Source organism: Patagioenas fasciata, chromosome 2 (assembly GCF_037038585.1).
Source record: "Patagioenas fasciata isolate bPatFas1 chromosome 2, bPatFas1.hap1, whole genome shotgun sequence".
NCBI lineage: Eukaryota > Metazoa > Chordata > Aves > Columbiformes > Columbidae > Patagioenas > Patagioenas fasciata.
The window spans coordinates 46617116-46883031 of record NC_092521.1 but is presented as its reverse complement, the minus strand read 5'-3'; the positions used below and the strand labels follow the sequence as shown (position 1 = coordinate 46883031).

General features: G+C 40.9%; 4 protein-coding genes and 2 long non-coding RNA genes across 11 annotated transcripts; 3 read left to right on the top strand and 3 right to left on the bottom strand.

The window, feature by feature from the left end:
* Nucleotides 1–5796: 5796 nt before the first annotated feature.
* On the top strand, nt 5797–14492 carry LOC139827165 (uncharacterized). The gene is made up of 3 exons (XR_011737445.1): nt 5797–5949; nt 10233–10386; nt 14270–14492. It is a non-coding gene; the product is annotated as an uncharacterized lncRNA (long non-coding RNA).
* Nucleotides 14360–22673, bottom strand: LOC139827164 (uncharacterized). The gene is made up of 3 exons (XR_011737444.1): nt 22585–22673; nt 18421–18505; nt 14360–15825 (listed from the first exon to the last, which is right to left on the bottom strand). It is a non-coding gene; the product is annotated as an uncharacterized lncRNA (long non-coding RNA).
* Nucleotides 22674–22737: 64 nt separating this feature from the next.
* RNF138 (ring finger protein 138) lies at nt 22738–34235 on the top strand. Of its 5 annotated transcripts, none has more exons than XM_071804161.1 (7): nt 22738–22889; nt 23871–24036; nt 25542–25657; nt 28448–28513; nt 29036–29138; nt 29947–30054; nt 31419–34235. In XM_071804161.1, the coding sequence occupies exons 1-7, from the start codon at nt 22774–22776 to the stop codon at nt 31485–31487; spliced, it is 744 nt and encodes a 247-aa protein (XP_071660262.1). In that variant the 5' UTR covers nt 22738–22773; the 3' UTR covers nt 31488–34235. The 5 variants fall into 5 exon arrangements, with proteins under 5 accessions (XP_071660262.1, XP_065688849.1, XP_071660261.1 ...); XM_065832777.2 differs by having other exon boundaries at nt 29033–29138; XM_071804160.1 differs by having other exon boundaries at nt 28445–28513.
* An 8594-nt stretch (nt 34236–42829) lies between these two features.
* On the top strand, nt 42830–70301 carry MEP1B (meprin A subunit beta). Its single transcript, XM_065832143.2, has 15 exons — nt 42830–42892; nt 47465–47483; nt 47669–47719; nt 47823–47866; nt 48866–48944; nt 50006–50123; nt 54351–54529; nt 56555–56773; nt 59913–60065; nt 60824–61039; nt 63479–63946; nt 65642–65824; nt 66282–66546; nt 68958–69156; nt 70154–70301. The coding sequence occupies exons 1-15, from the start codon at nt 42830–42832 to the stop codon at nt 70169–70171; spliced, it is 2274 nt and encodes a 757-aa protein (XP_065688215.1). The 3' UTR covers nt 70172–70301.
* A 20246-nt stretch (nt 70302–90547) lies between these two features.
* GAREM1 (GRB2 associated regulator of MAPK1 subtype 1) lies at nt 90548–195410 on the bottom strand. The gene is made up of 6 exons (XM_065830371.2): nt 194991–195410; nt 171970–172110; nt 119117–119247; nt 105147–106325; nt 100043–100209; nt 90548–96844 (listed from the first exon to the last, which is right to left on the bottom strand). Exons 1-6 carry the CDS (start codon nt 195109–195111, stop codon nt 95932–95934), a joined length of 2652 nt encoding a protein of 883 aa, XP_065686443.1. The 5' UTR covers nt 195112–195410; the 3' UTR covers nt 90548–95931.
* A 7398-nt stretch (nt 195411–202808) lies between these two features.
* LOC136097694 (ras-related protein Rab-10-like) lies at nt 202809–236510 on the bottom strand. 2 transcript variants are annotated; one of them, XM_065830375.2, is made up of 6 exons: nt 236297–236510; nt 229119–229179; nt 227894–228032; nt 218967–219056; nt 213536–213637; nt 202809–203200 (listed from the first exon to the last, which is right to left on the bottom strand). In XM_065830375.2, the coding sequence occupies exons 1-6, from the start codon at nt 236454–236456 to the stop codon at nt 203126–203128; spliced, it is 627 nt and encodes a 208-aa protein (XP_065686447.1). In that variant the 5' UTR covers nt 236457–236510; the 3' UTR covers nt 202809–203125. The 2 variants fall into 2 exon arrangements, with proteins under 2 accessions (XP_065686447.1, XP_065686446.1); XM_065830374.2 differs by lacking the exon at nt 202809–203200 and adding an exon at nt 203257–205222.
* Between the last annotated feature and the right edge of the window lie 29406 nt (nt 236511–265916).

The window sequence follows — 265916 nt, the reverse complement described above, 5'->3', positions numbered from 1 at the left end:
CACACACACAAAACCCAAATATTTACTTGTTACAAATAATGTCTATTTCAAATTGATCAGGAAAGCAGTGAGTGATACTGGTCAGGCAATACTACATGAAGAAGCATAACAAAAATCTAGGAAGCTAAAGCAGCAAACTTGAATTACCAGTTTACAAAGAAACACTGGAGAAAAATTACTACAGCGGTGTACAACGCTGTACCTGGAAGGGCAGTACTGCAAGGAAAAGTTATTGGACCCAAATCTCAGTTCGCTTAGAGGTCAGAGCAATGGTTTGAGGGTACATGAAGGACGGGCAGGATGGGAGGCCTTTGTGGCTGCAGTGGGAAGGTCTGTGAACCTGTGTGGAAACCACAGTTACAGATAGGACTGGAGCTGGAGGCAAATACCAGGAACAGATAAATTAAAATATCAAATAAAGTTTTAAAAGTTATTTGGCTTCAAGCAGATTATTTTCCTATATGTTGATAATGAACAATACATTTCAGTGAATAAATTCATTGTTTTTTCTCATTGCTGCTTTCTCATGAAGGAAGCATGGAAGCTAAGTAATTTCATAAATTAACAAAAATATTTTAATCCTTCTCTTAAAACGCTAACCACTAAAAATATCCGTGCTTATATGGCTTATCTTTTTGACTAAATTCACAAGGGTTTCTCCTGGGAGAATGCTGTGTTCCTCAAGGTATAAGTGCAAGTTATAGATTACACCATGATTTTATAAAACCAGCTTTATGGCAACACATGCTGCCACCAGCATGCAGCATGTGTCTACTTCAATTGATGTTACCTAGTTACTTAATTTTATGTCTCAGTCTAACAAAGGTTAAGACATTAATGTTTTAGGAAGCTATACTGAATAATATCATTGTCAGAGATTATTTGCTCAGAATAGTTTCATTATGATCAGGTAAATAGATGAAGGGTCATCATGGAAGGAAGCTCACTGAAATTAAAATTCACATTTCAAGGCAACAGCCCTGCTGCCTGACGTATGTGCATGCTCTAGTGCCTCCCTTTCAGGACTGGGAAATACTTGTCTCTTTTTGGCTTGCGTAAATGATAGGAAACTCGTAAGAGGAAATCTTCTACAATCTTAGTATTTTTCATTAGGACAAAGAAACAAGGAGGAAAGGCAGCTTAGTGTGCTCTTTTTAGGCCAGTCAGCAAACACCTGTCATGCTTCAACATGTATTTTCAATTGTAAAATAATGGCTTAGGTGTGGGTAGGAAAATGCTCTCTGGTTCAGCAGCAGTGTTCGTTCAATGCACGCTCAGGTTACACCAGGGGAAATGTATCCCAGAGCCTCTGTTCAGGAACCATTTCCCAGTGTTTCATCCCCTTCTATTATCCCCATTTTCTTAATACAATTTTGTGCAGATTATCTGTGGGTGCAGGTTACCTGAGTTATGCTATGCCTTGCTTGAAGGGACAGTGCAGCCACATCAAGGGCCCAGGAGGGAAAACTATTTAATGTTTTATCATGTTACAATGTTCCCAGCTCTTCCCTCTCAAGGTTATGCTTGTATCCCTTCAACAGAGACTGTGTTCACTAAATACCATGGATTTGGTAGCTGTTGCTGTTGTCAGCAGAGCTAATAAAACCAGCTTGCAGCTCTAGGTCAGCCTCCTTGAGCTATTGCCTGCTAGAGCCTTCTCATGCCATATTTCTCTCTCTTTCCTTGGACCTTTCCCACACCCTCCATGCTGGGAGCACTGGGTGAGGGTGTCTGGTCCCCTTGGGGTTGGCTCTGCCCTGGCATTTGGAGCAGATACAGCCTCCCAGCGCTCACAGATGTATCTGGCAGGGTGTCTGGGTGAGGTACAGGAGAAGGCTCAAATCTTGACACAGCAGCTCTGTCATCAGGTGGAGGCTCCACAAGGTCAGGTACTGCCAGGCAGATTTACACATACACAGAGAAGGTGAGGATATTGTTTCACCTCTTTGGGGAATCAATCTTAAAACTCATGATTGAGCGTCACTGTCAATCCAGAGCCAACAAGCCCCTTAAAGCTTTGTGACTCTCCAGAACACTTAGCTTAATGGTGCTCAAAGCCCTCAAAAATAGAAAATAAGGAACTCACAAATACTGAAAATTTATGTATGAGTAGCAAAACCTCTCTGAAATGAATCAATAAATACCCAACTCTGGCCTATTTGAACAGTGGTGTACAGCAGCTATTTCTTTCAAATTTGTGTAAAAAGTGCACAGCACTCAGATAAACAACTAAGCTGAAGGGTTTAATTCTATCTCTTGATAAAAAAAAAAAAAAAGGTGAAATTTTGTAGGTGAGTTGCAATAAACAGAGGTTCCTTTACTTGTTCTGTGCTTAGAGCCCTGAATATAATGCAATGAATACTTCATTTTCAACTTCTACTGTCATTATCCTCATTAGAAGTCATTGGTCTTCATTGATAACAGTGCTATGAGGGAAGCGCATGCTGCTTCTCCACCCCAGTGCCTGGTTGTTTTCAGCCACTAGTTACTCTTCTAGAATTACTGAACAATTTTTTTCCCCTAGGTATATGAGCTTGCACTTGACTTTTGAGGATTCACTTTCTTTGAATGGGTCCAATTTATCCTGGAATCCAGATCACACTGCACAATGTCCATTACCATAATGATTTATCCTTTCATCTGTGCTTTTCACATCTGCAAATACAATTATTTGATGGGTTTATATTTGTTTCCAGATTATTCATAGGAATATTATCTTAGATCAGGTGTGTGTGGTTTTGATGCTACTTTGTAAGAACTGTCGTATAGCATTTCTTATTTCCTGTGTACCTTATTCATATTATATGATGTTAATTTATTTTCATTTGCAGGACATGAAAGGTGAGATTAAATATTCTACAGGAGTGTACTACATCAGCACAGTTGAAAGAAACAATTATATTTGTAACTTCATCATGGAAAAACCTGCTGAGACCTAATTCTAAAACCATGTTAGTGAGCATAAATATATTTTTATTGACTGAACTTCATCCTTCACATTTTATAACTGATGAGGTCAACCATGTCATTTGAGTCCAGCATTGGAGGACTTCCATTGCATGCTCAGAATTATTAACAGTAATTAACAGCAAGACAGAAAACTCCTCAGCCAACTCTTCTAGGATTACTGGGTGAAAGTTCTCTCTGTCTTCCTTTTAGAATATTTATGCTTAATTAATGTGGTTTAATACTTACACGGTCATTATGGGATGGCAAATTATCCAGTAGCCTGATCAGATACAAATAGAACCTTTTGTCTTTACCAAATACTGTAGCTGACAGCTGAACACTTCTTTGCACCATTAGCACTCTCCTATCAGTCCAGTACAGAGCCTTAGCTGCTGGTTTACCTTCTTTTATTTATATTTCTATTGCCCCTGGTTTTACTAGGCTTGAATTTTCTTTGGCTTCATTTGGTAATTTTTATTGACATATTTTTGGTTGCTATCTACTTCTAACTATTGTCTTTCCTTCCAAATCCAGAAAGGGATTTTAATATTTAAAATATTGTGGAACACCTTCTATCCAATAAAGTCTTCTGATATACACCCTCATTTTCATTAATATTGTTAAGTTTCTTCCCTGATGCGTTCTCAGATTTTCTTATTTTTTTTACTATTTATTTTTTTCTAGGAAACTTAGGCAAATGTAGACAATTTATGTGTATGCTGGTATCTAAGTAAATACATACACATCTGTAAATGCCTACTTGACCAGAAATGTGCACGTGTACCAGATCTTGGCTGAGCCTGCACTCTGTCTGCCCTTATTTGATGTAATTGGTCGTGAGCACTGATCTTGACGCCACCACAAGCTTCCAGCATGGTGATCATTCCAGCCCTTCCCACCACCATCAGGTCTGTGTGTGCTACCTCTTCAGTTCTGGAAAATTACCATCAGTAATTCCTAAAATCTCCGATGTAGTTTCACTGCTGTCTTCTTGAGTCTTCTATTCTCCATAAGTCAATGACGACAATGTGTGTTTATTTTCTCATATTATTGACAGGCATTAAGGGCTGATTTGGAGTTTATATTTTTTTAAAGAGCATTTACTTTAATCCTTCATGATTTAATGTTTTCCATACATTATTCATACTTACATTAAGACATGTTTTAAATGAGTGTGTGATTTACCAGAAAAAAATGTAGTTTTAGTCCCTGATTGATTTTCTTTTATAACCTTTGCACTTAATTATCTTACAGTGGCTAATGACATTTGATCACATTACATTATTAATGTAATGATATGCAAAGAAATTAAATTTGGATATAACTGAGATCTAAGTCTTAACCAAGTGACACCAAACGTAACGCAGCAATAGACAAAATTAGAGTTCAGCCAGTGGCATGATATTACCATTTGACTCATGATTTATTTGATACAAAAGAAAACCAATAACTGACAGAGGAAATTTGTTGACTTCATTCTGACTGTCAAGATTTCACATATGCTGGAACATATTTTGTTGCAGTTTCTATAACAATGCATACTGCTGACTTTTTTTTTTTACTTAAAATGAGACATAATTCTTCTTACATCTGCTTTTATTATTCATCAGTGGAGTAGCATATGAGTAAATAGTAAGCACAGGAACTGCTATCCTTCTGTTGTCACTATGTCTTTGATTTGGCAAGTTAACAACATGACTGTATAAGATGTTAATATGTATATGAGATAATCATCACCGCAGAGTTTGGGCTCAGAAAATAGTGGTATCTTCCTCTGAACCCAAATCTGTGATGGAAATTTCCACAAAAAATCACATTGACTGGAGATTACTGATTTTACTGCAGTCTGGGTACAAACTGAAAGATATCGAACTTGCTGATGCTTTCATCTTGGAGTTGCCCAATGTACTGCATTTCCCTTTTTATTTCCTACTCAAAAGTGGGTTGTACTCGAATTTGCTTCTGTAAAAAATATTAACCTACAGAAAATACATTGGATACTGGAAAACATATATGTATATTGAGACATGCACAGATATCAGTTTTTCTGCTTCTGTATTCAAAATTCCTCAACATTAAAGAAAATGAATCCATCATAATAAAAAATACACTGTCCAAAATATATTGAAACTTATTCCAACTGTACCTAACAGAGGAGACAGACAACTTTTAGCCAAGTGAGAAAAACACAGATCCCAATTCACTGTTGTGCATTACTAATTGCATTATAAAGTTTTCAGTACCTGTACAAATAAGGGGGAATACTACTTTTGTTCTTCAACTGTTCACATGTTTGCGGGCACCTAGAAGGAATCTGCTTTTATTTTTATTAATCACAGGCAAAATAACCCAACAGTTGCTTTGGTAGGTTGCTTTACCAGCTGCATTAAAGACACTGTGCAACGTTTGCACATGTCCAACTCCTTCCAGGATTCTCCCTTGGCTCTTTTCACGTTCCTCTGGCTGTCATTTCCACTGTGGGCAGACAAGCTCCATGCACAGGGATGCATGAGATGAGAGAACATGCCAGGGAAAGTCACAGCTTCGTTTCCACTGCTCAGTAGCCCCTTGGCACCTTAACTTCCACTAAAAGTAACCTACGTTTGTGCCCATTGACAGCACAAGGACATGCCTCATGTCTTTCATTGCCGAGTATCATTGTTTGCCACAGACATCCCCACCACAGCTATCATGAGGGTACTGGGTGAAGAAGAGGCTGAAAACAGGTAAAACAGAGAATCAAGGTCCTTACAAATAAAAAGAGTGAAAGAAATTTCTCCCAAATATCTATTGTTATTATTTATAATTTGTAGCCATCACTTCTTTCCACCTTTTCTTTGACAGTGGTAGCTGATGATCCATCGCGCTGGCACAATGAATGTGGGCTGTTGCTGTCTACACCTGAGTGTGATCTCCAGTGCTAAATGGAAATTTATTTTAAAAACTCATCAGTGACTGAATTATCAGCCTCAAGGCAACAATAGCAGTAGGCAGCAGTAGGTAAGTGCATTGTCAGTTGCATCAATGTTGGGTTTTTAACTAAACTATGTTTTAACTAAACTATGTTTTAACTAAATATTTTTAAACAATTTTTCAATTTTTTTAAACATTGTTTAGATTTCAAACAATGTTTTAACTAAACAGCATCCCTGCCAGCGTTCTAAGCCCTCTTAAAAATATTAGTATTTTCTAAGTATACATTACAGGGAATCACAACAAATACACTGTATTTATTTGATTTTGACACTTTTTAGGCTTTCAAAATTTTGAGGTCATACCTAGCCCATGGATACTTCAAGACCTCAATCCCCTCCCCATCCACAGCACCCCTGCACCCAGGGATGTACAATTCTCTTGAGAAAAGGAGGTTCCCTCCACCGCTTCCCCAGCACAGGGAGAGATTTGCCACCACCTGAAGTGCCACAGGGCCAGAGCATCATGCCAGGGCTGCGGTGACGGTGTGGCCACCAGCCTGGACAAAAGGATTTCCCACTGCCTGGTCCTGGGATGTTTCCTGCTGGGATGGAGGCCAGTGGGGGGCTGGGATGTGGGGTTTGGGCGTGGGAGTGGTTTCGGGGTGCAGACACCTGGGGTCTGTCTGGCTGGAGAGGCATCTGGGAAGACAGCTGAGAGAGAAGGGAAAGCCCACTTTGAAGTGACTGAAAATAGAGTAATCTAGTTTCATCAGTAATTTACACATAGGTAAGTCACACAGTGTAGCACTGTCTACCGTAGGTGGTGGGTACAGGTAAAGCATCCCCGGAGTCAGCCTGTTTAAGACTGATTTACTAATTTATGCCCATTTCTCTGCTGAATGCAGAGAAAGGTTGTGACACCTGTGCTCATTTCTTTCTCCTGTTAAATACCTAGAAATACATATAAATTCACCCCCGTCAAATCTGTTTAATGGTAGGATATGCCAGAAACTCAGTTTTGGGATAGCTGCTTTAGGATAAGGCCAGTTGTTCCGGACCACTTACACAATTGATGTGTAATACCAGCCATTCTAGAGTGAATGTGTCGTTCTGGTTAAAATTCCAAGTGAGTATTTCTAATGGTTGTCTTCACCACAAATTTTATGTAAGCCACAATTGAAGTATCATCCCCTAATCTCAGTCTTGTCCAGATGCAAGCATAGCATAAAGATCACATCTAGAATCAGCACAGAGCAATGTATGCAGGTGTAAAATGCAAGTACAAACATGAACTATCTGCTACTGACTCGCTTTACAAACGTGGCACCTGAAACATGCATCTTTCTAGGGATAACAGCAGTGAGAAGTATGTCTTAGGCTGGCGTTTAGGAAAAATTTTGGAAAAATGTTAAATAAGAAAAATTATAAAAGGCTTCCTAGCATGTTTCTGCGCCCTTTTTTAGTTTCCAGGTTGGCCTCAGAATCTATAGGCAACTTTGCAGCGTTCCTATGCAGCAGATGACTAGTGAAGCAGCTATGCCTTTTCTGTTGTTCACCTGGGAAGGCTTGTTTTTATGTTTTATTCCAGGTCACAGACCATGGAAAATTTTGTGGTCCTGAGTTGAGACATACATATGTATGTACATCACAAAATGCAACTGTTTTACAGCATCCTCAAGAACTCATGTGTTTGCTTTTGTTGGATGTGTCCTGCAGCCTCTGACTAGAGACTTGAGGCAATTTGAGGGTGGACAGAAGGAGGGAAAAAGCACTGTTAGCAATGGTCAGTGTCAATGTTCTGAGATGCTTTTGTTTCATTTCATCTACCTGAACTGTTTTAAGGGGTTTTTTTTATTTATTTGTTTTACCTGTTCAGGTATAGACTGAGCAAATAAAGCAGAGTCATAAATTGGGTTAAGGGTGGAGGGATTTTTGTTGTTGAACCTGAAATTCTTTTAAATTGTTTTTATAGCCAACAGAACAAATCACTGACTAACAACAAAAGACTATTTGTGCATAATGCATGAATATAAGTATTCCTTGCCAATTCTTGTATCCTTTATATTCCTTTTTTTCTTTTTTCCTTTATTTATTTTATTTTATTTTATTTTATTTTATTTTATTTTATTTTATTTTATTTTATTTTATTTTATTTTATTTTATTTTTTTGTTTTACTCTGCTACTGACAGTTTTAGGGGAGGATGAACAAACTGGCAAAGGGCAATCAGACTTTATATCCTGTGATATTAAAAGGGGAAAGCTCTCAGACAGCACGCGTTAAACTTGTACGGGGTTATTTATGGAAGACTCTTCCGTTTGTCAGGGAAACAAAGAAACCTTTTCAACCCTGTCTAAAGTACAGGAATAATCTAAGTTAAAACCTGCCCGAGGGCAAACTGTGTGTAACAATTCAGAGTTTATCCTTGGACTGGGAGTGTGCTGGGTCTTGGCTGTACTCTCTTCGCACTTTCTGTAATGATTTATACTTCTGTGAAGTGACTGCAAAATACCACCTTTTGCCTGACTTAGGCTTTGATTGTTTTTACATGGCTCCATAGAGCTATATGAAGAAGTCTTCTAACCAAGAGATTATATCTGAAATCCCCCTATAGATCGATCACAGCCTGTTAAGTATGTTAGAAATGCTGTTGCAGGACACACTGGCAAGCCTGGCAAGTTGTTTTACAATGTCTTGAGAAGGTTTTGCCTCAGTTTCCAATTCTGCTTCTCTGCTGGAGTTGCGATCTGCACAGCAGAGCTGGTGGGGGCAACGTGGAACTGGGACTTGGCACCTCTGGTGCAAAGGTTTGCATTTCAGCAAATGGGAAAGCAGGTGGATTTGCACTAAAATGCGGTATTATCCAGGAGACAAGCATGTGATAGCTTCTGTTGGGCTGGAGGGTTGGGAGAGGAGGCAGAAGAAAAGGTTGATAATCTTCAGGAGAGGGGCAGCACAAGAGAGTGTGAATGGCAGCATCCTAAACTGGCATAGCATGACCATGAGTACTTGCTGGTTTGAGTGATCTACCAGCCACGACTGCAGCGATTTATGGTTTTAGGTGCCTCTCTCTCCTGAAAGCTACTGCATGTAACTGGCAAAACAGAAGATGTTGCTGCTCCTTGCCTGTTTCAGTGCAAAGTCAGCAGTTTATTTCAGTGAAGTTTTGCATTTATGTGGGTGGGGTTGAGGACACAAGTTTGCCCCTGCCACTCCTGCAGTCTCATAGACATAGCAGAGGGACACAAGTGCAAACTTACCGTAGAGATGCAAGAACTTTTGTCACCTCCCTGCCCTTACATGTCTGCTGTCTGTGCACTCACCCAGGCTGAGCAGTGTGCTCACTGCAGGTTACAGTCTAGCATAACAGCCCCTTAGAGCCCCTCCAAAGCCAGAGGGGCTGCCAGTCAGTCAGTCAGTGTGCATCCTTTCTTTTGTCCTTGCATGCAGCCCCAGGCTGTCACTCTACCTGAGACCCTTCAGATCCCTATCTCGACGTGATGGGGAGCCATAATCTAATGCAAAAAAAGGCCATCTCCTGTCCCATTAGCACCGGGGCTTTGCGATGGTGCTCAGATAAAGAAGAGCACTAATGTCTTAAATCTGTACAGACAGATCCACCAAAGCTTATCTGTCATATCCCTATCCGTAACTGATAAAAAGCTTACAAAAACAGTTGCAGTGACCACTAATCCAATCTGGTTTTATTAAGAAAACCAGAGAAGTGAAGCAGTTTGGACACTCCCAGAGGTAGGTATGCCTTTATACAGTCCAAACCCTGAGGTGACTAGGACAGGGAACCCACTTGTCGCACAACCACCTAACACTTCCCCTGCGACTGCTGCCTAAAACCTGATTCTCCAGCTCCTGACTTCATCACGTATTGGAGAAATTCCCTCATCTTAACCTGAATTCTTGCCCAACATAGGAGCAGCATGGAGTATTCTTCTATTTATGAGCTCAGAAAGACTTACAGTGAGCTACCAGTATGCATGTTTGTGACATTGTCCAGCAGCAACGCTACAAAAAAAGAGAGAAAAAAACTTTGCTGAGATGGCAAGTTTTGAAATCATGGACTGCAGGCTTTGCCTGGTCACAGGGGACCAGTCCCTCACTTCTGCTCTGAAATGAGGCCCCACAGCCACATACATTTCAGTGCTACCAGGAGACTCAGTTAATGCTCCGTTAATGCAAGAAGAGCTGCAGAAACAATACCCACAATCTTCTTATCAATATATCTAAGAAGAAAAAACATCCTGCAACATTACACTGGGGATCTAATGTGCAAAACTTTAATTATTTTTTTATATACCCTACCTTATTTGAAGCATGTTTTGTTTTTTTTGTTTTTGTTTTTTTCTATGTATAGATTCTGTCATTCCTGTATTTCTGCAAGTTTAAAGAATAATGCGTGGACATGCCCTTACTGCCATGCTTATCTTCCTTCCGAAGGAATTCCAGCTACTGATATTGCCAAGAAAATGGAGAGCACAAACCGAAATTGCACAGAATGCGAAATAGAGGTTTGCAACCTTGAACACTAATTACTAAATAATTCCAGAAATGTATCCATGGACATGAACTAACACTTTTAAGATCCCTTTTTTCAGGCCATGTCTAAACAGAGAAACTCGACTAGCATGATGATGGAAGAATTAATTTTTGTGATTTATCAAGTTCCATATCTAAAAGAGTTCTAAAACATGCTGCCAGTGCCATTGCAAATATTAAGCTCAAGCCTAAATCTGTGAGAACTGAATCTTTTTGGCTCTCGTTGTCTGGAGAAAAGACAAATCACTTTTTTAAAAAACCCTGTCCACAACTGCATCCGTTAAGATACAGGACAAAGATATAAAATGTTGTGATTTTTTTTTTTCTTTTTTAAGCACCCTGCTCCCTCTTTGGTAAAGCTACCTAAACTGAGCCTTCTTCCTTAAATCTAAGTAAAACCTTTGAAACTCAATTATATGCAAGTAAAGTTTTAAATGATACTGTTTGAACTGGAACATGTTAATCATGTTTCATCAAAACAAGGTGCAGAGAGAAAGGTCAACAGGACTTTGGGGTGGAGGACAGAGCATATATCAGTAGGAAAAAGTTAACCAAGATTTAATTCATACGTTTTCTTGAAAATTTATGTAAACCCAAATATTTTCTCCCACATTTGTGAATATTTACTTCTGTGCCTCTCTCTGTATAAAGAACACTCTTCAGTCCTGTTCCCCTGTCATATCTTGATACCTGTGTCAGTTTGTGGGAGGAGATTATACAGGTCAGATCTGACTCCCGCTTATTTTTTCTCTGACCAGATTCACATCTGGTTTTTATAATTTCCCCTGTCTTGCTAACTACAAAACAATGCCCTTAAATCTTTATTGTCTATCAGCAGCACTATGAAAATATCATAAAATATAAACCAGCAAGTAAATATGTGAACTTCTGAAAGACTGCTATTTGCAGGGTTGTGAGGAATTAAGAAAGCAGCATAAGAAAGCAGCAAAAATGTTTATTTGTTGTTAACACTATTGGTTCTTTACCTTTTTGTCATGGGTTTTCTATCTGGTTAAAACTAATAACAAAATGTGTGAACTGCAACACATTGATATTAACAGTAGCTAAACACTGAATATAATTTCAATATTTTTAAGAATTATTTTTTGCAGAAGGAACCCAAATGTAACAGGTAATGTTAAGAAGTGCTGAGCTAGGTATGGTTTAGCTAGGATTCGGTACTCAGCAGAGTTTGAGCACCGCTTTTTGTTCTCCAGTGGCAGATCACAAGAAGGGATTTAAGTATGGTTAACTGCAGGGGCTTATAATCTTTCTTATGGCTGCAGAAAGTGTTGGTGGTATTTCTTGCAGAAAGCCATCAGTGAGGCCACTAAGATATGTTGAAGAGGAGGGTGCATTTAATGCACTATAGCATCAAGAGACCTTTGCATGTTATTTCTGATATTTGGCAGCCTACCCTTGGCAAGTGTTCCTGTGGTGTATCAGTCAAGGCAATGCGTGGATTGCTGTGTTAGTATAAACCTAATTTCATTTGCAGTTTCCACTCAGGGAATGCAAATGGCAATTAAGTGACTGCGGCCTGTGCATTTTCATTCTGTTACATCTGCAGTCAGGATAATCACTTGTAACGGAGCCATGGCACAGGTGTCTGGAACACGGTTATATTAAATTTCTTCACCTTGATTCACCAGAACTGGTCATCAATGTTTAAAGGCTAGAAATATTGAATAACCTATGAGTAATATTAATGTCTCTGCACCATTTCTGTGCAAATAATATTTTAGTATCTCAGCATGGTTACTTCATATCCTTTCATGTTCTTTCTCATCACAGAAAATACCTCCCGGTTGTGCTTCACCAGCTTTGTTATATAGAGGTTCTAACTTACAAAGGAAATGACACCCAGTAGCAGCAGCAACATAAACCTCAACTCCTGTCCTTAATGAACCTATAAAAAGTTTTGCTGATGACTTCACTGGGGTCAGAACCAGGCCATCAAGTTGGAAAACTATTGGTTTTAACAGCATTGATATTTTCATCATTAAAAACAAAGCAAGACGGGAAATGGGAGGTCCCCCTCCTTAAACTAGAAGTATTTCCCCATTGCCTCCCAAATTTAATGCCAAAATATTAAGGGCCAATGAAGGGAACAAATAAAACCACCACAAACCAACAATTATTTGAGTCTAACTCACTTTACTCTCATAAGCTGAATGTTATTATTATAAAATGTGTTGGAGCAATACTGAACCAGTAACACAGTGCTTGAGGAACTGAGCCAGCAGGAGATGCATATTTTTCCCTACGTGCAGCCACAATGTTGTAATAAGGCTTTGACCTAGAAAATATTCAGTGATGTATCAGTGTGAATGTGTTGTGGTACAAAACATAACAAGGTGCTTCTTCTCATTGCTTAGGTATGTCTGAGTGAAATGAGAGCTCATTTAAGAACTTGTGAAAAATATATCAAAAAATATGGACCTCTACAGTAGCTTGGAGATGCTGTAACAAAGTAGACCTTAGTGATGATGACATTGCAAAAGCACTTTTGAGTTTGTTAACCCAACATAGTAAAGTTAAACTGGTAGAAGTCTCATTTCTTTTTTAAAATTGGAACTTGTTCCTGTGCTTTAGAATTGAACATGAAACTTTTACTAATATTTTAAAATCATAATATTCAAATAGTACTTAGAATGGACACTATTTTGTGTGTGTGTATGACTACAAAATAATACATTTTACTTGCAGTTAGTATGATTTTGGTAGGATTTAGCCCCATGTGACCTGTTTTGTAGAAATAGCAGTATTTTGACAAGTCAGCAGGTTTTGCTATTTTTCTTGGAGAGAATTATGTTTACTTTCAAATAAAATTCCTTGAAAATGTTGGTTATTTCCAGAATAAATAAGACTAATAATGATCTAAATTAAATCAGCTCATTTCTAATAAATTGTTCTTCAGAAATAGTTTTGAATTAAGAAGACTGTCAGCTTTTCTTATTTATATACTTTTAGCATATGAAGAGAATACATAAATCTACAGACTATAAGTCTGCCATATGTAGAAAGTTCAAATTCTTTGTCCCTTTCATTATCTTTCGTGGCAGGACCTGTTAAAGCAATCAGTTTGGTGTGTAGCAAGTCTGGAATGACTGAGGTCTTGGAGTTCAATGGCCTTTAGTTTTGTCCACCAATGATTAGGAGCAATTTTGGTATCATTATTAAAATGCTTTTTTATATATGCAATTTAAAGTCTCTGTACTCTTTGCTACTTGAATTCCTAAATGGCACATTATTCAGGTTGTTTGCCAAAAAGACCTATCTCCTTTTCAGTTACTGTTCTTTGCTTGCTCAGAGAAACTTGCACATTTATCCACACACATTTGCAAACTGCACTAACTTGAAAACAGTGTCTCCATCATGCAACAGGTCCATACTCTGTACTGAGAACTAAGTAGGAATCCTCTGTGAGAAAGTATCAATACTTGAGGGCTCCTGAGAATTGGCAGTTTGGTCACACATGCTCCAAGTGTATCACAGCAATTAAATGATGCTCTTATCAAATGGCTGTAGCTCTAGTGTTCGGTATTTTCATCCATTCTTTTCTAAGGTCATGGTGATGTTAAGAGCGCTTTTTCTGGATCAATATCCTGATGTGCTGGCACAGTTCTGTGCAGTGCTTGCAGCAACCATTAGCAAGGCTGAGCTTTTGCCATCAAAACATACATCACACCCAGGTATACGTCATACACCCCCACTGCACTTTAGCTATAGCAAAAGAACCTTCTAATGATACTTGGCTGAAGAAATCCAAATAGTGCTTTTATTGCTTATAGTACTAAAAAATGTATCTGTTCTATCTACCACCATTTACGATATACTACCTCTTAATCCCAGATATTCCTGTTCTGATCGCCAGCATGAAATTGATGAGGATGAGCTAATGGACCACTGTGTCACCACAGATCAGAAAGGAGAGCAGTGATAATGTACGTAAGTATATATTTTAGTGAATTCACATGTTAAACTGGTTAATTCTAGCAAGCATTACTTACAGGAGACACCAGACAAAGAGAAAATATATTCATTGTTTAATTGGTTTTGACAGTGGAGGAAAAACATATATTAATTCCCTCTCCACCTCTCACAGACAGCATGCACGCACTAGTATTTAAAATGTAAGCACTCCTATCATTGTGAGCGGTGGTAGGAGCACTGAAAATTGTGTAGGAAGTCTTACAACAGATCCAACACACAGTTACATACAGTCAAGACAAGGAGTATCATTAGGTTCAGTGACTTCCCTGCTTTTAAATCCCATATGTGCTATTACTGCTGACGTAACTCAGATTCCTGTGCAGCATTTGCTGTGTATTCTCATCTGGGCTTTGGGGTTAGAATGCTTATGTGCCTTATCTAGGAGTCCACTGTAGTGACTTTTAAAACATTTTTTTAAAGGTAAGATAACTTGATATAAATAGCTTAAATTTGAAGGTCCACAAGGCTGCGAGGTCTTACTGTGACCCCGTTGGTGGGAATGAGGTCCATAGGGTGTAGACTCAGATCTTGACAAGCTTAATTTACTTCCCTGATCGCTATTTGCTGGGCCATTTTAGACTCTGATTTTCATGTCTCGCTGAAGAAGTATTTTAGAGAGGTTACAGACTGAAGAACGTGTAGACAAATCAACCAATGTTCCTGTTGCCCACAGCAGGTGGGATGGGAGAAACCTGCTCCATTCCCTTTATACTGCAGGTTAGTTTTCATCACTTTAACCATGATCATATCAAGTCAGTTAGCCTGGAGCCACAGTTCTGAGTAAATTAAAGGAAGCATTCACTCACAGGTATATACGGTGTTCACCTCTATCAGAGTTATGCTCTAATGTATAGCATTTTGCCAAATTTACGTTTTTCTAATTAGACTGTATTTTGGTCAACTGAAATAATTGTCAATAATTTTTATCACATCTATTAGTCTATATGCTCTCATTTTTTCACTCAGGGCAAATTCATAAATAGCTGTATTGTGTAGCTGTAGGGCAGAAATAAGCCTTAAAACATAGAAAAATATTGAATTCCTTATTAAATCCAGAGTTACATATACAATATGATCCTGAGAGCCTCGTGAGTAACATGCATTATACAGCGTTACACTCTTTCTGCTGTGTACCTCTTCGAAATCTTATGTAAAGACTAATATTCAGAACCATGTTTGCCTCCAAATAAAGTTAAAAATTAGAAGCAGGGAAATGAAAATGTGATCTGTTGAGGCATGTAGGTTTCATAACAACTTTAGCTATACCAGCATTAAGTTGGTTTATGAAGTGTAGACACATCATTAATACAAAGCGAAGAGAGGGAACATGCTGAGAGGTGCACTTCTTTGCTATTGACCCTTCCTGTTATTTCTGAAATCCCTTTGGAGACCCTGTGTCAGGATTTCAGGAGTACCTGAAAAAGTGATTCAGCACAGTTATTATTTCAACATTTTCATTTCAAACTTCGAATAAATACATCAGAGTTTTAGGTCTAAGAAAGGCATAGGAATTTTTGGTGTGTTGTATCATAATGTTCATTACCATAACATGTCATAAAGCTGTGTTTACTATACGAATAGCATATGCACACAATATGCATTCACGTATGGGATACTCCATTATAATAATCATTTTAGCATACACACAGAGTTTTCATGATATTGCTTGAAGAAACACATGTTGCAACAACTACAGTTTCTATATTACAGAGAACCCACAGGAAGTAATTCAGCTTTTCTTTTGATGGGGCATTTTAGGCACTTCTGTTGTAACCACACAGATGAATTAACTTGTTATTGATGACCAGAGAAAACCTCTATGTTTCTTGTAGCACTTTATCATGCAAACAGTGGCTTAGATGATAAACAAATGGATTATTTGTTCTTACTTTATTATTTGGATGATAAACAAATGGATACATAAATAATTTGGATGACAAACAAATTTTATTTTGGATAAACCAAATGCTTTTGCATTACTATTGTTAGTAGGAGGGAATATATTCACCATCAGATCTATAGAGGTTGACAATCCTTGGGATGTCTGCAGACACAAATTATGCAGCAGAGTTTAGCATAATTGATAGCTGATCTGACAGTGCACTCTGCCTAGCAGTGTTCATCTTGCTCAGAGAATGCTATTTGGCCATAACACATTCAGTTATTTCATATTTCTCTTTCTTTTAAATACTGATAATATTTATTTTGTATGAAGTCCAAGAAGAAAACTGAATAATTACCTCTTTCAATTTTTGTAGTGTTGTCCTAGTTATTGTTTAACACCTGGGAGAGATCCAGGCTATGTTAGCAGAAATGTTAAAAGGCATCTCCAACTCAGACACATACTCCATTACAAAGACTACATAATGAGTAAAGGTATTTGCAAACTACTGGACTTGATTTATGTGTATCTTCTTCAACATGCTTTACAATCAAGAAGCCATGAAAAGAACTGAGCAGATTTGAGGGTAGTAGAACACTGGCAGAGGCTGCCCAGAGAGATGGGAGATGACCCATCCCTGGAGACATTCAAGGCCAGGCTGGACAGGGCTCTGAGCAACCTTATCTAGTTGAAGATGTCCCTGCCTGTTGCAGGGGGTTGGACTAGGTGACCTTTGAAGGTGCCTTCCAACCCAAACCATTCTATGATTCTATGGTTCTAACTGCACCATGAAGTCATGAAGTGTGGCAGATGTGTACAGGAACAGCATAGTCTGGTACTCAGAGGTGCCAAATTATGGATTCTGTCCTCAGTTCTGTTGCTGTCTAGGAGTGGGACAAGGGAAAGGTACTCAGTTATCTCATTTCTTAACAGGTATTATGAGTCTGGTTTACATTTCTAAAATACCTGGAGATCCTCAAATGGAAACCTACACACTTTATATGAAAGTTATTTCAACATCCCATTTTATTCTGTATGAACCTAAGCTAACACAGCCGTACTTCAGTGCTGCACCTGTTTGCTGTCTGAGTGGGCTGTAAAACAGGAAAGGCAGCACAAGTATTATCATGCTGTTAGAATTTCTCAAGAGCATTATTAATAGTTAGTGCTTTCCTAAATTTCGTTTGACACTCATCCAGACAAAATCCCAAAGAAAGACATAAGACTTTATTTTTTTTTCAAATGGAACGAGAATGTTACAGATGTCCAAATGGAGGGCGGGAGTGAAGAACCATCTTCATAATTTGAACCTCTAATTCATGCGCATGGTGAAACCAGTTGTATGTATGACAGCTAAGACTTGAGTGCTTTTTCTATACACAGTAATGTAACATGCATCCCCTAATTGGACTTTTAATAAATAGCATTAACATTGTTGGGTTTTGCATAATCACTGAATTAATTTGTTTCTGCATTTGACCACCTCAATTATGTCAAGTTTAATAATTATTTCTCTTGCTTTACGTTTTAGTGTTTACCACTAAGGAGCAGAAAGTTAGGCTATAAACTTCAAACATGGATGCAAACCCATTGAAACCAGTATTTTGTTAACTGGCAACTCAAGCAGTCAAAATTACATCTATTAACATGTTAATTACTATCTTGATATTCAACAAAATATCTTTTTTTTTTTTTTCTTTTTTTCTTTTTTTTTTTTTTCCCCAGGACATAAACACTGTTGGAGAAGTTCTTGTTGAAAGAGTTCTGGATAGGTCATTCACAGAATATGTGCATGTGAGTCATCCAAACAGCAAGTAAGGGCTACTGCAAAAGAGTGGGAGAACATGTTCTATAGATAAATATTGACGGTAGAATTTAGCCTTTTGCAGTTAATGGAGTGTTAGTAACTTGTGTAGACATAAAAATGTTGTGTGTTTCTTTTCTCTTAAGTATTGTTCTGCTTTTAAATTCAATTTTTAAAATTAATTTTTAGTTTCATTTTTTGAATGTGTGGTGTTTGGTTGGTTGGTTTGTTTGTTTTTTAAGGATAAAAGAAAATACTATCAGTTTATCTGCCCAAAATACAGTGGTCCTGAACTCACTGCTGGTCCAGTACACAGATACCTACCTTTGACAGCTGCCTCTCCCATTTGTTTGCAGCTCTATTCCCGGAGCAGGCCAGTCTTCGGTACATTAATGATGACGGTGCCATGCTGGGGGCAGATGACAAACAACAGCTTTTCAGACAGTACAGGACCAAACAAACTGGAACAAACTTCCCTCAAAACAGTATCAGGCATCCTACCTACTATAAAGGACAGTGTTACTGGCCCATAAGACTGCACATAAGTTTCCATTTACAATGCAAGATGAGACTCGAAATCAGCAAAGTTGGTAAGTGAAGTCTTGAAAGGTTAGCAAGAAGTGAATAGTATGTTTATAATAAAAATACAGAAAACTGATAAAGAGATTGACAACATCTTATAAATATTATGTATTCTTACTAACATAAGTTAAAAATATATGTACAGTATAACATGCTAACTTTCAAAGATGCATACGATCTATAAGAAATGAAAATTCACGTTCATGCATAGAAGCATGTACAGTGATTAAAGTAGCTTTAATCACATGGTAACACGTTGGCAAGGAAACTCCTGATAGATTTTTAGGTTTTTACTATTTTTTTCTTGGAATCAGAAAGTGTCTTCTTTTGGGGAAGAGAAACATTCAATGCCTTGCATGCCTGGGAATGTTGCTTTCCTTTCTCTTTGAGAACTGTCCTTGAGAATGAAAACTACTCCATCAGAAAGATGGACAGTGCTGCTCCAAAGGGTGGAATTGGTGAGAACACCTGAACAACCAAAAAAACCCCACCTGGTTTGCCAGAGCAAAGTAGCCAAAAATATAGGAAAGAAGTTATTTCATTTATGGCTTCTTGCCCATCTAAAAAATGTATAGAGGAATTTTAATATGTATAAAATACGCTACCACTGTAGGAATGTTGTCCCTAGTTTTGTCTGTGGCTGCAAGTGCTGTCAGTAGTGACACAGATACACCTGAGAAGAGCAAAGGATGTCTGATCCCCCTGCAGTTACTCAGCTTTCTCTCCTTCCTCTTCTGTTTGCATCCGTCTTTTCTGCTCCCACAGAACAACTCCCTGGCCTTTTTATATTGGCCAGAGGTGCTGTTCTCTCAGCAGCAGCAGCATTATCAAGAAAACAACCAAAATAACAGTTGTACAGTTGTACAATAGTTGTGCAAAGGTGATCTAAAATGTACCTGTATGGTGTCCGTTGCCCCTGCAAAAGGCAAAATTTTATGAGCAGTTCTACAAGTTTTCAGTGTTGAGATTTCATTTCACAAACATGTTTTATCAAGAGGAATAAAATGTTGGCAGGGCTATTGGTTTCATTTAATCTCAAAAGTCAGATTTAAAAAGCTTTTCTTCAAATAAATGTGTTTTATAAACCTCAGCTGCCTGATTTCTCTTTACATGTTGTCTATGTCAACGGCAAAAACTGCATAAGATTTACAAGGCTGGTGCCATGCTATATATTGCTCCATGGCATACTTGTTGTCAGCTCCAAGGTCACAGCTTTATTAAAGAATCAAGATTTACAATAACATTAGCAAGACCATGAATGCCTTCACACACACCTTCCTGTAGTTTACTTCCCTGAGGTCACCTGTGCAATTTCTCCCCCTGCCAAAAACTACTAATCAATAAATACTGCGGTCTCCTGAACAAAGTTCCAATGGACTGATCATGTTCCTTTAGTAATAAATTTTAGGTTTTGTTTAACACCTGCCTTCAGAGGACATAACCCTCTTTACCTGCAGCAATTAATTCAACTTCACAGCAGCCTTATTTGGCGATTAAAAACTGCTCCACTTTTACGGATTGAGAAATTGAGGCACGAGGACATGCTTTGCTAAGTCATACAGGAAAACTGAAGAGGCCTGGAATCCCACCCCTGCCAGCCTCTCACGTGCTGAGGTTGAAGGCCACGCTGCCTCTCTCCCAATGAGTAACACAAAGCGGTTGTGTATCACCTGAACTGAGGCTTCTGTAACTCTTCCTTTCAATGTACTGCCACGGAATGGATAGGACACACCTGCGCTGGCTATACAGCTGTGGTATAGCCTTAACTGACACAAAACCACACAAGTGTTCCGCAGCCTATTATCACGTAAGGTGTAGTTCTGTGTCTTTTTCTGGCTCTGCTTGTACTGTTGAAGAGGTTATTGCCACCAGCTGCCACTCAATACCTGTCTTGCCTACTCCAATCTACCGGTCTGGCTTCCTACTTCATTTCAGGGAAGAAGATAATCAATTAAACACTTTAAACAGTCAGGGGGATTTTGCCAGCCCATAAACAACTCAGCTCACCCATAAGAGCAGTGATGAGCACAGGGGAAAAGCAACCACCTGAGCTAGCATAGCCCCAGCTACCAGAGGATGTCTTACCACAATGCCTCAGATCCCAGGCCTGTCCTCTCCTGAGAAATCCCTGCCAGGGACTTCTGCCTTTTCCACTGGATTTTCTCCTGACCTGAAGCATGAGCAGTAACTACAGTAGCCCAGGCAATTTAACTCTTACATTGTGTCCATCAAGTAGGACAAGCTTCCCTTCAGTGTTTCAGATCTCCTGTGATTAAAAAAAAAAAAAAAAAATATATATATATATATATATATATATTTAGGGCAACCATTGACTTTTGCTCTGCTGTCTCTGCTTTTGCTTAGAAAGACACTAGTGTTTTTAGCGAATAGATGACAATAGACGACAAATAAGAAAGCCAGCATCCTTCACAGGATGGTTTGCCCCTCAGCCTCACCTGAAGGGAGACCTGAGCTTCAGCTTTGTTTCTGGCAGCTCCCCCTCTCCCCTCCAAACCATGGGCTTGGATGGCAGCATGGGCATTGCCTCTTGCAGCTGATCACTGCCAGATACAAGCAGCAGCTCTGATGGACATCTGAAGCCTAAATAGTTCTGAAATGCTAGAGGTTGAAGACATATATGAACCACAGCTCTTAGTGTTTTACACTCTCTCTTCCCCAAAAATCGAACCTCAGGCTAGAGACAGGGAAATCTCCCCACCTCATGATCTCCTCTGAATGTCTTGCATTATGGTATAGACAGCTGTGGTCTCAAGGACATATGGGAAAAGAAGGTGACAGAGCCATTTCTCCTCAGCCTTTTCCCCACATCTTTGGTATGTGGTGAGAGACCAGGCTGAACCTGAACCTTAGTTTTATCATGAACTCACCGATTAAGATGTTCTAAAAAAAAAAAAAAAAAATCATAACACTCTAATAATTCATTTATTTTTAAAGTATTAACCAACATCCTGTTTTGTTGTTTGTCTGCAAAGAGTTTCGCTCAAAGGAGGTCAGTGCTAGAAGTGCTTAATAGGTCCAAAGTCTTCTCTACCTGGAGAAATTTGTTGGCATTATTATTTTGCTATATTCTTGTACTTCTTTATTCTGGGTGAAAAGTGCAGTTACACTGCTGATTTTTTTTTAACTCAGAGTCAGAAAACCAGACCCAAATATTACTACTGAAATGACTGCAGAAAATTACCACTACTGTCAGCCAGTGTATAAATAAACAGGACAGAGGGCAGAAATAGTTTCACTGTTCACTTATTTGTGCAGAAGTTGGTCCTAAGCGCTTTCCTCCGGTGTCGGGCCGGAGACCGGAGCCTGGGGCCGCTGCCCAACGACCCGCTGGGCTCCGCGGCCACACCAGCGAGCGCCCCGCCGCGGGGTGGCACCACCCGCCGCCACAGCGGGACTCCGCCAACGCCCGGCCCACGGCTCTACCCGGCGGCGTCGCGGCCTCAGGCGCCTGCGGAAGGGGAGGTGCGGGACGCCGGCAGCCGCAGGCCCCAGGGGGGCGGTGGGCCCGGCGCAGAGCAGCAGGCGGAGCGGGGAAGCCTCCCGGGCGGGGCGGGGCGGGGCGGGGCGGGGCGGAGGGAGGGGAGGCCGCCCCGCCGTGTCATAGCAGCTCCGCCGGGCCGGCAGGCGATCGCCATGGAAACCCAAGCCCTGGTCCCGCCCCTGCCCACCCCTGGGAGAGCGGCGGCGGGCTGTGGGTGCCGCTGGGCGCCCGGCCGGAGCTGCGGCTGGGAGGCGGCGCTCGCCGCGGCGGCTCCGTCCCCGGGCACCAGCAGGTAGAGCGCGGGGGGGGGGAGGCTTCCCGGAGAGGGGAGGCGAGGGCGAGGCGTGCGGCGTGCAGGCCGGGCCCGCTCCCCCGCCCGTCTCCATCGCGGCCCGGCCTCTCACCTGGCGCCCGGTGCCCACCCGCCATCTTCTACCGGACCCCTGGCGCCCTCCGCCCCCGCGCCGTGTCCCGGGGCTGCCTGGCGGCGCCCCACGGGAGGGGAGGGGAGCTCAGCTCGTCTCGCCTCGCCTCGCCAGGGCGGGGCTTGTTCCTCGTTCCCCATCTGCACGGAGAGGCCCTGACGTGTTGCCATGGCCGAGGGAGCCGCCGAGGCGGCGGCAGCGTGCTTCAGCGAGGATGATTTTTACTGTCCCGTCTGCCAGGAGGTGTTCAAAACGCCCGTGAGGACCGCGAACTGCCAGCACGTGTGGGTATTCCTCCCTGCCCCCAAGCCCCCTGCCCTCTTCACACGCCTTCCCCTCACCCCCTCCGGTTCCCTGCCCTTTACCCCTCTGTCCCCCGCTCCCGCAGCGCACAGACCCTCGGGAGCCGCGTCAGGGGTCGGGCCGCGCAGCGGGACCCGCGGGACTCGTTCCCTCCCCCCTGGCCGCCCCGGGGACCGAGGCGCCACCACCAGAGCTGGCGCCAAGGCTCGTGTGCCGTCCCGGCCTCCCCTCGCCTCTCTCTCTTGTGGCGAACGAGGAGCGGTCAGCTCGGAAAGGCGCCTCTCGAAGCGAGCCCCCGCTTCTCTGGTCGGTGGTGCCCGAGTTTTACTGCTGGTGAGAACACCGTCCACATGTAACCTAACTTGCGGGTTTTTTTAACTTCATAGTTTCCTGTTCGTTCTCAAGCAAGGACCACAGCTTAGTTTTTCTGTCTTTTTAGTTCACCTAATCTGAGTTTTTCAGGGGAACACTTAATTGCAAAGTACTATTTTCTATAAAAGCAAAATAGCTTTGGCAGTGGCAACACGAGGAAAAGAAAGTGAGAGGAGAACTGTGAAAGCTGATGAACTGAAATCTGTGGAAACATGTGAAATAAAGCTTTCCAGGATTTTTGGCTCTGCTTGAGGACAATAAACAGGAGTTATTCTGATAAGATTTTCCAATGTCATGTGCCTACTGCACCATTTAATATTTCATTAATGATCAATCTGGTGTACAGCTCAGGAAGACTAGACAGTAAATAGTCAGAGCTTTACGTAATTTGCATTGCTAAGTTCCCCTAATTTCCGCATACGTGTTTGTAAGCACCATTATTTCATTTTGCTTATATTTATAAAGATTTGTATTCAGTAGACTATTACTCTAGTATATGTATTTTTTCCTAATAATCACCTAGCTTTCTTCAAGGACCAAGTACCCAGCTCTCTTTGCTAACCTGTGTTTGTTGTAACTTTTCAATTTAGGTTTTGCAGGAAGTGCTTCTTGACAGCTATCAGAGAAAGTGGAACACATTGTCCTCTCTGCCGGGGGAGCGTGACTAAAAAAGAAAGAACATATCCCAAAAGGGCTCTAGATGTTGAAAACAGTATGAAGAAGGCTTCTGGGGGCTGTAGATGCTGTGAGAAGCAGGTAGAGTAAAACTGTATAAAAAGTTGGATGAATTGTTCTTGGTTTTGATCAGACACACTTTTAGTGTGAGTCATTCTTGTCTTGGAGCTAAAGAGCCTATAGGAGTTTGAACTTAGCTTTGTATGGCCTGTGTATATCCTAAGCATGCAGTGCCTGCCAGGTGTGCCCAACAGACATAAACCGAAAGAGTGTCTTGCATTGTCTACAAGGACGTTTTAAGTGGAGTCCCGGTTTTTCCCCAAAACAACGCAAAAAACAGATATAGCTATAAAACTAGCAAAAGGAGAGTAAGACAACTGAAAATGAAAGTTGCAGAAATATGGAAAACCTCAGAAACTTTCACTATGGAAATGAAGTGCATAAAGGCATGGTAGAAATTAAAATTAAAAAATATGGGTTGATTACCCATACAGTCAGATGTAATTTCCCGCTACCCCGTCAGTCTATTTACATTTTCTTCATTTTACTTCTAAAGGGGTCATTCTTTTCAGAACATAGGGTGAAATCTGGACCTCCACTGAAATAAAGAATAATCTCCTGATAAAAACAGATGCCAGATTTCAGCCGCACATTTTGTTTACATCAAATTGCATCACATCCAGGTAGTTGTGTTCATGTTTGTTTGTTCCACTTGGGGCTTGGTTCTGCCAATGTGCAGATTAGTGCTAGTGGAAAGCTGAGCTGCTTGCTTTGTTCCACATGATTCATTAGGATGAAAAGCTGGGAGAAAGAAACAATAACAAGTTGATAAATTGAAAGGAAGAACCAAACAGATCCCCAGAAGAAGTTTAATGGAATTGTGTGCACAGGCATGTGAGATGTGATCTTGTTCAGCCTCTAAACCTGTAAGCACTTTCTGATAGTGCTGTCAGACCTGAAATTCTGATTTAGGGCATGTCCAGCACAACGGTCTTCTGGCAAATCTAAGCAACTCATTTTCTTATCTTGCATTTAAGCTGGATAAGCAACCTTAAGTTGCTGTTCATTCACCTTTTTTTTTTTTCCCTTCTTTTTTTTTCTTAGAAAAGTTATGTATTCTCAGAACACAGCTAATGCAAAAAAGTTTTGCTTTGCACAAGGTAACAGCAGGCCAGAGAAGACTGAAGGAGCAATGGTACTTATCCCGTCCTCATGGCCCCTCTTTGTCATAGCTCATCAGTTACTGATCCTGGATGTGGGAGATGTAGTTCCTGTGACTTTGTTTCAGTTAAATGGAGTTTACTCTCATCTTTCACCCCTCAGAGAGCTCTCTCAGTTGCCTGGCTGTTGGAGGTTTGGGGAGTGGGAATGTTCTCCAGTTTCACAGAGTGACAGAGGCTCTATGGAAAAAGGAATTGAAGATCTCCTGTTGGGGAAGAAAGTGTTCATGCTGAGAGTTCTAGTTTCTGCTGCATATGATGTCTAAATAATTCTTGCATGCATTGCTTTCTGTTGGCAGAATTACTTCTTCCTTCTGTCCCTGGATTGTTTAGTATAATTTCAACAATTTGGCATTTCATTCACAGGTTAGATTTTCGTGGATGAGACAGCATTATAAAACGTGTAAGAAGTATCAGGATGAATATGGTGTTTCTTCTATTATTCCAAACTTACAGATTTCCCAGGATTCAACAGGGAACAGGTAATGAGGGTGTTTTATCTACAACAATGTGTCTTCTGCTCCCCCAACTCCCCAAGGAAAGTGTTTTTTTTTCCAGGGCATGCCTTCTTTTTGCAATAATTATTGTCCACATTTTTGTGCTTCAGAAAATGGCAGTTTTCCCAGGTCCTTTTCTTTACTCTTAGCATTCAGAAGAAAACCTTTCTACGTGACAGTTTGGAATGTCTTCTAGGGACTCTCCTGAAAGGTCTATAGTATTTGTAGCTTGCTTTCATTTCCTTGACAGCATTTGAGCAGCTTGCTTTGTAACAGATTTAATAATATTTAGCCACAGGGAAGTTTACTTTTTATTCCATGCCCCTCCCCTTCCCTAAGTTTGTTTTAGTAGGTATCCTGTTTCAAAATATTGCTGTGCAAGCTTTTGCTTTCTGATTGAGTTTGTTTTGAACTGATCTCTTATTCAATGTATAAGGAACTCCAGTATGTTACACACCATAAAATACAAGTGCTACTTACCATTTGTTTTTCAGGCAGTAGAGCTAAAGAATTTTCTTTTGCCTACATTCTCACTGATGTATTTGGTTTGACTGAGGATTTTTACTTATTTTTGTAGACTTTTACATGTTAGTTTTGTAGAGCTTAATTTTGTATAGCCGGTCCTTTATTCACTTTGACATGTATTTTCTATTTTTAGCAGTCTAAACTTCTGTTTGGTTTTCAGCCCATCAGTATATTGAAAGCAGAACTTGAAGGTGTTACCAGAACTAGTTGCAGCAATGTTCCTGGAAAAATTACAGAGAAGGTTATACTGAGTACTGCTGAAGGGCATTTAAAGAATAATACAATCATCAGGCACAGCCAGCATGGGTTTACAAAGGGAAAGTCTTGTTTAACTAATTTGATATCCTTATATGATAAGGTCAGCTGCCTGGTGGATGAAGGCAAGGCAATGGCTGTAGGTTTTCAGGATTTTAGTAAGGCTTATGATACCGTCCCTCACAGCATCCTTGTTGTCCAGCTGTGGAATGAGCACGTTCATGGTGCGCTGGGTGAAGAACTAGTGAAGGGCAGAGATCGAAGGATTCTAGTGAATGGGGCTACATCTGGCTTGTGACTGGTCACCAGTGGTGTTCCTCAGGGCTCAGCTCTATGGCTAGTTCTGTTCAATGTTTATCAACAATCTGGATTCAGGAGTTAAATGCACCATTAGCAAGTTTGTCAGTGATACCAAACTGGGAAATGCTGTTGACTTTCTTGAGGGACAAGAGGCCTTGCAGAGGGATCCATTTAGATTGGAGCATTGAGCTGCGATTAATGGGATGAAATTTAACAAGTCAAAATGCCACATTCTGCATGTAGGATGGAGTAAAGCCAGGCACAAATATAAACTGGGAGAGGATTGTCTGGGGAACAGCCCTGTAGAAAGGGATCTGGGGGTGCTGGGTGACAGCAGCTCTGGCAGCCAAGAGGGAAAATACCATCCCGGGGTGCATCAAACACAGCATGACCAGCTGGTCAAAGAGATGATTGTCCTCCTGTATTCAGCATTGGTGCAGCCTCACCTTGAGTGCTGTGTGCAGTTCTGTGCCTGCAATTTAAGAAGAATATGAAGGTCCTTGAATGTGTCCAGAGGAGGGCAAGAAAGCTGGTGACAGGGCTGGAAGACATGTCCTCTGGGGAGTGGCTAAGGACTTTGTGTTTCTTTAGTTTGGAGAAAAGGAGGCTGAGGGGTGACCTCCTTGCTCTCTGCAGCTTCCTGAGGAGGGAAGTGGGGTGGGAGGTGCTGAGCTCTTCTTCCTCAGATCCAGTGACAGGACATGTGGGAATGGCTCAAACTGCACCGGGGAGGTTCAGACCAGACATTAGGAAACATTTCTTTACTGAGAGGGTGGTCAAACACTGGAACAGGCTTCCTGGAGAGGTGGTCAATGCCCCAAGCCTGTCAGTGTTTAAGAGGCATTTGGACGAAGCCCTTAACAACAGGCTTTAATTTTTAGTCAGCCCTGAACTTGTCAGATGGTTGGATGAGGTGATCATTGTTTGTCCCTTCCAACTGAAATAGTTTATTCTCTCTTCACTTTTCTCCTCTGTGTTTCACCAAAGTGTCTGGATATTGTTACATCACTATTTATTGACTATGCCACAGTATAATACCTGTGCTTATAGTATTACAGAAGTATAAAAAAAAAGGTACTGTGACCAGATTTGTGATTGTAAATGCTCATGTTCTTAGGATGATCGGTGTATCTGAGCAGTTTCTTCTGGCTTAGCTAGAGGTGCATGGATGGTCAAATTTACTTTCCAAAATGTTTGTCTGACACTCTTATTTTAGGAAATAGTTTATTTTGTACACAGCAAAAGAAAATTTATCTTGCTGTAGTTAAAAGTTGTAAATTATTTGTGTAAACGCATGCCAGTTAAATGTCTATTTACATAGTCCTAAGTCAAACAAATTTAGAAAGTGCTGCTTGTCTTACATTCACATAGTTCATAATGCCTTTTGAGCTACTTGACTGTTGTCTCCATTACCATTCTTGTTGACTAAATGTTGTCTTATATGGCGATTTCCTATAAAGTTGTGTAGTATCCCACCAATGGTCACCTTAATACTGAGATATAAGTTGGTCTAAGGAAAGTTGTGAAAGTTAAAATATGTGCCTTCGTGTGTTTTGCCTTTAAATTCATGGGACTTAATGTGTATATATATATGTTTTTTTTCCTGTTACTGTTAAAATTCTAAAAATTTTCAGACTTGACTAAAATAATCTCAATTTTCATTGTCTTTTCTTTCATTTTCTTCTTTTAAAGTAGCAGGAGTGATGCAATATCTGATAATGGTGAGATGGCTAATAGTCAAATACTTCAAGGAGAAACAAGGTAGGCTGCTTATTTGTCTATAGTTACTATTAAAATAGATCCAGACAATCATAGTGCAAGTTTTTACTAACTTGAAAAAACAAACAACAACAACAAAACAGAAACAAAAAACAAACACAAAGATCTACCACAAGTTGTATTAAAAAGTTCTTTAGTTTCTTCTACATTTGCATGTATACGTTAGAATTTGTGTTTTTTTCAGTACTTTCCTGAAGGATTTGAACTAAAAGGTATTACCAGCAAGGAAGAACAGGGTGCAGTTGCAATTGGAAAAAAAGAATTTTCTGAAGTCCCAGTCTCAGAGAATGCATTTAGGTGTACAAATCATAAATGTGCTTTAGAAGTTGCAATTTGGAAGCAGCAGCGGAACTCTGTTAGATCTGCTGCTGTGTCAGTGAGGTGGGCTTTTTTTTTGTTTTTGAGATAAAGGAAAATAACGACAAGATAACAGATGAATTAAGCTTTCTGTAACACTACTTCTGAAACGCTCTGTTTAATACTCTGTATTTCTGTTTACAGTAGACATCCAACCTTCAAATGTCCCCTGTGTCAGGAAGCCAATTTTACCAGACAACGTTTGCTGGATCACTGCAATAATAGACATCTTTATCAGATAGTTCCTGTAGTAAGTAGAGTTGCTTATGTATGCTTCTTAAGCTACTTTCATTCTAATTATGTGACCGATTTTAAATGTGCAGTAGCTACTCTATATCTGTAAAGATTACTGTGGTCTGAGAAAAACAATATACTTAATGCAGTGCATTATTTAACTTGAGAAGTGACTTTCATTTGAAAATGTTTCTTGTCCAGCTTCTTGTCAGTTCTGACTTAGTGATCACATTTATCTTGAAGTGAAACAAGCTCAGGTTTTGAGCCTGACACTTACTCTTCTTCATTTAGTTCAGAACTGTTTCTGTTGAATCCCATTTGTAATGTAATTATTGTTTCATGTGAAACCTACAGTAACTTGAAGAGTAATCTAAGCTAATCAAAGGGAATGAAAGAGAAAAATCTGTTTGGTTTCCTTTTCGTCTGTATAGTGTGTTTGGTTTTTTTTTTTTTAATTTGGCTTGCTTGATCATCTCAATTGTATGAAAATCATCCCAAACAGTAAGTAGGATGCAGTAATCACCATCTTTTCTAAATTGTAAGCAACAGAAATTGACAAAAAGAGTGACAGACAGCTGTGATAAATCCCCCACCCCTAAGAAAAGAACTTAAGAAATATGACAAGTTGAAAAGTCATTTTTGAATGTTAAACTATGGAGGAAAAGAACAATTAACACTATGATTCTGTGTGAACATGTTTACTGTATTTTGGTAGTGAATGAGTAATAGACTAGTTATTCCTGTAGAACATGTTTTAAATGCATTTTGTGTTACCAATACCTTTTTTTTAATTCTCTCTCTTCCCCCTTCCCCTCCCAATTCAGATCTGTCCTATTTGTGTATCTCTTCCTTGGGCAGATACTAACCAAGTTACTAGAAATCTTGTTAGCCATCTAAATCTAAGACACCAGTTTGACTACGGAGAATTTGTGGTAAGCTTTTTCTTCTTTGATGGGCAGGGGAATAAATAGTAACTATTTTCCATAAATAAAAATGCCAAATAAAAAATTTGTACCCAACTTGTTTGTGCGCTAGACACGCTGTGTTCCTGCTCTGTGCAGAACTCAGAAGCAGGCCAGTCTGTGCTAAACTTTCTGTTATCAACACCAACTGCTGGTATTGTCAACAGTTAAGCTCTGCTCCAAACTGATGGCTTAAGACTTTAGCTTAGTCTTCTCAATCTGAACTATTTGTTCTTCCAGAACACTTTATTACTGCTGCCTCTGAGGGAAATAGGAGATGCTACTCTGTTTTATTGACGTTTTTGACCTTTTATGGCAAAAATGATTTAATTAAGCTCAAAGTGCAGCTTGACTAGCTGGTATTGGTACTACAACCTCTCTTCCAGTATGTTGGGAGAAGGGCTGCAATGTGAAGAAGTGATACGTCACTTAGTCATTGTTCTGGTTGCCTTCTTTCAGGCTCGCTTTGAGTAAATGACCTTGAAGTACATGTAGTCACCGGGTGGAACATAAGCCAACCAATTGAGTTCTGCATATGGAATCAGAGAGCTGGAGAGTTTGTGTTGTAGTTTCTACAGAGTTTGACAGGCTTTGGGGTACAGAGCTTGAGCTTTGTGTGGGGCAAGCACAGTATTTGAAGCATAGGCAGCCTCACCAGTTAAAGATGACAAAGATGATGCATGTTGTTCTTTGAGTGATCTCTGACAAAGGCATGAAGAGGCTATTTTTACAGAGGATTGGGATCTTCGGCATGAGTGCAACTTGCATGTTTGAGTATGTAGAAGGGGTGATTGGAATTCTGATTTGGGGAAGCTGCCAGAATGCACTAAGGAGGTATGTTCTCTGGCATATTAACAACTTGGAAGATAGCTCTTCAAAAGTAGCAGGGTTAACCACGCATCTTTTGCGACACCTTTGCTTTCCCATTTTAAGCAGTATATTCTCAACAAACTATGATTACTGTTGACTGGGGATCACATTTTGGTTTTGCTACTGGAGGATGTTATGGCTGCTTGGAAGCCCTGTTGTAAGAATTGTGTGATTCGGTCAGCTTTCCCAAGCTGGCTATTCTGTAATGTAATTGAGCCAGGGAGAGAAGGTGGGCCCTTCTGCTTAATGGTCCTTTATTCTTCTCCTGTCTCATGTATGTCTTGGTACTTTGTTAAATAAAAGATGCTGTGCAACATAAACAAGCATCTAGTACACATAAAGATGGAGAGTCTTCATCGAGGTGCCAATTCCTGTGTAAAAATGTGGAAAATGAATGAATAAACTAAGGACTATGTAACGTCTTGAGTATTTGTCTGTTTTGATGATGTTTTCATTTTGTTTAGAATCTTCAACTTGATGAAGAAGCCCAATACCAAAATGCAGTTCAAGAATCCTGCCATGTGAACTTTTAAAAGTGTAGTCCCCTTTCATCCTACTGATCATCTGAGAGCAAAATGACATCAATTCTGTTGGTGATCTGAAGTGTATATTAATAAAAAATGGTATTCAGTAATGACTTTTCAGGCTTAACTTTTTTTCCATGCTCATAAGGACTTTTCACAAATGATTTTGCTGAAACTCTAACTTGACATCTTTACTGGAATGTCCCTGTGGAATTAGGGACCTTTTTGAAAATTGTCACTATTGTCATGATTTTCTCTTTCTCTTACTACTCTGTTAATTACACGCTTTTTAATTAATGTCAGATATTTTAATTCACCAGAAACAAATTTGAAAGTAGTATCTTTAGAAAGACATACAAAGATGCTCTTTTGCACTGTTGAGTTTCTTTAAGTTCAGCTGTCATCTGCTAAGATGTTTATGAGTTTGGTGGGGTTTTTTGTTTGTTTTTGGTTGGTTTTTTTTTTTTTACACCATTACTGTGTAAATGAAAACAATGCCAACTTAAGAAATGCAAATATTTGTTTTCTGTAGATCAACAATACAGAGCAGTTTTTTCCCACCTTTCACTGAGAAAGAATGATACCATTGCCTAGGAATAATTACATCTATTTTTTTCTCCTTTTGGAGTGTAACAGAAATAGGATGCTTACTTACTAAATGGTTGGGTGAGTTTTCCCTGTATTGGGGAAGATGATCCTCCTGACATACTTTCTGAGCAATTCAAGATGACATGCAAAATATGGACTTTTTTGGTATATGCCTGTGACCAGCTAGTTTTTCATTTTGTTGGAGCTTTTCAAGGACATCTGTTGTTGCATTAGAAATTAAAGTTTTGGTCTGTTCTGTCTTTCATGGGAAGCTCTGTAACTAGAGAACTAATTGGCTTCACTCTGAAATGGACTTTTTTATTTGGGTAAGACTGTTTAAAACTTGGACATCTGCATCCAAAGGCTTGAAAAAAACAGTTGAGAAGAAAAATTTGCTCTAAAATAGTTACCAACATATTTTAAGAATTCCTATTCTAGATTTCCACATTCCCAGCAATACCATCATTTAAAACCAGAGCAATAATGCAATTTTGAATTTAAATGGAAAATCCATTTTAAAAATAACTTAAAGGTCTTTAATACTAATGGGGAGCAGGGGAAAGAAAGTTGCACAACTTACATTTTGGAGGTTTAAATAGAGACAATTCTGAATGTGTATCTTTTAAGGACTGACTCTTCATCCTGTGTCATCATCGCCTGTTGTCAAACTACTGTTCTTAACAGGTGTTGTATACATGGTAGAGAACGTCCCCAGTGACCTTTCTAGTCTAGTTGGTGATTTATGTCTAATAATATCAGTTGTGCAGCTGAAGTACAATCTGCTTCCTGTGCCCTGGCTCCCGTTTGCTCTCCAAGTAAAGGTTTTGGTTATTCTTTAGATACTGGAAGATTTTGTTTTCCAAAACCGGTGAGGTTGAAATGCCTCATTCTGCAATGTCATGGGTTCTGGAACTGAGTCCTAGTTCTAGTACATTGAGTGTTGGAAATAAAACACTATACACTATAACTTGACATTTCTATCTTTTTTTTTTAAGAGTGTAAAATATTACTGAAGGCATAGCTGGCTTAAATACAGAGAAAGCTGGCTCTTTCAGAAATGTTAAAGGTTATTTCCTTTTTATAACAACACATCTTGCATTTTGTTGCTGGCTTAATAGGATATTTTGGCAGCAGGCCACACTTTCATCTTGTACTCCAGCTTCCCTATTTGCCCCCCATACTCGTCTGCATATTCTCACTCGTGTCAGCTCTAGTGCTTTCATGACCACACACCAATTTGGAATGGTTCACTGATCCAGCTGAAAAGGTCGTTTGGATTTTTCGCTTTCTCTTTCCCTCTATAAAGCCAACTACGAAATAGTCCTTAGACAGAAAGGAATTTCAAGGTAGCTCGATGCTACAGTTTTAGCTTTTTAAAATAAAAATACATTCTGTGGTGATTTTATTACTGCATACGTTTCCTAAGGAATTTAATAGTTACATGTAAGTTTAGTTAACTTTTTTAGATTCAATAAAATATTTATATGATGTGGCAATAAATGCCTGCAGCCAATACAGATTCAGAATGCCTCATGGACACTGGAGCTAGTTGTTTGTATTACTTGAACGTATAGTGAGAATTGCAAATGAAATTACATCTGTTTTAAAACTCTGGGAAACAAAGTTCTCTATAGCAATAATTAATTGTCACTTAACGTGCAGTTGCTGAGCATTTTAGTCATGTTTAAATGTTGGGAGACTTGAATGCACAGTTTAAAGCAACGAATGTTTATAAATGCAATATAAAAAACCCTTGCGAAATGTTTATCCTCTTTATTTGTGTATGCTAAAATCTGTATTGGCAGGTGCTGCTTTGCTAAAGATTTTATACTTTTAATATGAAGAGATTGCATCCAATACATTAACTAGGTAAGCGTTTAATGAAGATGAAACAATCTATTTAAATGTGCTGCTGGTCATGAATCTTTCTCACTGAAACTCAGACGTACACAAAAAGCTGTGTATTTGTGATGGGTGATGTTTGTATTTGAAACATGCAATCTTTACTAGAAGATTGCTGTTTAACAATGTTTTCATGTTCACGTTGTATTGTGTATGGGTTCAATATGGTATATTATGTTTGGATTGTACTTTCTATTTTTTCTTCTATTAAAGTATTCTATTTTCTGTTTGGCTCTTTGTTGCATAATAAAGATAATCAGTCCCCTTGATGCTACCTCTTCCTTTATAGGTGCTTTCTAAACTGAAGTACATGGTCACTTGTGTGCCTTCACACTTCGATTAGAGTGGCACTCATGCTGCTAGGATTGATGAGTTTGGCTCATGATCCATTCATGAGCTTACGAGTTACCTTATATTACGTCTTAATATCTTTCCATGAGCAGAAAAGACAATAGGTTGGACAAAACTCATTCATACTTCTTTTCTACCTCTCACCTTGATATATTGCTGTCCTATGCAATATTAATAAAGAATCTCCTAAAAGGAGAGATAAATATGTATGTAATACTTAAAGGCAACAGCAGAACCTTGTTATTTAAAGGTGGGTTTACTAGGAAGAGGTAGTGTTTTTCTGAGGAAAGAATTGTCAATAAGTTTGGGCTGTTATTGGACCATCCATGTGGCATCTGGATGATTTATCCTTCTGCCCTGTATTTCTGAGCTGAAAAGCCCTTTGGTTATTTTTTGTGGTTTTATATTCTAAGGAGATACAGTTAATAATATGGTTATGAAATTGAGTTAATGTTTTATTTTGAATGGTAGAAATGTAACAAAAACATGTAAGTTTACTTTTAATTAGTTTATTGTTCTTTCCCCTTGAAATGTAATTTTCTGAGCACTAAATGGATTATCCTATCTTCTAAATCTGGTTATAAACCACTTGTTAGAGATTCCATTTAGTTTTCTTTTACTTTAGCGATGTGTATTTCATTATTTAGAGACAATGCACTTAATATGTGTAATTCTTATTGACAGTATGTTGGTTATTGGATACATGAGCTCTGCAGAACTTCTCTTTGCTCCAGTCCTAAGCCAGGGCTCCATTACCAGGGAGAGAAGGTGACTTTTATGCACTCAGGTCATCTTCTGACAGATAGTCAGGGGGCTAGAAGGTTTTCTCTATTAGGGAAGCATTCTGGGGTCCTTCTTCTTAGATGTGACTTTGTGAGATTTGAACACAAGTGTCTGTGAGGACTCTGCTATAAAACAGTATGACTGGTGTATTTTTTTTTTTTTTTACATCATTTGTTTTATGCTGAAACAAAGACACTAATTCACAGATGGTCTTAAGAGATGTGCATGTCGCGATGTCTCGTCAACTTTGTGCCATTTGTGAAATGGCTGCAGAACCTGGCAGCCAAGGTGGTTTTATTGCACGTGAGCAAAGCTACAAGAATATCTGACAAAAACATCTTTGGAGTTCTTTTAGATTTGGAGAAACCAGCAATGAAAAGGCACAAACACTACATGGTCTGTTCTCAGAACAGTGTGCACCTAAACTTGCTCTAGGTATCAAGTTTCTTTTGTGTCCTGTTGCAGGTATGTTTGAAAAACACGTAGGAGACAGAATTCAGGGCCTCTACTGTGAAAAGGCTCTTCAATAATGTTCGAATTGTCACTTCCCAGGGTCAGAGCATCGTTGTTTTTCCTCTGTTTTGTTTTGTGGTGTGTTTAATTTGTTTGGGGAGGGGGGTTGTGGGTTTTGTGGGGTTTTCTTTGTTGTTGGTGGTGGTTTTTTGTTTGTAGGTTTCCTCATGAATAAAGTAAGTCTGTACTGTTTCTTATTCTCAAGTTGTAGGTCTGCTTTGGGAAGGAGCAGTTTTCACTGCTTCATTTTCTGGCTCTAACCAGCCTTATTCTATCCATAGCACTTTTTTTTTTCTTCCCCCCCCCAATCACATATCTATTTTTGTGGACATGATCCATGATGAGGAAAGAGCTAGAAAATTATGTTTGTTGCCCCAAGCTGTTGGAAAACTGAGGGGGGAAGTCATGACTGGCAATTGCATTTTGTGGAAAGCATCTAATTGCATTTTAAGTCTTTGCCTTAAAATTCTTTTCATGCATTTGAGGGTGCGTTCCTCAGCTCTGTGAAGCTGCAGGTAATTTCCCAGGGTTTAGTGACAAAATACTGTCTTTAAGAATTTGCCTAAGCTTGTGAGGATGCTTAGTCACTGAGAAAAGTGCTCCTCACTCTGACTTTTCAGTCTTTATCTACTCACGTTTCTGTCTCTGTTTTTTCCTCTGTATTTCCCTACAGCAATTTTCATAAATTTAACCTGTTTCCCTCCTACTCCCTTTTCTGTCTTTTAAAGTAATCAGCAATTAGATAGCTAAGATTATATTACTCAGCTACGAAGTATTGACTCATTCAGTATGTTTTATAAGCTCCTTTGCCTATGCCCTCAACATCTTGGGGCTGATGTGGGCCTCAGGTAAATAGAGTAAGAAACATAGCATCAGTAACTTCCAGAGTTCACTTGCCATGTTTACTTCTATGGCTGAAGGAGTTTACATTTCTTGGAATGTGTTTGGACTTCAAAAGAATCTGAACATTTACAAGTCAGTTGTTTTTTTTTCTTAAATGCTAGAAACATTTACTTTGTTTTCTTTGAGGCAAAGGTATTTTTTTGGATTGGAGAGACCAGGATGGTGGTTAAAATTGAAAACATCTCATGCAGACCTTGCATTAGGTTCTCTGTTTTTGCAGGTATGGACATAAGACAGCATGAAGATGGTGGCTTTTGTTCTCCAGGGTAATGGCTGTGGCAGTAGTGTCACAGAAGGTGTGATTTGTGCGCCACCTCAGTTGTGAGACTGTTCAAACCTCAGTAGTTTCTCATATGATTTTTTTCTTCTTTTTCATAATTCAGACCACAAGAGGGCACTGAATATTTTTGGGTTGTCTCTAAATACAGTATGTAAGGATCCTAATTCACTACGTAGTTGCACTCCAAGATATTTTTGGATATGGGATTTCTATTCAGATGTTTCATAAAATTCAACAAATCTTCTATATGTTTTAGTGGTTAAAAGACCGACTGGGGTCATTCCAATCTACAGCAAAGATTTCTAATTTACTTTAAAACCTCAAATTTACAGATTTACTTCTGTGCTTTATCATGTGACAAGTAAGCTGTGTTCCCGCGGGGCTCCCCTCTGGGAAGAACTGAGTCACCCCAATCCACAAATGAACATAAAACGAAACGTGGTCATGCAGACTCGGTTTACCTGCAAGTCCCTTCCTTCCCCAAACGCGTTCCTTAGAGGTCATCTTTAAAACTAGAGCCTTGTAGTGCACGTAGGAATCACACGGGGGCATCTGAGGACTGTTGCATTCTGTGATAATCAGCAATGGGGTCACTGCTGATTTTTGACTTCTTGCTTTCTGAGGCTACACACATGTCGGCGACCTCACTAATGACATTTCCCAGCTGCTGCGGTGGGGAGCTCTGCCTGATGCCAACTACCGGTGTGCTTCAAAATCCTTTCATTTTGCTGAAGTCTTTTAAGTTGCTCTGTGGCAGCGCACGCAGTGGTTTGGGGTTGCTACAGGCCTCTGCAATGAAGAGAGAAATTCTCCCAGCTGAGCCTCATGCTCCATCATCTGAGAGAGAAATAAGTGACCCTGGAGTATGGCTCTGTAGTGGTACTTGGTGGCCAGCTACAACCGCTTCAGTAGCTGCACAGCAGTCACCATTTCATACTGTGGTCTGGTTCATATTAATCATGTAATATATTTGTGTAAAAATGTTGGACCAGGTTCAGATTCCAATGAAAGGGGGAGAAGGTGTGACCCTGTCATTATTTAATTTGTGAAAGATAGTTTTCTCACACAAAAGTATGTCTGAAGTGGCAATGTGCAGTAAGGGATGCGATGTTATCCACGCAACTTCTGCTGTTTCCTTTTTGATTTACCTGTAGCCAAGCAGTGGGAGAGAACTGAAGGTCTGTTTCATTTTCTTGATATCTCTTAATCAAAGCAAATGTGCCTTGTTTGCTCCTCTGCAAGAAAACTGAACACTTGTATCTGAAATATGTTGTAATTTTCACTTTCTTCCGTTATATTCCATATGACATCTGCTAGGTTTGTAAACATTGGAGTTTCCTTACTTGAAACACTTAGGTGTTCAACTCAAAACATTTTTAATTTGAGTCTCTTATCTTGCAGGTTTATCTGACAGCCCTTATCTTCATTGATGCTTTTGCCTAATCAGCCAAGGAGATACTATTTCAGTGTTATCCTCATTTGAGAGATTAACTCAAAAAGTGAAACTAATTTGTGCAAGATAATCCATTAAGTTTGAGGCAGGGCAAGGAACAATCTGCTGAGAATAATACACCACTTGAATATTCTCCTACTCATTAACAGTTGGTCTATAAGCACTGCTAAGTGAGATGCATAATGCTCTACAAGCCAGCACTTTTCAAAATTACTTAATGAATTTGTACCGCTTGCAGTTGACATTGAAACTCTTGATCAATCATGTTCCACTCAAATGTCAACAAGCAACCATGAATCACAGTTGTTCACTGAGCAGTAAACCAATCACAATGTTATCAAAGTATCTGTGCTGAAATACAGAGGATCAACAAAACTATTTGAACATGAAACTCCCAAAAATTCTGGAAAATGTCTGTCCAGGTAGAGCTATTTTTAATTGTTTTTATGGTTCTCTGTAGTTAGCTGACATTGTACTTTGAAATTAAGTTCCTTTGGATTTAAAAAAAAGCGATGTTGCTCTTCCGTACTTCGCTCATTTTTTCCAATCTCTCTGCCCCCATTATTGTCTCTTCTCAGATTATTATCTGCAGATTTGGCTTTACAAAGAAGATTAAAGCAGGTGCTTCCCATCTATATTGGACAATGCCTGATGAATGTTCTTTGTGCAACAAGGCAGCAGGACGATAAGCACTGCAGTATCGTTATTATTTCCTGTGCTGCAGTTGTGCCCACCAGCAATGGTACTTGTCCGAGGGAAGATGCTGTTTGCTCATGGTGCTTCCCCATGTCTCTGGTGAACTTGGCAGGAGATCTAAGTGGTCACTGCAATAAATCTGCAGCAAACTCCACGTCAGGTTCTGATGTCTTTCCTTTTCATTGCTTCTACTGACATCATGAGAGCGTGTGCGTCTATGGGGAAAGAAATGTAATTGACTGGCAAAAGCTCAGATTTTGCAGGTGTCTCTTATAGTTACTCAGGACTCGTTAGATAGCTTAGCACCCATAAAAGTTGTGAGACACGTTCAAGGCAAAGAATTGCAAGAAAGAAAAAAGCAATCAACCAGCTAACAGACGTGCTTCTCCTCCTTTGTGTTTAACATTTTCACTTTTCCTCAAATACAGAGCTTGTAGTCAGGACACTGATGGACTCTACCTGTAGATCAAAATGGTAATGGAAATAACATCCTTGATTTCCACCAGTCTCTGACTTTATCAAGAAAGGATGCATATTACTTTTGACTGTCATATGCCAAGTAACTGTAGAATGAAGACGATCTAAGACTGCCGTTCTTTTTGTACATCTGAAAATGCACACCCTCAATTCAAGTAAATTGCACTATGCTTAATTAATTAATCTCTAGTAGTGCTCAGTTATTTCTTACTTGGGGCCTTGGTCTTAAAAGTATGGTATGGCTGTAGTGCTTTTCATCTTCAAAGAAAAATGCAAGGGGTCATGTAGCAAAACCCCTAAGGAAAACAAGGGGTAGGTATGTTGCCTGAACCTAGAGAGTCAGTCAGTGATAAAGCCAGATATTTGTCATTGCAGAGAGTGTGGTCACATAAGCTCTGTAGAAAAGATCTTCCATGATTAAATAGGAAAATAAAATCCTTAAGACTGCTTATCTATTTATTATTTTCTCCTCAACATGTAATAAAAACCATTTAGCTACTTCATGGGTGACACTGAAATTTATGCCAAGAAACAACTTTGAAGTCCTGACATTCTATTGTTCATATAGTGTTTAACTTTTTGCTCTGTCTTATGATGCTGATTGAGGTCTCGAAACTCTTGAGTTTAATTAATTAAAAAGCAGTGTGAATTAGAGGAAAATGCGTATAGGGACCGTATTTTACAATGCAGGGTTAGCATGTAACTTCGATGCCTTCTCTCTTTGATGTGACTATATGCCAGTTCCAACACCTTCTGGAGTTTTCTTTGGGTACCTCACTTTTTAGCCAGTTCTGAGACCCGTGATGGTTGTGACACAGAGATTCATACAGCCTTTCTTTGTGACAGGAAAGTCATCCTCCTGTCAGCTATTGTGATGAGGTTGGTGTGAGGTCTCAGTGCTGGTTGATGCATCTTAGAAGTGGGGATGTGGGAACAGAAAGCAGATTGTCTTGATTATTTGCATGTAAAAAGGACCAACGAAGTAGAAAAACAGGCTTTTAGGCTTTCTCCCAAAACCAAGTAGTAAGGCCAGAAAAATGTGATCTTTCTTTTGAGTTCACTATATTCTGCCATCTCAAGAAAACACTTGTAAGGTACCATAATCAAGGAATAATGGGTGCAGCTACACTAATCTTTTAGTTTTCATCAGAAGCATATTTTTTTAAGCAAGTATCATTATTATTCTCACTTACCATGCTTCAGTTCACATCACAGAGCAGTTTTGGAGTGTCCAAACTGAATTCCTTTGGTTTGAAACTAAACCAGAATATGTTCTTCAGATCCCTGCCAAATGCAGTCCAATTGCTGCCACTGACATCCAATCCTTAGGATCAAATCAGAACCAGTCTGAAGTAAACCCCTTTGAGATGTGTACGGTTTAGATGCCAGTACCTGACACGGTTCCATGAATTTGATAGAATTTAATGAAGTTAACAGTGGTTTGAAAATGTTCAACAGGTTCAATTGCAAGGTTCACCTTATTACTTACTGCATGGTGGAAATATACAGAGGAAAATTGAGGTAGCCTCGAGTTAGAATGATTTATGTAGGGATCGGAGATGCAAAGGGTAAGGAAAACCCTTTGGTTGAGTAATGTTTCATTAGTATCAATTCAGCATGCAATCAGAGTTACCAAGGCAAAATCAAAGTTACTGTATTACAAAGTTATATGTGATATCTGTCACGTATCAAAGATCTGCTGCTGGTAAAAGGTCTCTGCCTCAAGGAGCAACCTTGAGAGACGTCCAAGCTCAAAGGGAGATCATCACCATGCTGTCTAGCAGGGAGAGCTGAAAGAAGGCTCACCCAGGCTGTCATATTTACGGAGTAAAGTGGATGGCTTGTGGTCAAATCACTTGTGACAGAAAAGGTGTGCACGAGACTGCTTGTACCCACAACTTTCTTTGTTCCTTGGTAAATGAGTCTTGAAAAACCACTTGCTTTTCATATGTCTCTCATGTGACTTGTGTTCCAAGCTCGTGTGCATCGATGTTCACTGTGTCACTCTGCTCCAGTGTGGGTAAGCTGGAGGAGTTCTGGGCCCAGCTGTGGCAAAGGCCTTCACTCCCTCCAGACCCTGCACCAAACCATCACCAGTCTGGTCAAGGGTGTAGGGCGTATGCCTCACACTTCCAAAAGGAGAACTAACATCATTTCCCAGCAGCTGAAAATGACAGCATGCAGAATTCAAGGACTGCCAAACTTGCAGAAGAAAACTTGACAAAAGAGCTTTTCAACCTTCCAATCACTGATTTGAGAACATTTGACATCATTGTCATTGGTGTGTTGAGGATTACAATACTTACTGTTAGTTTTCTTATCAGCTCTGATATTTGAAATAGTATGAGAAATGTTATTAACTTCGATATAATAATTTGGGAGTCTGTATTTACAATACAGAATCTAAATGCCATTTTTAGTTTTTATGATGTTGGTCTGGGAAAGTCTAATGTTCGCCAAGTCTGATCATACAATTACCGCAAGTACCTTCAGTTTAAGTTTAAGAAGAAACTGCGGTAAGTTGAGCACTCTCTGGCAGCTAGTAGCTAGAAGGGATGACTGAAGTTGGGAGAAACTAAAAGTCCAAAGAGTAACAGGCAGTGATGATAGTAAAAAGTACTGACATTTAAAAAATTATTTTGTATGGAATTTTTAAACAGTCCAGAAGAATATGATTTACTGACAAATGCAGTGTTTCATTTTCATTAACAACAGAAATGACATTGCCTTTTCTAAAAGCAGGATACTGAAATTTTGTTACCAACAGGTCTTTCTTAGATGCACACATTTTCTATTTTCGTTTTCCATCAAAAATATATATTAATATCTTACTTGCTGAGAGTCTTGGTAGCTTTCTGTTGTTCAAAGCTTTTAGTGCCAGTTTTATTCACTGAACCGCAGGATGGTTGAGGTGGGAAGACACCTCTGGAGATCACCTAGTCCACCCCCCCTGCTTGCAGCAGTGTCACCTGCAGCAGGTTGTTCAGGGCTGTGTCTGGTTGGGTTTTGATTGTCTCCAAGGATGGAGACTTCACAACTTCTCTGAGTAACTTGTTCCAATGCTTAAAAACTTAGAATTAAAAAAAAAAAGGGTTTTTTATGTTTAAATGGAATTTCCTGTATTTCAAGGTGTCCATTTCCTCTATATTTTGATTTTCTTGTCTCCATTTCATTCTGTATGTCAATTTGTGTCCAATACTTTTTTCTCACAGCAATGCTTAAAATACTTAAAGTATATGTTAGTTATCATAAAATAGTAATGATGGACTTTGCTTATTGGACAAGTAAAAGGTATGTAAGTTTATCACTGATGAAAGGACAAAGGTTTTGATTTATGACATTTACTCTCTTAAATGCCAAGTTGGTCTGAAATGCTGTCCATGCAGCTGCTGGCAGAATAACAACATGGGCTGGTTTTCTGTGCCCGTGCTCCTCACTTGGCTGTTTCTTCAGGTGGTCTGGAGTCAGGTAAGAAAACAGAGAATGCATATTCTTTATATGATCTAGTAAGCAACGCAGCTTAAGATGAGTTTGAGAGGAAAAGACTTAAGTATGTGGCTTTTGCAAAATAAGAATTCTGTTGTCATCTGCCTGGAAGAGAGAGAAGGATTTTTGTTTCCTTGGGGTCTTAGTGCTCCTGTTCTTAACAGGCCTGGCTACACATGGGAAGAGCTTGTCTTGCATTTCCCATCTAAGCAAAATGTCGTCCAGTATTCGAAGTAGCATTACCAGAATAGCGAGTCAGGGTAGAACCAAAATAAATATTAAAATTTGTTTTTTGTTCATATTTGAATAGAAATATTTTTTTTTCTTTAACACCATATATTTGATATTGAAATAGATGCCTTTTTAGCCAGTGGATGTGCTTGTAAATGACAGTTCTCTGTTCCTTTAGTTCAGCTGAGCTATTTAATGCCAAAAAAGTGACAGCTGAGATTTTTTATTTCCTGTCTTTTGTAGTGAAATGTAGCATTTTGCTCATCTTGTGATAATTTATTCAGAGGCCAGGAATTTTGGTGATATACAATATAATTGGAGAACAAAAAACAGTAGGTTGTCAAAAGTTAATTTCAGCTGTTCATAGCTTCAGGGCAATCTACAGAGCTAGGTATTACTTATTGTGACATTGCTTAAGTGAAATAACATCATCTGGTTTACATTATGCAACTCAACTATTGGATTCCGTGAATCCAGCTCCAGTGTCTCACTATGGCAGTTGTATCCTCGTCCTCTCCACTAACACATGCTCATACATCTCCCTAAGTCAAGAGCTCAACCTCTTCTTCCCAACTTTTCCATAGTCCTCCTGTATCCCCCTCTACCCCAGCCTCACACTTCCCTCATATTTATGCTGCCCATCATGAGTACCTGTTCTTCTATTCCCAGCCTTTTGGAAACTCAAGACTCAGCCTTCTTTAGATTTCTCTTTGGTAAAGCACGTAGTAGGTGACACATACTGCTACTAACATCTACAAATTATCACACGTCAAACTGACTTGTAATAACCAGCTCCTGTGTGAGAGAGGAGCTTCTGATCACCAGGGTTAATTGTTTCTTTTCCATCTGCCTTGCTATCAGGAAGAGCTTCTTTCATATTTCTGGATGCCAATATGGAAAGTTATATGGTCTAGAGAAAACAATGATAAGTTATCAAGTCTCATCTAAACTGGTTGGCCATGCTCCATCTGAAATCCATGGTGAGGCAGGGAAATTTTCATCGGGTGACTTATCACATCCTTGAAGAGCTGTCCAATCTAGGTGAGGTGGATCATCTTCTGGAGACGCCAAGGTATCATGGTGGTGCCATTCCTATTTTAGGGACAGATGAATTATGTATGCAAATGCTCATTTGTTCCTCCACTGATTACTGAGTGAGTCTACTTACCTAGTTTTTACTTGACTGAAAGAGGTGAGATGTTTCCCACCTGTTCAAGATGCACTTGAATTATTTGCCAGTTAAATGTGCTCACAAGCCCTGCTTTGACCAGTTTTTAATGTAACTTAATTCACATAAACGACGGTGTTTACCAAAGTTAGGGACTAATATTATAAATGTTGATATTTTTTCAATATGTGTACATTTAGAAATATCATTGGTTAGATTAAATTAGCTTTGTCTGTGGTACACCTCAGGTAATATAGCCTTCCTCTATATGTGACTGTGAACTGCAGATCTGTTGTTTTGTTTATTTGCAAAACTTTCAGAGACTAGAAATGCATCATATAGGTCTCAGTTGTCAGGCTGGTATGGAGATTGAAGCTAATGCTGCTCAAAGGAGTAAGAGTTGTACACAAAGATATTCCTTTTGAAACCACATTCAATGACAGTTTTCATACACTAAGGACCAGCCTGGATTTCAGTCAATTGCTGAATTTGCTCTTCTTCGGTTGTGGACTCACATTTTGGTTTCTGCACGGAAAGTGATGCTAGACTTAGCTACATCGGTTTCAGTTTGTGAGCTTTTGCTGCTGTTAGAGGAGCTTTTCCATGATCTAGCTAGCTTTTGCCTTTAGCACAGTTATGCTTTCTCATTAGCAGATATGGGTGCATTATATTTTACAGTTATTGAAACTGTAGAAACATTTTTCTCTCTATTAATGTTTATAAGGAGATTCAAGATATATGGGTATAGTTCCTTTCCTCCATCAACAATCTTTAACAGAAAAGACAATAACGTGATTTTAATTTTTGAATACTGTAAGCATTACTTGTCGTTTTGTTCTTCCACATTAGCTAGAAATCTGTGTGAGAGTGAGAGTTTAAAAGCAAATGAAGCCTCCAAACTGTGTGTAACACACGTTGAATGTGGATTCTCAGCTTGTTTTACAAGTTGCACTTTCTTTTCAAAACTTGAATACGTGGATACTGTCTTATTTCAAATGTATGGATGATTTGTCTGGAAAAGATATTTGGGGTTTTTAAACTGTATCTGTTTACAGCTATATGCTTTTTTTTTTTTTTTTCTGAAGCCCCCATCCTTATTTCTTATGTATCAATGTAAACCTGAATAATACCAGTTAACTCAGTGAAATGTGAGATCAAAGTCAATCCTTCAGCATTTGCATCTGCCCAACTCTGGAAACAGTTTTTCAATGGACTTGGTTGCTTTTCTACAGTGACACCGGGTTTTTAAGAGTTGGGTACCTGAAAATCTACCAAATTCTGAAAAACCCAAGAACTGTGAAGTGCTGAAACAGGGTTGTTGGAGGAGAAATTGGGCCAAGAAACAGATTCTACTCCGTGGTTTCTGTAATTGACACTTCAACGTCGAAGTCCTTCCTTTCGACTGGGCAAGGACATATGTGGATGGTAGTTTTTATTAAGAAAATGAAGAAGCAGTTGATTAAAACTTTGCCTCTTTATATAAGATTTAGATATCAAGCATTTGATTATGCCAGCTCATACCAATTAGGCATTATCTTTCTTAAACCTGTAAGTACTTGGTTAAGGAAAAAATGTTTTTCTTCTCTTGGACAATCAAAATAAATTATCAAAGTCTGGCAAAAACTGTGAAGCAACAGTTTGAATTCACTTCAGTTCAGGCCAATCAAAATGAGAAAATGAGCTTCTGTGTTTTCGTATTTGCAATATATTTTTCTGCCATTTGCTGAAGTTTTCACGAGACAGTCATTTCAAATGGAAAAGGAATCTTTCATTTAAAAGCTAAAACAGAACATTCTGACAATTTCAAAGCTTTCTTTCTGAACCTTTTCCAAATGAAGACTTTTTTCTTTCTTCTTTATTTGGTTGAAGTTTTTATATGAATGCCGTCAGTTTTAGAGCCCACAGTTATGTTTGCCCGCAAAGTTGTTCCTGTCATTATGTGCCAAAAGTCAGGCCTAGAAGAACATGTGAACCTCCCTTGAATATTCTGGCCATACTATTTTCTTATTTGTCATACAGATGGCAGAAGTTACCAAAATCCATATTCTTGTGGACTGCATGGACTAGATTTTTGCCATTTTTCAACATTCTGATCTTGCACTATTCGTTGCTTCTAATGGAGGTTCCAGAAGCTTATCACAGTAGAAAAATGAGTCCTACATGCAAAATTGCATGTATGAAAGATAAGTAATTATTTGTGTGGAAAAGGGAAAACAGTTGTGGGGCAGAGGAACTATAGTAAAAATAAAAATCCCACCCTGCTTTGCAGCATTGATGTTATATCTTATCATTTGCTATATCGATATTGTCAGAGCTCAGAATTTAAGGGTGTTCTTACCTTCAGTTTGTGAATTTCTTTTGAAATGTATGAATGTAAGAGTTCTGGTGAGAAACAGTAAAACCCACCCAGCAACAATTGCTTAGAAAGGCTGTTTATGATTTTACTCACTGCATGAGAAACAGTTGCATAGTATTATGTCAAGTATGCCCAAGCCAGTCCAACATGAAGCATCTAGTCCAATAAAAGAATATAGATCATATTCTATAGGCATGTTAGGACAAGGAAAAGTCCATTATGTGTATCTCATTATGGCCTGTGGATTTTACATGTTGCAGAAACATCATTTGAGTTGGTATGGCTGAGGTGCCTGGAGCTGGGGCTAAGGCGACCTGGACTCTGCACCCAGTCCTTCAAAGACTTGCTGTGTGACACCAAACCACTCATTCTATTCCCTCATCTTCAGCTTTACGATGGAAAGTTAAGCATAACTTCCATAGGTTCTGTACAGCTCCTGACTGGTAGCAATACTCAATTTAATAGAAATTATAGATTGTTTTTTCCCTGTTTGTGAAGGACCATTCAGCAGTGCTTGAGTTGTGAGAGAAGAACACTTGTGAAAGCTTCGCAGAGGCAGGACTGGGCCACTTACATGTTGAGCAGCCCAAAGTGGGAAGGACACAGAGCTGACACATAAACAAATAAACATTTCCAGTCAAATGAGGAGGCAGTGGGTCCAGTCAATCCAATACAAAGTCATGCGCTAAGTGCTGTCAGTTGAGTTTAAATCTTGTCTCTAATACTCTTGAGAGAGTAACGCGAGCTGCATTTCATTATGTCCCTTTCTAATAATATCTTTTTTCTTCCCCCTCCCCAGCCTGCTACAGAGACAACTGGTGAGTTCTGTTTAGAGATCTATTTGTATGCGCGGGAGGCAGTCAACAAAACCAGCTGCTCATAAACATCGCCAGGACAGACACAGATTTATAATTACTATTATTGTTATTGCATTAATTTTCACACTTCATAAAGATAACAGCAAGGGCTGATGTCCTACCTCACTTGTCTTTTTATTTTTCAGAAATAGATGTAGATGGAGGAATTGATCAAGACATCTTTGACATCAATGCAGGTTTTTAAAATTCATTTTATCTTTTATATTTTTTTTTAAGATTTTCATTATGGTAGCCACAGATCAATACAATAACTGAATATTTATCTCCTCTTCCCTTCAGCTTTAGGAATAGACCTTTTTGAGGGAGACATCAAACTTGATGGGGTGAGTTCAAATGTAAAATATAAAACCAGAAATGTATAATTGACTTATGCAATGTAAAGTATTGCTGGCGTGGAAATCATTGATGCTCTTACTAACAATAAATGTTGTTTATATAACAATAAACTGAAAATGTTTGGGGATGGATTTCTACAAAATGTCATAGACAACGGAGTCGGGTGCATTTGCAGAAACATTATCCAGAATAAGGCCAGATTAGCCATCAGATCAATATTATTAGCTTCTAGTTTCTTCTACTGTGGCTTTTATAATTGTACTTTTAAGAGATTCAGAAGCACTGATCACATCCAGACAGGCTTATATATAAGATTCCTAATTTATCTGCCTGATTTTTATTACGAGCCAATTAAATTTACAGAACAGTTCTGCAAAACCTTCACCATGTAAGTAGATTCACTAAAACCAATGGAAAATTAAATCTCTAATACCACATTTTAAAGCATCTGTGCAGTATCTCTGTCTAATCAACTAAAAAAATATTCATAGCAAGTTGCATCTCAAAGAGACCTAGTAGAAACTCCAAAAGTGTCTTCTACCCCTGAAAGTCAATAGTTTTTTACACTCCCTTTTGGTGAAGCGCTTTGGCCTGAGTACGTCAGTGGAAGCAAGGAAAGCACTTGCGAAAGGCACAGGAACAAACACTTGGATTATCAAAAAAATGTCAGAACTGTTAATGTCTGTGCACTTTTCAGGACTTTAGATCTTAATGCTTCGCGTGGGAGCTGAAGCTCTCCTCACACATGGATCAAAAATCTCAGGTAATTTGTATGGAGAAAATGCTACAGAAGTTTGAGACACCCGGCGAAGGGATTTTAAACCCATGCCTTAGACCTCTCAGTGATATGTCAACATTTTTGAGCTCTTTGATTTTTTCTATGTCTTATATGGGCTTGTAGGATACAAACTTTGCTTTAGCACTATTGTAGTCCCTGATCCTAAATAACTTTTTACTGAAGACCGCATATTCATTTTCTTTCCCAGATACGTGAACGAAACTCCATCATTGGTGACAACTATCGGTGGCCCCACGTTATCCCCTATGTCCTTGATGATAGCCTGGGTACAGTATTCACAATGTCTGTCTGTCTTGTTCATTGAAGTGTTAAATACAGACTGATAAATACACTGTGGCATCCTTTCATATTGTAAGTCTAGAGCAAGCCATTTCCCATTGAAGTTTGGCCTGGGTATGCACAAGCAGAGCATCTTGGTGCTGGTGCTGGGTCTCATCTCCTTTCTTGGATGGTTCTCCTCCTGCCATTGCTATGGCCCAGGAGATTGATTCAATTTTAAAAACATATGCTTGAGCCATGAAGCTCTATTAAGCAGAAGAAAAAAACAGGGCACTGAAGATCTTTTTAAAGCAAGAAAACTTATGTGGCTATTTACATAATCTACAGCAGTGATGGCAAATTGGCATTCTGGCAGTTTGCAGTGGCCCCCCCTGTTGTGGGGCCAAGGACACATCAGAACTTGTCTGCATCCTTTCAAATCCACCCACCTGTGGCTCTGCATGGCATTGGCACGTGGTGAGGGGGAATTTGAATTCTTACTGTGTACCACATAGTGAGATTGTGCCCTCACTATACAACACGGGGTCAACTTTCTGGAACGTGGCAAGAAAAAAAAAATCACCCAACCCCAGTTTAGATATGGATCTGAACTGGTTGAAACCATACAAGTTTCTTAGAGGAGATAATCCAGGTATAATGTTAGCAGTTCAAATCCTGGAGAGATTCTGTGAGAGATCTGTAACCTGCACTCTGCACTAGGTGAAATACAATTTACTTAATACTTTTTCACATAAACATCAGCAAAGTAAATAAATAAATTTACAAAATTAAGAGCCATGCACTAGCATGTACTGTATACTCATCATGCCATATTTTGTACCTAACTACAAAAGAAAAATTACATGGAAACAAAACAAGAGGATGATAAAATATCACAACTGCCTGATTTATGTTTTTTACGTCCCTACCCCAGTCTTAATCCAACAAAAAACCTACTTACTTTAATGAAAGATTGCTGGAGCAAGATCCACCCTTAGGACTTACTCCATGTGGATAATAGTACAAACCTATTGGCTCAGTATTGACAAGAAAACTGTTTGCGTTGCAGAAATGAATGCTAAGGGACTCATCCTCAAGGCATTTGAACAGTATCGACTGAAAACCTGTATCGATTTCAAACCTTGGGAAGGGGAGGAGAACTACATATCTGTCTTCAAAGGAAGTGGGTAAGAGGAGTAATGTAAAATAACTCTCATACTGTTTGTCTACAGACTCTTTTAATGGCCAGTATTCATTCTAAAATTCATATATCTGATTATAATATTGTGGTTTTGTTGTGACTGTTTCTCCAGTCTTCTTTTAACTGGGAATTGTAGTATTTTCCAAAACAGGTATTACCTTGGTAGTAATGAACAATTTCTTGCTGATACTTATTTTTAAATATGAGAGGTAATCAAGTTCTTTAAGAAGTAATTATCTGGGCATGGTAAAAGATATCAGAAACAAAGCAATAATTTTCTTGGCTGATCTTTGGATACATGGAGTATCACTTTCAAATGGTCATCCTTAGTATACCTTAGTTTTGAGGGGAAAAAAAAGAATCCTAGCAGAAACATGATAGTTTTAACTGTGTAGCAATTAATTTGTTTGCCTATAACAAATGAAATTGCTTTAAGCAATGTCACACCAGCATTCATATAAAACATTGATATTTTTAAATGCTGCACAGCACTGAGATATTTTACAGAGGTTTCAGTTTGTTTACCTCTTTTGATAAATAATTATGCTAGTCCACATTCAATTTTACAAAATAAGACTCCAGTAAAGAAGTCAAAATTGCCCCAGCTGCTTCCCTTTCAAAGACAGTCTCTGTCAAAACTGCAATAAGAACAAATAAATTCTCCACTCTATGCTGAATCATTTCTCTGTTAGAAAAGGAGATCAGGAAAAGCTTGATAGCCTGGTGAGGAAATTTACTTTCAGAAAATCATTTCCTGGTATGAGAATGTATTCGTAAATGGGAAAAGATTTTCTGATAATAGAAATGTTTCCCTTTGGTTTATTCTGAGATATTTGTAGCAGATAATTGTTCCAAAATTTCTTCGGTCTCTGGCTCTTTATATTTTCCACTCTTCATGTTGTGCACCTGACATTGAAACTCAACCCTAAAAGGTGTATAAGTGGAGACTTAGGGAGCCATGCATTTTCCTGTGCTAATGACTATTCGTCTTTTTGAGCCAAATGGAAAACTCATGTAGCTAAATTTTTTAGTCCTTCATCACATAAAGTATGCATTGAATTTGCTTATAATTATACCCTAGAAAGAACCACAATGTTTAGCCTATGGCAAATAAGAGGCCTGTGCACAATATTTCATTTATAAGTCTATTAAAAATGGATGAGACATGGTATTGCAGAAGACAAGTCTCTCTAGTTGGATAACATATCTTACCGTCGCTGCCTGGCATGTTGCTTGCCCTGAAATGTTTCTATCATCTCAGCTGACACATCTGTAAAAGAATTAATGCTCAGCAGCACTTTTTCACTTTTTAAAAGATTGGAGCTAAACAATGCAGTCTCCTGAAAACAGCTGTCCAGAACTTGGCCCTGCATTAACTACATTAAGTACCTTTCATTTCATTCTATTCCCTTCTTCTGGTATTACGGGACAAGGTAAAAGGTGGGTAAACCAACCCAGTTCTCCTCTGCCATTCTTTTTTTTTCTTTTTTTTTTTTTTTTTTTAAATCAACTAGGAGTAGAACTTCAAACTAAAGACCTCAATCCAGAGGGTGCAGTACAGACAGGAGCTAAAAGTTCCTGGCAACACCAGCCAGATTCATAAAGTTTTCTTGCACCAAGAAAAAGTTAATAGATCATCTTTGCCTTTCTGACCTTGGCTTGCATCTATAAAACAGGCAGAGGAAGGTGGGGGAACTTTGTGCCAAAAGGATTTGTAGTAAGCTATAAAGTCCTCGCCTGGATTATCCTTTTGAATTCAGATGAAGTCAGCCGCAAAAGAAGCCAGCTGCCATTTTGTTGTGTTGATTGCCCTGTATACAAATACATTTGTAGTCTCTAACATACGACACAGTGTCATCAACCCCCATACAAAGAGCTCTCGCCCTGTCTACATTCTTTATCTACCAGTTGCCAAGCCTTGGCTACTGCCTGTATTGTTTTAACAGGTATATATTTATAAAGCTAAGTGAGTAGAGGTACATGTAAAGTTTTCTAGAACACACTTTCTCACCTCACCTTCTCTTCAAGCCTATGCATCTGCAGCAGAGGTTGGACTTTGGCTCTATTTAAAGACCTTTTCTTGACTCCAGCCTGTGCTAAGTAAAATGCATAAGGGATGCTCGTGAATTACAGAAATGAGAGAACATCAGGTCTGGCAGGTGCCTGCAGAGCTCACAGAACAGTCTGGGAACCTGCAATGGATGTGCCATTTCTCCTTACTCTTCTCATGAAGAGCAGGACTCATTCAGCAGGAAGGCTAGCGTGGTGTGGTACAGTCAAATGGTTTGCAGACCGTGGAGGATCAACCCTGTCTCTAGTATTTCCACATGCGCAATTAGGTTTTCATGGAGATCTCCCAGGAGTTCACCTCAGCTCTTTGCATCTGTGGTCCATGGCAAAGGCAACGCGTGCAGAAGTGGATTGATACAGATGCCTGGCTAACCAGCTTGGTGCTGGTAAGTCAAAGTGTCTGTGTGCCAATCATGGTGATCTGTGATTCTATAGGAAGTTATTTGCTAGCAGGAAATTAGTATAAAAATGTGCCTGAAATCAGTGATGGCTGTTAGAGAATAGTATTTTGAGATGGTATCATCACTAGTGGCATGTACCTACTTACAGCCCTTCTTGCAAAAAGAAGACTGATGGGATTAGTCAGAGCAAGTACTTCCCTGTTCCTCTAGCTTCTGATAGAGAAACTAGCAATGCCAAAAACACTGAATCAGAGGAGATACAGCTCTCACATGCTTGGGGAAGCTGGGGCTTTCCCTCCGTTTGCTCTCCTCCCAAAGACAGTGCTAACTATCTTCCAGGTGGCCATTTCTCTAGAGTGCCCCATCCCACTCATGTGGTTTTATTCTCAGTGCTGGGCAAAACAGAGCAAATATTTGCTCCCTCTGTTGGCTGCAGAATGATGGTCTTGTAGGCGTTTGGCAGACTGAAGGCAAGGGGAAGCTGCATCCCCTGGTGCTTGGATGGTCATTTTGCGGAGTGTTCTGGATGTTCCTGTAGCCTGTTGTGCTCTGCACAGCAGATGTGAAGCCAGAGGCAGCTACTCTGGTATAAGGTGGACCCAGAACTGTGATGGACTTCTTAGACTTCTGCACAACCAGAAAAAGCTGCATAATCCATAGGAGGCCTTGTTCAAGGGAAGACCATGAAATTATGGATGCCACATGTGCTCCTTCCCAGGTCTCATGCTGTGATTTTAATGAGTAATCAATAGCCAAGGCCTGTGCTGCTTTGTGGAAAGAGAATTATTGGGGAGTGTTGCACTAATAAGTTACAGGGTTCGAAAGCCTGTGGTATGTTTGTGTTTTTAAATTTCTGGGGCGATAGGACTGCAAATCCTGTGGCATGTTTTGTGCCCGATTAATTTTATGGACTTCATTGGGTAAGCGTTGATTTATTTGCTGCATAAAGTATCAATTTAAATGTAACTTTCTGTGCTTGCTAGTTTGTGGACATGGGGTGCCACTTCATTGGCTTGTGCAGATAACTCATTGAATTTTTTTATTCTTTAATAAAAATTTCCAGCACAGCTGTGGTTTTGCTGTTCCTTGTGAGCCTGTGTCAGCAGCAAGTGCTGTAGCACAGCATCTCACAAATAGCTGTAATAGAAAGAAAACAGTTTATGAAAACCACCGTCAAATCCACCAACCTTTCAAAAGGTAAACACAGCCACGCAGAATAGTATCTGGCCTGGCAGCCACAGTCACTCACAAAGCAAAAGGGCAAAACAAGAAAGAGAGAAGCAGCCGCAATCACAGAGAAGAGAATGTGCGTGAACCTGGTGTTCCTTATGGTTGGGACAGGCTCAAAGTGCACTCACAGTCACTGTGGTCCAGTTAGAAACTGTTAATTTGCAGTAAATTAATTGCTCTAAATCACATGTCCATAGTCTTTGATGTTTACCAGAGTAAATTCTCATCAGTTTTCTTCTGTCACAAATAGCTCAACATTTTTCTGCTAAAGCAAATGCATTAAAAACAATAGAGCCAGAGTGAGGGAACTGCCAGTTCATCGAAAGAGAGCTAAATGTGAAAGGAAAGGATATGGTAAGCAACAGACCAATGAAAAAGTACTCTCTGTAGCAGAATGTAACTTCAATGATCAAGCTAAGAATGTACCTGTTGAACAGACTGATTCTGGAGTTCGTGTGGCAGGGGCTGGTGTGTAGCTCACAGAGCCCTCTCTCCTTTCATGTCAATGCCAGCTGCTGGTCCTATGTGGGAAACCGCCAAGTGGGGTTGCAGGAGCTCTCCATTGGAGCCAACTGTGACAGGATTGCAACCATTGAGCACGAGTTCCTGCATGCCCTGGGATTCTGGCATGAGCAGTCACGCTCCGACCGCGACGACTACGTGTCCATCATCTGGGAGAGGATTCAGTCTGGTCAGTCACTCCCCGGCTTTTTTTCCTCCGACTTCAGGGTTAGGGGTTTTAGCGGTGGAACACACCTCACAGCCATCCTTTGGTGGCTGCCCTGTTCTCTTACCTGAACTTAGTTTTCAAAGCCAGTTTATCAATAAATTAAACATCAAGTGACATGTATTAGGGACAGAAAGCCTCGTTCTTTGTTGCTGTGGTTATTTCTTGTGCCACAGCAGTTCCCAGAGATCTCACTAGAGATCTGAGTCCTGTTATAGAATCATAGAATCATTTTGGTTGGAAAAGACCTTTAAGATCATTGAGATCAACAATCAAAACTGTGAAGTCCACCACTGAACCGTGTCCCTGAGAAACACATCTACATGTCCTTTAAACACTTCCAGGGATGGCAACTCAGTCGCTTCCCTGGGCACCCTGTTCCAATGCCTGAAAACCCTTTCCATGAATAATTTTTTCCTGATATCCAATTTAAACCTCCCCTGGTGCAGTTTGATGCCATTTCTTCTTGTCCTATCACTTGCTACCTGGGAGAAGAGCCCAACACCCTCCATGCTACAACCTCTTCTCAGGTAGTTGCAGACAGCAATAAGGTCTCCCCTCAGCCTCCTTTTCTCCAGGCTGAACAGCCCCAGCTCCCTCAGCTGCTCCTCATCAGACTTGTGCTCCAGACCCTTCACCAGCTTCATTGCCCTTCTCTGAACTCTCTCCAGCACCTCAATGTCTTTCCTGTAGTGAGGGACCCAAAACTGAGCACAGTATTTGAGGTCATGCTACTTGTTGTACAGCAGAGCAACAGAAGAGAATAATTAATTTTGTTTGAATTAATATTCTAAGAGCAGTATTATTCTGGGAGCCTTTAACAAAATGAAAGTAACTGAAAAAAAAATGTCATCCTGAAAATCCCAGTGTGATCAAAGCCAGCAGAAAATCTCTAATGACAACATTGTTCATCATCTTTCTCCCCGGCTGCAACACCCAGTGCGGGCAGCAGAGCTGAGATGGCAGAGGATGCAGAGAGGGTGTGCAGAGAGGAGAAACCCCTTTCAGGGTCCTTGTCTCACGAGGAGCTACCTGGGCAATGCAGCTCGCAAGTTTTAAGTGTTGATGTCTTTGGCAGAAGCCTGAGAGCTGCCACACGGTTCCCTGGGACTCTGCTGGGTCTCTGCCTCTTCAGCTTGCTGTTGTCCCCTGTGACTTTCAGACAGTTCAAAAACAAAGCTGTATACAGAGGCTTGATGCTTTCCTAACACAGGTGCACACAGAAGACTGTAAAAAAAAAAAAAAGGCAAATAATGATTAAATCTAATGCATTCTTATTTAGTAATGATCAATAGCCAGGTGCATATGCAAGTATATATTACAGAAAATGACTTAGACTCTGTTATTTGATTTACATTATATTTTTCTGACTCTATAATGACAAGTTGCTCTACTGTTAGCCATTTGAAACTGCTGCAGCTTTTTTTACACTGACCAGAATATAATTACTGTATTTTGACTAATTCAAAACATTTAAAACTTTACCTTCCATTGGATAGTTGGTAATGTTTGGGGTTTTTTTCTCATACTGCAGAAAATATCTGTACATTTAAATTCTGGTAGCTTTTCTCCTGACAACTCTAACTTGTTTATTGTGAGCCAAAATGACCAGCAATTTAACATCAGAGAATACAGATTAGAAACAGGGAGGCATTATGGTTGCAAATTGCATTAATTTGTGTACTGAAACATTATCTCCACTTTTGGGTATCACAAGCCCATCCAAGTTTATGAGTAGCTTTGTAGGAAAAATATTCCTGTTAGCAAAAAGGTTTCGTTAATCCAGTAGAAGTCATCATATTATGTTCCAGTGGCTGAAAGAGGAAATCAAATAACTCTAGACTACAAATAAATAGTTTTACAGAGTAAGCACAAGTAACTTACTACAAAGAATACTTGGGGATCTGATGGATTATCTGTCACTTTAAGTCTGCACGTCTAAATTTGATTCTCTTGGGCAACAATCTTTCCTTTTATTTTTCCCATTAGGTACAAGTCATAATTTCGACAAATACGATGATAAAACATCAGACTCGTTGAATGTTCCCTATGACTACAATTCTGTGATGCACTACAGCAAAAACGCATTCAGAAATGGAACTGAACCCACCATCATCACTAACATACCAGACTTCATGGATGTTATAGGACAACGAATGGATTTCAGTGATTATGATCTCCAGAAACTGAACCGGCTATACAATTGCAGTAAGTGTCTCGATTTATTTTAAATTTTTTGCATCTGGTATTGGAAAGAAATGAAGGCGATACACACATGCTGGACTCATCCAGGCCCAAGTGAAAGAGATGCTAACGTATTTGGAGAAGTGCATTGTGTTAAAAACACCAGAAATAATGGTACAGCTAGAAATAACATAGTCATCCTGCAGAAACACTGCTGTGTAACAGTGTTTTCTATGCAATTTTATCTGACCTTTAGTTAAAAACCAGCTTCATTCAGCAGCTGATTTTTGTTCATCCCTTGGGTGGCTGTTTAAAATGTGTGCTTCTGCACAAATCTGTTTTTTTCCCCCCCATTATTCCACAGCCGTTACTCAAACACTGCACAGAAATGAGTATCTTTGCTGTGGATATCACACCTACTCCACTCTCGTGCAATTTGTGAGACAGAGTGTGTGTCCATGCAAATAGGGTACAGACACTCCTGTTAAGAAAATGTGAGCTTTTAAAATCTTTATTTCCAGTTTCAAACCGAGTCTCTTACAAAAGTGGTCAAAACACTTATTTTGCTCATGTGGGATTTATTTTAGATAAGTTGAGTTAAAGTAAGAAACAGAGAAATATGGATAATTCTGTTACCAAAATGTAACAGAACTCTGTAATTGTGACTGCATCAAATGTGCCCTGTCACTCAGATGAAAACTCTTCTTCCCTGCCTCAGTATATTAAGGAGTGAATACTGGTTTGCAGTTAATTATATTTTAAGCCTCATTCTACAGATGACTTAAATAATTACCAAACTGTTTTATTACAACAGTGCATTTTTTTTGAGCATACAATTCTGATGAAAATAATTCTGTTCCTTAGCTTCCAGCACTTGGCTAACATTCAGTCGGATCTTATAGAAGCGCTTACAGCTAAGGACGTCTTTAACAGTGGATGGGGTCGTTCTTCCTCTCCGTTAATCTTATATACTTTCCATCATTCTTGTGCATTATATAAATACTTCATGACATTTTAAGTTTATTCTTAACTCACAGGCTCATTCCCCAAGGGAAATAAGCCCCAGTCATGTTGAAATTAGTGACAAAACTGAGACCACCCTCAGTGCAATCAGGATCTGTCTGGCTCCCCAGTCTGTCCCTTGGCTTTGTATAGTGCATACGATATTTGAAGAGCTGTTAGTGGTCTTCAGATCACCCATCATTTGCCTAAGTGCCCCCTGTGCCAGGGAGGATGGGTTCTTGTCAGGTCGCAGCCCTTGCCCACCCAGCTGCCAGAATGATCCTTTCAGGTTAGAGGGTAGATTTAGAACGCCAAGAATGGTTTGGGTGGCAGATCTCCTCCCAGAGGAACTGGAAGATTATTTCTGTTAACATGATTTAAGGAATTGTTTAAGCTGAATTTCTGCTCAGAGCCTTTGTGGTTAGCAAATTGCATTAAAAATGGGAAACTTCATTCTTAAATTGAAAAAAAAAAAACCAACCACCCACAGCATAAGAAATCCTGACAGATACTTTAGTGCTATTTTGATCTCTTCCTCAGGACTGCCTTTCAGGCCATATGAAAACAGTAGATTTTAGTCTGTTTTCCCCTTCTAGCATATTACTTAACAGAACTGACCATGAGGTTTCCCTGAGCCACTGGAAGTCAGGACTCAGCACTCATCACCCATGTATTTTCTTCCAAGCTCATCCTTTCACTACATACCAAGAAAGTATCTGGCTTTTGGAGCAGATGGAGATCAATACCTGCCTCAAGCAGCATTCCCTTCCCCTGTTTCATAAATTAATCTAAGAAATACATTGTAAGCTATTAGGTCTTGCTTTACTCTCCTACTGTTGTTCAGGTCACCGCTCCATGCCAGCTGGCGCTTTCTAATCAAGGTAGTTGGGCTACTGCTTTCCTGTTTGGGCAAATTGAGTTCAAATTTTGGTTTGTATTTTGATTTCAAAGAGTTCTTTCGTCTAATAATTCTACATTTTTGTTACCTTCTTGCTGACATCTTAACTGAGTGTTTTGGTTTGTTGTTTTTTTTTTTCCTTTCTTCAACAGTCAAAATATAACATTTGCTGTGAAAATATTTTCTGGGTTTTTACAATGTCATACCAATAGTGTATCTTAAAAGGTATCAGTCATCACTTCTGATAGCCTTGAAACCTCTAGAGGTTTGTTAGTGCTCTATGAGGACAGTAGAAAATATCTCAGCAATACAACTGACTGGGCAGCAGTTCATACTTAAGTGTTTCCCTGCGCTGCAGCCATTGAAGGTGATTTTTGCCATGCTCCTTGCCCTTTTTGTGGTGCAATGAAACCTTTAAACCTGCCACAATATTTTATACATTGTTTGAAAAGCAGTAATCACAAAGCATTTTATTAACTTAGTTGTTTTCAAACCATGGCTGGTGTTACACAGAGCTCAGACATGATACAGTGAGAAACAAATCTAAGAATAGGGATAAACCTGGACTGTGTCTTCCCTCACCCATCCAGGGTTTGCTTTGGACAGAGAAAACATTTCATACAGTGTTTTCCCTTTCCTACTCAACTGCAAATTTTCCCTTCACTTAATTTTTCACTTGTTATATGCAAGACATCTTAAAAATTTGTATGAGTTGAGATATCGTCTGTCCCAAGTGTATCTTTGCCAAATGTTTTTTTTCAAGTCAGTATTTTGGAAATCAAGGTTTGTCCGTTGCAGTGAAATAACTTCTACTCTACTATATTTCAAAATAAGCAGTCCACCTGATAAATTAGTGAAACTTTATCAAAATCTGTGGCTATGTGTCAACTGGCCGAGGGAAAGCAGAGGAATGAATGTGAAGTCCTCAGTCCTTTTGACTGTGTCGGGGCTGACATTAGTGTTCCTTGTATAAATAAAAGATGTGATCTGATAATTAGTTGGCACCCTCCTGTACTTGCTAAGTGCCCAGAGTGGTCCTGACGATGTCTTTTTAATATCATTGTTAATCACCAAATGCTCCAAGTTCCCAAAGATTGTACCTGGTATTTGAAGCCACTGATTGTTTTGTGTTTGCATTTCTTAGTTTTTCTCTGGTCTTGTCTTTGGACATTGAGAATTAAAATGTATGTTGGTATGTTGTATACCAGATGTCCACAACTTTTCTTTTTCTTTTCTTTTTTTTTTTTTTTTTTTATGTTATAGCTTCCTCCCTAAGTTTCATGGACACATGCAGTTTTGAACTTGAAAATATATGTGGCATGATTCAAAGTTCAGATGATAACAGTGATTGGCAGCGTTTGTCTCAGGTTCCTGCTGGGCCAAATACTGATCACACTAATATGGGAGAATGTGAAGGTATGAGAAGAGACTCTTCTTATCTCTTTGCAAAGTATTTTTTGCAGACGCATGTGAGTTGACTTTGATCTTTGCCTTGTTCTCTGAATATTTGTTGACAAATTACAGTTTATTTTTTAACTAAGTGACATAAATGTGCATACTTCAGGGCATCATGTGATACATTTGATTTTCTGCTTATTTGAGAAGATTGAATGTTCTTATCTCTTCTGATCTGTTTTCTAGTCTTAGTGTCACATCCTGACACGAGAACCATATAAAATGTTCTAACCTATGGTACAGGCACACCAGAAAGGCTGCTGCTTTTCTGAATAATTGTTCAGTAAGTCTTTGGAAGAAAATTGGGATTTAGAAATTGCATATATTATCAGGGCTCACATGAACAATTAATTGAGAATATAGCCACTTGTTTCTGAACCCGTCAAAGAAAACTTCGTGAGTTCAGGGGCTTAAACCAATCCTCCAGAGAGAGAGTCAACTGTGAATTACCGGCACTGGGTAAAGAGTAAAAACCCGTGTTTTTGAGGACAAATTGCTCAAGACAGCCACATGAGGAAGAATGTTGCAAAAAGCACAGTTCCGCCTCTGGAGAATGAGAACAGGGAACAGTTCTCAGTCTGAAGATTTGCACAGGTTCTGCCTTACCCTGACCTGACCATGTCTTCTAGCATTATTACAATACAGTGTTAAGAATACCCATGCACCAGGAAAAAATTTTCTCTCTCCTCTACTGTTCATTTCTCATTGACTTTTGACAGATTCTGGCTACTTCATGCATTTCAACACCAGTGCTGGAGCAGAGGGAAGCACAGCTATCCTGGAGAGCCGAATTCTGTCTCCCAAAAGGGGCTTTCAGTGCTTACAATTCTATTTCTATAACAGCGGTCATGAAAGCGACCATCTGTATGTCTGGGTCAGGGAATATACTTCAGCCCATCCGAATGGCACTTTGAGACTCATGGGAGAGATAAAAGGTATGGAATAAAATTGCACTAGGGTTTAATCTATACTCAATATCCTTTTCAAACTGCTAGGGGAAAAATATTGTAGGAAAGTGACTCATCTCCTAGCATTATTCTTTGGCTTCTTCTCTAACTATGTAATTGATTCTCTGCCGTTGAAATTATACTTGATGGATCCTCAGTCAGCCATTTCCCTATAATATAATAAATCACCACAAATTACAAACTCTTGAGTTATCAAGACAGTTTTCTCACCAAAATAACGAAAATTCCATGATTTAAACTGTTCTAGAATTGCTGCTATCAATAGCAACAGATGAAGCTGATCGTTAGAGTAAATTACAATGAATAAGAAAGAAACGGAAAGTGTAAGTGCCCTGGAATACCTAACATACTAAGTTAAAAAAGATAAATAAAATTTACCTTACTTTTTACACAAGGTTTGAAATAACTTAACCAAAGAACATGGGCAACAAATAATGGTTTGAGTTGTAGTTTGAAGAAAATTAAGTTCTTGTGATTTCAGGAGCCTGTGGCCTACAGAATAAGCAACTGAGTCCAGCTAGTGGACAAAAGCTCTTTAAGCTAGAATTGCCAAAGTCACTTTATGATTAAATTACTTTCTCAAATATTTAACTAATACTTGATCTCCATTACAGCTACAGAAAGATCAGTCTTCTTCTTAGACAAAGTTCTGAGGAAGTTGTTTTACTAAATAGGTGTCAAATCTACTTCTTCTGCGTCTTTTTGTCCCTCAGCTACTGCTTATGGCTGATTGTTCTTTTTTTTTTCTCACTCTTTTCTTCACCCTGGTGCTTTTATCATCCCTGTGTGCCATCAGGAAACATATAAGTGAATGTAAGTGTCAGGGCTGCTAAGGCAGGTGTAAATTTCAGATTATTCTGAGCCTTCCAAGCTCTTTCAAACTCTACTTTGAAGCCAAGATTAGTTTCTCCTCACTTCAGCCTTCTTCACAAGTACTCTTTCATGTATATGGGGCCCCATCTCCCATTCCCATTTTCTCAAGTCTACAATTTGCTTTTAAGCCTCAGATCTCATATGTGTGTCCAAATGGGCACCCTACTTTGACAATCACCAGTAAAACTTTCAGGAATGGGTTAAGATCATTTTCCCCCTCAAGCTGTTTCACTTCTCTCATGTGAGAAGTTATCTTAACTAACGCAGCCAACAAACTTGAAGAAAGAGGGACACTCAAGCCCTTTCCAGCCGTGATCTGACATCCTGGCTGAGCTGCTGGTGGGTTTGCACTGACCCACCACACTCAAGAGGCTGAAGGACGAGCCTTGAACCCTTTCTGCTGATCTGTGGCAGCTGTGGCTGCATTCAGCAAAGAGCAGGGGGGGCTGTGGGACATTCCACAGCACAGTAGCTGATCTGCTCTTTGAACGTGATTCAGAAACCCCAGTCTTGCAATCAATCTGTGTAGTTCAAAAAAACTTTTGTTTACACAAAAGGCAATTTAATGGAAAACAGTGGGGAGCTTTTGTTCTTGTTTTTGGGTTTATTACTTTTCCCATCCTAATTATAACGGTAATGAAAAATGGCAAGAAATTAAGACTCATATCTGAGATCTATTGTGTTGTGTTTAAATTGGTTAGGAGAGCGAAGCATGCATTCTGTACCTGGGACTGGCACTGCTTATTTCATAAATGCAGCTGAAAGTCTGGTCTTCCGTGCATAAACCAGACAGTAAAATAAACTGTTTTGCTGCACATACTATTATTTTAATGAAGGATGTCCTACCTTTCCCTGCCTTACACAGCCCCTGTGCAGAGGTCTTTGCTTTTGTATACACTGCTCTTGAAGTCAAGTGGAATTTGTTAGTTCAGGCACTTCTAGATACAGCATCAAGCTCACAGTGAGGTTTTACCACATGAAGTAGGTTATGCAAATGACTGGCTTTAATTTGAACTTAATACCATTAATCATTTGATGGGTGAACAGTCCTTATGCTTAGCCAGACTTCTGGCAAGCCATTTACATATTAAAAAACAATTGCATGAACCAAGCTTGTAGTTCTAGGCTCCCAGAATCCACTGAGACATATTCAGTTATTTGAATATACTTTGCTCTGAATTTTTTTCTTATTAATAATACAGGTGGCAACCATCTTTGTGCATGTAATTATTGCAACATTTGGTCTAATTTAATAGAATGTTCTTTAAAAATTTACAAGAAAACAGAGTCTTAAAAACCATTAACACTGCTTTCACTCAAATTAAAGAGCTGCTATGCATGTTAATTCTGTTAAAAAACTGAACTGAGAAAATATGAACTTGCATGACAAGAGTAACTTCTGCAAGAGAAATATTCCATCACATCGATACCGGTGGAACTGAGGAATTCCTGCACAGCATTGGTACAGGTCTGTAGATCAGTGCAGTGTTTAACTGCACTGTTTACTCAGAAATCACCACCCTTGTTTTTCAGGTTCACCTGTGAGTTACTGGCAGCTCCATCATGTTTCTTTGAATGTCACAAGTAAATTCCGGGTTGTGTTTCAAGGTGTGAGAGGAACTGGCTTATCAAACGGAGGCCTCTCTATTGATGACATCAACTTGTCAGAAACTCAGTGTCCCCACCATGTTTGGCATATCAGAAATTTCACAGATCTCCTCAACACAAGTCCAGCAGGGACAGCAGGAAGAATATACAGTCCACCTTTTTATTCCAGTGAAGGATATGCTTTTCAGGTCAGCTTGTATTTAAATGGTAGCACTGATAACCCATTTACTATAGAAATGTACTTTCACTTAATTTCTGGAGCAAATGATGATCATTTACAATGGCCCTGTCCGTGGCAACAAGCTACCGTGATTCTGCTTGACCAGCATCCTGATATACGTCAACGGATGTCAAACCAAAGAAGTGTAACAACCGACCCCCTGGAATTATCAGGTTAGTTAAAATCAGACATGCTGTCTAGTATGTTTAAAATACATCCAAAAGACAAGGAGTCAGTTTTTCTCTTTGTGTAAATTAGTTCATTTTTTTCAGTTTCCGAAATGTTTTATTTGCTCATAACAATAATATAATTGATCCACAGACAAGAAAAAATGATCATACAAGTAGGTTAAGCTGGGTCATTGGATTTCAAGGTTGATTTGCACAAAAAACAGGTGAATGATCCACTTCTAAAAATTCTTTCATATGCTTTTTGAAGATGCATTTATACCTGCTTTAATGAGAATGGACGTTTTCCAGAAGGCTTGAAAAGAAAAAAACTGAATTAACAATACACACAGTTCATGCTAGGTAAAAGTGCAGCTATTAAACAAATCCCCTCCCTCCTTGTAAAAGGTACAGTGGTGTCAGAGCAGATCTCCAGATGGACAAAGTACTGATTCATATTACATAATCTGTACTTGTTCAAGGTATGAGAAGATAAGGAGCAGTGATCCACAATAACCTGGAAAGGAGGCAGTTGAGGTAAAGATGTAACTCTGATAAATGTTTGGAATCTCTATAAAGAGAGATATTAAATAAAAACCCCATATTCATGATGGAGAAAGATTGGATTTAAGCCAAAATTACTTTCTGCATCTATATAAGAATTTTGCCAAAAGAAACCATCTCCCCCACTGAATTAGTTTCCTGGGCTTTCAGACCATAACATTAGTGAAGGAAGTAAGGCAGGCACACTATTATTTAAAAAAAAAATATGATTTACATTTATGTTTCTATGACACTGTTCCTACATCGAAACAATTAATGTAATCCAGAAAGACTAAATGTTCTCCCCTGTAAATGAAAGGTGCATCACACCAGGTCTGCCATAGATGATTGACATTTTATGCTGTTACGGCCACAGAGCTCAGCCCTTTTCCTTCCCTGACCCCATGGACATGTGGTCTGTTTGCACTCTGCTGCTTCTCCCTTGTTTATTCATATGTTGCTAATAGCCCCAGGTTCCCAAGAGAAGCCTTGTAACTCCAGTCCTTTCTCTATCCAGCAGAGGTGTTAGAGCAGGCAGTTTTCTTCTCCCTCTGTCAGATGCTCTCATAGGCAATCATGCTCAGTCTTGAGATTTAGAACAGGGGCAGCAGCTGCCTGTGACTATTCAAGTTGTTCAAGTACCCCCTGCCCTACGTCCGCATCAAGTGATGCGCTTTTTTGAAAAACAATGAATCAATTAATTTTACAGGTGATTCATGTGCTGCTCATCTTCATGCCCAGAGCACTTTAAAAGAATTAAAAAGCAAATACAACAGGTTTTCAACTAGGTCTCCAACAGCCTTGTCTCCAGCAGACTCTTTTCTCAATACCACAGGCTAAACCAAGCCTTGAAGATCTCCATTGTCTTGTGCATCACATCAGTGTGGAATCTCAGGCAAAAAAATCTGCAAATACTGTAGGCAGGTTCAGCATTGCTTCTACTCTGTGAGTTTCAGGCAATTTATTGTGCTCTCTGTATTCATGATGTCTCTGAGCAGCTAAGCAGAAGCAGGCAAAGTGGGATGCAGTCTGTCTTTGTTGTTGAGAGGAGCCTCAGTACTACTTTTCAGCAGAGATTATCTGAGAAGGAAGGGAGCTTATTGAGAAAGAAATCCAGAGTGGTCCCACACTCACATTCAGTTAATTATTTTTTTCCAGATTCCTCATCATCTTATTTTTGGGATAGGCCAGATAAAGTGGGATCTGTGGCATCTTTTTCCAATGGAACTACATTCATGAGAGGTCCAGGAATGGGAACAAGTGCATTTTTAACTCATCAGAGACTTAGAAGCCGCAACTTTATTAAAGAAGATGGTGTTTATATTCTTTTAACAATGGAAGGTATGTAAGCATAACTGGTATTCTTTATGATACAGTAAACATGGAACATCACATACTTACCAAGTCACTATTACTGTAGATATAAATACACATGATGCACTTTGCAAATGAGCAGTTTTGGAACAATGCATGTGTCTGTGGTCAAATCATATGTCTGAATACATTTGTGGATAGGTACGTGCACTGTATAACTCCTTTATCTCATGTGAAGGCTTATAAAATGATGCTAATCCTGTACAAATTATTTTGAATGGAGAACTTTGAATAAAATTGTCTGTTTCTGAAAAAACATAGAGAACATTTCCAAAATACATCATGCTCCTGAAAGGTAAAAATTGCTATTTATCCATTATACCTGTGGACAGGCTCTTTGCTCTTTACTCTTAGAACTTATCATTAAAATAGGGAGAACAATAACATGAAGTAAAACCTTATTTCTTGTGGTTTTATCATGCAGATATATCACATCTACTATCAACTCAACCAAGTGTTTCACCCACCTTTGCTGTGAATACATCCAGTGCCAACACCATCAAACCTACCTCTACCACCACTTCCACCACCAGGCCTACCACTGGGTCTACTACCACCACCACCACAACGCCCACCACAACAACCTCTGTCACCCTGACCGAAGAGCCAGAGGTTCCAAATTCTTGTCCAGACAACCATTGTGAAAATGATGGTGTCTGCGTTATTGTAGATACAGCTCCAGTGTGCAGGTAGCTGCTTTTATTCACTCTAAATTGCAATTTTAGGATGAGTAATGAAAGCTTCTGGTAGAATAAATCTTTGTTCTTAATGAAAGGACAGACACAATAGCTGATTAAGGCAAATATTTCTGACTTCTACTGTGAGACTAAACTTACGACCACTTTGGGAAAAAGCTCCTAACCTCAGCATTTGACCATTTTGAAGCACTCTGCTTCACTTCCCTGTAAATTATATTTTAAATGTGTTTGTCCTTTTTAATAATGTATTAGTCCAACATTATAAAACAGGCTGTGGATCTCCTTAGAAGCCCCTATAGCAAAAAAAAGAGTTAAATATAAGTGGAGTTGAAACAAAAATGCATTCATATCGGTAGAAATATGTTTAATACTTCTCAGGCAGGGCACATCAGAGACAGTATTTTAGAATTTGATTCAGAAATATCATGCAGCGCAAGTTATGACCACGAATTACCAAAGCGTAGTTGCTTGCCTTTGAAACCAGCACTGAAGGCTGAGGGCTAAAAAGATTGTTTACCCTGCAAGAAAATTAATATCAACCTTTATTTAATTCTCTGTGGATAAATTTATGGAACAAACCTGGCTGATCTGCTTTGTTGTAGCTCTCAAACAAGCTCTAAGGCTGAAGATAACAACCTTATGTGATGCTGTGCCAGGGCAGGTAGGCTGGAGAGTGCTGTGAGGCAAACCTCTAAAGGCCAAGGGCACCAAGAGTCAGGATGACTCATTAAGTGCTCTGTCTCCCCATTTAGAAACCTTTTAAAAAACAATTCTTGTGCAACTCATCAGAAGCAGGTCACAAATATGAGTAAATGTCAAGGAGCTGTTCCAAGAAGACCAAAAAAAAAAAAAAGTTATGCTGAATGTTAAGCCTGATTTCGAAATTATGGAAAGAAATCATTTATTCTCTGACATCTGCGCACTGTTTGAAGCTCTAGTGCCTATGTGACCTACTTTCCATCCTAAAGAAGTGTGTGACCAGCAGTCTGTTTCGGCTCCTGTTTTCTATTAGGAAATGAGGGGGAATGTGGCACATAACTGTTTAAGGCGGATCACATATGTCCCCTAACAGTCAGTATCCTTGCAGTGCTCTGTGAAGGGACTGATTTTCGGGGTTGAGCATACAGTTCTGAATAAATGGCTTAGACAGGAACTAGAAAAACAATAACAAAAGGAACAACCACAGTTAGAAAGGTAGGAGCAGGTGTGCACTCAGCAGTACTGCACACATATATATATATATGCGCTCACTATAAAATATTTCAAAGCTGATACTAGTGCTGGATAAGGTGAAGGAATCAAGGCTTGGAGGTGGTTTTTAGTCATAAAACCAGACAACTGCTAGGATGTTAATTCTATTCTTACTTTGTTCTTGAGGGAGGGCAGAGGCGGCTCCTACAAGTTCTTTAAATTTGAAAATAAGCTCCTTCTGGTAATGAGGTGGACTGATTGGGAATGTACCGCATCTGCAAGTGGAGAAGCACTGAACAGGGAAAAGGGAATATGGTGGGAACATTTTTGGCTCACTCAGTCCTAGAATTGGGGAATTCCTGCACCCAAGGTTTGGTTCAGCTGCTCTCTGGTCAGTGATGCCTTGAGAGTCTGGCCTGTGGTCTCCACCCCATTTATCTCATGGGTTCAAATTGCTGCATAAGGTGAGCTGAGAAATAAAAGAAATAAAGAACTTGTGAGGAAATAGGAGGCTTAAGTTTTATAGAGGATGGTAAATGTGGCTTGATAGGATAAAACCAGCAGTGTAAGGTTTCTGGACCGCTTGCCCTAGGAGCTTATTCAGCTCCTTCCTATAAAGGCTTTTTTGAAATTGACCGAGTGAAGAAGGTAGAAGGGCTTTGTGTAAAAGCTGAGCATTGGAAAAGGCAGAACTGTGTCAGGGTAAGAGGCCAATTAGTAACAGTGGATGCAAATATTACATGACATTGGTCCTAATGACAAGTATCAGTTTCATGGAGCAGAAAGTGAGTTTTCTGTCAACAGAAGTGCTATAAATTTGAGGGAAAAAAGAAGCAGATAAGTGAACTGAGTGATCCAGAGGGTCTCTCTCTTGGTAGCAAAAGTCAACCATTCTGTAGCAGCATCTCTACAGATCAGCTGCGGCCAAGCCTTAGGCAGTCAAAAGAATTAGAATAGTGCTTGGGTTTTCTGGCAAAGGCTCCCTCTGAAGATATGACCTGTAAAACAGCGGGAAATTGAAAGAAGCACATCCAGATGTGTAAGGATAGTAGGCCACTCAAGACAACTTTAAAATAGAAGTCCATTTTAAGATAACTTCATTATGCTTTGGGATATAGAAACAGTGCGTCAGAGAAACGACTTTTTTAAAGCAGCCCTTTTCATGCCTTTATTCTTTAGGTGAAACCACACCTCTTTTCTTCTACTTCTAGGTGTCCGGCAGGTGACAACTGGTGGTACATGGGAGAAAAGTGTGAAAGGAAAGGCTCGACTCAAGAAAATACTGTAATAGCTGTTTCTTCAGCTGTAGCTGTATTTGTTGTAATGCTTATTGTCACTGTCACAACCGCGGTGTGCCTTAAAAAGAAATACAGTCAAGGAAAGGAAAAGGGGGAGAACGTGAGGCTAGAAGTAAGTATTTTGCCTATTTCAACAAATATATATATATATATATACACACACACACACACATATATCTCTATATTTATTGAAAAGTAAACAATCAAATTCAGTAAGAAGTAACTTGGAAGATGTCACATTTTCAAAGTTGAAGACTCCAGCTTAGGAACTAAAGAGCTCCAGTAAGTGCTACTAATTTATCAAACACCAAAACCCACTTCATTCAAAACCTGTGCTCCTCCTCCAGCCTTACTGCCTTGATAGCAGTGTACATGGAGTGGGAGAATGTGAACAATGGGGCTCCTTTTCAATTCCTAACTAAACTGTGTCTTCTGTGTAGTGGACTTGTACTTCATCTATTACTGCATTTTCTACTAAAGATCTCCCCTTAAAAGACCTGGGTATGGTGCTAAAAAAAACCCATCCCAAACTGTCAAAACAAAAAGCAAACCTAAAAATCAGTTTCCCTATTCAATGACTGTTTTTTATGCAAGGAACAAAGTAGCCCTGGAAATTCTGACTTAGGGAGAATTAGAGGAAGACAACAGGTTAAAAACTACCTGAGTGAGTGGATCGGAAAGGCCATGTAATCAATAGCAGAGATCTTTGGGCAGGTTTTGATAGGAAGTTTCCTAAAGTCTCAGGCATCTGGACTCATAGTTCAAACAGAGACTTAGACTTGGAAATAACAAGAATGACACAGGTTAGAGAGACTCACAAGGCACAGGAGAAATTTTGCAAACAAAATGAAGATGAATGGCCTTCCAGACACCAGACTTCCATTTTGAATTTTGTCCTAATATTCTTTATGTGATGTCCTGTTGAGGTGCAGTACCTCTGTGCCGTGCTAGATACTTGACACTGTTACTCTATGACCTTCCAATAAATTATTTTGGTTTCTTTGAAAGTAACGCTCTTACATTATACACATATTTCCCTTCCCTACATGCTTTTGATACATGGTGTTTGTTTATTTGTTTGTTTTGTTTTGTTTTTTTCCTCCATCTAGTGTAAAACATCCTTCTGAAGATAATGCAAATCAGCATCAAAGACACAAGATGAACATCACTGGAAAACCACAACTACATCATAATTCTTTCTATCACTTTTATCTCAACCATCACAATAAAGGTTTGTAAAGTCTGGAAAATAATTTGTGTGGATAAAACATTGTGTTTAAGTCAGTAAAGTGTCTGACAGTGTTGTGTATCACCATGCAATGCAGAAAGATGGAATGACATATCTGCTCTGTCCTTTAAGTCTACCTGAACATGAAGAAAACATGTAAAATGGCATCCTGACTTTCAATCAATGCAGTGATGTCCAGGATTGCTATCTTATCACAATACAGGTGTCTGTAATAAAAGGGAGCTGGACCCTCTAACTATGGGGTACCCAACTGTTCTGAGTCTCGCATCATCTGTCAGTTAGTACTGTGAGGTGTGGGAGTGTCTGGTTCATTAGGTTATTTGTTTGCGATGTATTCACTATGAAAGAAATAACAAGTAATGAGGAAAGTGATAAATTAACCATGCAGACACAGAAACATTAATGAGGAAGTCACAACAGAGACAAGAACGAGGACCCAGAATGCTTCCACCACTGATGGATGGTCCATTAAAGGAACTACTCAGGCAGAGACTTCAAGATGTCAACCTGAGAAACAATTTTTAACTGATAGGAAGGGAGAAACATGATGAAAATGAATATTATGGGATACTTGAGGCTGCTTGGGATAGAGGCTTGTGGACTTACGTAAAAATGACTATGGAATGTTTAGGGGAAGGGCCAAAGGATCTAAAGGAAAGGGAAAAGATCACAGTGGATCAGAGAGGAACTACTGTGTGAAAATGATGCCAGCAACTGGAGAGACCAGCGTGAAAAAGACATTTGTGTGACAATGACCAGAGGAGACCACAGGTCTTGGGGCTTGTGGGTCTAGGTATGAGAACATGTAAGGGACTGGCATGTAAGAGTCTGTGTGCCAGTAACTGGAGGGACTGGGGGCTGCAGGGCTTGTAGGTTGAAACACCAGTGACTGGTGGAACTGGGGGTGTGTTGTATGTGTGTTGAAAGGTCCAAGTGCCAGTGACTGGAGAAGAGGTTGTGAGCACCAGGGCTGTAGGTCTGGGTGACAGCAACTGGAGAGACCTGGGTGTGTTTCTATTTCTTCAGTGAATTTAATCCTCTGTGTGTGTATGTATAATGCACTAACAAACTTCAAGCTGGACCAGCTGGTAAGCTGGAGGAAACATTTCCACATCTGGAGGACTCAGTCTGAGCCAATGGTTGGGGTAAGGGAGCCCAGAGTCCAGGCATGGATATTGGGGAAACTGCTACCCATGCTGCTCTTTGTATGTGCAGCAGCCTGTGCAGCAGGACCTCTGTGTGTGTGTGTCTCTTGTTCTACACACTCAACCTTGCTACAGGCCAGACCTGCAAGCAGGAAGAGCAGCAGCTGCATCCCTGGGACTGGGATGGAGAAATCACCTGGGACTGTTCCTGGCTGGGCACATCACCTGTGGAGGAGGGTTCCTGGGTCTGCTGGTTTTAGTGGCTCCCTGAACACCCTTGATAAGTAGGGCTACAAATCAGTGGGATTTGGAGAACAGAGCAGGCATGGAAATATGAGAAGAGGCAGAGAAAGCAAAGTGTACTTCCCTCAGGATGGTTTGCAGAGGAAGATCACAGTCACTGTGGGCACACATCATCACATTTGCAGTGTTTTGGAAAGGGGCTGCAAGAGACAAGACTGCCAGTAATAGAAATGTCAGGTCATACCAGATGGTTGGTAGACTGGTATGTGAATATGTTCACATTTAAAGGTCAGCAGCTACTTTGATTCCCTGGAAAGGATGTTGATGATCATAGCATTTGTCATGCAATTCACCCAAACGCTGGGCAAGAGCAGTTCAAATGTATGGAAACTTGATGAGGGAACTAGTCTTCGTCTTAATGCTACCGTGTGGCACAAAGCAACAAATGTGTATGCTTCTGTGCTGACATTACATATGTAGTCCTCTCTTGATTAATATTCTCTGAAATGCAGTTATATTTAAAGCATTCATAGCTGGTTTTATTAGCTTTTGTTGGAACCCAAAGATTCATGAAAACAGACAGACAAAATTAACAGAGATTTGTCAGAGCTAACAAACATCCTGGATAGGAAGATACCCCACTATAGCTGTCTTAAAATAACTTTCCTATTTTGAAATGTCTTCATCAGCAATTTTCATGCAAATAATCCTCCAAATGCGCCTTCAATTAAGATATGCACATAGATTTACATGGAGTTAAGATACAAATGAGACTGTTCATAAATTCAACCCTGGCTAAAATACTCAACATTTTAAACAGTGAGTATTTCATAATTTCAAATGTGAACTACTGGATTTGTGACTGCAGAGATCGTTTATATTTTTGAAATCCAGATTGCATGAAATGGTGTATTACCTGAATTGTAAACCCTCTTGCCCTTTCACTAGAAGAAAGCTTAATATGTAGAGCAATATATTACAATGCATTGTGCACGATACAAATTCCATAGGGTATGTACTGAAATGGTAAACTTCCATGGGAAAAACCCCTTAAGCTTCTGCTTATCCATTTCAAACAGTTATCAGTGAGGAGCACAATTTCAACTGCATCTCCTAGTCAGTAAGTAAGAATTACTCACTTTTCAGTGGCGTGCAGCTTGAACAGAGACAAAAGAGACTGAGGTTTATTAATGTCATTAACAGGCCTAAAAATACTCAAGAAGAAAATACTGGTTTTCAGTTTTCAATGCAGAAAAATTTCTCAGGAAATCCAACATCAGATTCAATATTGCACTTTATTGTATATCACAAAATTTGTACTACTAGCCAAGTTCCTGAACAAATACATTTTTCTTAAAACTGGCTTACAGTGATGGCATTTTTCTGTGAAGAAAGGTGAGAGATTAAAAATAAATATGTGGCCTAGGAAATGAAGCATTTCAGCTGGAGTTTTCTTCCTTATGAACAGATGCTTTATTTGGGTTTGTAATTTAATCGATTGAAGTTGCAATGTCTTGGTAATAGTGGACCTCTTCTAAAAACAGCAATGAAGATCCACCAGCCCAGGTCCTATGGCTTTCACCTGGAGCTGACTTCCTTGCTTTACAAAGATTTTTCTGTGTGATTACTAGCACTGCGTGTATTGTTTTCAATGAAACAGCTTAATTTTGAAGACATACATTTAACACATTTACAGATAATATGGATATTCATCATAGATCAGATGCGGCGTTGTTCAGTTGGAGACCTGTACGTGGGATAAAGAAAGACTGGGTGTTTACTTTCCTAATGCGGATTTATTCCCAGAAAGTTTTACTAAAAATCTTTAATGTAAGCTTCTCCATATAATATCACTGATATAGTAATATGATAGTAAAACCTATCAGTGTGAAACCCACACAAAGTTCCACTTCTCTTTCCGATCCTTCTCACATTGTGTTGATTCAGGTTAAATTTGCAACAAGGATTTGCTCTGCTTGCATCCCTGAAGCCCCGCAGGTGAGGCACACTCCACTCTCTACAGATCAGGACTAGTGTAAAAAGCCTATTATTGGTTTCACACAACATGCAGAGCAAGGGCTTGAGCTGTGGACGTTGATTCCTCAGGTCAATTGCCCTGTTCCTGTCTTTCATTTAAATGTGGGTCTCTGCTGGTACCTGGTGGCTGCCCAGCCCCAGCAAAGACCCAGGTGTGAGTGTTATCTTCTCTGTTCCTCCTTTTCTGGGCTCTGGACTAGCTGTACCCAGCGGAGTACAAGCACATCATGTTTCGAGCAGTGTGTGAGACTCATTCCCCACCGCTGAGTCTATTGCGAGTCGCAGCACGGGCTTAAAAATAAAATAAAATAAAATAAAATAAAATAAAATAAAATAAAATAAAATAACCCCAACATTCAAGTCAGTGTCTCATCTTTGGAGCTAAAAAAAAAAAAAAAAAGGTAGGTTTTTATTCTAGCTAGATATCTGTCTTCAAGAATCTCAGCATTGCAGAAAATCTTTTAGGCATGCCACCTAATATCTATGCTAAAGAGTATACACAGCCTCATATTCCTGACATAGGCAAACTAGACCAATTTCATTGCTATTTGCATCACACGGATCAGCTCGCTCAGTCTAGCTTTTGCACAAGTAGCAAATAACTGGATCATAATGTCTAATAGTCTGGCTGGCACTGCGTTGTCTAAATGCAAAAGAGGGGTGGATTCTAGATTTGGACTAGCTCTCTTATTTCAGCTAAGCATGTCAGGTGTCCTGTACCACGCAGACACAGTTCCAGGGTTCAGGGCAGGAATCATGAATTGTCACCTTCTAGGTGCAGTACAGAGAAGTGGTATTTCTCTTTTTTTTATTTTTTTATATTTTTTTTTTCTCCCCACAGCTCTCCTTTTCCACTGTTATTAGAGCTGAGGGGCTTTTGCTAAGACATAGCTGCCACGTGTCAGTTAAAGTACCTTTGATTCTCATAAATCGGATCTTAATTCTCCCATCTACTTGGACTGCATTTTCAAGCTATCTTTAAGTGCTGATAGTACAGAGATTCATGTCTTGAAAGGAGAAGATAACCACCAAATAAACTCAATTTTCTGAACAGTCTTGCAGTCAGTATCTGGAGTTGTTGCTTAGAGCCTTTTGTATTATTTGATTCAGTAATGGGAAAATATCTGCATTTTGGTCAGATTATAGCATGAAATTATGAATAAATTAAATATACAGTTATCGTATTTTTCTACTTCTTTCATATATTCTAGTTCATTACAAAAGATAGTTCTAAAGTCAAGGTTTAATAATGCATTTTGTGCAAGAAGATAATGAATTTTTTGTAGCACACAGATTCCACGTGGCTGCTCTCCTTGTCTACTCCCCTTTCTAAGCATCAACAGAATGAGCTGAGGAAAAAAACAAGACCAAAGCAATTCAGACTGATCACCCCTCCTACTCCCAAATTAATAATTTTCTTGAGTGCATGTGGATTGGTCTCCTTTATATTAAACTTATTCAAAATCATCCCCATTTCCACCTTGTTCTACTTTTTTATTTTTAATACCTTTTCTCTTCTCCCTTCCTCCATTCAGAGCTCATTATTACAACATGTACACTCTAACTAATATCAAGAAGCTTGCAGGCAGGTCTCCATTCCTATTTTCACCTTCGTTTGCTCACAAATTCCTAAACTCCTTCCAGTTAAGATGAAATGGTCCATACTTGGTCTCTGCATTTTACTTCACCTACTGTGAAAAAAAAAAAAAGCGTCAAAGAAATTTAGCTTTAATTTCTGGAACTTAAAAGAACAAAACCAAACTTCATTGTTTCCCAAGGTTGCAATGTGTAATTATGCTATACATAAACATGATGGCTCTTCCAGTGCAATATTCACGGGAAAAAAAAGACAGTGCACTCCTTGTCAGATTTGAATCTTATCTCTAAACAATTTGATTGAACACTTCATTTAACTTCTTAATGATAGCATTTCTGCCCAGCGTTTACTAATATGTAACTAGAACCAGCCATTTTGTTCTGCTAGAGCGCCATGTTTGTGCATTTGCCCTTGATTTTTTTTTTCTTTAACACCATCTGGATCCATGTGGTCTATGCTACAAAAAACCACATCAAATCTTGTCAGCCGCACATCTCCCTCTTCATCTGTGATTGCCTTTTTAAAATTTTTTTCATACTTCTCATCATGTTGTGAACACTTGGGTTTGGAGGCAGCTTTCACTCATGTAAATGATATTTGCTTATTCAGAACAACAGAGTGTTATGAATTACATAAAATAAAATTGCAACTTCAGTTTAGTTTGTTAAGGCAGCTATTAGTTTATTAAGTTTGTTAGTTATTAAGTTGTTTAATAAGCTTTAGTTTAGTAACTGTGGTAGGAGTTTCTCTTGCTACTTAGAAGAGTCCAATTTCATTCTGGCTGCTGCTGTCATGCCTTTGTCACCAGAAAGCATTTGTCCAGGTAAACTGAAGATAAGGAGAGAAATGAAAAATGGAAGTATCCATCATCTCAGCTGGTTAAGGAACAAGCTCTGCAGGCACTCGGTACAACTGCAGGTTTGCCTTGGCCAGAAGAAGAATGATTGTGCTTAAGCCTTAGTGTGTGTGATTGAGAGGAATGGAAAAAGAAATGCTGCTGGGATAAGAAAAGATGAATTTCCTTAAGGGAAAAAAAACTCTAAGGAAAAAAAGAAAGAAAATTAAATTGAGATAGCGAATACCCAAATAACTGCTATAGGCTCCTGCATGATATTCTACAGGCCATGTCTCCCAAGCAGGTAGATGCTTCTTTGCAACATGAAGCTTGACCAATTCCTCCTGCTCAGCAGCCCACTCATTTGCTCTGCTTTGCATAGGTTCCCACCTCACAGCGAGATTGATCCCCACTACTTGTGTCCTTTGGGTACCTCTCACACTTACAAGTGCCATGAGACCTCCTGCTGCCCCCGACCACAACGCTGCTGAGTCTCTTTGGGCAGCTCTTTCCCTCGGGGAGGTCTGGCAGCCAGGGTGACACAAAGGCTGTGCCAGAACAAGGGTCACACAAAAGATGATACTTTGTCACTGGAAGACGTGAGAAGAATGTGGAAGTGTAGTCTCTTCCATGGCCCCTGCCAGGGGTGGTACCCTGTGGTGCCAGCTCAGTTGTCCCCATGGAGAGCTCATCTCTGCCCAGGCTGCTGCTGGGAGCAACCATAACAATGGTTCTTGCCTTGGAGGATTTGCTGGAGGAACTGGTGGAGAGCAACGCTCTGTATCACAGAGTCACTGAAAACCAGATGTAAATGTTTGCCCTCCTCCCCTGGGAGGGAAGTCCCCATCCTGCAACCAATCCCCCTTGCCAGAAAAAAGCTGGGGCTGTCCGGTCCCCATGCTCTACCCCCACTGGCATTCCTGGCCAGGTCCCTGTGTGGTCACACGGTGGGAGTGACTGCATAACAATTTGGTTGACATCAAACCTCCCCACCTGGCTGCACCCCTGTCTGTGAAAGACCTGCAGAGCACTGGCTGGCAACCGCCTTACCCCCAGGAGTGAATCTTGGAACAAATTTGAATTTCTGAGAAATACAAATAGCAACAGACGCATCCATTTGGAATGAGGTCCCAGCAACCTCAAAGGTGTTGCTGAAATGAAATGTGGGGAAAGGAAGAACAGAGGTTTATTTATCTTTTTTCCCCTGGGGTTCGAATGAGCCAGCCACTCTGCCCTTTGTGCTAGCAAAGTCATGGAAATGCTTTCATTTATGTCATAATCACACCTGAGCACCTAGATTAGGTGGTACCACCTGTTTTCATAGGAGCAAGTTATCTTGGCTTCCACTTGCCTTGATTTATACCCATATTGCACAAACCACTTCTCAGGCGTGTCAGATGACTCTTAGATGGCTGTGGCTGGGGTTTTACTTCCATATCAGCTCTCTGTCGTTTTTCCCGCAGCTGGTGGAAGAGGACTGGGTGGGCTAAAAATTGTGACAATGAGAATCACGCATAAAGATGCAGAGACGCACAGGCACAGAGGTTGTTGGCTTTTTTCCCTTCCACAAATATTCGTCAGGTATAAAGCACTTTTTCATTTCTTATTAGGTGGTATCAAGATCACTTAAAGGCTTTTTTTACCAAAAAAACCCCAAGCCTTGGGTGCAGGAGCTTGCTGATGTGCAAACAGGTGCACAGCTGGGCGTGTGGTGCCTGTTGCATGACAGAAGGGTATTAGAGCTCAGAAGACGGAAATTTAGGTATCTTTGGAAACGCAAGGCTGAGCATAAGTTTCTTAATCAGCAGGTACAGTTGCTGTCAGCTGCCTCCGCGGCGACCCCCTGCTGATGGTGGAAGCGGTTTAGGGAATATTTTGCAATACAAAGACCGCCTCTTAAAGGGGAAAGCAGAGCACTTTGCCATCTTTGAGCTGTGGGGCCAAAGCCTTTTGCACGCTGGTTTTAGAGCACTGGAGAAAAAATTAAATAGCCTAATAAGCAGTAGAGAAATCCTGACCTTTCTTTTCTATCATTTTATTCAGCATCTATGCGAATTATTAATTTGTGCTGAAAAACATGTACAGTATCTGTGGGTGCGTTACTTCCCTTAGTTTATTAGAGAGGAATGCAGTAAATATCCTCTGCTTCCATATCACTTTTGGCTTTTGTCACAAGGGGTGCTGAAATTATTTGAACTTTAAGTAGCTACTGGTGAAGTCAGAATATTTTTGCACATCCCTCTCAAAGGTCACTAAGACATAGCCATGTGCTCCTGAGGGTCTGGATCATCTCAGATGGAGCCACGCATTAGCAGGATTACCCTTGCCAAAGGTCTTTTCCCAGCTGCAGCAGAGCTTATTTATCATTAAACCTCAAACTTCACTTATGTTTAGTAATACAACAACCCCATGCAAATACACAAATGTGTAGTACAAAACTTCTATGGAAGGGGAAACACTGTGGGTGCCAGCAGCCAGAGCCCTGACTCTTCTCCATGGATGTGCAGGAGAAACAATGGCAGGAGGAGCATCACGATCACCCCTTTCAGATCCAGCGACTGTAGGATGTAGGACCAGACCTTGGAGCTGGGCATTAGGGATAGTCATTAAATATTTGCTGATGATGTCAGGAGCTAATTGCTCCAGTAAACTTGAATCTTAGTACTTTCAGGCTCTGGCAGGAAATAACTTGAATGAGATAAATGTTCTTGAACTTACAAAGTATTTTTACAACTAATTGCCCAAATACCCCTAGGAAATAGTAAACCAGTTTCCTCAATTTATTGGGAAGACAGTTAAATCAGGACTATTGGCAGGGTTAAGAGCACAGAGTAAATAGTTGTCACACCAGATTGAGAAAAGGTGACCTACCAGTACCTGTTTGTTGGTCTGAGGTTTTGCTGCCATTTAGTCCAGCAGTCACGAGCGGGGACACGGCACTCGGCGGAAGCAAACACAGGACCTCCAGCAGCACTACTCCTCAATGGCCACAATGGTCACCAAGACACTTCTTCCCCATTAGATCCCAAAATCCAACAGCCATCAGCTTTGTTGCTGTGGGCAGACAGACCTCAGCAGCTGGATGAAGGTGGCAGAAGCAGGAGAGCCAGGAGTCCCGGCTGATGGGTCAGAAGATGCTAAACCTAATTTTGACAACTCCAGGGCAACCTGGGGCCATGGCCTCAAGAAATGCAGTTTGCCAGGCAGCTGAAGGGTGGTTACAGCCAGCTTTTATAAGTGTTTATTCAGTGCTTCTAAGCTCCTTTCCTGTAAAAAGAAGAAGATGCCTCTGACAGTGTTGCAAGTATGTTGTGAGTATGTTGAAATGGATACTGAGAAGAAGAAAAGTTTTTCCTCTTTTCAAATAAAATATCAAAACTTTCAAAGTATGAAACATTCACTTAAACCTTGTGAATACCCTGAAACATCATCAGTACATTTTTTTCTAAGATAGCAACCTTTTATATGTTACTAAAAAGCACAGCTTCCATATAAATGTTGTGAGGTGTAATATTCAGCTTCAGTTTAGCAGGAGAAAATTTTGAGCAAATCAAATAAAAACCTTGTTGTTTGTTTGTTTGTTTGTTTTCTTTTTCCCAGCATTTCCCCTCCAGAATGCTCTTGTCTTAGCAAACTTGAAAATCATGCACCACTGATTAGCTTCTAAATTGCTCTAGACAGTTGTAAAGTTACGCCAATAGTACTGGTATATAAGAAGAATTATAGTTTCTCATTTCAGCCTCAAACTGAAAAGAAAGAGAAGCTGGCATTTCTAAGGTCAGGAGTGCAAACTTTCATAAATATCAATTTGTATTTATGTATTAAAAAATATGTAAAGCAACCACATACCTAACACCCCTTCAGACATTACTGCAACATAGGTAGGTACTACAGACATCCTCAGAAATCCTGATGTTTCAATAAATAATATATAATTGCTCAAACCATACTTTCCTTATTAGAGTTCTTGCTTCAGAACCCTCCCAGAATAAATATATATATATTTTTAATTTAAGATCTCATTCCAAATTTCAAAGAAGTATGGCTTTGTCCGACCTAGCTTTGCATGTTATTAAGGGACCAGCTTTTGGGTTTATTAAAGCTTGACTAGACAGTTCTTGGGATTGCAAGGCTTAGCAGATCCATTAGCATGTCATTGAGTGCCATTATACAACTGCTTTGAATTTTCATGGCTCCATGTATGCTATATTTGGATATACAGCAAGGTAATTCAGATGCTGGGCAGGTGCTTTTGATAAAGGGTTGTTGGATAACTCATCCCACCTGTACTGACATGGTTAAAATCCCAGTAGTGAGATGTGGATGAAGAGTTGTTTCAGTACTGCCAATAAGTCAGCATGCAAGTTTCCCTCTTCAGGAGAGAAAGGACATACTCAAATAGAAAGATTTGGAAAGGATTATTGTTTTAGGTTAATCTGTTTTTAAAGAAAGTAATCAAATATTGGATTGACACTCTGTAGACAAATAAAGAGCTTGATTCATGCAAAGAACCTGACACCTCTGCCAGGAGCTGTTATGTAGCAGGTTAGTGTTGTCAGGCTAATGTAACTTAATTATGGGTACTGAAAATGAAGCATTTGGAAATGAAGTCACAACTGAACAGCCACCATGCCTACAAGTGACAGAAGTAGAATAGTTCCATCAGCTTGAGCGATAATCTGGAGCCCATTCGTGAAATCAGTGGGTGTCTCGCCCGAATGAGCAGTGCAGGATTAGACTCGATTGCACATTGTGCCGGCACTACTCAGAAACATAGAACAGATGTCAAGTAAATAGGGAAGTGTGGGACAAAACAGAAATAATTGTAAAAATGTGCCCAAGGATAAAATAAATTGATCCTAAGACACTAACAAACATTCTTATATAAGACGAAATGAGTCTTTGTACTGGGTTGGCTTTTATTTTCTTGCTAATATTGCATAACAGAACTACACGGGCATGATAGGAGGGGGGATAATAAAATAACTTATCAATGCACTATTAACTCTACATGCTCTTACCTAATAATAAGATATTGATGTCTCCTTTAATGCATGTCCCATTGTTGAGAACCTTCTCATTACCCCGCAGTACCATACACAAAATGGCTTTTTTAATATAGTCATGGCCATGAACGTTCGGTGCTAAAGACTTGCTTAAATGGTCAAAGATTTCCTATTCAAGAAACAGCAAACACTTACATTGCACATTACCAACATTAGAATGGAATCTCATTATCCATTAGTCAGTATTAGTGCAATTTATATCTTACTTTAGTTTGAGCTTTGCAGAATTTCTTGATCTTTGCCACATCATGAGCTGAGAATGTAGGTGCTGTTTCTTTGCTCATCAGTTTAACATTATTAGCCAGCATTATTGTTCTGGGTATTTTCTACCAGATGCAGAGAAATGTCATGAGATTAACTATTAAATAGATGAACTATTAATTATTCATGACACAAAAAGCTGCTTAGGAAAGAGAAAGTGCAAGTGGAATCAAATTCAGAGAAATTATTAGATTTATCCATTTTACTATGGCTTAGTGAGGGAAATCCACAATAAAAGAGATTTAACGAAGTTCCACTGTGAGGATTCAAAAGAACTACAACCACGTTGTGGAGCTTTATAGTGCTGGGGATTTCATTTCTCCCTTGCCCTGCAATACAAGCAGGTAGGATATCTGCATGGAGTGGGGCAGGAGATGTCTTATCAAATAACATACTCTGTCGTTAGGGCTACCTTTGAAGAAAAGAGAGGACAACTCAGTTTTTGCTTTGTTTTCAAAAGGCTTGTCAGGGACTTGGGCTTCTTCTACACACTGATCAGACATGTCTTCAAACCCCACAGGGTGAGAAAAAGCTATCTTCTCAGAAGCCTAACTTCTAAAGCAGAAAGCAGGGAAACATCACCTTAACTTCTGCTTTGTGAAACTATCAAATGTTTGTTAGTTCACAGGCTTTGTAGGGAAGTGCTGGTGAGACAGTTGATGCTTCAGAAGGGCCACAAGAAAATGCTTTAAGGAGGGGAGAGTGCAATTGATATCAACTATCTCCAAGATCTGCGTAGGAACATCATCCCTCCAGGGCACCGTTTTGTCTCCCAATACAGAGGACAAGAACAGAAAATAAATAAAAAACTAATCCAATTCCTTTTCAACTGCCTTGGCATTGCTCCAGAGGCTCCTAACAGACCTCCGTGTTTGCTGGGCCTGTCTCAGCCTTTGCGGTCAGGCAGAGCTCCCCTGGCTGCCATGTTGTCCCTGCCCAGGTGAGCACCGAGCTGTGGTTCCACCAGAGCCGCCTATGAGGACGGCACATGGAAGACTACGGAGACATCTCAGAGGGTGTTCAGCTGTCACTGGGGAGGGTCTGGGGCCTGGTAACAGGAGGAAATTTGTTAAAGAGGAGAGCAAGATAGGTGGAAATGGTTGTTCTAGCTCCATCAGCGGCATGGCAGAGGTCCCCATGTGGCACAGGGAGCGGCAGGTGGCAGCAGCCACAGGCAAGACCTATTTCTAGCTCTAAAAAAAATCAGATTTTTCTGAGTAGGTCCTTATGAAAGAGCTGCCAAGCAGTTTTTTCTTTTTTTTTTTTCTTTTTTGTAATCAGTGCAGAAGAAAATTACAATAGAATTAATAGCACTAGATTTTTAACCATTCAATAAACACCAATCCCTCTATTTGATACCAAGTTCATCTCAAGCCCGTTCTGACAGGCAGTCTCCTTTGCTGCTATGCCCAAGTGCAAGGCCAGCTGGCAGCCGCCTGCAGAGGGGGTGTCAGTCAGAGGTACCTTGATGCAAGGATGTTTTTGTGACCGCTTATTCCTCCTGGGCACTATCCGAAAGAAATATATTTTTCTGTCAATACGTTTCATGTTATCTTTGTAATATTGTAAACAGAACCGTATGCTCTTGGGATACACGATAGTTGGATATTTCCCCACTGAGGAGGAGGACGGATGGCAACTCCAGCCCAACGGTGCAGTGAGGAAGGGAGCACAAGACGGCAGGTAAGTTGCCTGCATGCTGTTTTGGTGCCTGTGTCACCCTGAGCTGCAGCTGATGCCCCGAGGTAGATTAAGATACCTGGATTTTGAGGAGATGCCCACCTGGGTCCCCACCACAGCCATGTGCCTGGGACCAGCCCAGACCAGGTGGCATGCAGCCAGTGGGACCGGTGCCACCAGCAGAGCAGGGGGAAAATGCTCTGTTAATACTTGCCATTAATACTAACCGATTAAGAAAACCCAACAAGCAGTGCATATTGCCTTTTATACAGCTGAGAGACAAAACACACACCAAGTTACCACAAAGCTTAAATCCAAAATAATTACATTTTGTTACAATTCCTTCCACACAACCCAGGCTACCAAGGTAGCGAGCCGCCAGTGCCTGGGGAGAGACATGATTTGCTCCACAGCTTCCTTCAATCCCAGTGTGAGAATTTCCAAATGTTCGAAACACGGAGCGACTAAATCTTTTAATGCTCTCTGAAAAGCAATCAGCTCACCAAACGCATCATTCAGCAGCCTCCAATATAAAATAATTAAACCATGAAAAGCTGCTGCAGTAATCTTACTTTAAAATCCTGAATTCCTTTACATTTTGAGGATCTGATGGCATTGACTCCAGTCAGACACACACAGGCAGGGCAGAGACCGCGGGAGCTTCTCACAGCTCAGCTGAACACACCTCTTCCACTCCTTGAGCAGAGGGAGCTTAACTTTATGAAGATTTGTTGCTGCAGCAAAACTATCCAGGAGATACAGCTAAATCCAAATTCATTTCATTTCCAGCCAAATTATATTTTGATGCAGGTCACTAGAACCTAATCTTTCATCTCTGTTTTTCATACATGGAAAAAAAAAAAAATTCAGATTAAGCAGCATTTATCATACTAAATATAATTAAATCAAATGGAAAATTGCATAAAGAAACTCAGTTAAAACAATCACATTAAAAAGCCCTTTACCTGTGTGAATGTAATCTTTGATTTTCTCAGAAGAGAAGGAAACCTTATTGTTAAGCAAACTTAAAAGGGAGCCTGGATTACCCTTTTCCCATTTCCCTGCACTTGAACTGTCAGTCTGTCTTCACGAACAAGATTTTGCTTCCTGTCTGTCAGGCAAGTTGACTCGCATGTTCTCACATGCTAGAAAAACTCATGGTTTTGGTATTGCAGAAGCAATTAAGCTGTACAGTAAGCAGCAGACAAGTAGGAGATGATTTTTTATTCATGCATTTTTTGTTAGTTACATGCATATATACACAGACACACAGGTGCATAAACACACCTGCATTCAGTATCATAATACAGCTTCAGCAAAAACCTGAGCTAACTAAAGACGAGCCTTCTTTTAACAACCTTTTATTGATGTTCTGACTTTTAAAAAGCTCCCATCTGAAATAGCTTATGGTAAGTATTAAAAATGAAGAAATAGAAGCCTTCTAGAAGACACCTATTTAAAATTGTCTCACAAGTATTTCAGCATAATTGAAGGAATTATAGTTCTTTTTTTCCCTGAAAATTCCAAGTCTACCATTACATCAATTAAAAATGCATTTATGAGCTTGGCTTACAGCAAAATGCAGAGCAATAAGCAGCGGCTATTATGGAGAATGGCTCTCTGGGAAGAATTTTTCTGATATATAACACAGGCCTAGGAGGCTCAGTAATGCCTTGGGTCAAATTTGCTGATGAACATTATCTTAGTTTTTTGGCTGAAATCCCCTCTGGCTTCAGAAACATCCTATTTCATTTCAGGGCCAATTTTATGTGAGAAATAAATGCAGAAACCCATGCAGTTAGGTTAGTTTCACACAGAAGTTGACAGATGCTGAGATTTGAGGTCCAAGACTTTATTCACTTTATTCCTTGGTGTTTGGCCACATTTCCTTTAGATCCACGTGAATGAGTGCATGCAAACTGCATCCCTTGAGAACTGCTAGGGTTTTAATTTTACCCCATCAGAAACAAGTATCCCCCTAATTCAAGGTGCCCCACAGGTTATTGTGGATACCAAGCTCTGTGGGTACCAAGAGAAAGATCTAACACCTTGGAAAAGCATGCAAGAACAAAAATATTAGAAACAGAGTCATGTGTAGTTTACAAACAAAATATGCTGATACTGTTTTAGTGGTGGCACTAGGGTCTTTAAATGCATCTGTTCCTAAAAATCTTGATTTTTGCTTAGCAAAACATAAGTTGTAGGTAGAAATTTGCATTTTAGCATGAAATGTTGAAACTTTGAAATCCATTATTGAGGACGGGGACTTTTAAATACAAAATACCACTTCTGTCTTTGAAAGCCCCTGAGATATAAATCACTGGAGATGGGGAAAGCAGTCCCAAGAAATATCCTTGTGTATCCTTGGCATGTTCTTCAGTTGGGGCTGCTGCAAGGGAGGCAATACCAGGCTGCAACCTTGGGTCGAGCCGTTGTGTCTCAGCCTATGCTGGCTCTTCTTCTGTACGTTGGTCCTTAGTGTTTAAAGATGAAAGGCACAGTGTGACAGAGAGGCCTCTCCTCTCTCCTTTAGAAACTGTCTTCTCATCTCCGGCCTTCTGCAGTTCAAACATAAGAGTTTGAAAAAGATTTCAAAGCTTCGTCTTGTATATGGAAATTCATGGCTCCAGGCAGGTTCATGATCAGCCCTGAGATTTCAAGCTTAAGAGTAAGAACGTGCAGCCTAAATATAACTCATTTTACTTGTGTTCTGCCCTTCTCTGTTTTTGCTGTTTAAAATCATCAGTAGGAATAAGATTATACTAATTTTCATGGATCATCTATATAGTTTTACTTTAGGTAGGTATTTCAATTTTCTTATAAAAACACTGGGTTAAGGAATTATGAACACAAGCCATTTGGATAAACTACAAAAATCAAATTCTAGCTGCTGGCAATCAAATATAAGTGATGTTGTACATGCTTAGGAAACTGAACTCTGTACAACTAGACAGTAGCTGAAGTTGTCTCAGTAATCCCCAGAGTGGGGAAATAACCAAACCACTTTCAGGGTGATAGGAGTAGAAATATCGCGACATATGCTGGGCTTGGGAGTGGCTTCATTTCACATACGAAGAACCAGAGAAGAAGAATGAAAGAAACTCCATCAACTCAAAGCTCTGTGGTCCTCAAAACAGTTCTCATTGCTCAACAGCAGTGGGATATTTTATAAACATTAGTTATGTGCTTTTATATGTGGATATCACCCTACCTGAGTCCTTCAGGGTTTGTAGGCATGGTGGAAGCCAAGACCAAGTTTATCTGCAAAGAAAGCTCAGAGGTTAAAGTTCTCAGAGCAAGAGGGGTACAGACGGCAGGATCAGGGCAAGAAAAGGATGGGCTGGTCCACCTGGACATACCTGTAGGGATCTGTGTGGGACCAGAGGCAGCCACGCAGCCCCTGCAACCACCCCATCACTCCACAGCAGGAGGAACCCAGTTGGTCTGTGGAGGCCAAAGAGTAGCAGAAGAGGGCGACAAAATGAAAAGCTGTGCTGGGTTGGGTTTGTAGCTCAAGCTGGGAAACCTGGATTAATTACTGAGCTTTTTATCCTTGGCCCACTGCACTCCCACTGGAGGCTCAGTTTCCAAGTCCTAGTGTTTAGCATTGCACAAGAAACCCAGATTGAATTCTATAAGGCAAAAAAAAAAAGCACTGGAAACACTGTTTAATTACACTTTCTTTTTTTTTTTTTTTCAGTAAACAAGCTGTAGCAGAGAAGAATCAAAAGAAGAAACCATATGTGTCCTTTTTTTTTAAAAGTCAGGAAGGAAGGGTTATTGGAAAGCTTTCTAGATAGGTAAGAGAAAACTGTTTAACTATCACTGCCTTTCATTATGGGAAGCGGAAGACAAAAATAAATCAATAGTAAGGCAAGAGGAACTGCAGACCAGTGTGGGACAGATACAGACCCATCTTTACTGCATTTTCACTGATTTATTAGCAAAGGGAGAAATTTCAAGACCATGAAAAAGGCCAGAGGGCCATGACACCTCTCCCGTGAAGAAAGGCTGAGAGAGTTGGGGTTGTTCAGCTTGGAGAAGGCTCCAGAGAGACCTTCTTGCATCCTTTCAATACTTGTAAGAAAGATGAAGAGAGGCTTTTTACCAAGGTGTATAGTGCCAGGACAAAGGGCAATGGCTTTAAACTGAAAGCAGATTCATATTGAATATAAAAAAGAAATTTTGTACTGTAATGGTGGTGAGGCACTGGAACAGGCTGCCCAGAGAAGCTGTGGATGCCCCACCACTGGAAATGTTCCAGGCCAGGCTGGATGGGGCTTTGAGCAACCTGGTCTAGTGGAAGGTGTCCCTGCCCATGGTGGGGGCGTGGAACTAGATGATCTTTAAAGGTTTGTTCTGACCCAAACCGTTGTATGGTTCAATGAAATACTATTCCAATATGATTTTCCAGTCTTTTTGAAGGATAAAAGTACTCATTGTCTTCAGGATGAAACTGAAGGACACCTTGCCAGGACAGCCTATGCTCTATTCTTCAGGAGCAAAGGCTAACTAGGACAAGCATTTAGGATAGTTTCTAGCTGTCATACATTTCTCCCACTTGCAGAGCTGCCATTAAATAAATAAGATTAGCCAAAATATATGCAGTTCCAGCGCTCTGCCAGACATTCTGCCAATTCTTACACTGTCAACCCATTAGAGTTTCCTCTTGCTTTCTGTTTGCACTAATCCACTGGAAGCCCAGCCCTGGAGACCTGCCTCACTGACCCCCATATTCATTAAGAATAATTGTCGATACTGTATAATGGAATAGTGACAGCACAATTAAAACAGCTCCTCTCATGGCAGAGCTTTTATGGGATTGGCAGAAGGTCCTAATGAGATCCCCGAGCCCATCTATCACCCTCTGCAACCCCGACAGCAGTTTTGTCTCCTGCGGCTGTGTGCCAGTCTGACACTGTGTGGCACATACAAGCACTACAGCAGCCACTGCCACACGGAGCAAGAGGACATGTCTCTCTGCTTCACTGCCAGCTCCTTAGACTTGGCACCTTAAATATGTTTTCTCCTTCCTCCCTATTTAGTTTCCTTTCATTCTTCCTCCTCCTACCCCAGACTCCCTGTGAGGTATGGTTTTCATTCAATCTAAGTGTGTTTGGCACCAGATTCCTGTTGTCCCACCCAGGAGTCAAGGGCATTTTGAGGTCTCATTGAGCAATAAATGAAGATTTGGGTTGTATTTCTATGCTGACATTGTGGTGGCTTGGTTACCCATCTTGAGCTTTCCACCTCTGGAATCTGATGGTGAGAACAGGGAGAAGACGCCTCCGTCTCAAAGCCGCTCTCAATGTCAGCTCTTCATTGTGCTGAGTGAAAATTAATAGCTATGCTTTATCCTGGGAGAGATGCTGGATCTGGGCAACTGAATAAAAATATAAACCCTGTCACCTTTCAACAAAAATGATTTTCACAAAGTGTGACAACCATGGGCAAGAGAAGAAAAAAAAATCTATATACAGAATACAATTAATCTCGAGGTTTTGTGCAACCATCAGAGCTGCCATTCCAACAGCCACCCATAGAAGCAGAGCCAGCAGTTAGTAAGGGGTGCCAAGGAAACCACCAAAAATCATGCTGCCATGGGAGCAAGGCTGCTAGGGAGATGGTCCAGCAGCACCAAGGGCCTGGGCAAAACAACCCAGAGCAACTGCCTGAGCAGCCCAGATTTTCTGTTCATTCTGCAATGGCAAATCCCATCATCTGCCCATAGCATGGAACAGAGGGAGACCAGGAGAACTTTGCCCAGGTTTGCAGCTTTTGATCACCCTGTGCATGGGAGAAAGTGGTTGCAAATGATTTGTGCATCTGGTGACATAAAGCATGTTTATACCTGGGCAACAGAGCGTGGTGTAGAGTGCCCCAAGCTAGTGTCGACCTGAGCACAGTCTATGGCAACTAAGGACTACAGCAGCGATTAGTCACCGGTGTCACGAGACAGGCCATCAGGCGCTCTCAATGTCCTGAATCCCATAGCAACTCAAGGACAGGAGCCCCAGTGGAGGGAGAACGGGGTAAATACCCACCTAACACATCTAGGGGAGCTCCAGTTGGTGTATGTATCACACCAAGAGGAGCAGCACATCCATAAAGGTTAAGCTTGCACTTCCTGAAGAGATGAGAGCTGCATTTTCAGGTACCTCTCCTGCCTGTATTCCTTATTCATATTTATAGGTAGCCACGGTGACTAGAGTTAGACAGGAGATTTGTGTCAGGCTCGATGACTGCTGTAACACACATGAACAGCAAACATCTGCCTTACAACAGCGCTTTCCTGACAGGGAGATGGCCACATTTTGAGTTGTGCTATAGCCCTTCCCTTCACTTCCCTTTCATGTATCGAATACTTTCCTGCAGACCCTTTCACCCAGCCTGGATCCAGCTGATGGGAGCATTCAGAAAATTAAATATTTTCCTTTCCCCTCTTTGGAGAGGGGAGCAGAGATGTGGCCTGGACAGCCCTGCTCATGGTAAATGAGATTTTTCTTAACTTGTGAAAGCAATTCTGCTCCTCTCTGTTCCCCCTTCCCCCATGGTGCACATCCTGCCTCCAGACACACTCCTCCCCTCTCCCATCTGAAGTTTGGAGGCAAGTAAATCCCCTCTGCCTCAAATCCAATGGCAATCCCTGTGGTAGATCCTGTCCTGCTTTCTTTCTTATAAACATATGAGTCCCTCCATAAAACCCTCCACAACTACTGTTGTGCTGGAGTACACTATCTTTTGGCCCAGTATCAGCAAATGATGCATCAGCCCAAGGAGAATTTGGCACAACAGCAACTTATCTGCATGACATTTGGGTGGTTGTAGAGCTGACATTTCCCCCTATTGCCAATATTGGAGGAAACGTGAAGGGGCAACCTAGAGCACAACATTGTTTTGTCTCTAATTTTCTCCTCACTCAATAAATGCTTCAGAGACTGTTTGCAAATCAGAAATACCTGTGCATGGCCTTGCGCTTGAAAGCATATCCAAATTATAATTGAACACATTTTGCTAAAACAAAGATAATAGGCCGAGGGCTTGGGAAAATAATGTTTTAGGCGAATGTCTGCTAGAGACAGGAAAGCTGTCTGGTAACAAATTCTTTGGGGAACACACAGCTCGATACTCTTGCTGAAGGGGATCAAGTGAAATTGCAAGACAGAGGAAAGTAATGTGTCTTGAGAGGTTAAATGCAAAAGCCTGATTGCTCCTCTCAATTATCCCAATCTTACTTGGTGAATTCACTATTTGAGAGGTGCTTATTTCTGAATTATACTGAGATGAGCAAGAGGATAAGTCATTGAAATTACTAAATGAAAATCAACCATTTTATACAATATGTGCAACCCAACCCATTTAGTACAACAAATTCTGTACACATTTGAAATATCATGAAAATAGTGTCTTTAATATACAGTTTATACACTTACAATACGTGGTTTAAATTTGTTCATATACATTACAGGGATATTTATTTGCACCTGGTTTAAATAATAAAACTGCTTTCAGCCTTTTACACAAAAGCCCAAAACAGCACAGAATTCCACAAAAACCATGCTTCGTTTTATAACGGAAATGTACTAAGCCAAAGATTTGGGGCTTTCTCTCTTTATCCCAAGTGTTACTTTTTTGACCTACCCAAAGTGAATCTAAAGAGCTAAGAACTAACAAATATTTTTAATATAATCCAGAAGATTGTCCAAGTCAAGAGAATCACTCTGAAGATTTTCACGCTGAAAATTTTGGTTATTACACACAGAAACAGTCATGTCTGATCAACTCCCGGACTATTAGGAGTTTGAGACACGACAAATGAAGAGTCATTTATTGCTAGGTCTCAACAAGGGGCCTGCATTTCCCTACTGCCCTGCCGTCCCTAATGCCATGAATAAAATGGACGATCCCTCACTTTGATTATGATTTCATTCGTACCTTCTAGCTTGTGCACTGGAATGCTGCATCAAAAAGAGGAGCCAGGAGAGTTTGGTTAAGTCTTGGTCCTTTTACATATGGCTGGTGTTCGCCTTTTAAGTGGTATGATGTACGCCCTGCCCGGCCCGCAGGCAGGACTTTACTGACCAAGTAACTGGTGCCAGGATGCTTTATTTAGCTGGGAGATAACGGAGGAGTTGACTCGAGAAGAAAACATAGGAGAAAACAGTTCAAATATTTATAGGCAGATTTGAAACATGGTGGGTTTTTTTGAGACAGCATTGCTATTTATTCTGTTTCTCTTGAAGCTGCTGTTGTGGAATAAAGTCAATTAAAGTGGCAAGTAAAACTGTTGTATTGGAAAATACCCTGTGTAATATACAGTTATTTCAAACCCTTGTTTCTAGCTACAAAGAATGCTTTGAAATGCATTTTCCTTCTAATTTTGGATGGACCAAATGTTTTCTGTCTTTAAGTTTCTGGCCATAGGCAATTTTTACAAAACTGCAAGAACAAGAATGCAAATATGCACTTTGAGTTGATTTCAATAAAGCTTTGGTTAGACAGCCAGGCAGCGATACAAAGAATCTTAATCCTAGGCACAATGAGAGTTTAAAGGAAACCAGTATTTCCATTTCAAGTTTCTTCCCCATCCCTCCCTTGGCCAGTTCTGTGTCCACTTCCAGTAAAGCTCCGAGGCCAGAATTCAGCTTTCGCTGCTGAAGGTCGCATCAGTCCTTGTGCCGCCACGTGACTGTTGCATAGAAAGAACATGTTTCCTGGTGCAGGACAAAGAGACAGCTCCATACAGAATGACATGCCAGCGGTTTTGCTACCAAAACCCCCAGACAAACAAAAAACACAAGGATAACGCATGACTTCAGACACTGATATCTAAATAAGCACCAGAGGCTTTGCTTTTACTTAATCTGAGGAAAGAAGTCTGAGGTTAGGGTTGGCCTATTTTAGCAGGCAGCCTCCAAAAAGCAATAAAGATTTTAGGTCCGCTGTGGCATGACACATGTTGCCTGAACTCAATGGCTACACCTCTGCTAGGGTCAAAAACGGGCCAGAGCCTGCTCTCAGACCCCAAGGACAACCAACACGGCTCATATCAACATGGCTGAACTCCATTGCCCTCCACACCCAGGCTGGTTTCCCGCATCGCTCACCTCCAAGTGATGCCTAGGAGCGTCTGGGATCACTCACAGCACAGGCTGGTTGGGTTGCACCAAACCATGCATGAAGCCACCCCAAGAGTTCAGAAGAACTGACTCCTTTGAGACACTGCCCGTCCCCTGGTGCTGCTCGGTGTGCCAGGACAGTTTGCAAGTCCTATTGAAGGCTGAGTGCTGTCTCCTCCTATTCACACCAGCTCATAAAGAGCTCATATCACAGGGATATTCCCCAGAGCTTTCAGATACTTCCAAACCACAGCAGGAACACTGAAGTAACCCTCCATCTTGAAGTACAATAAGCAGTGCAGCATTTTGTAACTTTTTACAGATTTAAGTCTCCAGGTTTTACATCCCATCCTTCTCAAGAGATTGCATGGTTCTCTGCTAAGGCCTCAAAGATTCCTCCTGCCTCATTTCAAAGGTGCCACCATCCCTTTACTGCCAGGGTCTTCCCATGAGATCAGTGTGAACGTGTCTGCCCTGTTCACACTGCCTTCTGCTGCGCCAAAGATGTTCCTGAACCCCTAACACCATGGCAACGAAGAGGAAAGCAAATAAATTAGATCCTATGGCATCAGCGCTGCTACAGCCTGACTACCTAGGCAGAGGTGGAGAGGACGAACCACTGTGCTCCAGCTGGCCCGTTTGCTCATCCCTCTCTCAGTTTCAACAGAGCAGACACTTCAGTCCAGCTTGGGCATCCCAGTAGGTGGCTCACCACCACAGTCATGTAAGTCACACAACACAAGGGTTAGAATACCTAAGTCACTAAAAAAGGCTTGGAAAACTAAGATGATGAGCTGCTAAGGGCAAAAGAAAAGGCCAAATGCTAACATACACATGAAAATAAGTACACAGTACCAAGCCAGAACAAGACAAGTGAAAGGACATGAATAGCAAGTTTGCAATTAGAGGTTTTAGCTGGTAGTTTTGCACACAGGATTTGCTTTTGAAATCATTGCACATCTCTGGGCCTTTCAACAGACCAGTTGTATTTCAGCCTATGCATATGTGATGTCAACGCAGCACACTCCTGAATGCAAATACCACCAGGCTGCCTGCAAGAAAAAAACATTCCAAGCAGGTAAGCAGAGTTAATCTGTATAGGTGTCCGTCCATACTCAAAGACCACTATTTTCTCAGCAATGTTAACATCCTAGGGGCATTACAAATATTTAATATTAATATTACCAAGAATACTTTTTTTTTTTTATCCTGGAATTAACAAGCCAAATAAAAAAGTGAAGTACCTGACATTTCAAATTTGGTCCTTTCAAATTTGAATGCTACTTTGACATAGTGAGAGTTAAAATTCAATTAACTTCAACTTGCATGTGCCTACCCACAAGCATACACAGGTGATTTAGTCCTACTTGCAGCTAAAATATTTTAGGATGCTAATTAAAAAGCATCCAGAGAAAGCTATTGATTTGTTGCTAAAAGTCAATACAGTACGAAAAGGAGGACAGCTCTGAACTCTTACGGTTTTTCTATTGAGATATTTTTTGGCTCACTGCTTTCTAGTATCCACGTCAAGTGGGCTTTGCTGTCTGGTTGGGAACTGGTGGTTTGCATTATTGCAAGACAAATGATGCATTTTGGCTTCAACATGAAATTTGCCTAGGCAACGGGCTCTCTACAACTGCGTGAAAGGAGGTTGTAGCACCGAGGGCTTTGTCTCATCTCCCAAGTAACAAGCGATAGGATAAGAGGAAACGGCCTCAAGTTGCACCAGGGAAGGTTCAGATTGGATATTAGAAAAAGAAAGGTTTTCAGGCATTGGAACAGGGTGCCCAGGGAAGTGGTGGAGTCACCATCTCTGGAGGTGTTTAAAAGATGTGTAGATGACGTTCTTAGGGACATGGTTTAGTGCCAGAGTTAGGTTAATGGTTGGACTCAACAATCTTGAGGGTCTCTTCCAACCAAAATGAGTCTATGATTCCAAAAAAATCCTTTAAATGAGTCAGTTATATTGAGGAAAAAAGGCAAAATCAGGCTCTCATTTTTGTCCCTCTTCTGCATTTCCTCTTGGTGCTCCCATTATGTGCCCTACAATGAAGAGAGATTTTTTTGAACTTCAAAAAGGTAAAAAGGCAGGTGCTGGTGTCACCCGGACCAGGGCTCTGTTCAGCAGAAGGTGCAGTTGAACCTGCTCCAGCATTCCGGTCTCTGACCACCTGAAGATCCCGGGTACGCACAGCTGCTGAGGATGGACACCACAGACTGTTTTCTGAGGATCTCCACAAATCCTGCATTCAGTACTACAAAGGGAGGGGATGCTGGGGTTATTTAAACATATTTTGGAGAGGTCTGCCAAGCACGGGAAATCTATAATGGACTATCAAAACCTAGTTCTACTTCTAGCCTTCTGTGCAATTACGTTTGAAAGGTCTCCAGGGGCAGCCTAATGTCCCCTTCCCATATCTGTGCCCCCTTTTGATGGCCACTCCTGCATGACATCTCTAGCAGTGAGCTTTTGCAGCTGGGCAAGTGAAAGAGCACATCTTATGACACTACACTCTCTCCCACTTTAACACCCACATCCCCCCAGCCCACTGCAAACAGTACCGGTGAACTTAAACATCACAAGGCCCAAACCCCCACTTGGCCCCTTCTCATCAGCGTGCCTTGTGCTGTTCCTGTTCCGTCCCACCTCACTAATGCTTTATTTCAAAGGCATCCTAGAGGGGTACTATCACCTTTCCACACAGATCCGACCAAAGATTTAGGACAGTCCGTCGAGCGCAGTTTCAGATGATTGTAACAGCAGCAGAGGAAACATCAGGAGCTGCCTTTCACCAGAGCGAGACTACTGCAAGGAGCAGGATCTGCCAAGGGAAGAGTCTGTGCATGGAACTGTCTTTCCCATGAGAAAGCTGCACATCCAGAAGTCGTGCTACTTACTCTAGCCATCCAACTACAAAAGCAACTTGTGAAATCTACAGGTCATAAACTTTTAATTGGCCAGGGCAGAGTGTCTCAGTAGGAAAATCCCCCTTCTCCCTCCCCTCTGGGCAATGAGCTAAGCAAGACTCTTGCTTTACATTTAACTCTTTTTGCTCAAAGTAACATGGAAAATGTATCCACATTACAGGTAGTCAGGAAGATATTGTTAATAAAAATAAGCTGCAAGAATAGTGTATTAGTGGCACTTCACAGCAAATCTTAACATTTTCAGATGTAGTGTCAAAACTGCGTTTTCATATATCTGAACATGCTTTTTGTTAACAGAAACGGAAGAAAGTCACAGCATGTTACCAAATATTATTTGAACAGAAATAATCCCGTAAGAAATACACTTTTTTTACAGTTAACACAAAACTGTAAACTGGATTGGTGTGTGTCTTTCAGCATCAAATTGTTCAGTAATAAATACGACTAAGCCTTAGCAGACTATGGAGTAGAAGTTCCCTTAGTGTCCAGTTTTTAGCAGCTGTTGAATGTTCAGAGATGCACAAGGCACACCTCTGCAGATTCTCTACCTTTATTATCGACATTAAAAAAAAATATCCACTCACCACCCAAAAACGTTTATCTGCATAGTAAGAATTTTTCTACTACTATTTACAGGAAGGACTTTTAGTGCAAAAAACAGGAAGTGATGTATTAGCTGAAGTGCATCAAGCACATCTCGTATAGTTTCACTAATAACCAGCTGGCATCACATCTTGGGCCGCCAGCCATTAATGAACTGTAGTATTTTCTTAACCTGCAATTTGCTTAGCTTAAAGTCTTCTGACAGGATTTCTTCTGTAAGCTGAACCAGTAAATTGCCATCAATCTTCTCTGTAACAAAAAATGATATGACATCTTCTGACAGACCAATAAACCTCAGCGATTTAGACACTTCCTCTATCGAGAGTCCAGAAAGGTCTGTGGGTGGCTGCCAAGGAGACCCATCCCCACAAGACCTTGGTGCTAACTGGAGGTGGAGGGGAGACGAGAAGGGATAAGACATAGAGAATGTATCTTGCATGCCCTTTTTAATGAGATACTGATCTTCCGAAAGGTCTGGAGAACCGGTTTTTGACTCCTCCTCAGCACCATCTATTTTCAGCGGCAAGGGACACATGTCTGTAACTGGTTTATCTTCGCTTGACTTTGGTGCCCGAGGAGGTAAGGCAGGACACGAATGGCTCTGCTTTGCATCGCTGTCTCCCAGAGTTTTGTCGTCTGTGCAGTCTAGAGAGTAACTTGCTGACTTTGGACAGCTAGAGATGGTGCTGGTGAACTCTGCTGGGGTCAGCGGGGAGTACCCCGCCGGGAGCTCACACCCATCGAAGTCAAAAGTCAAAGGTGCTGGACAGTTTCTCTTTGGCGTGCCTGGAGTCTTCTGTCTGGGGTAACTGTAGCTCCTGCTTGGATCGAGCAGGAAATCACTCCTGTTCAGGCCGTCAGCCGTTCCTGAAAAATGGTTTGGCCAAGATAACCTGGAAGGCAGAGCTTCAGGTGAGGGGCTTCCCAAAGGTATCGTGCTCTCAGGCTCTTTGGATTCGGTTTTCATCGCGTTACAAGGGTAGCAGGAAACAGGTGCGCTCTCAGTTGGGTTGGTGTTGTCACTCTCTGTGACATTGCTTAAGGAACAAAGCAGAAAGGATGTAGTTAGTACAAAAAATGTGGCGTGTGAATAAAATCATAAACCATCTGACAGAGTCAGAGGGTGGCTGTCACAAGGAAAGAATCTTCTTTCCTCTGGCAGGACTCTTCAGATTTGAATTAACAATACATTTGAATAATGCACTGACAGCTCTTTCACTTTTTTTACAAGCCTAACAAGATGCTGATACACCCGAAAACCTCAGGAGGAAGACTTACATCTTGGTTTTTCACGCTCGTAAAAAAATAGATGTCCCAATTCAGTTCTGTGTCATCTCCCAAACACTCAGTTTTTCCACTGTTGAATTCCTGAGGGACATCACCATGGAAAAGGAACGGCCTTACACATACTGAAGATGTTCTAATCCTGTATTTTTTATTGACACACCACAGATGTGTCATGATATGCACACGCTCGTAACAGAGGCAGGTCATCATTGCACTAGATCCAAGCTTGACTGACGTAAGGGATGACCAAAAGCCCTTTTGGAGCCAACATTTTCATTTCTTATGGCACTTGAGTGTGCACAGGGCACATGATCCTTCCTCACTGGTCAACAGTGCAAAACCACATAATAAGTTAATGCTTACAGCCAAAGGAAGAGTTTTAGCTAGAAGGGTAAGCAGACCCAGCTGTATATGTTGAAGTATCAGGCTTTAAGCTTACCCAACAGTAACGTGTTTATGCACCCATATCCTTAAAATCTACGAGGAGAAACACTTGCTTTTCAAAGGCACCTTAAGAAAGCAAACCCTGACCTACTTTCAGGTGGTAAACTAAGCTTAGCCTGTCAGAGAGAACTTATGGTTTTATATTGAGGTGTTTCCGAAAGACAGGGATATCAACAAAAGCATGCAACCTGTTATCAAAAGCAAATGTTTGCTGCTTTTATGCCGCTTTCTAAAAGAAAGTCTGAAGGATTGAATTTATCTCTGGAATTCTGGTCAATTAAGCCAGAGCACTGAAAAGACAATTAGGAGATTTACAAAATCCTAATTTAACACAACAGAGGGAAACTAACAGTTGACATAGTGGTTTTAATTACCCACCTCTCTCTCCTGCAAACTAACTACTCAAGATAGAAACTCTATAGTCATTTCGTGACAGCTCAGTGAAAACTGCTTGAGGAGGACACAGCAGCTTTCAAGAAACCATCACAGCTTTGAATGGATTGACATAAAAAATAGCCCTCCATGAACTTACAGTGAGTCAGAGAGGAAGCCAACGTGGACACAAAGTGCAGATGCGTAAAAGCAGCTCTAATCTGTATCACCGGAAAATTAGTTGGTAAACTCAGCCCCAATGGATGCAGTTTCCCCTTAACTACCCATCCCTTGCTCTCCACTCCACGCCCTCCAAATGTTTTTCCTGTTTATGTCATGAATACAAGTCTGCAAGTTAAAGCAGTTGGATGTTTACGATAGCAAAGATGTTTTTTTTTTACCTCAACAAGCATACACTGTCAACTGGTCATTTCTGTCTGCTTTAAGCAGCCAACTAGTTTAATGTACTCAGCACAAAGCATTTTTCACAAATCTAGCCATTGGGCTGTTGAATTCACAGAAGACAGTTAGTGAGGTGTCGTAAACAACTGACAATACAGAGAAATTAAATGGATAGATCCTGTTTCTGTTCTCTGATACAACATCAGAAATGGGAGCATTTAATGATTTAAAAGATCGATCGAATTACTGAAAACTGATAAATTAATGTTTCCAAAGTGCTTCCTTATTCATCCTCCACCAAAATTAACTCACTGGGACTCGGTGCCAAAGGATGCAAGAGAAACCTGAAATACAGCTGAAGTCAGGCATTGGGCATTTTTATAGGCAGATAAGGACAAATCATACTGTTTTCATTTGTGTTTAAAATACTGTCTTGCAACCATTCATGATCCAGAAAATAAGATCATAGCTAAAAATGGCAAGACTTCAAAAGCAACTTCACCAGCAATCTGGTTACTCCACACATTGCCAATTTTTTAGCAGCACTAGGTCAGTTCTACCAAAATGGAGATATCTGGTCTGGACCCAAGCTGGAGATGAGTTTCATGCAAATACCGTGAAGTTTGAGGCAAATAATATCACCTGTGTTCCTGAGAAACTTCATTTCTCACTGTGTTCCTTGTTTCTTGGGAGGCAGATGTATTCTTGGCTACAAAGACAGAAAGCAGCATTTGGTGGGCCCCAAATGCTGGGAGGTCTTGCACCTCCTGTGGAGGCATCCTTGACAGAACTACCCAACAGGCTTTCATAAAAACAAACGAGAAGCCTTGATCTAGAGTGATCATTGCCAGATACACAACACTAAGCTGCAAATGTGCAGTATGGCTTAGAAAGGCAATTGCAGCATAAGTTATTATTCTAACTGCATCTAGGCTGAAGTTATTTCAGTGGTATTGGCAACAAGACATTCAAGTCAAAAAGAGGTAAGACTCCAGAAGGTGTATACACTTTCTAAAGCCAAAGTAAGAACAGTGCATTGCTAGGCAAAGGTACGCAGCCATGGAATTCAAAATCTTCTGTTGACTTCTGGTTAGCCTGAGTTGATTTTCTACTTTGTGGGCTAGGCTTGTGCTGAAGTGTGTTTGATCTGGAAGCTGTCTGGCCCTCTTCTGCTGCACCTCACTTTGCACTCAGTGGTGTCTGCTGGCCTCCCTGTTCTCCCTCACACCCACCCCATAGGTTCCCATATAGCTGGCACAATGCATTGTTGGATTACCACGTCCCTTTTGTGCCCACACTTATCAGAGCTGACTGCACTGCACACATGTAGCACTGAAATCCCACCTCGAAACTAGCTTGAAGATGTTCAAGTTTGAAGATCCAAGACTTTCAAGAATTATACAAAACTGTGCGGGATTTTCCATTTAGACAGCCTGTGTCACCTTACTGTGACATTACCTACACCAATATATGGGAGTATTTAATATAAATCGCTATGTCCTATCTAGTAAAGCATAGTTTCTGCTGGAGCTTTGCTTTGAATCTTTAAAAATCCTCAAGCTTTGCTTGAATCTTTAAAAATACTGTGGCAGGTTAACCCATTTCACAAAAAGTCAGTAACTCTGACCCAGTACCACGCTTTTACAAACAAGTGCCTTCAAAAAGAGCACTGCTTCATTTAACTTTCTCAAAAAGTGCTAGCATGGGGCTCTCATAGCAAAAACACATACATGTTGTGCAGTCCCGATGAGTAGTAGGACAGAGTCGGGCTAGGAGAGCGGGTCTGCTGCCGCGCAGGTTTGACGGTGCGAGGAGGGATGGAAGGACTGGTGGAGGACGGCTTTGAACTCCGCGGCGGGACGGGGGGAGCGTTCAGGAGCCTGCATTCCTCTTTTACCTGTACAAAAGAAGAACATGTCAGTAAGCGGCAAGAAAATCTGGGCAACAGCACTCTCAACCAGATGAAACACATCTGGTTGTGCCTTATTCTGTGAAAGGAAATAATTAAAAAGGGAGGAGAAGAGAAAAATTATGCTAAGGATATGCATTTGCAACAGTATGTGGCTGTCATAAAGAAGCCCAAAAGAATGCTTTACAAACAGTAGAGCTACTAGCACTCTTTTTTAGGATGCTTTTCAGTACTTTGATATCCACTCATTTAAAAAGTAGCAGCAGTGAAACGATGTAGAGGAACCTTCCAGTACCATAGAAAATCAGAGAGACAGTTCCAGATACTTTACATTTTATAAGGAGCAAACCATTAGGCTTAAACTTCATTAGTGTTGTTTATTTAGCTATAATGAACCAAGCTTACGTAATGAGAAGATCTCAACAGACTTCAGTGTTTCCTGACTTATTTCATACTCAACCATCCTCCCCCAAGAATAGTACATCCATCTGTCCTGGCTTTGTCTCATATTTACCAGATGCTGGCATTAAAACCTGGAGCTTCAGTCCTTCTGTAGCTACCCCAAGCAGTCCCGGATGGGGTTAACAACAAAACATACAAGTTGAAAGGCACGGGCAGAAGAGCCTGTTCAAGTAAGATACCCAGCCAACAGGTCCACTTTTTGCAGCCAGCCAACTTTGCAGCTTAAACCAAATTACTGCAGCAGTACTTATCTGAAATTTACTTTGGTCTGCCTAGGTAGGAACAAAATACTAGGATCCATCCCCATAGAAAAAATGATGGAATTAAGACCTTAATCTCATCAGGACATATTGGGGAGAGCATCTTTAGGGCTAAAGGTGAGCAAGGCTACTGAGAATTAGGATGCCAGGCAAGATTTTTCAGGACTCACGACTTGCCCCTCGCTGGAGGAGACCTCTCTGTTCTTGTTTGAAACAGTCTCAGATGCACCAGAAAAGGGAAATTCTCTTTGTGTTTGAAAGTAACCGTTTATTTTAAAATTTAACAACACTGCAGAACTAAAAGTTATCTTAGCAGTTCTGCAACACATAATTAGTTATTAAAGTGATTTAATTTATTTAAAACCAAAATAAATGTGGAACCTTTTGCAATCCACTTCAGCGCTTTCAAAATGCAACAAGCCATTTATTACTTTTGTGAAATGGAAAATTGGGGACTGGGACACTGTAGTACATTTTTTTCCTAATTCAAAACAAGTCAAAATTACAGGAAATGTCCAACAGCATAAAGCACTGAAATAAATCTTGCTCTAAGGGTTCCTATTTGCTCTTTCAAGAAAAAAAAAAAAAGTCAATTTTATTCATGTTTGTTATTGAATTCAGGCATAAAACTCTTCAGCCATTTTAGTGCTGTGCCCCAAGGATGCCTAAGGACTTTTTTTTTTTTATATCTCCCAAGTCAGAGCAGGCAAAGTTAATGCTGCGTGCTATTGAATATATACCCATGGGGTTAGAGAGACCATTCAGGGGAGCTCTTGGAGCACAGCAGACGGTCCAAGGGTTAAAGGGATTCTTTCCTGGGAAGACTGCCGGCATTCAAAGGTGCTGGCATAACAAACTATGCCAAGCTCCTTTGCTGACCTAGATTGCAGATCAGAACGAGGCCGTAAATAATACCGGTTTGCAGTCCCAGTTGGTCCCTGTCACAAGACTGCGACTACAGCTGCCAGACACAGCCCTCAGAAAACCCAGCAGGGGAATAAAAAAGAGAGATTTTGCAGATTAAACTGACAAGAGCGAGAGGAAACTTCAGAGGCGAGCTACCCTCACACTAGGTCCAAGTGAACACAGATGAAAAAAAAATGTGGGAGAGGAAGGGAACAGCTGCGGTGCAACATGCCAATCACCTTGATGGATGTTGCTGTTAGTAGGAAATACTCTTTTGCCCAGAAGCACTAGATGTTGTGCGGCTGCCAGATACAGACAAAGTGCATTCGCACTGCATGTCCCAGGACTTCTATTCGTCGCTTTCTGAACCCTTCCATGCTCCAACACTCCTTCCCATGACCCAGGGATGGGGACCACTTTCTGATGGCGTGAGGTGGATTTTAAGACCTCTTCTCCTTTGCCTTGTTGTCAGCCCAAGCCCTGCCAGCACCCCAGGGCCCTGGCATGTCACTCCCAAACCTGGGCATCGCCAGTGCCCATGGCAGTGATCACTTCTGAGGCCACCTGGATAAAACTCACCCCATCACTGGCATGACTGGGAATGTAATGCAAAGCTGTTCAACACTCCTTGTTGCCAGGAGTCTGAACTTGCAGCACACTCCATCAGGGATTTGCTTTAAATCAATCAGGAAAACAGCCTCTGATTTTATGCAAATTAGTGCTTGAAGGCTGAAGCAATTTCTAATTTACAGGCCTTAATTCAGAAGTCATTTCCCCCCCTCCATCCCCCACTTCTGCCTTCATGCTACTTGGATTTTCTGAAAGGTATTTAGAAAATAAGCATTATATATCAGAATGCTCCATCCTGCTGGTGAGAAGAAAATGAGAACAGCCTGTGAAACACTTGAATGTCTTTTTCTCTCTCCTACAAACAGCTCTCCTATGCACTGATTTTAAATTTACTGCATGCAAAAATGCAATTGCTAGCCAAGCTTTATACAGAAACACTATGGAATATCATTCTAGAGGGAGTGATGACTAAACCCCATGTTCATCAGCAGCTCCTGAGATGATCTTATTCTATAAATACCCTACGTGGAAATCATGCAAACATCTCCTTGGCCCCAGCCCACTGATAAATTCAGTAGGCCACTGATACTCAATTCCAAAGCTGTTCCAGGAAGCCACAAAACTGAGCCTAAATTATTATCACCTATGGAGATGCAGTTTTTTTAAAATTTTGTTTTATTTCTTAAGGGGTTACACCCCATGCCCACCTAAAATGCAAGATAATATCTTTACCAGAAATTACTTCTCCTGCATGGTTAGAACACAATACCAAAACTGCTGACAGCACTCACACATTACATCACTAATGTAAGACACACATGAAAAAGTCACACACTTTTCCAAGTGACCTTAAAAAGCAACATATGCAGGTGCCCCAAACGCCACCCAGCTACCCCCAGAAGGGAGATGCTAAGCCACGAGGCGTCCCCAATCGTTTGACGGTCCACACCGATGCTGTGCAGGTACTCCACAGCTCTCCCAGCATCCCATTACCCACGCTTCAGGTGTGACATGAGACATCCATGTCTCAGGTCTGACCCAGGGGGTCGTCTCCTGTCAGGAGGGCTGTCCTCACCCCACCATGGGGGCAACCTTCCTCCCCCTCATCCTCCCACCCACTCCTCAGCACAGGCTCCAGAGCTCCTTTGACCCCGTGCTGAAACAGTTCAGCTTGCAGGAATCAGCAGGAAACTAATCATTTTCCAGATCCAGACCTGGCTGCCTGCCCAGGCACAGGAGTGCCAGAGCCAGCACAACACAGGAGCCAGGACCGTGTGGCTGGGAAAGGAGAAGGAGGAGGAGGGTGGGACCAGCCCCGTGCGGGTTTACATCAGCACAGGCTGCCAGGGAACCTCATCCCGATACGGCGCTGCTGGGCACTTGTCCAAAAGTCTGGACAAAGCGTCAGTGCATACCTGACCTCTGCGGCAAGGAAGTGCTCTTGGGTTCCCGCACTTAAGACATTACACGTAAACACTCCTTGCTAAGACGACGTAATGTCTTGACTTTCCTGAAGCTGCTGCAGCTGCTTTTTGGGGAAGTTTTGGCAGCATGGTCAAAGGGCTGCAGTTGTATACTTCATCCCTACAGGGGTGTTCGCCTCTCCCTCTCCCTCTCCTCTGCTGCAGTTTGGTCTTAGGTTAGTCTCAGCTTACTGTGCAGCCACGCTCTTGAAAATATCATTGGACTTGCAAATGGAAGAATGTTTATTTAAATTCCAGCACAAATCCTGCAAAATTAATTTGTTACATTATTGTATCTGTCAAGATTCATGTGACATGAGTATTAAATTTTGCTAAATATTCCTAGACACTCTTCCATGGGGGAAGTTTTCTATTTTCCCTTTTTGTTTTTTTTAGAAATAATGTTTAGGACTATGTCAAGAGACCACATGATGGTTGGCTTTTCCACCCAGTCCACATAAGCTCCTGTTGATAAAACATATTTGTATTTTTGTCTCTGAAGTCTCCATGACATTTCAGGTTTGGAGAAGTGATTTCTCCCATAAGTTTTGATTAGAAACCCTAGGATAGGAAACATGCTCTATTTAAATTTGAGTCCTGTAGAAAGCTCATTTATCAGCTCTGCAGTGTTCCTATTTGCACATGTTTTATTTTAATAAGCAGTACAGAGTGATTAGTTCAGGTCTAGTTTGATAAAGTTTCCTTGAAGTCGATGACACTTAATATTCTTCAAAATCTGCAATAGACTTGTAACACAGAAGACAATCTGTCCTCAACAAATACTTCAAATCCATAAAAATTCTAGCTGTCCTCATTAGCAGGACTTGTTAATTGAAGACGCTCACACTAAGGTGATTTGAGGCAGTTCAAAGTGGGGTCATGCCCCACACACTTCGGCCACAGAAAGTATGAGAAAACAGAAAACATGGAGGCCATGTGGAGAGATGATGTGAAAGCAAGGGAAGAAAGTGACCAGACAATTCTTAGATCTTGTTTGTCTGAGCAAAAAACCCCAATAAATATCACCTGAGAGTATCAAGATGAAGCTACTACTTCAGTTTTATTAAACATACTCCAGTAATTTTTAGAATATGACTTACACTTAGTAGGAAACTAGTTGAAGTTGCACGTCTTACAATGTCCCACTATTTCCTTGCCCTCCATGTGCCCCCCTCCAAGTCTTCTATAAAAAAAAAAAAATCCCAAGCAAACTCTTAACCAGCTGAAAAAAAGAAATGAATCGACATAAATAACCCTGACTTACTGCTTCTGATTTGGGAGGCACTGGAGGTGGAGGTAGGGAAACATCTGAAGACTTTGTGGTTACTCCAACAGTCGCAGGCACGGGAAGGGATGCGGTACCACACTTTGATCGGAAAGACCCCCTGTAGCTGTCACATTTGTTCTTCTCACTTAGCGAGCGAGTGAGAGGCTGGTCACCAGCCTTTCCAGACCCTTGGTCCAACCACAGCTCTTCGTAAGGAAGCTCTGGTTTTGTAGGCAGAAACATGGATTCTTCGCTAACTTCAGGAAAAAGGTAATCGCTGCCACTGTCACCAGACTCCTGGTACTGGAGAGCATCGTGAGAGAAGAGGGCCCACTCGTTACACAAGTCCCTGCAGCCGTGGAGGTTCACTTCACTATTCCCGTGCAGATTGTTTCCATAGACACACACAGAAAGACGGTGGAAGGATTGGGTGAGCTCATCCCGTGCGTAGCTGAGGGAGTTGGGTACGTGGCTGTGCCCCGGGCACCGGCTCTTCTTCGGGCTCTTGCAGTCTTCATTCCAGTCAGTCTTCACATCTCGCACCGCACGGGAATACTCGTCTATGTCAAACTGTTCCTGGCATACATTAAACCAATGCTGTATGAGGGATTCATGCCACAGCTCTCCCTTCACCAGACTGTCGGGCAGAATAAATTTTGGAAGCGTTAAGTGCAAGGGAAAATGCATTGGAATAATTTTGTTGCCACGAAGCACACAACAAACCACCACAGTCTTGGTTTGAATGTTGACAAACTTGTACCTGTGCCCTTCACGGATAAAATGCAGGTCGTAAGGATTTCTTGGTGTAGGACTCGGCACAGTCACATTAACAGGCAGCCTGGTTTTTTCTACTATATTGCGAATTGTGTGCTCCCCTTCTTGCATCTGCACCTCCAATGGGCTGCGGGTGCTAAACTTGCCCTTACACTGGAAAGGGAGACTGATGCTTTCGTTGGTCCTGTGGTTCATGCATATGAGACAGGGCATTTTGCCTCTGCCTAGCTTACTAATTGAATTAAGTTTCCCAATTTTTTTGAAGATGGTGTTGAGTCGTGACTTCTCCTTGGAAGATTTTGCATAAAGGATTTCTGCTTGCCCCATTAAAGTGAGCTCATCCCCAGTACAAAGGGTAATGTTGTAAACCTCAGTGTCTTCATTGCATTCACCTGAAGCCACCTGCAAAATAATAATAAAAAATTTGGTTTTGCCCCGCTGAAGATAAGATTTCAAATCATATCAAATCTATCAAGACTGAACTTACAAGACTATATACTGGGAGAAATTAAACTAACTTTATTTGAACAGCTGAGTAGTCAAGTGCAAGGTGTTCAACCAGAAGTTCGGCCAAGTAACCTTTTTCATGGTCCTGCAGATTCCCGCATCCACATATTCCAGCAATTTAAATAGTCACTTCTGTCATACAGCTATGACAGAGCATGTCTGGATTCCCTTGGGAACTGTTTGGAACAGTTTTTGCTGTTTGCTAGAACTTATTTGCCAGGCTCTTGAGGGAAGCAAACTTCCTTCTTCCACAATCTTCAGCTCCCTGAGGAGCAAAAAAGGTAAAGCATATCCCTTTATTATAATCTCTTCCAGGCTAGGGGGAATCACAGATGACATCTACTCCCTGAAGGAGAGGTCAAGAATATCAGTTTACCCCATATGCCCAACTCCCCCCTCTGCCTTGCTCTCCTAGTCATAGACTTCCTTCCTCATTTTTTGATCATAATTGCAATTTAAGAGATTAAACAACATATGCACAGCCATGTGTGTGCTTTTCCACTATAGAAATTGTACTAGAAAAAAAAAAAAAAAAGCAAACCAGATGTCCAAGGCTCATTTGTTCCTGAAGTTATTTCCTTAAGACTGAGAGAACTCTTTATAGACAAGATTGCTTTGGTTTGCATTTGAGTGGCTTAATGCGAAGGTCCTTTTCAGGGACCTAACAGAACCCACCCAGTTCTTTCTCAACAGCAGCAGATACCCACTTATAAAGAATGGTGCATTAGATAAACACTACTGGCCTGTTATAGACTATTTTATTCAGAAATATGGAATATATCAAAGAAAAAAGGCAATGAAAACATATGGTCAAACTGCACAACCCCTCCTCACCTCTGCAACTCCTAAAGACTTCATGGAGCCGTGTGAAGTTCATATTCTAGGCTTCAAACTCAGGTATCACCAGAGAATAGCCACTGCATGAAGTTAAGGCTGTAAGTCCAACCAGGTAACATTCTGTGATTCTGTGAGTGCTGTGAAAGACGCTTCCTCTTGTAAAATGTGATCTGCGTCTCACCCGTGTTTGTAAAGACGTGATTACCTCCTGTCAGAGCCAAGGCAGAGGCGGCTCAGCCGAGGTGTGCCGCCCCAGCACTTCTGTCTCGGTGCTTCCGGAGAGGAAGTCATTCAAGCCCTGAATTATCTAAACAACCACTATTTGGTCTAATCGAGGAAACTGCTGGGATTTTATGGTACGCAATACTCATTCACAGTTCACACCATTGGCCAGGCTGTATTTTGAAACACTGCGACATGAAAGGAAAGCACTTGGGGTTTTTTGCTGATAGCACCAGCTATCATTGCCGGTTTCTCCTCAAAACCGCCACAGAGTGTTGCTTTTGAGCTGTGGCCATGTAGCCTTGCCTTTGGTGGAGCTGATAGTGTTGAGGAAACATGGGGCTCTGTTAATGTACTGTTCAATCACTGAATCACAGAATGGTTGGGGTTGGAAGGGAGCTCTGGAGATCATCTAGTCCAACCCACCTGCCAAAGCAGGTTCACCCAGAGCAGATCACACAGGAATGTGTCCAGGTGGGGTTTGAATATCTCCAGAGAAGGAGACTCCACAGCCTCTCTGGGCAGCCTGTTCCAGTGCGCTGGCACCCTCACAGTAAAGAAGTTTCTCCTCATATTCAGATGGAACCTCCTGTGCTTCAGTCTGTGCCCGTTGCCCTATAGCCTGTCACTGGGCACCACTGAAAGGAGTCTGGTCCCACCCTCTTGACACCCACCTTTGCGATATTTATAAACATTGATAAGATCCCCCCTCAGCCTTCTCTTCTTCAGGCTGAACAGACCCAGCTCTCTCAGCATTGACAAGTTCCAACAAATAGTTTCTTTGGACAGTGGGAGCTATGCTGCCAGAAACTTTAACTGTAGACAGTACGGTCGGTTACAGCTTTTTCTCACTTCCTGCAGGACACTGGCCAGAGTGAGGGAGGTGTCACCACCTACGGCTGTGGGAGCTGCTGCTTGGCCAACTCACGGCTCCCTGGTGATGCACAAACAAACAAGCCTCTGTAGAAGGAAATGGTGGATCAGATGTGAAACCACAGAGGTAACGAACTGGCCAAGCTTCACAGCAAAAGTATCATGAAACAGCCGCTTATTAATGGCATCTATTTGAACCAGTCAAATAGCAAATGGATTTTTAGATTCAACAGGTATGTTTAAAGTCAAAATTATTCTTAATTCAAAAATTTGGACTTTTTTTCTTTTTTTTTTTTTTAAATATATATTGCCACAGGATAACAGGTGAAATAAAGCTGAATTTTACTGTGCTGGCACGAAAGAAAAATCACACCGCGGTTCTAGTTTGGCACTCTGAGAAAAATACTGTTCTGCACTCTTCCTACTCAAAAAAATATAAAGTATCAGCAACTGTCCAAAATTGTAACAAAAAAACCTGAAAAAGTGAAATGAAAAGTGTAAGACTCTTACTATGGTGATGCTAAGGCTGCTGAACACCTCACCAGGCTGTATGTTTAAAAATTTAAGTTGTGAAAGTCAAGAAAGCTATCTCCTCTTGTCTTGTGTTAGGCTAATTCATTCATTACCACACAGTAGTTAACACATGTAAAATATACATAGTAGGTAAATACGTGTTCCAGGACATTAGCAACAAATATATACCATATCATACATATGTATGCATATATATATAAACATGTATCATACCATACATAGAGATATCTGTGCATGAGTTTCTAGATTATTTTAGTAATTACTAAGTTTTATTTCTCAGATTACATAGCTAAATATTTACTTTGTCCTTGTAGCAATGACCTATGAAAATGAAACGTGCTCTGTCTTGTTCACTCAGACATTTCACTTTATCAGTGGCCATAAAACTTACAAAAATATCAATAAATAGTGATAAGTAGGGCCATGGACTTTAGCACAGGACATCAGGTGACACCCGTAGAATCCTCCAGGTTGGGTAGGACCCCCGGAGTCATCTTGTCCAACCTGTTCCTCAAATCAGGTGTAGTTATGGCAGGCTGCTCAGGGCTATGTCCAGTTAAATTTTCAGTTTCTCCAAAGATGGACAATCCACATTTTCTCTGGGCAATCTCTTTACTTGTTCAACCACTCATGTTAAAATATTTTTTTTTCTTATATGGGAGCAGAATTCCAACTTGTGCCTGTTGTCCTCCAACTGGGCACACCAGATGAGTGAATCTGTCTTCTTTATACCCTCCCATCAGGCAGGTATGCACAGCAGAGGGATCTCTCCTTGGGTCTCTCAAGGCTGAACAACCCCAGTTCTCCCTGCCTCTCCTAATATGTAGTTTGCTACAGCCCTCTGACCATCTTGGTACAATGAATTATTGGAAAACAGCTGTTTCCAAAACTGGAAGCAATATTCCAGCTGTAGCATTGCAAGTGCTGAATGATGGGGAATAATCACCATTCTTGACTTGCTGGCTACACTCTTGCTTATACAGCCCCATGTGCTTTTGTCTATCTTTGCCACACACTACTACTGTCTACCAGGTACCGCTCAGACTTTTTCCACAGAGCCACTTTCTACCCATGAGCCTGTCACAGGGCTTGTGGCATCCCAAGTGTGGGGCTTTGCACTTGCTTTTGGTGAACTTCTCAGGGTTCCCATCAGTCCAGGAACCAGTCAAGCACAGCAGCTGCTCAGAACAGATCTGATTCATGCCAAATAATCTGCTTAAAGACAACAGGATCTGGGAGAAAGTGCATTTCATAAATCATTCCTAAAAGGCAGAATGAGTAACACCTCACCAGACTCAGCTTTCTCTGCCCTCTGAGCTTCTAGCACTGACCCACCATGATTTGTACCTTCAAGCACTCCTATGCTCCTTTACACCCCTGCTGAGAGGATCCCCTGTGTGCCTTCTGGTTTCTGCTCCGAAATCATGGGCGGGGTGTAGCAGAGCCCTACGCTATTTCAGACACTTGGAGCTGCCAGCGGCACGTCCCAGGCCACACACATGACATGGCGTATCGCTGGTATACGATGGACAGAACAGAGCAGTGCACTATCTCAGAGTGGCAGAGTTAAGGTAGTCCAGAACACAGGCTGGTGCAGAAATAATAATATAATTTTGTGGCAAATCTCCTCATAATTCTGGAAAATAGGTAATGCTACAGGAGGCAGAAAGCACCTGAGAAGCCTTCATTCAGCTACATAACATATCTGGGAAGTCCAGCTAGAGCCCCAGTGGGGCTCCACTCTGCCCCACGCTTGTAGCTCACTCAACTCCCTCCTGCTTTGCCCACATTTGAGCAATGCTCCTGCGTCCTTTGGGACTTCTCTGCCAGGTTTGCTTTTTGAAACTTCAGGTGTGAAGACCTTGCAACTGGCAGAAAGCTGAGATCAGCAGAAGGAATGGGGGGGAAGAAAAGTAGGACGATACATTTTCCTCAGATATCTCCACAGTGGGACTGTGCCCTCACGTTTTAATTCTTTGTGTATGCCACCTCTTCACATCCTCTAAACCAGGAATTCTTCAGTAGACAATATGCAGCAGTAACCATCACATGTGCAGTTGCTGTCATTACTTAATAAATACAACCTCTCCTAGCTTGGGAGCATTCTGAAATCATTCCTTCCCCAAACACATTTATCTTCATGGCTGCTCTCTCCGTTTTACACATTATCACAACAATGCTTTATAGAATCATAGAATGTCCTGAGTTGGAAGGGATGCACAAGGATCATCAAGTCCAACTCCTGTCTCTACATATGACAACCCCACAGTTCACACCATGTGTCTGAGGGTGTCCATCCAGTCTCTTCTTGAATACTGTCAGGCTTGGGGCCGTGACACCTCCCTGGGGAGCCTGTTCCAGTGCTCCACCACCCTCTGGGTGAAGAACCTTTTCCTAATGTCCAACCTAAACCTTCCCTGGCACATCTTCCTGACATTCCCGAGGGTTCTGTTGTTGGTCTCCAGAGAGAAGAGATCAGCACCTGCCGCTCCTCATCCTCTTGTGAGGAAGTTCTAGGATGTGATGAGGTCGCCCCTCAGTCTCCTCTTCTCCAGGATGAGCAAACCCAGTGACTTTAGCCAAAAAGTTAAGTCTTAATTGTAAAAGGAACCTGTGGCTCAGTAAAACACAGAATTTGTGCTATGCTGACTTCGCTTTCATATCTCCATATTAAACTACTAGCCATATTAAACTTACTGAGCCATCTGGATCCTCACAAGTCTATGGGACCAGACGGGATGCATCCTAGGGTGATGAGGGAGCTAGCAGAACAGCTTGTCAAGTTGCTCTCCATCATCTTCCAACAGTCCTGGCTCACTGGGGAGGTCCCATACGATTGGAAATTGGCGAATGTTACCCCAATCCACAAAAAGGGCTGCAAAGCTGACCCTGGCAACTACAGGCCTGTCAGGCTGATCTCGATGCCTGGCAGGTTTATGGAGCAGATCATCCTGAATGCAATCACCCAGCACCTTCAGGATGGACCAGGGATCAGACCCAGCCAGCATGGGTTTAGGAGGGGCAGGTCCTGTCTGACCAACCTGATCTTCTTTTATGATCAGGTGACCCACCTGGTGGATGTGGGGAAAGCTGTAGATGTGGTCTATCTAGACTTCAGCAAAGCCTTTGACACTGTCTCCCATACTATACTCCTTCAAAAGCTGGTAGCCCATGGCTTGGACAAGCGCACTCTCTGCTGGGTTAAGAACTGGCTGGAGGGCTGGGCCCAGAGAGTGCTGGTGAATGGGGCTGCATCTAGCTGGCGGCCAGTCACTAGTGGTGTCCCCCAGGGGTCAGTGCTGGGTCCAGTCCTGTTTAACATCTTTATTGATGATTTAGATGAGGGGATTGAGACCATCATCAGCAAATTTGCTGATGACACCAAGTTGGGAGGGAGTGTGTCAACCTGCTGGAAGGCTGGAGGGCTCTGCAAAGGGATGTGGACAGACTGGAAAAATGGGCTGATTCCAATGGGACGAAGTTCAACAAGGCCAAGTGCTGGGTCCTGCACTTTGGCCACAACAACCCCCTGCAGCGCTACAGGCTGGGCACAGAGTGGCTGGAGAGCAGCCAGGCAGAAAGGGACCTGGGGGTACTAATTCACAGGAAGCTCAACATGAGCCAACAGTGTGCTCAGGTGGCCAAGAAGGCCAATGGTATTCTGGTCCTGTATCAAAAATAGCATGGTCAGCAGGACAAGGGAAGTGATCCTTCCCCTGTACTCTGCATTGGTGAGGCCACACCTGGAGTATTGTGTTCAGTTCTGGGCCCCTCAGTTCAGGAAAGATATTGAGGTGCTGGAGCGGGTCCAGAGAAGAGCAACAAGACTGGTGAAGGGACTTGAGCACAAGACCTATGGGGAGAGGCTGAGGGAGCTGGGGTTGTTTAGTCTGGAGAAGAGGAGGCTTAGAGGCGACCTCATCACTCTCTATAACTACCTGAAGGGAAGTTATAGCCAGGTGGCGATTGGTCTCTTCTCCCAGGCAGTTAGCAACAGGACAAGGGGGCATGGGCTTAACCTCTGCCAGGGGAAATTTCGGCTGGATATTAGAAAGAAATTCTTTATGGAGAGAGTGATCAGGCATTGGAATGGCCTGCCCAGGGAGGTGGTGGTCTCACCATCCCTGGAGGTTTTAAAACCGAGATTGAACATGGCACTTAGTGTCATGATCTAGTAAATGGACTGAACTTGGACCAAGGGTTGGACTCGATGATCTCTGAGGTCTTTTCCAACCCAGTCGATTCTGTGATTCTGTGAAATTAACTTCAAAAAAATAAGTATTATTGTAACTTTTTTTTTACCCCAGAAAATCTGAGTTGAAACATCTACGCATATTTTCTCATACTTTATACATTATAACAATGACTCCTGCAGTTTTTTTTGTCCCTTGCCCCTCTTTTGCCTTTCCCAGACAATTTTCACTTTCTGCTAACAGGTGAGAATAAGCAGTGCTACCAGCTCCGTGAAAGAGGCAGTGTTTGTCACACTGCATTCCAAAGACATCTAGAAATCACTAGGAGATGTTCAAATCGAACAACTCCTAATGCATAAGACCCACAGAATCAGAACCTATTCCATGCTGCACTTACCCTCCACCTCCCTACCGCGAGTATTGATCCATTCTAACAGTTCAGTATTGGTGCTGGGAAGTTGCCCAGGAAGGTTACTGGCTTACAGACATCTTATCAAACACATTGCAAAACACAAGTCAGTTAGGTCACTACAATGTTTTAAACTTGAAGACTCCCACAGCTCTATAGCAATTCAGAAGCCAATTATATCTCCTGCAGAAGCCAGGCATCAGGAAAGTGATGAATGATTATTTAGGAAAGATGTTCTTTTGGGAAAGCTCAAGTATATTGTTTCTTTTTGCTTAAGGAAAGATTAACTCCGAAAAACAGATTTTGATAACACCCAAGTCAATATCCTGTCTTAGACTCCAATTGTTCTAATTTGTTATAGTCTGAAGTAGAAGTCTTTAATCACTTGGACACATATGAACGCCTTACAAAAATGATTTGTGGCTTCACACTGTTTGTTATATCTGCTAAATTTTATTAGATCAATGCAAGCATTGCATTCACTTTAAAAATACACAGTTAGGATTTTTTTTTTGGTAGAGTTCTTTTCAACTGTAAGGTCTCTGATTGATAGTTGCTGCTTACTGTTTTTACTATTACAGCCAAGGGACCAATCACAGTAATGTATTTATATAAAAATACATATAATATATACTAAATATATATACATTTTTTACAGGTCACAAAATATGGATTAAGATTTTTAAAATATAAAAAAGAAGAGTCTTCAGAGGATCTATTAGCAGAAAAAATACGCAAACTTTTTCAAGGAAGTTGACTAAATTCAGTGACACAGTATCCCATTTTTCTTTTGTAAATATCTGTCTCCCAAGACAGCAAGAATCAGCAAGTACAACTCTGCATGTTAGTATATGGGCATTTCCCTCTCAGCTGAGAGGGACTTTGCCCCAACAGCTACATTAAAAGCTATCTTCAGTGGTGTTTAAAGATGTCTCAAATCAAAGTGTTCCAAAAATGACTCAAAATGTGACAGGTAATAGCACAGAATCATAGAATCATTTTGGTTGGAAGAGACCCTCAGGATCATCGAGTCCAAACATAACCTAACCTAACTCTAGCACTAAACCATGTCCCTGAGAACCACATACATGTCCTTTAAACACCTCCGGGGATGATGACTCACTTGCTTCCCTGGGCAGCCTGTTCCAATGCCCGACAACCCTTTCCATAGAGAAATTTTTCCTAATATCCAATTCGAACCTTCCCTGGGACAACTTGAGGCCATTTCCTCTCTTCCTATCACTTGTTACTTGGGGGAAGAGACCAATCCCTTTCATGCTACAACCTCCTTTCAGGTAACTGTAGACAGCGATAAGGTCTCCCCTCAGCCTCCTTTTCTCCAGGCTGAACAGCCCCAGTTCCCTCAGCTGCTCCTCATCAGACTTGTGCTCCAGATCCCTCACCAGCTTCGTCGCCTCCTCTGTACTCTCTCTAGTACTTCAATGTCCTTTTTATGATGAGGGGCCTAATACTGAACACAGTATTCAAGGTGTGGCCTCACCAGCACTGAGTACAGTGGCACAATCACTTCTCTGAAGAGCTCCACCATGAAGTGATTCTTCACGTGGGATATCAGGAAGATACTGTGAGGCAATGGCTCCCACTAACCGGGCTCCTTGCAGAGCAAAAACCCTCTGGCAGGTACACAAAGGTAGACACAAAGCAGCAGATCTGCTTCTCTCTCGCTCAAGCCCTGCACCAGATGCTGGAAGGAAGAGGTCACCGTAGCATTGCATGGCCAATGCAAAACACCAAAGTGCCACAGCTGGCATGTGCTGTGGACGCTGGGGGAAGAGAAGAAGAAAAACCACCCTGGAGACACGGCTTGCAGCCCCATCAAGCTGGCATCGAGCCACAGAGTGATGAGGGGACTAAAGCACTAATTCTCAAGGTGATGTACTATGAATCGCTTGCAAATTTGGAGCTAAAACCTACACATGGACTGATTTCAAGAAAGTTGCTATTGTAGTGTATAAAAATGCCAGTATATGTTACAAGCTTCTCTAAATGTGCTTTTTGGACACTCAGGGCAAGTTTATCAGAGCCAACAGAACTGCAATCAAATCAGGAGGTCAGTTTTGCTTCATTGTACTGCATTCACATTTGTCAAAAAAAAAAAAGCAAAGTTTTCACTACAGATTTATTTCTGCTAAAATGCACATTGTATGAGCCAACACAGTTAAACCATTGTGAAAAGAGGATTACATTAAAAAATTGAACAAATCAGGTATCAAAAGTTCACACCAGCCAAACAATATCTTTGTCAGGAAAGAAAAGAATCATTATAGGGCTAATGAACTAATCCACATCTCCATCCTGGAAAAGCTCTGCAAACAGCTTCACAGCCTCTCCTGGGAGACTGAGTGGGATCTTCAGGACAAAACCAATATCCTGCAAGGTTTGAAGGGTCCTGCAACACTAAGTGGGCTGGTTTTCAGAGTGCAGGAATTCATGTCTTGTCCAATGTCCAACCTATCAGGAAATATTGTTGCATTTTTAAGAGAACTTTTTGTGAATTGCCCTCAGTATGATGTGAGGTTTCTGTTCTTGGTTTAGTTTTTTAAGTCTTAATGCAAATAGCTTCCTGGGTGTTTGTACAGCCTGCCGTCTGCATGGGACCAGAGCAGCCGACTGCAGAAACCTGCTGCTGTTTGCTCAGCAAAAGCTAGAGCCCTGGGGTAGCACAATTTCCTTAAGATTTTTCTTCCTAGCAGAGAGAACAAAAAAAATCCTCATCTTTGTAGTGTAACACTGATACATAAGCAAAATTCTCTGCAACTATGCGCTGAATACAGGAAAGGTTATCACCTATCTGGTCAGTGAATAATAGAATCATAGAATCATTTTGGTTGGAAAAGACCTTCAAGATCATCGAGTCTAACCATTAAACTGTCAAGTCTGCCTCTAAACCACGTCCCTAAGAACCTCATCTACACACCTTCTAAACCCCTCCAGGGATGGTGACTCCACCACTTCCCTGTGCAGCCTGTTCCAATGCCTGACAACCCCTTCTGTGAAGAAATTTTTCCTAATATCCAATCTGAATCTCCCCTGGTGCAACTTGAGGCCACTCTGTCTTGTTCCTGTCACTTGTTACCTGGGAGAAGAGACCAACACTCTCCTCAGTACAACCTCCTTTCAGGTAGTTGTAGAGAGTCAGAACAGATTGACCTATTGGCTGAGTGAAATTAGGTCAGCCCCTGAACAAACCAAATTGCAGTGCCTGTAGATGCTGCTGGCCACCAGGTACCCGAGGCAACTGGGTACACAAGCACAGTATTGATACATATGTACCTCCACAGAAATTACTGGAAGTAGTTTTAGTTATTACAAATTTTTTTTTGCTATTCTCCACCTTCCAATCCCCACTTGGCTTGTTGGCATGTGTTACAGCGCTCCTTCAAATATCAGGCAGGTCCCAAACCCCCAGCCTCAGCACACTGCCCAGAAATCCTGCCTAGCTGCAAAACCCCCGAGAAGGAAGGGAGATCCATCTCCCCTGCCTCTTCCAGGATAAGGGGGCTTATTTTTCCTTTTAACAACTCACACATGAAGTAAAAATAAAGTAACCCCAGGTCGAACCGTAGCCGTGGTATATCAACACATGCAGCAGACCTCAACAAGCACAGGCAAAAACCATGCAGTGACTCTCTGGTGGCACACCGCAACTCTATAGGCTTTTTCTTCAAAAATTATCCATGGAAGATTGGAATATTTGGAACAAGAATGAATTCCTAGACTTCAGAGCTCCTCCTCATTTTAAATGATTCATCAGATATTTTAGGCATTAAAAAAAAAAATATATAGATATATATATATCAGATTAGCTACCCGGTACTCTCTTCTGAATTTAAAGAGGCACCCCACATTGGGCAGAAATAAACTGTACTTAGTACACTTCCCTTTGCTCTAATCAGTTTCACAGGATCTCCCCTATGTTAAAATTTTAGCGTACATAATTCTCTTGCATGTAAATGATTATTAAACACTTTAATAAATCCTGTTAAGTTCATTTATTTTTTGGAAGATTATAACCTTGGAATAGACTTCTATGAAACTGGAAAAACTGCCAAAAGAAATACTGCCAAGACAACTGTGTAACTAGGTTAAACCTGGATTATTGTTACTGTCATTTACATTAAAAGAGTATAACTATAGTATCTTTTAAAAATTGATTTGATATCTAACAGCAAGCTATGCTAAATTATCGGTTTGCTAAATAAGACAGAGTTTTGAGAACACTCACATGAAACTCAAGACATGATGTTTTACACTGAATCAAGCCTGCAGACTAATACTTTTCTCTCTATAAAACTAAAGCTGTACATTTTACCATGACACTCTCTTGATTTAATCATTGATCAACTGAGAAATAATGGCACAGCACTGGATAAGGCTAACATTCCCAAAGTAAGGCTGATTCGCCTGGGTAGAAATGAAATGTTCTTGTTGCCTTGATTTGCCCAACTACATCCTAAACATAAAAAAGTGTTCCAGCTTTGTCATGTAGCCTTCATTCATGAAAGGCTCTGTTTTATGGGTTCAGCTTAATGGAGAACACAAATGAAAACAACCTACTGTGTTGCTAAATTAATTAACTGATGAGCTCTCACACTTAGAGCAGCCTTCAGCAATCTTGTTTCATAGCTATAACTGGGGACTAGCTGGAGTCCCCCAACTTTACAATGCAAGAAAGAGAAAAAGCCATTAAAAGGTTGTTATAATAAACCCACATGACTAGTACATGCGACCAGGAAACTCTATACTGGTTTTGCACCAGTATCAACCAGTTTCCCCTACAGGGTACAAGATTGGGATCTGTGCTGCTGCATCCCAGCTCTGGGATGCTCTTCTACCAGACTTAGGTGGTGAATCAACTGAAGCAAATCAGAGGAGCCCAAAGGCCACTCAGCTCCATTGGCAGAGCTGACCTACCTTGTGTAGTGTCACACATACAGGTAGGAAAATAAGAACAAGTTCTGTCTTCTTCATTTTGTGCCACTGCCCTGCAATGTGTTTGACAACAGCAAGGCCTCTTACAGTCATGGGTTTGCTGACCCTTCCATGAGCCCAAGAGGTAGGCACATGCAAACAAACACACACATACACAGAGAACAAGTGCGTCTTTTCTTCCGTGTGTGTTCTGTTTGTTTTTTGTTTTATTCACAATGCCATTTAGCTACAGTAATTTTGAGACAAGCAACCCCATCATTTCACCCTGCGTGCTCTCTGAGAATAAGGCTTTCTGGATAGGGATTTGAGCAGCTGCTGCCTAACAGCAGTGCAGGAGGGGGAGGAGAAAGGGGGCAACAAACAACACTTGTTTAAAATCTGGCAGGAGCATCCTAATTAGATGAATTATTGGATGGGTCATCAGGACTGCTCCCCGAAGTACCATAGGACAGGAGAGCCCTTAGAGGACATGTTGATTTAAAACTGCAAAAATTATCCCGAAGAGCACCATCACTGAATGCAGGACACTGAAGTTCGTCTGTCTCAAAAAAGAAATTAAAAAAAAAATCACACTTCCCACACAGCACCGTTACTCACTTGCCATGTATATAAAGGTTGTAACAGTTAATCACTTAAACAGGGATAAATATTTATTCAGGGACTACCTTAACGTTGAATGTTATTTCCTCCATGACGTAAACTCGTTCAGGAAATGCTTTAGCCACCTCCTCCACACTGTTAAAATACTGCACTGGCTCCTTAATATCTCGGTCTTGTTCCAGCAGCTTAAACTGCCCTGAAAACAGATGATAAACAGAAGAGTTGTAAGATATTTATATTGGACAACTGTCACTGTGGCAACTGCTGGCTCAACTTCTTCACCATTTTGCTCGGTCAATTTTTCCGGTTATTAGCAGCCAAACAAGAAGACGGGAGATCACAGAGAGTCTGCAGAGAGAACCTGCCATGAAAGACACCCAGTTTCACCAGGTTGGAAGGAAAAGAACGTGCAGGAGCCAAAGTTAAACGAAAAAAGATCCTTTTATCACATGCTCTCTAGAAATAGTAAATAGCTATGGAGGTGTTTGTGTACTTAATTCGGTGTAATAGTATCTGTACAGATAGCACTTTTTGGCCCTTAATATTAAAAGTTTTAGACAAAGAAAACACACCCACTACTATAAAAACCTCAAACAATAAACATAAGAGTTTTGTTTTTAGCATCATCAAATAGCTATTTAAAAATACTAGACTAAAACCCTTTCTCCTCTAGGCTTCCCTAAGAGCGGAATAGCACCTAACTTTCCTTAATCATAAACTAAGCCCTTTGAGACCTATAGTTAACATCAGAAAGAAAGCCATACACATTTAAAACCCTTTTGAAGGTGGTCGCCTTCAGAAGAGCACTAGAAAGAAGTGTTTCTTGCCGACTTTACCTCCCCGCAGCATTAAAACCTTGGCTATATCCTAAGTGTTGTAAAATGCAAGAACCAACACGTAGGCAGCTGCCCCGGGCAGACCTCCCAGGGACAGCCAGGTACATCAACCACCTCTGCGCGCTGTGAACACAAAGATTAAAAGCTTCTTTAACAAACACTGAGATAATGAAAGCTTAGAAGGACACATTTGCTGCTGGTGTGACTTCAAATCAGTGGAGTGATATTCCCAAATTTAGAAACATTAACTACAACTAAGTTAAAGGCTGATCTCAGCAAGAGGATATCACAGCAGGACTCGAGGTAACAAACAACTCCAGAAAAAGAGTAAAAGTCTAAGTAAAACCAATGGTTAGTGCATTTGCTGTAAATCATATTCTAAAATTAGCAATGCACACAGCCAGTGGATTATTGTTCCCCGAGAGTGCTCAACTTCATTAAAATTCATCCAATACATCAGGATGTCAAGCCACCTACAGAAATACTTTCTCACTCCTTCAGCATTTTTGTGCACAACACCCTGCTGCTCCTATACATCCTCTCAGACTTGAGACATCTGTGACATGTTCAGAGAATTCACCCACACTAAACTCTTTCAGGCCACCTAGCAGCAGAGGAGGAAACAAATGCAAGCTCAACAAGTCCTGACGCTCCATGAGAAAGACCCGTCCCACCACCCTGCCAGGTGTGTGTACATGTGCACACACACACGCACACCAAGAGAGGTGGGAGACCAAAAGGCTCAGTTACATCACCCAAGCCCAGAACCACACTGACAGAGGAACGCTCTTCTAGTCAGTGTGCTTGAGTGCTGTGGTTATAAGCCTAAATATCAACTTAGAAGGCAGAAGACTTCCTTTTATTGCCTGCCATACATTTTGTCTTTCTAAAGTGACCACAGTAACTTTGAAGTACTACCAGCAGGGTAAGAAAAGATGCTGGTACTTCCCACCATGTGACTACAACTTTCAACTGTTGAAAAAAATTCACCGCACTTCAAAAATCAGTTGCCTTGGAGTTTTTCCAACTCTGTGTCTGCTTAAGGACACACTAGGATTTGAAGTTCAGCCAAGACAATTCAAGTGTTTCAAAGACCAACACTGGGGTAGATGCAGCAGGACCTTTGGTCTGACCTGCTGAAGCCATTCCTGTAGTACATTACAGCAACATACTATGTTTCCCCAAAAATAAGACCTACCCCCAAAATAAGCTCTAACATGATTTTTCAGTATTTTTGAGGATGCTTGAAATATAAGCCCTACTCTGAAAATAGGTCCTAGTTACAGTTCATAAAAGAAGTCAAATTAAAAAGTGTCCAGGCAGCTATACAAAAAAGCTATATAAAAAAGTAATTAGTTTTGGAGCAAAAATTAGTATAAGACCCTGTCCACTCCAAGGACCTTTCTGTGCAAAGCAATAGAGAGGCCAGGCAGCCAGCTCCTCTGGGCTTAGGGAGTCTGGACAGTAAGCAGGGAGGCGTTCAGTTAACCAAAGCTGGAAAGCATGTTGTGACTGATGCCCAGACAGGAAGACATGAAGAAAGAACTCTGCTTTTTAATCCCCAGTCTGCCATACAGGTCATGTAAGTCCTGGTTTCAGGATTTACCTCTCAGCCACAGCCTAACCAAGAAGATGCATTCTCCAGCCCCACAGCTCCTTCCCCTTGCAGGCACCCCATTTTCAGGAATGGGAGGGAGCGAAGTCAGACTTCCTCCTCCTCCTACATAGAGTCAGGATGAGCCAGAACATCACGTAGCAGTAGGGACTATGAGTTGCATCAGAGAGCACCTGACAGCACAGAAAAACTACCACTCTAGAGCATAATGACTGTATTTCACAGATAGTCACCAAGGATGACATGTCATCACACAGTGTTCATTCTCCACGGGCTGACCTGAGACTGACGCTCTCTCCTGCTTACTTCTGAATTGCTCCTCAGGCACCACTGCTGTCCTCTGCAACTACCAACACAACCACCTAGATGCCATCCTGATCGACCAGTTTGGGATCTAGGGGTCTGATTTGCAGGATTCCCAGCTGTGGCTACTATCCAAGGCAAGCTGTGATTGCAGTTTATAATGATATTTCATACATTAAGTTCCCTCTCAAAGAAATAACACAACCCCTCCAACAAAACCACAGCAAGTTTGAGTAACCTCAGATCTAAAATCAGTAGGGTTACTTCTGATTTAACACTCCCCGCTTATGTACAGAATGGAGTAGAATACGATACTGTGTGGAAGCTACATAGTTGTTTAAAACTGTGAAACAGTGCAGTGATAAAAGTTTGCTAGTTCAGAAAGAATTTGAGAACTCTCACTTCAGAGTGGGAATCGAGTTGGGCACAGTAACAAAGCACGAATTCACATGAGGAAGGAAGCAAAACAACACATTGAATAATAAAACCTTATATGAAAAATATTCATCCAACACTTTGAATGAGACAGTGGTCTTTAATTCTACGTTCTCTAGTTACTTTGTTTGGAACCATAATAATATTATTTTACTGTGACTGTTATGTACTTAACAACAGATAGTCTGGTGGCAAGAAAAGGCCAAACTTCCAATCCAAACTTCCACAAAAAAGTCCCAAATTCCTCAGCACAGAAAAAAATGCTTTAGGCTGTGTGCAACTGGAAGCAGGGTCTGCTATCTATTGTTGACTTACACATGTTTCTGAAATAAGTGCAAAGTCAGCTGGAGCTTTGCTTCAGTACAAAGAGATGCTCAGAACCATCCATGTCTCTCTCTGTGCCATCCTCCCCTTCCTTCAGCTCAGCCACACAAACACAAAGCCGTCTGTGCCTCTGCTGCTAATAAGCAGCAGTTCACGAGGGGGCTGACTACAGAGGAGTACACACTGATCCCAAAGCATATAATAGAAGGGCAGCATTAATCTCCTCCTGTTACGAAATCAAGAAGTATGCTGTGCATGGAAGCTGTCATGGCTGGATGTTAAAATGCCTCTCTTTTGGAAGAGATGGCTTATAACTCGAGATTTTCTATAGACAGTTTTTTTGAAATTTATTTCCGCATTGAAAAAGGTAGACTTTTTTATTGGAAGGAAAGAAGGGCCTGCAATACACATTTGATCCAGATGTCAAGTAACTAACTAATGGAGAGGAAGGAGACTATTTCTTATTATGTTTCTCCCTGGTCTCTACTCAAGATGCCATAAAAAAAGACAGCACGGTTGAAATACAAGTTAAATGGACATAAGTCTGGCTTGACTGCAAGTTAAAGTGGAATTTTATTACACTGCACAAGAGGCAAAATTTCATTGAGAGACTACAAACCTGACAGCAATTTTAAACAAATCACAACACAATTTAACTGTGTGCTAATTAGCAATTTAACAGAAAATTTTAAGAAAATCTAAAGCTAAAGTGATACTATAATAGAAGCAGCCCCACCTCTCTTACAATCACAAAAAGAATAATGAGATGTTTCGCTAGTAAATCAGTGCAGGTTCAGAAAGATCAAAGATCTGTAATACCTACATGGTCCACCGAGCAGGTGTGGTTACTCCTCTGCAGCCAAACGCAAGCGAGTAATGAACGACTACTGCAAGCTTTATATCTCTTTATCTTCCAGTCTGGCCTCTGGCAGGCACAGTATTGGAACAGTTTCATTCTAGTGTATATTATCTCTGCAGATTATGAATTCTTATTTCCCTGTGAAGGTACTTAGAGCAAAGACAGTAAATCCACAACTGCTGTAAGTAAGTCCAGAAAGATAAAAAGGCAGGGAAAGACCTACACCAGGGCTAAGCCTCCAGTTTTTGGAGGCATTTATTAAAACGCAGTAGGAGCAGGAAGATCAGCCCGTCTTCCTTCTCACCAGAAGCTGGCCCTGCAGTATCTGTGAGCAGCGGCTTTAATCAGCCCTTTCTGTGCCAGACTTCAGGCTCCTTCTGCTTTTGCCGCTGCTCAGGCTCTTCCAGGTTTACACAGGTTCACAACTCTAACCCACCTCATACAGGTTATTTCTGTAATGTAAGATCCCCTGTTTTTTGCAGTAACTCACCCCTCACCTCCAGATGGTTTAACCATTTCTAAGAGTTCAGAATGCTTCCAAGAGAGAAACACGCATTTTGTACTGTGTCTGTACTGTGCCTAGACCAATGGCGCCTTTACTGCAAGGGTTCACAGACTGAGCAAAAAGTCAGGTTTTCGTGGATATAAAAGGATGAGAGCATGTATATGCTCATATACCAAAAAGAAAATTTGAACAAAGAAATTCTGAGAAGAAAAAAAAAAAAAGTAGCTGCATGTCATCAGTAGGAAACATGGAAGGTCAGTGAAACATCTGCTCAATTGCGTTAGCTGTTAAATGTTTCTCCAAGGAGGCAGGAGTTGCATTGTCTTTCAGCAGCTTTGATTATTTAGTAAGTCTCACATCTCTCTATGTGAGACTGTATGCAAAGCCCAGCGCTTCTCAAGAATGCGCAGGCAGCACAGCAGGGTAGCAAAAGTACTGCAGAGGTTTATGTTTCATATTATTTGTTGACTGCTGACTGCTTTTCAGTATTTCAAAGAACAGCAGAGCTGTCTCAAAAAGAAAAGGCCCTCTACCTGCCAAATATCACCATTCTGGAAAAAGACAATTTCTGTCTACATTTTTCAGCATTCCTGTCAAAGCTGACAGGAAATAACTTTGTTTTCCTCCCCAAAAAAGATGATCCTTGATACAAGTGAGCAGAGTTGAAGAGCATAAGCCTAAAGGATAAATAAAATGTAATAACAAAGGGCACGGAGAGGTGGCTTGCTAGATACCAGGGAGAATGTAGTTGCATGACTTGGAAAGTACACTTCGGCACGCCTGGTTCTTACGTGGACCTGTATAGTCTTCCATTGACAGTGTACACAACAGTCCTCAATGCCTGATGCAGAAATAAATTTGTCTCAGTGAGGGACAATGGAAGGAAATCTCAGTTTATAGTCTCACTTGTCACCCCATCAACTAGATCATATGGTAAAGCTATTTCTTCCTTACCTAATCCTTAGACAAGGCAGCCAGTCAAGATTGCACATAGCAAACCAGACTCTGAAATAATATATTCAGACATAATCCTAACACTTCTGTCACTCCAGCCTACATGTATTTTTTTTTTTTTTTAATCGGGGTTTTATTTAAATTGACATTTGCCAAAAAGTCTGCACAGAACCTACATGCGGCATTTGGTTGTTGCAAGAAGTGTCATGACAGTGGTGGTAGTTGTCTAGACCTGAGAAAAAGGAGAACAAAAAAGAATCCACCGCAACTCTCTGATACTGCTATTACGTGACTAACTGGAACCAAGGTTTAAAGCCAACATTGCAGCTCTTTTGGGGACTGATCACTAGATAACTGTGAAAAGGTTCAGCATACACTCAGAAGAACGAACGAGCGAGAAATAAATGCCTTTCTTTGCTTATGTCATCTTCCAGCTGGTTTGAAACCTAGGATTTTTTCATAGCTCTCTGAGGAGAGAAAAATGCCCCCATGCCCAGGTCCTCCATAGCTGCAGAGTTCCCCCTGTAGGGAGGACAGTGCAGGGAGAGAAGATGCATTGCAGAAAGAAACTGCAAGTGTAAATGGAATTACAGAACGCTGTTTTCACTAGTGGGAGCAGACAGTCCACAAACGGCTCACAGTCCTGGTGCTGATGGAGAGGAGAGGAAAGCTGATCACCTGCTCCATCACCTCTGGGTTCCCTATTGAAGGAGCTACCACCCTCACCTCAGGTTGGGACCTGGCTGCAAACTAACATGGATGCAACGCTATGGTAAGTTCATCCCCTCAGTCAAAGACAGTAAGACACCAACAGTTCAGGTTCATCCTTATCTGCCATGCTGACGGCATCTGTGAGCTATAAATAAAAAAGGTTTGCGATGGCAGGGAAAAAGGAACTTTTTCTGAGTTTTAAGAACTTGTTTATTTGTGTATTTTAGCCTGCTGAAAGCATACAGGAGACTATGACAGGATGGGGAATACAGCAAGGAAAACACAAAACAAGGGTCTTTGATACACAGCTTCCAAAGGATAATGACTGAGCCACAGACTGGAAAAACTATGATTGATTCTTGTATTATAATCACCGTGAAATAGCTATTAAACAGACTTTGAAATACTGCCTTTGTATTTTAAGAGCTGCCTGTCAGTACTTTTTCTTGACGGGTGGGAAAGAGATGAAGAAGAGGACCTCCTGTGTCCCCATCTGTACCCAATCTTAAGGACATTTTAGAAATGTATTAAGAAAAACCCAGATGAAACATGAACTAGAGACATATCTAAGTAAACATAATACAATTAGAATTCATCAAGTGTACTGGAGCTAAACTTATGGCACTGCAAAGCAGAGGGCACAGCACAAAGGCACATTCAGTCAGTAGCGATTGTGCAACATTTCATGGGGAAGGAGCCCTTCAGAATGAATAGCTTTACTTCTCAGAAGTATTATGAAGATTTGAAAGCCTCCAACGCCTTTATTCCTCTCTGTGTTATGTCTGTGGTACAGATATCCATTCAACCAAGGAAGAATGAGTCAGGCCTGACAGGCTGGTGAGACATGTCGAAGCACAGCACCAGCACGCTGACACATCCATCACCTGCGCGGACCCACAGACACCGTTCCAGAGATCAAGGAAAGGAACCCAACCATGTTTCCCACACAGCAACGCAATGCTTGCTAATCAAAACCTCTAATCCTGTCCTGGCAAAGCAAAGGGGATGGTACAGCCTGTTTCTCTTATCTTACCTTCATGACTCTTAAGCAGCACAACAAAAATATCTGATTCTATTGGCAGCATAACAAAGAAAAATCAGTTCAAATGGTGACTGATGATAGCTTAAAGTAGATTTAACTCACAGATTTCGCATGAGAGGGAATTTTAGGTTGCAGATGATGTACAAAGACAGGGAAAACAAGCCTAACCTCTAACCTTTGTTTCATAAGTTATTATCATCACAAATAACCAGACTGCCACAATGAAACGTTTCATTTTATGGGGTCACATGTTTGAGTGTCTGGACTGTAAGTTAACTAGATTTAACTTATTCACTGGGTTATCATCAATCTAACTTGTAATTAACATCATTTATTCCTTTCCCATGCACTGTCAACAGACAACCAAGAATATTCCACAGGCTGTGTGTTAGTTCACATGCTCAAGTGACCACGCAGAGGAGTCTGATGACTACTGCACCATTTGACTATCCTAATGACTATTAACAAAAGCCGTTGCTAGTTTTCTGTTGAACAGTAAGAGTATAAAGACATGCACATGAAGATGGCATGCTCTCCTGGTGAGTAACAGAGCTTATCCAGATGGCAGAATAAATAAATTTAAAAAAAAAAAAAAAGAGGAGAAAAGTTACAGAAAGCCCAACTAAACCAGCCCAGGGCTTGCCTGAAACAGTGCTGAGATGACTATGTTTAACAGCAGCTGCCCAATGACAAAAGCTTTTCTTACGTGACTACTAGCACTGTGCCTCTGGCACTGGAGTGGAGGCCCACTTAGACCTCAGTTATGAAAATGCTAAGAGTCACTAAAAGCTTATGGCTCTGGTCTCCTACAGCAGCAACCAGGATCCTTAGGAGAACATTTGGTGGAACAGCCTTCCACCAGAGGGGACGATTTCATAAGAAGGCAAAACCAAGTTATCCCTGACTTAACAGAAACCTCTATCAAGAACTGCTCTCCTCTTCATGAACAGCTGGAAAATGACATAGAATCAAAGGTGAAAAAATACATGGTTAGAATTCTTACTGTACTTCGAGACACTTGTCTTACTAGGCAGATACACTGCTTTAATTTATACTTTAATACTGATTCAGGGCTAAAAAGTTGTCCTAAGGTGTGGAGACTCAGCTTAGGTATGTCAATGCAAGTCAAAGATCAAACCCTGCCCTGGATGGCAGACAAGTCCCTTAACAGCATCTTACATTGTTCTGCCCAAGTAGATTTTCCCATTTCAGTGAAAGACATGATGTACATCTAAAATTAAGAGGCAGCACAAACCTAATCTGCCTTTGGGCCTACTCTTAACTAGGTGATCTCCTCCCAGATCATTAGTATACACTCATCCCAAGTTATTCATTAGAAGAACAGGGTTGTCTACAATAGATTAACATTTAATTAAAGCACAGAAGAAAGTTGAGATGAGAGTAACAAAATAAACTCCTGGTTAACATTTGAAATTAATATTACTAGTTTCAAGCAGGCTCAAACACGCCATATTAGAATACCTGTTAAAGGTTAACCAAGTGTGTTGGGATTTTATATCACAGTTGCATCAAAAAATTCTGCCTTCACACCATGGATTCCCTCACCTCATTAACACTGATTTCAGTAGAAATTATAAATCTGCAAGATTTCTTCTTTAATGCAGAAAGAGCAAAATCCTATATTTTATCAAAACAAAATTTACAACATTTATGTTAAGAAAACACAGTTAACACGAGTTTGTTCTGTTTGGGCTGATGCCCCTGCCAGCAGTGGTGCAGCTGTAGATCATAATCTGCTCGATTCCAAGAAGCAAATAAGTACAGAAACCCAACTCCATCCTCCCCTTCAGCGGAAGCCTTCTCACAGGAGATCCACACAGGAAGAAACCTTTTATCCCTTTCGCTCTCCTAATCTTGGTTGCTAAATAGTGAGCTTTAGTTTCTTGTGCAACTGAAGTGTCAATGAAAGAAACTGGAGTATTTTCTAAATGCAGAAATGTTCCAGGACTCATGTTAGTGCAGCTCTAGTTGAAGAGATTCATCTACTTTCATTGTCTAAATTTCTTCAAAAAGGTAAAGAGGATTTTTGTTCTGATAAAAAGCATTTTAAACATAGACTGTGCTTACAGAGAGTAGTTCAGTGTACCTCCTCATCACCAGTGGACACAAGTGAATGATGACATTTATTTGAGGTTAAGATAAAAACCAGAGAGCATTCAAATAAGAAACCCCATCCACCAGTGGCAACATAGAAATCTTACACTGGCAGATTAAAGAGGCTTCATTCTCAGACGAACAGCTGAGCTTGGAAAGAGGTTAATCATCTTGCAGGAGTAAAATTCAACTGCATCGAAGAAAGTAAATTCCTGCAATTTAGAAACTAACAGGTCCCAACCTCTGTGTCAGGCGTGCTCTGAATTGCATTACTTCCCTTTGTTGTTTAAAAAAATTGGAGAGTTGCAATTACAGGGAGGAAGTTAAGATGTGTAGAAACATATTTTTGGTCATAACGTGAATTTCAGAGATTCTAACCACAAGTCACTTGTGGATTTATTCCAGACACTTTTTGAATTTGGTAGCCATCTCTTAAAAATTAAATTTGACGGAACGAAAGTGGCTTTTCCAAACAACTTCATGCAAATTCTTTTATTTCTTGCCAAGTTGAAGCTTTTGCTAAAATAACAGCAGCAACTGCTGAGCTTAATGGTTAACTTCACCTTACTGAGTAGCAGCTTTTATTTAATTATTTTGCAAAAGCTTCAAAGTCAACACTCATCAAAACTCAAGCTCTTAGTGCTTCTGCCACAGTGCAAAGCCAGTTTCTTCCATCGCAAACCCAACAGCCTTTATGCTTTCTGCTCTTTTGCTGAGATATCTCTTTCCTCCTGCTACTCCCACACGAGCATCTCCATTTCTATGACCTGACTTTAACTTCATTCATCGTTTTCTTGCTCGCTGACAAGCCTTTTGTGCTTTTCAGGTTCTGACCTCATCCCATGCTCAACGGGCCGTGGCACAAGTGTAGGACGGTGTGTAGTAAAATATTCCAGCCTAGAAGGACAGTTGTGTCCACAGTACTGCCTCTGGCAGGCACTTGCGCTGCAAGAAACAAAGCTGAAGAAAAAGTGCATTCACGGAGTAGAAATCTTGAAAATGTACATAGATCAATTCTGTATAAAAAGTGCTTTTGTTTCCTGTTCAGGAACAGGTTTTTTAATTAACTGAATGGGAGGAGTTGTAAAAACCAGGAACAATGGCTGAGTCAGCAGCTCAGTCAGTTCTCAGTAGCTTACAGGGCTTTACATGAGACAGAAAAAACTTATTTCATTCAGAGTTAGACGTTTTTATCAATGTGCAGAGAGACTTCAGAGCTTGGGCTTGGTAGCCTGAAAGACCGTCTGTGCACTATAGAGCAGCTTATTGTTTCAGAGCTCGTAGCTCATTTGCTTGCTGAATATACATGTGGTTTACCATCTCTAGCAGAGCCTGTATTTTTTTCCTCCTCCTCTCTCCCTCAGCTTAAGTCTGCTGAAGTATTGCACTCAAATTACTGGAAAACCTGTTGCTCAAATAGTTCCCAACATTTGTGTATCAGCACTGGGAAGGAGGCATTGCTGTTCTTCTATGTGATTAAAAAAGACAATTTTCTTTGGAACAGTACCATCGTTCTGTATTGCCAATGCCCGGTGCAGACTGTAGCTTAGCTTACATATTTACAAAGTTTTTAAATTAGGAAAGAACTCAATTTATTATATCTCTGACCAGCAGCAATCATGAGCAAGTTCTGAAAAAACAAGTCCACTTTACTTCTGGAACGAATTAGACAACATATTTAAAACTGAAATGAAGCCAATTTCCAAAGAAATTCCTTAATTACACAATAGATCTGGTTTATTCAGCTGAAGTCTCCTGTCAAGGAGAGTATTCAGTGTTAAGTACATTTATGCTACAGCTAAAACTATATTAAAGATAATTAAAACAAGTGTAAAGACAAAAAAACCCCAACAAACACGATCTGAAACATCACCTTATTGAAATACCTGATTCAAAAATTATCATACATAACACTGGAATATCTCTCAAGCATGCAAAGTAACTTGCAGCAAGCAAACATTTCTAATGTTTTGGTTTAGAATCAACAGCCACGTTTATATTTCTCAGCTGAGAAGCAGAAGATGTTTTGCTACCCGTATTCTGCACGAGGTGAGCCAGCTCTTCTTCACTCACTCTGTATGAATGCGACACAGTTTCTGTCGGAATCGTTTGTCTGGTTCCCAGTACAGGAGGACATTGATTCAGTGTTGTGCGATTTATCTACGAAGCAGACAGAGCTCTCGATAACAGCTCGAGATGAATGAAGGCAGCTTTTAAGAATGAGCATTTTGGCGTATGTTCACAGCATGTGCTGAAAGTGTTACCCAAAAGGAAAACAGATGAGCTGAAAAGGTGGGTGAACAGTGATGCTGGGTAAGAGTACACTGGTTCAGCACTGCCATTTAATTTAATTTTCACTGCTACTCAAGAAGGAAACAAAGATGATAAATCTAAAATTCAGATCTAAGCAAGATATGTATCTGCCTCAGTTCTCTTGAATGCATTCCCTCACATATATTTTGTTTCATTACCTTAAATAAGGTGAGTACCATCTAAACCTCTCTCTGGCAGTTCAAATTATCATAGCTGAATCCAAACGGTATAAAGAAAAAGCATTCCCAGCCAATTTTTCCCCTCTTATAAGATGTCTGCCAGCTTGCTGAGAGCCAAATGAAACCAGTTAGTAGAAGCAGCCTAGCCTAAAAGAGCTCAACAGAAAATAAATGCTACAGACTACACATGGGGAAGTTTAATTTCAGAAGTGTTTTTAGAAGACCACTTAGGGGATTTTGTTTTCTCCATGTAAATGATAATTCATGATTTAAAGAGTTGTACTACGCCTTGCTAATGCTTTCTGAAATGCTATTGAATATTTTATCCTATATGTGTTTCTAGTGAAACCTTCTTGCTAATATTGGTTTAGGGCACCTCCGGTTGAAAGCCATTTTTGCACCAATCCCATTTTGTAGCCTTTCACAGAAAGGGCTGTGAAGTGGTAATTATCAGAGTGGCTGGCCGCCTATTTGTCTCTGGATGCACGTGCACTTCCCTGGCTGCTAGATTATCATGAGATATGTTATTACATACTGACTTCTAAGTATACAAGCTAACATTAGCTGCTGCAAATGTTCCAGAGAAATACCATTAATATTTTTGGTTCAAAAGAAATAAGTTATTCCTTGAAAAACGAAACTAAATCAATACCGAGAACTTTGTGTTAGCACATAGATTTGAAGCTGTGAAGCACGGATGGAAAAAAAGGATATTAGGGTTTCAGACACCTAGAATAGATCACTGTAGATATTTAAGAAAAAAAAGACAGATGATGCTTAGAGACCAGAAAAACTGGGACATCCCAAGCTAAAAGCAACTCAAACCCAAAAACCATGAAAAGATCAGTCTTTGCTGGAGTTATGACAAAGCATTGAAAAAGTTTTTCCAACAGCTTGATGTTCCTTTCAGGTAAATGAAGTTGAGATTTCTGAACATAAAGAGCAGAAAGGCAAAGTCACATCTAAGAAACCTCACCTCTGAAATGACATGAATTCCACTCCTTGAAGCAGCAATTTCCTAAAAAAGTCTTTTGCTTCCTTTCTCAACTGCGTTACTGCATTCCCAGCAAGAGCAAAACCCAACATCACACACAGCCTCCCATGCACCAGCTTCCACAGACATGCAGTGGCACAGCCATTGTCTTGCTGCCCAAGGTCACTTGCAGAAGGGTCACCTGCTCCAAGGAAACACCCCAACACTTGTCTCATCCCATCAGTCTGCCACCTCATTCTACCATGCTCAGTTGCCTTGAGAGGACTGAGTGTCCATCCCACCAAAACCCTGCCACTGAATGCGAGGGTCTTTGCCACCAGTAAACTTGGCCAACACGACATGCTGAGTACGCAGTTTCACTGTCTGCTTAACTAAGTTAGTATAAAACATGTTTAGTTAAATCACTGGAAAGACTGTGACCAGCTAAGCCAAGCCAGATATGATCTGATTTACAGTAAATCTGTGTCATCTTATCTGCTGGGGGCTGGGCTTTCTGACTGAGGGATGTCAAAGTGGGCAATGCCAAGGTCCTCATCTTTCTCCCCTGCAAACATTCTGCTTCCCCAGCCACTCTGCAGTCTGAATTGTCCAAGTGGCTGGGAGCCTAAATACCTATAGAAGTTACTTAACATGTTACCCATCCCACTGTACTCGCTGCTGTTGAGGCCCCACCTCAAATCCTGTGTTCAGTTTTGGGCCCCTCACTACAGGAAAGACACTGAGGTACTGGAGAGAGTTTGGAGAAGGGCAACAAAGCTGGTGAGGGGTCTGGAGCACAAGTCTGATGAGGAGCAGCTGAGGGAGCTGGGGCTGTTTAGCCTGGAGAAAAGGAGGCTGAGAGGAGACCTTATCACTGTCTACAACTACATGAGAGGAGGTTGTAGCATGGAGGGGGTCAGTCTCTTCTCCCCAGTAACAAAGGATAGGACAAGAGGAGATGGCCTCAAGTTGTGCCATGGGAGGTTCAGATTCGACATTAGGGAAACCTTCATGGAAAGGGTTATGAAGCAGTGGAACAGGCTGCCCAGGGAAGTGGTTGAGTCACCATCCCTGGAAGTGTTTAAAAGACATATAGATGAGGTTCTTAGGAACATGGTTTACTGTTAGAGTTGGGTTACAGTTGGACTTCATGATCCTGAGGGTCTCTTCCAACCAAAATTATTCTATTATTCTACCCTTCACCATACCCTGGCATTGCACTCCTGCCTGCTACGGGCTCCTCATCGCTGACCAGTTACCAGTTCCGCGAAGACTCGGCTGAGCCAGCTCTCCGAAAGCTGTATGGCATGTGACCCAAGGTCTTCCTTGGATGGGAGTCAGAAAACCACTCTATGCAATTTCCATTTGATTCACATTAAACAAAGCTTATGACAACCAAACACTATGATGCGACAAACATCTGCAATATGATAAAAAGTTTCATATTGCACAGTAGAGAAGACTAGTGGTATATCTGAGCAGAATGAAGGATACAAATGTCACATACATCTGCTTCCTTGAACCATCACACCTCACAGCAGTAAGGCAGATATGGCAGCAACAGGTTTCATTCTCAGCAGTGCAAGACATCTTCCAGGGACTCCTGGCGACCTTGGCTGCTATCACATGCTGGGCTGATGTTGCTTCCCAGCTACTCTTGATCAGGCAAGCCAGGACATGCTGTGATCTCACATGTCCATGGTGCTGTGTGTACAGACCCTACCTTCCAGGGTTCCTAAGGGAAAGCCTAAGGCCATGTCAGACAGCTGGTCTGCAAAGCCTGTGCACATCTTTGTGCAGAGTTGAAGGTTTAGCATGGCATTTTACTTACTTCTTGTCTGGCAAACGTCATGTGTGCCAGTTCCTCCCTGCTCTCCACCTCCCTCACTCAGGATTATTTCCCTCTAAAGAAAGGAAAAGCAAGCAAAGGAGTATGTTAAAAATATCTTTTGTGACTCACCTCTAGGAAGAAGAGCTGTGAATCACTACGACCCAAATTTCATAGTAAATGAATGAAATGTACAGCAAAGAAATCGATGCTACTCAAAATGAGTTTTTTTGATTCTACTATTAAAAAAAAAAAGCTTTACATATAGCATAAATATTGAGAGAAATGAAAGTTAAAAAGCATTCTTCCCATAGTAATAATAGAGGATGAGCTTTTCTGTGACCATTTAGCACAGGACTCTAATGATCAGTGAAGAAGGAAGATTAATTAGTCAGTAAATTCAGAGAGATACCATTCCTTCACAACAGAAAAGATACAATATTAGCAGCTTGCATATACCAGAAATATTAAAACCACACCTTTAAGATCTTAATGCGAGATTATAGTATGAAACACTATGGGCTAATACAGGAAAGCCAGACAATTTAATTACACTTTCTACTGAAAAATTAAGCCATGTGTAGAGCTCATCAGATCAAGCTTTCTAACATGTTTCTGCTTTTGATATGCAACATCTGTCTGAAAATAACATTTTCATTTCCCTTATGAAATCTGATTCCACCTCCATGGCCAAACTCAAACAGTGTTGAAGGAAAGAAGTGAGGGGAAAAACCCCAAATGTTGGGTCATCTGACCGAGCCTTATAGCAGAGTTCAACCTGTAAATAGTAAAAAGGATAGAATATGACAGCTCTTTCTTTGCAGGTAAAGGCAATAGGGCAATGCAAGAATAATAAGAATTTCCTTCCCCGAAAAAATATTTCCTAATTTTTTTTCAGTTTCTTTCTCTAGTCCACAGTGTCTTAGGATCTCATTCCTCATTAAATAATTCCTCTGACACTGTAGTGCTATTTCACTAGATTTGGCTGTCTGCTTGAGAAAACTGCACGCGTGCAATGTGCAGACAAAGAAATGACACAATGCTGCTGCTGGATGAGCTCATCTGCCATCTTCATCATCTGCCACCTGCTGCCACTGAGCAACGTGAAGCATGATGAGCTTTAGAAACCTGCCCACCACGAGGATCTGCGCAATGCACAGTGCTCCAGCTCCTGTCGGCTGAATGACATCTATACTAACTAGAACCATACGAGTAGGGATTTAGCCCCTAAAAATGCATGAAAATACACATCTTATGTCATAGGCTGAAGTTTTAAATTGCCAGTTATTGAATAGTACAATTTTCTTTTCTATTTCCATCGTGAATCTGAAAAGCCTTCAAATTCAAAACTAACAAACAGAACCCTTCAGATCAAACCCAACGTCGTCCTGCAGTAGTTTCAACAGGTCGACGTTTCCAAGGAAAATGGTATAGCTGAAAATGAATTCTGCCAACTCTGATCTCAAACTGCCATGAAGAGATCATTATGAATGTTCACCCACAATGTTGACCCACACTTCTACTAATAGCCTGTATTTGACTACAAATTTCCTGGTGACAGAAATGCAATACAAGGCAATAGTAAAATGTCTTGCCCACGCTGCCATCAATTTAGCAGAAAAAAATTAACATGCACCCCTCCGGTTCAAGAAAAGTTTCATCAATACACATCAGCCAACAGGATCTGGAGCTGTGTATATACGTTCTTTTAATGATTGCCAAGTAGTGTTTGCTCGTTACAGTAATTAAAATAATAGCTCAATCCTTTCAGGGTCAACGGTTTTCTAAAAATTAAACTGCTTTATTCCAGCTTCATCCATCACCAAGAGTGGGAAATCATTCTTAGACCAGAAGGGGGTTCCTTCTCACCAGGCAATTAACAGGACAAGCCCGGACGCCGCAGCAGCACTGGGAGAAGGCAGCCGGCACAAGGGATGCATTGTTAGGAGCCCATTGCCTTGCAGGGGCACCTCGGCTCCCCTCAGGGCAAGGGTTCAAAGGCTCCACACAAAGCGGTGCAAGGGGCAGAGCTGCAGTTCATCCTCTGCCCTGCTTTTTCTCCTTGCTGGGGGTGCCATAGCTGACGCATTGGAGAGAGTTTTCAAGGATCAGGTCTCTGCCTTGACTTTCTGCTCACTTCTTACTTGATGACAAACTCTCCCGAAGGCTGGTGGCAGAGAGAGGGCTAGGGCTGTGTTTCCTACCCTGTCAGGACTAGTCCCACCGGAGCAGAGACGCGGTTAAGCTATTACACAGAAGGGAGTTTTGTTTTCATTTGGCATCAGAACTGATAACAGAGAATCAAAGGGAAGATCAGTGCTGAAGATTTATTTGTATATCAAGGGGAAGTCCAGAAGCCACTGAAATTGTTTACAGAAGATTGGAAAAATAATACAAAGAACAAACATTGTGCTGACAGATATCCAGATGGCATTTGTGGGCAAACCTCAACGCCTTTAGCCCAGCTAAATTTCATTAACATTTACATATAGTTTTGGGATTTTATTTTTAATATCTCTAACATTTTATTTTGGAGAAATGGGAGTGATCCATCCTCTCCACCTCCCCTCCCTTTTGGCCCTGCCACTGCTTTGTGACTGAATTAAATTTACCTGGCAGAGCAAAACAGTTCAAGCAACTGGTGCCAATGACAAAGGGAGGAATGGAGGAAAAGGTGTAATGCACTGTGGAACTTAAGGATGTTGCTTGTGCTCCCACAGGGCTTTTCTGTGACAGAGTTTCACAGTGTTCCTGCCTAGTTACTCACTGCCAGGACCAGGCTACTCAGAAGTTTGGAAGAGGCAAAAACACATGTACAGTAGGAGAAGGCAGGTCCATCATCACCTTGTATCCAGACACTTAATTCTTCCCACATAGTCTCAACCCTCACATTTGAAATCCCTGTGAAGGTTGATGACAAACCACAGCAAGGGATGTTTCCCTACCAGACACAAGAGCAAGCCAGGAGTGATGTGTCCAGGACTTGCATCATCCCATGGAGACCAATCTCTCCTCAGTGGGAATCAGGGCACAAGTACTCAGACTTGTTTTATGACAAAGAGACATGGAAGTTGAAAATACTCACCCACGATTTGCATGAATTAAAAGTTTACCAGGCAAACCCTTTCTTTCCACAGCCCCATTTTGTGATACCAAAATTTATGTACTTCCGTACCAATGCATTACTGGCCACACCACTGACAGCTCTTTCATGCACTGGGTATGGACAGAATAGAAACACTTAACGTTTTTCAGTCTATCCAACTAAATCATTCCAGATTGCTGCAGCAGGTAAGGAAGGGTGAAAAAGTAGCACTGAATCCTCCACTTTCGTGTAACGGTGCTGAAGTTAAAAATACATTTATGAAATATTCATAATCCTTTATCTCCCTTCAAATCCAAGTGATGACTATATTTGCTGGTGATTAGAGACCCCAAGAGATTTATTTGTAAATGGCTGGCTCGGACTCTGCTAAATCCTCCTCCTTTTTATTTAGCCAGTTTGCTGACCTGGTAACTATTCAAAACATACATTTTAATAAGAAAAATATTCAACCACCTCCAGCACATTAAACCTCTGTAACAGACATTATTAAGGTGGAAAAGAAAAAAAAAGGTGTTGATTTGACACTCTGGGGGAGGGGAGACCTTTTCAGCAGCAGATGAATTCAATGATGAGAAGAGGCCTAAATCTTCCATACAGGCAATGTGTTCTGTGCTTCCCTGCACAACTAATCTGTTGTTACTTATTCTTTTTCCTTCAGTATAGATGGACCCTGTGTAGCAGGGAACAGAGGTTTGGAGAACAGCTCTCATTTTGTGCAGTACAATACGGCCTTCTCAACTCTTACGCTGCCACTTGAACCCTCAAATCGTACACAGGCGAGAGAAGGACAATTTTGAAATGAATAAAGCAAATAACCGATTGAAATCTCCTTTGGGTGTAACGCCACATCCCAACTTAAGGGCTACTAAAAACTTTTATGCAAATGTTATCCACACCTGGTAGTTTATACAAACAGACCCTATGGGTATTTCTTGGCTTTCCAGGAAAAGAGACAGTTACTAATGTACTGAACAGATTTCCAATCAGATGTTCGGTGAAGGTCGGAGAGGAAGGCATTACGTGTCTGCTTGCACATCACTAACTAGCAGCCCCTGCAGACTAGCGGACAGCTGCATTTGACTAGGGAAAAGGTTTCAGGCTTTATCAGTGACATTTTAGATCATACCCAAGGAAGGCTTGTTAATCTACCATGATTCACCCAGATTAATATTTCCCATAACAAATTTAGTAATATTAAAAAAAAGTCTAAAAGTGCCCACAACAACCCAGGAAAAAAAAATTTCCACCAAAAGCCATTTTGGTGAATGCTGATATTTTTTATATCGCAAGACCCAAGAATACAATTCACATACTAAATGTGCTCCACTTAGGCAAAGTTTTAACAGATTTTTATCCATCAGAGCTCAGAGACATGCAAGCACAATTCCCGAAAGACAAAGGGATTCTCATAGTTAAAGTGAAAGGAGTGGGCTGGAAAGGGAAGTGACTGTAGTTAAAACTGTCAAGGAGTCTCAAGGAATGAATATGCATTGACTGACCTGAATCTATTCCAGTTTCACATGGTATGAGAACAGAACATTTGTTTCCAGCTGAAGAAGAATAAAAATGTGTTTCCACATCTTTCCTGGGTAAAGCTGTATTTGAGTTTGTTTTGAGATAGCACTTTTCATAAAATGGTTTGGTTAATATTAAATAGTTCCGAGCACTTCAGTCTGGTAAAGGATTTAGTAGTTAGATTGTTTGCTCACTAAACACTGCTTTCAAGTACTTTACAAGAAACAGAAAAGCCCCCTTATTTTCAGGCAAAGAAAACCATGATCAGCAGATCTCTGTTCATACTCCACTAAGCAGACAGAATTTATTGCTCAATAAGAAAGTTCAGGATGTCAGATTTTTGCCGCTTGCTGCAAAGCTGGACATTGGTGGGAGAAGCAGGTGTGAGGCAGCAAGGAGTTTTTCGAGCATGCTAAAGCAAGCATGTCCTGCGAACTCCTCCAGAACGTTAAAGTATCCTTTAAGGAGTTTGTCATCTTAAAGTGGTACTTGTCAGCTTTAGGTTTCTGAACCTGAATTTGTCCAAGCACAGCACTGGCAATTCATGCACTCGCCCCGAAGAGAAAGTACGACTAACCTGCCTTTTAGAGATTATATCAGGGTCACCACAAGAATGTTCAAGTGCACAAATATTTTGAGGGCAGATGATTTTTATAAATGGGCAAAAGGCTATTTATCCTTAAGAACTCCCAGGATCCAGTACGTGGTTTCTTCTCCTGCCTGATCACATCTTGAAAAATTGTGTGGATGTTTGACTAGCCTAAGCGGCAACCTGGAAAGGTGAGGAAAGTTTCCTGACAGGAAGAAAACAAGGGAGTTGAAGAAGTAAGAAAACTACGTGCATCAGCATAACTGCTCAGATGAGCATGAATGTTCCCAACTTGGATGCATAAGGACTTAAACCAGTAGGATCCAGTTTTCACAAGTTATCAGCCACGAGCGTTGAGACCTTCTCTCTCAAGAGAAGGGGAGAGAGGGGGAGGAGAACAAGCAAGTTAGCCAAGGAAGGCCATCTGTTAAGTGAACCTCAGCTATGAACTCAAGACCTGCCCTTACAGAAGTGTCCAGAAAACACACCAAAAGCTAAGCAAAAAAATTCCTTTAAATCAACAAAAATAAATAAATAAATAAAAATCGAGGCATCTTATTTCAAAATAGCTTTACCATATGCTATAGCCAATTAGTCACAAATTAGATACAAAACAAACCACAAAATGACAACATTTTTAGTATTTTTGAAGTCATACTCTCATTGATTAGGATCAAGTGAACAGTTAAATTGTACGCATATGCCAAATTTTCTCCTGGCAATATTTGTAAAGTTTAGAAGTAACTATTTTGGAGAGATACAAGGAAGGAAAGGGAGGAAGAAAAAAAAACACAACCTCCCACACACATCCCCAGGTCCCAGCAGAAAGGAAGAAAAAAGTTAATCTGAACATCAGCTCCAAATTTCATACTGTAATTCAGAAGGCAGAGAACCAGATAAACGTGAGAAACTTGAGGGCTGTAAGCCTTACCACTACACCTTGTAGTACACCACAGAGCTCCCTCTTCAAGGAAAAAAAATCATCAGTGTACTATAGGTAATAAAGACAAGTTCAGCCCTTTCCTTGTCTTGCTGCCCAGCATTTAACAGCATCTCATAAAACAAGATAAATGTCAGAATAAAACTACCCATTTTAAACTAACGGTTCAGCACTACAGATTCAGCTTTTAGTAATAAGCAGGAAATAAAGGGAAGGGATTCCTACCTTTACTGGACAAATCTGTAATGTCCTTAATGAATCATATGATTTAATTTGAAAGGGATCTCTGGTGGTCATGAAGTCCAATCCAGACTAAGCTGAAAGGTGGATCCTAGCACCCCATTCCATCAGGGTTTGAAGGTGTCCAAGGATGGAGACTCCACAGCACTTGTAGGCAATCCCTTCCAAGGTTAACCACAATCGTGACAAAGCTTTTCCTTATATTTAAGTGGACTTTTATCTGCTGGACATGGTGTATGTTACCCTTCCATTGCGTACCTTCAAGAAGAGTCAGACCTGGTCTGCCTGGTGAAAAACTGGCCACCCCCAGGTTTCTTCTTCTCTAGTCCGAACAAGCCAAATTTCCTCTAGCTTTCCTCATATACCCTATGCTACAGCCCCCAACTATGCCAGTGACTTTTTGCTGTTTCTAACCAATTCCAGATACACTAAAATTTGCAGAGAGCTCTTAATGACTAAATTAGCTTGCCACCAAGATAAATTTTAAGTCAGTGATCATCTTTCTTTGACAGCACCTACCTCCCTTTATATAGCATGTTGTTGCCATTTCCCTCAACATGAAGTGTATAGTTTCATAACTCTTAATATCTATACAGGGTTAACAAAATACTGGAAATGCAAGCCAAGCCTCCTCTACCCCAAAATAAATACATTATCTATTCAATATGAAAACTACCCACAGCATCAACTGCTTACTTCCACATTTTCCTTATTTTTTGCAGCCTTCAGGATACATCTGTATAGTATTTTCTAACTTTTCTTTACCAAGAATGAAAGAAACTTGTGTCAGTAATTATGTGACTCCAGAAACTGTGATGTTAGACAAAATAACAAATGAAGTAGTTACTGAAGTAAAAGAAATTAAAATCAAGACTTGAGAGGAATTCCCTTGATAGTAACTGAACAGTCTCCTCCCTGCTATGAGAAGAAAAGAATCTAAAAGATGCTCTTCTGACATCAAAATTGACAGAAATATTACTGACCTAAAAAGATCAGGCACACAGACTGAATAAGACACTTTCAGAGAGAGATTACAAAACAGCAGTCATGGGAAAACCCTCCTTCCACTCCCATGAGAGTTGCTAATCTCTCATTTAACCCCTCTGCCATTTTGCAAAATAAATTATGAAGCCAGAAGGAGCCAATGTAATCAGCTAAGTCTTATCTCTCTGATAGCGCAAGCCAGAGGATTGCAATGAATTATTTCTTTCGGGTTATGGCTTACGGGCTTTTGCTTGATTGAAATGTTTCCAGAGAAGGAAGTCCTGCCCTCAAATTCATAGTTTTTCCTCATGCTCATTCATTGCTACCATTTTGTTCAGTTTTTGCTGCAGTTCTGCTGTGACTTGGCCTGGCAGGCTCTTTCAGCTTTAACACTGTGTAGCTTAATTTCACTGCTTTGATAAGGGAAAGCTCTTGGAGACTACAGCCAAATAAAACTAATTTCCCTTCCATACCCCCAGAGTTTGCAAGCAATATTATTTTCCAGCCTATCATTCTCCCAGTATCTTTTCCACTGTGTAAATCAGCCGTAAGTTGCATCCCAGCTGCAGTCACATGAGTCCCAAAGAGAGAAGGAGATTTGTGTACACCTCTGTTTTACATACCCATTGATTACATTAGGCCCATTTACCACAGAAATCATGCTTCTTAAAATAGTGTTCCACTATGCTGTATACGTAACTTCTATTCCTTTGCTCCTGCATATATAATTTTTGTATCTGTCTGTACTAATAACTGTTAATGTAGATCAATATGTAACCTGGTTTCATTTATTATACTACTTATGTCTGGACTTGTATCCCATCCCTTTAATGCATGAATAAAAATACTAAAAAAACCCATATATATAAGAATGGATATGAATGCAGCTTTGTACAATCTCAGTTCCTAATTCACAGAAAATAAAAGCAGACATTCAAATATTCCCTCTTCCCTCCCTTCTCTTGCTTCCAGTGAGGAATTTATTGTCTCTAAACCAATTCTGGTAAATATCTGACCTGTTCTTATAAACTTCCAACATGAGAGATTTCTCAAACTGCCTAGGCAATTTATACCATTACACAGAAATCTCACAACTGGAAAAGTTTTTCGGGGTACTTGAAATAATTAATTTAAATCTGCCCTGCTAGAACTGTTTCCTTCAAAAGTCGTTGTTTTCCACACCTTGGTTATTCTTGCTGCTGTAATCTGGATTTGCAGTTTGTCTGCATTTTTCTTGAAGTACCGTGCTGAATGTGAACATGCTGCTCAGCTGATGCTTTACCAACAGCCAAGAGCAGAATCGTATCATCCCACAAACTAAAAGTTTCATCTCAGACACTTCACCACTCCCCTTTCCTTGAGGCAACATCATGACTCTGTTGACTCATGTTCAGATCTATAAACAGAAGTAAACTATTACTAAATTTGTTTTCCATATCTAAATATCCAGCTGAAAATAAGGTCTTTGATGTCTGTTGCCAGCAATGTGCTTGACGCCTGCCTTTTAACATTTTTTCATGCTCTCATTCTAAAGTGGATTCCCTTTCAACTGTCAACAGTTTTCAAACTGCAACCGTCAGTAGCTTGGATGGTTGATTTTCAGACATATTAGAAGGCCACTTTCGTAATAAATTAATAAAAGCATAACAAAGTGGCAGATAAAGACCATAAATACTACTCGCTTGAATCCCAATTCTCTGTGCAGGTGGAAAGAGCATGCTTTCATTTTGGTTACCCCCAACCATTCTCCAGCGTACCTACTCAGCAGGGGTGATATTTTTGCTATTTCTTCAGGGTAAAAAAAAAATCTATCATAAAAAAAAAAAAAATCAAAGAACAGGGAAAAAGAGCTACTGATGGCAAATATAGTATTTTAAAAACAAACTCAAGTGTCATACGGAACAGGAAAAGAAACATGTTCTTAATTTGCTCTATTCTTTAAAGTTTCAGTGAAGTAGAACGTCTTAGAAAACTGGACCACAATTGGGAAAAAGAGGCACCTGCAATGATCACTAAGACAAACAAGCGAAGTGTTCAGTTGCTCACAGATATTTCTGTGTTTGTAGCAATACAGAAAGACTACACAAACCCAGCAAGCGAGTACTTGGGCTGTAACTCTAAAACATTCCTGAGTTTAGACAGCTTCTATTCCTTACATATAAAACCAGCTGTTTTCATCACACATATACTCCCTGTGTTTAAGAAATGCTTGTAAATAATATGCACTTCAAAACCATACTGAGTTAGAACATTTGATAGAACAGATGATGTTTGTATGGGAAATGGGAAACTGATGTGCAAGAGCAGTGAGGGCTGTGCAAGATGGGCGGTGAGCTGAGGAAGCATCAAAAGAAGCATTTTAAATAGGTGAAATAATGGGTAGAAGCAACATTATGCATATATAAATGCAACCAAGTTCCAATAGTTTCTCATGAACAGAGATGAACAAACTCTGTGAAATAACTGTAGAAGTCTTCATTTTAATAAAAAAGATTCCTATTTTTTCTAAATGCTGTTGGACACACAGACTGGTAGGGAACGAAACAATCTGTTGCTTGAAGCAATTAAATTTATGTCTTCACACGTCACTTCCTAAGATATGCTTGAAAGTTCTGACACAGGCTTTAAATTCCTCAAAGTAAATTAAACCAAGAAAACAAAGAAGTTGCTGTTGAATATCCTCCTTCTGAAAGGTGTCAGGCAAACATACTTTTTTTCCCCTCCTAAGGAAAAGAAGTCAGAAGAAACATTACGAATACATACGAGTTTACAGAAATAAACAGTGAAATAATACCATAAATGGCAGAAATGAGCCATAAAGTTAAGAACTACAAAATGTGACATCTCAGTGATGCCTCCCAAGTAATGATTAATATTTTCCTTACCTCATATATCTGCACAAATTTTGGAAGCTGATGTATGCCAGGCTAGACTCTTCTTTCCGGAAAGAAACAAAAATCCCTGGATTTCTCTTTTAAAAGCCATAAACCATGAAGCAGTTTAAGTGAGCCAACTCCTGTACTTTGTACATTGAGTGCAGAGGCTGTCCTTAAACCAGCTTGAATCTTGAAAACTTCTTTCAGGTATTAGCAGTTACACTGGGCTAGTCCTCTGGATTCTAGAAAGAGACATTTAAGAAAGAGTTCTGCCTGGCTGATTTCTGAATCACTAATTAAGGTAGATTTTACTGAATATCTTCAAATACAGCATTTTATAGCAACATTCAAATCTGACAGGGGAGACAAGTATTTTTAAACTGCAGTAAACACTATTAAAACCATCCTCATTCATAATGAAAGATGCTACTGTGTTACATGAGACCAATAATCACAAATTGCATTTTCTGTCAATGAACGTAGTTCATCCTTTCCTTGAAATTTATTTTTCCACATTTTACTAAGCAGTATTTTGTACTATAAACATAATTTTTCCAGTTTGCCTGGTGTGCTTGGATTCTCAGCTGTAGGATCAAAGTGACCTAACTTAAGCCAAAATTTCAAAGTTTTTCATGGAAGCAATGTTATTTTACTAAGTATACCAAGATAAACACTATAAATTTCAAGAACAGTCTTGTCTAGTAACAGAATATGGAAGTGTTCTGAGTTCTAGAAAGATTTCTAGATGACCAGCCAATATTCTTTTAAATCAAGTGATTAGTCCTCTCTACTCCCTAATGATTGACAACAAGAAGCATATGTAAGAACCTCTTGGCTTATCTGATTTTTCAGGATGCTGCCAATGCTTAAATATTATTAAACCTACTACTCCCAATAAAGACTAATGAAAGAAATCTAGAAAGGCCAATTGCTTGCTCTCCTACATACATATATTGCTGTACTTTTTCACTATATAGACGTATTAAGCAACTCAATATGCGTGCAAGGCATCTTTACACACTGATCTTCTCCTACATGTCTAGTATATCACATTTACCTTTATTGCTGCCCACCTGATGCTTATAGCGACTATGATGTTTAGTATCTGAATGACATCAAAAATAAAACAGTGCTAGGGCGTTATTTAGAGAATCAATTTTTTTTTTTTATAATATCTTTGAGTTCAGCTCTATTAGAAGACACCAAGAGAGTCTTTGACATGGTTAAAGTGCTTAAATTAAGGCCTTACATGTGTGGCCTCTGTAAACCAGATTAATCACAGATGGTGAACACATGCAGTATAAGATCATGTATCTAGCTCACTCTCTGAAGCCTTCCACTACTGGTAGCCAGTAAATGAACGCTTTTGAGAGAAGGCTTGCAGAACAAAAGTCCCCTTGAACCCATTCTCCATCAGGTAAGTGTAAAATTAATAGCAAACAATCACCTTCATTTTTCTAAAGGAGAACTGATTGATATTAGAGGTTAGGAAGGCACATCCAATTAGACAGTGACATATTACAGTACGGAGATACATAAGTAGTTTTGTGGGGTTTTTTTTGTGTTTCGTTGTTGTTGTTGTTTTTGAATACTACTACAATCCATTGGAAAACAAACAAACAACAAAACAAAAAAACCCAGCACACTATTTTAACTGTATACAACCAAAAAATAATGGTTATTTCTAAGAAATCATCACTGGATCTCAGATCCTACAATATTCTTCCTCATAGTTGACTTCTTCAGTTTGGGACAATAGGCAGCCTCTCTCTTCTGTGCCTCAAAAGCCAGGCAGTCAGCAGGTTCACCTGCAACACAAGAGGTCCAGCTTTCCAGTCCAGATACAAAGGACTGAAGTGGAGGTGACTTGTGTTCAGGTGAGCATTGCTGGCTACCCTGTAATTAGGTCTCTAACATGGCTTTTTCTCCCCTCACTGCATGTAACCAGACAGTCTCCTCCCCTCACGTGCTCCTTCACACAGAAGACAAATTTCTCAGGTGTTGAAGCACCACGACTCAGAAGAGGTCTTAGCTGAACTCACCACTCCAACAATAACGTGGTACCCACACAGCACTAAAGTGGGCTTTCCACACTGCTATTCAGTGAGTGACAACAATGCTCAGTCACACAGAAAACCAAGTGTAAAGTCTCACCTTGTAAGGCTGAGATCAGAAGCTGAGATCATGTACTGCTGCACATCAAACTGTGTTTTGCACTCCTACTCCAACACTCACATCCTCCCACCAAGGACTCCATGTGCCTCATCCCTCCTGTGCAGTGCAAAAATAGTTGATCCTCCCTAAGGACCGTGTGCCCAAAAGTCTGTCTGCCTTTTCCAACTGCATCTCATGAAGTTCCAGCTGGTCTAACGAAAATATTATGTCTCCCTATATAACTTCTCCCTGCAGAGAAACAACATACATACCAACACTACAGCTACCATCCCTCTCTGTCTGCATTTTTCCTTCTTCCTCACTTTTTCCACAGAGGAAGAAGAAATAGACCATTCCAGGGTATCCAGGTTTTAAATTTTTAGCTAAGATTTAAAGTCAGGGCTCAGACTGCTACCTAAAAAGCTGTCATTTATTTGATTTACAGAGAAAGGACTGAAACTGCTCACAGCACTAGCCAAAGGACTTCTGCCCTCTATACCTCAAACGTTACCTGGCATGTTGGCACCAGCCAGGTGTAGCAACCACAGAAACACAGGATTGGAAAGAGTCACCTGGGCCATTAAGTTCTGGGTTTTGAGCAACCACAGACCATCAGAGTAATAGCTCTGTAGCCCACCAAGATTTCCAGGATAACCAACACCCCTTGTCTCATTTGGGACACAGGCACAGTAAGATTTTGCATTGTCCTCTCTGTGACCAAAGGAGGACTACCCTATGGTTTAGAGAAAAAGCAAAGTGATTCTTCTACAAAAGGTTTCATTTAATTGGAAAGCATTACCAACCCCTCTTCTCCCTAGACACAGCTGGAGGATGTAGCTCTCCACAGTCTCAGCAGGGAGGTGGCTCAGGTTTATGCACCCAGATTTTAAGAGCCTAGGCCTCCATCTTTTCCCAAACAATCCTTCCACTTCCTAGAGAGGAGAGCAGCCTCCCTGCAGAGCCAGGCTGGCTTCATACCCGACCACGCTGACCCCTCGCCAGCGCAAACTCTGTATCGCCCTTCAGAAGAGGCAGTCAGGCAGCTGTAGTGCTGAGTAGGGCATTGCTACCAAGCAAGGTTCACTCCAAGATGATTCTTCACCCTAAACTGCTTCTTCAGCTTTCATCTGGAAGCCTCGGCCCTTGTCCAAGGGCTAGCGTTTCTGCTAGGATCACAGGAGGCCACAAATGTTTCACCTCATCCAAGCAGGTACTGGCCACCCATCAAAAGCTAGTTTTCCTGTCAATACATGCTATGGGACATATTCCTCTGTTTGGCTCGTCTGTGCAGCCTCAGAAGGCACACTGATGCAACACATGTAAGCCGTGAGCTTCTAGTTTCAATTCAGAGAGGACAAGCAGTGTTTTTAAGCTTCTTTTGGATGCTTTAACAAGTCTACTAACATTTATCCACCTGTGTGATGTTGCCAGGCATCTTTTTAATTGGCTGCAGGACAGTCATAACTACCTACACACCTTAGGTCCTTATACAGATTTTGATTAAACGTGTTTATAAACTGATTTATAAGATTACAGACAGTATCTGAATCTCCAGGAAAGCCCTTAGGATGCATTTAGTAAAGCAGGAGAATTCACAAACAAAAGCACACCTGGAAAAAGCAATCTAACTGACTGTTTTGGCAATTCCTTTTACTGGTAGCAATCAACATCCACCACTGACTCTGATTTGTCATCTACTACTTTTAAAATCATGAGGCCAATCCACTAGCCCCAAATACCCCCTTAAGCAAAAACTCCATTCAAGTCGAGTTTCCAGAAAAACTGAGCTAGGAAATGTAGCCTTCTCCATTCTTGTTAAGCAAAAGGTAACACACACGCTACAGAAGGTTTATGCTTCAGAGTAATGACATGACAAAATCAAGTATTTGGTAGTTATAGCTATTCTTGATTAGTCCAGAAGTAATATGCAAATTAAGGAATTTTAATTTGGTACAGTGTTGTCTCAATCAACTAGGCATAAATGAATCAATATGCAATCAAGCATCCTCATAAACAGAAGTTTCATCATCTAAGTTAGACCAGCATGGTCCTTTGCTTGATGTAAACACACTTCAGCCTGCACAGCAGCTGCAGTTTTAATATATAAAATAACCTAAAGAAGCACAAACCCTGCACATCCTCATCACAAGGGAAGAATCAGACTAGTAGAGAACTGACAGCAATCAGCATATTTAGTAACCAAACCCCAGTTCTGTCCTCCTACGCTGCCACAGTTCCTGTTCTCACTGTCACAAGAAAGGTGTCAACATAAAGGATTGCCACGTTTCCTCCATCTCTAGCACTATTTCAACTCTATTTTCACTTAAGCTCTTGCTTTTATACAGCACCTAAGTGAAAATGTACCAAATGGACACCTTTGCGCAGGATTTTCAGGGCTGTCTAGCACCAAGCAGCTCACAACTACGACAGCAGAACAGGGTGAGAAGAACCACACCTTCATCTTTAAATTGGCTTGACGATGGTTTGGTGATCATCACATTACTTAGGGTACTTTTTTCAAGTATGTTTATTCAGCGAGGTGTGACCATTAATTTTTTTCTTTGCCTTTCATTTTCTACCAATTGTCTTATATTTTCCTAAAGAGGCTTAGAGAAGTTATGTTAAGAGTATTCACAGTTCAGTAAATGAGAGAGTTTGAAGGAAAAAGATCTCCAAGTTTGTTCCCTCTGCAGTAGTGACTTTTAATGGTCCACCTAATACATTTAATACAACTGTGAAAAGCTTTTTTTTGCTTGTTATTAGGCTTACACTGGCCATAGAAGTATCAGGATCTTCACCGAAAAAAAACCATTCAGATGGCTCAAAGACATAACATTAAAAGCAGAACCCTGCACAACTCCAACCCCTCCAGTGAAGTTACAATGACTGTTTTTCAACACCACAAGTCTGTCCACCAACATAACACGTTTGCTGTGCTGAGACAGCCTCCAGGGCACTCCAGATTTTTAACTTTCAGCTGTTAGGTAAAAGTTGGAAACAAGAAGCAGCACAGTGTCACCACCCTGCTAGTTCTCCAAAGCCCAGCTAGTAGCTCATCCCACAGTCCATAACTTAAAACATCTTCTGCTTTCGAACTTAACACCTCTAGGAACTGGTTAACTCAGCAAGATTTGTGAAGAGTAGCAATGAATGAATGAAGTCTTAAGAGGCTCTGTTCCACATAAGCATAATTAATGTATCCAACTATCATGCATAAGACTGACATTATCTTGGAAAAACTCCAAGGGTCACAGGCGTGATACAGGAAAGGAAGCTACAGAAGGAGCTACTGTATTTGCTTAATAAATCTACTGCACAGACTGCTGTCAGTGGATTTTGTTCCAAGAAACTATGCAAACAAAACAGTCTTTACAGACAGAAGAAAGGGAAGGGGGTGGGAGAGAGGCGAGAATGATTCGATCTCATGCACTCTAAAAAAGTTGAACAGCTGAAACTTTCATGGACAAAGTCTGTGGAACTCATGAATTTCCTGAATTATTGTGACAAACTTCAACTTCACAACTTGAAGGAGAGGAAGACCACTTCTTCAAGAAACTAAGAAAGTACCACAACTTGTCACTACAGCATGAAGCTGTAATGAAACAGACAACTTGGTGTTTGTTAAACCATTTGCATTCTTTGGAAAATATCCATCTTTTTCCAAGACGAGAGTCATTCACATGTTGTCTATAATAGCTTTTCTAACAGAACGAATGGATCGAATTTTATATGGTCAACCTTTCCTATAAGATCACAGGAGAACACAAGTGTTACTTTCTTATCAGACTGGAAAGTCTGCAGGGCAATCACTGAAACATTCACCTTTCAGTACAATAGTTATATGCAACTGGGGTAAGCACTACTGGCTCTCCCAAGGTTGCCCTGAGGAAACACTTTAGACAGGACTCTCAGACAACTTAGTAGATAGCAAAATTCAATGTACTGCCCTTTATTAACTGAGGCTTATTTTAGTGAATTAAGCTCACATACAAGTGTCTCTTTTAACTCAGAAACCCCTTGCAACTAGGCCTTGGCGTGTGGTTCTGGTGCTCATGACCACCCAAACAGGCTCAATAGTTCTGCAGAACTACTTTTTTTCCTTCATTTGTTGTTGTTAAGGAAGCTCGGTATTACTACCCTGTTATTCTTCTGTAAGAAGAAATTCGCCTTCAGCAGCAACATTGTACAACTCTGAATTGCCAAGGGTCACTAAAAGAGTGGCAGTAATTAATACTCATAGTTTTATATATATATATATGGAGAGAGAGAGAGAGAGCAACTGAGAGATGAGTTTTATATATAGAGAGAGATATGTGTGTGTATACATGCACACACACTTTCATTTATGCACAGGCATATACGCATATATTATATCAATTCTAAAAACATGGACCTTACCTTTCCATTCCTGCAAAGAAACAAACAAAACAAGAAATACCACTTCATAAACTCTTTAAAAAACCCCCAAAAGTCCTAAATTCTGCCCTGTCCGCATCTACCAAGATAGAGCATCTGTAGATGTCAGAACAGCATACCCCTCTCTCCTTCAACACATAACCCTGACCCACTTTGCTGAAGAAAGCTAGTGATACAGGCTCCAAATATTTCATTCCGCAGCTGGTCTTTAAGCCCTAATAACCAAGGGAGGTTGAAGTCACTCTCTAATCTCCTAATGTGTAAGAATCAACAGAGCTCCCCTTTGAGCAGCCAGCCTACGCCAAAGCAGGGAACAGATTGTGTCAAGTGACAGCTGCTTTCTGGCAGAACATGCGGGCTCCCTACCAAGAAAGGGAGGCAGGAAGCATCGCTCACTCGTGGAAGAGGTTGCCAGCTTAAAAAAAAAAAGCAAACAAAACTTATAGAGATTTGAATAAGATCTGTGCAGCTCTAAAGAGAACCCTAAACGTATACCCCATCTCCTTCCCATCTCCTCTTCCACTCAACTTCAGTAGGATGACAATTTGCCTATGTATTTGAATGGTGCTTAAGATACTACTGCTGCTCTATGGAGACAAAAAAGGATTGTCAAGCTTTCTAACTAGTTAAATCAAGTTTGAAATCAACCATGTGATACACTACTCACTCTTCTTTAAAAGAATTAGATGTAAGAAAACTAGCTGTCATCTGCCGATTGATCACTGTGTGCGTATACATACAAACAAACACGTGGAACCATGTTTTTTGAAATGGCGTCAGCTGTACGTAAACTAGGCGTGTAATAAAAAAATGGTTCCACCGCTCCATGTTCTGCCCAGCTTGTTCAAGTATTATTTTCATTTGGAAGTACCACCAAGTACAGCTTAAGACCAGCCACAGTTTGATTCAGGTAAGAGGTTTCTGAATTTACGCAAGCATTTTTTCCCTGGTTGTCTATGATGTTTTGTAGCACAAGGTTAGAATTTTTTTAATCACTACATTTTTGAAGACAAGTTGCTAGAATTACACTTTTGTACTTCTAGGTGCATTAGGTTCCAAGACAAGGGGAAAAAAAAATCCAGCTCAAGCACCTTTCCCACCTCTGTTAGAGAAATAAATAATAATAAAAAAACTCCAGAAGAAAAAGTTGGCAACAAATCAGCAACGATTTTTGTTTGGGTTTTTTTAATGACCATCTAATATTATGGCTGCAACACTTGACAGATTTTCATTCATATCCATATCCTTTAGCTGCATGATTTAAGCTCTTCTTAGGTAGATTTCAGTCTTGCTTAAAACCTTTGTCAATTTGTTAGACACATAGCAGGCTGCAACTAACTGCTTTGTCAAATCCACATCTATGTGAAAACAATCAACATGCAAACAAAATAAAAGGGTTTTTACCAGCTAGCTTCAGTAGGATAAAGAAAAGACTGGAAAAGGTACGGAATTTAGAATTTTTAGCAGAAATCGACTATCCAGGTTGGTTGTTCTTTTGAAAGAAGAAGGTCATATAAATCAAACTCAAATCAGTTCTAATACTATACAGTCAGTAGAAGAATATTAAACTGCAGACTGGAATCTTTCGATGACTCAAGAACGGCAAAATGGGTGTAACGTAAATACATCAGACATCAACAGTGCAGTTTGTGGATAAAGGAAAAGTCCCAACCCCTAAGAATAAACACACCTACAAACAGATCCAGTAATGAGGAAGAGTTTTGCAATACAAGATAATACTAATAAACCAGCAAAGACGGTTACAAAATCCCCTCTTGTTAAGCACCCTGATTACATAATGGATTTAAGATTATAAATTATTGTCTTTACTACTTCCTCTAGTGCTTTACATTCTGTTTACCAAACAGAAGTAGCACGCAAGGAGCTTGTAGCAGGTGTCCCACTTTGCTCTGCAGCAGCGTCCCACTGGGCCACCAGTGGCCATGTGCCAGCCATGGGGCACCTCCACAGGGCCAATGCTCCAGCCCACAGGACAACTACAGAGTCGTAGCACAGCTGGGGCACATGAACAGAACTTAGATTCAGATTCTGGTGCCACATAACCAAAAGCTGCTGCTGCTTTTGAGATGTTAGTGGTTGGACAGACACTTTCCATTGCAACTACATGATTCTCTTCTAGTTTTGCATCTGTGCCCACGAATACACTGAAACTCTATACCAATTTACAACTGTTCTCACAAATGCTCCTCTCTAGCCAGATACCAAGTACTTTTAAAGCTGGTCTCTGTCCACAATCAGGCTAGCTTAATTGCTATCCCTAATTTGGGATCTCTGTCGGACAAGCCCACATGAGTCCTTCTGCCCAAAGTCAGAAATTCCTCATCTTACATTGTCTCAGGCTGCACCCTCTGGTCTACAAAAACATAGTGTGCCTCATCTTAAAGAAGCTGCTTATCCAGCTGTGGGTTATAATTCTTGCTACATGTCCAGCCTGGGGACCTTCAGTCTCATCCACCATCCTGCTTCACCTGGGAAGTTCTCCCGTTTTCTCCTGGCTGGGCCTAATAGTTGAGATGCATCCGGAAGAAAACCTCCAACAGCACATTCATAGTCAGGAAAGAAAGTCATCTTGCAAAGAACAACCAGGATGACCCACTGTGTTATCCTGCAAGACTCTAACAACAAGTAGTCTCTTACTGGAAAGCTTTACAGAACTGAACAAACCATAGAAAACCCATTGACAACATTTTGGGCTCAAGAAAGATTTACTGTAACACAAAACAGCCTTTAAGACCTTATACCCATAACTTTTTTAGAAAAGTAATAATGACCTTTGCCAACTACTGTATATGTCTTGTTAGTGGCACAATGAAAGAGGGATGTGGTTAGTTTTTTAAAATGGCCTAAAAACTATGCTCACAGTTAAGAGCTATTCAAAAAGATTATTAAAAAATTCTGCTATTCAATTACAGCATAAAAATATTTTTAAACTACTACTTTTACTCAAAACCTAAGCACTAAGGTATTGAACATGCAGGGCAGTGGTGCTTAATAGCTCACAGAAGAACATGCATCTCTGAACAACTGCAAAACGAGAGGGAGAGAACAGTCTAAAAGTGACTTTGCTATATTTAGGAATAGCACAATCAATACAATACAGACATCAACTCCACAAATATAACTCGGGTCAGTCGCCAATGCCTGAAGCCAATACATCTGCAGGGTAAAAAAGAAGTAAATAAATAGATAAATCAGTCTCATAGCATAAGAGGGAAAAATTCCAATAAAAGTATTTGCCAAGCACAAAAGAAATGCTTTCTTCCTTCCTTTCTTTTGGGGGAATTTAACACATCTCTACAGGAGTTGAGGAATCACTCAGCTGGTCTTCATCTGTTTAATTTTGTGTTAGTTAACATGAGATTGCTGAGCAGCCAGAAAAACTAAGGTGATACCATACACAGCTCAAAATGACAGCAAAAAATAGTGGCAATCTAACAACCTCTACTGACAAAATAACTCTGACTTTGCAGCTTAGAGGGAAATGTTGCATTATAATCTGGATGCAATCAAATCTCTAGTGGGTTTATAAATCATTGCTAAGAATAATCTGTCTGGTTGTTTACACTATTTAAAAGAATACTGGTGTCGACACCCAAAGTCTGATTTCCATGTTGGTCTAAACTCTTGCATCTGTAACTGTTTGCAGACAAAATTTTGTCATCTCTATTTGCTGGCTGTTCTGGAATAGTCAAACACTGTAGTTATTAGGTCTCTACAAATCATAAGTGATAACTCCTATGTAGAAAAGTTTGCAAAAGAAATTGAAAAGATAAAACCAAAATCTCCACTAAAACATCCTCTAACAGACTGGAAGACATACATGGAAACAGTACTGTGGTATTTTACATTTACTGTTTTATTGACTTCTGCACCATATATATTCCATTGACAATGAAAAATTCTATAAATTTACAGGGCCATGAAAACAAGTAGATTTGACTACTTATGAAAAGCAGCAGTTTGGGTGGTGTGGGTTTTTTGGTTGTTGTTGGGGTTTTTTAACTAAAAAGTTAGTATACAAAATTAATCTTTATCAGCTAGTTTTAATATGTGCAATTTTATCTGCTAAAAAGAAAAAGAGAAGAAACAACACTTGAGTGCATCTGTTTCCAAATATTTGATTGGATATGGTTCAAACAGTCTGCAGCCCAACTCTTACAAGAATAGGTACTCTTCTAAAATAATACAAGTCCTTTGTGTATGCTCTCACACCTGCTCTTTTCAGTGGAAATCGCATTTATACAGTTCCTCACTCCTACGATGTTTCTGAGCCATAGCAGCTAAGAGTAATGAACCTAGATTTTGTGCTCCAAAATGCAACACCCATAAATCCCTTGCTGTGGGTGGTTGGGAGTGTCTAATTCAGTGCGTTTAAAATTAAAAATTGTGCTTTCAGTCTCTGAATTTATAAGTAGACATTTTTGTTGTTGCTGCTCTTACAACCGAACTACATTTAATATGGACTCAGCTAAACAAATATAAACATCGTCACATCCACCCTTGAGCATTAAATTGATTTTGCTATAATTTCTTTCTATACAGATGTAGATGGACATTCCTTTATAGCCATTAGGTTCAGTTTCCAAGTTTAAGGCATCACGCTTTTTGATCTCAGTTGTTGCTAAATAAGATTTGAAACCTTGCTATTTGTAGCCTCTGCCTCCTCTCAATGAAGCGAGCCTCTGGACTCAGGGCATCGTGTTCAAATAGCTGCAAGTCACCCACATTGCTTCCTTATATTTTTCACTTTTTGAACTACAGTAGTATCAGCAGAATACCAGAGAATACAAGTGTTTTCAAATACCTAGAAGCAGGTTCTTCCTAAGAGCCCTTATCAGTAATCTAGCTCTGCTCCCATTGATATTAGTGGGACTTTCATTATTCTGCAATATTACTTAGAGAGTTTTCCTCTGACCTAGGAAGTCAGCTAAGAAGAGCTTCACCTAATCCCTCCCTGATGCTCCTTGTGTTTTCACTTACTCCAAACATTACCCAAAAGTTCTGATATCACCCACGTGCCATAACCACACTTCTACAGCAGAGAAAGAAGAATTTTCTCCTCCAGTAAGGCATTACCAAGATGAAAGACTGATGAGCTTTTCAGACATAAAGAATTACCTGTTGAGGGTTACCGAGCCTTGGAACTACCATCATTCAAGACAAATTTCTGAGTTAAATCATTTGTTACTTTTAAGCATAACTGACTTGTGAAACTCATCCGGTCTAAGAAGCCCCGATATAACATGTTCTGGAATGCAGCAATATGGAGTTGTGGCTGCATCCCACAGACGGGCCCCAATCGTAAGAAATAAGCACACAAGGTTATTTTAAAATCCATTTCAGAGAAATTGTCTGAGGACATAGGTAAGAGGGTTTGTTTGTTTTTGTTCTAATAGTTCCTCACATAAAAGGATGAATTTTTTAAACAGTTTTTTTATTGTTTATTTGTTTAGTACAGAGAATTCCTGGAGGGGAGACTAACATTTATAGCCATGCTAGTCAAAGTATTTTGCCTCTGTTCCCAAGATGATCCCTCCAACTGAGGAAGGCAAAAAACAAAAAGCCTCCTCTGCCAAAACCAGTTCAAGTCGTGCCTATTGTTGATTTCTTTTGAAGTCAATGATACTGAAGCCTAGGGCAAACGCTAACCAACCAGGTCCTGCATTTTATTTTTCCAAATAGCTATCCACAGAAGGTTTTGAGCTTTACAAACAACTAAATCAGCCTTTAAAAAGAGAGCTTGTTTTAAACTGCTCCAACTAAACTATGAACACAGTCAAGAATTACTCAAGTGCTGCCTTTCAAAATGCAACAGCTGAAGTCTGATTCAGACTGAGAAGAGCAAGACTTACTGTTGCTCAAGGTGGGACCCCAGGCAGTAATGCTTATTTTCTCCTCCACTTTATTTTACAAATGCATCTAAAGATCACTGTGAATGAACCAGTGACTACGCACTATGAAAAGCAATCAATACCCATCATCACCACATACAACAGTAAACATTAGAAATACGCACATAAAGCACACGCATGGTTCCTATGATGTAGGCCCTTCAAAGTGAGGGTCTCTATTTATAGGCAGTATAGCTCCTATCCATCATAGCAGCTTGTGGGCATAACTGGCGCTTAAAGCTGAAAACGTTCTTACCCTGAAAGAGTAGCCTTGTACTAAACAACACAGCTGATACTGATTGCAGAGCAACCCTCTCAGAAGCATTGATGCAGTGGTTTTGTTTTTAAAACTTGAGGAAGATAAATTTGATCTTCATAGGCCTTAAACACTAGGTTTCTAATTCTAACACTCAGCTCCCTTCCCCACTCCCTTTGGAACTTTTTCAAAATAGAAAGGACCCACTGCAACCAACTTTTGCAGAAACTTTCTAATGGAAACATGGGCTTCCTTGCACACCCACTCAGGTGTGTAAAAGCTGTGGCAATTTGTCATACAGGAATTTCACAGCATCCCAGACTTCTTTCCCCATCTCCTTTAAGCACACTAGTTAGCTTTATTCTATGTTCTGAAATACATTAATGTCACAAAATGTAAGTATTTCATTCACCTCCAAGCATGTAAAGCACCTTAGTTTTGTTGAAAACTGCACATGAAAGATAATTCTTTTGGTTATTCGAGTAGCCAGAGATAGGGAAAATTCAAAATTCTGCTTTTGTGTTGCATTAAGCTTACTCTATCCTTTTTCAGATGAATTCAAGACAATGAAAATAAACTAGATACCTTAGCAGTTTGATCCCAGATAGGAAAGGATCAATCACTGTGAAAACTTTCTACCACTCACTGTACAGTCAGCAGGACCTACCAAATCCTGATCAATCCTATTTAATGTACATGCTATAAAACATAGCATGGTGAAGTCTCTTTATGCTTTACAATGGAAAAACTAGATCTTAAAAAAAAATAAAATACATAATTTAAAAATCCCCCTACATGCATCCCAACAGCCAAGAACAAAGTTTAGCTCAGCGACACTATAAAATTAGGTAGACAATTTTGCCCATCAGAGCATAGCTTCCTTAAAATATATTTACATTTTTCCCCAAAAAAAGTTCAACCCACTCAAACTGAATGTTTTTTACTGCTCGCACACACACAGATACCTTGGAAACCAAATCAAAGTGAGATCTGGCATTTGTGTATATATATATATATATAGTGGCTATTACTCAAACCTTGCTATGATAATGTGACTTGGCAAATACAGAGATTCAAATGCTTCCCCCTCCTCCCTTCCATATAGTAGGGCTATAATTGGTCACCAGCACTTTGACATAGAGAAGGTTTGTACGTATGCGCTGAGCTGGCGCACGTCCACACGAGGTCTGGGCAGGGAGAACTTCACAAGAGTTGTTGCGAGACGCACACAGTTGGAAGAAAGCCCGTGAGACTGCAGATTAACAGCCTACAAAAAAAACCCTCCAGACTGTGTTGGCCAGCTGAAAAGCCCGTCCCCAGATTGCAAAGCAGCCTGTCAGACACCAGAGCTGGCCGTGTCCGAGGCCAGCAACACAGCCCTGTTTTGTGGGCTGCTTAGATAACGAGTGCATGGCTAACAAAATGAACCGGGAGAAGTTATTTTAAACTGCAATGACTAGTTCATATCTTATCAAAAGAGCTAGATGCGCACAATCATGGCTGCTCATAGCTTCCTTTTCTGAAAGAGCAACAAGAATTTTATTCATGGTAACTACAGCGTAAACACTGCCAGGTGAAGGGTTGGGTGGACTCCGCTGCTGCAACCACCCCAGTGACCTCCCGTACCCCCCACTCTTCTTGCAGACAGTCCGGCTGAAACAGGTCCAAACCACACCTCTCTTTCTTGCAGAAATACTTCACCAGCCTCTTTATAACAGTGACAGTGGATTCAGCTAAACCACCATGTGGTGGCAATGTTCAAAGCTGAAGCCTGCACAAGCAGCCCTCTCTCTTTAGCTGTGGGCTGGGTAGTCCCAGCTGCACGCAGAGGGGGGCAAAGTACTTTGGACTTTCAAAACCATCATGGAGCAGCAAAAAGAAGTGTTAGAAATCGCAGCTGGAAGAAGTGGCACTACTGCACATGAGATGAAGCAGAGCTTCAGAGTGGATCAGTAGCAGGATGATGGAGAGCAAGGTTTGCTCCGTTCGCTATACTCAAAGTAACTCCAATATGAGGACAAACATCAATGTCAGATTCAACATTAAAAGTCATTGCCATAGCACAGAATATTCTTCAGCAGACAAAGTGAAGTGAAGGACAGCCTGACCTTGCTACGTGTTCATGTGAAGTCATAAGGCTAAATGAGGAAGCTGGGCATAAATAAATATGTTTTTAATTGCATGACTCCTTACACAGCTATACCTCAGCAATGGACTTCTCTTAGATCAGCCACACAGATGTTACTAACAGCAGAGACCTGTTATCACAAATTTTATGCTTGCATACTCGGGGCACCTACAGTTTAGGAACAATGTGCCCATCAATCCTCCAGACTTACTACTGGCTACCAAACACAGTATTTTCCATCAATTCTTTAATGAAATTAATTTTAACAGGATTTTAAAGACCAGCTGCAATCACTTACTGTGGCCTTTTGGACTACTGTGACTTTCAGAAGTCAGGCATTATGTTACTTATTTATCATTAGAAAACCCCACATGCTGCAAAAAGGTACATATGGCACCCAACCACCATTGAGACATAAGGAACTGGGTGTCTTCCAGCTCTCTAAAACTAGGTTCTGGAACATTTTCTTATTGTTTTGGCAACAAATTGTTGAGGAAGGTAACAGGAGGCTTTGTCTTTCACTAACACTTGCATTATGATCTGTTCTCCTTCTCCCTGAGAGAAAACCCACCAAAAGGTTGCCGCATTTTTATTTTTTTTTGCTGGCAATAAGATGCTGTGCCACACACAAACTGGATGAGCAGCCAACTGCTGAGTGGGAAGCTCATTAAAAAGGGCCATTTGCTTGCCATATGTCTCTTTCTTCTAGACAGACTAATTCTAGTCATTAGAGTTTTAACCAGAAATGCAGATTAGCAGAGCAACTTTTTGTTAAAATGGTACCAGAAATTTTCCTAAGCATGAGAATATTGAGAACCACTTGGTGCTCGGAGCGAGAAACAAGAGCCCAGATCCCAAAATCGGACTGGCAGAGCACCTCGTCCTTGGATCTCCCAACCTCCTGCAAGAAGCCCCAGTCCCACCGCCTCTTCCTACTCCCGCTCTCCACCGCCACCCAGGCTGCCACTGCTATTGTCTCCTGCTTCCCCCGTTCCACCATCACCTCCCTCTCGTTCCTCTCCCTCCTTACCACCTCCCTAACATCGCTAGGGCTCATTCCCACACCCAGCACCATGACTATAGGCGTGTAAGCTGAAAAGCTCGTCTGCCATCCAGAAGCCTGTGTCCTGTGTTCCCAGCTTGGGAAGGTAGCATAAGCACATCATCTCCCAACCATCCATCTAGAACAGCTCTTGCAGAGCTTTGGGTCCATGCAATGTATCTTTAGCACTGTGGGTACCACCACCCCAGGAGATAAACACGGGCATCCATTCATCAGGCTTCCTGCAATGGGGCAGTGGTCAGTCAGCAGGAATACAACTGACAAAAAGGAAACCAACCAACCAACAACCCCCAGGATTTCAAGTGCATCTCTCAGCCCCCTAGAATCAGATAGAACAGTTTTTCAGATGGAAACATATGCATACTAAATCTTGCTGTAAATGTCAATCTCTCTTCTATTTACATACTGTTTCAAGACTCTACCAGTCTGAAGTCAAACTCAGGTTCTCCATTAATTTTAGTTAGAAAGTTTGTCTAAATTCACACGTGACGTTTCTATAGCAACTGTCCTCCTGGAGGATCCGAAAGCACTTTGGGAAAAAATGATACCATGAACCATTACAAGTAATGGCCATCTTCCCCATCGAACAGCCCAACAATGCCTAGAGAAGGCTAAAGCTGATTTACTATCACACTGCAACTCTCCTTCCTACTCAGAGCATTTCTCATCCCACACCCTCAGATATGCTGTAGCCCTTCCTCTATACCAACTCTGAGAGACGCATCCTTCCCAGCAGCTAGTTCTGGGTTTCCAAGTCACGCTCCCAAGAATCTCTGAACTCAGACCCATGCATCCTAGACACACCACTACTTTGTTTTCCTTTTTATTTTTTTTTTGCGATGCCATTTGTGTAATAAATGTCATAATTCTCCCCAAAGACTTTGAAACCTAGCAATTAATTTAACAGGGACATGGTAGCTAAAAAATTGGATTGTGGAAACCACTCTGCCCATCCATCTCACCAAGGTTTTACTTTTCCCCATCAAGCTTCACACGAGTTCCACTCAGCCTACATAACCTTTATTTTTTGAGTTTGGAAACACAGAGGCCCATGCAGCATTCTATGACAGACTACTTTCCCCAAAAAATACTTCTTGCTGAACACTCTTTTACTCTTCCATAGATACATATCTCATACTTGACTACATTTGAAAGGTTATTAATGGTAAAAAAAAATATAATCCTACAAACAAAGAAAAAAAAAAAAACCTATTCTTCTGGCAGAAGACAGCAAACGCACTTCCCATCATTTTGATTAAGACCTTCAGAAACCTTCAGATATGACTGTACATCCCAACCACATGTACCTCTTTATTTTTCATGCACGTGTGCAACCATCATTACAAAAGCTGGACCTTTCACATGATGAGTTGGTCCACACATACACCAAAAGAGGGATCAGCTGACCACCATGAAATAAAGCAACAAGGAACAGACTCAGCCAGCTTGAACTATTTCAGTCTCCCAAACACAGCCAGCCAGCCTTGGCTGGCTATTCCCAGTTTGCTGCAATACAGAATTCATGTGAGACGAACTGGAAAAGGTTGAACCACTGACAAATATTTAAAGAGCGTGCTGTGAAGGTGACTTTCCTGAAAAACATAATCTTAGCCTTTAGATTTAAAAGGTCCTTCTTATTCCATATAGGCTATCAACCATCCAAGATGACAGTGGCATCTGTCAGTGTCATAGATTTTGTGACAGGTGGCTCACCAGCCAGGTGTTCCTAGTTTGAGAACACTCATGAAAGCCCCTGCACAGTATACACATGTACATTGTATTTCCTTCTTTGCCCCTGCTCTGCCCGCCTTTGGGATCAAACTGCGTGCTCTGGTTCAAAACAAGAGTCGAGTCTCACCTGCAGTAAAGGCAAAGAGCAGAAGTTGAGTTTCACATCTATACATAAAAGCCGTGAGGGAAATAAGTACAGGCTTCAGTTTCCCTCTCATGCTTATGTCCTTCAGAATGAGAAGCTAAATGCTCATGTTTCTCCCATCCAGTTAAAAATGGTCACCTTTGCTATTAGTGTTAACAGTTTTCCCCCCACCCTCGAAATAAGTTAGCCTCTGCCAACTGAGAACAGAAAACCTCTGCGTAACAGCTCGCGACACAGAAAAAAGCCAGTTTTTCCACTCCTCGAAGTTTCAAAGCTCACAGAAGTGCCCTTCCCTGACACAGCAGAATTACTGCCTTGGATCACAGGCTAAATTAAACACACAAATTACATTCTCCATATAAACAGAGTTATACATGGCTTAAATACCACGGTTTTATTTTCCTATTGGCACCAATCAGTACAGTAGTTCAGCCGAAGCTTAAGACATCCGTGATGTCAGTTGCTTTAATAGGCAGCACTGACGTGACCAGTTCTCCTTCCCAGACGTGAAGTGCATTGGTTTCCATGGGGAGGACGCTGACCGAAGAATTCCTACCGCACTTCCTATCGGTTGTTTTGAGCAGCAAATACTGGCCCCTGGGGGGAAAGGGGAGGGGGGGGAAAGTCTGGGCATCCAAAAATTCACAAGATTACATCATCCTGTGCAACACATTTCCCTGCAGCTCCCTCTCCCAAACACACACAACCTATCAAAAACCCTGCTCTACATTCCTGCCAGCTGGGTTGTGTATTTACAGAGGGGAAAGACATTAATAATTTTGGCCCTGCTTGTTAGCTCCGTTGTAACAGTTTCCCCTCCAGCCCTAAAAAGCAAAAGGGACAGTCAGTCTAAAAGAGATTTCTTAGACTAATCATAGGAAGCTCATGGCAATTTCTTCCCTCCCAAATTCCCATGCAGACTCAGACCACATAACAAGTCACAATATCAGGAAAGCAAAAACAGGGGATAAACTCAAGACAAACTGAAACCAAAGGCAGAATAGGCAGCCAATAAAGCTAAAAAATAAACTATGCAGTGAACCATACTCAGATTCCCTAAGCATTAAGAATTGTACTTCTCAGCAAAACTCTTTATGTGGTACTAGCATGCACTACGATCCAGGTAAGAATAAGGCTCATAGGATAGTCACATTGGTGACTGTGTCACTCTTTGCACAGGTTTCATAGAAGCGGCATGTGCTTCCTTTCTTCTGCACCTGCTACTCTGTTCATATGAAAACACAAAACCCAGCTTCACACTCTAGACTTACGAGATTAACAAAAGGCATCATTATCCATATGGACTATCAACTCAAAACATACCACTTTTCAGCTCAAACAGATTTCATAGAAATTCTTCCTCAAGGTTTGCACAGAAGGAAAAGGACATTTTTTTTTTACTGATTAAACAGTGACCCTGGTCTTCACAACTGCCTTCTCTTTATTCTCTTCTCCCATCAAGGGTCAACTTTGAAGCCAGACAAGTGGCATTAAATCTGTAAAATTCCTACTTTAGGAAAACAGCTGTGAAGTTCCAGACTTGCAACTACAGACCACAGGGTAACAGACCCTCTTCGAGCTCCTCATTACCCTTAAAGTTTTTTAACTGTATGGTTTTCTCAGTGCCTGATTATCTACTTCAGGGTGGGAAAGGGTGAAACAGCTTCACACCTAATTCATGCCTTGTTCAGTGCCGGGAAACAGGCAGCTCATCCCTACCCGAGCCTCGCTGGCAGTAGATTACGAGCTGGGTATGCTGTGGCATTCATGCACCTCCTTCCTTTTAAAGGATTAAGTTATATTTTGTGAAAGAGGAGAACAGCTTCCTCATGGGAACTCAGGAGCCACACTCCCAGTTTCCTTGTAGTCAGTACTTAGCGCAGCTTCAAGTGGTTGGCAACGTGGGATCAGAGCAGAACCTCGAGTGCAGCCCTAAATACACCTCGAATTCCCAGAGGGGTCAGCCTTTCCCTCTCAGTATCCCAGTGGTTAAGTTAGGCAGCATTCAAGACCTTTCTCCGAAGCACCAAGCTGTACCACTGTACCAGCAGACATATAAGGCAAAGTAAATCAAGCAATTCCAAGCAAATCGGCTGTGATTTAGCCCATCTCCAAGTCTTCTGGGAACCAGTTTCCTGGCTGCTGTTCTACCCTTCTGCAATCTCTCAAAAACTCATCCTCCCCAGTTAATTTCTTTTGTACAAGCCTCTAGAGTTTTTTTTCCTAATTGATGCAACTCAGATCAGCTTCTTTGCTACCCACAGAGATCAGAAACAAGCAAATCAAACACACACACCACCACCACACCTTACAGTGAATGCTTGTAAGGTCACAGTTGAATTTCAGCAAGTTGCAAGTTTGCAGACTTGGAGTAACAGCCAAAAAACTGTGAAAGTCTGAGAGGAACGTGTGATACTTCGAATCATCAGTTGTACTGCAGGTTTTCCCTCTCTCCTCCTACTCCCTTTCCCTTCTCACAAATCAAATGTAGAAAGTTCAATGCTTAGGCAAATCTTAGATTTTTTTTCAACAAGGGTAAGATTGTACTCATGCTCAAGTCAAAGTAGAGAAAAGCCAGACTGATGTATCTGAAAGTATACACCTCTTTCCACTTTGTACCTCACTGAGATAGCATTGAAAAATACGACTATCATCACAAATTTTTGTTTCCCTTTAAGGAACTAAGCAAACCTCATGAAACAAACCAAATTTTATAGTACAAACTGGTGTCCGCACACCACAAACTCTTATTCCATGTTGCAAAGCAAGAGTGAAAACACAGGAATTCACTTTCCATGAAGTTCTGGCACATTATCAGACTCTTCCTCCATTACTTGGAATACTACTACCCTGTGAACTAACTCTACTGTTCTTGTTGCATCAAAGAGCAGAAGCCTTTGAGAGCTGCAGACACTACAGCCATTTTAGACATTCAGCAAGACTGGAAAGTGGATGGGAACTAAAACAGAGCTGAACTGGGTTTCACCAGAAGGCTGAACACAAACTTTGATACATCCAGCCAACCTGAACTTCAAGCAAATTCTACAAATTCTGTAGGTGACTCCAGAAATCTCTCATAGACATCAAGTTGTATACCCAGAAAGACAGAAGCAGTCTCACAGTCTGCTGATTTTAATTTATGAGGATGATAACTTTAAGTAAACTAGACACTGCAAAAAAGCCTGTCTGACTCAAGAGAGAGATGAAGTTGAGAGTGAAAATTGTCAGCAGTGCAACCTGATGAAGAATTGCATACTGCTGTTTCACTAGAAGCTAAATTTGAACCACCTCCCAACACTGAAAAGGTATTTCTCATCCATAGCTTGCATTCTGGGAAGCTGCTGGTGCATGATACTAGAAAGCAACTACTGTATATACTCAGTACTCCTTGGGCTCAGGACAAACTGTTTAATCAAAAATTAAGTAAGGAAGCAAGCAAACAAAAAAAATATCGGAAGACATTTGTATATATTCCTAATAGATATAGAACAAAATGTAAAGTAGACAAGATTCTTCAATACAGGTGGTCAGACAAAAAGGGAATATTTCATGAAACTTCAGGAAAAAGCTGCTGTTCACCAGAGTGGATAATGGGGGAAGATGAGGGAACAGGAAGAACATCTGCACCCACAGGTGCAAAAGAAATAAGTAATTTTTGCCAGCAACTTCAGTGCCTGCATTTGATCCTGTGATTTGATACTGCACTGTACATCAATTGAGAGGCATTTGCCAAAATTTAAATCAGCGTAGAAATGTGGAATAACAAACAGATAGGATCATGGGGAAATCTGACCACAACTAAACTTGAAGGTAATTCTGTGGGGAAAAAAATAATAAAAAAAATGAAGACTATAGATATGTGTTCACATATGGAAGAACAGTTCATCCATTACTTCAGGGGGACAGGTTAGAAAAATTCAGGAATATGAAGACAGTTTCCAGACTACAAAGCTGCGATTGCCTAGAAGAGCAAAGCTCAGACTTTGGTAGGGAAAATGGATGGAGTGATTAAACTAAAAGCAAGTAGATAAATATATTTTAAAGCCTAATCATTTCCCTGACATAAAAAGCACGGAACAATGCTGTAAGGGCAATTACAACTGTTCCAGACATTACTGATCTCAGATGTACAGCTGAAGAGGCACACACTGCTCATGAAAACAAGTGCCCTCTTGCTCTGCAATACCCAGGCACTACTCTATATCGAATAGACTTTCTTCTATTGGTTTACAGGGAGAAAAGGGTTGCAATTCTCAGGAAACTTCACACAGTCAAGTATTCAGAGTTACAAAAGTCATATTTCTTTTTAAAAAGCGTGAAGACTATATGCTGGTGGCAGTGCATTTATGGGTAGTACCTGCAGAGAAAAGCTTTCAAACCTCTGACTGCTTTTCAGATGGCACAACCTTTTTCAAGAAAAAACAAAACAAAACTTCAGTACCATGAAGTTAAGCATTTTGTTCTGTTTTCTTCTGAGGACATATATTCATTCATCACTTACCAGCCCACAGATAAGTGTCAGTCTGCCTCTCTTAAAAGTACCGCATTTGGGTCCTGTTCTCTGCAAGTTACATTCAGTTCTGTAGCACAAAAGCCCCAGGAGAACATGATAGTTGAGTGCCAGGTTAGGTTCAAAGCAAAACACAAATTAAAATGCATAACATAATTTCATATCAAGGAGTGGTGTACCTGTTGGCTGGAATCACTTAAGTTCTCTGCTCCAGAGCAGTGTCCCTCCCTGTCTTAGATCTTACCCACCTCTTTGAACTTAAAAAGTTACCCCGTCAGAGCTGTACTGCTTCACTTACACACAACAGGCTGAGCTCTCCCTGGCACCACCCGCTGTTCCCAGGCAGGCAAAGCCCCAAACAAAGGGCTTTTTGTCCAACATCACCTTCCTTGACCAGCAGACAGTATTAAATTGCACTTGAGGGAGTGAAGAGGCTAAACTGAATGTAAGACAGGGGAGCACCCCTCTGTCTCCAGAGTAGCACAAGTTGGCAGCAGATACCATAAAGTCATCAAGCAAAGGTCTAATGTTTGCTCTTCTCTCCAGAAAGGAGCTGTACAGTATACTTACAGAAGACCTAACATACTATAAACATCTAAGAGTGCTCAGTATCATGAAAGTCAAAATCCAAGCTCTCCCAGATCTTGGGTAAAACAGGTTCATGGTGGGCACTGAGCAAGAGAGCAGCTGCTGTCACCATCTCAAGACAACTCGGAGACGCCTAATTCACACCATACTTCAGCACCCTCCTCCCTCAGCATCTCATGCCTGAGTATCCCAGAGTGGGCTTGGTAGGACCACAAAATTGTGTCTTAGAGTCAGGGATGCCTTTGGACAGGAGACAGACACTTCTGCAGCTGCACATTGCAAAAGCTCTGGAAGCTCTCCTGCTCTACAGCTGCAAAGGCAAGTTCACTCTTGAGAAGACCTGCAGAGAGCATCTTCCTCTGTGTGTGCAGGACAGAATGAGGAACAGGCCCATCAGGCACCACTCCATGATTAACAAATCAAACCAGTAGAAACAGGTTTCAGCAGGACATTCACTGTACACGGGTTCTAACACCAGAGAAGGGACTTCTGACTCATTGCCACCCGCTGCCCCACCTGAGAAGGTTCACATGACAAGGTTTTATATTTCCTCATTTAAAAGACATTAATTAAGCTATCAGCACACTTACGTAAGCAACTGGACAGGGCACCAGCGATTACTCTGCATTAGCAATTGCACACCTTCACTGTGAGGCGGGGAGGTGTGAGTTCACAAGAAGAGTATTTCCAACACCCCGGATGTGTTACAGCATGGCACACCCTGGAATAGGGTGTTACTTTCTAATACCTTAATAAAAGTATTTTCTTTATTAGTTGCCTCCTAGGAGCACAGAGATGGCAGCACTGATGCAAGAGGTATTCCCTCCAAACCTTGGACAAAGCTGAGCAGAAGCTTAAACAAAAAGAAATGGTAGAGGTTTGGATTTTTTTTTTTAAATATCACTTCAAGGTATCAGTTTTACTCTCAGGAGGGAAAAACCCTCACACAGACAAATGAACCATCAGTTGCAACAAGAGAGATAAGACCCTAACAAACAACAGTAAAGGTTATGTTATATTTTGATTAAACATGGTAGTGAGTATTTGGGGCAAAATAACCTAGACGCTGCCAACCGATCCCCAAGTTCTTTATCTTTTGTTGCATACACTCACCAGTACTAGCACAGTCTCTGAAACAAAAGACTACACTCTGTAGGTGAGTGTACACGCACACACACGTGGGTCATTCCGCAGCCCTCTGTGCTGCTTTGTCCATACGGCAAGTTTTAAGCAACCACGTCGAACTCCATCAACTTTTTAATTGGTAATCTGCACACATAAGGAACCGTGGCCTCATAGGACAGGCGTCTGCAGGACTGAACTGGGCTGTTTAGAGTCAGAGCAGAAGACCTCTGCAGCTAGAGCTCATGAATTCTCAAAAACTCTTTTGATAACTTTGAGCTATATAGCCCTGGAAGGTAACACAAGAAGGGTCAGGCAACACCTGAGGACCACAGCGTTCAAGTCTTAGACTGTGACTTCAATTGCTTTCAGTTATCACAGAATACGTTTGAGACATAGCCATCAACACCCCTGGGACAAATCTTCCCATGCAGCTACCTCTGCACGAACAAGAGGCTTTCCTCTTGATGAGCAGCAGCACAGTGAAGTCTAGTTCTGCAAGTTGCCAACATACCCTGTATCTTCCAAATCAGACCATAAAATGGAATTTTCCAGAGGCTACTAAGGGAGACATTTATCAAGATAAAGATTTCAGAACTGCCTAAGGCAAAACTAGTGGTAACATTTGACACCAGCAGGAGGGTATGGATGATCGATACACACTCACTTATAGAGTCGAAATTCAGTATTAAGGATATCACAGCATCAGGAACAATATAAAACTAGTTCGGATAGAAAGCTGGTAAGACCTTGTTGTATGTATCAAGTGTGAATTATGGGTACCTGAGGAGAGCAAAAGCAATGTCCTTATGTCATGATGGTTTACCTTGGGCTCTTGTGAAGTCTGCTCTCTCACGTCAAGACTGTAATTTTGATCCACTCTCCATTCCATATGCATGTGAAGACCTCTTTTGTTTTAGAAACCAGAAACACATTGAACTCGATGCTACATTAACTTCAGCTTTTACTCTAAAGAGAAGTAGACTGGAAAGAGTATTCAAGAGGGAATTGTTAGACTAACAGCTGTCATATATGACTGTTGTTTGACAGCAACAACAAAAATTAACCTTGTCGGCCATTCTTAACAGAAACAACCAGGGTAGCAGTTTTCCAGTAGGGAAAGGACTGCAGAACTCAGGTTCTGTTAACGAGATTTCACTTAAATGTAAAATACAACATTTTCCTTCTTTAATAAGGCTTTATTGTATTTACACTTAATAAGTGTATCAAAACCTGATTTAGCAAGTAGCAAGATAAGATTTACTTCATACTGATATATATGAGTGATGACTTAGTGGTACTTAAGCCCATAATCTCAGAAGAATAACATCAGTTTCAACTTCCCTTCCTGTTCAACCACTGCAACCAAAACCATGCTGCAGTTTGCTATGTTAAAATTCTGCCAGGGAGCAAAAGAAAAAAAAACCAAAAAAAGTTATTCCATTAAAGCAGAAACAAACCTGGAAAGTCATTTAAAATTAATTATTTTGTTCAATGCCTAAGGGTCATTTTGGTAGGCAGTAAAGCACTAATGTCAACTGTGTGTTCATAATACCTGACAGAAGTTTAAAAGGTAAAGCATGTAAAAAGTCAGCTCTATAATCCAAAATTTACACAGAAGTACAGTTTACAAATATTTGCCTATGAGGACATAAAAGCCCTCCTTTAAAACCAAAAACCAATGGCTATGCCCCATATAAACATTCCATTATCTGTTCTACTTGTGCTTTTGGCAAAGATGGGAAGTTCTCTCCCGCAATCACCACCTGACGGTTCTACCTTTCAGAAGCAGCATGTCCTCCTCAGAAAGATAATGATTCCGGAGTGCTTTGATAACTAAACCTGCACGTGCTTAGACACATCTCTCCTTTCTCGTAGGCAAGCCCATCAGACATGCTCTGGTATTGCAAGTGAGCACTGACCATCTTTGTTCCAAAGTTCCTTTGGTAGCATCAGAGCTCATCACATATTCAGTGTGTGCCCTCACTACAAGGTGGTTCCTGAACTTTCGTGTATTTTCATCTCATTAACGAGGGGTTTATGGCAGGGAATTTACTGGAGATTGTTTGACGGCAAAACATGTTCTGCCGACTAAACACACACTCTTTTCCTGCACTAACACAAGCCAGGAAGAAAACCACATTGATGCTTTTGCAATATCTTAAGGGACAGATTTCAATTTTGCTGGTATCTATGTAAACTTGACCTATGTATGATGAGTAAGGAAACCCTACTTAGCAGATCTTTGTTAACTTCTTAAAAAATTAAGAACCGAGCTTTAGTAAACTTCTTAAGATCCAATCGTCTTTCATGTCAATAAGCAGTTTATTTTCTCTTCTCCTTCTTCCAGGAACCACAGTGAGGATTTTAAAGTGCACCATTCAGTTTGAAGGGAGCCAAGTACTTATCTGGCCACAGCACTGAAGCTTATGCAGCCCAGAGGTGTAAAAAAACCCAAACAAAACCAAACAAAGACATAAACCACAAAAAACAAACAAACAAACAAACAAAATACAAAAAAACCCCACAACCCACAATATTACTAAGCACAAGCACTGGAACCTGTTTATACCGAGAAAGTTTGAATTCAGAGAGTTTTAAAGCCACATATATTATGACACTATATGCCACCATACCAAAGCTTTTAAATATGTCTTATAAAAAACAGCCTTACAGAAGTGAACTCCAAGGAGAAAGAGTACGTGAGAAGGCAACTGGAATAAGTTTCATCATTGAAATAGGGTGCATCACTGCAGCTGCAGCACTGGTGAGATTGAAACGAAGCATTTCAGTCAGGTCTTGTACAACTCAGCACACCCTCATTGCACCAACATTTTAAAGAAGGCTGTAAGAGAGCTGAGTAAATTACTCAACTGATAATTGGCCATACATACAACCAAGTAAAATATTAAGCCCCTGTATCTGCTTTGTAGCCATTGCTCTTCCAGTTCATACTTTCCAGCTTTTAAAATTTTTGTATCTACTGCAGTAAGATAAGCACTTCCCACTCGGATAGTATTGTTCTATTCAGCTTGTGAATAAGGACATTAAGCAGTAGGAAACAGTATTAAAAACAATTTCCTAGGTAAGTAAAAATAATTTGAAATCATAAAATAAATATGGATTAGTTACATCATATTTACTTGGAAAAACAGCATTACTGCATCATCCAAAAAGGCAGACAGTGACAAGGAACTACCACAGAGGATTAGTGTAAAACTGCAGTATTATTAACAAGGGTCCCTGGCTTTTAACATGGAAATATTAAAAAAATCCCCTCCAGCTTGAGTATGCAATGAAGTGTAAAACCCATTCCTTCTCTGACTGAACATTTCAAGGCATTTTCAAACTTTCACACATTTGTCACCACGTTCACAGATGAGAAATGCTAGCAATTCATTACACTCAAATTGAAACCAATTCTTCTATGTAGCTACACGTTATGTCAATGTGCTTCCCAATGAAATACATCTATTTAGCAGCCCTGGGAGTAAGTCAGTATTCTCTTGTGCTCTGTAACATTATTAAAAAGTTAAGTCACAGTCACGGCCACCAGAGCCTTAGCTTCACTCTGTCAAATAAAGTGATCACTGTAAGTGTTAGGCAATTCATTCTCTTTGAATTTGTATTTCAGGTCAACAATAGCTTTACCTGCATAATGTACAGGGATTTCTATCTTTGGCCCTATGACGTAGTGACCCTCCTCCAGACTGTGAGCTGTAATTGTTGTCCACTGTCGACACGAATGAATCAGAAGATAATCGCTCTCTCGAAGGCCTTCTACAGCTTCTCCTGCAAAACAGATGTAGGTCTTTAATCAATCAATCAATCAATCAATCAATCATCACACTTACTGCATGAAGAATTCGGAACTTCACAACAAGCATTTTATTCTTATTGCTGCTTATTTTTTCAGACCTTTTGATGTTGAAAAATCCAATTAGGTAAGTTTCAATCCTACACAGTATTCACTTTTGCAATGTAAGCACTTTACCTTACAGAAAACAAACACAAAGCAAAACAACTCAGTGCATATATACAATACCACAGAGATGCAATCCAGATTACTCAGCAGTGGTTCTGGGGCTCCTTTTTCAGATTTCTGCATAAACAAACTTTTCATATCTCTATTTATGTCTGCCTATCTCAATGACTACAAATAATTCAGAGCTGTTTCAATTTTTAAGGGAAAAAATACATTTCCATATGTTGATAGATCATCACACTCCACTACAGCCACCTGAAGCCGAATCTTGTTTGTCACTATGAAGTACTTGGGTATCACACTTGCAGATACAATGATTTCAGCTTCATCATTCTATCCCTTTGCGAGTTACTGCTTAATTAGCCATTCCTACATCTGTAAATTTAACCCTGCCACTTGAAAATAAAGCGGAAAAAAAATATTAACACACACCAAAGTCTTCTCTCAGAAATAAATACAAACAAAAGCCTCCCAAGAGGCATCTCTGCAATGCCCTCTGTTTTACTGTGGTGTCTGCCAAATCCATCCCAAGGTCTCCCAGAGATCCAGCTCTCCTTTCTTTGCCCGTCCCTACCAAGTCATCTGCATTTCAACCAAGCGCCCGATCAGGACTGGAGTGCTTTGCTTGGCTTTGCAGCAGTTGCAAGAACCACATCAAGACAGACTGCTCAGAGTGCCAGATACACATCCCAAGCACGATACACGAACGAAGTTTCATAGAGCAGGCAAATCGCTCTTACGTACCCACAGTCCTGCTCAGTACACTTCTGTGTCAAACACAGAATACAGTCTTTCTCCAGGTGCCTTTAACACAGCCATGGGAACTTGCAGGAACGCTTAGCAGGCACTAAACAAGGGCCAAGAATAATTAAGCTTTCAATTTCATTTTCCCTCTGTCCCACCAGCTCTCTGCAGTCACAGTCAAAAATAAAGCAAGTAGTTTAGCCCTAGGATCAAGTTTGGACAAAACCCATCCCCTTCAGCTACTAAACCAAACTGCACTTTCTCTTCACTGTCCTCTGATACTCTGGAATCAGTGGAATAATGTGAATTCCCCCAGCCTGGAGCAGCAGACATTTCCCCCGTTCAGTCTCTGCAGAGGAGAGATCCTTCCCATTGAGCTTTTTTTTGTGTTTTTGTTTGTTTGTTTGCCTTTGTTGTTGTTGTTTGTTTTGTTTGTGTTTGGTTTGTGTTTTGTTTTTTGTTGTTTGTTGTTTTTTTCCCCACACCAGGCAATCTTTTTCACCATAGGCAACAGCTACCACACACCCCATTCCTGCCTGATTTCATGCTCCCATTCTATCAGAAAGTGCCCTCCTACACGATCCAAAACACAGCAACTGGTGTGTGTGAGAACGGTTAGATTTTAAATCAGAAGAGACCATTACAGCCATCTGCTCCAACACTCTCTGGCCACAGGATTCTGCTCCTCTCCTCCAGAAACACGGGTTTGGCTACACAAGGGAGAGGTCCCTCATAACCTGCCTGCAGAGTCCAAGAGATGGACTTCCCTGGGTTTGCTGTCCCACAGCCTGTTGAACCTTAAAAAGAGTCTCCATTTTGCACATTTGGGGCTTTAACTTACAACATGGTTAAGCTGCTGTGATGGGGGTGTGTGGAGGAACCAAAAAAAAAAACCTAAAGGCATACAGAGCCCATCAGTACCAGTGATTCTTGCTCCCAAGAAGGTGTAATTTGCAGGTTTCCTTCTTTTCTGCAGAGCAGAAAGCAGCTTCTAGGTAAGCAGGACACTTCAAGAACTGGTTTCCAAGTGCCCGTGGGACCAAGGTCCTTGGCAGTCCAGACAGACAGACAAGCTGCTCCACACCAGGTCCTTCTACCTGGGAGGCACCAGCTCTCCACCCACCCTGTGCTGGGAGATGGGACCTCGGGAGGCCAAGGGAAGAGCAGCAAAACAGCTGTGCAGAAAAAGGAGAACTCTTTGGTCCTTTCCATATCTTGAGAGAAACTCAGATATATTTGCTAGAGGAGTCATGCACCTGCTAAATCTTACCAAACCATCTGACCTTGAACATCTCCTGTTCTCTGCTCCGGGCAACTCCTAATATGTATAAAAATTATCTTCGGCTTGCTGCAGGTTACAATTTGGAGGGAAAACACAATAATAATAATATATGGTGTTTTCTGAGACTCATGTTTCAGTTCAGAGAGTTACACTTATGCCTTCTATAAGCCATGGCAGCAAGTAACTATCCCATCCCACAACAAAATAAAACCAATGACACCTAAGAGAAGAACTAGTATTTTACTAGCTTCACCGACAGTGATAAACAAATTCCGAAGAAAACAGCACCTTTGACATTCTTTCTCTTTGTCTTACAATCTATAGGTAAAATTTCAGAATGTTACCTAAAGGAAGGCTGGATTCTACACCCAGGATTCCAGGGAAATAATTACAGTATGGGTCATCCTCAAAGAGTCTGGGAAAGATATTCTCAGGAAAATAAAAACACCCATTATGAAAAGGTGCTTCCAGTCATGGTTCACATGCCACAGTCTGTTTAAGTGGTTACTCCACTAAAACTGGGTGGGACAGGTGAGTGTAAAAAGAGATTACTAAGGCAGGCCCAAGAGTGACTACATAATTAAGTCTGCAGCTGGAAGTAGCTGTATTTTTTAAACAGAACCTGCAAAACCACAATTCTTGTTGCACCAATTATTTATTCCAACTGATTACATCGGAAACGAATTTTATGCTCTGCCATGGGAGCTTAAGCCGAAGAGAGGAGGTGGAACAGATGCAACAGGGAGATCACAGTCCCTCTGGCTCCCTTACAACAGGCAGGTCCATCCATACCAAACCTTGATCTTTCCTAACCATGGGCTAAGCCAGATTCCTGGGGTTGCTTTATAGGAAAAGGCTGCTCGTCACCAAAGGAATGAATGGACTTGCAAAAACACCTGGTGAATGATGGCCTCCATGCTACAGGGGAAAAATACAATGAAGAGTCAAACGTGACTGAGGACAACAAAACATGGCCATACATGCTTTCTTCTTTCTTCCATTTTCCTCTAGTCTGTCTCCCTGCTGTGAGACTTGCTCTCTGTCTGCTGGACAGGAGGACCTTGCAAGCAGGAGACACTTTGGACCCCAGCTACCTGTCTCAGCTCCCAGCCCAAGCACAGACCAGACTTTTCTCAGCCAACCGTACCTTGCAAAACAGCCACATGCATCCAACCTTATTTGTTTCCTCGTCTCGGTAACACAAGTTATGCAAGCCTTTCATTAATCACATTTTAACTACGTGGGATACAACTCGGCAGTCCTCACATCCACCAGCTGTGCAACTCGGTTCTCACCTATGCAACATACTCCTACACTGCTGCTTACGCACACACACACACACACACACAAAAAATCAATTGCCATGAGAAAACAGGGAACACAGGCCACTCATCTTTAGTAACACTTTTGTCTCTTACAATCAAATATGGATTAGCTCTATCTTCTCACCCTCTCCTCCCCACCCCACATGCCTGCAATATAATTAAACCACAACAAAGAACCTACAGGTAAATACCCGAGTTGTTTTTCTTCCCCCCCAAATAAAACACATAGAAACAATGAATTATCACATGCAATTCCCCACTCCTCCTCAAGCTACCTACCTCTTTCTAAAATATGAGTCAACTTTATTCATAATAATGCCCAATACTATGAAACCCATGATTCTCTAACAGCACCTAAACCCCAAATAAAGCATCAGCATCCACCCTTGCCTGACAATAAAAGCCTCACACCTCAACAATGTTCCAGCCAGTATGTTCCTACACAAGCTGTCCTCCTATAAGCACCCTGACCACAGCCAATACTTGGGCTACTTTATCTTGCATCACCGAAGCAGCATCACAACAGCTATTCATGTGTTCATTGCAAATAAGATGTATTACCAGTTTTTTAATTACACAATCCATTTCCATACAATTCCTAAAAACTACAACTATTGCAAAGCCCACCCTTGTTGAAGGGCAATTGCAGAGGGAACGCTGACCATGAAAGTAAAATTGTTCACATGTTGATACAGTAAAAAAAGATATAATTGCTTAATCAAGATTCCCATGCTTATTAAATACCACCTACATTAAATGTCAATGCTTCTTTAATAATTCTTTCCAGTTCCAAAACCGGATCATCCACATTTGCCAAATCTTGGCTCTGTGATTGTAAACACTCCAATCTCAAATGAACAGTTAACAACTGGAGCAAGACTGGGAGCAGGATACCTCGATCTACAAGTTCAAAGATGAATTTCTGTTCTCACTTGCAATTTTTAGGAATGAAGTGAGAAACCAGAGTATGGCTATAGCCAGGGATCAAGTTTGTGTACAGCAATGCTGCGGCACGGAAGGCACTTAGTTTCTTTTGAAGCAAGCTCTGACCTCCCCTGCACACTGTTGCCACCACTTACTGTCTAAAGACACACACTTTTATTTAGTTTAGCATTTCACAATTTCCAAATGTTTGGAGTAAAGCCTCGGGAGAAGAACTGAAGACCCCTCCAGTTTTGAAGTGCCTGAGCACTCCCACCTCCTCTTCACCTCCTTCACCTCTAATCAACAATTAAAGAAAGCTTGTCCCATTAACAATCCATCAAAGATAATTCATGCAGGTTCCATATATTGTGGTTTGCCAAAGACAACAGTGTCTTCTCAACACCAACCACTAAAGAAAAATTGTAAAACAAATGAAAAAAGAAAGTTAAAGTTCTCCTAGCATTGAGAAACTAACATTCAAGGCACTGCAAAATGTGCAGACCAACATGACTCATTCACTCACAGAAACTACACTGCTAAAAATAAACAGTGATCTACAGGAATATAAACGCTTTATAATGCCACACGCTTTGTCATCTTGGCTAAGAGTTTGCATCACTGCCTTTAAGCACAAGCTTTGCATCTGAAGACATTAAAATAGTAGGTAACAAGCAATTTGGATAAAGAGAAGTCGCATGCAAGGTTCCAGCAATGTAACAGATATCATTTCTACACGCCAGACGAACTAGGCACCATCTCCTCCTGCCAGGAAGATGGTTACAGAGACATTCATCTCATTCATCACAGAGGACTGTAAAGTGAGCTTAATGCTTCCCCTTGCACATCAGTTCAAGCATGCAGAATTTACTCTTCCTGGAACAAAAAGGCTTACAGAAAATAGTTAGGAGCTCAGAAGAAACTTCAGATGCCTTTTGTGAAATAGCTGGTGAAGAAGTTGCCTGTGAAACCTCAGGGAAAACTCATCAAGACTTCGGGCCATGTGTTTTCATTAAGCCTGAACACCATCTGCATGCAGGGTATCAGATGCCATACAATTAAGTGTATCACCCACCCTGCTTTGGTCAGTTAAATAGGGAGTAAGTTCAATTATTCCACCTAATGTTCCACAATCGCATAACGTATCATTATATAGGAAAATCTCGGCACCATTAAAAATAATTTCAGTGGGCGTGCAGCCAGCTACCTACGAAACCACATAAATGAGTAACTTGAACTTTATCCCCACTTGAGCTTGCACTAACATTTGCTAAGAATGAAGGGTTAATTTGTGGCACAGCAAAAACAAGTGGCTGGCTGGTCAGGTGAGCCCGTCTGCTGTGAAATAACTAGGAAGAACTGTCAGCATGTGGCTAGTGTTACCAGGGGAGACTAGCAACCAAGGGTTATTTTGCAACAACTAGAAGCTAAGAGAAAGCAGAATGATGAGAAGCCAGAAAAAAAATAAAGAAAGAAGTGAGGTCCTTACTTATTTATCATGCTATCATCACACTGAGGAGCCTTACACAGTATCTGCTTCACTGGACATGAAGCTTCACTGAACTTGCCCTGGCTGAGAACCAAGCAAGTTGTGCATTAAAATACACCTTAGCTTTATCCTACAGCATCAGGAAAAACAAAGCACAGCTCCAGCCAGTATGAAATGAAGTTATAATCTATTGTCAAAAAACCAAAAAGAATATATATATATATACACATATAGTACATATAGTATATATATATATATATATATATATATATACACATATAGTACATATAGTATATATATATATATATATATATATATATATATATATACACATATAGTACTATGAATATATAGTACTATGAACTTCACGGCTCTGTGCAAAGAGATGTTCCAGGTCAGAGGAAAGTCACACCGCTAGCACAAATATAAATGCCAGAACTACTTTTCCACTCCAAAATAAGGAATCCACAGCACTGTACACCAGTCGACCAATAAAAGCTGTCTTGTTTTTGGAAAAGCCAACGTGTGTTTCTATAAACATTTGCTCGTCACACAGCTTGCACACAGATTAACACCTTTAGTCAAATTTGATTTCTTTTTGTCTTATTGGAAGATTCACAGCCAGTAAAACAGAAGCCAAGGCCTCCTCTCAGTGCAAAAACTCAGGGGTTGCCCTTCTAAAAGGGGGGAGCCCAGCAGTGAGGAGACAGCACACCTGAAGAGAGGGTGCACAGGTCAGAAACACACGACTGGGCACAGCCAGCGCCCAAGATCTGTGGGCACTGCACACACCGACCTCAGCCGCCTCAGGAATGAGGGTCTGTGAGCACCAAAGGTACCTTCAGCCAGGTGTTAAAATCAGGCTGGGTACCACAGCATCCTTTTACCTTTAAAAAGAAAAAAAAAAAAAAGAAAAAAATCAGTCATAACTCATGGCCATTCTCATCGGGGAATATGTGTTTCCTTTCCTTTACGCAGTCTTCAAATACCTCCCAACACTTTGCTTCTTGTTCAGCCAGCTGGTAGTTTGGGCTTCTGATCTCTTGAAATACAAGACAACAAAAACCAAGGCATAATCATTCAAAAAAACCAGTAGGCAGCAACTCCTTGTTCCACACAAGACAAGTAAGTAAAAAAAGATCAAGGTGTTTGTCGGGCTGCATTACAAAGATTTTTCACTGTTCAGTCTGGTTTCATTTGACGTAGGAACACACAGAAACATCAACAGCGCTCTAGAAGCACTGCACTGAATATATTGCTTTTATGTAAGTAAGAGGACAAGTTATTTGAGAAACACAATCAAAAAACCCCCAAACTGTTAGTATGGAGACAATATACTACTGGAAGAGAACTCTGAATAGTCCGTTTTCCAGTGTCTTCGAGGCTTAGCATCTATTTTTACTGGAGTCTGAATTCAAAGAGCAGCATAATTCTTTCACTTAGGGGACAAGACTGTGCTCCTAAATAACCTTCTCTGGTTTTAATACATGCAGCAGAGGAGAAAAAAAATAAATGAGCATGTGACAACTCAGTAGAAGAACCACCTACTATATTCTATTTGTTAATCAAATACTTGTGGTGCTGTCATACGTGACCATCTGAAGGCAGTTGGTTTTTTCCTCCCCTTGATGACAAGTGAGCAAATGCCCTGTTTCCCTTAGAAGCATGGATTTTCATCTAGAGTCATTACATAGTTTTGATATTTCAGGCAGAGTGAAACTGCAACAGTACACAGGAGACCTTCCATCTGACATACCACCAACCACAGAGCTTTCAAACTATGGTCCTTCACCTCCAGCATCGTCATATCACTGCAGCAACATCTCGCTGGCAGAACAGGTGCCTCTTCTCCTACAGATCATTTCACTAACCCTTAAAGCTTTCTTCTCCTACAATGCTGAGCTTGGAATTTATGTTTTGGAGGAAGAAACGCAAAGTTCTTGCGAGGTCAGAATAGTCACGTTAGGACAATTAATTTCATTTTTTAAATTATCAGCAGGTCATGCAACCTGCTAAGCAGCTTACTACTCCTCATGACAAATAACTTCTATCTGAGCTCTGAGGGAGGCTGGCAGGGAGGAAACCAAACCTTTTGTTTTCTGCATGCTGCATCATACTTCAGAGTATCTGTTGGGTATGTATCTGTGGAGACATACCTCAATGAATATCAAAGACAAATATTAAATTAGGGTGGTTTGCTTGCTTAAGCTTTGGCACTGTACTTGGTTATTGAGACAAATCTCAACGAGCTGTTAAGCCCACCAGTGCCATTGTGTCTGCAAAAATAAAACTGGCGCTGGTCTACGACATAGGTCAGAGAAAAAAATTGATTAGGAGAAAAACATCAGAATTTTCCAGTTTGAAGTAGCAATGGTAATTTGTATGGAAAAAATGCACATCCTTGTAACATTCCTTAGCAAAGGAAATAAGGAAAGAAAACCCCAGAAGTGTTTTGTTACATGAAGAACCCCACTTGTAGCAACGCTAATTAACATTGGATCTACAATGACTGAGAATTTTAAGGAGGTTTTTTTGTCACTATGACTGATTAGATGCTTGAAAGTGTTACTCTTGCACAAAACACCTAATGAGAGAGAAGTAAAAAGAATATGTAGTTGTAGAAAACACTGCTACTGCCAAAGAAAAACCTGCTTTGAAAACCTCTCCATGTTATCAGCGTCACTGTCATTCCATGCTGACACACACACAAAAAAGTTGATGAAAAAAAGTATCTAGCTGATCAGACATACTTCTTTGTTTACAGAAAAGCAAAACAACTTGCATGGGAGTGTATCATGCAAAGTCTAAATACAGACTGCCAGTGAGATAAAAGGGTAAATATTGTAATTTCTAGGAGCAAATATTGTAGTTTCTAGGAGTGAGATGAGGAAGAGGAAAAAAAAAATCCCAACACACCAAGACAAACCCAACCCATGTTAAAATTTAAATACCTCAGGGCTATAAAATGTAGTGTACTAAATTTTTAATTTGAAGGGGGCAGATTCATTAGGAAAGCCTGACAGTGGTCTCATCTGACTGTCTGTGTCTGAACATATAGGAATAGATGAAAGCGGAGGGCACTGTCCCCAGCTGCACAACCTTTTCAGCTTACAACACAAAGATCTGGAATAAAAATGGCAGTTCTGTCTAGAACTGCTGATAGTCAACCTCGCTTTTCAGGTTCCCATCTTCCTTCTAAAACAATTTCCCGAGCAGGTTTAAATATGTGCTTCCATCCTGCATCACATCTGTTTGTGTTGGTTTCTACTATCTGGATCAACTAGTATTTCTGTCATGATTCAAACTGCAATCAAACACCCCTCTCTCAAAAGGAATCCAAAGTAATATTGATTTGACTTTCCATCAACTGCATGGACTACACATCTTTCAGTGGATGAAAGGCTTCCCTCAACAGCATAAGGATTCATATTCATTCTGATTTTTAGAAAACTTACATTCCTCCTTCCTTTGCCAAAAGTAAAAAAAAAAAAAAAGGAAAAGCTGGGAACATCAGGCAACATTAGTTGAAAATCTTGTGTGCTCTCAAATTAACATTCAACCAGTTGGTCTTCAGAGTTGCTTTATACTTTACAAAAGAGTTAAACAAAAAAGTGTTGTTTTTTTTACTCCCCAAAAAGTATTTTATTTGAGTCACAGGAGACCCCAGGCATCAAAGGCAGCTCAGGTTGTGCCTCACAAACTGACCAAGAGCTCCAGACCACCTCTTCAGTTCTTTGCTGCGGAGGCTGTGTAGGAAACGCCCAGGAGACTCATGCCGCTCCATCCAGTCCAGGTGGAGACACTTCGCTGCCTGAAACTGCTTGTCTGCAGCAAGGCCCATCACCAGCAACTACACTTTGTCTCAGCCCTGGATGGTGGAGGGAGAGACACTGCATCACCTAACAGCTTCAGGAAGAGTTGAGCAAGATGCAGCTACCCCAGAAATAGTTTGTCCAAGATTAAGCCTCTCCCCACTGCACACCTTTTTCCTCAGATGAAACACAACTGTTGTTCGCTATGGTTGGCCGTGCTGCAACAACTGTGAGTCACGTCTGAACAAGAGAGTGTCCGGTTTGCTTCCCTGGCCCTGCCTGCTGGGCTGGGAAGGGGCAAGGACGGCATCGCCCTCAGACTGCCCAACATCGCTACTCGCGGTGCTTTGCTCATTGATGTAATCCTTCAGCCTCGCGGGACTGTGATTAGAACTTTGGGTGACCATTTGATATTTCACGGTCAAGAAAAAGGAGATAAGGCTTTACTTTGGCAATTTCCAGTCCCTCTGCAAAAGCCTGATACAATCAAATTGTTTCAATCCAACTGATGCTGAACTCAAGCTATCACCCACTAATACCGAACTAGAGAGGGGACTGCCATCCCCCTATTCATTTTATGCTTGCCAGCAAGAAGACAGATTTATTTCTTTAGGATTAGCATTTTGCTATTGGAATGACTGGATATACCAGTACTGTTGCAACAAATCAGCATAAACCATAATCTTGTTACAAGGATATGGGACAGATTAATCCACTGAAAAATCCAGTTTGTTCCAAGACGAGCTTTTCTCTAGCTGCAAATACACAGAGACAGCATCTCAGTGAGTCTTCAAAAAAACCTGTTTGACCTACTGCAGGGAAGAGGAGCACAAATATTTTAAATAAACACTAAGTGGAATTCTGGTGCCACTGATGGTAAATGCTCTGCTGACTTTCAATCTCACAGTTTAAACTTTGGCATCTTGCTTTCTTTGTGTTCATACGAAAAATAGTGGGGGGAAAAAAAAAAGAGTAACAACACAGATTTCATTGAGCTTTGTTTGTGTTTGTTTCAAGCCTTCAGAACAAACATCCCGGAATGAGAAACCTTACTTTTTATGAACTCAAGCCAAACAAGCCAAAACACATCTTTCAACACAGACTGCTCTCCACCCCCACATAGGGGAAAAAAAACCCCACTAAGTACAACATCCTAACATTTGCATTCCAAAACACAGTAACTTTCTGCTGCTATCATAATTACTCTTCTTAATACCGAGCATCATCAGCTGTAACTCCAGATTTGCTGTATGCTCACAACAGATTTAGCTGTAAGATTGATCCAACAGAATAGTCAATCGCCATGGTTACTTACAAACCACCCTAGAAAGTCTCAGCAATTCTTTAAACTGCTCCAATCCCCTGCAACATGTTGAATAGTGCCAACTATTTATCATGCTAACTTATATTTGATGGGAAAAAAAACAGAATCAATTAATTAGAATCTGAGATTCTTATGGAAGAAAGTTTTCTGGTTTTGAAGTCACCTAAGATCACATATCTGAAGCCTTAAGAATAAGAGCAAAGAATGTGAAGTTTAACTACAGTTAAAGTGATCACAGGTTAGAAGTAATGAGAAAGAGAAAGCTAAATAGCTTTTCATTGCATGCCATAGAGGTTCCAGCCTAGTTTAGTGTTACCATAGAGAGGGATAGGAAGGAATTTTATGTTTAGTTTGTTTTCCATTTTGAATTCCAATTGCCAAACTCAGGGGAGAAAGAAAAAAAAAAGATTTAAAATATTTGTCCTTTGCAATCAAGGCACCAGGTTTGGAAATGAGAAACACAAAGAGTAGCTTTCATAAGCAGTCTGATGAGTCTGGATAAAGAGAATGATGGAGCAGACTGCTGCCAGCCAAACCAGCTCCTTTAAATGCTTCATTAAGAGAGCCGAGGTTTTCTTTCATTAGAGGCAAGCACTCCTCACGCTAGAAAAGCTCCTGCTCAGATGCATCTATAAATATTGTGGAGTCCACCAGAGGATACACTTCCAAGCGCCTGTTTAGCATCAGGTGCCTAGTTGGGGAAGTTTAATACTTAAGAGGCGAGAGGTGGGCATTTAGCATTGCACTACATGCTTTTACTGGCTCCTGTTTATTTCCAAGCACAGCTACTGAACGGTCACTTTAATTGATGAAACTGAAGGCGGTTGCGCATCTTAGCTGCTGCAGAAACCTTCTCTCCCTGTGTAAGTTGGCTGGGAGTCTGGTCAGAGAAGTCTGGCTAAAGCTCCCCAGATTCAGGATGGCAATGAAGAGAACGTAACCCCATCAACCTCACGAGTTTAGGATCTAGAACCAAATTCTATATTGCCTTGACAGACAGAAAAGCAGACGATTCATTCAGACTTTTCCTGGGCACAGTATAAGAGCTGGAGAGCTCTCATTGTCAGTTATTTATAATTAGATGATATTTTAAAATAGCCTTCAAGTAAACATGCTCCATCCTCTCATTATATACCCCAAGTCCTAAAGAGACACTATGCTGCTTTGTGTTGCACAGCAGTGATCCCTGTTTGAACTTGGGGCATCTTGGACAGGCTCCCAATTAAAAATAAAGTAGCCAAAATGCAGGAGCAGTTCAAGCATAGTTTTCTTTGGCTTTGAAAGAACTCATCATTACACTTTAATTTGCCTCTGTTTTTTTGGCCCCACCACCCCACCCTGGGTAAGGATGGAATAAAAACAGCAGGAAGCGAGCAAAAGTTCAGCTTTGCTCTGAAGTGGGGTTGCCACCTGGCTGCTTGCCCTGTGCCCTCGGAGACCCCGCAGGCACTAATTGATTGCACAGACACAGCACCCACTCGTCGGGGCTGTCACTGCCTTTGCATTTTAGCTGTGTCCATCCTACCCATTTTGCTCCAGCTGGAAAAATTCAAATCTCACTACTAAGAAGGCAATGCCTCTTCAAACGCGGGCTGACCGCACACACACACAGAAATTTTGGACATTTGACTGTGATTAGGCATCTCTGGTTTGGCTACCTGCCGGTACAGTAAGAGTATCTGAGCAATGTGAGAATACTATCAAGAGGAATGCAATCCGAGCCACACCTAATTCTTTTCTGGTCAAGAACAGCCCTAATCCTGAATGCAATTTATTTCCATTGTTTCAGAGATCTACATTTAAACCACAAGGTAGAAAAAGAATGGCTTTGATTTTAATAAAACACAAGGTGAATAGGTGAATAACATCCTGTTGATAATATTTTTATAATCTGAAGAAGGCACAAAAAGAAAAAATAAAACCCTCCTGTGAATGGGAAAGCTTCTCCTTCCGATGAGCAGCATGCAGAATGGAGAGTGAAGAAAAGCCCACCATGCCTCACTTTCCCCTTGAGGGCACATTTATCTTTGCCCACAGTCCATTTGGTCTCAAGATACTTTGTTACACATTGACAGGAACCCAAATGATATTTGACAATGCAACCCATAAAACATGCAACAGAAGTGATCTTTTTCTCCGGCTTGCCCTACATTCAGCTGTGGTAGTGCTGCAGTTTTGCTGCTTGTCTACAGTCACATCCTGGGTTTGGTCACTGTAGTAACACGCGTGTAACTAGTCATATTTTGTATTTTTGTATGGAACCACATCACCACTCCAAGACACATACGCATCAACACTCTATATTTTCCTGCTATGAGTATAATGTAGCTTCACATTGGACACACAGAAAGAAAGCATGACCATAATCAAACTATTCTACACAAATGCAACTCAGGTAACATCTTTGATATTACCCAATGTGTGTGGTTATGGCCCCCTTCAAAGCGGAAAAGTGGCATTTTGACATTTTAATAAACAGAAGCCTGAATAAAACTGTTAAGAAAAATGCAGGAATAATATAATACTTTGGAAACGAGTCTTTCCAACAATAATGTACACATAAGGCCCTCCTCCTGTCTACTCACATAACAAATGGACAAGGATTACTATTATTCTTACAAATAGCACCTCCACTCACTCTCTGTAAGTCAAACAAGCAGTCAGTGCTGCCTGGCAAAAGGAAGCATTAACATGCAAAGCCTACCAATTCATGTTTGAGTCCTGCCAGCAAAACTCCCTTTATTGAACTTAAATCAAACAGCACATCAACAGCAAAGTGTGAGACTCCACAGGGGGAGATCCTGTGTCATCTGCACTGATATAAACCATCCCTCTGCAGTGAAACCCAAAACACCTATCTCCTTCCAACAGCAATGAGTTGCAGTTCCAATATCTGTTCTCAGCAACCAGAAACTTCCGAGCCTCTAGAAGTGTCTGAAATAACATTCCCTGCTTGCTTTCTCACCTTGGGTAGCACATACACAGCAATCACTTCTAGTATACACACAGCCAAACATAATGCTGCTGTCTGGTCCAAGAAGCATCCTGATTTCCTCTAAATTAAGGGAAAAGAAGAGGGCATGGAGATAAAAGAGGAGGGCATGGAGGGATGGAGAAGCAGATTTTGCACAGGACAGGAACACAACCGCAACATGCCTGTAGTGCTAGAAGAGGTGAAAGAAGGACTATCCTATTTAAAGGCAAGAAAGGATAACAGAAAAATTGCAGTGCTCCATTCTGGGTGTTTTACCTCACAGTGACCTTCAAAACAACTGCAGATAATGCTGCAACATCTACTGGAAGCCCACAAGTGCAGGTCAGTAGCCTGGGGGATGGAGTGAATGGCACAGACTGCAGCTAAGGGCTCCTTGAATCCAACCATGCCCCAAAAGGATGCTCTGAAAGAGGCAACAGGAAAGCTGGACAACAAGATGATCTATGCACATCTGCCTTTTTATTCCCCCCCTTTAAATAAAGTTTCCTTCATCTTCCCCTCCCCAATCTTCCTTCTCTCATCTCCAAAGTGGTGAGATGCCAGGAAGTAACAAGAATAGTCAATGCTTGCTTTTAGTGGGTAAGTAAGTAAAATTGCCAGTTGGAACAACAAAAATTAAAAAAAGCTGCAACAAGAAAAACAAACACATGGGAGAGGGTATCCAAGCATTTGCGGATTACTTTGAAATAGTTCCTGGAAGTAATTTAGTAACTGAGCATTTAGACTGCATGACTCCCACAGGCCCTGCGTGCCCTGTCTCAGCCCAGCTCGCCTCAGCGCTCAGCAGCAGGACGAGGGGGGATGCCTGGACAAGGGTAGCGGGCACAGGTGTGAATTAGGGTATGCACAGGGAGCTTCCTTGCTCGTACCCTCAGGTCAGTCTTGGCCACACAGTCTCGCCCTTCAGGACAGTGAATAAGCAGTTTATGGCAGTTTATTTCTAGACTCCCTCCAACCAGCCCACATCCTTCTTGCAATGGGAACCACAATCCCATGCCCAACACCTCATCTCCAGAGGACGCACCCCCCTGTACTGCACCCCAGCAGCTGCTCCTACCACCAGCATCTGAAGCACCCCAACCTTTTTCTGGAGACTTGCCACCCACCAAGCTACATCCTCACCCATGCCAGTTACACGTTTTGCCACAGAGGCTCAGAGACAGCAAACAAAGCAGTGCGTGATGCACATCAGCCAGTCCAAGGGGCTTTCAGTCCCTTACTCAGTTTTTTTTCCCACTCCCCCAGCTCTGACTATACAGAGAAACCCCTCCAACTTCCTCACTGCCACCGCTTTGCCAGCAAGGTTTCCCCTGCTCGTTTCACAAATACTATTGCAGCATGTTGTGTTATTTACATCTGAGCCACTACAGTTCAGCCCTGGCATGAGGTAATTCCACTATCAACTTAATCAAATTAAGCTCTCAGGCATCCTCCAGCCTCCGAGACGGTATTTAAATCTTTATCGTTGGTTCTCTTCAGGAGCCCAGTGACATTCTCACAGGCCAAGGAAACATGGACTAGTCCAGGTTCTCTGGGATGACAACTTGCACTGGAAAAGAAAAAGCATGAAAACAAAAAGGGTACTTATCAAACAATTTTACATTTCCTGAAGGTTTGCAGCTCCAGTAAGGCCCAAGTTCCTGTCCATACTAGCATCACAGTACCTTCCCTACCATTCTTCCTGGTAAAGTCACCTTTCACTCCTCTGATAAGAGCAGACTAGCTCTTGCCTGGGCATGCATATGCTACAGCCCTGGCACACGGCTCCCCAGGCCCCCTGAACCCCCAGTTCCAACAGCAATCACTTATCACTTTGGGTGTGCATGGCGGCTCGGTCCAGACCTTTTTTGTGTGTTCCACAGGCTCAGGAGCATCTCCCTCCTCACAGCAGACTTGGTCTGCAAATGTGACAGGGTGATACAACACGCAGCAGCCGTACAGGAGCTATCGAGATTGAGCAGCTCTTCTTGCTGATGCAATGCCTCAGCCAAGTGTGCAGGTGCTCTGGCAAAGCCCCGATATTAGCAGTTTTATGCTGACGTGCACACCGCCACAGAGACTGCAAAGCAGACATAGCCCCGATTCTCAGCAAAGACACACTGTTCAATCTGCTTACGCACCTCAGTTTTACATTTCTGCACTAGGCCTTCAATTAGCAGATTTGGCTCACAGGTGGAGGTGCAGTGAAGTTAGCTCTGCAAGCTTTTTATACTATAAATGGTATGAAAATCGCCGACCACAAGAGCTACGTAAAACTCATTCCAAAGGGAAGCACCATTAAAAGCAAAAATTTCAGACTTGAAATATGGGCTCACTGGGTTTTATGAAGGTTGGCTTTGAGTCATATGCAATCCACATTAAGATGATGAATATTTTCCTATAGGGGAGAGACTTAAGCTTCCCTAATCCAACCAACTTGTTACTCCTAATGCCAAAAGGAAACACAGCAACACCCTTGCCCTTCACTGCTGACGAACCACCACTGGAATGACTGGAACACGCTGTAGCTCTTCCCACAACTTGCATTGAAGCCTGGAGCACCAGACCACATTGTCCAATACCCTCCAGTGCTTCGTCTTGGCATAGTCCCTGGAGTTGCCTGTGCTGGGCTATTACAGGGAGTGCCAATCCACGTAATCACTGAAGCCAGGAACACCTAGTCCCAGAACAACACTTGCAGACAAAGCGCAAAACAACAAAACCCTTCTTTCCTATGCTACACTTGTACCATCCCTTACTACCATATCTTGCAACAGCAGCGTATGATTCATCACACATTTGTTTTAAGATTAAGGGTTTTACTAACTGTTCAAGACACCTTAATTCCTTTGATTTCATGTGTATCTTGTGCCTTATCTGAAAGCTACATGTAATTTAAATGAAGAGGAAAATAAAAAGCCAAGACAATAAGCTTCCTCTAGGACTTTATCCATGGATTTAAAGTTATAGCACTTGAGTTCCAGATAAGAAAAGATGTTTCACCTTCTACAACCTAACTAGAGAATTATCCAGGAATAGTTTGTCCAGGTATGCACACAAAGGCTTCACCTAACAGAGCCAAAAGTTTAGAAATTGAGACAAAGAGCTCCACACCTTGTATGGCAGAAAAGAACATGAACATTTGTTAAGCATGTAAGAAATAAGAGCAAGGCACCTATTTTGCATCTTAGCAGCTGTACCACACTACCAAGATACTCCAGCATAGTGCAAATTGCATGCTGATTAAAGAATACATAGTACTCACTACTGTACGTTAACTTTATTGCCAAACATGAAAGCAGCTCAAAGAAATAATGGATTTTAATGTTTAAACAGGTACGTTGCTGAACTCTTTATCTGTCTCACTGGAAGCCTGTGCTACCCCTGGGAATAGGTGTTGCCAAGTTACTGGCCTCCATCTCCAGAAAGGCACTATAACCTTCACAGACACCATTTGGGAGCAGCAGATTTTAAATGAATTAAAAGCTTTTTCACTAAAATGTTTCTGGAGCACACCTCTGCCAGCAGAGCAAGAGGCAAAAAGGAAAAAAAAAAGCCAACCAAAACAAAAGCCCAGGAGCAGTGGTTAGTGGCAACCTGTCAACTGCTTTTTCATTCAATTGTCTTGATGGAAACAGCAGACCACAAGGTAAAGGAGGAAAGAAGAAAACACAAGGAAAAGATGCTTCTGAGATTATACTTTAACAGCAGAACACACAGTGCAAGCAGCTGGAGTTTCAAAGCTGCTCAGCACATAAGGAAGAAATCAAGCTGTGTGGATACAGCACATCTTGAGTATTTCTGCCTTCGTCTGCCTGCATAGCGTCTGAGAGCTGTCACCTACCGCCACAGTATGCAGCAGACGGCCACACCTAGAGCGGGAAATCAGATCGCAGCCACTGCCCAGGGGCTGAGCATGTCTGAGACCTCTTTCTTGGTCTACTCGAAAGCTTTGCCCTACCCCCCAACATGATTCCTTTTATTTATTCAATAGCAGACTGCTGAGACACCCTGCACTAGCTTCTCAAAAGAAGGAGGTCATTTGAGACAATTAAAGCACAGATACCAGCACTCAGACATTAAAAGAATAAGTCTCTTTGTAGTTTCAAAGTATTGCTTGGCTGCACAGATAACCCGCAATTGTAGTGACGCAATACGAAATTTTCATTATGTACATGCCGCGCTGTTCTATTGAGTATGATGTTCTTTGATAAGCTGCAAGGTTGCTCAGTTTCCAGATATTTCGAACTGGAATAAGCCCTACAGTAATGTGTGTTCAGGGAAAAATGGTCCCCAGAACATGACTGGGGTAGATTGACATCACCATGAAAAGTTTTGAAATGGGAGAGAAAAAGTGAACCTGAATACGTGCAGTAAATAAAATCTCTCTATCCCCAGGAGCAATAGCAACACAAACTCACCATTCACCCATTGCTGATATTCACGGGAGTTCACTCAAGGGAAAGAAAAAACCAACTTTTTAAAAGTACATTTGTTACCTATTTTATAGATTTTTCTTTATTTATAGCCACTAATCATGTCATTTTATCTTACAGCAACCCCACACTTACAAGAAGAATTTCCTTTGGAGTCTCAATGACTCACTGGGATCCACTGTCTCCACACAGCAGGGAACCACTTGCCTATGAGATGAGGACAAGTGCCACTGTCTTTGATCCCAAGAGGACCAGTTTCCACAACTTTTTTTTTTTGAATGTGCATCAATATGTTTATCCTTTATGAAAAATAAACAAATAAAAACAGAGGTCCACACACCCTCTTAATCCCAGAAACTTCAGTCTTTGTATACAAGGTGAGAATTCCTATGAACTCTCCCAGTTCATACCCAATCTGTGGATGAAAACGACCTATTAGCAAAGGCTGCCCCGTGGGCACACAGCAACAGTGACTGGGTGAAAGGGAGTTTTGCTAAGAAAAAATAACAACCTCTTTGAGTCCAAATGGAGAAGCAAGCTTATGAAGAAAACCTCAGCTTGAAGGTCAGCTCTATGCAAAGCAATATTTTCCAGATCTTAACCTTGACAACATTTCTCTCTTACCCTCCAAAATGATCCTTAGAAAAAATAATTACCAGAAATTTAAAGCCCCGAGATAACCAGACACAACATCATTTCAGCATTAGGAACAAGACACAGCCACGACTTTGTTGTTAGCCCTTTCTGCCAATGATCGGAAGACAGCCAGCCCAAGCCTCACACCCAGCCCTATCTTCTTCAAGAGCAGCACCGCTCACCTTTTGCCCTGTTGCAACAACCACACTCTGATAAGATCTCTTGCTGCTGCTGGTTCCCAGAGCAAAATCTTTTCCCCACTCCACCCACCCACAAAAGCCTCTCGGTGTCACCAGGTGGGATTCAGCTGTGACACTGCAGATCAGGATGGTGGAGGGGTGGGGACAGGAAAAACAGCACAAAGCTCGCTCTTCTCCTGCTCTTCAGGTCTTGCTTCTTTCCATCTGGAACATTACACACAGTGAATTCCACAGCGTGAGTCCATTCATTTTCTTTGGTACGGTGTTTCATTTAGCACTCTTCTAGCAGTTTTGTATTTGAGTTATCCTCTAGAAATATTTAAGCCATTCTATATGTTGGAAGAAAAATACCACAGAAAAAAACATTTGCTTCTTTTCTTTTTGCCCATTGGTCTACTTTTCCAATTAATATAGCAATATTCACCAGCAAAATATTAAAAAACCTGAACGCATTAAAACAAACAAAACTTGACTTACAACTTAACAGTATCCAAAAGCATAACCTGAAACAAAACTGAACAGTCTCAAAATTTTATCTGAAAAAACAGAAGCTGACATATTTATCATTTCTAGATGGATAAGGTAGGCACTGTTGCCCAACTATATCTTGATGCAATGACAGACTACTTCCTCCCATTCCTCCTTTATCCATACCATCAAGAAAACCCCTCCCTTCTTAGCAGAGGACCAAATTTAGTGTGCATAAATATTTCATAACTTCATCTTGTCAAGAAATCAAACTGAAATACTTAAGGGCATTCTTCCAGGAGCTGCACATCCCAACTCGAAGAACAAAACTGCATTCATCATACCCATTCTCTGCCTTCAAACTGAAAGGCCTGAAGGTGAAGCAACAGCAAAAAACTGAAATGTTCTGTGGGTATCATTCAAGAACATTACCAGCTGAATGCTAAACCCGTTAAGAAATGTAGAAACAACACAGTACAGCTGGTGTCTTCTGAAGAAAGTACACCTCCAGTTTTTCAATCCCCTTCTACATCCTGGTCCTCCAAAAGAAACAAATTCTGGCTTTCACAAAACCTCAAGATGACTGAAACAACCTGCTGCTACAGACAGAGAAGCCAACCACAAAACGAAAAGGTGACTGAAGACAGACATCTACAGGTGGTTTGATTTCCAACAGCATGAAACACACGCAGCTTCCACTGATCTAGAAAGGAATTCAGCGCCTAAAGAAGAGACGAGGCCATTTCTGCGCAACAGAACCCCGACGGGTATCCACAGTGGTGTGGAGGAGACATGAGGTGTATCCTCAAAAACTGGCAAAAGATGCTACTTTGTTAAAAGAAGTAGCCTTAAGCTTCCTAAGCACTGGATGATGCACACTTGGATTGGACTTGGTATTTATTTTCTTCAGTATTGCACCAAGAAATTCTCTGACAGAGCTTATCAGCTTTGCAAGGCAAGGACAGAGGTGCAGAGCAACCATCCCAAGACAGCAGGTGCTCCAGTCATTTCCACAAACATTGCACGTTCCCAAGTTTCCTCCTTCAAGAGGCTACACACTGATTCATGGCTGCTTTCTCTTATTGCAAGACAACATCCTTTGTAAGTAGCAGAAGTGTTCTCTTTGTACCACTGAGACCATGGCGTCTGTGTTCTTTATAAAATATTGATTTGTCTCCCAGCTGTAGTCCCAGAAGTTAAAAGGTACCCCCGTACGAGTAGGTAAAAGGAGACCCAAGAGCCTCTGCCCACACTCTGAACCAGGCAAACCTCAACGAGTCCTGGCCTCAGCACAGTGCCTGAGCCCGTCTCTTGGCAGGGTTTAGCACAGGGTTGAACCACAGGACACCTACACCAACAGCTGCCTCACGTCTGGCCATCTCAGGGCACGGGAAAAAGAGCTCAGGTCTGTTTACATCCACTTGCCGGTGCATATGCTTTAAGTCTGTCACGTGAGACAAAAAAGCCTTTGTACAAAATCCACATCTTCATCTTCCTAACATATCCTAATAGGATATTCTTGTCACCAGGTCTGACACAAGACCAAAACCGAAATTACTTGCCTTAAACCCCATAAACTTTCTCTACCCACCAAGCTCTTTCAGGTTCCTTCAAACAAAGCACAGAAAGAGGAGCAGGGAGATTGGGAAGTATAAAACACAGAGAGGGGAATCAGTAAATCACCAATACATATATCCTGTTAAAGTCTGAATCACCACCAGGAATCTCAAGTAAATTGACAGCCTTAAGTGCAGTGACTGGAGGCCATCTTAGCTGCTTCTAGTGACAGAAGGTATTACCACCAGGAACTCCTTATCATACCAGCTTTGCCAGTCTCACAGGACAAGATACGTTCAGCAGTATGAAAAGCAGACAGCTGCAGTTAAAAAGGCAAAACAGCTTTTCTTTAACCTGCTCCTGAGCACCAGCTCTGAGGAACCTGTACAAGGGACAGGAAAAGTACTGCATAATCGAGGGACAAAGTCAAAAAAGCCCAAGCTTGAATCATCACTGGGTTATGGGAACTGCAGTTAAGTAATAAACCAATCCTGGTCTTGACCTGCACAGTGGGGAGTAAGCAAGGACAATACCTGTGCTCATTTTTAACTTTTCAAATCAACACAAAACTTTATAAAAGGACTGCTCTATTACCTTGTGTAAGTAGAAGGCAATTCCATAAGCTAATGAATTTTAAAACCTGGAATTTTTTCCTGATTTGTGAGTTATCTTCTGTATTCGCTTAGAGACAGGAGAGTTGGACAGTTTTCATGGAGCTACCACGCAACACACACACTATTACAAAGCATCTGTCTCAGCCTTTATAAAAAATTCCCCATATTTCTCTGTGCTGACACATTACTTTTTAAGACACGTATCTAGGAAAGGTAAAATGCTCCTGTCATAGCTATTCTGTCAGACCTGTTTCTTGTTTCATGGAGTAAACAGAATGCTTTAGACTTGGAAACCACAGGTGAGCACCCATGTGAACAGTAATAAAAAGTTATCTGGAGACTGTAAAGGCTTCTCACATTACTCCTCTTTTTACAGGTCTGGGGCTTTTTTAGTAAAGTGTAACATTTGGGATTTATCCCATTCGGCTCTATAATATCCCTTCTTACTTGGCCTTGGTGTAGCATCACTTCATCACAATATTTGGTCTCCAGTACAGAAGACTGCCCTTCTGCAATTTAATTTGAGACTGAGAGAACCTTTCCCAGGCAGCTGACAGCGAGCAAGCTTCACCCAGCTCCCCTTGATACACACGGTAGGGAGAAGGGAGGAGGGAGCATTACCCAGATATTTCGATGCAAAGCAACGCACGGACTTCGCTTCCAGTCCAAGCCTTGCACCGACAGCCGGCAGCGGCAGATGCCGGTGTAGGGACCGCACGGAAAGTACCGCAGGGAGCCGCGGAGCTCTCCGGCTCCCTCCAGCCGCGGGAGGAAAGCGGGTACGCCCGGGGGTCTGACAGCCCGCCCCAGGAGCGGCCCCGCCGCTCCCCGCCCGCCCCGCAGCCCGCCCGGCCCCGCTCTCCGCCCGCCGCCGGGCAGAGCCGGCCGCCCGCCGCCCCACGCACCGCTGTCCAGCCGGGCGATCTGGGGGAGCCGGTAGGTGCTGACGAGCAGGTCCAGGGGAACGGCCACCGCGCTCCACTTCACGTCCTTGAGGCTGCAGCCCAGCGGCGGGCCTGGGTCCATCTTCCCGGCCCGGGGAGGGGGAGGCAGGGGAGCCAGACAGGCAGCGCCGGCGGGGCTGCAGCCAGCGGGGAGGGGGACGGAGGGAGGGAGGGAAAGAAGGAAGGAAGGAGCCCGCCTCGCTCAGCGCCGGCCGCCCCGGGACATGCCGGGCTAGGCAGAAGGGGAGACCCGCCGGGCGGCTGCTGCTGCTGCTGCTCCCGCCGCCCCCCGGGACCGGCTGGGGCCGCCCGCCGCCGTGCCTGGCCCAGGAAGCGCCATCCCAGCACTGACTAATCAACAGGGTGCGAGCAACGCCTGCGCAGCTGCCGCTCCTCCCCGCGCCGAAAAGGAAAGTGCCGGGCTGCCCGGCGGGGAGCGCCGCCGCCGAGCCTGTCCCTCTCACTCCACCCTCCGACCGCTCGCCCGACATGCAGCCCGCCCGGGGGAGCCGCGGGCGGCCCCGCAGGTGTGTGCGTGTCCCCTCCGCCCCGCCCGCCAAGCGCTGGGGCCGGGGGAGAGCCCCGCAGCGCAGCCGGGGAGCCGGGTGCGAGGTGGCCCGCAGGTTGGACACTCTGGCCTCTCCGGGAGCGCAGGGATTCGCATGCGAAAGGGGACAGAGATCCGTCTGCATGCGTTTACATTTACCGTCGGTAGACAAAATGTCTCGCTTCATTTATCAAAGCAGTTTTGAGCAAGTGGGTTGCATTGCATCTTCTCACCATTTTATTTAGCATAGAAACTATGCTACTATAACTACCCCACAATAAGAAAAAAATAGAAACTGTAGAAACTATCCTACAATAAGAAAAATATCCAATTACATGGCAACTTTGATGACATATTGTTTAGTTTTCACTGGTGAATCACAAATGGGTATTTAAAGTACTAAGAGTAGTGCGTAGAAGTTGGAGGAAAATCTTTGACTTACCTGTATCATTGTTACTGCACATGCAAGTATTACATATATTACATATATCAATTCAAGGGTCATCAGACCATGAGAACATTTATAATCAACTACTAGTTATCTTTTCAAAGTAATGAAGTCTCATATGATCTTTATAAGCTATGTGAACTAATTTTATCATTTTTAATGTATTTTTTATCTCCAGGTTGTTAGACTGTAGAAACTCCCAGAAATTAAACCAGAAAAACCTCCTCCGGGGTGGTTGCATTGTACCGTCCTTAAGTTTATTTTGTTCACTCTGCGTCAAAACCGTTTATTTTATTGCAGTAAACCTGGCTGCATTTTAGGCTGTAGTGTTGATTAGAAACATAAAAGTGCCTTTCAGTGATTTGTGAAACAACTGAAAACATCCACCGCCAGCATCTCCCTCCAGGTGCCATCTTTTCTGGTGTCTCTCCTTGCACCAGCTGGGGACGGCAGAGCTGGGGTACAAGGAGATCTCCTGCCCCTCTCGCCCTTCCTCACCCGCCTGGTGCAGGGCCGTTTGGCACTGCGTGCCTTGGAACGGCTGGTGCCAGCAGCACCGCCAGGATGGGGACAACCGAGACAGACGCACTCTTGTTCTGCTCCGCTGCAAAGAGAGACTGGGACTTCAGCCATGCTCTCCAAGAGGAAACAAAGGCTCTGGAAGCCAGTCGGTGCAGAGGATTACAGTAAACCCAAGTTGTCTTGCTTCAAGTGGATCTGGGTTGATTTGAACCTCGTCCTGATGTGGGTCCGTTGCTTTAGCTATGCAGTCTGGCACTGGGATTTCCCAGTGCTATGGCAAACCTTCCTTCTCTACACTCAGTCATGCTGCTGGTAGATCGCTCCTACCAGAATAATTAGCTTTAAAAACAAGACACTGCATTTTTTTTTTTCAAAAGTGTCTCCCCTTTTAAAAACTTCATTAAATGCTTTGAACAACTTAAGCGAACTAAGCTATTGAAGTGCAAAGTAATATACTCACTAAGAGCATTATTGTAGAAATGTAGAAAGCAAAAGTGTGGCTTTAACTCATTCAGGTTTGACGAGGTTATTCGGTGCAGTGTATAAGGCACAGCAGATCAGGAGAGACTGGGATTCACCAGGACTTCAGACACTCGTCTGTCAAGAACTGCTTCTAAATACAATCATACTTAGCATTAATTCCAGGATAAATACTGTCTCGCAGCGTATGCTTCTCTCAGACAATATGCACTTCTGCTGTCTGGGAAGAAATTCATCTTTCACACAGAAATAGTTACTGTTAATTTTTCTTTAAAGATTTTTTTCATTCATCAGACAGTTTTAGATGTGTTGTAAGACAGTCTTCATACAACCACATTTGTGTTCTCTCCAACCAGTGGAAACCCAACCCACTCTTGCTGGTCCTACTGGAACAGGATGCATTTTTAAAAATATGTACCTTGGAGATACTATCTAAATTTCGTTCAGTTATTTCCAGGCAAAGAGACATCATAAAGCTTATTACTATTTAAATGTCTCACTGGGGCTCTCAGAGTGATTTTGTTAATGTGCCCTAACTGTACTATATAGCTCAACCTCCTTGTTGAATATGTACAATATATGTAATATATCCTAATATAACATACACAATATTCAAATCACCAGCATATATGGATCTCTGATACTTTCTTCCTTTAACTGCACCTTATGTATAATTAATACTTTAGAGATAATAATTTCTCTGATGTCTAGCAATGCTTTAGTCCCTTAGGTGATCTCTTACCAGAGTCTCTTACAGGTGCAAAACGCTAACAAAGCCATCAGGCCTCGAGAGGAATCCCTGGGAGCAGACCCACCTCAGGACCAGGGCCTCGGTTATACAACATTTTAGTTTTTGCATATGTGCCTTTCAGGCATCGTTCAGAGATGGTCTTTATGTATCAAGAGCCACTTGACACCGTAAAACCATAAGCAATGGCAGGGGGACTCCAATTAACTCCTGAAATTATTCTTAAATGCATTTTGAATTGACTTTCACGTTGATTTCACAACATGTTTATGCAGCAGGCTGTAAAAATCCCTAGTATGTATTTATTGCCAATAAAATGATTTTTAAATACTTTGGATCATCATCAGTTCCTGTCTACGCTAACATTTCAAGTGGAGCTGTTCACAACAAACTGATTTTAGTATGAATCTGGTAACATGCTCTACACTGTAGTTAGTACACATACGCCAAATAAAACTCTGAGCTTTATACGGTATGTTTCATGTGAAGCCATCATAGTATTTCTTTAAAACCCCCATGAATTTGCATTCCTTCTTCCTATATGTGATTTGCCTTTATATCAAAGGCCTGATATTCATAAAAAATATTTACAAGTCCAATGGGAAACAACAGATGCAGTGATCATTTCATTATCAGATCATAAATACCTACCTTCCTCTGAGGCAAGGGGGAAGGGGAAGGAGAACAGTGCATTTGGTATTGCTGATGTCTGTGCATCTTGTGCTTTGAAAGAGAACGCTATTCTTGTCTTACTGGCAAAATGCAGGCAATCTTTGCTCATGCAAGGTATTCTAAAGAGATCTGAGGGTTGGTGTGAACATTCATGTTTTCTATTTCAATTTATCAGGTGTTCTTTTTCCAGTCAAATCCCTTATTTAACCTTCATTTATTCTAAAAATTCCATCTATGGGAATTTATGCAACACTATAATCCAATGAGTTTTGGAGAAAACTAAATGAACATAATGCTCTCAACTTACATCCTCTTTTCTACTTGGGAAAACGCCTCCAAATACAGAGTGTTGGGAGGCTTTTTTGGTCCTTTCTAGTGGGAGTGGTGTTTCTTCCCCAGCGGCACACTGCTGTCAATGTAGCCTACAATGCAGATGCTTAGAAAAGGCCAGGTTTTTTGCTCCAGGACAGCAAAAGATGCAAAGAGGAGAGCGCTCATACTACCTGGAGTGTTAGGTGAAGTACACTGCATCAGCTAGCAGGGGAGAGGCATCCTGCAAACATTGCATGGGAACCTAAATACTTCCATCTCCCTAAGGTAGGCCAGTGACTGGATCATACCTAAGCCACAAGTAGTAGAAAACACTGTGAAAAGGAAAAATGTATAGAAGAAATTCCTGTATTTGAAACTCTGATTAGCTATACAGAGAAGAAATTAAAACTGCGAATCAATCAGACCCTCTTTTATCTATTTTCATTGTTAGGAAGAAGAGGAGGAACTAAACGGAGACTTAAACTCCGAGCACTAGTATCTAAACTTCTGCAAGTTCAGGACAGCTTAAGTTAATCGGAGATCTGTTGCTGAAGGCAAAAGTGCAGAATTTGATCTACACACAGGAAGGAGAACAAGTAAAATAAAGACTAACTTGGCTGAATCGTATGATCTTCAATGACTTGAAAGAATGCAGAAAGTAGGTCAACTTACTAAATTATTAATAAATGTATAGACTATGTATGGACAAAACCAGAAAGATAAGGTCCCAAAATGTTAGAAAAATTGATTTAAAGGATATCAAGGATGTTGGAAAGGTGCATAGTGCAAAGACCAAGAAAAAAGTTGGTCTGTTATTCCATAGAGGGGGAAATATAGTTAATCATAATCTAATGACTGGGGATGCTGAGACACCAGTATCCTTAATGCCTTTTTTAACCTCAGTCTTTAATTTAAAAAGGCAGATGTGATTTCACCGTTAGCACCACTGACAAATGTCTAAGAGCTTAGACTAGAAAAATGAAGAAATAGAAAATATTTAGACAAGTTAAAGATTTTTTGATAGACTGGATCTGATGAAACTCCCTTAGGGTTCAAGCAATGTTAGAGCTGCTACTGAGTACCTCCAAGAATCAACAGAGAATGACTGAGTTCCAGAAAACTCAAAAATGATTGAATCTGCCTCAAAGGGTGGAAGGAAAGAACTCCACAAACTGGTTAGCTGAATTTCTACTAAAAAAAAATAAAATAAACAGGTAATCCAACCATTTGCCAGAATCTAGAAAGTAAAGATATAACAAGTAACAGCATGGGTTTTTCAGTAACAAATAATACCAAATCAATCTTGCCTACTCCTGGCAGATGCTAAAAGGCTTCATGGACAGGGTAGAAAGAGTGAGGATCATAGGGTTTCATATAACATGCTCTTAACTAAAAAAAAAAAAATACTGTCTAGACAAGTATGTAAAATGAGTGCAAAATTATTTGGAAATTTTTAGTACTCCCAAGCTGAAAGGCTACATTGTATGGGATTTCACCAAGATCTGTTTTGGATTCAGAACTATTCAGTACTTTCACCAACATCTTTGATGACTAAATAGAGTACACTTACTCATATTTGGAGACCATACCTACAGGAAGAGGCTCCAGCTACGCTGGAGCACAGCATTACGATTCAGAAGGATCTTGGCAGATTGAGGAACCTGAAATGCCACTGAATACGGAGAAACAGAGAGTTCTACACATACAAAGGAATAGTCAACTGCACAAGTACGTACCAAGATAAAAAAAGCAGTTCTTCAGAAAAGAGAGATCATGGATCACGAGCAGTGCTCAGCTATCTTGCATTATGCTGATGCTGGAATGCATAAGTAGGAGTATCATAAGTAAGATAAAAAAAATTAATCTATCCATCCGTTATTATTTAAACTAGAATAGTCTGCTTAGTTTTCAGGTCTACACTCCAGGATAGGTGAGAACCAACTAAAAATATCAAGAGCCGAGAGACAATAATGGCAAAGGAATTCAGAAAACCCAAACTACAAGGAAAGGTAGAAGGGATGGGAGTTCTCTGGCCTAAAGAGAGGAGAGAGGGCAGGCAGAGATGTTCACTGACATAAGCAGGTTAAGTGAGAACTTGCTTTCCATGTGTACCGGTTAGGTTAAGTTAGGTATCAGGAAACCTCCTGCTTGCCAAACCAGTTAAGTAAGGACTGTATACCACTTGGAGACAATGAGAAATCCCCATCACTGCAGGTCTCCAAACATCTTCCTGCAATGCAAGCAGGGACAGCTGATCTGAGGCTGAGATAAAGACACAGCCTCTCAAAACCCCTTCCAGCACCATTTTCTTCCTCTGCTATGGCTGTACCTAAGGCAGGGATCATAGAATGTCCTGAGTTGGAAGGGATGCACAAGGATCATCGAGTCCACCTCCTGTTCCTGCATATGACAACCCCACAGTTCTCACCATGTGTCTGAGGGCATTGTCCAGTCTCTTCTTGAACACTGTCAGGCTTGGGGCCATGACACCTCCCTGGGGAGCCTGTTCCAGTGCTCCACCACCCTCTGGGTGAAGAACCTTTTCCCTAATGTCCAACCTAAACCTTCCCCGGCAGATCTTCCTGCCATTCCCTTGGGTTCTGTCACTGGTCTCCAGAGAGAAGAGATCACTGCCTGCCCCTCCTCCTCCCCTTGTGAGGAAGCTGTAGCCATGATGAGATCTCCCCTCAGTCGTCTCCAGGCTGAACAAACCAAGTGACTTTAGCCACTCCTTGTATGGCTTCCTCTCCAAACCCTTCACCAACTTCATAGCCTCTTCTGGACACTCTCCAGTAGCTTTATATATTTTTTATGCTGTGGCACCCAGAACTGCGCACAGTGCTCCAGGTGAGGCCGCACCAGTGCAGAGCAGAGCGGGACAATCACCTCCCTCGCCCAGCTGCCAGTGCAATTATCCTTTGTTCCTTGTTCTCAGATTTTGCTCTAAAAGCCAGCTGAAGTGACTGGCTACAATGAATAGCCTGGGGAGCAGCTGCAAATACATACCCCTTCCCGTCCTTGTGCATCCCTCCTGCAAGCATGGCACATCGCCCAGCGGCACAGCAGTCTGGCAGGGTGCTCAGCCACACGAGGTCCCACGTGCTTCAGAAAAGCACCTTCCAGTTGAGCTCACTGTCTCAATATAAAACTGAATTAATAATTTGATATTACGACAATCTGCAAACAGCCCTCAGAAGAGCAGCAGGCATATTTCAGGAGGGTAGTGACATTCTAGAACAATAAGGCAGTGGAGTTAGTTATTCTGCATGGGCTGGTATAGCTCACACCACCATTTTGCACAGTAATATTATTCATTCACAAATGGTGATAAAACAAATTTAATGATCAGCAAGAACCGCATTTCCCAGGAAAAAAAAAAAAAGACAATATAATCGCAACAATTCTTCAGATTTCCCAACTCGTGTTTGCTTTGTGTTTTCTTTGATTAAAGGAAACGAAACTGGCATCCTGATTCTGCCCTCATTTAAATTTAAAGAAAATCTGATATCCTCCACTGAAATTAAAGATATTACATACCAGTATAAAATGGATCCAAACGAGCAGAATCACACACCTGATGTATTTATACTTTAAGAAAATAATATAAATATCTCATAATATCAAAGTAGCACTGCATACCCTTTTAATATTGTGATCATTTACAACAAAAGGGACATTTGAAAATGCAGGTATGCTGCTAACACCTGCGTGAATTAATTTATAGAATGATAAAAGTTTATATTAACAAGATACTTATTACTGGATGCATTCTATCGTTCCATGTCTCCTGCCTTCTAAGGAATGTTTGGCAATGTACTGATCTTGTATATGGCTTATTCTTCTCTCTTAGCTCCCACCTTTGCAGCCTCCCTGTTCAAGGGTATTCAAGTAACACGTCACTGAAATGGATATAAAAGAAACAACGCCAAAATTTCCCAGAAAATTACTTAAAGAGATGTTATCTGGGGAATAGCATAAGTGATTTCTTATATCAGAAGGTTGCCTGTGTAATGTCAAAGTTCATTACATTACAAATCTAGTATAAATAACACAGGAAAAAGAGTCGAGGTAATTTTTTTAATAAGAGAAAATTAGTACACTTAGATTTCATTTCTGCAAACATTTGTATGCAAATGCATTCATCCTGTGATGCATCCAATAATTCCAAAGTCAGATAATTAACTTCACATTAACCATATGAAAATATATAATATAAACATATCAAAACATTTGGCAACAAAGTTTGTGTAATACAAAGGATGCCTAAATACTGTGTTTTGGAATTACAGGCTCACTTTTAAAATCTTGTATGTTCCTTTGCAATAGTTAACATTTTCTGAAGAGAAAACTGAATAAGAAACAATATTTCAAAATGCACAGCAGGTTCTCTTCTTACTTTCACTGAGAGTCACAACATCTAAGTCATATAATACACAGGTTTTCTGTAAAAAATAAAAGGCAAACGCTTAAGATAACTAGAACTCAACAGCTGAAAAGCTTTAATTTTCACATATTTTAATATGTAAAAGATTTGGTGAGGTCACAAGATATATTTTTCTTGGAATATTTAATTAAAAGATTGCCATTTTCTAATAAATTAGACAGAGACTCATGCACATACAAGTCTCGGCTTGCTATCTTTACATTATTTAGCTGCCTCAAACATCTCTCCTAACTCTGAAGGTGACAGATGACAGAAAGTGTCTTTGGAGGAGACACTACAAACTGTACAAATTGATCCTGTAAATCTTTAGTCACAGGAATTGTTCTAGTTGTACAGCTTCTGCTGTAGACTACACCAATTCTCACTAATTTACAGTTAAGTATACTCATCTTTGAAGTATCGAGCATGGCACGCAAAAATCCAGTTGAAACGAACAGGGAAATATAGAACATCAGTACCCATTAAAAAAAGCACAGGCTATTAATTGTTATAAAGGATGTTAACTTGTTTTATGAAATTCACTAAAGTTCTCTATTTTCTTGCCTCTATTTAATTACCAGGAATAGCCCCAAATGGAAACAATCTTTATCAAGATAAACTATCAAAATAGCACTCCACCCTTGTAAGTCATCTATGTGCTGATTTTAAAAGCAGATTTTAAAAAAAAATCAGAAAACCAGGACTCTTCCTTTCAGCAATAAACTCAACTAGATAATTAGTGCTGACCACAAAACCAATCAAACTCAGTTGTGCGATACAGTACAAGCACATGTTGCAATCTCGTACTCTAAAACTACGAACACTGAACCCTGAAAAGACAGAAAGACATAGAGAATATTATCACATGCCTAGGAAAATAAAATAAATATCCTAACTTCTCTATTTGCCATTCTCCTGCTTACTTCTGGCAGGTTTGCCGAGTACGTAATGATACAGACAGAAGTAAGTGCAACCACTGGATTCACCACATTCCTCTCTCACCCCAAACCCAACAGCCATAAATCACCATTTCTGACAATAAAGAGAAACTTCCAGAGAGGACAGATACCTAAGCTGGAATTCATCAAATTCAAAGCACAGGAGAAAAGAAGAGGAAAAAAAGGCATCATGTAGTACAATGCTAATCATGATTCAGAATTGAGAACTTACAGCTGCAATGTCACAGGGTAGCTAAACATTGACTACATCCAGAAAGGTTCATCTAAAATCACTCAGCTGACTCAAAACTAGGGGAAAATAAAAGGTTCCCGCATGTTACAATAGGCATTATGCCTCTTTTGCTGAGAATAAATATTTAACCCTACCTAGAATTCTGGAGAAAAAGCACGAAATTTGTTCCCCTTTTCCTTCTGTAGCCATAGCTTTAGCTCCTCCTGCTGCCCCTGGCAGGGCCATCCCCACCAGGAGGGGGCTGAGCTCATTCCTCCCCAGGGGGCTTCCCCAGTGCAGCTGCTGGGGGGGGGAAATGAAACACCTGGGAAGGGATCAGAAGTGACAGAGAGAGGCAAGAGCAGAGGGCAGGAAAGGTATCATAGTGGCTAAACCTCATGATGGATGCTCGAGGTGTCATCAATAAACTTATTAACACAATGTTCTGACTTCTAGGACACTGGAAGACCGTGACTTACTGATTTGAGGAATTACTTGTCATTAGTCACATATAAATCACGTATGAAGGAATACAGCATGTGCACTTGGACTTGTTTTTTTGTTTGAGCGACAAGTACCAACAGACATAACATTTTTATTACCCTTGAGAGTTCACACAAATTCCAACATGCAGCTTCATAACTTGTTTTGTTTTAATTTTTTACAGAGTTGCGTAAGGTGCTTGAGTACAGGCATGAGCCATTGTGATCTCTGCTAGGTGGAGACAGTATCCGATAGTTTTGAAGCGCAGACAATTAAATGTAAAACATGAAGACCTTTTAAAAGAGGGAGCAAGGCAGAACCAAAAGTACACAACCATGACCTTGTCATCTTGAGGAACGAGACACCACTCTGGTTTACAGATAAGATTCTGAGGAGAAAAACGAAACAAAAAAAGCTCTGGAAAATAATCGTACAATAAGAAATTTAAATTCACTCTATTGATGCTAAGAAATAACACTGAGGATTGATTATTGTGGACATTAAGTAGATTTTGTTTCACCTCTGCTTTTTCTTCAAAAAAACCCCAAACAGTTGAAGTATAAAAGGTCTAAAAAAATTCCTGTTTAAACAATTTCAGAATTCAGGTTTCACTTGAGAGGAAACACATAATTTTACAGTGTTGCAGGTTATATTTAACTTGATGCTTTCAGTTAAAGGGGAGACACTTGCATGTTCCTTAAACACTGAAGATGCTTATTTGCAAATATTTTACTACTTAATAGTACTTTTGGGTGGCGAGTAAGTTGTTCATGTGTAAGTAGTGCAAGGATCCTTAGTAGTCTAGGTGATTAAGAATGGTGAAACTTATTTGACAATGTAATTGTTCATATAATCTATAAAATCATTATTTGATAGTAGTTCATCAACAAATTAGAACAGAAAGACAAGAACCATCTCTTCACAAATAAGAAGAGGTAATAGTTTGATTTAAACACTATTTAAATGTTGAGAATCACTTCAATTCAATAAGACGATTCAATATAGGACCTTCATCAAGCAAATAAGGGCCTGGGATTCATTTAAGCAAAAGTGCTATACGCACATTTTAAAAGTGCACATTCATAACCTGGAGAGATACCACGAGTCCTGCAAAAAGCGCTGAAGCAACAATCGGACAATCCCACATAGTGCTCAACTTCAGCCAAGCCCTGGAAAAGGTGGGGCAACCTCCTCTCCTGAAATTACAGCAGGGAGGTATGCAAGTCTCTCCCATCTGTGAGAACAAGGCAGGCAGCATTCCTTCTTCAGGGCTCCTTGAACATTTAAACTTCCAGCTCACATTTCAGCACAGTTTGTTTTAACGCACTCCCCTACAAGCCAGCCAACAATCAGCAGAAGACTGTGTAAAGGTGAGAAGAAGCAGAATGGTAGCCAGAAGCTCAGATCTCCACTTTAGCATCTTGGGCAAAGTGGAGTTTTGAAAATACTGCCACAGACACAGATGCTGCTCCACTCTGCAGTGATTTTGGAATCAAACACTCGGTTAAGTTGGAAAAGACCTTCAAGATCATCAAGTCCAACCATTAACCTAGCATTGTGAAGTCCACCACTAAAACATGTCCTTAAGAGTCACACCTACACGTCCTTTAAACACCTCCAGGGAACTCAACCACTTCCCTGGGCAGCCTGTTCCAATGCCTGACAACCCTTTCTGTGAATAATTTTTTCCTGATATCCAATTTAAACCTCCGCTGGTGCAAGTTGAAGCCATTTCCTCTTGTCCTATCACTTGCTACTTGGGAGAAGAGACCAACTCCCTCCATGCTACAACCTCCTTTCAGGTAGTTGTAGACAGCAATAAGGTCTCCCCTCAGCCTCTTCTTCTCCAGGCTGAACAGCCCCAGTTCCCTCAGCTGCTCCTCATCAGACTTGTGCTCCAGACCCCTCACCAGCTTTGTTGCCCTTCTCTGAACTCTCTCCAGCACCTCAATGTCTTTCCTGTTGCAAGGGACCCAAAACTGAACACAGCATTCAAGGTGCGGCCTCAGCAGCACTGAGTACAGCAGGACAATTACTTGCCTAGTTCTGCTGGCCACAATGTTTACTATTTGTAATGCAAGCTAGGATGCTGTTGGCCTTTTTGGCCACCTGGGCACGCTGCTGGCTCATGTTCAGCTGGCTGTCAATCAACACCCCCAGATCCTTTTCCGCTGGGCATCTTTCCAGCCGCTCTTCCCCGAGCCTGTAGCGCTGCCTAGGATTGTTGTGACACAAGTGCAGGACCCGGTACTTGACCTTGTTGAACCTCATACAATTGGCCTCAGCCCATAGATCCAGATCCCCCTGTAGAGCCTTTCTACCCTCCAGCAGATCACCACTCCCACCCAGTTTGGTATCATCTGCAAATTTACTGAGGGTACACTCAATCCCCTCATCCAGATCACTGATAAAGATGTGAAACTGAACTGGCTCCAATACTGAGCCCTGGGGAACACACTTGTGACCAACTGCCAACTGGATTTAACTCCAGTCACCACAACACTTTGGGCCCAGCCAAAACTCTCCCTAACATACAGAGCTACCCCAACGTCCCTTGCCTATCCCTTCTGAAGAGTTTATAGAATTCCACTGCAGCACTCCGGTTGTGTGAATCATCCCACCATGTTTCCATGTTGGCAAGTCTATCATAGTTTTTCCGATGCACAATGGCTTCCAGCTCCTCCTGTTTGTTGTCCGTGCTGCATGTGTCCATGTAGATGCGATCAGCTGGGCTACTGATCCACCTTTTTTGGAGAAGAAGCTCTAATTACAGTTTAGTAAGACACTGAAGCTTCCTGCCACCAAATACTAGTTTTTCCTGTTAAATAGCACAGCAGACATGTCTCGCCTAACAGGCAGGCATCTGTTTAAGCTGGTTTTAAGCTCTCTGCTGAATCAGTGCAGAAAATCAGATAGGATGAACTGCTCTCTACAGAACTGCTCCTCCCCAGCTCTAAGCAGGGTTTGTATCACTGGTGTGAAATAGATACCTAACTTCTAGACACAGGAATTGTGATGAGATGGCAGAGACACCACATGTTTTTTGCCTTTTTTTTTTTTTTAATGAGGTAAAGAAAGCTAAGCTAGTATACAAAGGGAAATATCATTTAAAAAAAAAAAAAAAAAAGAGAGAAGCTCTTTGAATGGCTTCTATTGGAGTAAATTTAGAAATCTTACTCAAGATCAGCTGCCCATTCCTTGCTGGAAAACTGCTCAATTTAGCAGTGTCACACCCAGTTGGATTCACCTACTCTGGTACTCCTTCTTGACGTTTTGATACTGGTTCATTTATTTGGAGGTGGTTCACTATGGGTTTGGAAGAATTTTACTCTATACATTTCAATGCCCTCAAGAAAGGCAGACGTGGAGTGCCTGTTGGAAAACCACAGGCTTTAGAGAAACAAGCAGAAGGGACTGTAACTGAAGTTACTATTATTTACAACTTCTTGAAATTCCAGGGATTTTTACCCTCTCTAATGACAAAATGAACATACTTAATGACCGCAATAATTTCGTTTATATGTAACAGTGATAGTTGAGCAAGGCTGGCAAAGCATAGCAGAGAACTTCATGCAACCCAGTTCATGTGATTTCTGTGCCTGAACTGCCAGCAGACAGAGCTCAGTTAGTAAGATCAGTCCTGCCATTTTCTTGATGTGTTTTCCTTCTGTTCTGTAATTCAGATTACTTGTTCACAATGCAAGACAGTCCTCTCGCAACAGGAACGGGCAGGACAGGTCACAAGCAGTATCAAGCAAGAGCCAGGGATATCTTAGCAGAGAAAGTGATCACTGGGGAGACAGGAACAGGAGTGGGAGAGGACAGGGGATCAGGCACAGCAGGACCTACTTGCTGCAGAACACCTTCCTCAAGAAGTGGGAATAAAGTCCTTGCTCCCAAAGCCTGCTGTTCCACACTATAACATCTGACCCGGTGGCAGAGTGTGGGTCTCTATCTCCCTCTTCTGTTAATACCATGGTAGAATGTAACAATGTTGTACTGTCATCAGTTATTTCACAAACTTGAGAAGACCACTGTGCTGTTACTCCAAGGTTCCTCAACCCAGCAGATCATCTATGTAAGGATTAATATAGTTGCACTTCAAAAACCCCAATTAAGAGAGCAATCCGTCTCCGAAGTCAAGATCTTGCAGAAGCAGCAAATGCCAGAAGTCAATCACATGTGTAACATTCCTTTGGTCTCCCCCAGTTTAATTTATTTAACTTTAATCATATGAAACCATATAGGCTGAGATATGGCATCTTCCATAATCAATGGCAAGAGAAAGGCACCTCCAGAACACAATTTTATCCTAAAAACATGCATCTCTTTTCATTGAATAGTGATGATTCCAGACAACCACACCAGCCCAGTCATGTAAATTTTAGCTGGCTAAGGCTGCATGCTAAGATGAATCTCATCCCCTATATTCAAACATTAGGATTAAGTTTTGATTTACATGACCTAATTATGAGCTACTGCTTCCAGAAGAATATCTGGCTCATGCAATGTCCAGAACAGTTTTGTTGGTTTTTTTTTGTTTTTTTTTTTTTGTTTTTTTTAATTAAACAAGATAGTGTAGTAAAATTATGCCCTACATTGCACCAGCACTGAGTTGGTGCCATTTATCCTCTTTGCTTTAATCTCTGTACCTTGGTTCCCATGTGTCCAATGCTGAATATACTACCTAATGTTACTAAAAAGGTTATGAAGATAAAAATCTAAAATAGATCTAAAATACAGCATTACAAGCATTATGAAAAACCTCACAAAGAAATTAATATGCTGTGGTCAGTACAAGATAAATAAAGGGCAAATAAAGCCTGGGGCTCCATGTGTGACTGAGGATAATAAGCACTGAATGTGCACTGCTGGAGACACAGGGATCTTTTGGACAAACTAATAATTCCATGAACCTTGGCAATAATGAAATCCGATTTCCTATGGATTTGGGTCTTGCAGTGAATTAAATTGGATATCCACGATGCAAATTCCAGCTGGAGTGGCTGGTCGAAGTATTTTTCAGTCTCTCTCTGTGTAGTCATCTCTGTCTAACACTGTATGAACTAAGGCTGGAGACTTTCTTTGTGCAGAGTGCTCTGCCTCTCCTCCACCCAACACCTTATTTTCAAGGAACTCCTCGGGAGCTTAGTTATCTTTTAGTTTGACCTGACAAATTGGTTTAAAATCAGCTAGTGAGTTCCAAAGGTACTTTAGGAGCAAAGGAATTGGACACATAGTGTAATCTCAAAAATCTTGTTCCCGTAGGAGAAGGTAAAGAGATCAAGGAAGGACAGAATTGATGCCTGAATGTTTCTCTCAAATGACATCCAGCTGTTAAACATTATATGTCACTCTCAGCAGCACAGGGAAAGTTCTTAACTGGATTTTGGCTGTTCTCTGCTCAGCAGATATATGTTTATTTAATATTATATTAAAACAATCTCAGTAGTCAATCACTCTTGAGAGGTAGGCAGAATATAAATTTTGGTTAATTTTACAGCAGTCTTCAGAGAAGAGCAAAAACTTTTTTGTGGGGTTTTTTTTGTTTGTTTTTTGGTGTTTTGTGGTTTGTTGTTGTTTTCTGTTTGTTGAATAGAGTTTCCCTCCTTATGGTCCTAGTTTAGAAAAATACCAACCACCACACCCACAAAGACAGAAAAATAAAGGCTTGTCATGTTTTTTTATAAAGCTAGTTGAGAAGAGTACTGCTCATCCGCCATGAAACCAAACAACACAAACGTGCAAATATTAACTGCATTCTGGGTGGTATTTTTTTTTGTTTTGGTTGTTTTTTGAGGACTGACTCAGAAGGACAAATAGTTCACTGGCAACCAGAAGCATTGTTAAGGAACAGCTGCCATCTATTAATGAACAGGTTTAAGCATATCTGAGACTCACAAGACTCATGAATAAATAAAATACTGTTGTTATTTGTCAACATGTCCAAACAAGCCTCCTTAGCTGTTACTGGCGTTAGCCATCAGATAAAATCCAACTGTTTTAATGAGACTATCCACATAAATTAGAACTGTAGGACTGAGACCCAGCACAGAATGGCTGAGATAATATCTGAAAGGTCAAGCAGTGCTTTAGTTATCTGAATCGCTGGGATATGGAAGTCTTCTCTCTCCCTTAGGCCCACTAGAAGTAAAACCACAAGAGACAGGAAAATGAAGCACAAAATAATGACAATGCAAACTGGGGCTGTTTGCCTAGTTTTGGTTTTTATGTCTGACATATTTGAATGTGTTTTTTCCCAGTCTTCCACTGAACCACAACTTGTTTTAAATTTCAAAACAATCAAGCTGATTACTCCTGTATGAGCTCTCTAAGTTTGGACACTGATCTTCCCCATTTACAGGAGTATTTTAGGTAGATGCAGTTAATAAAGAAATGCCTGTAGTAGATGGTGAACAAGAGTGTGTATAGAAAAATCCTAATTGCCTCAGACTAATGCATCTGAAAACAGTCTACTGCCAGCCAGCTTGCCCTGCCTAGGCTATCTTACTTCTGAATGACCTCCACATACTTCCCCAAAGCATGGCCATAATACACTATTCCAGGGTGCTGCTTAAATGAGTTTCCCATGTGGGACTGGCAAAGCAATGACACACTTCCACTGAAGCATCTCATCAGTCTGGGGCAGGTGGTCCTATGGCAGAAGTATGGGAGGCCCTGATATCCTGCTACCTCAGACACAGGTGTCTCAGGCCAAAACACTGTGTAAAGCTGAATCTCCTTTTTACAATCATCAAGTGCATATTTTACCACTACGTATTGGATGTTTGACTGAACTTGATCTCAGACTGGCACTTATCATGTCATTTTTCACAGCTACTAGTCACACTTTCTACTGCATCTTCCCTTCTCCAAAATTTCATCAGTTAGTCGAAGTTAAATTCAAGCACTACATGCAGATTTCACAGCTTTGTGAATAAGCAAATTATTTTGTCAAACCTGAAAACCATGATGAAACTGTATGGTAGTCTTATTTTTTTTTACTGTGAACTCCTTCTTATCAGGCCATTGGCAAATCCAATTGGCTAAAGGAGTCCTTGTTTAAACCGACAAACGCATTTCACTAAAAATGGCAAATTATACATCAAAGTAATGGCACTTGATGCCCCATGATGGACTGTAAACGTTTATAGATGAGGTGAAATGTTACTACAAACTTGACAAATTCTCATGGACATACTTTTCAAACACACATACATGCACAAAGAGTGTACAACTGTATTCTCAAGCAGTTCTAGTTCAAGCCATGCAGCAGTGTAATATTTTCAACATGGTCTGAATTTGTTTGCACGTCCACGCTACGAAACCCATGAATTTTCACGAAGATGAGTAGGAATACTGAAGTTCCACTTAAAGTAAAATAAATGCGGGCAACCTTAATGTGAGAAATACCCAAACATAATTTTTGCACGCTGGAGAGGCTTCTCTCAGATCTTACCCAAACAGACTGTGCAGAAATGCTCGCTTAACACATATTTGTCTTTGCAGAAGTTATAATCATAGTTACTGTTCTGTAGTTTTCATGCTTCACACTAACAAATACATTCTCTATTTGCAGTAGACAATGTCTTTTTCATTTACAAGAAATCAGAGTTATCTTATTTGAGACTTTCCACCAGCTATTCAGTGCCACTCCCCTCCTGTTCTAAATGACATTTGACTGTTGAGTTGTTGAGCTTCATTTTCATGCTAAAGCAATCAAAAGCTTCTCCCTCCCAGGCCCAAAATAACCAACTATAGCTTATGTTATTGTATAATACAACAAGACCTTGATTTAGAAGCAGTCCAACCCTGAGCTATTATTCTGACCATTCCCTATGGCTACTTACAAAACACTGCAACGTGTGACTTTGTCAGTAATTTTGCTCATTTATCTTTATTATAAGTCCACGAGTATTCGGAATGGAAGGTTAGTTTTGTATAACTAATATTGGTGATGAATGGCAATGATAATGCAGTGCATGAAGAACATCCATTAACGTCTGAAATAATATTCTACTGTCCAAAAATAAATTGCGATGCAAAACATTTTCAAAGCTAATTAACAATAATTCAGTCCTACAAAAGTATTGCAACTCTGAGGAGTAAGGACCTTTAAGCCAACACACTTGAGGTAGTTAGAGATACTGGCTCTGACAGCTAAAATAGAGATTCTACCACTAATTAACTCAATTTTTTAGGTCCTAATAACTTCAAAAGCACAAGCGTAAATCATCCAAACAAACAACTAGGAACTTTGAATAAAGCATTTGACTGCTGAACATAAAAGGTCCGCTCATTCCATCAGCATGTAGCATCTTCACAGTGTGCATACTCTGCAGAAACCTACATAAAAGGGAATTTCTGGCACAGAAGTGGAACTACTCTAGAGCTGCTAACATGTCCCTTGAAGAAAAGCATGGGAAGGAAAGCCACAAATGCAATTTTCCTGAATTTTCACCTTCTCCCTGAACTGTATTTTACCTGCTCCCCAATTCTGTTGTTTTCTTATCCCACAATTCTTGTCTCCCGCATTCCTCCTCTATGTCTACAGCTACAAGATGCCCTCAAAATATTAACTCCATGATGCAAAACCAACATTGCCTATGCTTTGCTAAACCTCTTCTGTATTTACAACCTTGTCTACCCAATCTGCCAAGAAAAATCTCCCATTTTCTTTCTACTCAGAAAAGGAGCCTACCTTTTCCAGTATTTCCTTAGTCAAGATTGTGAATGCATCCTCAATGTTCACATTATCTCTAGCACTGGTTTCAAAAAAGGGTATTCCATGTTCCCAAGCAAGCTGAAAAACAAACGCAGGCAATGGGATGAACAGTCTTCAGGCAAAAAAAACAACCCACTTCCTAATAGTAATAGCAAGAGATATGGAGGTGGACAGCTTCTAACATGCTATATAAACACTGATTTAGTAAATGTCAGCTCCGTAAAGTACTCTATATTTATCTTCAGTTTATAAAATTCAGGTAACTCTTACAACATTCTTCTTAATTTTTTGCATTTTCAGAACAGCTTTTTTAATCTATCTTTACTTGCAAATAAGAAGAATAAACTCTAGTGAGTCTGTTCTCAATGTTTTATTTGGAAAATGAACTGTCTCCTAGGCAATTATTCAGAGAAAACTAATGGAGTGCCTGCAGAAAATAATAGATAAAAATATGACAAAAACTGTAGAAAGAAAGGCATGATGAAACATAAAAAGAAAAAAAAAAAGAGAGATGCTCCTTTTTACCAGAGAGAGAGAGAAGCACAATGATAATAGGCAAACAAATAACAGATATGTATGCGAAAACCTATTTTGGTAGCAGGAGAAGAGAGAAAATGCTTCGACGAAAAGGGCAGCATACACTTTACATTGGTTGATTTTATTTTATTTTTTCATGTTCTCTTACTTCCAGTGAATTTCCCTTATAGACACCTTGGAGATATACTGGCATGGTCCTAAACTTTTTCTAATTTATACAGTTAAATACATTGAGAAAACCAGTTGCATCATTGCCTCCCAAGGGAGGGAGCCAAGGTGGGAATAGTATCTGCAAAAAGAACATAGCAGAAGAGTTTATTTATTCCCTTTGCAATAGATTCCTTCTCAGTACACAACTGGAGAAGACAAATGCAGGCAAAGAAGATACTGCTTACATCGTACAGAAAATCCTGTAATTACTGACCACTTAATGATTTATTTGGAAGGCTCTCCATTAGGATAAAAAGTCTAATGTTGGCAGTTATGTTTGCTTTCAATGTGCTCTAGAAATAACAAAATTCCAAAATCAGGCATGAAGGTACAAGAACTGGACTTCAAAGTTCTAGTCAAAATATAATAAAGATTATATTAAAGGTAGATTAAAAGTAAGCACAATGGTTTCTTTTCCAAAATGCTAAAAGAAAATGTAATTTCAAAAATCAAGATGAGATCTGGACTGTTTCTTAAAGCAGACACCTTCATAAGGGCTTCTAAAACTCCAGCTGACTGCTATGACCTGTTTTCGGCACTGCAGCAACTTGTTATGGAAAGTTAAGATCACTGGACTACTGGCAGGTCCCAGTGCAAAACAATGATGCATAATGGTTCATAAAGTAAAATACAGGTAATAAAAAAATACTGAGCTAATAAAGTGGAGAAGACTGGTTGGCAGCTTGTAATGTACACAGAATCTACTATTAAATACTCTTCTTTTTTTTCTTGTGTCATGTAACAGATTCCTAGAGGCTACCTATGTACAAAATCTGATGAACACAAATTGTTTGAATCATGGAATCACAGAAATCATTTGAAAATATAACCCCTCTTGAAATGGAGCTACCGTCCAGACAATATGGAGGCAGCCATGACTTTGCCTACCTGAGTCTTGAAATCTGCCAACAATGGAGATTCCGTAACCTTTACGAGACCCCCTGCCATGGCTACATCACCCTTCTAGTGCAACTGGTTCTCCTTATCTCCAACCTGAATCTGCCAAGCCAGGACTTGTGTCTGCTGCCCCTTGCTTTATGGTTTGTCTCTACAGAGAAGAGACATTTAAATTGCTCTAGACCAATTACTGCTCCTCAGCCTCCTCTTCACCCAGTTCCCCCAGTTCTCCTCATGGATTAGCAGTACTAGACCCCAGTCACCTTCGCAGCTGTCTGCTGGACCCTCTGCAGTTTCTCAACACCCTTCTTGAAATGGGAGAGCCAAAGTTCGACACAACATTCCATGTGGATTTGCCAGCACTAAGTAGGGGGGTAATAATCTCCCAGATCTACAGTCCTTTATCCTTCTAATGCAGCCCAGCATGCTTTTAAGCAATGAGAGAACACCGTTGACTTGTATTCAAGCTGGTGTTCATTGTAACCCACTGGTCCTTTGCAGCAGGGCAGTGACTCATGCCAGGGATAACTCCATCCCAGGTGTAAATCTTTGCACTTCTTACTGAATTTCATGCTGTTTCTCTTGGCCCACTTCTCAAGTTTATCAAGGTCCTACAGAACTGGTGTTCTCCCATTTGGTGTGCCAGTCACATCCCTCCACCTCATGTCACATGTAAGTCTCCTTGTATCATCAGCCAGATCACTGATGAAGATGTTGAACGTGAGCCCCACTTGACATCTCTGATGCCCTCTGCTCATTACTAGCTAAAAAACAGACACGCAGCCTTCAATTGCTACCCTTTGCCTCTGGCAGTCCAGCCAATTTTCAGTCCGTCTAATGGTCCACTTGCCCAGCCCACATTTCCTAGCTTCCAAGTGAGGATGCCATGGGAGAGGGTGACAAAAGCCTTACTAAAATCGAGATATATCACAACCACCACTATTCCCTTGTCCACAGAGTCACTTCCTGGCATTGCAGAATGCAACCAGGGTGGTGAAGCACAATCTGCCCTCTTGACTATTCCAGATTACCTTTGTGTCCTCTATGTCCTTGGAAAAGGATTTCATGACAACGTGCCCCGCGATCCTTCCACTGACTGAAGCAAGGCTGACTGACTATAGCTCCATGAGCCCCCTTCCTTGCCTTTGTTAAGAATGGGTGTCATGCTGGCATCTTCTAGTTAACAAGGATCTCTCCCAACCACCACAATTATTCAGAGTTGACTGACGGTGGCTGCAGTCACATTGCCCAGCTCTTTCAACACAACTGGGTGAACTTCATCGTGTCTATGGATGCATTCAACTTCCCTAGCACTTTCTAATCCAATGCTTTCCCACTGCTGCCTGATATGCTCCTTCCCAGACCATGCCAGTACTTGCAGTTACTTGAATTATTATAACAATAATAATAAATTAAATAAATTAAACAAAACAAAATAAAATAACCTTGAGTACTTCAGACTTCTCTGTATCATGTTACTATATTGCCCACTACACCTATCAATGCAACCCAATTTTCTCTGTATGTGCACAATATCAGTCAAAGAAGATTAATGTATATATTATTCCAATTCAGCTTGCATACTAGTAAATATTGTGACAAGCAAGTCCTCTAAAAATGTAGCTAGATAAAAAAAACCCCACAACAATCCAGTGTTAAAGCACACTTGGAAGTATGAACATGGCTTTGGCTACTCCCCTTCATTAAGAAACTAGGAAAGCACATTCAAATCATTACTTTTTGGTTTTGTTTTTGTTTTTTTTTGCCTTTGAGAGCATCTTGAATGGATCAATAAATAAAATACCTAAATACATTTACAAGAAGATAGCAAAAGCAAAAAAAATAAAAGGAAGAATATTCTACTTGGCTCTCTCTTTTAGAAAGATTTGATAGGAGAAAAACGGCCACATTCTACCAAGTCGTATCACCTTCAAAAGTTTAACTTATTTTTCAGAGAAAAATATAATGTTTTTGGTGGAGGGGAAAGGAGGAGCCCAAGAAGGTTGAGTTCAAAGTTTTCTCAAAGTGAATGGAAAAACTATTAATACAAGAAAATACTTCATAGTAGTAAAATTAAATATATCCATTTCTGAGTGATCAAAATTATATAATTACAAAACAAATTTATCAGAGCTAAACTAGTCTATAAAGTGGTATAAAACGGCCACTTATTTACAACACACTGTTACAAAAACGCCAACATAGGTTAAGAGATTCCCAGGGAATCCAGGGGCTTTTCCTGCAAGACTCTGAACAGAACAACACTTACAGCTCATACTCACAGGGTAATATGAAATATGTAAGTATGAATTATAATGTGGCAGAGTTAGTATCAAACTGTTTTGCTCTCTTAGCTCTCTGATAATGGCATCTTCCTCTAGCTGGTTCCATTCCATTCTTTAGCGTTTGTAAATCACATTAAGAAAAATAAATAGTATAACTGAAGAGTTGCCTCAAAACACAGGAGAAATCTAGAAAGCAGACTCATTGGTGTGGATGTAATGATTTGTTCCTGAAAAAAATACTGCCTTAAGACAAATTTTGATTGCATGGGTAAGTACACAGAAGTCAGAAAATGTCACAGTTAATACCATATGCAAAACCCTGCTACTGCCCTCTTGTGCACACACATCCAGTGACTCTTTAGATTTCTGACAGTGTATCCTTTGAGAGTATACGCTATTTTTCAGCAACCTTAGTCCTTGTACACAGGTATAGTACATTGACATTGAAAGTGTCTTGTATATCAACAATGAATTTTCAAAAGTTTCCATTTGCAATGCTGTTGAACATGCAATGTTCTTTTTTAAAGTTCCTTAATCTGGGGTTATATAATTAGTAAGAAATTATCAGTGTTCTTTTCGTAAAACACAAGACATCCTGCCTGACTCTCCATGCCCAAAAGCATAATAGAAGAGCTCATTTCAAATTCCAGACAACAGATGCACACAGTTTGCATTTGCAAAATTTACTGGTATAGAGGACACATTCTCCTGCAACATTTAGTCATTATCACAGTTTCTTCTACCATAACATGATGGCTCCTGGATTTCCTCATTGGTTCCCCATGGATGCAATTTGCCATTGTCTTTAAAACAGCACTCCCCAGTTAACACCAGTTCTTCCCCTACATGTGGGCAGCAGGTATGGACCCTACTGTAGTCTCAGCTGCACAACCCATACACAGTTAGATTTAGGGGAGCTGGATGTTTCCTAAATGTACCTGTCTAGTATTATTTAGGGCTATTCACAGACAACACAGACCACTGTGCACAGGCTGCCAGAACAGTCCTTTATATTCAGACTGTAGCAAAAAAACCATTGATGGGTGGTATCAGAAAAATGAGGCAGAATGTATTATGTATTACATTTCAGTATTCCACAATAAAACAGTACTCTGAAAATACAGATTCTAAAATATTTTTAGTTTTAATTCAAAATATAAGATTTCTATCGTAACACATAAGACTTTTAAAATACATTTAAACCTTTAAAATAAAAAGCAGTATTCTAAGGACATCAGCTAGGAATTACTTAATGTATTTCTGCTCACATGTTAAAAAACAAACAAAACAACCAACCTTCCCCCCCCCAACCAACCAACCAAAGAAACCATCAAAACAAATCAATCAAACAAAAAACCTCACTGCACTCCAGAACTCCAGAACCATTCTTCTGAAGCAATTCCTAATAGAATTGTTGGAAATCCTTACAGTCACATACTAAGAAACTTAGGAGAACCCAGAGAAAGTAACAATGATACCTTTTCTCCTTTCTGTTTTGGAACTACACGTTCTGACTCCTTATCACACTTGTTGCCTAACAGTATAACGTCCACTTCATCACCTGCTTTCTAAAAGAGAAAATGGCATTAATAAAGTATCAAGTAAGAAAAAAAGCAAACAACAAAAGCCCTTCAGCTTCAGCTCACACTAACCTTCAAAACTTTATTTCCTTGAAAGTAAGGGCTGAATTCTGTCCTGACCTTTTCATCTGTGGAGGTACTTTCCATCAGTTGCTGGGATTGGAAAACAGCAAGATTGCAAAGAGTAGGAAAAAAATATGCTTACAAGTGCAGGGCATGATTTGCAATCCCTTTCATAAGATATAAAGTATATGGTGCATGGGCACCATCTTCTGATGAATGCTCCATCTTCAGGCTTTAAAGTGACTGGAAATGCCCCAAATTCACAGGCACTGCCCTCCCTAAAGTAATGGGTTGGTGGATTAGCATATTAGTCTGGTCTACATCCAGCACGCACAAGCAAAAAGGAAGGAATTTGCTGCACCTGAAAGAGCACCTCTTTGTGCTTCACTTCTGCACACAGACAGTAAAATTACATTCAAAGCGTTCAAACTCAACATAAAAGTTTGATTATTCCAAGACACTTGGAAGAAGGCAATAGATTTTAATGAAATAAAATTTTAAAAGCTCATTGATTTCAAAAGGAAGAAAAATCTAGCTTTTTGACCTTGTCTCCATCCTTCGTTCCACTAATCCAGTTATGTACATGATGACTGTGAAATTCACTGGATGCTTTATATCAGTGTTATTTTAAGATAAACCATTGTAACTATACATGTCTGGAATAATGACTAGGAAATGGAACAGTTCTGCAACAGCATGTGGAATTTGAAAAATGACATTTGTTGTGAAAATAATATTTAATACTACTGTTGATGCTTAAATGGAGGAACCTGAGGGTGTCAATCTAGAGACAATTAAAGCTAACATGATCTGATCCCATAGCTTATATTCTGAAAGTATTATACATGTTCACACAGCTTCTCCGATGACTCAAAAAACACCTGGTCTCAGGCTGCAGCTCTCTCTGCAGGGACACCGATGAAATCTCTGATCTCTGTCAAAGTCTTAATTTTATAACTTTGCCATAGACAAAATCAAGCATAATCCTCTTCCCCAGAGCTCGCACACATGCACACAGACACACATCCCTCCCTTCAGAGAAATGCAAAGAAAAACCTCTATTCATTAAAGGTGAGAGAATAATTATTTTCAGCTTATTTGCACTTTTACAACTAAGTTGCCTCATTTGAAGAGTACAGCAGTAGGCACAATTTATTATTAAGGAACACTATTTCATTTTTTTTAATCCACTCGTTTTAGAGTCAGCTAATCTCATTTCATACCCACAGTTGATGTTCAAGATAATGTAGTATTAAAATGAAGTAAGCTCAACATATGAGTACAAATGAATTAATTTAACCTGGATTAATAGACCAAAATGTTGGCTGTTTCAGAATGTGTTGCAGCTTTACTCATTAAGGTCAATGGCTCTCCTACATAAACTCACATACATCAGCCCCTAAAATAGGGTAAATAGACTATTTCATCTCACCACATAATCAGCTTTTTATTTGGAAGACAACTGTATGCAGCTGAAGGTTTTACAAGTGACATTTGATTTTGCTCTGAAGTAAAAGGTCAAAGGCAAATACTTGCACACCGTACGTACAAAACCATGACATTCATTCTGTAACTTCATTTCTGTACAAACAGCACCCATTTTTGCAATAGGAAAGTTTTTTCTAAACAGCTTCAAATAATAACAAAATGTTAAGAAGGCTAGAGGTACCAGGTCTTTCAGCATTTATCAGTATTATCAATCACTAAGTATTTACTTGGGCAAATAACTATTATTTCTACATCCATATAATGTAATACTGTATTTGCAATTTGACTGGACCCTCCACCAAAGTACTGAAAGTGCTCCCTTTTAAAAGATGATACCTTGCAGCTTCTTACTTTTAGAAAACTAAAGACTATACACCAAAATGATGTCTGTTTTAAATTCTGAAAACTTATTATGAAGTCTTAAAAAATTAAGTCAATATGACTAGGCAGTGGTTTGACCATGCGCTCAGTTGGCATAAAAACTGCAGAGGTACACTGATTTGAATTGGCCAAAAATACAGCTCTTCAGTGCTTCCAAAAGCTCACTCTGTATTTCCATTCTCTTTTATTTATAGCTAAGGAATAAGCTTTCAAAATGCAAAATCTATAGCTAAAAAGCGAATGGTTATTTTACAGTTGTTAAGATGCTGTTATGCAAGTCAGCACTGACTAAGCTAATAGAGTCAGGAAACATTTTTTTTTCCTATGTCATGGAAAAATACTATTAAAAATTTCATCAATTTCATCAAGGCAAAAAAAAAAAAAAAAAATTTTGCGAAGTAAGAAAAAATAAAAATAAGCGTTTTGCTTTGGTATCTCAAAAATATGTCCAGATTTTTTATTCACTCTCCTCAGTTTTTCTTCTGCTTTTAACATTTCAAAGTTCACATTTTACTAAAACATAAAATAAGGATAATCTGAACTTGGACAAAACCTAGCTTATTTTTTTTAAAAAACATCCAAAAAGGAAATAACAACACTGTATTTCTCTCAAAAACTTGGAGTCAAGAGATTTATTGAGACTGACCAAGTTTTTTGAAGCCTTTGGCAGAGCTTGGAATCACCAGGTTTCTGCAAAAAGGTTTTTTACCTTCACTGCATTCCCCAGCAGCTGGATCAGCAGTGGCAGGAACCTGGCCGCCGAGATCAGAGGCCAGAGGATTGGGCAGCCCCAGAGTCCCAAACGCAGTGGTGCCACCACCTGCCCTTCACTACTTACCCTGCTGCTCAGCTTTCACCCAGCCTGTGCACCCAGCCAGGGAAATAAATACCCTCCTCACTGCTCCACTATGTGGCTATCAACACAGAAATCAAAAATGCAAAAATGGAAAATATCTTGCTCGTCTCTTTTGTATGTTTGCTTGTTTGTTTTTTTCCTAAATGTTAGGTCTGTTTTTCTGCAGTTGTTCTCATTTTGCCAGGAAACTATTTCACAGAAGTGCCGTGAGTTCATGCAAGTATCAAAAGTAGCATGGACACCTTTATTAAAAGAGAACGATGTCACATTTGTACCTACAGGTTATTGGAAAAAACTTCACTTTTTAAATGGTGAACACAGACCCTACCATGCACAGCTGGCCTCAGCCTCCCCTGCAGCAAACCAACTGTGATGACCAGCTCATCCAGACTTCTTGTTGCATAAAGCCGTCTATTCAGTGGGAGACCTTACAGAATCACCGACTTGTCCCTCCACCACATTTCCAGGGTGCAGCTGTGCCGGGCTGCATGACTTTGATGCTCATTGATTAAGGTTTGAAGAGGGAACAGAAGTTTGTTTGGAGGTCCAAACAGTGAAATTGAGAACCCATACCTGACAAATACACTATGGTAACACTTAATTAGTTAGTTTTTGAGGAAGAAATGTAGCATTAACATAACTTTTCGGATCTGAAGAGGATACACATGGTCATGCAGCAAGATGAAGGCAGAGCTGGGAAAGGCCATAATGCTGGGAAGTTTCTTCTTCCTACTCACTAGGCAATGACACTAGAAACTTACCCTTTGTATAACATTAATGAAGAGTAATTTGTTAGAAATACATTGTCCTCACAGACTCTGACAGCATCACATGGGTATTGTTCATATTATGATTCCCATACATGTCTCTTTCTATATATATTTTAAGTGCCACCTTATGACTTCGGTTACAAGTGCCTAGTTTCCAGGACTTCAGTGGAAATAAATGAACGACAGAATTTGTTTGCCTATTAGCAAACTTAGACATGACTAGATATAAAGCAATTTATCCTGAAATCAATTTGGAATTAGAGATAAACCAATTTAGTAAAGTGACAAGAACAAGAATTTTCAGTTCTAATCAGAGCCACAACAACAAATCCATCTATGAACTGGAACAATTAGATCCAGCTTTCCCATCTCAGGAAGAAAAGCTCAGAAGAGTGTGAAGTCAAACTAACTTACATTTGTAAAGCAGTTTGCTGTGCTGCTTTTATTTAAGTATGATGCAGAACCACCAAAAGACAGTCCAGTATCCCAGTTCTCAGGTGCATCAGATGAACAGAATCAGGAAAAGACACACTGCAAAAACAGCAGTAACCCAACACACCCACTTACATTTCATACCCTGTCTGTGGGATCACTTCTTCAGGTAGTACAAAGAGAAAATTAATGTACTCCAAGAACACTAAATTATGTCACCAAGACTTCCTACTGCATAAGAAAATGAAATTATCTTCTCCATGCAAAAAATTCTGTGCTAGCAGAGAATTGCCAGCACAGAGATAATTGTTAGAAACTGCCAATGCTTCATGGCCACACCAGGTGATCAGCACAATGAAAACCAATCTGATGTATTTAAAAGAAAACTAGTACCTACCATCTACGTCAAAAGTTTTTGGAGACCTAGATGCCATGCGTGAATCATTGAGTGATTTAGTTTGGCAAGGACTTCTGCAAGTCATGTGGTCTAACCCCCGCTCGAAGATGTGCCAACTTCAAAGTCAGGTCCTGTTGCTCAAGGCCCTGTTGAATCAAGTTTCAAGTGTCTCCAGATCCTCTTTGGGCACCTGTTTGAGCATCTGACCTCTCTATTGTAAGGAACTTTTACCAATATGTTAGTTGGAATCTTGTTCAAAATACCGTGGAAAGAACAGTTTCTGCAAATGAATTTGGTACACAGTTACTTGTATTTAATTTTTAAAGGCCAAACAGAGTCAGCGTTTCAGAACAGCTGCACACAATAGCTAAAAGCTATGTCAGCAGACAGGAGCAACACCTTAATATATTGGACATGACCACAGCCCTGCAAATAAAGAATGGTTTCAGGTTCTAAAGTAATTTTCCTGCAATTATCATGCTCATAATGAGTGCATTACAAATCCAATATACCTGTACTGGATTTGCCAATAATATCCTAAGATATTAATCTGCAAGTATATTTTTCTAGTAAGCTTTTTAAGTACAGTCATGTTACTTAGTATCCTCTAATTCTGAATACAAATTTTACAACAATACAGATATGGCAGCATATTTATGTCTTGAACTTGCTTGAACAATAATTCATTTGTAATAGGAAAGTTGCTGTATTACACACTTAAAGTAATTGAAATACAATGAGAACATTACTGGTAATCTGATTGTAATAGCACTGACTGGCCAAGTTTTATAAAATCAATGGGGTTTTTAGGAATGCTAAATTGCTTAGATTGTTATTTTAATTGTTGTAAAAATAGCGTAGCACACTGAATAGATTTTTTTTTTTCTTTTTAATTCTGTGTACATGGAGATTTTAAACAGGAAGTTTAAAAATAAGAGCATAATAACTGAGTTGTCTCAAAAAATTCTGTTTGGTTCAGGTACAAACTCTACGTTACCTATTAGTCTGGTGTTTAATGAAACCTGTATCTGTTCCTCTTCATAAATTTTATTTAATTTTTCTACACTTGCATATTTTAAAGGGTGCTGTGGCAACAGCCACTTTGATACTGGGCATTGGTCGGCAATTAAATACTGGTTTGCATTCACAGACCAAAGCAAACGCAGGGAATGTCACCAACCTCCAGTAAGTAATTAATTTTAATGAAATGTCCTGTGTTTTAACAGCTATTGCTTAAAAACAGTTCTTTTGCAATAAATGGCCCCATATATTTTCACCAAGACACTTCAGAAATTGATATCCCACTAGGATCAAATTAAATTTTTTATTATTATCTAGCTCTATTACAACACTCACTAATTGCTAGTTTTGAGATTAGTACAATCAATCATGCAATTCACATTCCCAGAAATTGTTTTAAATTGAGTATTTTTCCATTTTTTACATTTCAAACAAACAAAATACCTTCAGGGGTTAAAATTAAACAGTCTAAATATTAATAGCTTGAGTATGTTTACACAAAAGCTTTGAAGTGTCACGAAAACAGGCTTGTGTAGGTGTGATTTCCTGATTGATTTGAGCAGATCTAAGCCTGCATGGTGGCTACAAGAGCTGGTCCCATCCCTCCCTCCCACTTAGCCATATGGTCCTGATACTTTCATTGTGTTTATGGTTCTGCACTGTAGCCCACTGAATCAACCATCCTGTTGATCTAATTAAAGATGGCAGGACAAAATGACCCCTTTGGAAGCAGTGTGGAGACAGATCCATATTTTATATATAATAATAAACCCAGATAGATAGATATCTGCATATATATATACAAATGGATATATATGGATAATTTACATTTTCAGCTTCAGATAACAGTAAACCTACTGTCATACTGTATGATGAGTTAAATCTTAGCTAACCATGAAGCTGTACAACCAGTGGCATATCTAGTTGTGACTACCCTGGTGAGGCCACATCTGCGTCCAGTTCTGCGCTCTCTAGTTTAAGAAAGATAAGGAATTACTGGAGGGAGTCCAGCAGCAGGTTACAAAGATGATTAGGAGCCTAGAGAACCTTTCTCATGAAGAGAGACTGAGAGAGCTGGGTCTGTTCAGCCTGGAGAAGAGAAGGATGAGAGGGGATCTCATCAATGTTTATAAATATCTCAAGGGTGGGTGTCAGGAGGAGGGGACCAGACTCCTTTCAGTGGTGCCCAAAGATAGAATGAGGGGCAACAGGCAAAGACTGAAGAATAGGAGGTTCCATCTGAATATGAGGAGAAACTTCTTTACTTTGAAGGTGCCAGAGCACTGGAACAGGCTGCCCAGAGAGGCTGTGGAGTCTCCTTCTCTGGAGACATTCAAACCCTACCTGGACACATTCCTGTGCGATCTACTCTAGGTGAACCTGCTTTAGCAGGTGTGATGAACTAGATGATCTCCAGAGGTCCCTTCCAACCCCAACCATTCTGAGCTTCTGCGATTCTGTGACTTCTGTTAGTTTGCCTAACAGGAGAAGGGCACACACTTTCCTTAATGGAGTAATAAAACACGTGTGTTAGTCAGAAATGTCTGCAGACAAGCCAGTAAGAATATTGTATCATCAAATTTCCTTTGTGATACATTAGTGAAGTTAGGCTCTGCTGTCATTAAACTTTCAAAATGGCTCTAAGATCAAGGATAATGACATACTAGGTCACCATAGTAATATTCTTAATACTTAAGTAATGTAAATGTAATGATTTACCATAAGGTATCTTATGTATATATTATTGGATATATGACCATGTGTAGTTCATTAATTCATCCATACACAGTAGCTGTGAAGAGAGAAAAGGATGCATTCTATGGTTTTATTTCAAGTCCTCCTTCCTAAGATGAATTCTTCCATCCATCATATAATATTCCTACCAATTCACAGAGTATTACAAAAACTGCCTGCATGTTTACTTGATTTTAACCAACGAAGAGCACCAAATTGCTTGGATTCTTACACAAGCATACTAACTTACTCAAGTGTGCTAACTACACACCATGCTGCTGCTTAGGGCAATCTCATTGCTCTCTGCAGCTTCCTGAGGATGCAAGTGGGGGGTGGGGGGAGGTGCTGAGCTCCTTTCCCTGGTACCCAGCGATACAACATGTGGGAATGGCTCAACGCTGCACTATGGGAGGTTCAGACTGGATATTAGGAAGCATTTCTTTACCAAGAGGATGGTCAAACACTGGAACAGGCTTCCTAGAGAGGTGGTCAATGCCCCAAGCCTGTCAGCGTTTAAGAGGCATTTGAACAAAGCCTTTAACAACATGCTTTAACTTTTGGTCAGCCCTGGAGTGGTGAGGTAGCTGGACTAGGTCATCGCTGTAGGTCCCTTCTAGCTGAACTGTTCTGTTCTAAAACTGACTTGTCTCTGCCTAACAGAGAACACATCAAGAGACACCTAGCAAGAAAGACTCGGGGTACACAGTTACAGGTAGCTGAATGACCTGATGTCTAAGGACTCATCCACTGCTGCCTCCCTGGTTCTTCCCTCACATCGTTCTCACATGTTCTTCTCATTCCTACTCCTACCTGTTTACCTTGTTCCAATCCCAGTAACTGTCAGACCTTTCTATGACCCTCTTAAACTCATTGACAGAGCAGAAAACCATCCAACTGGTTTTGCTGTGTTAGTTTTCTACCACATCAGAAAGTCAGAGTGAACCTCAGAGGGCTCTGACAAGCTCCAGAAGCAGTACAGTGGGAGTCAACGTTCAGGAGCAGGAAGGGAGGTGGGAATACTCCCCGTCTGGCAGCCATGAGCTGTTGAATCACTTCTTACGCTGCATGAGAGCACGTGTTTCTGGCTGCAGTACCATGAGCAGTTGAGCAAACTAAACAATTCATTGCCACCACAAATGGATTCTCCCTTTCCTCTCCCACTTCCTCCCTCTTGAAACCACCCTCTCAAAGGGAATATCCAGCAAGGACAAAGAGAATGTTTAATTGGATTTGTTTCTTTTGATTCTTGGGATGAGGTAAGAACACTAAAGTAATGCAATTACAAAAGGGAAGTCACTGGCTGTGATATGCAACTTTGATGTGGAAGCCAACTAAAATCTTGGGATGAGCTCATGGAGACTGGTTTGTGCACAGCCACACCAGTGACAACAGTACCCGCAACTCTGCATGCACAAAACCAGACTGGAAGCTACATTTTAAATGTACTTCAGAAAACACTTCTGCATCATCATGGGCTTGTCCCAGATAATCTACACTGTATTCCAGTTTCAGGTAACAGTAATCCTGCTATCATACTGTGTGCTGTGTTACATGTAACGAATTCTGTTTAGAAACATAAAGCTCAAGGAACAAGAATTAATCGCATGCAATCATTTAAAATATTAACTGCAGTAACTCATCAACTACTTTCAGTAAGAGATCAATCACTGTTAGATATATTTACCTCATGTATGTCTCTCATCCAGCTTGTTATACTTTGAAAACTGTCCAGATTTGTGATGTCATATACAAGAACAAAGCCTTGTGCGCCACGAAAATAGCTAGTACTGAGTGTATGGAATCGTTCCTGTCCAGCAGTATCCCTGAAAGAAATTGTAAGAAACCACACACACACAAACAAAAAAAAGATTATCAAATTGCAGAATCCCCAAGAAAAAACACTTTAAGGAGCATTGTCAAAATTTTCAATGGTGCAGCCTAGCATGAAAGGAACAAGGCAAGATAAGGATGAAAAAATCAGGGTGCCCGATACAGCAGTGAAAGAAATACACTGGAAAATTATTCTGAACAATACAGCCATACTAGGGAAGCTAAACCAGTGGTTGAAGTTTGAGTGTAACTTGAAGTCCACTGTTGCTTCTTTATATACATAATCATTAAGATCAGTATACCTTAGGTGATTAATAAAATCTGGAGTGCAAGCACTGCAGAAATCAGATGACAACCCATATTCTGACAAGCCCTTTGTAAACTGTGACTCAGATAGTAAGCTGGTGTAGACAGAAGTCAGGCTTTGGGAAAAAGCCATAAAACACAGGGATGCAGAGATTCCTACACACAATTATGCCTCAAGAAAGCTGTCAACAATCCTCTAAGACTTCTGTATTAAAACCTGAGATGGAATAACCGCGGAATTAATATTGGTAAGCAATTCATGTACAGAGTTACTCCTTGAGAAGTTAAATATTGGTAAATTTGGACTACCTTCATGCTTGATATTTGGAGAGATGTCTGTTAGTAACCCTATACAGCTTTTAGAAAAACTTCAAAACCAAAAAATATAGCGTATGTTCCCAAATATTCATCTTACTAGCTTTCTCTCAGTGAGCCTTTTGACCATGCATTTGACGGGTAATGAAATGTAAAATTTTCTTGCTTTATCACTTCCCTCAATGTTTCTATACAATTAAATATACTTGATACAGATCGTAGATCTGCAATGTTTGTATGCTGCAAGTTTTATTGTTAAAGCAACCTAGCCACAACCCTCTTTTTGACTTACATTAGTTGCTGCAAAAAATATGCTCCCCTAGTCCAAATTCAATTTTTTAAATTACCTATTAGGAAAAATTGCACTTTAGGAAGACACACAATTAAAAGCAGATGAGATTTTTCATGCTGTAATGTAGTTTAGTTGGCTCTCACTTGTGATATAAATTAAAACTTACCATATTTGAAGTTTCACTCTTGTACCATTAAACGTTACTGGCTTTACTTTAAAATCAATGCCTAGAAGCAAGAAGAAAATCTGTAACATTTCTTGTGCTAACATGGATTCCCTTTGAAGATTGTTTCTGAGCTCTAGTTATCATGCAACTTCAAACAGAAAGTGAAAAGGAACTATATCAAATAAAGAGTAACTAGCCAGTCATACACATTCAAGATGGAAGTTGTAAAAGGAAATTATTCAATGGTGAAAACAACTATGTGCCAGTACATCACACAACTACAATACAAAGCAATGCCAATACAAAACAATGGAAGGGCAGGTCAAAGCAAAGGTGCAGATACTCTGAAACTACATGTAGATATTTCCATGAATTGGTTAGTGACATGACAGCAGTTTCATGGCCTGTGCACAGTAATACTTGGCAAATAAACTGGTGACTTCAGTTGTTCTCAGTTTCATCACAACATCATCGCAGTTATGAGTGGGCAGGTAGAAATGCTCACAAAGCTGTTGCACACGCAACACCATTTCTCTGTCCTTACTTCCAAATCCCTAAAAAAAAATAAAATATCTAGAGTTACATGAACAAAAATTAGTTGTACTAGTTAAATGCAAAGATAAAGATACACTGGATTTGATACAAAATGAAGAGGATTGTCTCTACAGCCTTAATCACTGTGTATCTCAGATCCAGAGTGCTAATGCTAAAATCAAGCACTAGCACTTGAAATCACTGAAGAATGTTGTCTCTACATACACTACATATCTTTCCTCAAAGATACCTTCCTTATAAATTATAGTGTTTTCCTTTATTATATTATCAAATGAGTACTCCAAATGTGATAGATGATACCTGGATTTATGGGTTGTTGAAGCTCAAATCTTTAATATCAGAGTTTGCCGGCTATCAGCTGCTACATTAGTGTGAGACATTTCCTCAGAGTTAACATTTTTTTTTCCCAATTAATTACTTGCTGAAATTTGAAATACCGCTTGATTTATCTCCTCATTTTTTATCCGCATTGAAAAACAATAAGGCTATTTTTGTCAATTATATTAAGTGAAGGTGACATTACGACAGCTGGCCATACTGCATGGTCAAAATTCCGTAAGGTCGAAATACGTCTAAACAACATGACTTCAGAGTGGCTTTTCACCAGTAGCAATGTCATTTGAAAGAACTAAACAGATCGAAAAAGAAAAAAATTAAGTTAATACAACTGCACTGATTTCTGTAAGAATCTGTCTGCCAATTGCTTTATCAAAGGAAAGCATCCATGGCAGTAAACCAAAAACGCAGTATAGGAAATGCTCCCTTCCTTTTCACTGACGGAGGTATTGTGCACAAAACTTTGACAAGTACGCTCTCACATGCATGATTCCATTGCTATTCACATTTTTGTGTGTATGTGGTAAAAGAGTTCAGGTGGATTTTTTAAATTATTATGATAATCACGTCCTTCACTTGATGATTTTTTATTGAAGCTCCAATGGAAAGATGAAATAATATAATTGGTATCTGTAATTAATATTACGCAAAGCTTCCTTGATGGAATTAATAATGTCAGCTGGAAATGTAATTTCAGTCAAATTTGCTCATGTAAGGTGAAATTCCAACGTGATGGAAAACATTTGCTCCTGAAATTCACATGGTTTTGTTTAATTATCTGTATCACTTCCTACAATTGATGTTAGAGCAGCTGAGAAGGACAGAGTAGGCAGTAGGAGGCTGGAATGTCACTTACAAATGGGGCATTGAGAATACAGCAAAAACATATAATCCAGCCAGGGATTCCAAAACCTATAGGAAACATTTCTTATTTGACATACATTTTAATAATAAAATGTTATAAGCCTTTTTTTTTTCTTAATTTATAAAAGGGGAAGCAGAGTGCTGAATCAGACTAAAACTTAATCTAAATTAAAATGAGGCTTATTGACTTCTTAAGTTAACTTCAAAATGTATTGACCTAAAAGGTCAATGAATGTTAGTGAAAAACAGAAGTCAATATGTTCTGCATGCATGAATTGTTCATGTATTTATATGAAATTTCCAGCAAACTTAGCAAGTTGGAAAGACACAGAAGAAAAATGAGAAATACAATGCCAAAGACAGCTCACAGATTTCAGATGCTTTTAGGTTCATGTATTATATAACACGATCAACATAACAAAGAGAGCATTGATTACCACTCTTGAGATAAATGTTATTTGAATGCAACAGCTTGTACCTGCTTCTTTTTACCTGTCAAACAAAACTAAGAATGGGTATGTTTGCTACAAGTTCAAATTCTAGTTGTTATTTTCAAACTCTATAGTCGTGAGATTAATAAATATTCCCATATTAGAACTGAAGTCCCTTAAAGACAATTACGTCTAAAAAGCACCAAAATCTGCCTCATGGAAAAGAATCTGGGGGTACTGATTGACAGCCAGCTGAATATGAGCCAGCAGTATGTCCAGGTGGCCAGGAAGGCAAACAGCATCCTGGCTTGTATCAGGAATAGCGTGGCCAGCAGGACAAGAGAAGTGATTGTGCCACTGCACCCGGCATTTGGGAGGCTCCACCTTGAATACTGTGTTCAGTTTTGGGCCCCTCATCATAAGAACATTGAGGTACTAGAAAGAGTGCAGAGGAGGGTGACAAAGCTGGTGAAGGGTCTGGAGCACAAGTCTGATGAGGAACAGTTGTGGCCAGCAGAACTAGGGAAGTGATTGTCCTGCTGTACTCAGTGCTGCTGAGGCCCCACCTTGAATGCTGTGTTCAGTTTTGGGTCCCTCGCAACAGGAAAGACATTGAGGTGCTGGAGAGAGTTCAGAGAAGGGCAACAAGCAGGTGAGGGGCCTGGAACACAAGTCTCACAAGGAGCAGCTGAGGGAACTGGGGCTGTTTAGCCTGGAGAAAAGGAGGCTGAGGGGAGACCTTATCAGTGTCTGCAACTACCTGAAAGGAGGTTGTGGCATGGAGGGGGTTGGTCTCTTCTGCCAGGTAACAAGTGATTGGATAAGAGGAAATGGCCTCAAGTTGTGCCAGGGGAGTTTTAGATTGTATATTAGGAAAAAATTCTTCATGGAAAGGGTTGTCAGGCATTGGAACAGGCTGCCCAGGGCAGTGGTTGAGTTACTATCCCTGGAGGTGTTTAAAAGGCATTTAGACAAGGTTCTTAGGGACATGGCTTAGTGCTAGAGTTGGGTTAGGTTATGGTTGGACTCGATGATTTTGAGGGTCTCTTCCAACTGAAATGATTCTATAAAATCGTCATCCACAGGGGAATTCAGATGTGAATTGCCCATCTCCTCCTTCAATATCTATAAAATAGTCTCCGTCCATCTGCAAAAGTCCTCTTCAAAGAGGTCTAGAAAATCAAAACACACTTTTCACCCCAACATAGCTGGCAAGTTCCTGATATAAAATGCTCAAAAAAAAAAAGTCTACCTAGCGAAAATGCGAGTGTGAGCAGCTTAGCAGGATGCAGTATTGACAGCACAGACAGAGGGTGGTGGATGCCCAGGTACAGGTTCTACCTCGCCCTCTTACTGTCCTACAGCCTCTTCAATGCTGGAGACACAGAAGCAGTTGGTACCAACCCCTGTGCTCAAGCTGGGCAAGTGCCCAGCTTGAAGCTGCAAGTTCCATTTCCATTGTGTTACTCCTGTGTGTACATAAGCCTTACAAGCAGCTGGTGCAGTACTCGAGTCAGACTCTTTCCCTGTACATGTCAAGGAATATATGAAGCGAACTGGTATCTGAGCAGACACGAGTACTGATAATTACCATCTGGTAAAAAAAAAAGCAACTCATGGGATAAGATGCTTAGTTAGGAAATCAAGAGTGACAAAAAATCCAGCCTTGTAAAAAAAAAAAACAAGCAAAACAACAAGCAAACAAAAACCCAACACATACAAAACAAATGTGAACAACCTCACACACAAACAATAAAGACTCAGACTGCTACTACTGTTGTTAACACAGGACCTATTTACCTTCAATATAGTTCACTTTTGTCAATTAACTCTATTTTCTTCTAAAGTGAGTATCAAGGAATCTACACAGACTTCCGAATTGGTTCTCTTATTCACCGCACATTACAAACAAAAGTGTAAATCACTTGAATTTGCAACTTCATTCTTAATAAGTCTTCTTTTTAAATACAGGCATTAAAAAGTAAATGTTTTCTTTTGAGGAAAAGTCAAAATAAAATTATCTTTTGTTCTTTTTAATTCCTGAAGTGGGAGTTGCACCACTTTCAACTGTGACTGATCTGGGAGGACTCAGACCTGCACAGAAATGTTTCTCACAGAAAACACGTGTGCTGCAGGACCACAGCCACTGTTAATACAGCAAAATAACAACCTCACATTGTGCGAGATGACAGTCCTGTTCACTTGTATACAAGGGGTTTTTTTGTTCATAAACTTTCTCTATGGCTTTATATGCAATGCCATTGTTTAAACAAAAACATTTCTTCTTTATAGTCTATCCATAATACAGTGCATCTGCCTTATGATGCATATAAGTTTAATTAGAAAGCTGTAACTGCTTATAATTCACTCAAACTGTGTAATTGAAGAGGAGGAAGGGTATCCAGCCTTGAGTGTTCAAATGCTGCATAAAAAGCTGTCAATGAAAATTTACTGTGGATGTTTTGTTTGGTTTTTTTCATAAAATACAAAATTTTAGAGATGTTGACTACTACCGGAGCCTACTACAAAATGTTTGGGGTTTTCTGTTTGTTTGCTTTTCCCCTGCAATAACACTAGGATTCTTCCTAGTAACACAGCCCTGTGATTCATGATGACACAGAAATGAGACTTTCAACAACTTTTTAACTTCTGTGCCTACAACCCTTTGCCACTAGGGAAGGAGGTGGCACATGATTTTTTCAGGGAACTTGGATGGCTGAGAGACTATACAGCCTGGATAATCTTACCTCTATTCAGTTCACTATTTCAGCTGGACAGGTAGGGTGAAAAATCAACAACAGCTGAGCATTCAATCGGCTGCACGACAGAAATCATTTGAGTTTATATAAAACAGGCATCTGGATGAAAGCAGTTATTTGTTCTGATGGTGTCAACGAAGAGGGAAAAGACATCACAAACAGAAAAATCATTGTGTCTTTTTCCTTTGCACCCTTATGGGCCACAACTTATAGGCCATGCTCTCAGTTGTGGCTGTCTTCATGAAAAAGAAACTTCTGCTTCCAACACGACTCTTTCGGAAGCCATCACTCACAATCTCATTCGTTCTAGAAGTCTAAGCTCTAAAACGCCTCCTAAATTGGATTTAAATGGAACATGGTATTTCAGAAAGAGCTTTAAAAATCACATTCAGGTAACAAATACAATATTTGGATGACTCATTTACATTTCTGATAAACACTTGTTTTAAAAGTTTTTAAATGTCTCAAGAATAGGTTTCACGAACAGTAATAAATCTAATAACGTTAATCTCAGTCCACAGCAGTCACAAAACTATTTTACCTTAACTACAACCCATCACTTGGACAATATATTCTTAACATCATCACCATACAAGAGTTCTTAACTCTGCAGTGGAATTAATTAAAAGAAATTCTGTTTCAAAAGAATAACCTCACAGTCAGGATCCTATGTTCCTATAGAAAACCCATCAACAAAGCTGATGTTTATTTTCACAGTCATTCTTTGGGACTCCTTGCTAAGCCTGGTAACAAGTTGCCTGTTAAAAGGATCAATGTCACGACTTTACTGCTAGCTGCCTTCCTCCCTTTTTGTTCATGTTGGTTTCAAATGTTGCTTCGCAAGAGTTGGCAAGAAAATAAAAAGTGGTTCAAGTTCAGGTGTTCTCATGTGGGCAGGCCAATTCACCTCCTGTACATTAAATATTCCCTGGCTGCCACAGCTACTACCTGTTATTTATTCAGTTAAGCCAACTCCTTCCACACTGAAAAATATATACAAGAGCCATGCATATTCCAAATGCAGGAATATACAATTTCTTGTGCACACTTAAACTTCCTCTTCAAGAGCACAGAAAACGGAAAAAAAAAAAAAATCTTACACATATGCAAACTTTCAAAACCGAAAATTTCTTAATCAGAAATTGGAAAAATCTCCACAGCAAATCAAACTACTGCACCCACAAGACACGTTTTTATGCGGATGACCCTGTTTTCAGCATGTGGACAGTCAACTTGCCTTTCCCTGTGGCAGCGTGGGTTTGGTGTCCCACAGCACTGGGGAGCTGCCCATCACCCCCCATCTGTGGAGGTGTCGGGGAAGGCAGCGTGGTGCTGCAGCACAAACCTGACATGGTCTGGCAGGAAAAATTACTTCAACCACAGCAGTGGTTCTGCCTTAATAATACGACATGTGGCTACCTACAGTAGAAAACACCTTGACTTTATACAATCAAAATTATTAACACAAAGTTAAACCCCTTTCTAGCACGAAAGACGAAGGCACTGGGAATTTTACTGATGCCAGACAACTCTTCGAGGTAGATACTGTTTCCTCTGTGGCCACACCAGTGTACAGCACTCAGGTGTCTGTCTGGAGTCATGGGAAATAACAGCGAGCAGGAAACAAGTTGTCTTCCTAAGTTTTTTTAAGAAAAAAAGTAGGTTCTGAATGCCCCAGACAAACAGCAAGGACACTGCACAACAGCCAGCACAGTGAGTTTTTGGAGACAGAGACACACGTTTCCTGACACCCTGCAAACCTCTGCAACGGTTTAAGTTGCCAGACGCGGCCGCAGACACTCAACAGCTCAGGAGAGGGAGATTTGAGATCTCCGAGGCAGGCAGATCCGAGCTGCCACGCCGGGAAGGTCGTGTTCGACACGCGAACCCGCGGCCTGCGCCCGCCAGGCGCTCCCGGGGGTGGAAAGGATGAGGAGAGGGAGGGAAGCGGCCTCCCGGGCTCCGCCGGCCCGCTGGACACCCGCCAGTCCCTCGGGGCGTGGGGCGGGCGCGGACTTGCCCACAGAGCCGCCCGCCGGCGGGGCCCAGCTTGGCGGAAGGCTGCGGGAGCCGGCGGCTCGCCGCGGCCGTGGGGCGGCCTGAAGGGCACCAGGGGCTGCGGGGCTCTGAGGGGCGGCAAGCCGGGGGCCGCGGGCAGGTGCCAGGCAGGGGCTGCGGGAGAGCGCCGGCAGGGCCGGCTGCCTGACCCCTCCCCCGGCCCGCGGTCACTCACCGATCGTGGCCAGGTAGGAGGTGGGAGCCCCGGCGGGCGGCGAGCCGGGCTCCGTGTACCTCCGCACGATGGAAGTCTTCCCCACGCAGGACTCTCCGGCCATCACGATTTTCACCAGCAGCGGCGGCTCCTCCACATCACCCGGCCACAGCCCCGCCATGGCGGGCGCCGAGTGCCGGCCGGGCCGGGCCGAGCCGAGCCGAGCCAGGCCGGGGCGGGGCGGGGGCCGCAGCGCCGCGGGCCGTCCCGCTGCGAGGGAGCGGACAAGAGGGCACCGCCCCGCCCGCGGTGTTGGGGGGGAGGCGGCTGGGCCGGGGCCGCCGTCCCCCGCCCGCACAGGTGGGTCGGGCCGCAGCGGGGCCGGGTGCTGCTGTGGATGAGACCGTGTGTGGGATCGCAACCCGGCTCTTTAAACCGGCGTTGAAGAGTAAAGCGTCTATCTGCCTTTTATTATTATTTTTTTTTTTCCTCCTAATCTGACTGTTGCAGTCGTCACACCAGCCAAAAAAATCTGTGCACGTACTAGAAAACATGAAACCGGTCAAGCTCTAAATTATTGAATTCTAAAATTGCTAAAAAGGTAAAAGCTGGGTCCAAAATGGTTGATGTGAGGAGATGCCATGCTGTCAGGCGATGCTGTGGCCTGCGGGAGCCCCAGAGCTGTCACCACCCTCTGTGCTGGCCCACCCTGGCCAGGTTGAACAACTGCTGGAGAGAGTCCAGCACAGAGCCACGAAGATCATTAAGGGAGTGGAGCATCTCCCTTATGAGGAAAGGCTGAGGAAGCTGGGGCTCTTTAGCTTGGAGAAGGCTGAGGGGCGACCTCATTAATATTTATAAATATATAAAGGGTGAGTGTCACAAGAATGCAGCCAGGCTCTACTCGGTGACAACCAATGATAGGACAAGCGGCAAGGGGTATAAACTGGAACACAGGAGGTTTCATTTAAATTTGAGAAGAAACTTCTCAGTGAGGGTGACAGGGCACTGGAACAGGCTGCCCAGGGAGGCTGTGGAGTCTCCTACTCTAGAGACATTCAAAACCCACCTGGACGCCTTTCTGTGTAACCTCATCTAGGTGTTCCTGCTCCAGCAGGGGCATTGGACTGGATGATCTTTTGAGGTCCCTTCCAATCCCAAACATTCTGTGATTCTGTGACTGCGGTTAAGATGATGGGCGCTGCACATGGCAGCCCATCGCCACACTGCACCGCCCACACCTCTTACAGGGCCTGTGCAGGACCCCACAGGCTGTGCTTCAGCTACTGCTCAGAATCAGCAATTATGAAATTATGCAAATGTGTGCTTTTTTTTTTTCATGAAGTTTTGTCAGCGGGAGGAAAGAGGGAACTTTCGCAACCCCTGTAACACTTCCCCCATGAAGTACAGAAATAGCCAGTCTGGTCTCTCATGACTTCCTAACGTTAAAGACAAGGGACAGAGGAAAGAGGATTTAAGAATTTCGTCTTAATTCACTTTTGGTTTATTCTCATCTGACAGTCAAAATGACTTGTTATATATATATATATATTTATATATAAATAAAGTGTATCTACAGTGTAGACCTACTGCATGTATATGTGGATGTTTTTACCAGAATCCCTCATTGTCCAAATGATGAGGCCCTTGACCATTTAGTGATGTGCACACTGAACTTGCTCAGTGTAACAAATTTAGGAATGGGATATACTTTGAGTTAAAAATGCTGACAGACGTTTACAAATATTTATGACTATCTAGGTCTGTGATGACTCCCCACAGATCTTAACATTCTCAACTTCAACTGCTCAAACAACTCGTCTATCAATTTATCACAGAGCAGCCGATGTAACATACTCACTTTTTGTGGAGGACAATCGGTGACTCAGTTCCAGCCAGCACAATTTGGGATGTTCTCTTATCAAAGGACAAGTTCTGTTTCAGGCTTAGTTCCCCACCACCCCACTCTGGACCGCACACCAACCTGCACCTCAACTTGCTGCTCTCAGGCTTGGTAGCCATAAACCTTTAGGGCTTTGTGGTTGGAGATTGTCAAAGGGTGGCAGCAACTTGTTGGTTGATCAGTGCAGTTTCCTTCATTGTTGCAAGAAGGAGAATTTATTTTACCAGTTGGGAAATAATCAGTAAGAAATGAGTGATAAAATCAACTGCTGAGTTAGATGGTCTTTTTAGGACTGATCCCTGAAATGTGACTGTGTAAAAAGGCCAATACTGCTGAAGAAGGCGTCAGTCAAACTGTTTCCACTGGAGACAGAGAAATGCTGTGTATTGCTAAGACTGAACACATTCCCGAATGATGGTTGGTGGAAAAAGTTGACCCCCCCAGGACACTTTCAGTTGACACAAGTATGTTATGAAAGCATTTGGGCAACCCTTCCTGTACAATAAACCTGCAAGCATGTGGCTTGCTTATTTTAACAATGGCTAGGATGAAATATGATTACTGTCTAACAGGAATTAAACAATAAGGAGTTGAAAAAATCTGCCTAAAGAAAGGGATAATGGAGTGAATGTGGCCAAGCTAAAAATTGTGAGGGTTCTAATGATATTTCAGAAAATTCTTTCAATTGAGGTAATTGGGAGAAAAATCTTAATAAAGGCAGAACAAGGTGAATTTGTTAGGGAGGCTGTAGCCGCCTGCAACAGGGAAGGACTGGACTTCATAAACCAGAACACTCTCTATAAGAAACATCCCCTGCTATCTCAGCAGCCTCTTGAAGTTCTGCTTCCTCATGCAGAAATTTGAAGCCAGCATTGATTATCCCAAAACTGAGTGATAACAGGATGCCAGTATCTTCTGGTAGTTCTCATAGATCACACCTCTTCTGGTAGTTCTCATGGGTCAGAGGTGACAATGTTTGCGTGGAATCTGTAACCTTTATGGATAATCTAATGTTTGCAGCAAGGGACAGGTGTCTCCAGCCAGTTGTCCATCAGTCCTGCTCCAGTCCCTCTGTCAGTGTGGCTGCAGGAGCAAGGACGAGGCTGGTGCTCCACCCTGTAGATGGGTGCTCTAGGATGGGTTTGGCAGATGAATGCATGTGGGCAGCACATCAGTTTATAGGTATATGTATATATAAAGACTTTGTCTTTATTGTGGAGCCTTCTCCCGTTCTCTAATCCGAAGCTGTTCTTCACAAAATAGCTTTCTTCAAATGAGGGCAACACTGCAGCTGCGTACAGCACTTGGATTTAGGTGATAGCCTGGACTGATGGTGTTAGCAATGATGCTACATTAGCTCAGTCTTTACCTTCTGCTGTCTGTCAGGCCAACCAAATTACATTAAAAGGCTCTCCACAGTATTTTGTACATTTGAGTGTCGATTTATGAACAATGCACAAGTCAGGATTCTAGCTAATTTTCTAATGAAACTCGAAATGCCCAGGGTTCCTGCTGCTATCGGTGAATTACAGTATCACTTTCCTCATGTTCCTATCCACAAGGGGACAGTCTTTCCATCTCTTACCACTGACTAAAACCATTTAAAACTTAGCTCCTTGAAAAGCTACCATTCAATGAATGAAATGTAATTTTTCTTTAAAAATCCATGTTTTATGCTTTAATGAAAAAGTTCTGGATCTCTGTAAACTGTACGATGTTACTGTACATATAGAGCTAATAATAAGTAAAGTTAGTTTGATGAAGCTAATGACTTCAAAATGATGACTGTGCAGATACAAGACAATTAGTGCAAAGCACAAAACAAAGTTTCCATAATGTTCATTGAGATATTCCTGGAAAAGGATGTCTTTACTTCTCATTCAGCTTTTTCGATTACTCACTTCCATTTCTTTGACTCTATCTTTAAAAAGATGTGATAAATAGTAATAACAATGTCAGAATTTTGAATAGCATGTTAGTGAGGCATCTTTTCATTTTCACACAGAAAAATGACTAGAACTATTAGAATTTAATTTTATAAAATGTTTGGTTATTACAACATCACATTCATTTTCATTGAATGCTTGTAAATGCCTAGTGTTACTTTTATAGATATGATACATTTTTGCTTCTTACCATAGATGTTCAGTTTAGGACTAACTGCTCACTTTATTCTCAGAGTACTGGAAGACTTTGGGCAAAGAAGGCGATGCCATATTTTTTTAATTCTGAGAATGCTCACACAAGTTTGGGGATTCACCTCCAAGTTTGCTTTAGTGTGGTGTATTACTCCAGTCTCTCCTGATGAGTCAATTAATTTTTACAGCAGCTGATTTTTCATATAGCCAAACCCCCGCAAAAGTTGGGACAACTCTTCACCACAGTTACAGAAAGTGCTGTAAACTACTCAGAATTCAGGAAGGAAACAACAAGATTCTTCAGCAACATATTTAGTGCAAAATATCCACCATGGTCTTGTCACTAAGCCTGCTTTGGACATTCTGGCAAGCAAACATTATTTAAACAACAACAACCACCAAAATGAACCAAAACAAACCCCAAATGAACAAACAAAACCAGATAAGGAGACTACTGTAACCACTAACCAGGGGTGAAGAAACAGAAACAGTAGTGTTCAACTACAGCCCTGTTTCTGAAACATAATTGTACCATTACAGATGCCACAGGCTCCTTAATGAAATAAAGCTTACAAAATAGTGCAAAGAAGTTCAGTGTATTTCCATTTGAATTATTTTGATGGAATATCGGAGTATTAATGCAATTACAAATGTTAGCAGCATATTCATTCAAGTTTTCCTGAGCTGCAGGTATAAGCTAAAAAATGGTAATGAGAAGAAAGAGCAACGTTTAATTTGGGTTTTAAATCCTCAATACTAAGTCACTGCTCGTGAAGATAACTCACTGAATAGATTCTGCAAAGTGACCGAAGTGAAACTCTTTGCTTTCATTAGTGTTAAGATAAAACCACTTCTGAGTGGACAAAAGTGAGGTAAATTACTCATGATAGGCTAAACAGGGTTCACTAATCCTTAAATTAAATTTCTCGGCCAACTGGAAAGTATTTTAGCTGTTTAAGAGACAGGTTTCACTATTAAACTAGAATATAATTTCTAAGATGTCATGAGAGAACAGGGAACCTCTTGAAGTCAGAATGACTCAAATGTGGGGTTACTGATGAAAACTGTTGAAAAGTGATTGCAATGAAGTATCCATTGTTTGTAGCTGTTCATGACCTGATTCACAGTTGTAGGGGCTTTTCATTTTATTTTACTTAACAACAGAAGTCATCACTGGATTAATTTGTTATCTTCAGTTAGACTATCCTTTGATACCTCCAGATGCAAAGTCACACTTCTGACCTGATGATAAGGAAGACAAATATTAGCAGAACAATCTGAAGTAATCCAGACCTTACATCAGGGGTCCTGACCCCTTAGATAACTTGGAATTGAGACCAACAAGGAGACCATGCAAGTGTTGCCTTCAGCCCTTTCTCAACATCGTTGCTCTTGGACCCTCAGAAGATTTTAGCTATGAATATTTAGTAATTTGCTAGTAAAATTGCAACCGAGCAACTTTAAGAACACTATTTTTAATAAATTGGACATATTGGAGTTCCCATATTGGTAAAAGTAATATTTCTTCTGCTGCTTCTTTTGCAGAGTATGATTTTTTTCTGAATCTGGAGTAGCAAAAGGAATAGCTGTTTCAAGAGACCATACTGACTGCCATCTGTATAGTTAATAAAATCCTGATTATACCTGAAGTTTGCTCAGAAAAATGCACATTTATGGCAGGGTCACAAATGTTATTTTTCCCTTAGCTTGAGCCTGCCTCATCTGTATTACTGAAATGCCAGTGCACTGTAAATGAAAACTGAAATTCTTGAAAAAACAAACTTTTGACCAGTTCTAGTATCTGAATTATCTACCACTGTCAGCCACTCGCTGTCAGCCTTGCTCACTGAACAGCCTGAGAAATACAAGCTTTAAATACATACACTCCTTCCAGAGTTGCTTTGACTTCCCCGTTTCTCGAAACTGTGCTTTCTTTGGGTCACTGCTTAATTATCTGGTCAAGATTTTCAAAATCATTATTCAGTGTTACATTTCTAAATTAATATACAGGAACTTAAGAAGTTACCCAGCTGCACGAATGCTAAATGGAAACTGCTGGACCCTCAGAAATTTTGTAATTAATTTTGTTGCCGACATACAGCTTTAGAAAATAAGATATTAGAAGCTAATTCTTTAAAAGATATTTACCCTCCAGATATTTCGTGAGGATTACTCTAACGTGTTTTTACCAGACAGAAATGTTTGAAATACTCTAAGTGCCAGGTTGCCAATAGTTATCTGTGCGGAGGGGAGCACTGAGATTAGGTCTTTGGGCAGGTGGTTGCTGACCATAGGGACTGAACTGCTGCAGCAGATGCTGTGCAGCCCAGGTGATCACCCCCAGATACATGCTCAGGGATTTCTGCAGTTCTCAGAAGTGTTTCAGGTGTCTCAAGCACTACACGTGCCTCTTGTTTATATTATATTTGCATTTTTTGCCACCCAAAAGCCATGAGAATGCACGTAAAAAAACCCAAATGGCAAGAGCATAGTCTAAGATACTTCCTGTCTAAGCAGACAGTTACTCTGGAAGAAAAAAAAAATAGGTTTGATATGACTCATCAAGACCGGATTTTCACCTCTGTGTGTTTACTAAAATAATATTTATGCCAGTCTTTTTAGGTGTTGATATCAGGCCACTTGTCTATAATTTTGCATTTTCACTCTTAGCCTTTTTTTAGCAACATGCTTTGCCCGCCTGCGGGATGTGAGTTAGCAGCTTCTGCTTTTCTTAGGTTTCCAGAGGGTTTTTCAGCTTGTCCCTTCTATGGCCTGCAGCCTCTTCTCTAAATTTAATAAAAATTAAGTGTTCTGCCATGAATTACCGAATAAGCATTTTGTGACTCTGCAACAAAAGTTGAAACATTTTGTAATAAGAATAGGCTTTATTTGAAACAACCAAACCTTAAAAATTACATGGGTGTTAGTTTGGTTGGAGAAAATGTATTTTCAGAGGAAAATTCCAAAGTTTTTTTTTTTTTTTTATGCAGGGTTTTTTGTGTATTTCCAAGATTATATTAATCTTGAAAATTATTATTCTTCAAATAAGGAAACTGCTATAAAATAAAATGTTCATTAACATTGATAAAACTGTGTCACCATGATAAACTGATAAAAAAGGGATTAAGGTTTTAACAGAACATGAATGGGAGTATCGTATTCCTGATTCTATTATGCCAATTTTATTGGATGGTTAAATAAATGATATTGGCTCAAAACTAGGGAAAGGTCAGGCACTATATTCCTAGCGCTGCTGCAAAACTTTATGAAACAGAATTTATTTTGAAGGCAAATGAATTTGATTAGACAAAACAGTCCAATACGAAGAATTCAAGCTGGCTCTGCAAAAGGCACGAAGTGCACATTGGTATTATTTCCTTTGTGTTGAAAATGTGCTTGGCTGGACAAGACAAAATAAATAAATACTTCTGGGGATTTAGGTAGCTGATGGGCTGAGAGCCAGAGCCAAATAAGAGGCTATGGTGTGTAGGAGCATCTCCCGGAATGTGGGGAGAGGAGAGTTTGGGGAGCTGGAGGCAGCAAGGGCTGTTTACCCAGGGTTAGTGCAGGGAGACTGGCTATTGTCATTAAAAAATCCTTGTGCTATTAACACGTCTCTTTGGTCACAGTGAAAGCTGTGATTATTTTAGGACAGATTTGGTAGGTCAGGGGCTTAATCAGCTGGAGAAGGGAGAATATTTTATGCAGAAAGTGCTGCTAACAGTGCAGAGGGAAGGGTTGCGAGAATGAGGCAGGTGAGAGACTCCAGCCAGTTCTGCCATGACAAAGTCAAGAAATCAAGGCTGATGAACCAGGGAAAACAAGTTATCAGTATGTTCGAAAGAGGCAGCATGGTGGTCACAGTAACAGGTAATTTCAGCTTATTGAAGAAAAGCGAGATGAATAAATGAAAGATAAGAGGATTTCTGTAGCCAGAGTGAGAGACGATTGAGGCAGAGAAATACTTTAGTTAGAAAGACAATTGGGAAGGATCGATTCTGATACATTACAGAGAAAGACATAACATTTGCTTATTTCTCAGATTTTATGGATAATATGAACAGACCGGTGTACAAAAGGGAGAGGCACTCAATGTTTGCACAGCCCCACCTTTTCAGTGGCTTCCTGGTCCTCTTCATTCCTCCCTCGCTCTCCTCTTTCCTTCTTTGCCTGCCTTGGATTCTTCTGCCCTGGTAAAGGTACTACATCATAGTTAAAAGATATTACATTTGTAGCGTTGGCAGACACATGGAAAAAAAAAGACAAGGTTTATATATTTGTTATACTCATCAAGAAGTTCATCTCTGTAGTGAGATTTTTATGACCTCATGTTGCTTGAGTTGGGCTTCATGGTCAGTTCAAAGTGCAAAGTTAGCTTAAGGTATAGGATGAGCCATCTGCAGCCATGGGAAGCCCTTGGACTCGAACAACTATGGTAGAACTTAATTTATTTTCCGATAGAGTTTATGCTGATGTGTGTGTGTTATGAAAGATAATTTAGGCATAAAATTATGCTTTATTTTGTTTTGCACATTGCAAGTTGCCTTTCACGTTTGCCTCCCGTATCTCTTGAAGTGCAGGTATCCTGGTAAACAGCATCCCTGCCTATTTTCTGCTCTGCTCCCCATTTTCTTAGCCAAATGTCAAGTGTCCAGGCATGAATATCCATGGGAAGCAAAATCTGAGAGTACCCTTACTTATGCAGCTGGAAACAACATCCATCTAATTGCCTACTCTGTTCTTGTGGAATACAGGTCTGCAGGGGATGTTGCCACAGTAATCTGCGATATTTGGAAAATCACAAGAAGAACCCCAGGAATAGGAAGAGAAGGTAGAAAGGTCTGTTGTTATTATCTAGGTATAAGAACTATGAGAGGGATGCTAAGTACATGTGCTTATTCTTATTTTTCTTAGCACCTGTAGTGTCAGAAACCATGTAGACTGAGGGGGCTGATTGATCTTCAAATCAGGGGGACAAGGAGTAGAAAATCAGAGCAGATGAAGAGATGAAGGACTGAATTAATCCTCGCAGGGGCCTGTAGGCACAGTTTATGGGAGAGATTTCCTCCAGCACTTTTAGAAGATCAAAATGGAGTGTGTGGCTTAGAGAAGCCACATACCAAAGGCCAAGTGGCCATGACAGACAGCTTTGGTTGGGAAGCTTTTATGTATTGTTCACACTGCTTTTTATCTAGTAATGGAAACAAAAGAAGAAACCATGCAATAAATCTGCTTATAGACAACCCTGAGAACACACAGACTTCATTTGTATCAGCTTTAGCAGAAATGCCCATATTTCAATTCAAGTTCACCAACCAAAGCTGCTGGAGGAGTAAACTAGCAAAGATGCTCTGTCTACTCTGTAGGTACTAGCTCACCTCTGTTAACTTGGATTTTGGCAGGAGTGAAACTAAACTCATCAGTTTGCTCCCATTTCCATGTGTCCTGATGCAGCTGGTCTCACTAGCTCCCATGCTGGATGCTGCTCATCCTCAGCTGGACTTGCATTTCCAGCCCCAGGTGGTTATCAACCCGTCACAGGCAGAGCCGAGGCCACAGCCATGCTACCTGCAGTTGAACATCAGTTTTGGAGAGATGCTGGTGTGTGCTGGTGGTGGCATTTCATCCTCTGAGCCTCAGTCAGCAAACTGTACGGCAGCTCCCCAGAAAGGTCAGCTTTCCAGGGCATGGAACTTCTTCCACACTAAAGAGCACCCAGCTGCCCCCAAACCTTACCCAAAGTGCTACATGAGCACTCATCCTCTTGTTTTTCATCAGGAACAAGTGATGCTGGCATGGAGGTCCCAGTGAAGAGCCTTCACATTCAGACTGTCCTGCTCTGCTGTGAAATCTCTTGGTTCCTCTGGCCTTCAGATCTGCTGGGCCCATCTCCAGTCCCCCTGCCACAGTGTGAAAAGCTGGGACAGGGCTGGGTACACTCAGAGCTGGGGGCTTTGTGGTTCCCTGTTACAAAGGCTCCTACGATTTGAAGTCACCTTCTCAAATTGCCCTCATGCTCTTGGTTAGTACAGGTTATCTGAATGACTGTCCAGAGCAGGGAATAGTTTTAATTTATTTTTGAGTGACTGTTTTCTGATTTAATGGAGGTTGCTGGTTTTATATTTGTTTTCACCAGTCTGACTGCATTTTCCTATACATCAAAAGAATGCAGAGTTGTGGATAGACCCTTTTTATGTATCATATAAATCTATTTAAGTGGATAAATAAATAAATAGCACCACAATGGAGTAAGAGTGAAAGATTGCATTGATGCTATTATGAGTAGAAATATTTTGGAAGTACCACAGTCAAATCATCTGTGAAAATGTCATATAGGCACATGCACACACATAACCCACAGAAAGATTTTTTTCCTTCAGATAAATTTCAAAAAAGCAGACATCCACTTTCATTTAAGTACCTGACATGTTCTTCAAATCCACAGTGTGCTTGGCAGATATCAGAGCATCTTCCATTAATCCTTAAAAGATTTAAATAGCATTTTATTTATATTTAGCATTCTGAACACAGAGAATAATAAGAGTATTCAATGACTAAATCTTATAGGCTTCTTCCTAGAAAAGGCTGCTACAAGAATAAGGCTAAATCAGTAGTAGCTTAATCTCTTGTAGATAATATAATTGATGTTGCTATGTATCATTTTAATGACTCTAAAACAATGTGCACATGACATTGTTTTCATTTGCAATTTGTGATTCTCAGAATAAGAGATGCAGAGAGAAGAATAACCCATGTTTTCCATGAGAGATTCATGGAAACTGAAAAATAATGTCTTTTAATAGTTCATGATAACTGTTTTTCTTGGCTTAAGTGTAGGTTTTAAAAAATGGTGCTCATTGTTTTGCTTGTAGTTCTTTCATGCATGGACAATCATGCTGATGATGCATTTACTTCAAGTGAATTTTCCAATTGAAAAAGTACTCTTGAGTAGTTTAAGTACTGTGAATCACCAAAAACTCATCTAAGTCCCATAAAAGCACTGGCTGCAGAAAGCAGCCCTGGAAGGAAGACATATTGGGATTGTACTGCATGATTCAGCTAAACAGAAATATATTTTGTCTACACAGAAGAAGCTGAAGAACCCAACAGTTCTGTAAAAATGGAATTATAATCTGCTAGAAAGACAGAAATTAACTCTTCTGGAAACCACCTTTTTATATCCTTGAGTTGTTCCTCACTGGTCTGAAGCAGAGATTCTAGATGTGAGAACCTCCCTCCTTGAAACAAAGACTTTCTGGGATATGTTCCATTCCTCATCTCTTTCTCTATTTCACGATTGTCTCCCTTCCTAGATACCCTTGGTTTACGCTGATGGATGTCGTCTTTTTCCTGTTATCACTGCCTGCATCACTTGGACAACTAGTGTTTCTGAGACAATGTCTTGTTAGTATGAGCAAATGCAACCTATTTATTTCTTCTATGATAATATTTACTCTGAAAAAACTTTTAGTCATAAGTTTTGTCAGGGAGGCGTTATCTATTTTTAAGTTATTATTCAGTTCTTATGTAGCTTTTATTTAAGGCAACCTTTGAAAGCAAATAAAACTATTCACTACATCACAGTATTCAAGGTTTTAAAAATTGTTAAATGTTTAATAATGATTTCAGAATTTTAAGGTCTGACCTTAGAATTTTTTCTTTTTGATTTATGAAATAATGTTACAACTTTTTAAAAGTGATTTAGATATGTGGAGAGTTTAAAAAAGTTTAATGTAGCTTTCTGTATCTTGGACAGGGATGTATTGCCTCAGGTGAGCAACGCAAGTGTCAGGGGTTTCCTTGCTTTTGGAGTTTCTATCAGGATCAAAGGCTTTGGGGGCCAAATCCAGTCACAGGCTGCTGAGCCTGTAAGGTGTTCCAGTAAGGGCTGAGAAGGTCAATGTGGCCACGGCACCTTTTCTGCTTGCTACCACTTGTGCAGTTTTAGGTTAGATGGTGGTACACCACTTCCACCTTGCCCTGGTGAAAGAAAATAATTTTACCCATGTGCGTCCACAAAAAAACATTTTCATTTTGATCATTTTTCCACGATAATTTGGATACAGGTTAAGATGTTCAGCATGAGCTAGAGGAGTTTGTGTGAGTGGTTTGGATGCTGAAGTAGGGAGCACAGCCAAGCCCTGGCCATCAGTGCTGGCAGGCTGCCCATTGACACCAAGCGTCTTATAATTGACATCAGTTTGGCTACCGCTCCTTGGGAATCTGGAGTGAGAGTGCCTGAAATGTGCCTCTAGGGTGGAAGATACCTGAGAATATTCAACGGTCTATCCCATGTTTTGTTTTCTTGGTGACATCATTGATTCACAAGCTGGTTGGCTTTACTTTGAGGATTAATATTCTCACGCTGTGCTTTGAAATAAAACAGTTTGTGAAGGTGAAATGTAATTAAGTAGCTCACGCTCTCTGATGAGCTGTTAGAACAGTAACTGTAGAATAAGCATGAATAAATAGTCTACAGATTCCTAAGCAACATGAATGGTTTCTTGCCCTCTAAAACAAAAAAATAAATTAAAAAGTCCTGGAGAAGGTGTGGAGAGGAAAGAAGCCATATGAATATGAATGTTTAGCACCTCTTGAAGAGACACATAAGAGAAGATTCAGTTGTACCACAAAGATATGAAAGAGTGAATGTTCAGTTCTAACTCAACCGAATGCTCTTGAAGTCACACATCCCTTAAGCAAAAGTTCTGTTTTAAATCAAGAATGTTTTCTGTGATTTACAGCTAAAACAAATCAAACTCCCGTCCATGTCCACACACATACATGGAGGTGAAAGAGTGAGTTGGCACATCATTTGAAGGATTGATCAAGCAATTGAATGTCATTTGGAGAGATGGTGAAAAAATGTTTAGAAAGGGCCACGTGCATTGTTTAGCAAAATAGACTCCTGCAGTGGGACAGACGGGTTGTACACATGTGTGACAAACTCACTTCCCCTTCCAACAGAAAACAAATAATCAGTTTCACATTTCTAAAATGTGTCTGTTCGCATTTTGTCTGGAAAGTTTTAATACTGCCACGGAACAATCCAACAGTATGAAATTGGAGCTTTCTCAGGGAACATCATTCTGTTCAATATTATTTTTGTTAACCTGCTCTGGTTATTTGTACACCAGCAATTTTGGAGTCACTGCTAGGGCTTCTTAAAGGAGTGTGGCTGAGGGAGCTGATGTGCTGCCCAGGCACACACACAGCTCCTGTTTTCCCCACATACTGCTCCGTACAACTCTACTGACCCTGTTTTCACAGCAGCCACATCCATCATCTCCCACCCCCTTTCTGGGGTTTCCACCCTGCATATCCCTCCAGCGTTGTGCTTCACGAGGTGCAGGTAGGAGCTGGTGTATTGATAGGACCAAAGAGGTGAGAGAAGCCAGGATGGGGGGGCACAGGGGTTGCTGAGTTGTTAGAGAGAAAATTGAAGCAGGCTCTGAAACTTGACTCTTCTGTCCTTTACAGGCTACAAACATTTGTGCTATACTGGGGACATGACTTTTCTTAAATTAAATCATAATCCAAGAAGTGACTTGACTCAGAGATGGCTTTGTTTGAAATTTGGAGTTTGTGGTTGTTTAGGTTGAGGAACAGAATCACTGCAGGCTTTGACTCACCAAAGCAGGGCTGACAAGTTGACAGCAGTGCTGTGGTTTTGGAAACTGAAGCAACAGTGGCTGTAGTTTATCCACAAGTGTGAGCATCAATAGTTTCTCTGAAATAAGGGTAGTTAGCACTGAGGGAGTGCTCCAAAGCTCTGCCGGAGCTATTGATCATGCACATTGCAAAGCACATAAGAGTGTGTCAGCTTAAATGGGTGATGCTTGATGACTGGTGAAGTTGACCAAACCTCACCTTCAGAAAAAGCTAGAGATCAAAACGAGTAATGAAATGTGTGGCAGATAAGGTACATGGGACAAGCCTGGAAAATGATAAACCTAATGCTTTTCTTGAGAAAGCAGGGAAAGGAAGAGCTGAAGACTTATGGAACAAATAATCAAATGAGCTGCAAGGACAAATTGGATTTGTCAAGTACAAATTGTATTAAACCAGCCTAATTTCCTTCTGTGACAGGATACCAGGCCTTATGGATTAGGGAAAAAGGAATGGAGTCAATAAATCATGATGTAACAACATTGCTGATGTAACAAAGACTGTATTTGTTACGATTGCAGAAGACACCAAGCTGGGACTGTGGCAAACACTTTGAAAGGCAGAATTAGGATCCAAACTATACCCAGTATGTTTGAGAAGGCGATGAGAACAAAATACTATGCAAATTCATAAGGAAAAACCCTCCACTCAGGAAGGAAAATCTGGTCTCCAAATCCCACAAAACTGGGAATAGCTGAAACAGCATAAAAGTAATGGAGAAGATCTGGAACTTATAACGAATATGAGTTAATGACATAGCAACAAGGTAAACATTGTACTGGGCTGTATAAAATAGGCACTTTGTCTACAACATACATGAAGTTTTCTTCCTCTGCTCAGTGCAGGTATGGTGTTCAACTGGAGAACTGTGTCCAGTTTTGAAAACTTGGAACACTCGAAGAAAGATGTAGGTGAAGAAGGTGTATAGAGCCATTTTGTTTATTCTCCTCTAAATCTCTTTGGCAAGATTAAAGGAATAAGGAAGAGAGATATTAAAGCAGACAGATTAACCATCTTCAAAAACATAAATGGCAAAGAGGGCAGGAATAACCGCAAAGAGGACAACACTAATCTGCCAACAAGCAGCAAGGAGTCTGCATTGCATGTGACAATTAATAATTCTATCTAAATAAAGTTCTAATTCAATATTTTTGGTAACACCAAATGTAATAGAAGAGAATGTCTTCTTTCTCAGCTTTTCACAGCTGAGTTAGACTAACCCTGCAAACTCCTGCCTGCATGCTGAGCCTGACTTGAGCAGTGCTGTTGGCAAGCATGTGAATTTAAGCAGAAGGCATGGATTTACAACAGGCATTAACTGGTATCAGTACAGTAAAACCAACACATTTTCATGCCATGTGATTTGCCAACAGTCATATAACCATACAGACACTTCACATTCCCCCATTTGGATCAGAGCTGCGGATATGCAGAGGTGCAAGTCTTTGTTATGTACCGGAAACTGCTTTCTTGCAGTCTAGGATTCTTGAGCATTCAGCACCTCTTGTCATTCAAAGTGGAGGTTTTTCAACAGATTTCCCTCCTGTCTTCTGGAGCCCGAAACGTGGTACATGTAATGCAGTAATATGGGACTCCTTGGGACAGACGTATCACAGCAAAGGATAAAAAAGCAACCATACGTTTGTGGTTACACTAGACCCCTGGTAGAATCAAAAGACAAAAAGTTCAAAGCTCAAATTCATTTCAGGTTTTTGAAGGACCTATTTGGTGAATAAGGATTTCAGGTCTTCACTAAAGCTTTCAATAATATTTCTAACATCAAAAATCTCTCAGAAAGACGGATGTAAAATGGATCAATAAAAGGATTGATTTTTGCATTGCCAACCTGTTCTTTGCAGTCACATGTGAAAGATGAAATGGAGATATTTTATGTCAATCCATGACTTTTGAGAAACTACTTAGCTTCCACTGAGTCACTTATCTTTACTGTTATTCTATTATTAATAATTATATATGAATAATACAGATGCTTCTCTCATGCAAAGAGGAACCCCAATAGCATGTTAAGGCTCTCCAGGCTTCAGTTCCAATCTTCTACTGCTTTCTGTGATGTGTAAATAAATTCTGCTCACTGTAAAGGAAGGGTTGAAAACGTACAGGTCACAATTCAAAAATTGTCTGAGGTGCACGCTTCTGGCTCTTGGACAGCATATCAGCAGGCAAAGATCTTCAGCTCACACTGAATGGCATGTTCTAAATTCCTAATCATGTTGTATCTGTGATGGCCTACAGTTATGACAGACACACAGACTGCAGGAAGAAATCATACCTTTTTTATTTTTTTTGTCTTGGAGCAACTAGTATAGCTGGAAAAACAGACAAGTTTTCAGGTACAAACTTCTCTTCAGATAGAAACAGCTAGAAAGCTTGTGTTTTTACAGCTAAATCAGTGGGTCTAACCAAAGATATCCTCCCTCGTAACAGATTTGCCCCACTTCAGCCTGGACAACAGAACTCATCAGTGCTTGCCAGTGGTGTGTGCCAAGGCTGTGCTGTTTCTGCTCTGTGAACCTCCATGGGGGCTGCAGTCCCCCCAGACACGATAGAAGGGAGACAAAGCAGGGATGTGCGAGCAGGAGGTGAATGGGGCAAGGAAGGGAAAAACCTCATCATTTGCCCCCCAAAAGCCCACCTTTATCCTGCAACCCCCATGTCCTGTTTTTGTTAAAAACAAGACCAGTTTCTCTTTTAGTGATTTTTTCTTTCAGCTAAGTTCATGTCGAGGGTTAAGATTGCGGGGTGACAATCAAACCCTGGCAGATGTATTGTTAACCTCCTCTCCCCCCCACTTCCCCCTTTTGCCCCTCCCTCTCCCCCCTTCCCACTCAGGACAGGCGATCGGGAGGGAAAGAAGGACAGAGAGAAGAGAGTTGGAAAAGTTAAAGATGTTTTACTAATGCTACTAATAAGAATAGAGAAAATAATACAAAATATACAAAACCAATCTTGTAAGTCTCAGCAACTGCAGAGCCAGCACCCAAAGTCCTGGATTAGACTCTGTAGCCAACCGGAGCTGGATTCAGTCTCTCACTAGGCCTCAGTTCGCGGGGACGACCAGCAAGGTCCTCTCCTAATGTTGGCCATAAGCAGAAGGGAAGGAAAAGGGAAGCAAAAAGGGAACGAGATCCTCGCGATCTCCCACTTTTATATGAAGTATTCACGTGAATGGAATGTTATACACCATTGGTCAGTCTCTCGGTCATCAGTTTCTCGTTGCCCCTCTCATGAGATGTCCATCCGTGCTTATCAATAAGTTTGCATTCCATTGCTAGGTTTAACCAAAACATGTGTTGGGTTCTCCAGGAAAATGCAGTTAACATGAAGGCTTTAGCTGACAGGCAAATTCACTAAAAGAGAAACTTGTTTTTAACAAAACCAGGACAGTTCATCTTAGTAACCACACTTTTCTGATGTTGGATACATGTTTTGGTAGACATAGCAATGGAATAGCAAGGTTGCTGATAAGAATTCACGTCCTGTAAGCAAGGAGGAGCGAACTGAACAGGTGACTGAAACTGACCAAGTATTCTGTCCCATCCACGTTATAACACCGTATAAAAGTGGGTGATCATGAGGGTCTCGCTCTGTCTTCAACTGTGGCCACCATCTGGGGAGAACCCTGTCTGCTGTTCCTGCAACCTGAGGCCTAGTGACAGACCCTGCATCCTTTAATCCAGTTCCAGTCTGCTGCATAGTCCAACCCAGGACTTACGGGTGCCTGCCCTGCAGCTGCGGGAGCGGTGCTGAGCTACCCATAAAATTGAAGAGTGGTTTTGTATATTTTGTATCATTTTCTCTATTTTATTAGTAGCATTAGTAAAACATTTTTAACTTTTTCCAACTTGCGAGTCTTCTCTCTCTTTGCCCTCCTATTGCCTTTCCTTAGTGGGGAAGCAGGGGGGCTCAGAGCGGGTGAGGAATGGGGAAGGGGTTAACAAAGCATCTGCCATGGTTTATTGTCACCCTACAATCAAACAGTGACACCCCACCATGCTTTAATTTCAGCCCTTAGACACCCTAGCTTTGCCTCTAGTTCAGGCAGCATCTCCATCTGACCAGCCTTCAGTCTCATTGCTCTTCTTCCATGTTCCTGGTAAGCCCACTCACTAGCCAGCAGCCATCTGCTCCACAGCCATCACTTGCCACAGACGCCAAAGATGAAAAAGGAGAAACACCACAGCTCTTCACTGAGCACAGGTTCAGAGCTCTTCTTTTCAGAGAAATGCTTAATGAATCAAAGTCTCAAACAGGAGAAGGAAATTATAGCAGAATAAATCATGTCACTGCAAGGTCAGTTCAGAAGTGCTAAGAGAGGTAACACAAAATATGAACATTCCTTCTTCATGTTAAAATAAGGGATTAAATATTACAAAAGGAGTCTAGGGACTGATTTTAAAAAGGGCAAAGGTTTTAAGTCACCTGCTACTTTTGCAGGCTTGGTGCCATCACCTTCTGAACAGTTTGCTCAAGTCCAGAAGTGCTTCAGGTTCTGCATTAACTACATTGTATTTCCTCAAAATATGGACTTAGTACCACTTTTTTGACCTCCTATATATATTTATTTGGACTTGCTAAATGTAGAGCTGCAAGATTTTTAAATGCTGAGTCAAGCTCATAATGGGGAAAATAACAGAAGTTGCAAGAGGAAGAGTCCTTTCTGTAGTTCTTTTGCAGTAAAACCACTTATGGTAAAGGCTGTGGGCAAATGTTAAAGAGGATGTAGAACTGACCTTTTGTGGTGTGGCTGTATGGGGGATGATGCAGCTGGTGGATACAGAGATCCTGTTTCACCCTGGAGCTGTTTCTGCCTCTCTTTCCATGTGTGCTTGTCTGGGGTCATGATGCCTGTACAGAAGCATCCATTTCTACAGCAAACTGTTGTCTGGGGAGTGAGGCATTTCACAAGGTGGTGCACTCCAGCAGCCGTACACCCTGGGGACTGATTTCGTGGAGCAAAAAGAGTCATCCTGTGCCCAGAGAAAGGGCTTTGCCTTGCACACACCACCTCAGCACCCTTGCTGGTGCCTACGTCCTTTTATTCAGGAAGCCAAAACAATATTGCCCTCCACTGGTCCTGAAACTAGTTTAGCTGCTAATGTGAGTTGGTTGGACAAAATCATTTTCAGCACCATCAGGGGCACTTTGAAACCAAGACTTAGATTCCCAAGATGTGTTGGTGTTGTTCCATTTTTGCTGGGATCTCTCGCTTTTCAGCCTCAGCTGCAGTGGGGGACGGCCATTACCGGTGGTGGTCACAAGACTGTGCAGCAGGAGGGGGGTGTGAGCAGCCTCACCTCCTGCGGGGACCAACACTGTGCAATGGATTTTTGGCCAGGGTATCTGCAGCTCAGCTTTCACTCCAAGCAGACAAAACCACTTAGAGTGGGCTCTGGCAATGTCCAACATGAGCCTCCCTAGCGAATGGATTTGCTGTCGTCAAATGGTGACATTCCCATCAGACAAAACCTGCACGTCCATGAAACATTTCAGATTTCTAAAGCTTATAATATTACATTGAAAACACATGCTTTCAACTATTATGTCTGCTGATTCTCACCGCTGGCTGACGACCCCTACTTACAAAACCTCTGGGCACACCGTGAAGGGCTCCAAGACACCCAAGGCAGCCAGCATCGCTTGAATAACCCAGCCAAACACCAGCATCCAACAGCTCTGTGCTAAGAGCAAGGGAGATGAAATACACACCAGCATACTTTGAGGAGAGCCTGAAGACCCTGCAGGCAGCACTGGCCTCTGCAGGCTGCACATTTTTTCCCAGGGAGCGTGGTGTGAAGGTGTGTGGCACCGGCACGGAAGAAGCCTGTTAGATGACACGTGTTTCTGATATGGTGAGCAGCAGTGAAATGATTAACTGTGTTGAAACTTAAGTGACCATAATTAGGCTTCCCATGAACAGCAATTTGGGATAAAGAATGGAAATTCACCCCTACATGGGCCTTTCAGCTTTTCAGCCTATTTGGGGCAGGCTGAAACTAGATGTGTACATCTCCTTGAGCACCTTGGGCACTCTGCAGTTGTCTGAAGGAGCTGTGACAGTTGCTGGCTTGGCCTCCCTAGTTGTGTCTTTTAACCTGCTGTTTCCAGCATCACATCCATGAATAAAAACATTCCTGGTTTGCAAGGCATGCTTCCTGGAAAATTACTCTTCTAAGGACCCACAAACCTTAGTTCTGCTTGAGCGTGGCTTGATACACCTATAATAGCTGTGGGAAATAAGTCCAAGGCCACTGTGGCTGGTTGAAGTATAAAAGATTTTAATATCGATACACTTATTGTGACTTATCATACACGAGAAGTATTTCTTTAATTTCCACCATCAGTTTCTTTGAATGAAGTTGGAAGAAGTGCACGAGAGCAGCTCGAATGCCAGAGAGGTTTCTTGCAGAGTTAAAGACTTAATTTTAGAATAATTTCCAATAAGTCACCAGGCAAGATTATGGGCTGAGGGTTTTTTGCAGGATATTAAGAATTATATCGCCCCTTCCAGAGCTATCTGCAAATCCTGTGCCGGTGTGATAAATAACCCCATGGTTACCAAAAGATGGAGAGCAACCAATGTCCTTGCAAACTAGAAGAGGTCTGTTTTCCACACACCAAGGTAGTGAGAGCTACAGTTGTTGTTCTAATGCTGTTAATGGGTGACAGTATGCTAATTAGTCAGATTAACTAAGTGGGTGAGTCATGCACTAACCCTTCTTGAAAGAAAGTGCCCATTTTGAGATGCTAAATGAGAACATAAATGCAATCAGGCATAGAATTCTTGAAAGATAAGATGAGAGCAGACCTGCTTGTTAATGGAGGCAGTGAAATTAATTCTGCTTTGGAAAGGGGTGCACTTTTTCATATTCAGGGTTTATTTTAATGGGGAAAGGTTCAAAACCTTCAGATCTATACGATGCATTTCACTCAGGTTTAGGGAGCTTTAATGACCCAACATAACAAAGATATTTCTGATATTCCCTGCTACATCTGCACCTTCAGAAATATTTTTTTTTTTTAATTAGAGTCATTCAGATGTTTCAAATGAAGACAAAACTGTAATATTCTGAAAAAACACAGAGCCCTCTCATCTATAATTGATGGGAAAGTATTAAAAATGTTTATTGTGAGTGCTCAACCTCTTACACTGGAAAACTGCAGTCTCCTCACATTTGAGAAATGGGCATTGATGCTCACAGACACCACAGATGTGGTCTTGCTGTGGTGCTGGGGGTCACTGCTGAGGGTAAGGAAGGGAGGACGGTGTGCCCTTCTGTGGAGAAGATCTGTGCCATTTTTCAATGTGTGCGACCCCCTCCTTTCTTCGTGGCCACCGACTATTTGCGTATTAGCTTATTGTAACCTTTTTCTCTTCATGATTCATACTGGTGTAAGCATCAGGGAAACACATCAGTGGTGCTAAGCTGCCATTGCAGACTGTGATACTTTGGGTCCTGAGCTAAAGACAACTCCAGTCTCTGGTCTGAATTCCTGTATAAATGCCCTTACTACAACTGGACTCACCACAAAAGTACTCTGCCTCGCACTTCTTTTTGAACATGCTCTGTTGACTCATAATTTACCAGACCTGGTCATCTCTCTTAAAGCTTTTTGACCCTTCCCGTCTGATTTCAAGGCAACTCCTGAGCAGTAGGACTGCTGGAGATGCCGGCTCCATTCATCTGCCTTCTTTTCTAACCCAAACTATTTCCACTGCAATGGCCACCAGTTTCCACCACAAAGGTGGCTGCACTTAGGTGGTTGGTGAAGTGATCCCTATATATATTTGCAATTCTCTGAAGTGCCTTGAGGCTTGCAGAAGGCACTATATAAATCAATTAATAACAATATCAGAGGTCAGTCAGCCAACAAGAATACAATTTAGTTTAATGAGAGATAAATAAGACAGACAGAACGAGAGGGGAAGGGAGCTACATGGCTCCCTGCTCGGTGCAAGGCTCTAAATATGCCACCTCCTCATTTTATCACAGTGATGATCAGAAACACAGAAGATAATCATGTCATTGCCATTTCTTAGTCCAGTGTAATATCTATTACTGGTTTTGATGTCTTACTCAGCTCTGTACCAGTATGATTTTAGGAAGAGTGTACATTATTTTCATGAAAACAAATATGAGCATGAGGAAGCATTTTTCCCTTGCGTGCAATTCCTACTAAAGAATTTACATTCTTCTAATTTACTGGTTTACTGCACCACTTAGTGCACTCCTGAGATGTGCAGAATGTCCTCGCAGTTAAGAATGTGCAGATGAAATTTACCCTTTTTGCACTGAATCACTCACTCTTCCCTTGGAAGTCACCATGCTCTTTCCTCCCTCTAAATCTCCTTTAACCGCTCTAATAAAAGAACAGATTATTCTGCATAGTTACAAAATGGATCCAAAACGGATGGTTGGCAGTTTAGTTGGATTTTAGGGTAGTTATATATTTTTGTGGCCAGTGTGGTACTAAACAGATGAATGGAAAGACATTGTTTTGCATTTGATTCTTACTATTATATGGGAGTGTAGATGCAGGAATGAAAATTCGCCATTGTAGCCCCAGACAAAAAGCTTGGTTACATCACTCTCATCAAAGCATCATTTGATAATTTGTCAGAGGATGTGGGGAGATAACTCTGAGTGGGGCAGGGGAGTGGATGGAGGAGACCTGAGTGGCAAAATGAGGAGGTGTTTTGTGTTCAGGCCACACCAGTACACAAGCTGCAAAGCCTTTCACTCTGTGTGTGTCCACATGGACCTGTTGGGACGTGTGGGATGATGCCCTGGGCCCTGCTACCCCATAACAGCCCAAAGAGCTGCTAGGGAGGGTGGCAGCTCCTGTCCAGCCCCTGCACGAATCCTTTCTGGGGGTCCAGAGGGAGCGCACACATGGATACAGGTGCTGAGAAATATTCCAAAGCTCAGTGTTACAGAAACAGCCATTAGCAGCAGAGCATGAAACGTGTGTCTAAAGCAGAATAAAGGAGGGTGAAGCACTCTTGGTGAGCAAGTCCGTAGCTGTAGGGCAAGGCTGGCTTGGGCTAAAATTTGACACAGTTTAGTGTAGCATCATTACATGGAGGATCTGCTCACCTGGTTATTCATAGAAAAGTCTTTTTTTTTTTTTAGCTGCATCTGCAGTCACTGCATATCTCTTCGTGCTGGTCGTTGCCTGTATCAAGCTCCAAACAGGTATTCATTCAGGCCTCAAGCCCTGTAGCCATGGCAAAAGGAGGCAAAGGAGGCAGAACAGGCCTTTCTAAACCTCTTTGACAAAAGCCAAGGCCAAACAGAGCTGACTTTACACACATCAGCACTTCTGAGGTTGCATCTCCCAGAAATTCCACTTACATTTTTGAATCCTTTCATGTGCCTCAGAACAGCAGCCTGTGCAAATCTGGGGCTGTCTCCTTCACACGTAGGTAATCCACTTGCAGCAGCTCAGATCTGGACATGAAAACATTGCTTCTGCAAGGGGGGCTGCTCTTTGTTCTCTCTCCCCTGTGCCAAAAAAAGCCAGCCCTGAAGACCGTGACAAAGGATTAGCTCGAGCAGAGGCCAGGCTGCGATGTAAATAGCCAGACAGAGAACAGAATGGCTTCTTTTATCAACCTTAACATCCCAAAGCTCTACTGATTTCATTGTCATTATGGTGGTGATTAATTTGACCCCCAGTACTGCCACCCACTGTTAAAGCCTTCACTGCAACCCTGTTGATAGCTCTCATGACAGAGATTACAGTCTGCCACTGCGTTGTCCATAATTAGTACTTGTCAAAATGAGATTTGCCTATGGTAGCCCACAGTCCATGAGAAACCCATTCAAAATTAAACATGCTTTGGAAAATAGGGGACAGCTCATCCTCTAATTGGAACCAATGACTACAGAGTGAAGACTCTTTTATCTCATCTATTGAGTGTTGTTCCAGGTCTAAAACATGATTTTGTGAGTCCTCTCCATAACTATCAGTAAGTGTCCTCTGGTGAAGCATGTGAGTGCTGATTCTGTTCTGCAGCTGGGTCCTAAAATGTTTGCATGGTTAACTCCCCGAAACAGCATAGTTTCATTGCTTCATCTGAAACAGGCCAGTGTCAGGGCACAGTGACAGTCCTGGCTGTGGGTGACAGGCCCTTGGGAAGGCAAGGGCTGGGAATACGTTGTGCTGCAGGGAGGAGGGGGGCGGAAATCACCTGGGGGGGGTTGGATGAGTTGTTGCCTGTTTCCAGGGAATGGAGGAGAGAGGAGGAAGTGAAGTCACACAGCCAGTGGTCTGCCTGATGGGCTAGCATAGAAATGCAAGGTTTACAGTGACTGGGGTGTAGGCCAGTCTGAGGCTTCACTCACCAGCATTTTGGGCTGGACTAGACATGGAGTCTAATATACAATTTACTCCTGCAGGCCAAGTCTATGACCATTCTTTTTTTCCACTCTAAGATGAACACCCAGTGTTACTGCAACACTGCGGGCAAAGGCTCAGTAAGTAACAGCATCCAGTAGTGCTAAGGTTTGCAACAAAAGGTTTCCTGATTAAACTCTGAACTACAGTGGCAGTGCACGGCATTTGCCAACATGAGACGCGCAACTAGCCAGAGGTGTCTCATCTTCCTACTTCCAGGCTGAGGAGTTCACCTGTGTTAAAAAAAGGGAGGAAAAGAGAGGGAAAACAGGCAAAAAAACCTCAGTCTGAATGAGATACAATTAAAAGTGTGATCAAGCATTTTGGTTAGATGCAACTATTTTTCTGTAGTACAGTAACTCAGCAACTACCAGTGGGTCTGACCCAGCTCGTATTGCAGCCTGTAGCTGACTGGGAGAAGTCACGGCTGAGCTGGACATGGTTTGATGTGAAGTGGGTCCAGCCCACCCTACAGAGCCCAGTCACATGTGTCTCTGGAGAAGACAGGGGTGCAGACAGGGGTGGGCAGCTCTTCTGTGCCAGACCTTGGGAAGGGAAGGGAGAACAACACAGGTTTTGCCAGGGACTGTGCTGGAGGCTCTGTTTACACCAGGCACTCTTTCCTTCAAACGGCAATATTTCACATTTCATGAGATGAATCTAGGACGGACATGGAGATGGTAAACATCCTCAAAATAAGTAACCATGCTGGGATCACTTGAAATTGATGTCCGTTATGTTTTTCACAGGACAAACAGGAGAGGTGGTGTTTTTGTGATCAGAAGCGTGAACATAGTTACAAAAACTGTTCTGCCTCAAGCCACCATCTAAAAACCAGAGGAGAGAATGCAGAGAATCACACCCTTGTGCTAATAAAAATAAATCACTGTTGGAGAAATGATCTATCTTTTCATTTCAGGTCCTGGCAGTGCTCAGTAGCTCTTGAAAGTGGTGGAATGTATCATGGCAAAAGTGAATGCTTGGTGAATAAGTCACAAGAGGTAGTAGTGTACCAGACAGAATTCTTCACAAATGTCTTTAATTTTGTTCCACTAAAAAGAAGCAAGATCTTAAAAGACTACAGTACTTTTTAATGAGTGCCCAGCCACCTGTGAAAGTGCCACACTTTCCTACAGGAAGTTTGTTAACCTTTATGCAGTCCTGTGTGTAAATACCATTCATTAAAGGTTATCATATTGGACTCTATACCTGAATCCTGCACAGCCAGATTATAACTTTCATTGTCATCTTCAGTGGAAATGCTGCTAAGAGGATGCTTCATTTTGAATATTGCTTAAATATCAGTCTGATCAGCTCTGGCCTGGGAGAGGCTTATTGATGAAGGAAAGACCTCACTGCACAGCTTCAGTCCTTTGCAACCCTGGAGTGCATTCCTGCATGTTAGGAATATCCTGCTCTTCTCTGCGCTGGTCAATGCACAGCTGAAGAGGTGGGTCAGCTGGAGTTCATCTAAAAAGGGAAAAGTCAGACTGCTGGTACATGTAAAATTCATAGTCAGGAAGAAGAGATTGAATCACAAGGCTAAAGAAAGGTGAAGACTGGTAGTCTTCAGGTTTGCAAAAAAACAGCTGCTGCAAAATAGTGAGAATAAGCACTTCTCATCCACTGAGAGCAGAAGGAAAAGCAGTTTTGAAGGTTGTGCCATTTGTGAAAGTTTCAGATGATTTAATTGCAGACTTACATTTTTGGAAAATATTTGTTTTCCCTTTTAGGTTCTTCTTGCAATAATTTCTTTAGACTAATGAGACATTTAAGCTAGACATTAGGAAGCATTTTCTAATGATGACGATGACTGCATCCCGTCACACATCGCTACAGAGGTTCGGCGAGTCAGCAAACATTTGCTGGGAGCGCGCTGGGCATTGCTGGCCCCATCGTGGTGTGGGGGAGGCAGGGGATGACCTCGGCGAGCCCCCGTCAGTCCTGTTTCCTGTCCCTCCAGCAAGTCTGAAGATTTACTTTCACCCTGAAGGTAATCAGTCAGTCGTGATTTTGACCTACAGTTTAATGTGCTCTCTTGCTATAGTTACAGACATCCTCCTTCTGGTTACGCTCCCCGCTGTGACTAATGGCATCTTTGCAGTTCAAGAGGTGGTTTTTAAAGAAAAAGATCCAAGTTGCAGTGCTGTTACCAAGTTTGCAGTTTTAGCAAAAACAATGGCACAGCAGACTTTGCTATGGCCTTTGAACTTGACATTTTTTGGGTGCAAATATGAACATGTATATTTATACATCTTTCTCAAAACCCTTAAATACACAGGAAGCAACAATTTTTCTGCTACTGTTCATGCAATGGATCATCAGTCTTGGTATTCACTATTCACAGCAAAGTATGTTTTAAGTTCACTTACTCCATTCATATGAATTATTCTTGATCAGCCAAAGTGTTTTGAAAACTGAACTGTTTTGGACAAATGCAAACAACAATGGAAACAAGGATGCAAAGAATCAGGAACTGAATACCCCACAAAATACCAGGATCCTAAGCAAGCTTTACAAATATGATCTTTCCAGTGTGGTTTTCTGGGAGATGTTTAAGGGTGATTTGAGGAACCATGTCTTAAAGATAAAACCATAAGGATGCTAAAGGTATTTTGCAAAATACCTCCACCATTTATAAATATTGCTTTGGAAAATACTGCAATGATTGAAGGTAATTCTCCAAACTGAGGAATAGGTTTTTAGATTAACAAATGTGACTGCTTTAAATAAATTCAATTGTTTTTGTTCGTGTGTGTGTATGCTGAAGAAAAATTTGGGAAAATGATGCATTTGTTTAAATCTCTTTCCCTTGTTTCTGCTTTCTAAATTGTTTCCCTGTATCTGTTCACCTCGAAACCCAATTAAATTCAAGGGCAGCAGATCACAAAAGCTAGTGTTACTTGACCAAAATCTCTACTGTGTGTGGCAAGGAAATCAGCAGCAAATAGCTCAAGTTTTGCTTTTCTTTGCTAGATGAGACTGCAGATGTCATCTGGATGCTAATTGGAGTCATTGTACAATCGTGTTAGATGCCCTGTTCTCATTCAATATTGTGGCAGGTAACATAGTACCTATGTTCTTCAAGAAAGGATCAATGACACAAAGTTAGTTTTCTGCTGCAGGGAGAAAACAGACAATTAGAAAATCACTATTTGTATTCAATCTCTGTTTACACTGGTTGACCACATCACTTGCAAGCACACATTTCTCTCTAGCTTCAGAAATACACAAATGTATCAGCACCAGAAGTCTCCTCTCATTTTACTTTGCAATTCAGGAATGCTTTATTAATCAGCGCAAGATGCATTCATTGAACTGGATTAATCCTGCATAAGTAATTTTGAAATTTCCTGCTGAAGTTATTTTTCATTTCTGGGAACAAATCATTTATTTGGATTTTCATATATCAGGATCACAGAGATTTGCCACAGTCAGATTTTAATTTTAGTTACATCTGAGCTGGCTTATATATTAGGGCACATAGTTTTGCATGAGAGCATCTTCTAAAATCTGTAATTGGTGTGGAACACTGACATGCACAGAATACATCTGACAAGGTCCAGAGAATTACGTTCAGTTTCACTGATCAACATCTATGCTGCAGATTAACTGAATCTTTTATGGCATTACAAGCCCTCTAGAATTCATTAGTGTACTTTCCCTTCCCGCTAACCACTCTGACCTCCAGTGCTGCCAACACTGTTTCCTTGGTCTGGACCTGAGAGTTCCATTTAAATTAAAACATGGTCTGTCCCTTAAAAGCAAGAAAACTAGAGTACTGTATTGGTGAGCAATTATAATACAATACAAACCGGTATATATAATGAGCTTTGGCATGGATTTTTCTCAGAAATTGGCTCACAGATGTAGCTAGTCGAATAAATTATTGTATTAAAAGCAGGAAGGGGGACAAACCTGTAAAGGAAAGCAATGCCAGCTTTTGGGAGGTGGGTGCACAGTACCTTTGAAGGCAGTGCTATAATCAATGAAAAGCATATTTCTGAAGCACCATCTTTGCCCTCCTTAAGGGCACGTGTATGGGTTGCAAGTCAGCAGCAAGCCACCCTTCTCGTGTTTCCTGGGCAGAGGATGGAACCACAGCTCAGGGACAGGGAAACAGCTCCATTCACCAGTCTGTTGTTTTCCAGGCCCAGCTCCACAAAAGTACCTTGGCAAGTTTGTCACGCTGAGGACAAAGAGGAGAAGATGGCTTAGGGGAGATCTTATCACCATGTTCCAGTATTTAGAGGGTGGCTACAAAGATGGAGACCCCCTTTTTACCAGGAGTCACATGGAAAAGATGAAGGATAATGGGTACTAGTTACTCCTGGGGAGATTCCAAATAGACACCAGAGGACGATTTTTCATAATGAGAACAATCAGTCATTGGGATAATACCCCTGGGAAAGTGGTGGATTCCCCAACATTGGACGCTTTTAAGATTCAGCTGGACAGGGTGCTGCGGCATCTTGTCTAGACCTTCATTTTGCTAAGGAAGGTTGGACCAGACGATCCTTGTGGTCCCTTCCACCCTGGCATTCTATGACTCTATTAATGTTTGGCAAGAAGGACAGCAGCCAAGGAGAACGGAGGAACAGTCCAGGTGTCTGACTCCCACAGACAACTTTATTCTGTGAATTGGAAATGGAGAAGACGCTTCCTTCCAGCCCAGTGGGCACCTGGACTTGTGACACATCTGCTCTTCCTCTGCTTCTCACTGCTGGCAGCAGCTCCTCCTCCCTTTCCACCAGTGCTGGCTATTGCTGGGTGCTTCCTGCAGCCCAGGCACCCCAGCGATTTGCCACTGGGCAGCTGTGTCCCGATTTCTATTGCACTGAAGTCTGTGCATTGAAAGCTTGAATGCTGCAACACCTAAGTTCTCTGCTGACTTGCTCCTTCTTCTTGACAGCTAAACCACTGTAAATGATCAGCTGAAGAAAATGGGAGCAGTACCATCGCCAAGTGCTTATTTAGTTCCATGTATATTTCCTGTCCTCTTTTGTTGCATTTTCTCCTGTCTCTCTTCTGTGTTTTGTATAGCCTCACCGGTCATTTCTTCCCAGGCTTGCTCTGATGTGTGCTTCTCAGAAACCACTTTTGCTTTCGTTACTCCAGCCCTTACTCTCTCTGTGCCCTTGATCCACAAGAGCTTACCACTTTCTCCTCTTGCTGGCTCTCATTTTCTATTTTTTCCCTTTCATTCTTACCTCTTTCTCGCTTCATCCCCTTCCTTTCCAAATTGTATCTCTGCCTATTGCTTCCAGCTTTTCCTCTACTTTCTTCTCTTGCATTACTTTAAAAAATATACATAAATCTCCCTTTCTCAAATAAACTCATTAATCAAACAGTCCTATATGCTGTGCTGTCTTGCCATAGTTGCTGTTGGCTTGCCATCCCCTTCCTCATAAAAGATTTGAAGAGGATCTTCTTAGACCAGACTCTTCCACTGCGCTCTTGGCCACCCCCAGCACAGCCCACACTTGCTATAGGTGCAGGGGTCAGGGCCTCG

Bases quoted from the DNA above. Each gene is read 5' to 3' on its own strand.
- RNF138 (XM_065832775.2), top strand. From the start codon at position 22,774: ATGGCCGAGGGAGCCGCCGAGGCGGCGGCAGCGTGCTTCAGCGAGGAT. The intron at 22,890-23,870 runs GTGGGTATTCCT...TTTTCAATTTAG, and splicing joins ACCGCGAACTGCCAGCACGT to GTTTTGCAGGAAGTGCTTCT. The intron at 28,514-29,032 runs GTAGGCTGCTTA...TTCTGTTTACAG, and splicing joins ATACTTCAAGGAGAAACAAG to TAGACATCCAACCTTCAAAT.
- MEP1B (XM_065832143.2), top strand. From the start codon at position 42,830: ATGGGCTGGTTTTCTGTGCCCGTGCTCCTCACTTGGCTGTTTCTTCAG. The intron at 61,040-63,478 runs GTATGGAATAAA...CTTGTTTTTCAG, and splicing joins ACTCATGGGAGAGATAAAAG to GTTCACCTGTGAGTTACTGG. The intron at 63,947-65,641 runs GTTAGTTAAAAT...ATTTTTTTCCAG, and splicing joins CGACCCCCTGGAATTATCAG to ATTCCTCATCATCTTATTTT.
- GAREM1 (XM_065830371.2), bottom strand. From the start codon at position 195,111: ATGGACCCAGGCCCGCCGCTGGGCTGCAGCCTCAAGGACGTGAAGTGG. The intron at 106,326-119,116 runs GTAGTCCCTGAA...ATTATTTTGCAG, and splicing joins AAATAACATTCAACGTTAAG to GTGGCTTCAGGTGAATGCAA. The intron at 100,210-105,146 runs GTAAGTCAGGGT...TCTTTTGTACAG, and splicing joins TGCCTCCCAAATCAGAAGCA to GTAAAAGAGGAATGCAGGCT.
- LOC136097694 (XM_065830374.2), bottom strand. From the start codon at position 236,456: ATGGCGGGGCTGTGGCCGGGTGATGTGGAGGAGCCGCCGCTGCTGGTG. The intron at 229,180-236,296 runs GTGAGTGACCGC...TCTTGCTTCTAG, and splicing joins CTCCTACCTGGCCACGATCG to GCATTGATTTTAAAGTAAAG. The intron at 219,057-227,893 runs GTAAATATATCT...TTTCTCTTTTAG, and splicing joins GGATGAGAGACATACATGAG to AAAGCAGGTGATGAAGTGGA.